At 42.2% G+C, this 243,793-nt stretch overlaps 1 protein-coding gene, 1 long non-coding RNA gene and 3 pseudogenes across 13 annotated transcripts; 3 read left to right on the top strand and 2 right to left on the bottom strand.

Moving 5' to 3' along the window:
- The first annotated feature begins 4,603 nt into the window (after positions 1–4,603).
- On the top strand, positions 4,604–115,755 carry Cysltr2 (cysteinyl leukotriene receptor 2). Of its 11 annotated transcripts, none has more exons than XM_087584856.1 (7): positions 4,606–4,778; positions 31,285–31,383; positions 77,402–77,773; positions 78,436–78,545; positions 107,877–107,947; positions 109,811–109,937; positions 111,740–115,734. In XM_087584856.1, the coding sequence occupies exon 7, from the start codon at positions 111,958–111,960 to the stop codon at positions 112,885–112,887; it is 930 nt and encodes a 309-aa protein (XP_087440982.1). In that variant the 5' UTR covers positions 4,606–4,778; positions 31,285–31,383; positions 77,402–77,773; positions 78,436–78,545; positions 107,877–107,947; positions 109,811–109,937; positions 111,740–111,957; the 3' UTR covers positions 112,888–115,734.
- LOC148001039 (uncharacterized) lies at positions 10,596–15,185 on the bottom strand. Its single transcript, XR_015638938.1, has 4 exons — positions 14,973–15,185; positions 13,845–13,991; positions 11,099–12,752; positions 10,596–10,891 (listed from the first exon to the last, which is right to left on the bottom strand). It is a non-coding gene; the product is annotated as an uncharacterized LOC148001039 (long non-coding RNA).
- Mrpl40-ps2 (mitochondrial ribosomal protein L40, pseudogene 2) lies at positions 56,007–56,665 on the bottom strand (annotated as a pseudogene). The gene has a single exon (XR_015638936.1). The product of XR_015638936.1 is annotated as a mitochondrial ribosomal protein L40, pseudogene 2 (transcript).
- Positions 88,446–88,651, top strand: LOC120097279 (U2 spliceosomal RNA; annotated as a pseudogene).
- A 98,089-nt stretch (positions 115,756–213,844) lies between the features above and the next one.
- On the top strand, positions 213,845–214,742 carry Slc25a5-ps4 (solute carrier family 25 member 5, pseudogene 4; annotated as a pseudogene).
- Positions 214,743–243,793: the final 29,051 nt, after the last annotated feature.

Here is a 243,793-nt window from a genome sequence, read left to right as displayed (position 1 = left end):
TGAGTATATCCCTGGAAGATATTCACATTTCAGTCAGTAGACTGAGTAAATATATGCCATCACCAAGCCAGGGCAGAATCCAATTAAAACAAAAATGGCAGAGGACTGGCAGATGTGTGCTTTCCACTTGAGCTGGGGCATCTGTTGTCTGTTTTCCTGCTGTGTTGGACATCAGTGCTCTCAGGCCTAAGGCCTGCATGTTCAGTGTGGGACTTTTCCAGTCAGACCCTAGGCATCTCAGCTGCACCGAAACCATGCTGCTGTGCCCCTCTCTGGAACTCCAGCTTGCACTGATACTGGGACGTGGCCACTTCCTTGCTTGAGTGAGCCAGTCTGTCACAGGAACTACGAGAATCCTGAGGAATAAATGTGTGTAGCCCAAACATAGGCATTTAAAACAAAAGAATTTCCTATATTATCATCTATAAAGCTCATGAGTTTCACAATGCTGTTAATGAATGTAATGCCATTCAGGTTTAGAATATCTCAGATTATGTTTTTTCTCCCTCCATTTCACGCTCATCTTAAATTTCAGATTTTTTTTTTTTTTTTTTTGAGCTTGGGACCGAACCCAGGGCCTTGCGCTTGCTAGGCAAGTGCTCTACCACTGAGCTAAATCCCCAACCCCAAATTTCAGAATTTTTAATGTGCATTGGTCAACACACTCTGTATGCTATTGATAATTTGGGCTTAAAAATAAAACATTTTAAGACACACATATGTAACAAAACTATACAGAATGAAGCACACAAACGTGTTGAACCAGGAAAATATATATAAGGCATGTGAATTGAATCAATGCTAATTGTTACTTATGATAGCATCCTGTTTTGCAAAACAAGAAAACTGATAGAAAGAATCATCTATATTGTTTTTTATAGCTGCACAGGAATCTACACTTGTATTAGTAAAAGTTTGAATTATCATACTGTCTTAAATTATTATTGCTGGGGCTTTTCATTTTCTCCTAACATTCTGTTTTATATTTTTACCTTGTTCTTGTTTTTTTTTTTTGTTTGTTTTTTGACTAGTGTTATGACAAGATAAATTCGTTTGGGGGATTACCTCTGAAAAAGAAAAAAAAATATATTAGTATGTCTGAGCTCCCAACTAGCACACACTCCTGGTTCTAGTCACCAGAGTCAGCTATATCAGTGTCATCTCCTTCAATTACGGGAACCGAGTTGGGAAGAAAACACTTGCCTTCCATGTGGTCAGGTTGTAATTTTACAGTAATGAAGTAGCTAAAACCTTTGTTCTTGGAGCTATTCTGCACGGCATCCCAGGACTCTGGAGATTTCCTTTCAAGTCTATCTGTTCATCTTCCCACTGCTGCAAAACTGCCCTCTATGCTGCCCTCGTAATAAATGATGATTACTATTATTAATCCTAATAGCCCCAACAACATTATATGGTGTAATGCCACAGTGATTAGCTTGAGAAGTTTAATGGGCGCTATTTTCCTTAGCTTATTCTGAAATGGCTCTCTGTTCAGTGTTATCTTGTTTTTTCTACTTATTTGTCCCCTGAAATACCCTACCTGATGTTGTTACTGCTCCTGAAATGATCTGGGAAGGTTTTCTCCCTGGCTTCCTTTCCAGTGTCTGGAGCATTGTGGTGGCTCCATAAATGCTGTTCCCCTTTTGATGTTGTTCTCTTCAAGTAGACAAGGGGGTCTTCAAAAGGTAAGGCAGTCACCCCATCAGCCAGGACTAGCTTGGTGAATTAATCTCAAATTTTAAGCATCTTAAATATGAAAGAGTAATGGATGACTACCCTGACTTACTCCTTTCTTGAAGACACTGAAATCCAACCTTAAATAGTGCCAATGGCTTTTTGTTTTGTTTTTGTAGATTCCATTATTTACAGTAACATTTACCTAAAATATGTAAAAATCACTATAAGTACACAGTTTTAATTTTATTTTCAGGCTATTGTTACTGTGTGTCTCAGATCTTGGACCAGATTAACATCCACACCTATGGATTTACAAACTCTTAGCAGTTGGAGCACTGCTACTCTGATGTCTTTGACATCAAGAGAGAAGAGTCAAGGAACTTGCAGGAAATGCATCCAGACAGACACTGACCTCAGTGTCCAGCAAGCAAATGTTCATGGAAATGGCCACAGACCTCCGGGACACAACTGTGCTGTTCTAAGCAAACCCAGTATGATGGCGATAAGTTAGAAAGTTACCCCACTTCAAACACAGCTTGGGTTAATTGGTATCTTCTTGCTGAGTGTCACCCACACAGAAAAAGCAGTGCGTGCTGATGTGAGATCTAGCACGTTATCTGCAGGAAGCAGTGAGCTCCGAGGAGGAAACCTCAGACTCCTCACCCTAGAGATGCGAGAAGAGGATGTAGGAACAGAGGTACTTATTCAGACTTGTGGCTTCCTGTTCAGGTGGCCTGAGCGACTTCAGGTGTGGTTTCCGTTTTGCTATTAATAAATGAATGAATAAATAAATAAACAAATAAGGGTTGGTCTATGAGATTTCTGAAATTCTTGTCTGTTCTAACAATCCCCAGGTCCCAGATCCACAGACGACAATTCATGCCTTTATTCTATTTTATGTTCATCTATCAGTTCTATTCTTCAGGGCCTGTATGCGTGTGTGTGTGTGTGTGTGTGTGTGTGTGTGTGTGTGTGTTCATGGAGGTGTCCAGAGGACATTGGTTTTGTCCTCGCTTTTATTTGAGATAGGGTCTCTGAATAGCCTGGAACTCACTAAGTAGGCTAGGCTTCATGGCCAGTGAGCCCCAGGGATCTACTCTCCACCTCCAGCACTGTGAACCACCAAGCCAATATTTTCCCCTTCATAAATGTGGGTTCTGGGGATCTAAGTCAGCTTTTCCTGACTTTGCCTGACTGAGCTGTTTATCAGATTGCTTTGTATCTAAACTCCAATTGCTTTAATTGCTTACAGGTAATTATCACATTTAAATACAAGTGCTTAAACTGGTAGGAACTCCGGCCAAAGGAACCTTAACATCAGGCCAAGTAAACTTTCTCTAATTAAAACAAAACAAAACAAGAAACCTTCTTGTATTTGTCTCATTAGTCATCCTTGCTTGCCTTGCTGTGCTTTCAGTAAGCGGTGACTCACCCGGAAGCAGAGCAATAAATGCTGCTTGCTTTTAGGTCTCTTGAAACAAAGGTGCTGGAGGGGGAGCTCTGATACACAGTTGCCAGTCCTGGACAGAAACAAAACAAACTCATGGTGGCAAAGGCAGAAAGACAGTTATCCTACAGTATTTTATTCAGAAATAAAGACTGATAAATGGATGTTTTCCCTTTACTTGGTTCACCGGCAGTAACAACTCAAGGAAGAAAAAAAAATCCTGCTATCACAGCAAGGAGAGATAATGAGACCATGGGAAATTGCATATTCCAATTTTAAAAGATCATCTTTCCTTGTCTTTGTTTTACTTCCTCTTTGGGTTCCTGACCGGCTCTAAAATGACAAGGGTAAGAGGCCCTTTGAGGCGCTTTATAAACACGGACTCTGCAGCTTGCATTTACCGCTTACTTTACCCCAGCCCCTATTTAGGTGAAAGAAACTGAAAACCAATTGTGCACCGCAAGCTTATCTTAGAAGTGTGCACTGTAAGAGAAAAAGGAGAACTAAAGGTCCCACTAGAGGAAGTAACAATGTATCGACTTCACAATATTTTCTATTTTTCTCCGTATAGTTAATTGACACTTGCATTATGAAGGTATGTGTAACTGCTGAGTGTGGAATGGTAAGGTGTGTTAGGTGTGGCAGCATATCCTGCAATCCCAGCGTGTGGGAGGCTGAGGCAGGAAGATTGTCAGCTGAAGATCAGCCTGGCTTAATTAGTGAGCTACTAGAGAGACATGGGGTGGGGCTGGGGGGCAGCGATTTTAGACCACTGTAATCCAAGAGAGTACCCCAATTTCTACAATGATATTTGTGTATATAGTGCAGCTCAACCAGGACTAGACATGTCCTATTGTGGCCAGGAAAAAGGGAGAAAAAACAAAAAAACAAAAAAAAAAAAAAAAACGGCAGAAGAGAAAGCCCAGGAAGGTTACAGAAATAGTGCAAACAGAGCAACAAGTTGGAAATGGGGAAAAAGCAGAGGCAGTTGGCTGATAAGGGGTGGAGGAAGGGGAGCTGTTTACAGGACAAGAGAGGAAAGATGCTGGAAACAAACTCGAGAATTAACTGGAAAAGGGCTCGTCCCAGTCTTCAGACACTTTAGACTGTTGTGTTCTCTTATCTAAGGGTTTCCTGTGTGTCAGGCACTAGAAAGGTACCAACTGCCAAAGGGTGAAACAGGAAAAGTTGGTGCAGCTGGGTGGAAGAAAGCTTGGGAGACCCAGGGCTAATCAGCGTCCCTGTGACTCTCACAGACGTGCACAGCATCTCAGCTTGCATAGAGATCTGCTAAGCTGCAGGGCACAGTCCTTACTGCATCGCCAGCACCTTGTACATGGCGGAAGTTCAGTGTTCACTGAAGGAGTGTGCACGCTTCCTGTTGCTGCGACATACTTCAGGAAGTAAGGGTTTACTGTGGCTCACGGTTCGAGGGTAGGGGCTATCGAGTGGTGGGAGGAGCATGAGGCAGCTCCTCCCACGTCGCTTCTGCAGTTAGGAAGCAAAGAGGAGTGATTTCCTGTCTCTCAGACCGTTTTCTCCTTTTTATTCAATCTGGGACCCGAGCCAATTAAACAAGTACCACTCACTAAGGCTGGGTTCTCCTTCTTCAAGTTAAACCTTTCTGGAAATAGCCTCATAGACATGCCCAGAGGTAAGTGGTTCTAAGTCCAGCTGAATTGACAATGAAGATTGATCACCACAGAGTGATTGATCAAATGAATGAACAATCGATAGATATTCATATGAGGTAACCCATATGGGAGAATTCAGATACATGGCTTTGGTGGATTCTAAAACTACATAATGAGGCTGTGATTTAGCAACTACGATGGATTTATACACAAAGGTCTCTCAGCTGGAGATGAACGTCATCATGGCTGGCTTACCAGTAAGGCATAGGACACAACAGATGGTGGCTCTCTGATCTTTGATTTGCAGCACCCAGAACTGAGAACCTAAATAAATCCATTCTTTACAAACAAAGTCACAGGGGTGGGGGGGTTAGGGGTTAGGGTGGGGGGTGGTGTTAATAACAGAAAACAGTCTAAAGCAGGGAGGTCAGGGTGGAGTGACATGGAGTGATCACGACTGGGTCTTTGCTGATTTCAAGATGCAGGCAAGAAACACACTGTCCTCCAGGTCTTCCTGGCTCTGCAGGCACCTTGATTTTAGCTAACAAACCCCAACCTGCCCTCACTTCACACAAGAGGACAAGAAGAGCCCCGAGAGACTCACTCTGGCTCTGCCCTTATTCATACAAGTTGGTGACATAGCTCAAATCCAGCAGGAGAGTGGAGACCCGGGGTTCATAAATGCAGTTAGGATTTGGGAAGTCTGGGCTTGGATCTGGGTCCTTGCTTTTCCAGTGCTGGCAGACAAGGCCTGGAACCCAGGGCTGTGGTAGTGATTCCTGTTTCCATCTTGGGATCTGTTGGGATCTTGGCATCTGGTGGGATTCCACAAGGAGGCACTAGGGATCCAATGTATATAAAAGTCTTTGAAGAATGGGAATGTGATAGGTTTCTTGGTGCTTCAGGCTGTCCTGTAACCTGCTATGTAGCCCAGGTGGCCTTGAACTTGTATTCCTGCTCTTTTAGCCTCCCATGCTATGGAATGACACCATCATGGCCAGTTGCATGATTAATGTTTGTAACTGGAAAGATCTTAAACATGTCAGCATGTGTCTGCCATTACATACAGCACACAGGTCAAAACCATGTTCTTTTGAACTTTTGACACACACACACACACACACACACACACACACACACAAACACACATAAAGAGAGAGAGAGAGAGAGAGAGAGAGAGAGAGAGAGAGAGAGAGAGAGAGCGCGTTGCCACATGTAGGTTGTTGAGGAAATTCCATCCAATGGAGTCAGCTCTCCCCTTCCTTCTTTACATGGCTTCAAGAGATCGCTCTCAGGCCTCTGGAATTAGCTGTAAGCACTGAAGCAGGAGACGGTCTTTCTTTCACAGACCTATATGTGATTGTGGGAGAAAACACTAGTCTTTAATTTTAGCCCTAAGTTTTATGCATTTCCTTTTAGAAAAAAAAATAATGTGCTTATCTTTGAGAAACATCTCTGAGATCTTGACAATACAGGGGCTCCTGGGTGACCCCTCCTCTCCTCTGGCCCCACGATGCCTCCTTAGGGCACTGCAAACTCAGAACCAGGATGTTGCTTTCCCACCAACTGCAGTTGTGGTTTTTTGAGTCTTTGTTTTGGAAAAAAAAAATGCTGTCCTACTTCACGGTCGTCATAGAACTTACAGCTGTTTCTGGCTACCAGAGCCACCTGAAGGCTAAGAGTGTTCTGGTTTCATTTTGAAACAACTCACTGATACGCAAGTAAGAAGTATCAGCTCTCAATCATGAATGCAGAAAGGAAGCGAACGTTGGGTTGTCCTCTATGACTCCTTCTTTTAAAAGCTCCTCTCCGCTCCCATCCCACCCTTTCCCTACTTCCTTCTCCCTCTATCCTTCCTCCCTTCTCTCCTTCTTTTTCTCATCTCTTTTTCTCATCTCTTAATTTTAGACAAGGTTCCCTCTGTGGCCTATCCTCCTGCCTCAGCCTTCTAAGTGCTGAGATTGTACGCATGCGCCCATGCATGCAGCTGGCCATGTCTATTATAGATTACAGTGGCTCAAATGTGCCCCCCCCCAACAGTATTTACCTAGAAGGGATTTTAAAGTATTATTTTTCTTTATATGAATGCATAGGTGTGTGTGTGTGTGTGTGTGTTACAAGTTTATGTGCATGCATGTGAAGGTCAGAAAACCTCTCATTCTTCTAGTAGCTCCCAGGCAGCTGCCCACCTTAGGTTTGTTTTGTTTTGTTTTGGAGACAGGTTTCTCTGTATAGCTCTGGTTATGCTGAAACTCACTGTGAAGATCAGGCTGGCTTGGAGCTCAGAGATCTACCTACCTCTGCCTCACAAGTGCTGGGATTAAAGGCATGTGCCACCATACCCAATGTCACCTTGTTTGGCTTTTGGCTGCTGCCTCCTCCTCCTCTTCTTCCTCTTCCCCTTCTCTTCATCTTCCTCCTCCTCCTCTTCCCCTCCTCTTTATCTTCCTCCTCCTCTTCCCCCTTCTCTTCATCTTCCTCCTCCTCCTCTTCCCCCTTCTCTTCATCTTCCTCCTCCTCCTCTTCCCCCTCCTCTTTATCTTCCTCCTCCTCTTCCCCCTCCTCTTTATCTTCCTCCTCCTCTTCTCCCTCCTCTTTATCTTCCTCCTCCTCTTCCTTCCCTATCTCCTCCTCTTCTTCATCTTCCTCCTCCTCCTCTTCTTCCTCCTCTTCCTTCCCTTTCTCCTCCCCCTCCTCTTTTCTTCCTTCCCTTCCTCCTCTTCTTTTTCTTCTTTTCTTCTCTTTCTCCTCCTTCTTTTAATGACATAAGATCTGTAACTGACCTGGAACTTAATAAGTCCTCTAGCCAGGCTGGCTGGTCTACAATCCCCTGGAATCTGTCCATTTCTTCCTTCCCAGGGCTGGGATTAAAACCACACCATCATGATCTGCAGTTTTCCATGGGTCCGGCAGTGGTGGTGGGGGAGTTGAACTCAAATTCTCACGTTTGCAAGTCAAGAACTTTATCAACTGAACTATCTTCACAGCCCTAAAGTACTTCTAAGATACGTTTTCTGCAAACTCACTCAGCTCTGGGGTTTGCCTGATGATTTTGTTGGAAGACAACAGGTGGATGAACTGTCTGGATCACCCAGCAAGCACTGGGGCACCTTAGAAAAGACAAGGAAGGCATTGCACTAGATTCTGCAGAAAATTTTCCCTTTGCTCCCAGTCAAGGTTCAGTGGCCATGTCTGAATGCCGGACGATTTGGCTTGAGGACTGTGGGTGGTGGAGGAACTTAGCATTGTGGGTAGTTTTCAGTTATCAGTCTGGGAGAGAGAAAAACCACAGCCTGGGCTTCAGATAGCTCTTGCTGATTGTGCAATGTTCAGGACCCTGTACTGCTGAGCTTCTGCACCGCAGTGTTCTGTCCCTACCTGTAAAATCTGAATCAAAATTCCCACTCTCAGTCTTGTGAGGACTGAAAGAATCAGCTCAGTGGACACAAAGGAAGCCCCTAAATGTTCCTTCCTCCAGGAACCAGAGCAAACAGGACTTTCATGGCTGGCCTGTGTGGCTGTAAGATCTGTTATGTCCTGTTTCTGCCACACATTGGTTTGCCCGTTGTTCGCTATTTGGCTTCTCTGCCAGTAAGGCTGACTTATTTCTTTTACATGCCCCAGTGACAGCAGAGGGCTCTGAAAGGCAAAGTGTGGCAATCCCATCTTGTAAAATTGCAGGACTTGTGCTAGACACAAATACAAAAGAAGTGGCTACACTTAGCAAGGCATAGTCATGAGGCTGCAGAGACGGCTGGCTCACTGGGTGTCCTAGTTAGGACTTCTATCGCTGCGATGAAACGCCATGACTAAAAGCAAGCTGAGGAGGAAGGGGTTCATTTGGCTTACAGTTCCACATGCTACTCTATCACTGAGGGAAGTCAGGACAGGAACTAAGGTCAGGGTCCTGGAGGCAGGAGCTGATTAGAAGCCATGGAGGCATGCTGCTCACTGGCATGCTTCCATCCTTTCAACCTGTTTCTTATAAAACCCAGAACCATTAGCCCAGGGGCGGCCTCACCTACAATACACTGGGTCCTCCCCATCAATCACGAATTTTAAAAAATGCCATACAGCCAGGTCTTATGGAGACATTTTTCAATTGAGTTTCTCTTCTTTCAGTTAACTCTAGTTTGTGTCAAGTTGACATGAGGCCAAGACAGCACAGGGTCAAGCATGAGGACATGAGTTCAAATCCTTAGAACATGTGTAAACTAGACACAGACAAATGTATCTGTAATCCCAAGTGCTTCTATGGCAAGATAGAAGCAGACACACAAGAATTCCTGGAAGCTTGTAGGCCAGGTAACCTGGTGTGTAGATAGCGCTGAACAACAGAAATCCTGTTCCAAATAAGGAAGGCAGTGATTAAAATCTGAGGTTATCCCTGGGACTGTGTGGTGTGTGTGTGTGAAAGAGAGACAGAGAAGCAAACAGACAGAGAGACAGAGAAAGACAGAGAGACAGAGAAAGACAAGGACAGAGAAAGACAGAGAGACAGAGAAAGACAGGGACAGAGAGACAGAGCTTGTACATTCGTGGTGTACACACATGTATATGTATGTATGCCTGTGCTTGTGTACAAAAGCAGAAGAAGCTGTCAGGTATCATCACTCTATATTTTGGTTCCTTTGAGGCAGAGATTCTTACTGAACACAGAGCTAGGCTACCAGTGAGGAAGCCCCACCTTCTCGGTTCTGAGGTTACAGGCCTATATAGGACCACACCCAGTTTTCACATAGGTGCTGGGATTTGAACTCTGTTCCTTGCTCCCATGTTTGTGCAGCAACTTTTAACCACCATAGCGCATGCCGCTGTCTCATGAAGTATCAGAACTGTTTTATGCTCTTACTGGCAGTGAGTGAATGAATGGTTCGCCTTTGCATCTTGGCCAGCAGTTACGGTTGTGAGGTGATTTTGGATTTTAGCCATTCTAACAGGAGTGCAGTTGCACCTGGCAGAACTTTTAATTTGCAGTTCCTTAATGACACGCTGTTAAGCATCTCTTCACATGCACTTTGCTGTCTGTGTATCTTGGTTGGCGAGCTGTCAGGTCCTACCTTCTGGCTTTGAATTGGATTGCCTGTTGAGGTTCAAGAGTTCTTTGCATGTTTGGTCCTGAGTTCTTTATTAGATGTGTGCTCTGGAAATAGTTTCTCCCAAGGATTCCTTGTCTTCTCATTAGTACCTTCTCAGGAGGAGTCTTAAACTTAGTGAAGTTCAAGTCAGCAATTTGGATCCTGCCTCCGTGGGTGTGTTTTTAAAAGGTACCTCTGCTTTCTCTGGGCGCCTGCTGAGATTTACAGCTCATCTGTTCTGGGGAAGTTTTTGGAGCTTTAAAGAAAATTGTCCTTGGGCTTAAAAAATTATACCAAATCTCTAATAATTAAGATTTTAAAAAAGTATTATCTTCTAGGAATCTTATGTCTTTTATACGCAGTTCTGAGACCTACTTTGAGTTAACTTTTGTGACAAACTGTGCCTGTTTTCTTTTGTTTGTTTTGCATGCAAATGCCTTTAGGTTATAAACCAGTGGTTCTTAACCTTCTTAACGCTGTGACCCTTTAATACAGTTCCTCATGTTGTGGTGATCCCCAACCAAAAAATTATTTTGCTGCTACTTCATAACTGTTATTTTGCTACTGTTATGGGTCATAATACGATATGGTGCAATATACAGGGTATCTGATATGCAATTCCTGTAAAAGGATTGTTTGACCCCCAGAGGGGTCACGACCCACAAGTTGAGAACCACTGTTCTAAAGTCTCATGTTGAACCTTTTAGCTCAGGACTCTGGTCTCTGTTGCTGTGATAAGAGACTCACCAAAGCCAACCTGCGGAGAAAAGGATTTATTTGACATCAACTTCCACATCTCAGTCACTGAGGGAAGTCAAGAATTCAAGCAGGAACCTGGAGACAGGAACTGAGGCAGAGACCACGGTGTGTGTGTGTGTGTGTGTGTGTGTGTGTGTGTGTGTGTGTGCTGCTTCTCCTTGGCTTGCTCACCTGACTTTCTTCTAGTTAGAAGGACCCGCTTCCCAGGGTAGCATTGCCACAGGGAGTGTGGCAGTTAAGCCATTTGTCTTTCTGTTTTGTTTCCTGTACAGCAGAGGCAATAATAGAATTTGCTTCTTTTTTTTTTTTTTTTTAAAGATTTATTTATTTATTATATATATAAATACACTGTAGCTGTCTTCAGATACACCAGAAGAGGGTATCAGATCTCTTTACAGATGGTTGTGAGCCACCATGTGGTTGCTGGGAATTGAACTCATGACCTCTGGAAGAGCAGTCGGGTGCTCTTACCGCTGAGCCATCTCTCCAGCCCTAGAATTTGCTTCTTTGTTTGAGGATTGTAACTCTTTTTATACCAAAGGAGCAGAACAATGTCTAGCACACAGGAGGAAGCACAAATGATATCCACCAGGTCATATCTGAGTCCCCAAAAGCTCAAAGCACAACTTTAGTGTCCTTATGCAACTTGCCATTACACAGTGGGCTGGGCATCACTGACCTGAGTGGCTGAGTCAGCCTAACTTTTCTTTCAGCAGCTTTTACATTTGAATGCTAATCTATAGCCAAGAGGTACTTGAATCATAATCAACAAGACTTAGCAAGCCATTCATTTTGGTGGATTCCCAGGGGAACAGAGATGTGGGCTAAACCAGGCTCAGCAACAAGGAGAGTGCAGCAAACCACCACTTAGCAATTCATTTCAGTGCAAGCAGCTGGCTAAGTCAAAGTCCCAGGTGCTATGGTTTAGAGCCTACCAAAACTCCTGTCATAATTTGGTCCCCCTTGTGACGATGTAGGACCAGGTGGGATCTTTTAGAAATGATGAGGTCACGATGGTTAGGTCTTTCTGATGGGTTGATCGGCTAAAATAGAATGGTGTCTCATCCCCAAGAGTGGGTCTGTTACAAACCAGTTTGTCTCTTGTATGGATTCCTCAGGCTGTGAGACTCTGGAGGGATCCCATCGGCAAGCAAGACGATGCCCCAAACACAGATGCCCCAAGGACCTCCAACACTCTACAATCATGAATTAAAGAAACGTTAATTCTCCAAAACTCATCTAACCTCTAGTTGTCATCTCTTCTTGTCGTCAATAGCAGCAGAAAACACTAATACACCAAGAGTATCACAATCTTCCACCAGAATCCAACATCTTACTGAGTTTAAAGACTGATGAGCTCCCAGGGACAAAATGGCCCACACTGAGCAGTGGTTCTCAGCCTTCCTAATGCCGCAATCCTTTAATACAGTCCCTCATGAGGTGGTGACCCCAGTCATAAAGTTATCTTGTTCCTATTTCATAACTGTAACTTTACTATTTACTAGTGTAATGTACACATCTCACAGCGGGATACCCAACATTTGATTACCAATAGGTTGAGAACCTCCGACGTAGTAGTCTACATTATTACATTATATTGAAGGGAAATACTCTTCTTCTGTATAATTTCACACAGGAAGTACAAAAGGTTTAATAACTTAATCATTTAGTGTGAGATTCTGGGGATGAAGCCCTCCTTTTTTTTTTTTTTCACTTGAGATCTTCTGACAGTGTCTCAAGGCTGCCTTCCCCTGCTCCAGGTCCATTTGTTTAATTGTCTTCCTTTGGAGTTTGTCCTCCGTGTTCAGGCTCAGTTGCTGGGAGAAAGGCACAGTCAAGTGAGGGTGTGCGAGACCGGGGTCCAAGGATAGCCGGTCCTTAGCTGCTGAGAGTGAGATGCCAAAGGTAAGGAGAGTTGGTTGGTTCTTTTGGAAGGTGTAGAAGAAGAGGCTGAAAGGCTTAGCAAGAGGGAAGCTTTCAGGAGCTTCGTGTGGGAATTCTGTAACTTTTATCATCTGGACCTGTCGCTATGGTGTCGTTTGATGATGATGATGATGATGATGATGATGATGATGATGATGAAATGATGTTAATGACGATATGACGTTGGTAATGAGGTAATGTTGATGCATGTGGCTTGCAATGACAGCCTTTCATCTGTAGACCCAGAGGTCAGCACAACCATTAATTAATTTTGAAGAGGTGGTAGGAAAATATCATTATCTTCCATTTACAGGGGAGAAAGAAGAAATTAAGCCCTTTACCCAAGGCCACCTCAGAGCACTTGCCAGCAGGAAGGAACACAGATCCTGCCTCCTTACCTTCTGTTGGTGGCTATCCGGGCCTACCAGGTTAAACATTAAAATGGAATGTAAAAAACAAACAAAAAAGGAGAGAATAAGAGGCGAGGAGCCAACTCTGAGTCTGGGAAGTTTCCCAGCAAAGTTGCTATGGAGATAGGAGTTATTCTGAGACTGCAAATCTCTTGCTGAGACTTCTAGGAATGTAAGGTCCCATGTATGCTTTCCCCCTGGGCCCTTTCTCTGGTGTTTGCTATGAATGACCTTGAAGAACAAGGGAAGGGTCTTTGAAAAGGATAACTTTCCAGAGACCTCTTTCCTATCTGCTAGTGAGTGGGTAGACTATAAGCAGAGACCTCCTGAGCTAGCATGCTACTTAGGGCCTGAGAGCACTGACCATTCATCTGGTCTAGTAGAGCTTGAGGGAAGGACCACTCTTCACACTGCTCAGAGGGGATAAGAACGAAAGTCTCTTGCTTCTTTCTGGTCTAGGACAAGGACTCTCATGTTCTCTGACCTTCCAGGACACGAAGACAAGTTAAGGTATTAGTCTGTAAGCAAGTAGGGTTAAATGGGATCCTAAATCTTACAGGACAGCAAGTGCACCTCCTTTGTCTAGATGTTGAGTATCCTTCAGAACTGTGTATTTAATTTTCATATTCTCCAGTGGGCTAAATGCTCTGGGAAGGAAGGGATGTTGTATTTCCTAGGCCTTGAAAAGAGCTTGATAGGTTATGTTTTTCTCAAATATTTGTAGAGGACTGAGTAAATGGATACAGGCTGTTAGGAGATACAGAGTAAATTAGTATTCCAGGACGGAGGGTTTATAGGGCTTACAGGCTTGTCTCTAAGGGCAATGGTAGCTCCTTGCAATACTGGATCCTTCCTTCTAAGGGGTTTGTGAGGTCAGGAAAGAGAACAGACCAATGTGGGGACCATTACAACTTACCACAAATCGAAGAAGGCCCTGCCTTGCTCCACTTGTACATAGCACACCAGCGATGGAAGAAATCAAAACCCCACCTCTGGAGGTTGACTTTCTGGGGCCACAGAATGGGGATGAGAAGCTTAGCCAGGGAGCCTCCCAGCCAGAACCCTAGAGGAAGAGAAAGGGGGCATTTCTCAGTGTCCTCCTGGCCAGTGATGGAAGTCTCGAGGTCTGTGAACCAATCCCTGTCCTGCAGAATGAGATGTGTGACATCTCTGAATTTCTACTCCCTACAGCTGGGTCATCGCCTCTGCTACCAGAGATGACACGACACCCTCTGAGGGAAGTGGCTACTTGCCCTTAGAAGGGAAGATGGAGACTGGCTTGATTCTCTTCCCTGAAGGCTAGTTCTCCATTTGCTTGGCAGAGAGAGAGGTGAGCATATGTCAAAGATAGAAAGGCCTTTTAGCTAGTGTCTTCTCTGTTCTTCTCTTAACTCTTCCTTTCCTTATTCTGATGTCCAAATGGAAGCGTCAGCCCCAGCCATGGATACTGTGCTTACTGGGATTTTTAGTTATGAAGTAGATAGCAAGATGATGTAACATCTTTAGTTTTTGTTAAAAACTCCTCATTGGATGATAATGACAACGACGATTTGAATGAGAGCCTCACTATGGATTCCTCACTGGCTTGGAACTAGTCATCCTCCTGTCTCAGACTCCTGAGTGTTGAGATTCCAAGAATATGCCACTATGCTTGGCTAAGGGATATTTATTTATTTATTCTATTTTTTTTCTTAAGCTCAATACTCATTTATGGAACCACTTCTCTGGGACAGTTCCGGGAGGAGGAAGGAAAGGATTGGTTAAATCCAGGGCTTTTTTTGTTCAGCATATTTAGATTTGGTTCCGTCCAAAGCGTATCAGGAGTAAGGCTGCCCTGTGTGAGGAAATGGCACTGAGGCCAGACACTCCTTGCCCATCTGGCCCAGCCCAGCGATAGCCCGAGAGTTGCTCTCTGGAAGGGCCTGACACACCTGCTCACAGTGAGATTCCTTTGACTGAGGCAACACCCCATTTTCCAGAGCAAATTAGACAAGCACTCAAACGCCCTGGTCTGGGCAATTAACACCTTCAAGTTTAAACTCGCCTGCAGATAGCTTTGCCTGAAGAAGGGAGCAGACGTCTGGGTTCTGGGGAGCAGCGGGTGCCTTCCAGGGAGGCCGCACTGGAAAAGAGAAACTGGGCAGCTGCTAACAAAACTGATTCCCAGCTTTTCTTTAAACCAACCCCCCACCCCTGCTCTGTCTTTCTTTGATAGAGGGTTTCTGCAGCTCCCAGGGTGAGCCAGGGATTGTCTGTCTGGGTGGATCACCTGTTCTTTAAATACAAAGGTTGGGCCACTTATTCAGAGCCTGGCAATCATTAACCGTGAGGAAACCACGTGATTTTCCTAATGGCGTGGCACCAGATAGTCTCTGAACCCTATAAGCCCTGTAAAAAGCTGTAATCAGATGTGGGTGTTGGTGCTACTCCGGCATTTTGTGCCAACTAGTGCTAAAGTCCTTTTCAGTTATAGATGGTGCCTCCTGGGGATAACTGAGCCCGGTGCCATCTGAGCCAGCTAGGCAGCAGGGCCTCAGGGAGGTGGGCGATCTGTGTTGGGAGTATTACAGACATGCATTTTCTTGTGTATTTAACCAGAAACGGTCCAGAGCTCAAAATAACATAGCTTTTTATCCATTTGACAGTTTTTGAACTGGTGCTGAATCTTGTTTTAGAAAGTGGACAGCAAAGTTAAAGACAAAAAACAAACCTATTGAGTGGGGGCAGGGGTATGGTGGATTTTGCCTTGGACAAACGTGATGCACACTTTCCGTTCTCCTTTTGAGGCTCCTCCCTTTTTCAGGTCTCGAGAGCTGACGTTTAGATTTATTCATGCTTAAATTTCCTTGGATATTGAAGGAGGAAAGTTGATGATCTCTTTGCAGGGATATGCTGCCCCCTGCAGAGCAAAACTAGAATCTCTACTTTAGCGGTTCGAAGAGGAGGCTGATGAGTATGAAAAGAATCAGAAAGCTCAATGTTCTTTAAGTTTTGCTCACTACTAGCTAAAATATTTTTGAATAAGCACGTTTCCCCTTGCACATCTCCTAGTTAACCATTGGCTTGTGCCACAGCTTTAAGTGCAAACGCCGACTCTCTCACATATGTTCTGTGTGTTAAGGCATCACAGATCTAGTCTCTAGAAACATCCTCTGTGGTGCTCACTGGATGGCTTCCCATCAACCTCTCCTTATGTCCTGGACTCCATCTTGATCCCAACTCTATGTGAATTTCCATTTCCTGTTCTTCTAAAAAAAATAATAATAGAGATGTCAGGTTTAGCAAATAAAAAGATAAAGAATTCTGGGTGAATGTGAATTTCAGATATAAAACAAATAATTTTAAGAATATACAGCACATGAGACTTATTTATGCCAGAAGATAGTTGTATTTCTGAAATGAAGTAGAATGATGCATCCTGTGTGTTGCCAGGCAACACCACACCACAGGGATGCAGATGCCCCGATTCTACACGAGAAGGTTTGCTCTTTCTATTTATCCCTTGCCTCAGGAAACATGGCTGTGTCGGAAACCATCTCCCTACTCTAAAAGGAACATCCACTTTTCCTCTACAAAAGTTATCAATGACATATACAAAACGCCCTTTTCATGAAACACCGTCCTGGTTTGTCTGATTACTGTAGCCATTGTCTTTCTATCTCTACCTCTTCATGGCCACCTGTTGCCCCTGGCCTCACATTCCTCAATAGCAGAAGGAACCTTTTATTTGAATGTTGGCACGTGAGGGGAGAACAGCTGTGCCCAAATCCTTCAGCTCTGTGGCTTGCAGACTGAATGCCCTGAGTTCACAATCTGACAGTAGAACAATCGCCCCGCCTACCCTGTTGCTAAGTGTCACTTCTGTAAATTAAAGATGACCCTCGAGTTTTGGATGAGCCATTTGGGTTGCCATGGTGACCTGTGGTTTGGGGGTCCTTTCAGCACAGCAGTAAAGGCTTCAGGTTTCACCCTCAGGGGCTTGTGCCTTGACTGCTGTCTCAGCTGCTTTCCTCCCTGTTCTTAGGTCCACAGAAAGGCATTTGTTTGGAGTTGGGTCAGTGTTCCATGTTTTGTCTAGTGGAAGCTGTTGTTGAGCTGCAAGCCAAGCTGATGCCTCGTTGAGGGAGGCAACAGGAGCAGACACAGTAGGATCTGGGCCACCAGAGAGGAGCATACTGGGCAATGAGGGTGGTGATTTAGTTTTTTTTTTTTTTTTTAAGTGAAATAAAGTGCTAATTACTTGGGTGGTTACCAAGTATTAAAAATAACCAGAAGCCAACATGCGGTGGTAACTGGTAGACAGAGGGGCTCTAGACCTAAAAGATGAGGGGGGCAGAATTGGTCAGGTGGTCGTACACACAGGCTAAGCAAGAACACTGTAGAAACAGAATACCAATTCTATCAATGACTGTGGCCCTGACCCGGAAGAGCAAACACAGACCCAGTCCAATCCCAACTCCCCGCTATCTAAGGTCTCCAGTTACGATAGCCCTGTGGTACCAGCCCCAGCTTCCTCCTGTTGAGCCACCCAGACCTGGAGTGCCTTCATCTCTTCACCCTTCAGGTTTTCTCAGCCCCAGGTGAAAAACCCTCTTTTCCAGTTTAGTCTGCATGGAACCCCCTCTACCTGCCGGCCCCAGCCCTCGTCTTCTTTCTTTGTGGCTGTGAATGGCATGTGGGTGAGTCTGCATGCCTTTTCCCACCCAACATGCCGTACACAGACTAGCAGCCATAGCACCAACCTTTAAAAGCCCAGCTAGGGTGGGTAAGGGGACAGAAGACAAGCATAAGTAGTGGGTTAGGGTGATGTCTGTCTTAGTATTATATATACTTAAATAATATACAATATACAATATGTAATAACAGACATGTAATATGACATATTATGTACACATATTTATGTAGATATATGTTTACTCATTAAGATGCCCTCCATGTTGCTTGCTTGAAGTATATTCAACTCAGTCTACCCCCCACCCCTCTGTCCTCTGCATATCTTTCTGCCAAGCCTACACCTTCCTCCCTGAGATAACTTCTCTATGAGGTGGACAGTTTGGGGCCCACTCCTATTTGTATAGCAATCTCTTGATTCTTTCTTCCATACATTTTTGCAACAAGCCTTCTTGTCCTTTATGGGGGGGCGTTCCTCAGTATGTTCTAGTGTATGACTCGAGGAACCCAGAGGTGCAGTTGTGATTCCAAGTGTCTCAGACACTTAACTCAGTCCACTGCCTTGGAGCAGCACCTGTCCCAGTTGGCCATTGGGGTGGGTATTCAAACCATACTCTATGGACTGTTTTTTATTTTCTCCTTTACTTCAGAAAGCATCCCCTCACCCCAGAGATTTTTTCTCTCCTTTTAGCCCTTGGAGTGCTCTGCTCGCAGAGTGCATAGAAAGGTGGGAAGGAGGGTAGGAAAGTGGGAAGGAGACTCTCCACATTGGAATAAAGGAACAGAGCCTTCTTGTGCAGAATGTATCCTATCACAGAAAGAAAAGGGGTCGAGCTGTAGACAGCCTGATGCCAGATTTGTCCTCATCTGCAATCATCTGAAATCTTCCTTCCAAACAAGATGCACCAGGGCTTAGCTGCAAGCTTTCCCTGGAGGATTTGTCTAGGTGGCTTAGAGCCTTGATTAATTAATGAAAGACTGGGGTTCTATATGAATGCAAATGTCAATTTCCATTTCCCATCAAATCCCTCTCAGGCATAGCTTAAGGAAAAGGAGCTAGAATTCAAGGCTGTGGCTTCATTTGAATTTGGGTCCTGGGAGGCAGGGCTGAAGAAGACTCTGAGTGAATGCCACACTCACAGTTCAGCCTTGCTGCAGCAAAACGGAACTTCTAGAGGTGGAGCGCTGGCCTTTGGCACTGAGGTGGGTAACACAAGACTCTGGCAGCTACACAGCAATGCCAGAGAAGAATCTTTTGGGCAGAGAGGGATGATGAACTGAATATGTTGTAATCCTAACCTCCAAGTGACGGGGAGTAGAGAGTCTTCCTCCACCTTTCTGGGGGGTTGTGATAAGGTACCTGAAAAAGACTTATTTTGTCTCAGGGTTCAGAGCTGCCCAGGGTCACTTGGTCCCATCAGTTCTGGGCCTGGGCTGGGGCATAGTATTGTGGCAGGAAGGCCTTGGTCAACCACAGTTGTTAGGTAGTACAGCAGGCAGGTACCCAGCAGGCTGGAAGGTCAAGAGTGGGTCCTTTCCTCTCCAAAGTACCTTCAGCCTTCGCTTCCTGTGTCTCTGGTCACACGCTAACCTTAGGCAAAGGGGGGATATCACAATCACGCTCAGAATTTAGAAGGCCACATGGAAGGAGAGGACTGTGCCTCCTCAAGGCCTAAAACAACCTAGGAAGGGAGGAAGGCAGACGCAGCTGGGCTTTGTGGAAGTCCCTCAAAAGAAGGCCGTGTTCTCCTGGTAACACGTGCCTGTCTCATAGGTTTTATTTTTCTTTCTTTAGTTCTTTATAATCTACTCTCTTTCATGAGGTTTTAGCAAAAGAAGTGGATCCGAGCTGAACCTCTGGCCCTAGGTGGAGACATGATATTGGAAGCTGCCCCAAAGATTATGAGGTTCTATACTATTGGCCCATCCCTTAAGAGTTATCCAAATGGGTCTATTGATCACCTGACCAGGAGGCCATGTTCTAGGAAAAACTGAGGCAGCTGAATACCTGTTAAAAGGATGGAAGGACACCTTTCCCTGGATGAGCCTGCTCATGTACACAGGAAGTCCCCAACCCCTGAAGTCACTTTAAGACTTCTGCTTTCTGAGTTCCAGTTCACAAAATATAACTCCCCCCGCACTTTTTATATACCAACTAAAACCCTCAACCTGCTTGCCTGGACATTCTCAGGGGCTCCGTGTCTCTTTGTCTATCTGTCTGTCTCAGAACCCCTATGTCCCCATGCCACTCTGTTGCTAAGCATGCCTGCCTTCCTTTTCTCTCCAACTGTAACAAAATTGTCCTTGAGTTTCCTCTGGCATCATTTTAAAATTCTTTTATCTACAAGGCTAAAGATTTGCAGAGGGGGACCATGTATGTTCACTGTTAACAACTCCATGGCAGTGGCGGGGGGAGGAGGAGGAAGAAAAAGAGGAAGAGGGGGAGGAGGGGGAGGAAGAGGAGGTCCGGTTCCAATGTACCCTTCAAAGGCCTGTCCCACTGTCCTACTTCTCCCACGTAGGCCCCACCTCCTAAGGTATGTGCCCTTGGCCATCCTGGTGAGTGCACTGGGGAATTGTCCTTTATCAGTGGGCTAATTACTTCACAGTAGAGGTGGAGCACTTGGGAGATGACTAGGTCATGAGGACAGATCATTCATGATGGAATTCCGACTCCAGAGCCGTTTCACCCCTCTGTGTGTGTACAGATCACCAAGTCACTGTCTGTGAACCAGGAAGATGTTCCTCACCAGACCCTGAGTGTGCAGGCACCTTGATCTTAGGCTTCCCTCCTCAACTGGGAATAATATGTTTCTGATGCTTACAGACCGCCCTTTCCATAGTGTTTCCAGTTACAGCAAATGGAATAAACTGCAAGGAGTAGAAAAAGAAGCCACATAAACTCGGATGTATTTGCAGGGGTTTTGGAACCACATGGGATCCTAGTGTTAGACATTTTGGCTATTGATGTCTACTTTTCAGGCAAGGTAGAAGGTGAAAGAGGCAGAGCCAGGGTGACAAGAAGCAGGCACAGTTCCTACCCAGCTCACAATAGCTGTAGGCCTCATCTTGTTGACAGGTTGTGGGTTCCCTGGCTACCAGTGTCACTTTGGGTGAACTTGGGTACAAAACCTAATCTCTGGGACTATTGGACATCAGTGGACATAAGTCTGGCCTCCCAAGAAATCGAAAAGATTCAGACAGGCTGTGGAAGCTTAGTGAGGTTTCTAAAGTGTTTCTATGAGTACACTGTAAATATGCTTGCCCTCAACAGACTTTGTAACTTCCTGCTTTGTAAAAATTTCCCACAAAGACCAGCAGAGGGCAGCAGAGCACACCCTTTGCCCGTTCCTTTGTCCTGCTTCAGGTTTTCAGGGTCTATTTCCCTTTTACCTGTAGCACAGTGCCCAGAGCCCAGCCCTTGGATGGGTCTTAAAACCAGAAAGACCTAAATAGTGTTAATAAGTAAACACATAGCAATGAACCCAGTCTGTACCAACCTAGATGTCAGGGTCTTTTTTTTTTTTTTTTTTTTTTTAAATAAGCGAAGGGGTCATGGCTGCAAAACCACCTTGCATTTATGAAAGAGACAGTTTTTCCCAGAACAGCCAGGTTCTGTACTGGACTGTGAAGAACAGGTTGGCAGCCTGGGTTCCCACTTGCCTTGGTTTGCTCAGAAAATCGATCCACACTAAGTTCAGGTAGGGCAAAGATGACTGCAACCGGCAGATGGATAGGAAGCTGGGGCTTTCATCTTAAATTATGTTAAGGATGAGGGAATGTCAGCCCAAAGTGAAGCATAGCAAGTAGGCTCCGAAGAAACATTCTTCTGGCTTTCTCCTGCTCTGCCACCCCCGCCTCTCCTCACTCTATACTCCGTTCCAAAGCAAGTGAAAGAAATCAGGGAGTTACCTCCCCTGAAGCCAGCCACAACGGAGAGAATCACAATTTTACCCTGGCCCAGGTTTGCTGCTTAGGATCTGGCCACAGTGAGACGGATTCTGAGTCTTCAGGGGGTCCTGCTTCAGACCTGGGAAGGAGAAATGCTGTAACCAAAGGGCCATGGGGCCCCGAGGGAGAAAATAAGCCTCGGCAGTGTCCTTCCTCCGGCTTATTTCCACGAACTCCTACCCTTCTGCTCATCTTGATTCTATTAGCTGTCCCAGTCCCCACGCTGAGCACAGACTCAGGAAGACTCTTCAGCATCCTCGGATCTTCATCCTCTAGGCTCTTATATTATGTAAAACATGTAGGAAAAACAGTGCTCTCTCTTTCTCTAGTGTTAAGCTGTCTTTTGGCTGGTAGGTGTTGTTGGCCATGACACTCTATGGTGGCTGAAGGAAGTAACCTAATAAATCACAATGGTGGTAGGGTAGACACAGCTCTGGACAATGAACGTATATCAAGGGGACCAACGATAGCCTAAGACAATAGTTCTCTACATTCTGATCAGTTCGTCAGACGTGTAGAACAGTTGATGTGGGTTTGGCTTTTTGCCTTGTGGCAACTGTAGTTTACCTACAGCAAAGCCATGTGGAGCATACAGCCTGTGTACATCACCTGTTGGCGCGGAAATCACGTTACTAAAAGCAGGGGAAACTAAAGAGTTTGTTCAGTTTCTCCTTGCTCCAGAAACACTAGAAACTCCACACACTAACAAGTGCATTCCTCTTTTATATACTATTTCACCTTCCCAGAGGCGGTGCCTGTCTTACTTTGAAAATGTACTTATTTTTGTAGCAACCCCCTTTCCCTTCCTAAACACCCAACATAATCTGTTAAACACAATAAAACCTGAACCTCTGAAACTTTCTTTTTGTATTCTCATCTATTCTGCTGAGTGCTGTGGGTGCCCTGCCCTCCACAGGGGGGCGACACAGCTATCTTGACCTGCGTCTCTCCCAGTCTCCCGGGACTCCATTTTCATGTTTATTGTGCTGCTGTTTCTTCCTGCATACTGTTTTCCTTAGTGTATTTATAATTTTGACTAATTGCATCCCGTGGTGGCTTCCTGGGAAAACATACACAGGAAACAAACGTTCTTTAGTCCTCGTGCTTCGGAAAACGTCTTAATTCCCTGTGTTTAACTGGCGGATTCACTTCCTATCCAAGTCGCATTTAAAAGCACTTCTCCAGTGCATGCTGGTTGAGTACCAACTGTTGTGGTTTGCCCTGGAGTTATTTGTATTTTGATGCTAATTCTACTGCCCCAAGGCCGCCTGCCTAGTCAGTACTCAGGACTCAGGTGACTTCACCAGAACCTTCTCCCCATTTAATTTGTAAAATACAGGTGAGGGCCGGTACAGGATAGAACAAGGCCTGTCATTGGATGAGAAGGAAGGGTGGGCAGGAGAAAAGTTTGAGGAGGAGACAAGGAGAGGACAACATGGAGGCGGATGTTAAGATTCCACACTGTACCTTTACAGGTTGTTAAGAATGTTCTTAAGGGACGGATGTGCACAGGGCTTTGTATGTTTAGGTGGGCAATTATATCTTATCAATTCGATCAGAGGTTATTGTGCTGTGTGTTCTTTCATGTAGCAATTTAAGTGTAAGAAGTGTGCGGCAGCTGGAGACACTGGGCCGCTGTGGAATTGGGATGTGTGTTTCTGGCATGGAAACCTGCCTTGGGAACTAGACAGGTAGAGAGATTGCTGCCAGGCTCAGAGAGAGGCCTTTGGTAGTGTGATATGGGATGGGGTGAGAGGCTTTGCTGACTGAGCTGAAGATATCTAGTAGATATCTTGGGGCACTGCGGTGCTGGACCTAGAGTGGGATAAAAGACAGCATTTTTCATTTTTTATATTTTTACAACAACACCCAGCTTTTGTGTTCATTATACATGTGGGTTTATGCCCTTTTAATTGCTTGGTGGTTAATTTGGTGAGTGTTGACAGAAATAGGATCTGTGTCACAATGGGGCATCTCAATTACACCTGTTCCTCAGAAGGATCAAGGACCATTATAGAGGAGGGGCTGGGAATGTTGTAAGAACCAGAGACCAGGTTGGTACGGAACCAGGACAGTGCACCCTGCATTCACAGCAGCCGTGGTGGTCTGTGCAAGGTCAGGCCAGTCAGATTTATTGAGTCCTCCACCCCTAGTTGAGGGGCTACAGACAATTGATAGTTTCTAGGAAGGGAGTCAGTATTCTGTGGGGTTCATGAGTATACACTCATAAACATAAATTGAACTTGGCTTATGTGCTGGCTAGTTTTATGCCAACTTGAGAAAAGCTAGAGTTATTTGAAAAGAGAGAACCTCAATTGAGAAAATGCCTCCGTGAGGTCCAGCTGTATGACATTTTCTTAGTGATCGATAGGGGAGGGTTCAGCCCACTGTGGGTGGTGCCATCCCTGGGCTGGTGGTCCTGGGTTCTATAAGAACATAGGCTGAGCAAGCCAGTAAGCAGCATCCTCCATGGCCTCTGCATCAGCTCCTGCCTCCAGGTTCCTGTCCTGTTTGAGTTCCTGTCCTGACTTCCTCTGGTGATGAACGGTGGTGTAGAAACATAAGCAAAACAAACCATTTTCCCTGCCAAGTTGATTTGGTCAAGGTGCCCAAAGTCAGAGTAATTTTTAATTCCTTCTATATGATTGTGTTTCCTTGGTGGAAGCTTATAGGTTAATCACAGGAATTCTGTGGGGTTCATTTATTTGGAGATGTGGGTGGGTTCTTATTCTTTAGTATATTGATGATTGTCTGGGTTTCTCCCAAATATTCTATATATTTTTTTTATGTCCTTTAGACACAAGCTCCCATCTCTAACCCAGGAGTTATCTCCAACTGGCAACTTCTTGAGAAGGAAAAAGCAGCGTTCTTGGGGCTGGGGATTTAGCTCAGTGGTAGAGCTCTTACCTAGGAAGCGCAAGGCCCTGGGTTCAGTCCCCAGCTCCGGAAAAAAAAAGAACCAAAAAAAAAAAAAAAAAAAGCAGCATTCTTTAATGCGGTCCCACTGGGTACATAGCCACACTCAAGGGCAGGTCCCATACCCAGCAGTAGATGGCTAATACAGAATAATCGCAATGATAATTTCTCATAATGCTTTGTTTGGGCTTTTTGCAAAATCTTACTGGTGTTTTGTTTGTATGTTATGGTCTCTGACTGTGATTTTATGGGTTTTGTTTTTGTATGTATCTGTGTTTCCTGTGTTTTTTTCCTTTCTTTTGTTCTTTCTTTTTTTTTTTTTGCCTGCTTATTTTCTGAAGAGAGAGAGAGAAAGATGTCGTGGAGATGAATGGGTGGGAGGCAGGCAGGATCTGGTAGATGAGGGAGGGGAAGCCATGATCAGAATATGTTGTAGGAAACATTTTCAGTTAAAGTCCTTTCCTGCTTCCCCCATTCTGCCTCTTGGCCTGATTTTCTCATTTTCTCACCTCCCCTAGTTATGCACCCGTCTGTCTTGTCCTGTGGTTTGAATTATACACATCCTTTATTTTGTAAGTTCTCTCGAATAAAAAAAGCCCCCAATAGACAATGTTATTCTCGTCTCAAACTGGGCCAACTTTGTTCAGCATTAGCTCCTTCTGCCTTCTAATGTGCTTTTCTTTCTTCTTTGGTTCCCTTCTCGGTTTATTGAGACAGGATCTCTCTGTATAGTCAAGACTGGCCTGTGATCTTCCTGCCTCAGCCTTCATGTGCTGGCAGAGCTGAGAGCTGGTGGAATAACAGAGGGACACCTAAGAAAGCCCCTGTAACCAAATTTCAGTGAACTTTATTTAAAACTTGCCAGTTTTTAGCTGGACAGTGGTGTCTTTAGAACCAGCAAGGGAAGAGGATGCTAGTGGTAGGATGGTGATGTACCAATACCTCTGCCAGGCAGCCGCATTCTCCTAACCCATGTAAGTTCACAAAAGCCTACCCAATCCAAGGGCACAGAGAGAAAAGTTTCATCACTCTAAAATTATGTTGATTAAGAAATGCTTCAAGAGCTGGGAAGAGGGCTCAGTAGGAAATGTATTTACCTTGTAATCATGAGAGCCCAAGTTCGATCCCTTGGACTAACCAGGTATGATGGCATATGATGTAACCCCAAGACTGAGAAGTGGAGTCAGAATGCAGGGACTCACTGGTCAGTCAGCCTTGTCCACTTGAAACAGCCAAGTCAAAACCAGCAGTGTGGACAGTGTCTGAGGATGACACCTAAGGCTGTTCTCTGGCCTCTACACATGTGAACACAGACATGGGTGGGTGAACACATGTGTGCACCAATGTTTCACACATACATCCCTTCCCCAAACTCTGTTGACTTGCCAAGGATGCAGCAGTGAGTAAGAGAAACAAAAGCCCTCATGGAGCCTGTCTTCCAAGTGATAATCCCCCACGGTAGAGACCGGTGTGCGTCACAAAGGTTAGACTGGCTCTCTAGAGATACATAGCTAATTCAGGTGACTTTCCAATTAGATTATTCCAGAGAGGAAAAGGGTTAGTGAGTAAACTCAAGTACCTGGTCCCTTTGGCATATGGAAATTAATTAACTGTACTCTGGTCCCCCATGAATTTGGTTAGCTTGAGGTCATTCCAACACTTCGCCGGGTGTATTGTGAAGACTGGGTCTCCCGACTCAAACGACCTGACTAGACCCTACAAAGTACTGAAGTGAAGTCTCCTGTCAGCCTCAAACATCTTCCTTCAACTGCTTTATTAAGTGCCTCTTTCTTTCTAGTCTCAACAGAGATAGTTGTTAGTCACCCACAATCATACTCTCACACAGCATGCACACAAGAGGAAGCTATTTATATATTCATGATTTGTTTTTAAACATGATCTTCCTATGTGTGCTCTGGCTGGCTTTGAACTTGTGATTCTTCTGCCTCAGCTTGCTAAATGCAGGGTAATGCTAGGTTCAAATACTTCTTCAGACTTCAATACAGGATTCTGTGTCCCTGAGAAAAACAGGGCAGCTTCCTCCCCTCAGTCCGCTGGTGAGTGGCTGGTTCTTTGCTTCAGTGTTTCTGTGGCAGGGTGTGTGTGGTAGGGCTCTTGGGGGTGTGGCTGTGAGGAGGAAGAGTCTGCAGTTGCCAGAGAAAGCCACTGTGCAGGAGGCCTGCTTGCTTTTGTCAGCAGCGCCGAACATGAGAAATGATAGATAAATCAGGATAAACCAAGCATGGCCTTTAGGGTCTGGCATATGTTTTCTGTGAAAATGTGATGTTAGAATCTAGCTGCTGCTCAGGCCACAATGCCTTACATAGACACCAACATGCACCTATTGAGATGCTTTTGTGTCCCTAGGCAATAGACTTCTGGGGGCCATGCCCTCTTACTGGGAAATGAGTTTACGTCAACGTAGATATGGGTGGCCACACATCCTGCCTTCTGCCCAAGAGTCCGAGAGTCTGGCTTCAGGCTTGCATTGTGAAACCCTCCTCATTCCCAGAAAGGTATAAGAAGAGACTCCTATTCCTGCTGTGTGGGCCCTGATTCCTCTCCTCAGATCCGTCACCATGCTGTTGACTACCTGTCTGTCTGTCTATAGTATTAAATAAATCTCATGGCTTCAAGGAACAATCTCTGTCTATGTGCTGTGTGGTAGCTAAGACCTTTTATTTTATTGTGTTGTGAACTCGGCAGAAGGACCCCAGGCAGAAAACCTGAGTTGGTGTCCAGTGGAGCTTTTCTCCCCCACTTCCTGAGGCAAGAATTACATTCTTGGTATCTGGGTGCAAAAGAAAAACTTCCTCTTCATAAGCAGTATTTGTCTCTCTATTTACTGCTACCTCGAAGTTCATTTTCCCAGAGGCTGTGCAGTGGGTGAGGGGTCTTTCCCGAGTGTGACTTTCTGAGATAGGCCCTCTGTCCTTCAGGATTGTAGCTATCTTGGTTTGGGTTCCATTGCTGTGAACAGCCACCATGACCACACCAACTCTTGTAAAGGCAAACGTTTCACTGGGGCTGGCTCAGGGATCAGAGGTTCAGTCTACTGTCATGGTGGGAAAGAAACATGGCGGCATGCAGTCAGACGTAATGCTGGAGGAGCCAAAGTTTACATTTTAGTTTGCAGGCAGCAGCAGGAGACTGTGTGCTATACTGGGCATAGCTTGAGCATATAAGACCTTAAAGCCCATCTCCACAGTGACATAGTTCCTCTGACAAGGCCACACCTATTCCAACAAGGCCACACCTCCTAATAGTGCCACTCCCTATGGGCCAAGCATTTAAACACATGAGTCTATGTGGGCCATACCTATTCAAACCACTGTAATAGCCAATGCAGTGCTTTGCCTGTTCACACATTTAATCAGCTGTGATTTGCTGAGACTGGCTAAGGGCCAGGCCCTGTTCTCTGGGGCATCTCTGGTAAACAAAAAGCTAGAGTAGCATATCTTGTAGTGAGTCCTAAGTGATTTACTCCTGGCTTTTATGTGGGTGCCGGGGATTTGAATTCAGGTCCTCATGCTTACACAGCAGGTACTCCTTAGTGCTCTTGAATTTAGTTTGCAGGTGTCTTATGGGGAGGTCTATGTTCACTAGGAAAATTGTCCTACTACTGTCTTTGTTTCTGACCATATCCACTTGTGGTTTCAGAGTGATGCTGGCTCTGTGGGTTAGGTTTGGTGGTGTCCCTGTCCTTTCTACGTTGTGGAATACTGTAAGGGGCATTGCTGTTGGATTTTGTCTGAAGGTTTGGTAGAAAGTGCCATTGATCCCACCATCTTGTTTTTTCTTTTTTCTTTTTTAAGTTAGGAAACTTTATTATACAAACTTGTTGACTTTTTGCATCCTTTAAAGTAGTTGATGTCCTTTTAATTTAATGTTGGTAGTTCATATGTGTCTAGGAATTTATTAAATTCTTGTTACTTTTCCCATTACTGTTTTTTCTAACTTTTTATTACATTTTATTTTTGTCTATGCACACCACAGTGTGCATGCTGGGGTCCGAGGACAACCTGTGGGAGCCTGTTCTTTCCTCTCAGCACGGTCGTCTCAGGAACTAAATGCAGGTTGTGGGATTTGACAGCAAACACTGACTCATTGATGGTCCTGGGTGATATACTTTTAAAATTATTTTAAAATTAGAGCCAAAGTGAGTGGGTTTTGTTTTTATGTGTACACACCATTATTCTTCCCCCACACTCTTCCCCATTCCCACTTCTCCAGTCCCACTCCTCCTTCACCCATAGTTGTTTTTCTGTAATTTTATTCATTTTTATTTTACATGTACTGGTGTTTTGTCTATATTGATGCCTGTGTGAAATTGTCAGATCCTGGAGTTACAGACAGTTCTAGGCTGAGCTGCCTGTCTTTTCTTCTGCAGGGTTCTCTGAGTTCAGAGGAGAGGGACTTGATGGAGACTTCCTGCTTAGGGCTGAATGTTTGAAGATCTCTCACACACGGCATAACATGCTGACTGTGGGTCTTTATTTGGTTCCATTTGCTGCAGAATGACGTTCCTCTGATGACAGCTGAACTATATTAGTCCTGATCTATGAGTGGAGTACTATGCCATTTTATCTGTTGGCTATCTTGTGTTCTTTGTGATCCCTCTGCTGTGATGGTTTCTGAGCCTGGGAGAGGATGATTGATATAGATGTCCCATTCGGGGCTGAGCACTCCACCATCTCTTGCTTTCCTTGTGTTTTGACCATGTATGACTGTCTTAGTCAGTGTTTTATTTCTGTAAGGAGACACCATGACCACGGCAACTCTTACAAAAAGCAGCATTTAATTGGGGTCAGAGGGTTATAGGGTCAGAGGTTTAGTCCATTATCCTCAAGGCAGGAACATGGCAGCAGGCAGGAAGACATGGTGCTGGAGAGGGAGCTGAGGGTTCTACTCTGGATCCACAGGCAGTAGGAAGAGAGAGTGACACTGGGCTTGGCTTGAGCATTTGAAACCTCAAACCCCATCTCTTGTGGCCCATTCATACCAACAAAGCCATACCTCTAATAATGATACTTCCCATGAGTCTATGAGGGCCATTTTCATTCAAACCACCATATGTGAGTTTCTGTGTTAAGTGCTGCCCACTACGAAAAGATGCTTCTCTGATCAAGGTTGAGCACAGCACAAATCGGTGGGTACACACACACATATTTAGAAGGTATTTTGACAACATGACCATTTAGTGAAGCAGCATGAATAGTTTCTTTCTTGGATTCTATGACCTCCCCAGCCATGGGATTTTGACCAGGTTTACAGAAGTAGTTGCAAATTGTTTCCTGGGGATCTGGCCTCAGATCCCATCAGAACGTAGTTGTTAGCCTCAGAGCAGTGGTTGTGGTTTATGGCAGAACCATAACCAGGTTGTGGTTGTGGCAGAAAAATACCAATTAATAGCAGCAGAAAAGAGGGGAGGCCACTGCCCTCCAGTTCTTTCTTTAGTAAAGAAATGTGGGCAAGGCTTAATTCTCCCAGCAACAATGTGTAAATGATGTGGGAAGTATTGACAAGAGGGAAGCTCACCTGAGCCATGGTCTCTAGATTTTCTTTAAAAAGATGTTTTATTTTACTTTTAATTGTGTGTCTACGGTGTGAGTACGTACATATGAGTATAGTACCCTGGAAGTCATGAGAGGACATCACATCTCATGGATCTGGAGTTACAAAGTGGTTGTGTGCTGCCTGATGTGGGTGCTGGGAACTGAACTTAGGTCCTCTGTATGAGCAGTCAGTGCTCTTAACCACTGAACCATTTCTCTAGCTTACAGATTTTGTTTTTAAGGTAGGGAGTGTTCAGGCATGGCACACTGCTAATGAGATGACCCTTACTCAGCCCCTGAAGACATCACAGTGAAACTCATGGTCCAAGGCCCTAAGCATCAATCGCATTGTTAGCATCAAGTATCTGTGGCTCCCAGGTAAACAGACTTTCCAGGTACAGTGTACCAGAGGTTTAGCTGATATCGTCCAGGAGCAGAGAAGGGCCACACTTTTCTCTGAGATGTCCAGGGCTTGACAACCCAGATGTACTGAGTTACTGCCTACTGTGCAGTGCACCATAGCATTCTCACAGTTACAGAGGATTGTGAGATCATGGGTGTGTGTTCCACACAACTCCAAACCCTATCCTTACAAATGCAATGTGTTTCTGGGTGCTGTTCCTGGAAGCTTTGATGCAGGGTGTGACACTTCTCAGGACAGTTTCAACTTAGAGTCAGAGTGCATTAGGACAGCCACCCATCTACTTTACTAGGAAGTTCATAATGGAGCATCTACGAGAGAGACTTTTACATTCCATTTGAATCTAGGTCAATTAAGGAAAGCCAGTCTTTTCTCTCAGGGAAAGACGACATGGGAAGAAGCACTTGCTGCTATGCCAGTGACACATCCAGAGTGGCTTGTCCTACTCTGCTGGGAGAACCAGGGAAGGCTACATGCTTTAGAATGTTGTACTCAGAGCTGGGTCTGAGCTGCAGGTTTCCCACCTCCTTAGTGGCTACAGTGGGTTGTATGGTCCCATGACATGTCAGAGTCATTATCCAGAGAATATGACCTTATTAGGAAATAGGGTCTTCGGAGATGTAAGGAAGTCAAAGAGTCATTCGTTTTCTCTTGATGTGGTAAAACACTGACCAAAACCAGCTTAGGGGCGGAAAGGGTTTATTTCATTTTACAAAAGTCACTCTCCATCTTTGAGGGAAGTCAGAGCAAGAACCTGGAGGCAGGAACTGAAATAGAGACCACAGAGGGGTGCTGCTTACTGGCTTCCTCTACATAGCTTACACGGCCTGCTTTTTTTATAGAGCCCAGGACCACCAGCCCAAGGAGAGGACCATGGACCCCAATCATTAATCAAGAAAAGAGATGACCCATGGATACGCCCACAGGCCCACCTGATGGAGGCAGGTTTTCAGTTGAGGTTCTTCTTTCCAAATGATGCCAGCTTATGCTAGGTTGACATAAACCAATCAGCATAGATTTGATCAGCCAAGAGTTTTATTTAAGCTATAGGCTCAACGAGTAGTATGTTAATAAGTTAATAGAAGGGAGGGAGGCTGTGAGGTATAGCAAGGCTGGGATTGGAAGGAATCTGGGGATTGCTGGCTAGTGACTAGGAGAGATACAAGGAAGGATTCTCTCAGGAGCTCCCAGAAACTTCAGTCCTCATAATGTGTGAAAGACGTTCAGTAAGTATCTGCTCAACAAATGAATGAAAGTGAATGAATGACTCCGTTGAGTCAAAACTTTCATGCTAGGATCTGTAGGTTGATATCATTATACAGGTGAAGGCAGACAAGATAAAATGAGGCCTGTCATTGGACGGGAAGAAAGGGAGGCGGGAATAGAGGTTTTAGAAGAGAGGGAGAAGCAGGAGAGAAGGAGCTGGAGCAAGAAAGAGGAGCTGCGAGAACATGGCGGCAGATGTTCAGATTCTTCTCTGTGCATAGACTATGACTGTTTTTAAGGGATGGGTGTGTACAGGATTTTGTGCTGTCTAGATGGGCAAAATATATCTTATCAGTTGGACCAGCGGTTATTGTGTGGTGTGTTCTTTCATGTGGTGACCTAATTGTAGTGGTTCAATAGAGTGTGTGGTGGCAGGATGCACTGGACCCACCATGGAATTGGGATATATATGCCTGGCATGGTGGCAACCCACAAGGGAACTGTGAGTGAGGGCAGGGCGGCATGGCAGAGTGCCATGCTGGAGCAGCTTGTGGACCGCCTGGGTCCGAGGGAGCCCAGGAGAGAAAACGTGGCATGGGAACTGGTCACGGTGCATGCCCTTTCTTTTTTACCTCAACAAGGACCCAGGCTTTGGGTTTCCAGAAGGGCAAGAGGATGAGCTTCTGTCTCTTTAAGCCAGGTTTGTGGGAATTTGCCATGCTAGACACAGTGACCTAGTTGCACTTTCTGAGAATAAGTTGTTTGTAGTTTTCTTATCTACATCTTGCGATGTCCATCTCTTGAGGGGATCTAATGAGATACCATGTACAGAAGAGTAAGAGGCCTTCTCACTTGCAATATCTATCTCCTTAGGAGTTTTCTTTCATGTATGCATGTGTATGTGCATGTATGTATGTATATGTGTATGAGTGTGTGTGCATGCATGTGCATATGTGCATACTTATGTGCATGCCAGTAAGCTTGCCCACACAGGTGATTAAAGAAGTCAGAGTTTGATGTTTGGGTGTCTTCTTCAATTGCTCTACACCTAACAAAGAGATGAGGTCTCTCACTGAACCTTGAGCTCACTGTTTTGGTGAGACTAGCTGACCCGTGAGTCTCTGGAACATGCCTTTGTTGGGGTGCACTGCTGTTGTCAGATTTTACATGGACACTGGCAATCCAAACTCAGAGCCTCATGCTTGCTCTGCAAACCAGCTTGCCCACCAAGTCATCTCCAGCCTCCTCTCTAGACACTTTCAAATGTGTTCTTGCTTCCTTTCAAGACTCCAGGATGTGGTTTGTATTTCACCAATATTATAGCCACGAACTTACTGGAAGGTGCCCTGCAGAGAAACACGTTAGGATTTCAATGCAAAGTCAAAAGAAAAGAGAAAGCTGAGTAGGGGCAAATGTCAGCACCCAGGTTCTGCTTTAAGAAATACATGTGTCTCTGCACTAAGGGTAGACACATCTGGAAAGCTAAGTCCCTCTGATAAGATTGAACCAACCTGTGAGTAGGAAGAGGTATGGAATGTGATGGTTAACAATCTGGCTTTTATTTCCTCTAGTTCTTCTTATTTTTGTGTGGTGCAATGACACAGATTTCCAGAGGCTACTGAGAGGTAAGAAAAGGACATCAGTAGTTAAAATTGTAACACACAGAGAGGATTATTGGCTGCAGAAGGCATCGTTGTAACACTGTCACTCCATAAGGTCACCACGTTGCTACATCATTACTTACCCTCATGTCTGGAAGGGGCAGCTCCTGGAACAGCGTGGGACCCCAGACCATTAGCCTCTGTCAATAAATATTCCTATAACTCATATGAGAGAAATCTGCAGCCCATTCCTCCAGGATATTCAAATCCTCTAGTTACTGCAAAGAAGAGGAGAAATAATTTATCAGGCACCTGGACTGTGCCAACAGCAGTGTCAGCTGAATTTATATACCTTTTCTAATTTAAGCCTCATCTAATTGACTTGGGAGGATCTCAGCTTAAATTGGATTTGGGGAATATGGTTTGGAAATAAATTGACCATGGAATTCAAACTTCAGAAGTCACTAGCAGGAGAATTGTTTTCCCCTAAAAGATGCCTGTTGTTAAGAATCTACTTTTGCCTGGACAGAAGCCTTTCCATTCATTCTCACTCATCCAGTCAACAGATGTTTACTGTGTGTCTTCTATTGGCTCTCTTTAATGGCCAAGAACAGAATTTCTACTCCGTCCGGGTTATGTTTCAGCTTTGTTAAAAGACTTAAGTGATGGGTTAGCCGTTTGTTCTATGACTGGAATTGATAGTGTGTGAAAGCTAGAGCTGAGGAAGGAATTTTGGTAGTGAAGACAGTGGTTGACTATGATTTTAGGGAGGTTATCAAGGTATATATGATTTTAGGAAGGTCGCCAAGGTATACCTCACCCAGAAGATGACAGCAAACAAAGCCAGAAGAAGCTGAGGGAGGAGTCACATGGATAGCTGAGGAAGAGCCTTCCAGGTAGAAGCAAAGATCCATTGTAGGAGACTGCTTTGCTTGCTCAAGACACAGCAAGGAGACAGGGTGACTGCTATAGAACAGGTGAGGGGAAGACGGAAGGAGATGAAAGGTAGTTTATTAGCAGCTAGAAAGACTTTGATATAGGTAGTCCTGGTGGTGTTTATATTATAGACGAGTCTAGAATTACATTTTAAATAGATTGCTCTTCAGCGGGGGCTTGATTGGCTTGTCTAGTACACAAAGCTTTGGACTTGATTATTAGCATTGCATTAAGTGGGCATGGCAGTGTGGGCCTGTAATGGCAACATTTGAGAGGTGGAAATAAGAAAATCAAGAGCTTAAGGCCACCCTCAGTTATATAGAGTTTGAAGTAGTCTAAGGTACATGGAACTTGTCTAAAACAATTAATCTTGGTTTCATGATGTAGATTATAGAAAGGAATCATAATTGTCTGTGGCTATTGTAACAAATGATCACAAATAAGGAGCTTAAAACATTAGAAATGTGTTCTCTATTATGGGGGTTATCATTTTTAAAATTTGTATGTTAGTAGAGCTATGCTCCTTCTGAAGACTCTGGAAGAGGCTCTACTGGCCACTTTCAGCTTCTGCATTGCCTGGTTTGTGGCTAACTAAGTCTCCATCCTCACATAGTCTTGCTGCCATGTCTCTAACCCTCTCCTATGTAAAGACACTAGTCATCTGCTACAGAGGTTCGTGTTTCAGTTAGCCATCTCGTCTTGATTATAACCACAGATACTCTACTCTCAAATGAGATCTCACTTTCTAGGTCTTCAAACATGTATTTCAGGGGAACACATTCCAGTGCGGAATAAGGGTCAACTGTAGAAGCAGGGATGTCAGATGAGAGAGATTGGAGCTGAAGGGTAATGAGATGGAGTTTAGCTCTTTGTGTGTTTTCAGAACTGCACTGGTAACAGATCCCATCAGATCGTGTGTATGAGATAAAGGGAGACATCCTAGACATCCCAATGCTGTTTACCTGGGCATTGGAAAGTTACAGATGCCATTGATTGGAGTGGGGAAGGCTGCAGAAAGAGCATGTTTGGGAGTTATTTAGGGGTTTGTTTTTGAAGATGTTTTCAGACATTTGTTTAGATACTCACATGGTGATGACAAGTGTGACATTTCAAGGGAGAAGTCTGGGCTATAGGTATTATATCACTGGATATATCCAGGTGGGGAAGGCATAAATTCCAAGAAATGAGTAGAGGGAAAAAGGAATATATATATATATATTTTTTTTCCTGTAATCGGTCTTTTCCTTCAGGCAGGCATATTGAAGGCTTACTAATATAGAGTAGGAATAAGAAAGGAAAAAGAAGGGTAATAAAGTAGAGACACATATTCTTGTGTTTTTGGAGATCTACAAGCTCTCCATAACCTTCTTAACCTGTTATGAGCTGGTGTTTTAGTCATAATAGTTGATAGGTGTCTTTAACCTTGACAGAGGGAGAGGAGTTGAACAAGTTTGGGTTGAGTTAACCCTCTATTATGTTCAATATAGACATATTGAACGTAACATGCACAACTAAATAGAATCTGACTCAAGGGTTGAGGTCAAAGGATGCAGACAGGCTTAAAGTTAGAGATGTAAAATCTTTTAGTCTCCTCCAAGTTACTCATGAGACATCTGTAGGCCCAGAGTAAAAGTCAGAGTTTTAGCAAAAGCAGTCTTCAGGACCCTGAAAATTAATCTTGGCAACTGACATCCCAATCCATGTGGACTCTGTAGCATTCATGGGAACTTAGTAATGGACTGTCCCATGTGTGACCTCCAAATTTTTGATCTTAAGTCCATTAAGAGCAGATGAAGTTAAATTTTGTTTGGGATTTATCCATAGGTGAAGGGAGAGAAGGGAGAGGAAACAGAAAAAGATAGATACATAGATGATAGATAGATGGCAGGTAGATAGATGATAGATAGATAGATAGATAGAGGACATTAGCTCTACCCTGACCTGCTCTGATGTCTAAGTAATTAAGGCAAGGTTCTAGCCTTGTGTTAGGTCCAACCCTCATAGATCTGTTTGTTATACTTAAACTTCAGTTCCTCTCAAGTTTTCATTTCTGCTAACATACCTACATTTCCCATGGGTGACGTTAACTTATTTTATGTTGAGGGAAGAATGCTTACTAATATTTTGTATGAATGTCTGTGTGCTTGCTTTGTGTGGTCCAGCATCCATTCTCTTCTCAATAGCAGAATCTTGATTTTGTTCACCGTAAACTCCATCCTGTTAGAGTAAGGTAAGGTACGCTATCCTTTTTGGAATATTTCAGCATGTGCTTTCCAAAAACAAAGAATTTTCTTACACAGTTACCCCAGCCAGAAAATCCACATATCACATTATTTTCTAACCTACAAGTATCTTATATGTGTGTGTTTGTAGTTGACACAGTAGTAAATTTTATAGCAAAAGGAAATCAAGACTTTGTGTTGTGGTCTGTTGTTACCCCTTTGGCCACTAATCCACAGTCTCTGCTGAATTTGCATTTGTATTTTGTGATACAGACATTTTTGTACAGTCATTTGTTTATATGTATAGACCAGTGAATTTGACTGTTCGTTAGTCTGAGTTTGACTGACCATTCCTGATGATTAGATTCCAGTTATGTCACCAAGTCAATGTGAAACTGCTCTTTCCATCAGGAGGCTCCTGCCTACCAGCCCCATCAACTGACAGATATCTATGGAAGACATCTCTAGCCATCACTCTCCATACCTCTTTCTTGCCTCTGCTACTTTGTGACTACTTAGATTCTCTCTTAATTTGTGTTTGTATTAATTGTTCCCCAGTCCTTCCCTTACCTGTCTCTTTGTACAGGAGGCAGCTAACATCATCTGGTGGAAATTGGAGGCCAATTTCTCTTCCCTTGTTTTTCAGGAATATTTCTTTCTTTCTTTTTTTTTATTAACTTGAGTATTTCTTATATACATTTCAAGTGTTATTCCCTTTCCCGGTTTCCGGGCAAACATCCCCCTCCCCCCTCCCCTTCCTTATGGGTGTTCCCCTCCCAACCCTCCCCCCATTGCCGCCCTCCCCCCATAGTCTAGTTCACTGGGGGTTCAGTCTTAGCAGGACCCAGGGCTTCCCCTTCCACTGGTGCTCTTACTAGGATATTCATTGCTACCTATGGGGTCAGAGTCCAGGGTCAGTCCATGTATAGTCTTTAGGTAGTGGCTTAGTCCCTGGAAGCTCTGGTTGCTTGGCATTGTTGTACTTTTGGGGTCTCGAGCCCCTTCAAGCTCTTCCAGTTCTTTCTCTGATTCCTTCAACAGGGGACCTATTCTCAGTTCAGTGGTTTGCTGCTGGGATTCGCCTCTGTATTTGCTGTATTCTGGCTGTGTCTCTCAGGAGCGATCTACATCTGGCTCCTGTCAGTCTGCACTTCTTTGCTTCATCCATCTTGTCTAATTGGGTGGCTGTATATGTATGGGCCACATGTGGGGCAGGCTCTGAATGGGTGTTCCTTCAGTCTCTGTTTTAATCTTTGCCTCTCCCTTCCCTGCCAAGGGTATTCTTTTTTCTCATTTAAAGAAGGAGTGAAGCATTCACATTTTGATCATCCGTCTTGAGTTTCGTTTGTTCTAGGGATCTAGGGTAATTCAAGCATTTGGGCTAATAGCCACTTATCAATGAGTGCATACCATGTATGTCTTTCTGTGATTGGGTTAGCTCACTCAGGATGATATTTTCTAGTTCCAACCATTTGCCTACGAATTTCATAAACTCGTTGTTTTTGATAGCTGAGTAATATTCCATTGTGTAGATGTACCACATTTTCTGTATCCATTCCTCTGTTGAAGGGCATCTGGGTTCTTTCCATTTTCTGGCTATTATAAATAAGGCTGCGATGAACATAGTGGAGCACGTGTCTCTTTTATATGTTGAGGCATCTTTTGGGTATATGCCCAAGAGAGGTATAGCTGGATCCTCAGGCAGTTCAATGTCCAATTTTCTGAGGAACCTCCAGACTGATTTCCAGAATGGTTTTACCAGTGTTCTAGAGCTTTTAAGTGTGCTGTCAAGCTGCTGACATATGCTCTTTCCTCTTTCTTTCTGCAGGCACTCAGCGCTATGAGTTTTCCTCTTAGCACAGCTTTCATTGTGTCCCATAAGTTTGGGTATGTTGTATCTTCATTTTCATTAAATTCTAAAAAGTTTTTAATTTCTTTCTTTATTTCTTCCTTGACCAGGTTATCATTGAGTAGAGCATTGTTCAATTTCCACGTATATGTGGGCATTCTTCCCTTATTGTTATTGAAGACCAGTTTTAGGCCGTGGTGGTCCGATAGCACGCATGGGATTATTTCTATCTTTCTGTACCTGTTGAGGCCCGTTTTTTGGCCAATTATATGGTCAATTTTGGAGAAAGTACCATGAGGAGCTGAGAAGAAGGTATATCCTTTTGCTTTAGGATAGAATGTTCTATAAATATCCGTTAAGTCCATTTGGCTCATGACTTCTCTTAGTCTGTCGACATCACTGTTTAATTTCTGTTTCCATGATCTGTCCATTGATGAGAGTGGGGTGTTGAAATCTCCCATTATTATTGTGTGAGGTGCAATGTGTGTTTTGAGCTTTAGTAAGGTTTCTTTTACGTATGTAGGTGCCCTTGTATTTGGGGCATAGATATTTAGGATTGAGAGTTCATCTTGGTGGATTTTTCCTTTGATGATTATGAAGTGTCATTCCTTATCTTTTTTGATGACTTTTAGTTGGAAATTGATTTTATTTGATATTAGAATGGCTATTCCAGCTTGCTTCTTCTGACCATTTGCTTGGAAAGTTGTTTTCCAGCCTTTCACTCTGAGGTAGTGTCTGTCTTTGTCTCTGAGGTGTGTTTCCTGTAGGCAGCAGAATGCAGGGTCCTCGTTGCGTATCCAGTTTGTTAATCTATGTCTTTTTATTGGGGAGTTGAGGCCATTGATATTGAGAGATATTAAGGAATAGTGATTATTGCTTCCCGTTATATTCATATTTGGATGTGAGGTTATGTTTGTGTGCTTTCACTCTCTTTGTTTTGTTGCCAAGACGATTAGTTTCTTGCTTCTTCTAGGGTATAGCTTGCCTCCTTATGTTGGGCTTTACCCTTTATTATCCTTTGTAGTGCTGGATTTGTAGAAAGATATTGTGTAAATTTGGTTTTGTCATGGAATATCTTGGTTTCTCCATCAATGTTAATTGAGAGTTTTGCTGGATACAGTAACCTGGGCTGGCATTTGTGTTCTCTTAGGGTCTGTATGACATCAGTCCAGGATCTTCTGGCCTTCATAGTTTCTGGCGAGAAGTCTGGTGTGATTCTGATAGGTCTCCCTTTATATGTTACTTGACCTTTTTCCCTTACTGCTTTTAATATTCTTTCTTTATTTTGTGCGTTTGGTGTTTTGACAATTATGTGACGGGAGGTGTTTCTTTTCTGGTCCAATCTATTTGGAGTTCTGTAGGCTTCTTGTATGTCTATGGGTATCTCTTTTTTTAGGTTAGGGAAGTTTTCTTCTATGATTTTGTTGAAGATATTTACTGGTCCTTTGAGCTGGGAGTCTTCACTCTCTTCTCTACCTATTATCCTTAGGTTTGATCTTCTCATTGAGTCCTGGATTTCCTGTATGTTTTGGACCAGTAGCTTTTTCCGCTTTACATTATCTTTGACAGTTGAGTCAATGATTTCTATGGAATCTTCTGCTCCTGAGATTCTCTCTTCCATCTCTTGTATTCTGTTGGTGAAGCTTGTATCTACAGCTCCTTGTCTCTTCTTTTGGTTTTCTATATCCAGGGTTGTTTCCATGTGTTCTTTCTTGATTGCTTCTATTTCCATTTTTAATTCCTTCAACTGTTTGATTGTGTTTTCCTGGAATTCTTTCAGGGATTTTTGTGTCTCCTCTCTATGGGCTTCTACTTGTTTATTTATGTTTTCCTGGAATTCTTTCAGGGATTTTTGTGTCTCCTCTTTATGGGCTTCTACTTGTTTATTTATGTTTTCCTGGAATTCTTTCAGGGATTTTTGCGATTCTTTCAGGCATTTTTGCGATTCCTCTCTGTAGGCTTCTACTTGTTCTCTAAGGGAGTTCTTCACGTCTTTCTTGAAGTCCTCCAGCATCATGATCAAATATGATTTTGAAACTAGATCTTGCTTTTCTGGTGTGTTTGGATATTCCATGTTTGTTTTGATGGGAGAATTGGGCTCCGATGGTGCCATGTAGTCTTGGTTTCTGTTGCTTGGGTTCCTGCGCTTGCCTCTCGCCATCAGATTATCTCTAGTGTTACTTTGTTCTGCTATTTCTGACAGTGGCTAGACTGTCCTATAAGCCTGTGTGTCAGGAGTGCTGTAGACCTGTTTTCCTCTCTTTCAGTCAGTTATGGGGACAGAGTGTTCTGCTTTCCGGCGTGTAGTTTTTCCTCTCTACAGGTCTTCAGCTGTTCCTGTGGGCCTGTGTCTTGAGTTCACCAGGCAGCTTTCTTGCAGCAGAAAAGTTGGTCTTACCTGTGGTCCCGGGGCTCAAGTTCGCTCGTGGGGTGCTGCCCACGGGCTCTCTGCAGCGGCAGCAACCAGGAAGACCTGTGCCGCCGTTTCCGGGAGCTTCAGTGCACCAGGGTTCCAGATGGTCTTTGGCTTTTTCCTCTGGCGTCTGAGATGTGTGTGCAGAGAGCAGTCTCTTCTGGTTTCCCAGGCTTGTCTGCCTCTCTGAAGGTTCAGCTCTCCCTCCCACGGGATTTGGGTGCAGAGAACTGTTTATCCGGGATTTGGGTGCAGAGAACTGTTTATCCGGTCTGTTTCCTTCAGGTTCCAGCGGTGTCTCAGGCAGGGGTCCTGCCGCTCCTGGGCCCTCCCCCACGGGAGCCCAGAGGCCTTATACAGTTTCCTCTTGGGCCAGGGATGTGGGCAGGGGTGAGCAGTGTTGGTGGTCTCTTCCGCTCTGCAGCCTCAGGAGTGCCCACCTGACCAGGCGGTTGGGTCTCTCTCTCACCTTTCAGGAATATTTCTGATAAATTTGACCGTCCTCTTGCATGTTGTTCGGGGGTACTCCACAGACTCATTCGTACCTCAGAAGATGATGCAAGATTAACTCCCTCATAGAATTCTGGGCTTCTGTTGCTCTCTCCAAATAACATAGAGAATGGGAATTTAGGACTTGCTTTCTCTTTTTTCATTTATTTATTTATTTATTTATTTATTTATTTATTTATTTATTTATTATTCATTCATTCATTCATTCACTTTACATCTTGATCAATGGCTGCCTTCCACTCCTGATCCTTCCTCACACAGTCCCTCCCTCTATCCCTCCTCTCCTTTGCCCTTCCTTCTAAGGAGTCGAAGCTGTAGTTACTGTTTTTTTTTTTTGTTTGTTTGTTTCAAAAAAATATGCTGTTCTGACAATGGATATCTGGGACTCTATGACCCTCTTTCTGTGGTGGGCTTCAGTAGTTCTGTGCCAACCTGGGGACTTTTCCTATATCATGCTTCTGCATCCTTCCTCTGTGAGAAGCAGGCTCCCATGGCTCCAACTGAGCTCACATAGGGTCTGTGAGATAGAAGCCAGGCAAGCCTTCACTTCTCTTCTCCTTAAACCTCTTATTGAAAAAGTAGACACCTTCCTCCTGTCATATCAGGGTCCATCATCCTCCAGGTGGGCCAAGTGCTTTTGGCAGGTCAGACTCACATAGACTCCACGAAGCCTCAGAGGTCAAGGTTGATGCCAGAATCTCTTGGCCTGGGGAAATAAAACAGCCCCATTTGAGTGTAGCACATGGGCAAAACACCCCAATGTATTTCTATTTTCTCTTCTTCAAGTTCTTCTTCAGGGTGTCCTTGGAGAGATATGCCAATGGCTTCTCTTGCAAATCCCAAAGATGTGTAGGAATAGACAGAAAATAGATGCCTGGAGCAGGTGTCAGAGATGGAAGTGAAACCATCAATGGCTGCACATGTCTGTGAGGGTGGAGAGCAGAGGGGCTTCTGTGGTTAAGGACAGTCTTTAGTGTTTCCCCAGGAAACCACAGAGTGGGAGGGTTATGCTTTTGTAGCAGCCATGTGTATCATTTGCTATCAGCTGTGGTTCTCTGGGCAAAAACTTCCACAAAGGGTGGGTGGTTTGGGACCAAGAGTTCTCAGTTCAAGTCTATGACATACAGAAAGGGCAAGTTCCATAAAAATCATAAAACCTTCAGTGACTCTAGTCTTAAGGATGGTGTAACACCCGAATGCATCTACATGCCGAAAGGCACACCAGAAACCTGTGTCAATGACCACATCCCACACAGATGGAGGAGTCTCTTCAAAGGAGTGTACAGTCCCAAGGCTTCAGCATGCTTACAGAGTTATGAAATCATTGCTAGTATAGAATTTCAGAACATTTTTTCACTTCCCCCAGTGACCCTAATCTATGAGCAGCCCTTCAGTGACTGTTAACTAACAGTCTACTTTCTATCTATATGGATTTGCCTTTGTAAAAATGGCATCATGTAACATGTGGCCTTGTGTGTTTGGTTTCACTTAATGAAAGAATAGTTTCAAGGGTTATCCACATTTTAGCTCAGATCAGTATTTTCCCCTTGTTTTGTTGGATAACAAATGGATACCCTCCATTGTATGGGAATCCTGTTTGCTCATCAGTTCAAGGCCATTTAGACTGTGACCAGCTTTTGGACACCTAATGATGATGCTGTTATGAACATTCAATTACAGTTTTGTGAGGACATGTGCACTCATTTTTAAGAGCATATTTAGGGGTAGAATTGCTGGATTATAGGTTAACCATACGATATACTTTTTGAGAAACTATGAGCTTGTTTTTCATTGTAACTGTAGCATTTTGTGTTTCACCAGCAATGTGTGAGATTCTAACTTCTCCACATCCTTGCCAACACTTGTTATTTTTGTGCATTAATTTCTCTCTCTGTGAATGTATGTGCCAGTATATGTTCCTGTTTGTGACTCAAGCTCTCTTATTGGATTTAAGTGCTATCTCTTCATAGCTAGGAAGAAACAAATTGTATGTATGTATGCATGTATTTATTTATTTATTTATTTATTTATTTATTTATTTATTGTGTGTGTATGTATGTATGTATTTATTTATTTATTGTGTGTGTATGTATGTATGTATTTATTGTGTGTGTATATGTATGTATGTATTTATTGTGTGTGTATATGTATGTATGTATATATGTATGTATTTTTGTATGTGTATGTATGTATGTATGTATGTATGTATGTATGGGTGCATGCCTGCCACACTGTACATGTAGAGAACAGAGGACAACCTGAAGTAGTAAGTTCACTCCTTCTACCACAACTGTACCGAATCTGTCACCTTCCTGGACATGGGACTCAGGTTGTTAGGCTGTCAGGCTTGGCTGCAAGCTTGCTTACCCACTGAACCAATCTCACCAACTGGGCTGTGAACACTTAACACAGCGCTCTCATACTCATCAGAATGCTAATTTGCACATAGGAATCCCCCAGTTCATCTCCAAGTCTCTTGGAGAACTTTAGCCATTCTTCACTCAACCAAGATCCACCAGCTTTTCTAGGTGCCCAACACTTCTAGGATGGGCTAGTGTACTAGCTGGCTATGTATTACTATTACACGCCAGTGTAACCAGCTCATTAAAACCAAAGGTTTAATGGGGACATGCTCCAAGTTTGGGGTGGGACATGGCTAAAAAATGGAGGCTTGTGAGTCCAAGGCTAGCCTGAGCCACACAATGAGACCATATTTTCAACAACAACAATAACAACAACAACAACAACAACAACAACAACAACAACATGGTTCACAGTTGGCCCTGAGTAAGGCAGCGTATCATGGTGGGTCCACAGCCCATAGTCCACACTTTACAGCAAAGCTGCTCACACTAGCAAGGGACAGTGGAAGTGACCAGGGGCCTCCAAATCCGTTTGAGGACACACTGCTGCTGACCTATAGATGTCCCGCCAGCACCCACTTTGTTCTTCCCATCCTATCACTAGTATCAAGCCCCAGAGCAAGCTTTTAGCATTTAGGATGGAAACTATGCCAGCAAGGACAGAAGCAGGAAAAGGGCATCAGACTTCTGGCCTTACAGAAGCTACATCTCACAGAGGAAATCTGAATAAAATGCCGTGCCTAGGAATGAGTGAGTCTCAGAAGGACAAGACCAAGGACAAAGGTAAAGAATGATGCTAATGTGTCTTTCCAGAGACACAAGCTCAATGGCCTGTAAATTCATATCTGAAGTAGTTCAGCGATTATGGAGGCCCTGGAGACCCACAGTCCCCTGGGAAAGGCTGGAGCCTGAGGGTTGGGGAAGAACCACAGCTGGCAAATACACTCTACTGTGGAAAAAGGAAAAGCCTGTGTCTCAGATGAAACTTAAAGACCATCTTTTGGGAACTCCTGCCTTGCTCAGGGGAGGCCAGGCATTTATTTAGTGTTTACACCTGACTAGACAAAGCTTGGGCACATTAAGGAAGGCAATCTGGATTACTTAAAGTCTACAGGTTTAAGTGTAAATCTTTTCCACAAACATTCTCATGGGAAGATCCGGTGTAACAGTTGGCCAAATATCTGGGATCATGCAGGGGTGGGCAGAGAATTGTCATAGGGGTGTCCACAGTAGACTAGAAAGGCCACTCCATATGGATGACATTTAGCCTGAGATAAAGAGTAAAAAAAGTACAGTTTACAAGGAGTTGGGGAAAGAACATTCCAGGCCTCAGGGGCCCCAGTGTGACTCTTAACTTGACTGTTCTCCCTCTTTTTGCCTACCTTCAAGATCAGTAAAGAACAGAAGAGAATAAGGGCTGCTCTTTTGGTAGACTCCCTGCTGCAGGGTCAACTGATGGTCCCTTTTTTCTTTTCCAAATGGGGAACTTTGTCCCATTTTGGACACTAGCGCAGTTTTCCAAGGAAATAAATAAAAATCAAAACAAACTATTAGACTGAACAAGAGGCACGTCTTGCAAGTTCCAGGGAAGACAGCTGAGACCTTGAGAACTGGCTTTGTCATTTCCTTGGCAACCAAAAATTACAGATGTACTGAATAAAAAGGACACGAGCTACTTCTAGAGAGGCAGAGTTTTCTCTCACTGTGGAGAGTCCCCAATCTAGATGCATCCCAATGGTCAGAGTCCTCACCTTGACTTTGTGGCTATCTTCTGCAGTTTTCTCTGGCTCAGACATATATGACTGTAGATACTTTACTCCATCTATTCAGGGCACAAGTAGAAGAGAAGAGAGCAAAGCAACACAGTCTTACTAACTCCGTGTCCCCTTTCCATGTGGTCCTCAATTGGAACATGTGTCATTATCTCTCCCTGTGGTAGTAACCAGGATGGCAGAACACACTGACCTCTGAGTCACCGATTTTGAAATCCTTTAATATATAACCCTATGTATTAATAAAAGGACATTTAAAGTTGACCAAGGTATTGCTATGAATCTTTGGGCAAATTTCTCAAAATTTCCAAGCCTTGGTTTCAGTGTTTATGATGATAGAGCAAACAATGCTCTTGTACCTCAGGGCTTGGGACTTAACAGGATCCTAAGTCTCATTTACCACTGTAGGACAGAAAAGGTCAATTTCAGAGGCCTGATAGGACAGGCCCACTATGAGTTTTATCCTCCGGGGGTTGACAAGCCCCTTCACATCGAACTGTCCTAAGGGCCTGGCATGGTAGGGCTGCTACAGACATGAAGACTCATCCTGTTTGCTTATTCTGGGAATTCATCTTCTGTGTTCTGGTCTGATAAAGGGATAAGGGCAGAGGGAGGGTGAGAGGTGGAAATGAAGTGAACTCTAAATACAATCAGAAACAATGATGTTATTGTAGAACTTAAGGCACAAATAGAATTTTGGGGTACTGTTCTGTTTGAATATACAACTAGATGTATTATTCTCCAGTTCTCTGCCAAAGTTCACAAACTTTAGCACCCAAAGCCTCTAGTGTTTAGTGCCTTGTCCTAAAAGAACTGGAAGTATCTACGAATTTTTATGTCCTAGGCATTTGACACTGAGAAGTTTCAAGTAGCAGAAAAAAATCCAAAGTGGTTTGAATACTATAGGATTTAGCAACCTGTATTATGGAAAAGTCTGGGGGTCGATAGGGACCAGGCAGGACTCCATTTCTTTGAGGTTTTCTTGGCTTTGTTCTCTTTTTCATGTCTGTTTCATCTGAAGACTGGGGTCAAGATGTGCATGAAACTGTGGCCTATGTAGTTTTATGGTACAGTATTGGATCTTTCTCTATGGAACTCTATGAGGAGGGAGAAAACATTCTTGGAAGCTCTCAACATACTTTACTCATATCTCATTGACTTTAGGTTTTAACACCTACCAGATAGAGGCACCGTGTTAGTTAGAGTTCCCTAAAGTAATGGAACTTACAGAGTGAATCTCTAACTATATTTAGAAAGGGCATTTATAAGAAGAGCTTACACACAGGCTGCAGTCCAGCTAATCTAACAACTGGCTTTGAATGACAAATTCCAGACCTCAGTAGCTGCTCAGTGCACAAGACTGCAGCTGATTGTTAGTATTTGGGATTCTGGAATCCTGAAGAAGTAGGCTCTAATGTCAGTGAAGGAATGGACTTGCTAGCAAGTTGAGAGCAAGCAGGCAAAGAGCAAAAGCGTTCTTCTTCCATGTATATAGGCTTCTAGCAGAATGTGTGGCCCAGATAAGAGGTGGGTTTTTTCAGCACAAATGATCTATATTAAAGGTATCTCTTCTTACCTCAAATATCTAGAATAGAAGTGGATCTTTCTACTTCAAATTATGCAAGAATCCCTTACAGGTGTGTCCTCTATTTTTGAGTTTTAGTTTAATTTTAGGTGTAGTCAAATGCACAGTCAAGAATAGTCATCACCTGTGACTACTTGAAAATTGTATGTGGATTGTTTTGGGTTCAAGTTCCTGAATGTATTTCTATCAAGTAGCACAGACTTACTCTTTTTTTTTTTTTACTATTTCTTTTTTTTCTCCATCTTTATTAAATGGGTATTTCTTATTTACATTTCAATTGTTATTCCCTTTCCCGGTTTCCAGGCCAACATCCCCCTAACCCCTCCCCATCCACATCTATATGGGTGTTCCCCATCCCTTCCTCCCCCCATTACCGCCCTCCCCCCAACAATCCTGTTCACTGGGGGTTCAGTCTTGGCAGGACCAAGGGCTTCCCCTTCCATTGGTGCCCTTTCTAGGTTATTCATTGCTACTTATGCAGTTGGAGCCCAGGGTCATTCCATGTATAGTCTTTGGGTAGTGGCTTAGTCCCTGGAAGCTCTGGTTGGTTGGCATTGTTGTTCATATGGGGTCTCAAGCCCCCTCAAGCTCTTTCAGTCCTTTCTCTGAATCCTTCAACGGGGGTCCTGTTCTCAGTTCAGTGGTTTGCTGCTGGCATTCGCCTATGTATTTGCCATATTCTGGCTGTGTCTCTCAGGAGAGATCTATATCAGGTTCCTGTTGGCCTGCACTTCTTTGCTTCATCCATCTTATATAGTTTGGTGGCTGTATATGTATGGGCCACATGTGGGGCAGGCTCTGAATGGGCATTCCTTCAGCCTCTGTTCTACACTTTGCCTCCCTATTCCCTCCCAAGGGTATTCTTGTTCCCCCTTTAAAGAAGGAGTGAAGCATCTGCATTTTGGTCATCCTTCTTGAGTTTCATGTGTTCTGTGCATCTAGGGTAATTCAAGCATTTGGGCTAATAGCCACTTCAGTGAGTGCATACCATGTGTGTTTTTCTGTGAATGGGTTACCTCACTCAGTATGATATTTTCCAGTTCCATCCATTTGCCTATGAATTTCATAAAGCAGGTACACAGACTTACTCTTAGATCCATTAGAACTAGTTGTATAAAATTGAGTCCAATAATGTAAAAGGTACATTGTAGGCATAGATTTTAAAAATCTACTTTTAATAAGGATTCTCAAGTGTTTCAATCCTCCCCATTTCTAACCCACTGTCCAAAGGTAGGAGAGAAAAGATGCTAAAAAGGACAAGGGGATGTGGACCTGTTTAGAAGTAGTTCCTTGGAATAATTCCAATCCTCATTTGTCAGTCTAACAGCAGTCCAGTTCAGTAGTGTCAGAATACCAAACAGGAATAAGCAATGGTGGCATGATCCAGCAGAAACCATCAGGCCTCCACCAAGTTAGCAGGAGCAACCAGGACCAGCCAGGATGCCAGGAGAAGTTCTCTGCTATGCCTCACTCAATGAAGTAAGATCAGGAAAGATAGACTGGAGACCAAAGAAGTGTTGCAAAGGTAGCTATGCAAGCACATCACTGTCTGTTGAGTCCTACTCTCTCCAAACATCATATGTCCTCCCATGGGTCTTGCCTCAGCAAAACAACATGTGAGTCTGTATTACCTGATATATCCAGAAACTTCCACTTCAGTGTGGTAAACACAGTTATTGTGAGTGAATATGTGGAGACATGGACTCTGATCTCAGGCCTGTCTTTTGCATGTACCACTGACACAGTAGTCCACATTTAGCTGCAAGAGAGTCAGAGAAATAGAACTTTTAATTCTGAGCAAATGTGTGTCCAGTAAAAACTGTTTTACTATGGAGAAAGTGGAGAAAAGCAGTAGAGAATGTAGCAGCTGATACATGAGAGTTAGAAGGTAAATCAAGAAACCAGGAAAACCCCCCACAGTTTTGCGGACTTACAAGTGGAGATGCTGCTTTCTAGGGTGAATAAGACTGGAGCAGTTTTTGAGATAAGGTGGGATAAGAGCAAGGGATCTCGTTTTGCCATATTAAATTTTAAGTTAGCGTTAGAAATTTAAGCCTAACCATTGAATATAGCAGACAGAACCCAGAGGATTCATGAATATACTAATCGCACCCAGAGGCTTATTATTGGGTACAGCCACTCGTGGACAGAATACAAAAAGAGGGGAAAACTTTGGACATAGCCTGAAATTCTAACATCTCTAATAAGAGAGCCAGCAAAGAAAGCAACTGTTAATATTTGATCATATTAAAAATGTTAACAAGGGGTGATGGTTGCTAACAATAGTATGTTATGTTTTTTTGAAAGGATCCTTATTTTAAAATGCATAAAATGAGTGTCATAATATGTCTGGGACTTGAAAATAACTTGAGGGGGAGTTGGGTAGAGGACAGAGGGAACAAAGTTGGTCATGAGTTAAGTTGACATGGAAGTCCCTTCTACTATTCTGCAGACTTTCTTTTTTTTTTTTTTTTTTTTTTTTTTTTTGTGGAGCTGGGAACCGAACCCAGGGCCTTGCGCTTCCTAGGCAAGCGCTCTACCACTGAGCTAAATCCCCAACCCCTCTGCAGACTTTCTTATCTAGTCAGACTTTTCATAATCAAAAAGAAAAATGAATAAATAGTTACTCATGTGGAATTGAAAACTAGGATCCATGGTGTCATGAAACCTGGGGAAAGAGGCATGGACCAATATGTTCAGTGTGCTGGAGGAAAGGAAGATGGGAACTGAGAGTTGACCTCTGGGTTTGACAAAGCATTGGTAATTAGTAATACCATTTCCTTATTGAAAATGGATTTCTTATATAATATTTTCTGATTATTGATTCCTTACCCACAACTCATCCCAGATCCTCTCCACTTCTCACTCACCCATTATTTCCTTTATTAGAATACAACAGGTATCTGTAAAAAGTAAATAAAATAAGATTGAATAAAGACAAATGAACCAGAATATGACAAAACAAACAGAAAAAAAGAGATGCAAAAGCAAAACAAAATCACATACAGATGCTGAGACACACATAGAAATCCCATAATCATAAAATATTAAACCATAGTATATAAATAAAGCATCTGTAAAGAAAGCCCAGACAAAGCACTGTGAGACAAAAAACAAAACAAAACAACCAAAACAAATCAAAAATAAAAACAAAAATAATCCTTCCAAAACATGATTGAGTTCATTTTGTGTTGGCCGTCTACTGCTGGGCATGGGGCCTGCCCTTAAGTGTATTCTGTCTACCCAGTGAGACTCTGTTGGAGAAAGCATACTTTTGCCTTTGTGATAGTTTTCAGCTGGAGATAGCTTCTGAGTTAGGGATAGGGGCTTGTTTCCTTCCCCTCTAGTTCCCTTTTTAATACTTAACCTCTGGGCTAATATGGACTGTAGTGTGCTTATTGAAGACTTGACAGATAAATATATACACAAGTAACTACATACCAGATTTGGTTTTATGAGTCTGGGTTACCTCAGTGAGGATGATTTTTTTCTAGTTCCACTCATGTACTTTTAAACAGCTGAGTAATAATTTCACTGGGTAAATGTAGCACAGTGTCTTTAACTATTCATCTGTTGATGGACATCTAGGGTGTTTCCAACTTCTGGTTATTATGAATTAATGAACAGGGCTGGACAAGTGTCTCTGCAGTAGGATGTAGAGTCCTTTGGGTATATGTTTAAGAGTGATATAGGTGTATCTTGAAGTATATTTCAAGCTTTCCACAGTGGCTGTCTGTCTTAGTCACTATTCTATTACTGTGAAGAGACACCATGACCAAGGCAACTGTTATAAAGGAAAACATTTAACTTGCTTACAGTTTCAGAGGTTTAGTCCATTATCATTATAGCAAGGAGCATGGTAGCAGGCATGGTGTTGGGGAAGTACTTTAAAGCTGCATTGAGAGAGAGAGAGAGAGAGAGAGAGAGAGAGAGAGAGAGAGAGAGAGAGAGGGAGACAGACAGAGACAGAGAGACAGACAGAGACAGAGAGAGACAGAGACAGAGAGACAGAGACAGAGACAGAGAGAGACAGAGAAACATGCACAGAGATACAGACACACAGAGACAGAGACAGACAGAGAGAAACATGTACAGAGACAAAGACAGAGACACAGAGGCAGAGAGAAACACAGAGAGAGACAAAGAGACAGAGAGACAGAAAGAGACAGAGAGACAGAGAGACAGAGAGACAGAGAGAGACAGAGAGACAGAGAGAGACAGAGAGGGAGGGAGGAACTGGGCCTTTCATGGATTTCTGAAATCTCAAAGCCCATCCAGTGACACACTTTGTCTAACAAGGCCACACCTATTCCAACCAGGCTAGACCTTCTAATCCTTCTTAAACAGTACCACTCCCCGGTGACTAAGCATTCAAATATATGAGCTGATGGGGGCCATTTTTATTGAAACCACCAGATTTCATTCCCTGTCTCTGATAGACTTGTGGTCATATAATAATGAAAGTCCATTTTACTTCAACTTCAAAAGTCCCCATAGTTTTTCAACAATATTTAAAAGTTGAAAGTTTTCAAGTATTTATTAAGCAATTTTGCCTCTATGTTCTTACATGGGAATTTGACTGCAATTCTCTTTTCCTGTTGAGTAGTGTGGTAACTGCTACCTATAAAATTAAAGACAGAGTTCCTTCTGTTTCTGTTTTGTAGAATGATTTGGGGAGTATTGTCGTTAATTCCTCTCTGAAAGTCTTGTAAAATTCTGTATTAGCACCATCTGGCCTTGAGTTTTCTCGTACTTGGGAAACTTTTAATGACTTCTTGTATTTGACTAGGAGTATAGGTCTGTTTAAATTGCTTATCTTATCTTGATTTAGCTTTGGTAGGTGGTATATATTAAGGCTAAATTTTATTTTTGAATTCAATCTTTTGACTGTGCTTTGGGGGGGCATATTAGGACCATTGATGTTGGAGGTTATCAATGAGCAGAACAAAGAAAGTAATTATCCATCTCTTTCATGTTTCCCAGTTTTGTGGAGTATAAGGAATTTATTACTGATTGATTTTCTCTAAGAACAAACTCTAGATGTTCCAACATATAACAAAGACACATGTTCCACTATGTTCATAGCAGCCTTATTTATAATAGCCAGAAGCTGGAAAGAACCCAGATGCCCTTCAACAGAGGAATGGATACAGAAAATGTGGTTCATCTACACAATGGAGTACTACTCAGCTATCAAAAACAATGACTTCATGAATGGAACTAGAAAATACCATCCTGAGTGAGGTAACCCAATCTCTCTCTCTCTCTCTCTCTCTCTCTCTCTCTCTCTCTCTCTCTCACACACACACACACACACACACACACACACACAAAGCACATGCACATGGTATGCACTCACTGATAAGTGGGTATTAGCCCCAAAGCTCTGATTACCCAAGATACAATCCACAGACCACAGGAAGCTGGAGAAGAAGGACGACCAAAGTGCAGATGCTTCAGTCCTTCTTAGAAGGGGAACAAAAATATTCACAGGACGGGATATGGAGACTAAGTTTGGAGCAGAGACTGAAGGAGTGGCCATTCAGAGCCTGCCCAACATGGGGATCCAGCCTACATACATACAGCCACCAAACCCAGATAATATTGCTGATGCCAAGAAGTGCATGTTGACAGGAGCCTGATATAGCTGTCTCCTGAAAGGCTCTGCCAGAGCATGACAAATTCAGAGGTGAATGCTAGCAGGCAACCATTGAACTGAGAATGGGGTCCCCATTGGAGGAGATGAAGGATTGAAGGAGCTAAAGAGGTTTGCAACCCCCTAAGAACAACAATACCAACCAAACAGAGCTCCCAAGGACCAAACCACCATCCAAAGAGTACATATGGACAGACCTGTATCTCCAAGTGCATACGTAGCAGAGGATGGCCTTGTTGGGCCCCAATGGGAGGAGAAATCCTTGGTCCTGCCAAAGCTGGACACTCCCTCCCCTCCAGTGTAGGGTGATGTCAGGGTAGGGAAGCAGGAAGGCATGGGTGGTTGTGGGGGTAGCTCTCATAGAAGAAGCGGGGCATGGAATAGGGGGTTTATGGATGGGAAACTGGGGAAGGGAATAACATTTGAAATGTAAATAAAAAATGTCCAATTAAAAAAAAAAGAACAAACTCTCATCGATTCTTTGTATGGATTTTTACTGTTATTGTTTGTTTCTGTTTAATTGATTTTTAGCTCTGAGTTTGATTATTTCTTGCTACCTTTTGGGTGTTATTTCTTTTCCTTCTAGAGCTTTCAGGTATGCCATTAAGTTACTAATATGAGATTGCTCGATTTTTTTTTAACGCAATTATGTAGAGCTGTGAACTTTCCTCTTAGAACTGCCTTCACTGGGTTTTCATTTTTATTCAGGTCTAGAAAGTTTAACATTTTTTTCTGGAGTCATTTTTCATTCAGTACTGAGTTATTTATTTTCCATGAGTTTGTAAGCATTCTATTGTTTCTGTTATTAATATCCATCTTTAATCCATAGGATCAGATATGATTCAGAGTAAGTGGGCCAATTTTGGACAAAGTTCCACGAGGTGCTGAGAAGAAGGAATACTTATTTGTGTTTGGGTGAAACGTTTTGTAAATATCTGCTAGATCAATTTCATTTATAAAGCTGTTTAGCTTTGGCATTTGTTTAGATTTTCGTCTGGGTGATCGGTCTGCTGAAGAGCCGTGGGATAGTGAAGTTATCACAGTACCAGGCGAGGGCCAATAGGAGATTAAAGCTGATGTTTCTTTTATGCTTGGGTACCTTTGTGTTTGGGGCATAGGTGTTTAGAATTGCAATATCCTCTCAATGACTTTTTCCTTGATGAGTATATAGTGTTCTTTCCTAGCTTTGGTTTGGTCTGTCAGATACTAAAATAGTTACACTGGCTTGCTTCTTGGGTCCATTTGCTTGGATTATCTTTTTCCATCACTCTATCCTGAGGATATCTTTATCCTCTATCCTGAGGTGATTTAATGCTTGATGTTAAGATGCTTTCTTGAATGCAGGAGAAGGATGGATTCTATTTTTGAATTCAATCTGTTGACTGGTTTTTTTTTTGTGGGGAGGGGGGAGTTGAGGGATATTAGGATCATTGATGTTGAAGGTTATCAATGAGGTAGGATCATTGGTGTTGAAGGTTATCAATGAACAGTGTTGTTTCCTGCTATTTTGTTGTTATAGTGTGTGCTTTCCTGTCCGTATTTTGTTTTATCGGTCTGAGATTATTTATTCCTTGTCTTTTTTGAGGTATGGTTAACTTCTTTAGGTTGAAGATTTTCTTCTAATACTTTCTGTAGAGATGGATTTGTAGATAGAATACCACTAAATTTTGTTTTTATCACGGAATGATTTCCTTTTCACATCTATTTTGATTGAAAGTTTTACTGGTATAGTAGTTGGGGCTGACATCTCTGGTCTATAAAAGTTTGTGAACATCTGTCTAGTTCTTTTTGGCTTTTAGAGTCTTCATTGAAAAATCAGGTGTTGTTCTAATAGGTCCGCCTTTATATGTTACTTGATCTTTTCCCCTTGTATTTTTTTTTAATGGAGAAACAAAATATGGTTTATTCATATGTCTAATTCATTCTAGAGGACAAAACAAGAGAGGGATCAAGGCCAGCCTGGGTTACAAGTGTGACCCCCAACCACCCCAGAGAAGGGGAGAAAATCTAGCGGTGTGTTCATGGTGGCACACAGCAGTAGGTATTACTTGGGAGGATCAGTTGAAGCCACTTTGGGAGCAGTGCTCTAAAAAAATAAATATATAAATAGAGGCAGAATGCTTGGAGAAATTAGGCTAGGCAGAGATCATCAATGATCCCATATCAGACTCATGTGACAGAAAGGAATGGCAGAGGTTTTGCTGGGAGGATAGAGGAAATGAGTGTTTCATGATATAGCCCAGGTTAGCCCTCAGTCTCCCAAATAGCTGGAACTAGTCACATGCCATAGTTGGCAGACGTTCTTTAATAGGTAGTTTTCTGTTTCATAAGGGAAAGCCCTAGAGATACACAGATGTAGCAAGATGTCCTAAATACGTTCTCGTTATATTATACACTATAGACACAAACCATTTACTCAATTAGAAGTGGTCAAGTGAGTAAGATTTGTCGTTAGCCACAATAAGCAAAAGATTTTTTTTTTGGGGGGGGGGTATGTGATGCTGGGAGTCAAAGCCAGAGGCTTGTCTCTGCTAGACCGTCTCCCACAAAACTGTTTCACCAGCCTTCAATAATCCACGTTCATAGTGAGACAGTGGCTTATCTGCACTGAAGAGCTTAAGAAGCTAAAGCCTTTCTGAAGTTGCACCTCAAGTTACTAGGAAAAATGGCAGTATATTGCCATTGGACCAAACCCTCCTCACTGAGATCACATGTTGAAGTCCTAACCTCCAGCATCCCAGAGTGTGGAAGCAGGGTGTTTAAGGATGTAATTAGGCTACAGTGAGACCATTAAGTTTGTTGGACACTAACATGGATGTGCCATAAGATGAGAAGCAATCTCTTTGGACCTGCAAATCAAAGGGAGAAATCAAGCGTGCTAAGAACTAAACGTGGGGAGATCTGGAAAACCTGTTGTTGTGCAAGATGCCTGCACTATGGCAGCTGGAACATACACTACATTCCCTAGTTCAGAGTTTTGGTTTTGTTTCAGAGACAGGGCCTCAAGCTGTGCCTTGGGGGATAGTCTTAAACTCCTGGCAGTCTTTCTGCTTCAGTCTTCCAGGCACTGGGATTGTTTCTGATTAATTGTAGCAAATGCGAGTCTTGGGCCTGTCTCATCCTCGTCTGGAGGCCAGAGCAGTTTTCACTGTGTTTCTGACTTGTTCTACTCTCGAAAGGCCCCCTTCACCTTGGCAACCCAAGGGGAAACTTTGCAGATGACCGCCCCCAGCGAAGGTCCAGCTTCCTTTGTCACACTTACCCAGCATGCTTTTCATCTTTGGGTTATCAGGTGCCTTCTGCAAACAGTTCAGAATACAACTGAGATCTTTAGTTTTCAGCCGCATCCTACTGGAAGGCTCTTCTTGTCTTTCTGTCACTGTTCTACCAGCATCCGAAAACCGCAGTCAAACTTAGGTAAATTCATTTTGATTAAAATAAATGACAGAGATACTTTTGATTACCCTTTATTTGTTCCTGGGATGACTTATCTGTGGAAAGTAGACTTTAGATTGCTTGTCCAGACTCCTAGGGCCAGCATGTTCTGAGGATAGCAGTTTTCAGTTCTATCTTTTGAATTCTACTTGTGTGTACACCTTGGTGATGTCATTGTACCTGCCTTCAGGGGCCTGGTAGTTAGGGACAGGCGGTGTGTAATGTGGCCCTTCTTTCTCAAAGGGGAATAGGCTGGTGTCCCGCTTTATGGCTTCAGCATAGAGCTCTGTAGACTCAAGTTTCAGCTGTTCCAGGGCTTCCTGCTGGGCTTCCAGCATGGCTCTGATGGCGTCCCTCTCCATCTCATGCTCCTGCTGCTTATACAGTGCCCACCTCTTCAGCAGAAGAGCTCTCCGCTCACTCTCCTCAAAAGAATGCTCCTCCTGAGGTCGCTGTCTTGATTTATCCAAGAACCTCACAGGGGTAATAAAATCTTCAATAGGAACCAGTTCTCGGGAGGCTCTTTCCAGTTTTCGGATCCTCTTTTTCAAGCGATCCTTTGCTGCTTGATCCTTTCTAGGGTCTACCTTCTTCTTCTTCCGTAGAGGTTCAGCTCAGCTCCGAGGTCGCAGAGCCCGCGCAGCACACAGCATCGCAGCGGTAGCCATAGCTTTCTCCCCTTGTATTTTTAAATATTCTTTCTTTGTTCCACACATTTAGTATTTTGATGATTTGCTGAATGGAATTTGTTTTCTGTTACAGTATATTTGGTATTCTGCATATTTCTTGGTTGTGAGCCTAGCCTTTAACGGCTGAGCCATCTCTCCAGCCCTCTGCATATTTCTTGTATTTTGATAGTCATCTCCTTTAGGTTAGGGACATTTTCCTCTATGATTTTTTTGAAACTATTTTCTGGATTCTTCTCCTTTCTCTATTCCTATTATTTATAGATTTGATCTTTTCACAGTGCCCCAGATTGCCTGGATATTTTTAGATTTAACATTTTCTTTGACCAAGGTATTCATTTCTTATCTTTTCTTCAATGTTTGAGATCCTGCCTTCCATCTTTTATATTCAGTTAGTGAGCACTGCCTCTGAGGTTTCTGTTCAAGTTCCTAAAATTTTCATTTCCAATTTCCCCTAGTTAGGATTTGTAAAATTAACTCTATTTCCACTTTCAGCTCTAAACCATGTTCTTCATTTCATTCCACTGTTTCTGCTCTCATAGGTTTCTTTAAAAGATTTGTTTATTTTATCTTTAAGAACCTCTATAATATTTATAAAAGCTATTTTAAGGTCTCTGTCCTGTTCCTCAGCTATGTAGAAATTCTCAGGGGAATTCTAGAGTAGGATTCTGGGCTCTAGGGGAGACATAATGTTCTAGATGTAGTAGATTGTGTTTGTATGATGGCATTTAGGTATCTGTGTTTGGGATGCTTATAATCTTAGGTGTTTATGTCTGGTCTTGTCTTTATTGGGTGAGTTTTCTGATTTTTGGTTTTTTTTTTTGTCTTTTCTGGATCATAGGAGGGTGAGGTGTGCATTGGTTTCTGGCAGGAAGTGCTTCTGGTTTCTATAATGTTGTAGCCCTTAGAAGTCCCAGGAAGAGTATGATTCTTGATATTAGGGTATGATAGAAAGGAACACGGTTGGGCTAGAAGGCTAGGGATGTGAGGGTCCACAGGAAGATGGAAAGATGGGTTTGCTGTGAGGATTCCTCAGGGAAAGGAGTGGAGAGAGAGGGGAACCCAGTTACAGATTGTCTTTTACACAGGGCTGGGGATGAGATTCAGGAGTTTGTGACAGAGAAGGTGAAAGGAAAAGGAAGGCCAGGTTCCCAGGTAGAGAGTGCCTCCAGGTATTGGTGGCTGACACAAAGTTGTGGGGAGAGGGAGGGAGACTGGTGTCTTAGTGTCTGCAGAGTTTCCAGGGAGTGGAGACAGAGTGGCCCCTGTGGGTGGTCTGCTGCAGGGCTGGGAATGCACCTTTGGTGTTGTCACCAAGATCATGTGCTTGACAAGGAAGAGGTATTGGGAAGAGAATGAAAGTGTGGGACTAGAAGAGAGTCAAGCTCTAGTCTCTGAAGGAACAGAGAAATGGGCAAACTGGCTAGAAAGGGCCACAGACTCAGGGGTATACTTAAATGCCATACTGAGGCATATGAATCTATTGATTGATAACCCATCAAGGGAGACATTATGCTGTGGGGGCAAGGGCTTGAATCAGGAAAGATGGTTGGCTGGAGAGAGGGTGACTTTGGCAGGTAGCAAGGTCCTTTACTCCTGGGTCCTGTCGGCATACTGCAGGGTTGTTGTTGGTCCTGAGATAGTGCACCTCTATTTAGAATTACTATTTTTTCTGTAATTTATGACATGAGGTCTTGAAAACAAGGAAAGAAAGCTGTCAGAGGCCTGAGGAAGGAGAGGAAGTGGCCTAACAGTCACCCTAGAAAGAAGGATTAGATTTCCCAGGCAAATGTAGTGTTGGTTTAGGGAACGTCCTGAATTTAAAATAACCAGTGAGAGAAACATTTGCTTTTCATCTTGTTTCAATGACTAGAGAATGAACAGCAAGGAGACAGAAGTGGCTTTGGGAGAGCTGGAGTTTTCCATTAGCGGGCAGCAGAGAAGTGATTGGAGAAGGGGGATAGGAGAGGGCTGGAGCAAAGGACACTGCCCCCAAGGGAGAAGGAGGTGATTGAGTACAAGTGGCCGATGGGAACTGAAACCTCAGAGGTGGTGTAGGTGTTGGGGAAGACAGACATGAGGACAGATGTTTGAGGTGGGTGCAGGAAAGTGTTCATTGGCGTAAGAGTCCAAGGAACCAAGAACCTGGAAGTCTCCTTTTCCTTCTTTTAGCCCTGAGCACAGGACTCTCCACACAGTGGCCTGGTTATAATTGTTGGTAAATGTCAATCCAGGCCAGCTGCAGAGGGACCAAGCAGGAATGAGATTTAATGGAAAGAGAGGAAGGGAAAAGTTGAGAGTGGGGGTAGTCTTTGCATCATCTCCGTCCCTGGGGTTGGCCCAGGACACTCCTTTTGTGGGGTTTCCATCTTCTAATGGAGTAGTGTGAACATATTCAGCTCCTGCCAATTTAACTATTGAGCACTTACTGCATCTCAAATGGTAAGCTAGATGCTGAGAGTGGGGAGGGAAGGCATATGACCGGGCTGGAGAGAAGGTGGAAAGCACTCATGACAACCCTAGGCAGCTTCAAAGTGCCACACAGGGAATAAAATTGTCTGCCTCCTGCATTGGGGTGGGGAAGGGGCATTCCTTGGAAACTGTGTTTGAAATTATAGTCTCAGGAAGGCATGATTCACCATGACATGGCACTGAAGCAGAGGAGCTTCTGCTCTCTGCACACATCGATGCTTCTGAAGTTGGATCATCTGTTAACTATAACAACCTTCCAGATAGAGTTAAGGGGCTGGTTCATGCAGTGTGGAAATAGGCAAGTTAAACACACAAACGTAAGATGTACTGGCAAGTCGAATGTTCTGGTGAAAGTGGATACTGTTGTCTCGAGTTCAGATCCCACAGGCACTAGACTTTAGGTTACAGTCTTGAGAATTCCTGCTTTGGAAAACCTCAGCCATTGTTCTAAAGACCTTTGTCCAATCGGGTGAGGCTCAGGCACATTATGAATGGCTCTCTGCTGTGCTACAAACCTCTAGCTTAAATATTTGACACATATTTTCGGTAGGATCACTATTGCCATTGAGATAAGAAACTGGGCCACATTCCCTAATTGACATAAAAATCAAGTACTACACCTGTTTGTAAGACTGTTGACATGAAAAGCCCTGTGTAACTTTGGTTGAAGCATGACAGTTATATACATGTCTTCCTGAACTGTAGACTTTAAGCTCCTGCTACTAGTTCCATTTCCTTTTTATTAGAACACATCTCTTAAGGGGATGCAGGCTCCTTTGCCTTTATATCTGCCAGAGTCAGGCCTGAACCCTAACATGCCAGGCGCCAAGACGAGGGTAAGAATAGACAAGAACACAGGCTGCAGAAGGTCAGCCTCCGGAACAGACTCCGAAAGGTCATTTTAGTTACTTCCTTATATTTTGGAAAGAAGCAGAATTTTTTACTAAATAGCAATGTTGATTTATAACTTGGTTAAAATAAAAAGAGATCTGTGATTCTTCAATCTAATAATTTTATTTCTTAAAGTAAGGGGACTAGAAAGATGGCTCAAAGAGTAAGAGTGGTTGATTATTAACCATGAGGACCTGAGTTCAGATCCCAGCAACTACCTAGCAGGTTGGGCATGGTCTCGAATGTGTGAGGCCATGCTATTGTGCATCTGAAGTATCAGAGAGAAGGGAGGAGAGGGGGAGGGAGAAAAAGGTTTAGGGGGGGGTGTAAGCACTTCCTCAATAATAGTTTCTTAATTTGAATCAGTCATTGGGGGTATCAAAAATGAATTAATATTCTCTCCTAAGAAAGCAAGGTATTGGGAAGAATACAGCACAGGCAAATGTGTACTTATATTCACAAGGGAAGGATGTTCGAATGCAAAGGCTAGAGACAGCGTGGGAAGGGCAGTTCAAATAGCATCAAGTTCAGGGATGTTAGAGGCTCACCATGGCCAGAGGACCTGCACAGAAGTGGGAGGGTTTAAGGGCTTAGCCAACATAGCACCATGGGCTCTGAACATGGGCTCTGAACATGGGCTTTGAACATGGGCTCTGAACGTTGGGTAGGATTCAAATATGGAAAGGAGGGTTGAGAGGAGTTATGGGTGAGCTACTGAGGTTTGAGATGTATGAAGAGATCTTTCTACTATCACAGTCTAGGGAAACCCCAAGATGATGGAAAGGAATAATAAAAACGAAGGCTTAACAGCACAGGAATAGAGATACAGGAAATGCCCCAAAGCATTGCATTCAAGTTACTCCTCAGCCCTAGAGACGGGTGGTCTTATCCAAGCTGGTAATTTGTGTCTTATCTAGCTCCAGAGGTAGCCTAGGGTTTGAACCCTCTTCCATTACTTAACCCCAGGAGTTAGACATTTTTCTTTCTGCTCCCTTCTGCCAGTGTCTCCCTGACGTGGTAACTAGCTGCCCATTCTCAAGCTGGTGTGGATAATCCATTATCCACTTACATGCAACTCTTATTTTTCTCTGCTCCTGAGAAATGGCATTACTTGGCTTGTTACTTGGGGACAGTGTCACATGATCTCAGTAGTGTCATCCATCTTAAAAACACTGGTAGTATCACCCTCAGATCAAGACCTTGGGACACTCTTCATCATTCCATGGTGGGACCTTTGTCTTCTTCAATGTTCAGATGCCACTCTTTCCAGTGACACAACAAGCCCCCTCTCCATTGTGTAACCCCTTGGACACTGACTCTTGCAACTCATACTATAGATCTGGGATGAAGCCTGCCAGTGTTCACATTCTACCAGGCTATTCAGAATGCCTTGTACAGCTCATTCTTCCCCTGAGAGTCCTGGATGCCTAGCTCTAGCGCTGTGTAAAAGCGTTGAGGGCTGGTCTAGCAGGGAGTTCTGTCTTCTTGGAAGTCAGTTCCTTGGTTCTCAGGTTCTTCTTCATCCTGCACCAGCTTTTCCTGAGCTCCCTGGAGCTTCTCTCTGCATTCCAGGGAGCCTTCCTCCGTGAGGAGTTTGTGGTAACCACAGTGTACCCAAGCCTGCTCAGAAAGCCAGCAAGGCCTTCTGGTCTCCCTACAGAGAAGTAGGCCTTTTTCTCCAAGACTTGTGTACTCAATATGCTTTCTGCCTCTTCTCTGGGCTCAATTTGACTCCTTGAGCCTCTCCACTGTGTTGGCCATGCACCAGTTAGGTGTCAAATTCTTAAAGTGGAAAGGGATGTGGGGACATAGGGCAGCTGCTCTCCTTCTTTGCCTGGGTCCATAGTCCAGTAAGGTGCAGGCCTGGCAAGAGCTGCCGCCATAGTCTGTGCTCATTGATGCTTTCAGGAGCCCCAGGCTGATGGGGAAGGCGTCTCTCTGTTGGCATTCACCAGAATGGTTGAAGCCATAGGTGACATTCTCTGCTTCCACTGTCTTGGCTCCTGAGGTTTCTCTGATCAAACTTCTAAGCGATTTCTAATGTTTTAAAGTTCTCCGAACTCTCCTTTCTGCAAATCACCCAATACAGCTTCAGGCTACTAACAGAAGCCTTTGTTTACTGAAGTGGAGCAAAGGCAGGCCAGGGTATGTGTGTCCAGAACTTATTTACTAAGCTTGACCTCCACTATGGCTCTCCCCTCAAAATAACTTTAAACAAGTACTTGGCAGTTCGCTAGACATAAAATGGGAGTAACATTCCTTTTTAATGAAAGGAATATAGATTTTCTGGGAAGCTTGGTTTTGAATTTCTCTTTGTCTTCGGCCTCCAAACTTAGAGCCTACCACATTCTGAGGTAGGTGCTCGGTACTCCCTGGGTGTCCTTGAGCTTCAGAGCAGCCTCCTTGTGCTGTGTATTATCACCTGGTATGATTATTATCACATTATACGGAGAGCAAAGGGCTCAGAAAGAGTCTTAGTCTGTCTTGGCTATTACCATAAAATGCCCACAGACTGGTAGGTTAAAAATAACAGAAGTTTAGCCTTACAGATCTGGGGGTGCTTCATTTGGTGTAGGTTGAGGATTTGCTTTCTGGTTTGTAGATAATGGACCTCCCATGGTGTCCTCAGATTGAGCAGGAACTGGGTGCTCCTTTCACAAGGCTCTCATTTTAGATGGGACAACTTTTATAAGGCTCCAATTCTGTGTACGAAGGCTTGACTTTTATCTTCTATTACTTCATCTTCTAACCACCATCTTGGAGGTGAAAGTGTCAGGATATGAATTCTGGGGTAGTGGTGATATGAACCACAAACACTATCAATAGTGGGCTAAGTCATGCTGGACACGGTGATGTAGGATTGGGACTTTTTTCCTGTGGCTCCCCTTGACTTTCCCTCTACCTGGGGTATTTGCTTCTTTTCTAGAGCCAGCTACTGCCTCTCTGCCTCTATGATTTTTTTTCAGATGCAGCCTCCCCCAGTACGAGCTAACCAGTCACTTGGACGGTGTGTTAATTATGTTCTTGACCAAGGCAGGGGAGGAATGGGAAATCAGCCTTAGATTTCTGGCATCTAGTGAGCCTGCCTCAGGCTGTGGGGCTCACAGGTAGAGACCATGAGGCTGAGAGAGAAAGAGAGAGAGAGAGAGAGAGAGAGAGAGAGAGAGAGAGAGAGAGAGAGAGAGAGAAGAGGGGAGGGGAGGGGAGGGGAGGGGAGGGGAGGGGAGGGGAGGGGAGGAGAGGAGAGGAGAGGAGAGGAGAAGAGGAGGAGGAGGAGGGGAAGGAGCCTGATGGAGTGAATCCAGCAGAGACAGGACAACTATTGACAAGTGACCTGGGAGCACAGCTGGGAAATAGCCAGTCTAGGGTAGAAAAATAGTTTAGGGGTAATCACTCAGTGATTATGCTAAAACTGATTAAATAAACCAATAGGCCTCTGTCTCTATTATTGAGGGGGGCTGGCTGGGTCATAATAAGAACAAATGGAGTTATTAAATGTCAAACAACATCAGGCTGCCAAGGAGGAAGGGTCACATGGTTGTAATTCTAATGATCAGAGGGAGTTTCTCACAAGGCACCTGCAGGTTATCTGGGCCCTGAGAATGAGCATCCTTCCTCCAGGACCCACTGTAAAAGTTCAGGAGGTGCCACCTCTGTCCCTCTCTACCAGACAAGGTAGAGACCTTCTAAGGGTGTTAACATCTATACTCACCTAGCATGGTGCCGGTAACTCCTCTGCCTCAGGTCTAGGAAGCAAATGTGTAGAAGGAAGGAAGAGAGGACCTACTGTGTATCTCTTGAGGGTAAAAATTATTTCATTCTTTTATTTATTCACAACAATTATTTATTGAGCATATATTATGTATAAGTCACAGTGTAGAAACTGATTATGTAAGACACAAAAGGTGTTCTACTTCTGGCTCTTAAGGAAAAACTTATTTTTTTTCTGTCATTTTATACAGAAATGGAAGACTATATAGTTAAATAAAAAACTGTATAAAACCCACACTGAGCTGGCTTCCTGAAACACCTTTTGGTTCTCTGGGGTTTCATGCTTCTAGGCTCCTCATGTCAGCATGTTCAAAGCAGAAGGGCGTTTGATGTGTATCAGAGGAAGGAAGGGATAAGCCCTGTTATCCATGGAGCATGTGCAAGCAAGATGTCAGAGTGACTTAGCTTATGCATGATACTCGCTGCTTTGTGCTTCTGTGCTTGCTGTGCCTCAACAGAACAAGCCCAGGCTGGCCTATGGGGCAAAGCCCCCTTCACCCACAAAACCTGTGCCCCTCCCCTCCAGAGCAGCGGCACCAGCAGGAGTCTGGCGGCTCACCCGTGCCGAGCACAGTGAGTTGGCTTGTCTGCATAGTTCCTAAGTGGCTTGGTGCTTGGACCTCCCTAGTGACATGGAGCAATAATTCCATTTCCTGAGTTCTACGGAACAGTGAGGGCTCCAGCTATTAAGGCCAATACAAAAATATGTTTAAACCTCAAATGCACGATATGCTTTCTGCTATTGTTTTCTTTGAAAATTGGGCGTGGACATTGTATTCCACGCGCCCAGTTTAAGAGGGATCTACAGTTTTTGCTTTAGAGATTTACTTAGCTACGGCACAATGTAAAGTGTCAAGTTAAGGCAAGACAGCATACAAATGCTCAGAAATGCTGAGAGAAGCCACAGGGTTTTTGTTTGTTTATTTGTTTGTGTTTGTGCTTTCTTTTCCAGTAAGGAGCAATTTCCTTATGTGGCGAGGTGGAGTTTTAATGTCATTGGGACCTATAGTTTATACCATTAGTGTTTTCTAATGACAGAAGCCACGTTACATAGAGTGGTTCGTCATCGTTTCCACACTGCCAAGTGTGACAATATGCAGTACACATGGCATGACATCGCATATAACATTGCATAAAACACTTAGCATGGGGCTGGCACAGGAAGGTACCCAGTAGCTGTTGGAGTGTTTGACTGTGATGAACGTGACTGGGAGCTCGTCAGAGCAGCCTGCTCCTCAGCTCAAACAAATCTTGGATTCATTCAGCAACCTTAAGCTGTAAGGGCTCACACAGATGAAAGAAGAACTTATTGAGCAACCAGCAGGCAGAGATGAGCAAAGAAGAAGCCATTATCATGCTTGGGCCACAGGAAGACTGAAAGACGATGTAGCTATCCCCCGAGGTGATGATTGGTCACCATGAGATGATGGCTGGCCATCTGGGCAGAGCTTGGAGCCACAGAGGACACACAGATGTCCCCAGAAACACCGTCATCAGAGTCAATGAAGAGAAATGCTCTGTGATTGGCTCATTATTTTTTCTTTTATGTCTCCCCTGTACCTATGCCCAGTGTAACTAGAAACTGAGTCAACATGGAGAAGCTGAGCTTTAGGGGTGTCCCCTACCTTACCTCAGAGAGAGGGGAAGTAGGGGGGATAGGGACAGATGAAGGACACATATAGATCCAGGCTCTGGGAACCCAGCCCCATCTTCGTTGGAGACATACCAAATGAATTTCTTTTGGGGTGGAAAGTCTTCATTTAGAGTGGTAATTTGTTTCTGGTCTACCACTTACCCTTACCTGCTTGCACATGCCCTAAATTTTCCTATGTTTCCCTATGTCTCCAAGTCCTCAGATTGTCTGCTTACCCTGTGTATAGATGTCAGAGGATGACAGACAGCAAATACACTGCCGTGGTCACCCAATCACCCCTGCTTCCAGACTTCATGGGCAGAGTGAAACCCAGAGGGAAGTCTGTTGGCTCTGTAGTCCACATGTGCTGTGCTCATAGCTGGGAGGAAATCTCTAGAAGGCTTTCTTTGAGGAACCTGGAGTGTTTTTGGGGCCAAGTCTGGTTATTGGGTGTGTTATTAGAAAGGGCTCTCTTCCTGTGTCACCTGTACTCACCCTGAAAATTCTGCATACGTTTTAAGAGAGAAAGCAGAGAATATGAGGAAGCTCATCTTCACTGTCTGCTTGACCGGATTTAGAGCCACCTAGATTGAAGCATGTCTCTCGGTGTGTGATAGGTCCACAGGAGGAAGGACCTAGTCAGAGTGTGGGTGCACATCTCATGAGCTGTGATTTGGATTTTGGGGGTGGTGGAGAAATCCAGAGAAATCGCCCACATTCCTCTTTTCTCTCTGTCTGTCTTGCCACACTGAGCTGTGCTGTTCTGCCCTGCCCTCTCCGCCATGAGGAACTGAGAATTCTGAATTATCACTGGCTTTCCTCCAATGGAGTTCCACATTTCTGCAAACTCACTTCCCTTTCTATTACTAAAGGCAGCCCAGGGCCACGCATTTCATTACCCTAAATTCGGGGTAAGCTTCATGTATGTGGGAGAAATTTAACAATGAAAGCAGTTTATTCTCCAAACTTCAGCATTTCTTGTTTGAATATGTGATTCATTAAAATATTTATGATGGCATGGGAAACATTTGTGTTATAAAGTATATGGGAAAAAAGCTGCATGAAAATTTATGTCAAACAGAGGAAGCAATAAATGATCAAATGACAGCACATCAAAGTGTCTACAGGGACATGTACTCACATGTCGTCTTTTGGGGCTATGCTATTATGATTGGTTTCCATGCAAAGGAAGGATGTTTGTCCCAGAGATCCCTTGACTTCAGGAACTGATTTTAATTATCTTTGCGTTTATTTTTCCTCCTTATTTCCAGAGAATAGAAGGTTCCCAGTAGGCAGAAGTCTGTGGATAGTCTCTGTGTGTCTCCCAGAGTTTCAGCCCAGCTCTGATCTTATGTGGTACCTGGGGTGAGGGTCACAGAGGTCAGGGTGAAGGACTCAGCTGTTATGACTGCAGACCCAGAATCTCAACAGCAGACCCACAATTCCGATAGCAGGGCCTCCTGACCTCACAGTCAGGATCTGGAAGGCAGCAGAGGGGCTGATGATCCAGTGCTGCTTTGAAACAGAAGTAGGGCGTCTAGAATGTTTTCTACAGTGTGCATTTTGCTGAGGTGCTAATTGTGTGGTTCTTTTCTGGAACACTGCTGCTGTGGCTTGAGTGTGTCCCTTAAATATTCATGTGCTACCAAGTTCTTTTCCTGGATTCACAGGTTCAAGGTAGGGCTGTCGGGATTACGATTAGAGAGTTCAGGAGAGACTTTCCAGTATGTGTCCTCACAAAACATGCTAAACCTAAGCTTCCAAGTCATGCCCTGGCACGGGACTACTCCCTCCAAGGAATGTTGTTTGGGTTTCTCAAAACTCCTTTGGAGTCTTGGTGGAGTGGGTGGGTGCTTGCCTAGTATGTGGGTTCAATCCCCAGTGCTACCAAAAACAAAACAAGACAGAATAAAATGAAAAGCCCTTCTCTCAGCCTCTCTCTTTCTCTTGAAAGAAATAACTGATTGCATGTGGTCAAATTGTACAGATCAGGAAAGAGTGTAATGGCTTCTGTGTTGGTGAAGAGTTTATTATTTATTTATTTATTTATTTATTTATTTATTTATTTATTTATTTATTTATTTTTGCCAGCTCTGCACAAATTAGAATCATCTAGGAAGAGAGACTATTAGTTGAGGGGTAGCCTCTGTCAGATTGCCTGTAGGGAAGCCTGTGGGTCACTTTCGTGTTTAACAATTGATTTGGGAGGTCCAATGACTATGGAGGTCATGCTTGGGTACAAGCTCCTGGGTGGTTTAACATAGAAGGCTGGGCAAGTCCTGGGGAACACAGCAGTAAATGGTACCTTCCAGAGGATCTGCTTCCGGTCCTGCCTCCAGTTCCTGACTAGACTTTCCTCAGTGATGGGTTGTGACATACAGGTATTAGGCAAATAAACCCTTTTCTCTGGAGGTTGCTTTTGGTCATGGTGTGTATTCCAGCAACAGGAAGCAAACCAGGGCAGGCATTTGCTAGAGATGATTTTGACTACATAGTAGTGCCTAGAGGGGTTGTGTTCAGCTAAGAGGGCAGAGGCTACTTGACTGGCGATGGGCTTTCGTGATAGACTCTTCTAAGCTGAAAATGCCTATACCTCACCTAACCAGAGTCTAGCTTGACAACATGGTCTTTGAAAGTCATGTTTGTCCCAGTGATCAAAAGGCTCTCTGAGAGGAACAGCTCAGCCCACAGTTGAGACAGAAGACCTGACAGCAAATGGATAGGCCAAGAAAGACCAAATTCAAAATCGCAAGTTCAGTTTCTAGTGAATCATGGTCTATTTGCCTCACTGGAAGCAGATGAAAGCCTGGTGTGGTGGCTTATGCCTTTCATCCCAGCACTCAGGAGGCAGAGACAGGCGGATCCCTTGAGTTCCAGGCCACCTTGGTCTACTGATTGAATTCCAGGATATCTGGGGCTATACAAAGAGACCCTCTGTTGGGGTGGGGCTGGGGCGGGGAGAAAGAAAAAGAAGAGAAAAGTAAACAAGCACAAATCAGGAGTCAGTGGTCATCTATGCAAAACTGTCTTCATTGTGTCCTGGGTTTACCACAGAGGGAAGGGGAAAAGAGATATTTCCCTTTATCTTTTTTATATACATCTCCCACCCCTTTTTGAGATAGGGTCTTACCATGTGGCCCTGGCTAGACTCAAGCTCTTGATTCTCCTGCCTTAGGCTTCCAGGGATCTGGGGTCATAGATGTGCATAATCAGATGGACAGCTTTCCATGCATGCACTCAGCAGGTAGGACTCCATTAGCAGGAGGGAGCTCCGGGAGTGAGAGCTGGAACTGTTTTGTTTTGTTTTGTTCTGTTTCACTTTATCCTGCTCAGACGAGCATCAGCCAATTTACTGGACTTTTATTACAGGAATCAAAACCTGTAGCCTAGTGATTATTGCAGAATTAAGTATTTCTTAAATATCTTTGTTCCCTGCCCCTGACTCTTTTACCTCATGATGTTGTAAATACACACACCGAATTTCCAAATAAGATAATCAACCATGAGAGCTGTAAGTCCAGGAGGACCTTGTTCCGCGAGTGGCAGCCTTGGCCCCAGCCCTTTGTGGAGGCTATATGAGGGAGGTACACGGTTCTGGGAAGCTCCTGCACTTCCCATAACCATTACCAGACACCACCGGGACAGGTTTATTGTTTCCGGGAGCCTCGTCTTTCTATCATCACGGCAGTAGTTGCCTGGAACTTTCGAAGAGATATGTTTTCACTCCAGCAACTTTCAAGAATCGTGTGTTGAGTAAGGGTTCTTTGGTTCCGCTCTCGGCAGCAGTGGCTGGGAATGGACGGGATTGGGGGATGCAATGAATGGTTTTAAGGGTTGGAGGAAAGCCGGGCCAGGTGAGGTAGAGCCAGAGGTAAGGTAGAGCATAGGGAGGTAGAATGGCAGCATGGTAGCTTATGAGAGAGACAGCCTTTCAGTCGCGGCCCTGGGTTCTAGGCTGGTAGTGACACTGTATCTGCATGAGGGTCCAGCGGTTCTGTGTCCATTTCTTCGGATGTCCTGTGAAGAGAGACTGGGGTCCTCCCTGTTCACGTCCTGCACTAGTTCCGGTGAAGAGGCTATACAAGCAAAGTAGTCTTCCTAGTTTATTTTCTAAGTAAGCACTCGCTAATATCTACTCAATTAAACTGAACTCTTTGATGTTTTATTTTCATCCTCTCTCAGGCCTAAAATAGTGTTTTTAATTTTTTGAAAAGAAATAAAAGAGTCTCATCTGGCACAGAGCCAGTTTTAGCCTTGTGCTTAATCTAGAGATAAACCTTTGGGAGCCTTGTGGGGTCCTTATCGAGCCCCTTCTGTCCAAGTGGCCCAGGAGTCTGTGATATGTTACTTTGTTTTTTAAGAAGTCGCCGTCCTGTGCTCCATAGTAGATAAATCATCTTATGATCTACCAGTGAGCTCAAGTTCCAATTTCTTCACATGCTTGCCAACAGTTTTTATTTTTTTAAACGAAGAGCCAAGGGGTACAAAGTAGTATCTCAATGTAGTTTTCATTTGCGGTTCCCTAATGACCAGTAATAATGAAGTAGTGATGGTATCTTTTTTATTGAAAATAGATTTTTTCTCACATAATATTATAGTTTTCCCTCCTTTTACTTCTTCCAGTTCCTCCCCATCTCCCTGCCTACCCAGATCTACCCTTTCCCTCACTAGAAAAAAAAATAGGTTTCTAAGGAATAATAATAGAGTATATATAATATAATATAATTAATATGATATAATATTCAAAACAAACACATTGGAAAAGGACAAAACAAGCAAACAGGAGGAAAACGAGCCCAAGCAAAGAAACAAGAAACAGATGCAGAGAACCATTCATTCACTCGATGAAAAATCCCATAAAAAACTAAGTTGGGTCTGCATAATGGTGGCTCACGCCTTTAATCTCAGAACTTGGGCAGCAGAGGCGGGTGAATCTCTGAGTTTGAGGCCAGTCTGGTCTACAGAGTGAGAACCAGGGCAGCCAGGGCTACAAAACAAACAAACAAACAAACAAACAAACAAACAAACAAAGAAACAAACAAAACACCCCCCAAAACAAATACAAAAAACCATAAAACAAAACAAAATAAAACAACCCCCCAAACAAGCAAGCAAACAAACAAAACCCCCAAAAAAATCACCAACAAAAACCCCCACTAAGCTAGAAGCTATAATATATATGCAAAGGATCTGTAGGATAAAGAGAAAGAAAAGTATAAATAAAATAAACTCTGATAAAATATTATGACACAAGGAACCCCAGTGATTACTGAGTCGTTTTCTGTTGATTATAGCTGGGCACACAGCCTACCTTAAGAGTAGTTTGTTTCCCCAGCCAGAGTCCCTTTGAGGAAACTACATTTACATTTGTAGGTGATTATCAATTTTGATTGCTTCTTGGTTAGGCCTAGAGGCATGCGTCTGCTTCCCCTTTCAGCTCTAGGAACAGAGGGGACAGACATGTGCAGACCCTGTGCACATTGCCTCAGTCTCTGTTGAGTTGGACCGTGTTATCTGTCCTGCTGATTTAGAGGGTCTTGTTTCTTTAGTGTCCTCCATCCCCTCTGACTATTCATCTCTCATTTCTGCAATTCCCAGAGTCCTGAAGAGGAGGGAATTGATGCAGACAACACATTTAGGACTGAATGTACCGAGGTCTCTCTCTTATTCTCTGCATATTGTCTAAGTGTGGGTCTCTGCATTTGTTCTCAGCTGCTACAGGAGGGAGCATCTCTGATGATGGCCGAACAAGACCCTGGTCTATGAGTACAGCAGGGTGTCATGAGGACTCATTCTATTGCTATGCATTTTTAGTTGAACAGCAGTATTTGGCAGGGACTGTGCCAGGTCCCTGGGCTGTCTCATTTCAGATTCTTTGTCCTTCAAGCAGTGTCAGACATAGGTTCCATCTCTCGAAGTCGGCCTTAAGTCAAACTACATGTTGGTTGGTTACTCCCACAAGCTTTATGCGACCATTAAACTAGCAGATCTTGCAGGCAGGACACCATGGCAGATCAAAGAGTTTGTAGTTGGGTTGGTGTTTCCCTTTCTCTTTTGGTAGCGTGCAGAGTACCTTCCTGTACCAAAGATGCTCATAGGGGTTAAGTCTCTAGGCAACAGCTTGACTTCTCCATGCTCAGTGAGTTGTGTAGGTGCTGTATTCAGCCGTGGGGCCTTGCTGTCAGTGTGTGGAGAACAACCGACAGTCTGGGCAGTAGCCTGGGCGGTTTTGGGTTCCATTGGATCCCTTTGATGAAAATCTCAGTTAGAGGTAACTCATTCCCAGTATTGGAAGTTCCATTTGGTGACAAGCAATGTCCAGTAGGAATTAACTAAAACTTAAATGGCCAGACACAACCTGTGAGGGCTATCTTTTCAATTAAATCATTTGAAGTGGGAAGCCCCAAATCTTTGAGGTGGGAAGATCTATACCTCTACCCCAGAATTTTAAAAAAATATGAATTCATTTATTTTGACAAGGTCTCTCTACATAGTTCTAGTTGTCCTAGAACTCACTATGTAGACCAGGCTGGCCTCAAACCCACAGAGCTCTACCTGCCTCTGCCTCCCAAATTCTGGGATTAAGGCCTGCATCATTGTGCCAGGCTTCTCCATATACTCTCAAAAGATCAGGAGTAAAGGAAGACTCACCTGTAACCTGGAGCTCACCTCCTACTGGACACCTATATAAAGGACACGGAAGAAGGAAGCTTGCTCCCTCCTTGCCTGCTTGCTCTCACTCTTGCTGGTGAGTTAATTTCTTCACTGGCACTGGAGTCTACTTCTTCAGGATTGAGCCTCATGGACTGATAACTACTGGGTTCTTGGATCTCTTATTGGTTGACAGTTATTGCTGAATTAGCTGGGACATAGTAAACCCTAATAAATCTCATTAGAGCTTCTGTATGTAGAATGTGTGTGTGTATGTGTGTGTGTATACATATATATATATGTTTCTCATATATATGTATTCATATATTGTAGGAGTATATGCACATATATATATGGTGGAAGTACATATATGAGACAGCTAGGACTATGTAGAAAGACCATGTCAAAAAATAAATAAAAATAAAAAATTCTGGAGTAAAAGTATATCTTCTCATCTCCATACATATGTATATATCTCATATATATATTCATTTTATACGTTCTGCTTCTCTGGAGAACCCTGACAGATACATATGTATATATTTTAAGAGGCTTTTACAGTATTAGGTCTCCATAGTACCAGTCAAATGGTCCTTAATTTTAGCTGTCTCTCCTCATGTTCCCTCCTTCATTCCCTGAAGTGAGCCTGCAGGTAGTCATGGCAGGCAGGAAGCTAATCGCAGGATGAGATCCCTGTTCAGATTGACTTTGTGACCTGGATCAAGACTTTGGGGAGTCTGATGCTAGGTGGTTTATTGGAGTGTATTTAAACCCAATAAAATACAATCCCCAGTGCACAGGAAATTATGATTATATCAAAACTCAACTCAGGGTACCTGTCATTTCTTCCAGGATGGGTTTAGAGAGAGGCTATCTGTACTAGCTTAAGGGTCTAGGGAAGGATCTGGTCTGGTCTCAGTCATACAGGTCGCATAGAGGTCATTTGGGCTATTAGTCACCTCTAGTCTTGGTTGTGGGAGCTTGGGGGATCCCCTGGCTATATAGGTGTGAGGGTCATTTAGATTATTAGGTATCTCTGGTCCTGGTTGTAGGAGCTTGGGGAACTCCTGTCTGGAAGGGTCATTTAGATTACTAGCCACCTCTAGTCCTGGTAATAAGAGCTTGATTAGACTGACTCAACAGATAAAGGGACCATTGGGCTATTAATCCCTCCAATTCCCAGCTTTTTGGATGGAAGAACAGGTTTTACATTTTTCCCATTGGGAGGATAATCCTGTATGTTTAACATTCCTGGTCTCTCTGGAGATCTGTGGGCACAAGGACCTTCATGCTATATGCTCAATAGTTCCCCTCTTCCTCCCACTTCCCACTTGATCCTCATGTTCCAGCCCCCACATCAATCTATAAATAGCTATTCGATTTCGCTTTTATAGGGATATCTATTTCTCCCTAGCCTCTTACTTTATACCTAACCTCTGTAGTTCTACAAATTATAGCTTGATTACCAATGACGTAATATTTAATATACACATATAAGCCAATACATACCACATTTGTCTTTCTGGGTCTGGGTTACTTCATTCAGGTTGGTTTGTTGTTACATCCATTTATCTTTGGTTTTCGTTTTAATCACTGAGTAATATTTCATCATGTAAATGTACCACATTTTCTTTATCCATTCATCTTTTGACAGACATCTAAGTCGTTTCCAGCTTCTGGCTGTTATCAATAGAGCAGCAATGAGCATGGTGGGATAAGTATCTCTGTGGTGGGCTGAAGCATCCTTTGGGCATATGCTGGATATTGAGGTAGATGATCTCCATCTTCTTGAGGTATCACCACACTGATTTCTGTAGTGACTGTACAAATTTAGTCATATCATCAATGGATGAGTGTTTCTCCCACTCCACATCCTTGCCAACACGAGCTGTCATTTATTTATTGATCTTAGGAATTTTGATTGCTGTAAGATGCTGTAAGTTTTGATTTATATTTCCCTGAAGGTTAAAGATGTCGAACATTCCTTTAGGGATTCCTTAGCTATTCAAGTTTTCTCTTTCAAGAATTATCTGTTCTAAAATATATCCCATTTTCAATTTGAGATTGTTTTCTCGATATCTAATCTTTTGAGTTATTTGTATATTTTGGATATTAGCTCCCTATGGGATATTTAGGTGGTTAAAAAAAACTTTTCCCATTCTGTAGCCTCCTGCTTTGTCTGAATGACGGTAGCTTTTGCTCTACAGCTTTTCAATTTCATGAGGTCTCAGTGCCTATGCTAACAGTGTTCTGTTCAGAAAGGCTTTTCTGTGCCAATAGGTTTAAGGCTCTTCCCCCTTTCTCTTCTGGTAGGTTCAGTGTATCTGGTTTTATGTTAATGTTCTTGATCCATTTGGAGTTGACTTTTGTGCAGGTGATGAATATGGATCTATTTGGATCTTTTACCTGCAGCCACTCAGTTTAACCAGGGCCATTTGTTGAAGATGCTTTCTTTTGTCCAGTGTCTATTTCTGGTTTCTTTATTAAATAATGTGTCCATAAGTGTGTGGATTTATGTCTGGGTTTTTAATTCAACTGATTAACATGTCTATTTTTATGTTGGTTCTATGATGTTTTTATTCCTGTAGTTCAGTACTAGAGTTTGAGGTCAGGGATAGTGATGGCCCCAGTGGTTCTTTCATTACTCATGATTGTTTTTTAGCTATCTTGGTTTTTCTGTATTTCCATATGAAGCTGATAAATGTCTGTTCAAGATCTATAAAGAATCACGTTGAAATTTTGATGGGGATTGCACTGAATCTATAGATTTTTTTTGAGGGGGTTAGGATGGCCATTTTTATTATGTTAATCACACTAATCTACAGGTAGATCTTTCCATCTTCTAATAGCTTCTTCCATTTCTTTCTTCAGTGTTTTCAAGGCTCTCGCTTGATTAGAATTATCCCAAGACATTTTATGTTATTTGAGACTATTGGGAAAGGAATTATTTTTCCTATTTCTTTTTCAGTCCATTTGTCATTTGTATATAGGAAGGTGAGGTCCCAGGTATTGCCTGCTCAAATTGGAGGCTGAACTAACACGGTGTGTGCGTGTGTGTGTGTGCGTGTGTGTGTGTGTGCGTGTGTGTGTGTGTGTGTGTGTGTGCAAGGTTGAATGAAAAAACTGTGTAATCAGTTGGAGATGGGGACAGAGAAGAGGGAGAGGCTACAGCTGGTGGTGTGTCACAGAGCTGGAAACTGGATTTGAAGGAAAGTAGGGAGATGTAAAGATATGCATTTAGCCAACAAACTTCCCTGGCCAGACTGGATGGCATCTTTTCTGTAGATCATGTTAATTCATATTTTTATGACCATTTTTGTGTGGAGACCTAGCTGTTCAAGTGTGAAAAGCACCGGAGGAGTTTTCTATACATGCCGCATAGTACTCCCCGGTCAAATGTGAGCTGCAAATAATTTTTCTCTTTTGTAGATTTTTCTTTTTCATGATGTCAATGTCTTTGTGTGCTGTGGGGTGGAACTCATAGCTTTTCACTTGCTTGGTGACTTGTTGTAAAATTGTAAAAAGAAAAAAACAGGCTGTCTTTTATCCCCCACTAGGTCCGACACCACAGTACCCCAAGATACCTGGTAGATATCTTGTCAGAAAACACATCCCAACTCCGTGGCAGCCTAGTGTCTCTGCTGCCACACACTCTCCCAAACTCAATTCTCTACAAGAAAGAACATACAACACAATAACCTCTGATCCAACTGATAAGATATAATTGCCCACTAAACATACAAAGCTCTATACACATTCATCCCTTAAGAACTTTCATAATAACCTGTAAATACACAGAGTGGAACCTTAATGTCAGCCTCCATGTTCTCTCCGCGGCTTCTCCCACCGTCTCCTCCCATCTTCTGTCTCCTTATGTTCCAATCTCCTCCTCTTCCCTCAACCTCCCGCCATCCTTCCTTCCATCCAAAGACAGGCCTCTTTCTATCTTGGACCTGCCTTCACCTGTATGACAATCCTACAGGTGACAAGCAGTGTACCATGAGCTTGCCCCCCACCCCCGCAGCTTTGCCACATGTTTTTCATTGAGATAATACTGAATTTGTGTGTTTATTTTTTGACTATGACTCAAGTATTATAATCAAGAAATTATTGGGAAATTCCAAATCATGAATGTTTCATTGTACATTCTAAAATTTTAATAGTTTTGGTTCTCACATTTAGGTCTCCTGTCCAATTTGAGTTAAATTTTGTAGATGGATATATAGTGCTGAGTAAGGAGCTAACTGCAGTGTTTGATATGTGGATTCTATTTCTCCTTTATAGAATTTATTGAAAATACTCTTCTCCCCATTAGATGTCCATGACATCTTGTTTAAAATGATTTAACTATGTATGGAAGGGTTAATTTGGGACACACTATTCTATTTCATTGGTCCGTGTGTCTGTAATTATATCAACTATACTGCTATAATTGCTATTGTAGTGTGTTGTTTTGAGATTATGAAGTTTGACACTTCTAGGTTGATTGTTCTGTTTCAAGATTATATGGAGTCTTCAGGGGTCATTTTAGATACGGTATAGATTTTAAAATGGATTTGACTGAGGATAAGTTTTATATATATAGGCAAGAGAAGAAGAAACAAAGTTTGCAGAAGACAAATCTTTAGGAAAAGCTTGTATATGGAAAATTAATAGGAAAAGAGTCACCTGAAAAGTGGGTGTATTAGGTACCATTCTGTTGCTATAGTAAAACATCATGACCAAAGGCAACATAAGGAAGGAGTTTATTGGGCTTTTGATTCCAGAGAGTCCATATGACCTGGGAGGCATGGTGGTGAGCGGCCAGAGCAGGAAGCTGCGAGATCACATCTGTATTTGAAAATGTGAAGCAGAGAGAGTGTATGAGAACTAGAGTGAGGCAATAAACTCTCAGGCCACTTCTGGTGCCACGTCTCCTCCTGTGAGGCCACACTACTTCCCTGTTCCACTGTTCAAGTACCTGAACCTGTTGGGGGGCAGTTATCATTCAACCACAGGAGGCAAAGGAGAATCATTCTGAAAGTTGGAAAAAAGAGCCAGGTAGATGGAGAACAAGTTTCCACAGTTAACTTTCAAGCAAGAGAGAAAGGAAAAGGAAAACGGAGAAAGGACGTGTTACATGAGCCAGGAGCCCACCAGTGACCTTTGCAGAGACTTTTCAGCCAAGTGAGAACATGAGAAAACCAGAGTGGTGAGAGGGCTCTAAAGCAGGCTGCAGAGCTGGGTGTGAAAGACTGCACTAATGGGCGTGGCATGGGAACAGAAACCCTTTCAGAGAAATAACAGCCACTTAAACCCCTCCCCCAGCTCTCTGCCCATCACATCCTGCAAAAGATGCTGGTGGGAAGAACAAAAGAAAGGAAAGAAAAGATAAACCCCAGCAAAAACCAGTCATCAGAGGGAGGTCAATTTCAGCGTGGTGAAAGAGGTGGACAGTCACTAACTGGAAACTCTCTGACTTCTGAAGAAAGAACCCAGGACCCACTCCCATGATAGTGCCCTAAAGCTGAGGTCCTGCTGACCCAAGTTGCTTCTCGTCTTGCTATTGGCTGACACTGTTCATATAACAGTGGCTGTTTCACTTCTGTTTTAAATAAACAAGCTGAATTCTATGGGAGAGAAGCCAGGAGTCAGAGCGGAGTCAAACGTCCGTCCAGGCAGCGGAAGGCAGAAGCACAGGTAGGTTTCCACTTGTGTTAATTTGTTACTGAGAATTATGCTTTGATGTTTCCTAGAGGAATGGCTTGTGGAAAGTAAGTGTAATTTGTTCAGCTATCAGTGTTTGTTCTACCGCCTTATGGTAGAGGAAAAAGTACAAAAGATTGTAGAATGTAGAACACACCTACAAGATGGACTTGATTGGCAGTTGGGGTATTTCCTTCCTTTTTGGGGGTGCATATAATTTTAGATTTCTTTCACAGTTGCATATATAAAATAAGAACATGTGCACATTCCTTTCTTCCTTTAAAGTGTGTGGTTTATCCATGCTGCAGGAATTCTACAAAATTGTAATTGTAAATTGCTGTACGAGGCACTAACATTTGCCCTCTTTTGGCATATAGATTTTGCCATATAGATTCTTTCCTATTTTGCATGGATTGGGTCATTCTATTCTATAGACTTTTTTTCTACTCAGAAGCCTTGCCTTTGGAAGAAAGATTATATCTGAGAAGGTGCACTTCATTCATTTTGGAGCATCTGTTGCCTTTTTTTTTTTTTTTTAAGCTTGGGTGCTTAGTCAGAATCACTTTCTCTCAGGAGATTAGGAAACAGCCCTTCAAAACCTGATTTTCTGGTACTGACCAGTCTTTAATGTGTTTTTGTTTGCTATTAATTCCCAGGTTATGTTAATGAACAGTCAGTTAAAAAATACGTTGTTTGAAATACGTTCTAGTCTCCAACACGCACATCAGAGTAATATGAATGAGGAAATAAGAAGATAGAATTAAAGGCAAGTCTCTTTCTAACTCTGTAAATAATGTAAGTTACAGAGCTAAGTTCTGGGGCACGCAAGAATTTTAGAAATCTTCGTCTTCCACTACAACCACTTCAACCCCTGACAAGAGACCCTACTTGAAAGCTTCATTTCTCTGATGCTTGAGCTAAGTAAATTGTTTCCGTGGCTTCGGAAGGTAGGAGCTAGAGAACTTGAAACTCTAGAAGGTTCTAAATATGTTAACATTAAGTTCACTGTGTGCTAGTACCTGCCAAAGCTCTCATATTTCTTTTCTTTCATAACCTTGTAAGGTCATTCAAGAGATGGACATTTAATGTGTGGCCAGTGACAAATATACCATGGGCACAGCAGATGGCTAAGACTGGTTCTAATGGCTTACTTTGCTTTCTAAGAGAGATTGTTTTCATTGGATCCATGTCCCTCTAAGAAAAAAGAATGGGCTGAATTTGTATCAGAGCTGTGTTCCGGCTTCTCCCCTTAGAAAGAGTAGACAGATGAAAGGCAGCTCACCCAGGCTGAATCAGTCCTTGTTCTTTCCTGAGCTTCCAACAGGAATATTCTTGAATGTAATTTGATCAACAGCATGTCAAACAAAATTCTTCTTGTTTTCATTCCATGGAGAATAGTACCTCTTTAGCATCTTTGATGCATATAAGCATTTAGTATATAGGAACATGTTTTTATATATCTATAAAGAATATATTTTTCATTTTGGACATGGCAAAAACAAAGTCCTTGGGGGCATAGGGTTATTTCTCTAGGTAGAAGCAAATTGGTGAGCCCAGAGGACCTGTTACATTCTTACAACCCAAATAATAACTATTTTACGGAAATGATTAAATGAATTTTGTTTTATCTGCATGTTATTAGTTAAATGATATCATTAATATTGTATCACTTGAAAAATAAAAGATGACTGTGTTTCACTGGCTCAAAAATGCGGGATGCAGAGCAGCAATGTATCAATCGTGCTCTTTTATTGAAAACAGTTATCTGGATTTGAAGAAAGAGGAGGAGTGTGCACGCAGACCTGTCTGCCTGGTAAAACTTGTTATCTGCACATGACTCAGCTTATTATCTTCTCTACTTTAAAAGTGTATTACACATATATAAAAAACAAAGAGTAAGTTAAACAAAACTGAGCCGAATGGACTGCACCTTCTGTTTGTTCTCCAGATAAAATATCCCTAACTCCTTTTTCCAGTTGGCTAGAAGGAAGCCCTGTGCTCAGTTCTGAGTTTTGTCCATGACTGTCACTCATTGTGTCACAGTTGGGGCTAGCACAGACTAAGCCCTCAGTGTGTTAGGAGCCAAGTTGCTCAGGCCACTTCCAACTTCTCCATTGAATCTTATCCCCCAGCAGATGAAAGTTTTGAAGTTCAGAGGAATGAAATACTATGACAGAAAAGCAGAGCTGAGACGTGAACTTGGGTCTCTTCTGACGCTTATCTACCTTGTGCCTAAGAGGAGCTCCCTCCACTAAGCCACTTTTGTGAAGAAAGCATGATGGAGACTCCTTCCTATGTGTCAGAATCGCCTCAAAAACTATTAATAACCAAGGACCTCTCCTATTTTCTTGTTTGCCCTAAACAGCAGGCATCAGAGACATGCTGGTCCCCTGAACTAACTTACAGGAGAAAAGACTCATAAGGGATCATGCAGCTACTCAGAACTTTGGCTAATGCAGCAGCGGCAGCATGCTGGGTAGCACAAAGAAAGAGAAGCATTTTGCTATGGCTGCTCATCTTTGCTAGAGAGCCTGTTTAAATCCACTTGCCATGCATGCATTTCTCCACACATGGACCCCCTCTCTCCTTGTGTAGGAGTGGGTTTTGTGTGTTCGCGTCCATTGTACTGCAGGAAGAACCCGAAGATGGTCTTGGCATTATACCCAGGATGTGGGAGCCCATTGAGAAGACTGGGAAGGAATAAACAAAGTTAACTCATAGATGTGAATTAGTCACAGCTGTTGACCTTTGCTTATTAACTTCTATTCATTGACCAGCAGGGAAAAAGTGATATTGTACAACATCTAAAGGGAAATGCCCATTGGATTGATGGCTGGGTGATAGTATAGGCTGTTTTCCTTGGCCTGAGGAGTCCATGAGGAGCATTGTGTGTGAGCTAAACCCCAAACTTGAAGGTCCATAGGAAGATACAGTCCAGTCAGCAGAAGCTTTTGTATCTTTGTTATGAAGTCTAACTAAGGTCCTTGAAAGAGATTAAAGTCAGTATGGTGGGGTGGGGGCATGACTTGATTGGTAGCATGCTTGATTAGGATGCAGGAAGCCTGGAGGAGTTCGATCCTCAGTGCTGCATAAACTGAGTTATGGGGGTGCATGCCCATCATCCCACATTCAAGAAGAGGAGGAAGCAGGAAGAGGATCAGGAGCTCTAGGTTATCTTTGGCCTGGGTAACTTGAAACACTATCTCAAAATAGAGAGATAAATAAACAGTTTGGGAGCTCACCAGAGGAAGAACTAGAAGGGAGGAGAGAAAAGAGGGAGAGAGAAGCAGAGGCTGTCTATTTTGGAAACTTCAATATTAATTAAACTGAGAAAATTTAAGAATTTAATCAAGAATTATTTTTGTATTATTATTAAATTATGATTTTTTTCTTGAAAGAAAAAAAAGACTTTACTACACAAGTCTTCTCCAATGAGCTTGTTAGAGACCACCTCTTCTGCACCCTGTCACAGAGAACAGTCTCTTCACCCTAGATCACTTCCTGCCTTGACAGAAACTCTTCTACCTGGCAGATTCTAAGATTTGGAAATGGCTCACTTTGTTAATTTGAACAGACACAGATCTCTGTCTGAATGAGAGAGATAATTTGCAAGCTTAGGTGCAATGGCATCATTTTCTACAATACTGAGATAAGAACCTTTGCACTGGGTCCTACCCCAGTGTCCTTGACCCTAGAGTCTTGCCTCCCCTTCGATAGTGTGAGGGATTGAACTCATGACCCCATACTTGCTAGGTTAGTGTCACCTCTGAGCTAGATTCCAGCCTTCCTGACTTGGCATTCTTAAGAATTCACAGATCTTTGACCTGGATTTTGGAGGAAAAAAAATTTATAAGGAAAAACACACTGACAGCATTTCATTGTAAGGAGAAACTTGGAATCTCCCACTCTCCACAAATATTTATTGGAGACATAAAATAAGAAAGTATCATCACATTTGTGTGTCACGTGTTGTGCTAAGCCTACAGAGGAACAACAACAGGCACTCTGGTGATTGGACACAGCAATAACTGAAGTACAGGTCGTGAAGACTTGGAGGTTCAGAGAACACTCCAGTGTCTGTCTGTCTGTCTGTCTCTGCTGTGTGGAAGAAATTATATTTAGATAGGAATTTGAGATTGGATAAATGATAATTAGGCTGTGAGTTGGAACTCAAAGTACACATTCACAAGAGAGAATTTCCCCTCCTTTCCTCCTCTCCTCTCCCCTCCTCTTGCCTTCTGTTTCCTTCCATTTCCGTCCCCCTCTTTCCCTGCTCTTCCTCCTCATCTTCATTGGTCCCCTTCCCATTCCAGTTAAGCACTAACTAATTCATATATCATAGCATTATCTCAGATAGTAGTTACTAATCCTCTGCCTTTCACCTTGGCGGGAGTCCGAGCATTCAGGAAGTGAGACTCAGTGTAGACTAATTCAGCAGCCTTACTAAGATGCTGGATAATAATGGCCACCTCTAGTTTCCCATAATGCACTGATGAGGTGGATTAGAAAACAACAAGAAAGGTAAGGGTTCAAAAATGTACTGTGTGTGTGTGTGTGTGTGTGTGTGTGTGTGTGTGTGTGTGTGTGTGTGCATGCGTGCACATGCATCCATGCATGTGATATGTGTCTTCAGGGTGGAATATGCATATGCCATGGTTCATGTGTGGAGGCCAGAAGACAACTTTGTGGGGTCTATTCTCTCTTTTTGAGTTTGCATGAGTTCTTAGGATCAAACTTAGCTATCAGAATTGCACAGCAAATATAATTAAATCTGTGAATTTAATAAGTATCATGGACTCATATAATATTAACCAAGATTTAATGAAAGCTATGAGAATCATAGAGAAGCACACACTTAGCCAAAAATAATACTTTACAAAGAAATCATATTTCAAGGAGGGCAGAGCTGTTAACACATGTTCTCTGTGTACTGCTGGGTTCTTTTACTGTGGTGCTTGAACGTTGGTAGTTAGGATGAGCATGGAAGAAAAGTTAGCTTTGTAAGTAGTAGAGAAAGGAAAAAAATGGGATTTGGCAAAGAGAGAGTTGGGATGAAGGAGATAATGCTATTTATTGCTCTTGGAGTCAGGGGGGTCACTCTTGTTTATTGAGGTCAGTTACCTGCAAGGCTTTAACACCTGCTATATCCCCGGGGATCACTAATAATTTGGGAGCACCCTTTCTTGACAATAGTACACAAATGAGTGAAATTATGAAAAAACTCTAGTTTTAAGGGAGACTTTTACAGAGAATGTGTTCACAATTGATAGGTACCCCTGGGGGTAGAGAGAGCCTCAAGGAATCACTTAGAATGTACGAACTGCCCAAACAGGGTGTGTTTGCACATCTGCCCAAACAGGGTGTGTTTGCACATGTGCATGTGTGTGTTTGTGTGTGTGTGTGTGTGTGTACGTGTGCACGCGTTCTGCAAAAGAAATAAAAGGCTATTGTTTTTTTTTCCTTTTTACTAAAAATGGATCCTTTTCTCACACAATATATCCTGATTATAGTTTTATTTCTTTCTACCCCTCCCAGTTCCTTCCCACCTCCACTCCCATCCGGATCCATTCCTTTTCTGTAAGAACAGCTATTGTTAAAGTACCAATACAAGATGGATAATTATAAGATCTCATATTTTGGGCATATGTAATTCTAAGTGTGTTTTCCTACTCATTCTGATTTTTTTAAGTTTAAAATTTTGTTACACTTATTTCATGCATGTGTCTGTGTGTGGGTGTATATGCTACAGCATGTATGTGGAAGTTAGAGGACTATAGTTGGTTCTCTTCTTCCATAATGAGCATCTTAGGGGTCCAACTGAAATCCTTAGGCCAGGCGTTAAGTGCCTTTACCTGCTGAGCATCTCTACGGCACTATTCATGGATCTCTGCCCCAAAGGTGCTCTGGTGTGTGCATCTCCTTGGAGTACCTCTTTCTCTATCGGCATAAGATGTGCAGAGGGTCTCATGTACGTATTTTGTGACTAAGTTCTCCTTATAGTGGAAGACAGACACAATGCTATGTGTGTATTTCCAAGAAGGGTCTCGTAGCATCGATACGCTTTCCTGGGTTAGAGAAAGGCAGAGAGAGGCAGACAGAAGCTGAAGAGTAAATGTAGGTAAGAGATCACTAACATTTACCACCCAACCACCATAACATTTACAAACTGTTGGAAGTAAGAAACTTAATGTCATATAATTCGATGTTCCTGTTCATTAGAACTATGAGATGAAACCAAGATAGTGAAATTCAGACATTATTTTTGGGGATTTCTGAGTTTTCTTAGGCCATTATCATTCTGGAATTTGATCAGAAGGAAGGTCAGAGGACCCAACATCTCCCTCAGTCTTCAGAACATCTCCCCACCAACCTGGGTGGATTCCTGAGGGATCCTTTCTTGAGAAAAGTAGGTGGAAATTTTATTTACAGAGCAACCAATTAGGTGAGGCAACTATAAGAAAGAAATTTCTTAATGCGTTTGGAGTCCCATAGGGTATTTGGGCTGTTGGAACTATTACATATTAAAGCCACTCTGCCACCTGCCTCTCGAGGATTCTCTATTCCCCCAGGGAATTCCCTGATGGACACAGAATGGGACGCTGCTAGGAACCCAAAACATCTCATGAGTAGCGCATGTCTTCATGCAGAACATCGGGATGAGTCCCCATACCCTGGGTTGGCATCCAAGAAGAAGGATATGATCCTGAGACTTCTAAATACTAGATCAGAACTGATGGTGGGCTGCAAAAGAAGACAAAACAACAGTGAGAAACAAACTGTGCACAGGCCACTGAGAGGGAACTCCAGTTTCCCTGAGGTGCTGACGTGAGGGACCTGGGCGTAGCCTGAGAAGGCTCTCCACAGCTGTTGACAGTCTCCAAAGCAGAGAAAGTGACACAGAGAACTGCCTCCCCTCAGGACTTTCTGGGTCATGCATGCTTAAGGAATGAGTTCCAGCTTCCCATGGGACCAGCAAACCTCTTCCCAATGGGCTCAGGTGTTGACGGCACATAAATGGGACTCTGGCGAGCCAAGAGTCTTTAATCTGGTGTCCCATGAAGTGGCTCCTACTCTGGGAATCTTCGAGGCACTCTGGGAGTGACAGATGGAAGAATCAGGAATCAAAATCCTCTAGGGTGTGAGTCTGTGGGAATGGAGCGCAGGGTGTTCAGTGCTTCCCGGAAGTCCTGACACCAGCTGAGCTCCTCATTTAAAAGCTGTGACAATCACAGCTATTTTTAATCTTTTTTGTCTGTTTGTCTCCAGCAGCTTGGTTTACATCAATCCTTTGAAAACGAAAATCTGAAGGGCCTTTGAAACTTTGCCTTTATTTCCAAGATGACTTTGGTGTCTTCTGAAGTTCAGCTCCATTTTCGCACCTTAGACTTCAGGAAGAGTCCTAATGCTACTTCCCAGCTTTGAAGGACATATCAGTTCTGTACTCTGTGGTCTGGAGTTTGGAGAGACAAATTTGTCTGTGGACTTTTATACTTTGGAGGAGGACCACATTCATGTTGTGGGCTGGCCTTGCTGCATAATGACATCATCCTACACATTCTCTCTGCGTAACAGGGAACCACTTTTGAGCTATGCAAGGATTCCAGCAGGCACAGTGAACCCTTTCTCTGGTGGTGTCTATGGTCCAGGCTCTGGCCTAAGTGTCATCCATATACATCCTCCCAGCAATTCCAAGAAGTAGAGCTTATTATCACCACTCCTATTTCATTGATAAGAAACTGAGGCAGGAAATAAAACTACCTGTCTCAGGTCATAGAACTAGTAAATGAAAGGACAGAACTCAACTCAGAGTTTGTGCATTCCTCTGTGTTTCTCTTGCTGCAGAATAGAATGGATTCCAGTCTAAACCAATCATTTGTCTGCCTTTGTTTTTGTATTTGTACCAATGCATGAGAAACTTTTGCCTCCTTAATATTAGACCCGGGGAATTTTGAACTGGCCAGTTATGCTGGACTCTAGCCAGCTTGCTAGATAGACTGAGTTGAATTATCCTCCAGGCAAGAAATTTAGTAAAGTAAGAGGTATGGTGAGAGTCTGACATCTATAGTTTCAGTCCTGTCAGACAAAACATGGTGTCTGCTCTTAGAGATTTCAGAGGAAAGAGAGGGTTTTGTATTTTGAGGAAACAGGCTTAGTTAATGTTACCCTAATAGCTGTGGGAATGGAGCATACATTGACAGGCTATGTGACAGTGGTCACCTTTCCTCTGGGTAGAGGCTTGGGGCTTGGTTAGTATGAGGCCATACAATTTGATGGTAGTCAGGATCCCTTGAGCCCCAGGGGTGACGGGGTGTGTCCTTGCCTTGCTCTCGGCCCTCTTTGGTTCAGGCCTGTTTACTTAGAGGTTACTGGGTACCTTCCAAGTCATGCATTTGAAATTGAATGGTAGTACTGAATGCCATTGCATCCTCACCCTCCTGCTAGCTGTGACATCCATTATGGCATTTGCAGATTCCCAATCCAAGTCCCAGAGGAGTAAAGACACGTGTTCAATGCGTCTCAGCTAGTCAGATCCAGCCTTAGCTCTGTTACCTTCAAAGCTCTTCTCTTTTGTTGTAGGTGCCATATAAAATGTCCTTCCTGGGTTCATGCATTTGCACTTGGCTTCTGGTAGCTGCGTTGCTTTGGAGGCTTTCATAGCTGGAGTTTTGGGGGAGGAATTGGGTCAGAGGAGGCAGAGCTTGAGGTTTTCTCTGGGCTTCACTTCTTGTCTGCTCTCTGCTAGCTGACTGGATTGAATGTGATCATCCAACCTTGTGCTCAGGTGCCTTCTGTGCTATGATGATGATGATGAGGATGATATAAATAAATAAATATATTTAAATTGTGGTCCCAAATAAACACTTCCATCCTTAAGTTGCTTTCTGTCAGACATTTGGTCATGGCAAGGAGAAAAGTAAGTGTAGCTATGGGAGGTAAGAGCCAACTATGTTCTAAAGTTTAGGGCTAAAATGAAAAACAAAATTGTGAGGAAAGTTATGAACTGAAGGGTGTTATCCAAACAAAAGCCTCTTACTGCAGAGGAACAGACACACAGCTAATTAGATGCAAGGGAGGAGAAAGGAGGAGAGACCTAACAGGGGCTACAGATTCTCCTGGACCATCAAATCACACATGCTTTAAGGATGGGGTAAAGGAACATCCATTGACTAATGATAGAGTTAAACAAGATCTCTCAAACAGAGCCCTGGCAGAATTGAGTATGCAGTCTGTATGGGGCGGTTTCTTCTTAGAGCTTCAGGTGTGTGTGTGTGTGTGTGTGTGTGTGTGTGTGTGTGTGTGTGTGTGTGTGTGTGTGTGTGTATGTGTAAACTGGTAAAAAAGATTGGATTTGCTCCCCTCAACATAGAATTAACACATCATTTCACTTTAATTCCAAAATAGTCCTAAGGGACTGACCTTATTAGCTTCATTTTAAAAATAGAAACTCAAACTCAGAGGGTGAATGTAGATAGACAGAATGTAGAGGGGACAGGAGTCAAATTAGTCCTGCTGAATTTCAGGGAAAACGAGTTGGAGTCTTTTCTTATCCATAGTTTATATTTGTGGTCAAGTGTGGCTCAAAACACTCGAAATGGAAAATTTCAGAAATTATTCCCATGTTTTAAATGCTAATATGTTTTGAGCAAGATGATGATAACTCATTTGACTCTTCCTGCTGTTGAGGAAGAAGTTGTTCTAGAAGCTACCTTCCTGTTCGTCACTTAGTGCCATGAGATTAGCAGTTGAGGTGTCTTCAGAAAGAGAGTACAGTCTGCCCTCCATGACATAGCCTATCTCAGTAGAAAATCCTTCACAGCACTTGCGTAAGTAAGGATGGTCTGCTTTGCTTACTGTAGTCACATTTTCAACAGCTGCTCCTTTATCGGCTTCTTGACTCAGCCTTCCAGCCCTCCCTATGTTCTCCTCCATCCACTGCCAGAGCACCTCTCTAAAAATAGACATAAGATCCCAGCTATTGGAGGGCTCTTGTTGCCCAGAGGATAAAACCCAATTCCCTTTTATGGACACAGACCCCTCTTGCACTGTCTTATCTGTGTATGCCTCTCCTAGGTGGTAGTATATGAATTACATTTCTCCACACTTACCTTGTGTTTTAGACTTTTGGAACTTTGTTCATCTATCAGGAATCCTTGACCTTCTCTTCTTAGCCAATGTGTTGGGATATCAGGGAGACACTCCGTTATCATCGCCCACCCCACCCCCCACGGGTTGCCTCTCCTCTTGACACAAAATCAGGCACTTCATATTTCCTTCTGGATTTTGTCACTTCACAGCTCTGTTGGTTAATATGTCTGACTCATTGTCCACTTCAGAGGTGACTATTGGTTCCAGAAGGTGTTTTCTTTAAGCACTGTATGAGTGTGTAGGATATGAAGTTCAGATTGAACATGAGGCTGTGGTTGAGAGGTGAAAGCCTCACCCCATCACTAACCTGGAGAGTGAATTTGAGCCTTTTGGCTATTCTGTCTCTGGATTTTGACCTTATCTATAAAATGAGCAAACCAGAGCATCGAGAATTGCTATTAAAGAAGTGGTTACTAGGGATTGATTTCATACTCGCCTGGAGCTTGACAAAGTTTGACAGAGGTCCTGATATGTGCTGAGCATGGTAGCCCACCACTCCCTGTTATATAATGAGTCTCTGATCGCTTCTCGGCCTTTTGGCTAAGATCAAGTGTAGTATCTGTTCTTATCAGTTTAATAATGAGTCTCTGAGTTGGCACTAAAAATGACTTGTTGAGGAAATGCAATTTGCCAGAGCTCTTGGACAGAGAAGCCTGCTTGGTTGCAAGTGAGAAGCAATAAGAATGACACATCGGAGTGTCAAGATCCTTTAATGCACGACTTTTCCTGGTGTTAACTCAGAATCATGGCTCTCATTTCAAAGGGAATATGAGACAGTTCATTCTGGAGCCAAATGTGAGGGTTGACCATAGCCTGGGAAATGTAGATTCAGGTTACTGCCAAGTAACATATTCCAATGTGTTTTTGTAGTAAGAGAACAAAACAGGTATAAATCAAAGCACTTAGAATATATTTGTGGAAACATCAGGTTGGATTACATACAGTTAATTAGCCTCATAGAGTTTGGGAATATGTATTTATTTTCAATTTGCCAGGTCCTAGAATCAACCAGGAAAGGAACCTCTATGCCTGTCCATGAGGACTTACGTAGATGAGGTTACTTTCTAGGGATGTCTGTGACGGATTTTCTTGATCAGTGTAACTGAGGTAGAAAGACTCACCCTAAATATGGGCAGCACCATTTCACAGGCTGGATCCTTGACTGAATACAGAAGAAGGCAGTGCTCAGCATTCTGCTTTCTGACTATGGCTGCTTCAAGCTCCTGTCACCAGGATGTGTCCTTGAATTATTAGCCAAATTAAGACCTTTCACTCCATAACTGTTCTTGCTTGGGTGTCTGTCATACAAACAGGGAAAGAAACCAAGGCAGGAGGTGAAGATTTCAGTTCCCAGCTTCTCCTGTTGACCAAAAATCACATCATGTGCCTGTTGAGGCCAAGTATTGCTTTATGCCCCTTGGTACTTTTTGGAATCTGGTAAAGATGGTCTCATGCCAAGTGGATAAGAAATCAGTCTTTTGGAAAGAAAAATAATTGGCAAGACCAATAAGGAATAAAATTCCTGAATCACCGAAAACTTACCAGCCACTGTGATCTGGGTTTGATTTTTTTCTTGCCCTTCGTATCTGACATAACGTTTAAGTGTGGCATATAAATACAATAGGAGTATTACAACTAAAGTTTAAATAAACAAGAATACAGTATTGTCTAAAGAAGTAGGTAAGGAAACAGGCGTTTAAATCAACCCAAATCACAATTTTTAATGAGATTGACTACAGGCTTGCTCTGTGTCTACAGTTACGTTCTATAAAGGACTTTATTGATGCTTGGAGTGTTTGAGATTACTATCTTTTTTTTCTTTCTTTTTTTTTTTATTAACTTGAGTATTTCTTATATACATTTCGAGTGTTATTCCCTTTCCTGGTTTCCGGGCAAACATCCCCCTCCCACCTCCCCTTCCTTATGGGTGTTCCCCTCCCAACCCTCCCCCCATTGCCACCCTCCCCCCAACAGTCTAGTTCACTGGGGGTTCAGTCTTAGCAGGACCCAGGGCTTCCCCTTCCACTGATGCTCTTACTAGGATATTCATTGCTACCTATGAGGTCAGAGTCCAGGGTCAGTCCATGTATAGTCTTTAGGTAGTGGCTTAGTCCCTGGAAGCTCTGGTTGCTTGACATTGTTGTACATATGAGGTCTCGAGTCCCTTCAAGCTCTTCCAGTTCTTTCTCTGATTCCTTCAACGGGGGACCTATTCTCAGTTCAGTGGTTTGCTGCTGGCATTCGCCTCTGTATTTGCTGTATTCTGGCTGTGTCTCTCAGGAGCGATCTACATCTGGCTCCTGTCAGTCTGCACTTCTTTGCTTCATCCATCTTGTCTAATTGGGTGGCTGTATATGTATGGGCCACATGTGGGGCAGGCTCTGAATGGGTGTTCCTTCAATCTCTGTTTTAATCTTTGCCTCTCCCTTCCCTGCCAAGGGTATTCTTTTTCCTCATTTAAAGAAGGAGTGAAGCATTCACATTTTGATCATCCGTCTTGAGTTTCGTTTGTTCTAGGGATCTAGGGTAATTCAAGCATTTGGGCTAATAGCCACTTATCAATGAGTGCATACAGTGCATGTCTTTCTGTGATTGGGTTAGCTCACTCAGGATGATATTTTCCAGTTCCAACCATTTGCCTACGAATTTCATAAACTCGTTGTTTTTGATAGCTGAGTAATATTCCATTGTGTAGATGTACCACATTTTCTGTATCCATCCCTCTGTTGAAGGGCATCTGGGTTCTTTCCATTTTCTGGCTATTATAAATAAGGCTGCGATGAACATAGTGGAGCACGTGTCTCTTTTATATGTTGAGGCATCTTTTGGGTATATGCCCAAGAGAGGTATAGCTGGATCCTCAGGCAGTTCAATGTCCAATTTTCTGAGGAACCTCCAGACTGATTTCCAGAATGGTTTTACCAGTCTGCAATCCCACCAACAATGGAGGAGTGTTCTTCTTTCTCCACATCCTCGCCAGCATCTGCTGTCACCTGAGTTTTTGATCGTAGCCATTCTCACTGGTGTGAGGTGAAATCTCAGGGTTGTTTTGATTTGCATTTCCCTTATGACTAAAGATGTTGAACATTTCTTTAGGTGTTTCTCAGCCATTCGGCATTCCTCAGCTGTGAATTCTTTGTTTAGCTCTGAACCCCATTTTTAAATAGGGTTATTTGTCTCCCGCGGTCTAACTTCTTGAGTTCTTTGTATATTTTGGATATAAGGCCTCTATCTGTTGTAGGATTGGTAAAGATCTTTTCCCAATCTGTTGGTTGCCATTTTGTCCTAACCACAGTGTCCTTTGCCTTACAGAAGCTTTGCAGTTTTATGAGATCCCATTTGTCGATTCTTGATCTTAGAGCATAAGCCATTGGTGTTTTGTTCAGGAAATTTTTTCCAGTGCCCATGTGTTCCAGATGCTTCCCTAGTTTTTCTTCTATTAGTTTGAGTGTGTCTGTTTTGATGTGGAGGTCCTTGATCCACTTGGACTTAAGCTTTGTACAGGGTGATAAGCATGGATCGATCTGCATTCTTCTACATGTTGACCTCCAGTTGAACCAGCACCATTTGCTGAAAATGCTATCTTTTTTCCATTGGATGGTTTTGGCTCCTTTGTCAAAAATCAAGTGACCATAGGTGTGTGGGTTCATTTCTGGGTCTTCAATTCTATTCCATTGGTCTATCTGTCTGTCTCTGTACCAATACCATGCAGTTTTTATCACTATTGCTCTGTAATACTGCTTGAGTTCAGGGATAGTGATTCCCCCTGAAGTCCTTTTATTGTTGAGGATAGCTTTAGCTATCCTGGGTTTTTTGTTATTCCAGATGAATCTGCAAATTGTTCTGTCTAACTCTTTGAAGAATTGGATTGGTATTTTGATGGGGATTGCATTGAATCTGTAGATTGCTTTTGGTAAAATGGCCATTTTTACTAAATTAATCCTGCCAATCCATGAGCATGGGAGATCTTTCCATCTTCTGAGGTCTTCTTCAATTTCTTTCCTCAGTGTCTTGAAGTTCTTATTGTACAGATCTTTTACTTGCTTGGTTAAAGTCACACTGAGGTACTTTATATTATTTGGGTCTATTATGAAGGGTGTCGTTTCCCTAATTTCTTTCTCGGCTTGTTTCTCTTTTGTATAGAGGAAGGCAACTGATTTATTTGCGTTAATTTTATACCCAGCCACTTTGCTGAAGTTGTTTATCAGCTTTAGTAGTTCTCTGGTGGAACTTTTGGGATCACTTAAATATACTATCATATCATCTGCAAATAGTGATATTTTGACCTCTTCTTTTCCGATCTGTATCCCTTTGATCTCCTTTTGTTGTCTGATTGCTCTGGCTAGAACTTCAAGAACTATATTGAATAAGTAGGGAGAGAGTGGGCAGCCTTGTCTAGTCCCTGATTTTAGTGGGATTGCTTCAAGTTTCTCTCCATTTAGTTTAATGTTAGCAACTGGTTTGCTGTATATGGCTTTTACTATGTTTAGGTATGGGCCTTGAATTCCTATTCTTTCCAGGACTTTTATCATGAAGGGGTGTTGAATTTTGTCAAATGCTTTCTCAGCATCTAATGAAATGATCATGTGGTTCTGTTCTTTCAGTTTGTTTATATAATGGATCACGTTGATGGTTTTCTGTATATTAAACCATCCCTGCATGCCTGGGATGAAGCCTACTTGATCATGGTGGATGATTGTTTTGATGTGCTCTTGAATTCGGTTTGCCAGAATTTTGTTGAGTATTTTTGCATCGATATTCATAAGGGAAATTGGTCTGAAGTTCTCTTTCTTTGTTGTGTCTTTGTGTGGTTTAGGTATAAGAGTAATTGTGGCTTCGTAGAAGGTATTCGGTAGTGATCCATCTGTTTCAATTTTGTGGAATAGTTTGGATAATATTGGTATGAGGTCTTCTATGAAGGTTTGATAGAATTCTGCACTAAACCCGTCTGGATCTGGGCTCTTTTTGGTTGGGAGACCTTTAATGACTGCTTCTATTTCCTTAGGAGTTATGGGGTTGTTTAACTGGTTTATCTGTTCCTGATTTAACTTCGATACCTGGTATCTGTCTAGGAAATTGTCCATTTCCTGAAGATTTTCAAGTTTTGTTGAATATAGGTTTTTATAGTAAGATCTGATGATTTTTTGAATTTTCTCTGAATCTGTAGTTATGTCTCCCTTTTCATTTCTGATTTTGTTAATTTGGATGCACTCTCTGTGTCCTCTCGCTAGTCTGGCTAAGGGTTTATCTATCTTGTTGATTTTCTCAAAGAACCAACTTTTGGTTCTGTTGATTCTTTCTATGGTCCTTTTTGTTTCTACTTGGTTGATTTCAGCTCTGAGTTTGATTATTTCCTGCCTTCTACTCCTCCTGGGTGTATTTGCTTCTTTTTGTTCTAGAGCTTTTAGGTGTGCTGTCAAGCTGCTGACATATGCTCTTTCCTGTTTCTTTCTGCAGGCACTCAGCGCTATGAGTTTTCCTCTTAGCACAGCTTTCATTGTGTCCCATAAGTTTGCGTGTGTTGTACCTTCATTTTCATTAAATTCTAAAAAGTTTTTAATTTCTTTCTTTATTTCTTCCTTGACCAGGTTATCATTGAGTAGAGCATTGTTCAATTTCCACGTATATGTGGGCATTCTTCCCTTATTGTTATTGAAGACCAGTTTTAGGCCGTGGTGGTCCGATAGCACGCATGGGATTATTTCTATCTTTCTGTACCTGTTGAGGCCCGTTTTTTGACCAATTATATGGTCAATTTTGGAGAAAGTACCATGAGGAGCTGAGAAGAATGTATATCCTTTTGCTTTAGGATAGAATGTTCTATAAATATCCGTTAAGTCCATTTGGCTCATGACTTCTCTTAGTCTGTGGACATCACTGTTTAATTTCTGTTTCCATGATCTGTCCATTGATGAGAGTGGGGTGTTGAAATCTCCCACTATTATTGTGTGAGGTGCAATGTGTGTATTGAGCTTTAGTAAGGTTTCTTTTACGTATGTAGGTGCCCTTGTATTTGGGGCATAGATATTTAGGATTGAGAGTTCATCTTGGTTGATTTTTCCTTTGATGAATATGAAGTGTCCTTCCTTATCTTTTTTGATGACTTTTAGTTGGAAATTGATTTTATTTGATATTAGAATGGCTACTCCAGCTTGCTTCTTCTGACCCTTTGCTTGGAAAGTTGTTTTCCAGCCTTTCACTCTGAGGTAGTGTCTGTCTTTGTCTCTGAGGTGTGTTTCCTGTAGGCAGCAGAATGCAGGGTCCTCGTTGCGTATCCAGTTTGTTAATCTATTTCTTTTTATTGGGGAGTTGAGGCCATTGATGTTGAGAGATATTAAGGAATAGTGATTATTGCTTCCCGTTATATTCATATTTGGATGTGAGGTTATGTTTGTGTGCTTTCACTCTCTTTGTTTTGTTTCCAAGACGATTAGTTTCTTGCTTCTTCTAGGGTATAGCTTGCCTCCTTATGTTGGGCTTTACCATTTATTATCCTTTGTAGTGCTGGATTTGTAGAAAGATATTGTGTAAATTTGGTTTTGTCATGGAATATCTTGGTTTCTTCATCTATGTTAATTGAGAGTTTTGCAGGATACAGTAACCTGGGCTGGCATTTGTGTTCTCTTAGGGTCTGTATGACATCAGTCCAGGATCTTCTGGCCTTCATAGTTTCTGGCGAGAAGTCTGGTGTGATTCTGATAGGTCTGCCTTTATATGTTACTTGACCTTTTTCCCTTACTGCTTTTAATATTCTTTCTTTTTTTTGTGCGTTTGGTGTTTTGACAATTATGTGATGGGAGGTGTTTTTTTTCTGGTCCAATCTATTTGGAGTTCTGTAGGCTTCTTGTATGTCTATGGGTATCTCTTTTTTTAGGTTAGGGAAGTTTTCTTCTATGATTTTGTTGAAGATATTTACTGGTCCTTTGAGCTGGGAGTCTTCACTGTCTTCTATACCTATTATCCTTAGGTTTGATCTTCTCATTGAGTCCTGGATTTCCTGTATGTTTTGGACCAGTAGCTTTTTCCGCTTTACATTATCTTTGACAGTTGAGTCAATGATTTCTATGGAATCTTCTGCCCCTGAGATTCTCTCTTCCATCTCTTGTATTCTGTTGGTGAAGCTTGTATCTACAGCTCCTTGTCTCTTCTTTTGGTTTTCTATATCCAGGGTTGTTTCCATGTGTTCTTTCTTGATTTCTTCTATTTCCATTTTTTTTTTTTGGTTCTTTTTTTCGGAGCTGGGGACCGAAGCCAGGGCCTTGCGCTTCCTAGGTAAGTGCTCTACCACTGAGCTAAATCCCCAGCCCCTCTATTTCCATTTTTAATTCCTTCAACTGTTTGATTGTGTTTTCCTGGAATTCTTTCAGGGATTTTTGCGATTCTTTCAGGGATTTTTTCGATTCCTCTCTGTAGGCTTCTACTTGTTTATTAATGTTTTCCTGTGTTTCCCTAAGGGAGTTCTTCACGTCTGTCTTGAAGTCCTCCAGCATCATGATCAAATATGATTTTGAAACTAGATCTTGCTTTTCTGGTGTGTTTGGATATTCCATGTTTGTTTTGGTGGGAGAATTGGGCTCCGATGATGCCATGTAGTCTTCGTTTCTGTTGCTTGGGTTCCTGCGCTCGCCTCTCGCCATCAGATTATCTTTAGTGTTACTTTGTTCTGCTATTTCTGACAGTGGCTAGACTGTCCTATAAGCCTGTGTGTCAGGAGTGCTGTAGACCTGTTTTCCTCTCTTTCAGTCAGTTATGGGGACAGAGTGTTCTGCTTTCGGGCGTGTAGTTTTTCCTCTCTACAGGTCTTCAGCTGTTCCTGTGGGCCTGTGTCTTGAGTTCACCAGGCAGAAAAGTTGGTCTTACCTGTGGTCCCGAGGCTCAAAGTTCGCTCGCGGGGTGCTGCCCACGGGCTCTTTGCGGCGGCAGCAACCAGGAAGACCTGTGCCGCCCCTTCCGGGAGCTTATGCAGCCTCAGGAGTGCCCACCTGACCAGGCGGAGAGATCTCTTTCCCACGGGGTCTGGGAGCAGAGAGCTGCTGCGGGCCGGGATCCGCGAGTGTGGGACTTCCGGTAAACACAGGACGTGCCCGGTCCTAGAGGAATTCTGCCTCTGTGTGTCCCGATTTCACCAGGCAGCCTTCCTGCAACAGCCAAGTTGGTCTTACCTGTGGTCCCGAGGCTCAAGTTTGCTCGAGGGGTGCTGCCCACCGAGATTACTATCTTTTATTTTTAGTAGTTTTGGCATAGTTTGATTTTTATAGTTATAATCTTATAGAAAAGTATTTAGTTCTAATCTAGGAAACACTTGTCACTAATATATTATAATTATATAATATCATAACTTTATAATACATACTATAATAACTATATAATATATAATAACTATTACTATATAATATAATATAATTGTGGATAATGATGTTTTTGGAGCAGGATGTCTCTGTACAGTCCTAGAACTCACCATGTAGATTAGCCTGGCTTTGAGATTACATAGATCTTCCTAGCTCTCTCTGCTGAGTACTGGGATTAAATGCATGTGCTCTCTTAAAGGCAATAATTTCAAAATGATAGGTAGTTTTGGTATGAGATATTATTGGGGAGTAAATGTAAAGTAATGTTATAGAAGGCACTAGATAATGGTATAGTATTATTTTAAGTTTCCTTTCATTAAAATTATCTTTTCATGCATCAAATATCACTAGGAAGGACACTAGAAAACAATGCTCAGACCAGTCAGAAATCAGCAATCATAGGTTTTGTAGGTGCAATGAGATCTTACTTCTTATTTTACAATAAGAAAGAGAAAAGGGATTCCTATGGGGTCACTTTGTAATATTGTCCACTTACTTTTTATTGACAAAATATGACTGTTACTTAATTAAAAATCCCAGCCAATTATACACTAGAGTACTTTAGATACTTTAGAAACACAGGCTCTTAATGTGTAAAACATTATGAATATTATCATTATTGGAGATTAATTTTCTGTACAATTTGGATAAGAAAAGTTGAATCGAATTTTTGGGTATTTCTAATAAGGAGGAACAGAATTAAAGCTATTACTATTTGAGACAGGGTCTCTCTGTGTAGTCCTGACTGTCCTTGAGCTCACTATGTAGACCATGCTGGCCCCAAACTCACCTGCTTTGCTGGGATTAAAGGCGTGTACCATGACACTAGGCTCAGTTAAAGTTATTTTAAGGTAGCTAGATATCTGAGTATGCAACAGGGCTCATCTGAGCCTTTAATTTGTTTTGTATTAGCATTTTAAATATAAAGAAGAGAATAGTAATTGAGCTGGGCAGTAGCTCATTAGTAGGACATAAGCCCCAGTATTCAGGACCCTACTAAAACGGAGGAGGAGGAGAAGAAGGAAGAAACGTAATAATATTATTTGTTTAGCTCAGCTAATATTCCTCTCTTCCTTAGTAGGAACATTTTATTTGTTTTGGGCTCAAAATAAAAATGCCCTCAAAACTGTTTCTTTTGGAAGATTTAAAGCAAGTCATTGTCAATTGAGAAATTACTCTTTTAACAATTCAAATTATACTGACTAATGAGAGACTTCTTTACCAAGCACAGTGAAAATACTTAAATCTTTTAAAACATCAGGACTGAAATAGAGCAGGTGGTCTGGGTAAGCAATTAGTCACAGCAAAAATGTGATCAACGAGAGTATCTACTGTCGTCTCTATTTATAACTTCATTAAGCCCAAGACTAGCAGGATTTCTATCACTTAAGAAGGTCCCAAAGCAAGTTTCAGATATCGTAAATGATTTAAAAAAATATCTAAATATAAAAGGATTCGAATCATATACAAAGTGAGAGCTCGTGGCCATGTGCAGGGGAGTGTTACGTTCTGTTACGTGGGGTGTTCCACATTTGCTGTGGCTGAGATGAATATCACCCAGTTTCCCTGGGGTCTGTGTGCTGTGTTCTTAGAAGTTACTAAGCCCGAGACTGAGGAATGTCAATCCACGAGTTTGTCTGCTGCAGTTCTGTAAGGCAGGGAGTGGTTAGAAGCACGTCCTAGAGTCCTTTCCTTCCAAGCTGAAGTTTCTAGTAAGTGCAATCATCTGTCTTTAGTTGTCATTCTTCTCATCCCCTGGGGGCTCACCACGGGAAGACTCTGTGACGGGTCTAACCAAAGCTGAATTTGTAAACATCATGTTTAAAAGTCCCTTATGACTATATATAATGTCACTCTTCAGCAGAAATGGCTTATAAAGTCCTTCGTCTATGTATTGGGAGGGGGCCAGAGATTCTATGTATATGAGTGCTTTGCCTACATGTTTGTATGTCCACACACCATGTGTGTGTCCGGAAGAGGACATTGCATCCCCTGGGACTGGAGTTAGAGATGGTTGGGTTAAATAACTATTAAATAATTACTAATTATTTACTACCATGTAGGTGTCCTCTGCAAGAGCAGCACGTGCTCTTAACTGCCAAGCCATCCCTCCAGCCCACTCTGTCCATCTTAATAGGACAGCCCACATTTATTTTATGAGGAGATAATCGATGCTTCCCGAAAGGAGCGAGACAGAGATTTTGAAGGAAGTATCTCAAGCCTAAGCTTCAGTCATTGACAGTTAGTGTCATTTATTTGATTGACCACCAACACACAGAACCAATGGCCTTGGGACATAGGACAGTTTCTACAATAGAATATTTTACAAATAGATGGTACTTTCTGCACTAAATTATGTTTATAATAATTATTTAACTTAACAATAATGCAATTCTTTTAATAGAATTTCCTCACTACATGTACAGGCTATCTAGTAAGTGAAGCAAAACCCATACACATGTGGCTTTTAACCCAATCTCATCATCAGGTTTTAATTGCTCATTGGGTAAAAAAGAGAAAACAAAACCCTTATTTTCTGAGCTAGTTTTTCCTATAAGTATTATTAAAAGAAAATCCAATAGTTAAGAAGATGTTCTGAAAGGAGTATGTTGTTGACACGTAGGGCCAGTCCTTGGGGTGCAGGGGTGGGGCACAGGCCATCACCAGGCTAAACTCCTGCTAGACCGACCTTGTGCTGTCACCATCCACCAGGCTAGGGCTGTGGCTGCTGCTGCTCACAGTGCTCATTTTCTGTGGGGATGAGGGCACCAGGCACAGTGCTGTCCAAGGACCTGTAAGCACAATGGTTATACACAGGGTGCTGGCAGGGCAGCCAGAGACCACAGTAGGGTTGTGTACATCAGCCTGAAGGTCTCGTAGGTCCTGCCCCCAGGTATGGTGCCTCTGAGCAACGAGTATCTGAGACGAAGAATAGTTCATTTTCTGAGTTAAGTCTCCTTTAAAGACTTCTATTGTCCCTGCCGCCCATGCTGATGTCTGGGATTTTATGCTGCTGCTGCAGGCTGTGTTGATATTGGTGGTTTGTGCTGCCACTGGAGGCCAGGCAGAGGTCTGTGATCCATGATGCCATAGGGTGGGGACCAGGTTGATGTCCGTGATCTGCGGTGCCACCAGAAGCTGCCAAACCATGATTAAGCTCATGATCCCTATTCCCCTGACTGCTATGGGCAAGGAAGCTTCTTTTGCATTGGTATGAATGATTACAGACTGATAACAAAATGAGAGACATTGAAGGCTTCTGAGACATCATCCCCCTCACCAAATCAAACCAAACCAAACAACAGCAATTACAACAGAGGCAGAGGCAGGTGGATCTCAGTGAGTGTGAGGGGCCAGCCTGGGTTACACAGAGAAACCCTGTCTCAAAACAGAGCAAAGTAAAACAAGACAAAGTAACAATAACCATAAAACCCCCAACAACAACAACAACAACAACAACAGCAACAACAAACATCTACAAAGTGTGATAGAGATGTTGAAGTGAGCCGTTCACAGTTGATGACTCCGGCCAGGGGTGTTGTTGTTGTTGTTGGTGATGGCGGTGGTGATGGTGGTGGTGATGGTGGTGGTGGTGGTGGTGATGGTGGTGGTGATGGTGGTGGTGGTTGTGGTGATGGACTCAGATTTCTCTAAGGGGCTGGCCACTGGGGTTGACCATGCTGCAGTGAGTACATGGGCAACAGGAATTGGACTCGTTTGTTTTGGGGAGTGGGTCAACGGCGGGAGGACAGACCTGGGAGGAATGGGAAGTGAGTGTGGTTGGGGTGACTGGGGTGACTTGTATGGCATTCCCAAATAATTAATGAAAATATTATTTGGGGGAATCCTCTTTCATTGTAATCAGAGCATCTGACAAGATAAACATACTCCAAATGAAAACTCAGGAGACTGAAAACCACATTACATCTTTAATATTATATAGTTATAAATATAGTCACAACGTGGTGACACTTACGTGTCCTTCTAACAAATTTAAGCACGTGTTAAAAAGGTGAATATTATAAGAGACACCCAGAAATTGATTTTCTGAAATAGGACCTTAAAATATTTAATGCATAAGGGAACTAAAAGCAGAATGAAACCAGATATTTCTCTCTCTCCCTTTAAAAAGTTTTCTTTTACTTTTGAGCAACCTGTTTGCTTTAGTAGTAACTGTGAAGATCATTTAATGGATACTTTCCAAAATTATTTTATTCTTCTTTAAGGCTGAAGGTGCAGAGATAAATTATTATCTCAAAAACATTGTAAAAGAGAAACTATCTAATGTTTATTGGAATTATCTGTAAGCTTAAAGTTGTTTTGTAAGCCTTTAAGACTAAGGAGGTTTAAAAATAACAGGTTTCAAGCAGCTGAAAGAGTCAGATGCAGATATTTACATCTAACCAATGGACAGAAGCTGCTGACCCCTCTGTTGAATTAGGAAAAAGCTGGAGGAAGCTGAGGAGAAGGGCAACCCTGTAGGAGGACCAGCAGTTTCAAATAACCTGGATCCCCAAGATCTCTCAGACACTGAGCCACCAACCAGGCAGCATACACTTGCTGATATGAGGCCTCCAACACATGTACAGCAGAGGACTGCCGGGTCTGGGTTTGGTCAGAGAAGATGCACCTCACCCTCAAGAGACTGGAGGCCCCAGGGAGTGGGAGGTCTGGTGGAGTAGGGAGTAGGGGGCTGGGGACGTTCTCGTGGAGATGGGGCCGGGGGAGGATGTATGGGATGTGGAACAGTCAGAGGGCTAACTGGGATGGGGATAAAATCTGAAGTGTAAAAGAAGAAAGACTAAATAAAATTATGAAAAATTACAAAACAAAAAACCGTTTTCCTCCTTAGAGGAAATAAGTTTTAGAGTTATGTCTTATTTGATATTGTCCAAGAAAAGGCCTTGACTTTTTTCAAGAATTTGTAATCAGCCAAAAAATTATCCTAAAAATGTTTGTATTATATAGATGTGTATATTCAAGTGCATGAATGCACACAGACACAGATACAGATAGACAGACAGGCAGACAGACAGACAGACAGACAGACAGACAGACACACACACACACACACACACACACACACACACACACACTCTGACCCTGAGGAAATACTCTTTTGTTGCCTCGGTGCAATGCGGAGGCTTCTTCTCATGTTGATTTCTCTGTCAGTTATCGCTGCTTCTTTAGCACCAGCTGGAATGCTCTGCTATCTTGATATTTTCCTGCAAAATAAGTAAGTCGGCCCATCACCTTTAACTCAACACTTCTTAGCCGAAATATCATGTGACCCTTGGCCCATGTCCTGATAGAGTCCTTGTTCCCTTCTGAAACCTCACAACCTAGGTTTCCCCTGTCTATATGTCACCAAATGCCATCTTCTAAGCTCCCGTCTGAATGGCCCATTAAGTTCTACTTCTGCTACTCAGTGGCTTTCCTAAGCTAAAGTTCCAACCTTTTCCGTATACCAGTCACAATGCATAAAAATAAAATTTCTCAGAAGTAGGACCTGTTCTCCCTCTTCTATCTCAGGTGAGTCTGTTGTTAAACTATTTCCCAAATTTTTTTCTATTTACCTCTTCCTGTTCCTCTATTTCTCGCTTCCTGTCACTTTGTTGGAATGGCTGATCATTGTCATCGTCATCGTCGCATCATCGTCATCGTCATCGTCATCGTCATTGTCATCATCATCCACTCACACTGGTCCCCTCAAGCCCATTTTTCTCTTCTTTATTTTTATTAAGAGTTTGGTGAAAAGGTGTACCAATGTGGTACTCTAAACACCACGCCAATTCTAACAGGGGAATCAAAGTGGCTGTGGTACTCAGTGGTACTCTGGGTATTGATTTGATCTTGTGTCCTGGTTCTATGTGGAGGTTTCTGCAAACACCATGGCTGACAGAGTAATAATCTGCATGAGGCAAGAAGGAATCTGCTTCAATATGATGTAGTAGCTGGTGCTGGTTCAAACTTCTAAAGTCTGGCAGTGAACAGGTTACTTTTTAGTGAGCAGTACAGTACAGTATGATTTTGGAAAAAGGTTTCGTGGTAACAATGATCTCAGTCCCATGGGCACAGTAGAGCTTAAGGTGTGACTTCATTAAAACTCTTTTGCAGACTACACGTGACCTCTATTTTCAAGAAGGGTCAAGGTTCTAGAGGAGGATCTGATGTGGTCTCAGTCATACAGATAGCATGGAGATCACCAGGTTATAAGGTATATGTGACTTCTCCCCCAAGAATGGGTTCTATTGACTGAGAACCAATGCTCGAGATAAAGGCCTAGTGAAGAAGAGTCTGGGATAACCGTAATAGTCTGGGTGACTCAGGTGTGGCCAGGCTCTACAGAGAGCATAGACCACTGGGCTATATAAAGTATATCCACCTCCAACCTTCTGGGTGGAAATCAGGTATACATCCCCTCTGAAGAGACAACCCTATGTTTTTAATATTCCTTTTCCCCATTATCTATGTGTTAGCACAAAGACCTGTGTCCTTTACAGTCCTCTATCCTCTTTGTCCTTCTTGAAATTTGCTCCCCAATTCCTCAGTGGATATGGTCCCTCGCATCTACCACAGGCCAGAGTCTCTGAGTCAAAGGCCTCATCTTACTCTTCAGCAGTCATGGCCCGCCAGACTTGATCAGACCTTTTCCTGGCTAGGTTTTCTCTGCAGACTAACCTCTCCAGTGGGCTTCATATTTTTCCCTGAGTGCTCAAGAAATCCCTGTGGCTAGTGTCATGGTAGATCTATATGCTCCTCTCTGTTCCTTGGTGGATCCATCTCTCTCTCTCTCTCTCTCTCTCTCTCTCTCTCTCTCTCTCTCTCTCTCTCTCTTTGGTAATCTCTTGCCTGTGGTCACATTTGCTGGCTCCCATGCCAGGCCTGTGGTAAGTACCTCCCTGAGGTGATTGTAATTGAGAGTGTCCTTGAAATTCAGCCAGGCTTCTCTGAGGAAGGAGGTGGGGCTATGGCCTAAACTTCCCAGGGAGTCTCTGCCATTCTCACTAGCCCTATTGTGCATTAGATGGAATGAGGTCTTCATTGTAAAGGTGTTTAAGGACTGGATTGCATGTAAATCTGTTTTTGCCTACTTAGACCTTCCTCTGGTTTCTCAGGTATTATCTTTTCAGTTGATTATAACAGAATCCTGATGCCAACATCAGTCAATAGCCAAGGGTTAGAAGGAATAGACTCAGAATAAAGAGAGGGATTACTTTTGAGAAATTTTCCCTGTAAATTTGTTGGGAATAATCAATATTCTTGTGATATTTATGTTCTAACAAGCACCAAGGAGAATCTCAAAACCTCAGGCCAATGTGGGAGTAGAGCAATTCATCCATGTAACCAGCAAGATGACAGAGATTGAAGTTAGCTCATTTCTACATTAATTTATGTAATAACTCAGTCAGAAAATGCTTAACTCAGGGCTAAGAGCCATGTGCAGAGCACTCTTCCTGTCTCTTGCATATTCCTTGCAGTCACCTCATGAGATAGATTGTGTATACCTCTGTTGTGGGATGAATGGTGCCTTGCAAAAATACCACTCACAAATATGTAACCTTATTTATCTATAAATGCAACCTTATTTGGGGATAGCACCATTAGCAATGTAAGTTAGGACAAAGTCATACTAGGTAAAGTGAGTCCCGAGCTCAATATGACCAAAGTTTCTCAAAGAAGAGAAGAACTAGAGGCACAGACACATATAGAAAGATGATATGAAGACATAGAAAAACTACAGCAATCAACACCCTCAGTTGGATTGCACAGATTGGAAAGAAATATCCATGAACCAAGAACTGCCAGAGATTGCTGATATGTACCAGAGGCTAGACACAAAAAGAATCCCTCATTCCAGTGTTCAAAGAAAGCATAGCCCGGATGACATGAGCATGTAGCCTCCAAGACTATAAGAGAATAAGAAGAAAGTTTCGGTGTTTTGAGACTTGAGCCCTGGGAGCATTGTGAATTCCCAAAAGGGAGGGTAATTTGAGATGGCTGTATTCCTCAGGCTGATTTGACCATGGGAGCCTTTCGTTTGACAAGGCATCTCATGGGACTCATGTTCTGTCAAAAGTACTTTGGAAAGTGCAGAATTAAACAATCATACAAACAAAACTATTTTTTACACTATATTTATACCAGATAGTTTTCTTCAGACTTAAAATTTTGTATTGGTGCTTATTCATTGCAAATAGTGATGAGTTACACAAAGATAATTTATTTCCAGTATACCGTATGCCTTTAAAAGTAATAAAGCAATTATTTTTGTGAGTCACTTTTTTACATGCATGTCTGAAGGAAAGTTGGGAAACATTGCTGCTGCATCTGAAATTAGTTTCTATATCTCTGAGTAGCTTAAATTAGTGCTTTCTTATTATGTTTCTTATTCTTTGTATTATTATGTGGACTCTTAGAGGCAATGCCATCTAGTCAAAAGTCATTATGAAAATGCCTATAATTGAATAAAGTTGGGTGAGTGGATTTGTATTAAGTGAAAGTGCCCATTATTGGTGTGGTGAGTTCTTAGAATTTTATGTTGTCTAAGCATCTATTTTAAATTCATTTTTAAGGACTACAGCGATGACCCAGTGGGTTAAAGTATGTACTGTTTTGTAGAGGATCAGAGTTAGGCCCATGTTGGGCAGCTTACAATTGCTAGTAACTCTAGCTTCAGGTGATCTAATCCCAGTGGCTTCTTTGTGCACTCATGTGCATATACCAACAGCCCCAATACATAATTAAACTATATGTGTACACACACACACACACACACACACACACACACACACTTATTTTTTCCTATCAGAATCAGGGCTCAGTCAGCCTTGAAAGTTAGTGTTTCTACCATCTGTGGCTGCAGTCCAGATGGGTGCTGTACCCTCTCACCTCCCATTGATAGCTTTCTGAAAGGTAGAGAATATCCCCTACTTGACTGTCTTTGCTGGACACTGTACCCCACATGCACTGTGAAGACACACAGTGGTATTTTTGGATCTTCTGCTTTACTTAGCTCTACTATGTAAAACTCTGGACCAATAAAATTCTCCCATGAGGTCCCCTCTCTCCCTACCTGTACCTTTTGACTTGGGAGAGCTTCCAGGCAAGCTCTGTACCTGCCAGGACCTGTAAGTAAGCAAATCGTTTTATTTTTATTTTGTGTCTCTCCTAATTGTTGAAGAGGTACTTCTGTCCCATGTTAAAGGTTTGGAAATGAGTGTTCCAAGAAGAAAGTGTTAGAAAGGAATTATTACAGGCTTCTCACTGCTGTGAGGTCACTTGGGAATATAGGTAAAGAAGATAGAGTTTGCAGAAATAAATGTGGTCATTAGTTCTGTAATAGATTCTGGAAACAGAGAAACGAATACCCAGGCAATGAGTATACATTACTAAAATCTCTGTGTGTGTGTGTGTGTGTGTGTGTGTGTGTGTGTGTGTATGTGTATCTGTCTGTATGTATGTATGTATGTATTGTGTGTATGTTCTTCCTCGTCATTCACAGGTTCTTTCCACACTCAGGGGCAGTTCTGTGGTATTTATATAAGTGTTTTTACTCTAGCTAAAAAAAAACTAAGGACAATGCTGATTACTCCTGACAGCTCTGCTTAATGAATTCAAATTTAAAAGCAGAACAAAAGCAATATAACTTTCTGGATTTAGTCACAAATTTTGGATGATCATCCCTAATTCTATCATTCCAGCTATGCTAACTATTGCTCCTAGCACATATGACAACAGGGAACCTAGGTATGTGCTATGGTTGTGTAGCTTGGTGTTCTTGGTGTTCTTGTAGGACTCCTCAGTGGCGGCAGTGGCTATCTCTGCTCTTTTTCCTGCTTTTGGGACCCTTTTCATCCTACTGGATTGTCTCACCCAGCCTTGATATGAGATATGTGCCTAGACATTATTTCTTGTTATGCCATGTTTGGTTGATCATCCTGAGAGGTTTGCTGTTTTCTGAAGGGAAATGAGGAGTCGATTTAGAGGAAAGAGGAGATGGGGGGAGAAATACTGGGAGGAGTATAGGGAGGGGAAACTGAAGTCAGGATGTAATATATGACAGAACGAATAAATTAATTAATTTTAAAAAGATGATATCTGTGGTAATATGGTTCAGTAGATAAAGACACTTCCAGCCAAGTTCAAGGAACTGAATCTGATTCCTGCAATCTACATGGAAGGACAGAGCAAACTCTGTCAGGATGTCCTTTGATTCACACACACAGTATAACATTCGTGTGTGTGTGTGTGTGTGTGTGTGTGTGTGTGTGTGTGTGTGTGTAGACACTTGCTCATGTCCTCATTCGTGACTGCACACTTACATGCACATAAATAAATAAATGTAATAAAAAATTAAAAACTAATGTCTGTAATTTATTATGCAACATAAACTTAAGCATCAGTGGGCTATGGGAAGAAAGTTTATTTTTGGCATGCTTTTTCCCCTGAAAGTTATTAAACCTTGTGAGCAATCATTTGAATTAAGAAGAGTGTCTATAAACTATGTAAAAAAATTATAAAGAAATTTCCTTTTCCCCTCGAGCAGCAAAAGACCATGATTGGTTCAAAATGACAGAGGGAGAGAAGAGATTTTGTATTAGATGTTAGAGGTGGCCACAGTGCATTTGTGGACAAGTCTGGTTGCAGAGGGACTGAGAAGCTCAGAACATGTGTCTGTCCTTTTTGAAGTTGTCTGTTTCTATAGTCAGTGGCCTGGCCCACAGATTATAGCAGGGGCTGCCCACTTCTACACTCAGCAACTGGGGAATTTTCACAAAACATTCAGGGTAAGGAGTCTTCAAGGCATGCACTTGTAGAATTTGGCCACAAGTTCCATTTTAGTTGGTTAACAAGAGGCAAAGTTAAAATATTGAAGACTTTTCGCTGCGTTTGTTTCTCACAGTTCTGCTGAGGTCTTTTCCATAGAGGTTCACATATTTTTCTCTGATGTCATTTCCAAAAGACCAAATATCCAGCTATAATATTTAAATCACAGAGGCTTCCCTGGGGAGACTTTTGAAGATGCCAGGTTCCTGTATTCCTCCCATTGGGGCATCAAAGAATAGAATCCAGAATTAAAAGTGAGCCTGAAGTAAGTCCCATCTTAAGAACTTATAGGGAGGTAATTGGTGACTTCTCCAGGAGAAGGCCAGTGACAGGAAAGGTGTCTTAGTGTTTTATTGCTGTGAAGAGACACCATGACCGTGGCAATTCTTATAAAGGAAAACATTTAAGTGGGAGTGGATAACAGGTTTAGTCCATTGACATCATGGCAGGGAACATGGCAGTCTGCAGGCAGGCACGGTGCTGGAGAAGGAACTGAGAGTTCTACTGGATCACCAGGCAGAAAGAAGTAAGAATAAACCACTGAACCTGGCTTAAGCTTTTGAAACCTTGAACACCTCCAACGAGCCACACGTCCTAATAGTACTACTCCCTGTGAGCCTACACAGGGCATGTTAATTCCAACCACACTGCAGAGGACAGTGGCAGGTTGAGGATTTTGTAACCCCCTTGCTTCTCCTAACCTTTGAAGATTGTGGACGATGATTAAAAAGAAGTTTCTGTGTAACAGACTGAACTGTTTTGTTCTTTTACAGTTGTTCTGGGGAAGGATGTGCCTCTTTGGCTAAGGAGAAGTCTTGGAACTTCTTGAATTGGGAAGATAAAAGTAAGCTACTTTCCCCTACTGTTACACACAGACCTCTCCAGCAATGACAAGAATCACTGAAATTTGGATAGAACCAAGGACCAGAGTAACGTCATAGACCTTTCTTCAGAGATAGATGGTCAAAAGATCTCAAGGCTTTCATTGTCCATGGTCTGCTCTTACAGATGTGTGAGGGAGGTGTTGCTGTAGGCAAGGTGTGCATCGGGCATTACTGGCCCATGCAATCCTTTAAATTACCCCACCGATCCCAGCTTAATATCACTGCTAATTTACTACTACTGTTGAGGGAATATCAAGAATCAGTTTTGCCAAATGTAAATTTTATTATAGCTCCTTCTGTAATAGTAAATTACCCCATGATTCTTTAATTCATTTACTGTTTAATAGTGGTTCTTAGAGTACCTGAAGAGTCCCTTTCCTCTCCTCCCCTCCCCTCTCCCCACTCTTTTTGTATTTACTATGTAGCCCTGGATGGCTTCAAACTTGAAATTATCCCACTTCAGTCTTCCAAGTCTGGAATTATATGTCTAGTCAATTTTAACTTAAAAGGTCCTTTTTTTATAATCAGTTTGAATTCCTGGGCTCATCCAAATTCATGCACCTTATATCAGCATAAATATCTTTTATCTTTTCTCATCTGACAGGTCTAACTGGGAACAATTTATTCAGCTATCCAAACATTTTATTTCTAGAAGAAATTTATATTTTAGGAACAAGTTTAAGTCAGTAACTATATAGTCTTATCAATTTCTAGTTGTTTGTTTTAAGATATGAACCAGTAACAAACAAAATTAAGTCAGGAAAGTCAGAAGACATACTAGGTCTTCAGAGAATGTGGCAATTTCCTAGTTGAAGTGTCAGATCATGGACATCTTTTTCTAAGTACAAGGGGACATGATCACAGAGTTTAGCGTGTCATAGCAATGCCTAGAGGAAAATCAGTCAAAAAAGCTGCATAGGAGGGGTGACTGGATGTCCCCTCACCCATCAATAAAATCAGCAGGAAAACTGCTAGGCTTAGGTAGGGTCCTAGAGCTAACCCAGTTAAGTTGGCTTAAGACTTCTAAAAGTCATGTTACAGAGTATATGACATCTAGCCAAAACAGGCACACAGGGGCCACTAGACCTAAGGAAAGACCAAAGTACACAATGGGTCTCTGACATTTCATCTATAGTTTAGTTGACATCCTTGCAAGTTTGTTAAGACTTTGCATGGCTGAAGAGAAAGGGATGTTGTGAGCCTAGAGTCTTACAAGAAAAAATATTTTGGTACATAGCTGTTCTAATAGGTTTGGCATTTAAGCACACACATGCTTCTATTAATTTTTTAGTATTTAATTTTTAAATACTTTGAGGATTTTATGGACATATAGAATGTATTTTCATCATACCCCACATTCCTCCAGAGCTCTTTCCAGAAGCCCTTCCTCTCCCTCCCAACTTCATATCCTTTCCTTCTTTAGAGCCCAGTCCTATTACTTCTGTCTGCATGCACATGCATGTAAAGGCCACCCACTAGAGACTGGGCGACTTAGGCGGAACCTAGGAAGAAAACTGAGTGAGCCCCTTCTTCAGTCCATCAACTGCCAATAACTTTTAGCTTGTGGCAGGGCCTTGTGAACCCTTTCTCCATCCAATAAGCATGCTTTTGAAAACAAAAACCACAAGTGTAACCCTTGGAATATATTTTTATTAGCATATTTTACTTAAATATAGTTAACTGTGAAAAAAGTCAACTTTCATTTTTATTTATTAGCTTTTTATGACTAAATAGACAAAAGAATGCTCATATTACTTTTAAATTAATTAAAATTTAAAGGATATTTAAAAATCTGATTATCCATGTTATCTTTCTTGTCATAGGATGAAGAAGATGATCTTTTAGAGGCTACTTGTACCAATAGTTTGAGCTCCAAAGGCATTTCAATTCTGATTTGGAGCCTGAATTTGGGAAAGGAAGAATCAACAATAGTTGTCCAAGAGACAAGATGTAAGTTCCACCTACCTAGAGTCAAGAAATAATTATTGACAACATTGCAAAAATCACAATTAATAATATTACTAGGAGCTTAACTTTGACTTTTGGGAAAGCATTGTATCTTTCTGAAAGCAACCTGAAAGGATATTTAAATGGACAAAATTAACACTATTTTATTGACAAAATTATTTGTGGCATAAAATAAGAATTATTTTATATAAAAACCCAAATTCCAATTTTGCTTGTTTTGTATATTATTTGTACAACAAACTATAACAGATCTTTTATTAATATGCCTATGTGATTATATATCTAGATGTATACATATATCCAAATTATTGATTTTTTAAAAACTGTTTGACATACTTTCAGACACTTGTACTGTCAGACACCTGAGCTGGACAGAGATGCTAATCTCATCCTGACTTGAGCGGAGCTTCTCTCTGAAAACAGAGATCCATGGTTGTTGAAGGTGCTGGGATTAAGTGACAGCTGAGTGCTCAGCCCCACATAGGATAGCAGAGCATCCTACCTGAAGCTCAGGGGGCAGGATTAAGAAGAGGAGGGAGCTATGGTGGGGGCATGGGAGAGTAGGAAGAAAGGGAGGAGGGCTACAAATCACCATCTCTGAGCATAGCAAAGCCACTGGAAACACCAACTCATGGTCGCTGTGATTGGGTGTACAGGGCTTACAGAAACTGAGTTTGTCCATGTCCAGTCAGAGATCCAACAGGGGCTCATGGCCCTATCCCTCTCTGCTGAACCATTGGCTACTGATGGATTTTAGAGGTGAGGTAGCTGTTGTCTCCAGTTGTTTACCCAGCAAATTTCAACGGATCATTTCAATCCAGCAGTCACACAACATCCTGGTTAAATCAGTGGGTCACAAAACAAAAGACAATGTGTGAATGTGGACGGGCAGTTGTGGGGGCGATGTGCATGCTCTGTGAGTGCTTGAGAAGGGTGTCTATTCTGCTTGCTCAGTGAACTGTTTCGTAGATGCCAATGCTGTCTGTGGGTCTCGATGTTCTCGGTTTCTTGCTGACTTTTTGAAGTGTTTGTCTACTTGCTCTATCAGTGCTTGGAAGGGGCTCTCGAGATCATTAACGTAACTAGGTTTGTCTCCCTGTTTCTGTCAGTTTTGCCTCACACATTCATAGCTCTATTGCTTGGTGCATCCCACTCAGAACTTGTAAGTTGTTTTATCGGTAGAGAATATGCACAGTACATAAAGAGGTCTTTAGTTTGCACATTTCAAGCTTCTAACCCCCCTTTTCATCTGTATATTTAGACCATTGATATGTAGTGTACTTATGAATATATTGAGGGTATAAATCCTTTTTTATACTACTTGTTTCCTTTTCCCTGCCTTCATATTGGTTACACAAACTCTTGAAAATTTCATGTTAATTTATCTTTAGTTTTTAGTACATACTTTTGTAAAGATTTTTTTTAGTTTATGCTTTCATAATTTTGTCAGTTCAAATGTGGTATAGAATCCCTTTATATATCTTTATTTTTCTTCATGTATAATATTCTAATCTACAACTTCTCTATATCCATTTAATGCCATATCAGACAGTGCTATAGTTTTTGTTTCAAGCATCAAGTATAACTTAGACTTGAAAAGGAAACAGGAAGCTGGTGTCCTTGTATTCCTTTGTTTTTTTTTCTCTCTTTCCCGCCCCCCCGATATTCTAAAGTTAATTCTTCTATTTATCATTTCCTTTTTCGGGAACTTTATTTAGTCATTCTTTAAAAAATGCTTATGTATTTTTCTTTTATTGTGTGGATGTTTCGCTTGCATCCTGTAGGTCCACCGTGCATATGTCTGATGCCTGCCAAGGTCAGAAGAGGGTGTCGGAGAAACTTGCTTCTCGCCATGTGAGATGGAGTACGGCAAATGTTTGATCACTAATCAGGAAGAAAAGTGGAATTGTATGAAGTAACTTTTTGGGTTTATTTCTTTTTAAACTAATATAAAGAGAAAACTTTATATTAGTCCTTGCCTCTGTCCAACTCCATATTAGAAATGGGAGTAACTGGGACCCCCAGCTATTATAGTGACAAGAACTGTACAATAGAAAACTTCAAGAGGGACTTTTACCCTATCATCTACCTGATAATATTTGTCTGGGGAGCCTTGGGAAATGGCTTTTCCATATATGTCTTCCTACAGACTTACAAGAAGTCCACATCTGTGAATGTTTTCATGCTCAACCTGGCCATTTCAGATTTCCTATTCATAAGCACCCTGCCCTTCAGGGCTGACTATAATTTCAGAGGTTCTGATTGGATATTTGGGGACTGGGCCTGCAGAATTATGTCTTATTCTTTATATGTCAACATGTATACTAGCATTTATTTCCTAACTGTGCTGAGTATTGTGCGCTTCCTGGCCACTGCCCACCCCTTCCAGATGCTCCATATCACCAGCGTTAGGAGTGCCTGGATCCTCTGTGGGATTATATGGGTCTTCATCATGGCTTCCTCAGGACTGCTTCTGAAGCATGGCCAAGAGAAGAAAAATAACACTACATTGTGCTTTGAGCTGAATCTCCAAAAGTTTAAAAATCTCGTCATCTTGAACTACATTGCATTAGGGGTGGGCTTCTTGCTTCCATTTTTCATACTCACCATCTGCTACCTGTTGATCATCCGGGTCTTGTTAAAGGTGGAGATTCCAGAATCAGGTCCACGGGATGCTCAGAGGAAGGCACTGACCACTATCGTCATTGCCATGATCATCTTCCTCCTCTGTTTTCTGCCATACCATGCACTTCGGACCATCCACTTGGTCACATGGGATGCAGATTCATGTATGGATGAATTACATAAGGCCACGGTCATCACTCTGACCTTGGCTGCAGCCAACAGCTGCTTCAATCCCTTTCTCTATTATTTTGCTGGAGAGAATTTCAAAGCACGATTAAGGGCTATATTCAGCAAAGATCATCTATAGAAAGCAAAGTCAAAGTGCAGCCTTCCTATTTGTGTATTACTGAAGACCAGAGTTAAGAGCATAAGGGGCTGTTCTGGAGGTACGCTCATGAACACTGGTGTCCACCTTCACTCACTCAGGGTCTCCAAATTACTTCATATCTGTGTCATAACCAACAAGTCTTGGTTCCTGACATTTAAATGACCACAACATTTGCTAATAAAGCCTATTTCAGAAATTTTATTAGATGTATTTTTAGTGGTTGGGACTAAATGAGAAATTAGGAAAAATATTTCTACTGGAATCTTGCATGCTAAAATGTGACATTAGTAAAACATGTTACACACAGTAGGCCATGTTTTGCATCAGATATTATGCTAGCTCTTTGGCCCAGACATTCTAAATTCCTAACTTGAAGACATTCTTAAGCACCCTAGCTTCTCCAAATCCTTTCTCTCTTAAAGCTTTTAAGACACAGTCAAATCGCCTGGAGGCCTGAGTGCAGCTAGAAGAGCATCCCAAGGCCTCTGGGACAGGCTTTACTTTGAAGAGGAAAACTATCTTCTAATGCAAGTCAAGGTCCAGACAAGATTGGCAAGAGAAAAAGGAGGAGAAGGATTAAGGCCAGAGAGTGAATGATGAGTAGAAGTAAAGAGTAATTTCATCTTTGCCTCCAAGAGATAGGTTCCAGCAGCCAAATGGAAGAATGTACCTTTTGTGTCTTACCAGGAGGTAGGCAGACTGAGGAGTGGGGCTGTGTTGGGATCACATCCCTAGGGGATACAAGAATCATGTGTGGAATAGGAATGAGGAATAGCCATGGACATGCATCTCATGAGACTCGGGACTGAACTGATGTCATTGTAGTCATTGGCCCCTCCTATTAACCCATGGAGATGACAATTGAAGGAGGTGGACCATCGGGAAAGGGGTGGGCAGAACGTGAGAAGTGATGTAGAAAAAAGTCCTTGATAATAGAAAGAGACCCTTTCTATCCACAGAAACTGGCTACAGATACTACCAATTATTCACATGACCTTTGTGTTGACTCCAACAGTCAAGTGCTGCATCCTTCAGAAATGCTGAAGAAAGCACAGAGATTCCATGGGTGGAGAACTTAAGAAGTGTGTCCAAGTCTACACAGCTGGTGAGCACTTTAAAAGCCCTGAGGAAATATTAACTTGGTGCTCTCCCCCTAACCCCTGTGAACCTCCAAAAAGTCTGCACGGAAACCCATGGTCAAAGTCTGCATGGAAACCCATGGTCAAAGACTGCATGGAAACCCATGGTCAAAGACTGCATGGAAACCCATGGTCAAAAGTCTGCATGGAGACTTTCTCTCTTGTCAGACACATATGCCTTTCTCATCCTTACAAGGAAAGCAAGGTCTGGGGGCTGGAGAGATGCTTTTGGGGTTAATAGCACTTGTTGCTTTTATAAAGGAGTCAAGCACTGACATGGAGGCTCACAGCCATCTTTAACTCCACAGGATTTGATGCTCTCTTGTGGCTCTGTGGGCATGCACACAGTGTGGAGACATACGTACAGACAAAACATTCATTAACAACCTTAAAAAATCCTTAACAACCACAAAAATAATAATGACAATAGTCATAAAACAAAGCAATTTTTGGCTCCTGGCACAGCTTGGGGTGGAAGGGAGATTGTGTTCTCAAGTTGGAGAGTACTACAGTAGTGTTAATATGAAACTACAATTCTGTAACCTTCCTTTATTTAGCTACCAGAATGATAGAGAGATACCAGGGAAGACCTAGAACATCTGCCTACAGGGCAACTCCTCTATCCTAGAGACGAGGCTGACAGACACTTGGGAATCCTCCAATTCCAAATCTGAATGTCTACTCTCTCATTTACCTAACAGCAAAGCCTAAAATCTACAATAGCCAACTTGGTCTAGTTCCACACTTGATTATAAACAAGTTAATGACCACACAATTTTTAGTGGAAAACCCCTTAACATTTAAGGCACCAACATTTTTTCATTTTTTATTGGTTATTTTTTAATTTACATTTCAAATGTTATCCCCTTTCCCAGTTTCCCTTCCATAAGCCCCCTATCCCATCCCCTCTCCCCCTTCTTGTATGAGGGTGTTCCCCCACCCACCCACTTACCCCTTCCCACCTCCCCACCTTGGTATTCCTCTATACTGGGGGATCCAGCCTTGGCAGGACCAAGGGCTTCTCTTCCCATTGGTTCCCAACAAGGCCATCCTCTGCTACGTATGCACTTGGAGATACGGGTCTGTCCATGTGTACTCTTTGGATGGTGGTTTAGTCCCTGGGAGCTCTAGTTGGTTGGTATTGTTGTTCTTATGGGGTTGCAAATCCCTTTAGCTCCTTCAATTCTTTCTCTAACTCCTCCAACAGGGACCCTGTTCTCAGCTCAATGGTTGGCTGCAAGCCATCTGCCTCTGTATTTGTCATGCTCTGGCAGAGCCTCTTAGGAGACAGCTATATCAGGCTCCTGCCAGGATGCACTTCTTGGTATTAGCAATATTGTGTGGGTTCAAGGAACCAACAATTAAGAGCACAGAGTGTGACATTTTGATAGAAAAGGTTTCAACATTTTCTTATATCAGAAAGCACTGGGATACTGCTCAAAACAAACAAGCAAGCAAACAAACATGAGGAAACAGACAACCAAGACAATGATAGCACAACACAGTCATTAGTATGTTAGAGAAGAAAAGTGTTAGCTAAGAGCGTGAGTAATAACTGGAGTCCACTGCATAGTTGAGTATTTTCACAGAGCATGACACATAGGAACACTATGATGAATTCTCAGGAAATGAGTGAGGAGGATAGATGTGGGGTAGGAGGAGAGGCACAAGAAGCTTGGGTGTACATTCTCCACCAGAGAAAAGTTCATGTTAACCAAAGTTGGGGAGCAATAAACAGCTACCCAGCATGTTGTTTAGTGAGAGGGAGTGAATGGAAGAGGGTGGGGTTGGGTGTGCAAAAAGACCTGGAGGAGATTGCTTCTGTACAGGGAGCTGAGGGTGGGATATTTGTTACTGTGAATTGTCAAACTGAGTGATTTGTGAATGTGCACTGCTGAAATAAAATAAAATTAAATAGAAACCTTTAAATCAACTTGGTGTTTCTAAAGAAGTAAGAATATGAATAACAGAAATGGTATCAGGGGGGAAAAAGCCTCTTACGGTGGAATGTCTCTGAGGCAAGAGACAAAGTAGAAGTGTGTTTGCCCAAGTGCAGGCCAGGAATGCCCTGAGGTTTTTAGATACAGCTCTTGTTGGTTGAGAGATGAGGCAACTCTTCCAAGAAATATGTAAACTCTTCAAGCAGGAGAAAGGATTTTTTGTATGGAAGCTTTTTTCAGTAGGGTCCAGGACTGGATTACATTGTGGTTTAGAACCGTGCTGAGTAATGGAAACCTATTAGATTTTATCATGGTTTATTCTCAAGCAGAGATGATCTCAAACTAGAAAAAAAAAAAAAGGTAAGGAGAGGAGACCGGCAGACATGATAGCTTTCTATCCAGAATTTGCTTTCTACCTAGACAAATATTTAGAAGGTAGATGTCCACCAGAGGAGAATGGGAGCCCGAGGAATATGGGAATGAGAGATCATCACTTTTAACATCCAGCCTAGAGAGAGAGAGAGAGGCTAGTAAAAGTCATAAAGGAAAAGACATTGAGAAAGAACTTGTTCTGATGCAGATGCAAATACAGATTAACATTCTGGTATAGTAGCACTAGCATAAACATCTACAGACACCTGAAAAGAAACAGTTTGGACACAAGCTACTTGCCACGGAGAGTTGGAAGAAGTCTGGTGGGTTAGCTGTGTGATGTCTGCAGGGTGCTAAAAGCTCAGCCTATGGACTGCCAACTCTAATGCCCTGTGCCTTTGCATTCCAAGTATGGGTAGACAGAGCACAATGTACTGGCCAGAAAGACAGCCTGAAACATGGGTCAGTGCTTTGGTGAGCTGGTGTCTGACGACCAGAGACGATCTCAGAATACCTCAGTCCTTTGCGTAACAGACAGGAAACAGCAGACTGTTGTTGCCTTAGGGTTTTACTGGAGTGAACAGACACCATGACCAAGGCAAGTCTTTCAAAGGACAACATTTAATTGGAGCTGTCTTACAGGTACAGAGGTTCAGTCCATTATCATCAAGGCGGGAACATGGTAGCATCCAGGCAAGCATGATGCAGGAGGAGCTGAGAGTTCTACATCTTCATCTAAAAGCTGCTGGAAGTGAAAGACTGGCTCCCAGGCAGCTAGGACAAGGAAGGGTATTAAAACCCACACCCACAAGGCCACACCTCCCAACCGTACCACTCCCTGGGTCAAGCATGTACAAACCATCACAGTTGTGTAACTTACACACTGGGGCACCAAAGACAAGGTTGAATTTCCCATCAGCTGGTACAATGAGGGCTTGAATCTCAGTAAATTAATGTTCTTCAAATCAACTGATACGATACAATAACATTTTAGCTGGAAGCCTCCATCCATTCTTTATTAACAGCATATTTCACACAAATAAAGATATAAGCTAAAGAAGAACCAAATAGTGGCCTCTGTTTCTACTCTTTAGTACGAGGGCTGAGCTTTTATTAGTGCTGCATGGTCATTCACAGATCTATGACCATAGAGATCGTCAATCTCAATTTCATATTATTAGTTTTATTTATAGTTTTACCACATAAACGTACCCACATACAATACTGTTTTGTTTGGATGTTTGTGTACTTTGTTTTGGAAAAATAGAATAATACAGGCACTCTTTTTTCCTTTCCAGATTTAGTTATTTATTTATTTGAAAGTCAATCAGGATGTTGCCTCTTGGATGACTAATACAATCGAACTATTCATGCTCTTGTTAATAAGACTTAAGGTTTTTGTTTTTCTTTTTTTTTTTTTGGCAAGGTCCCGTTCAGACTGGGGTGGCCTTGAATTCACGATGTAGCCAAGGATAACTTTAAACTCCTAATCCTTAAGCTTTTGCTTCCCAAGTGCTGGGTTACAGGCATGCACCACCGTGCCTGATTTTATGCCTGCTGACTTAGCACTCTACTAACTGAGCTACATCCGCAGCTCTGTGTCTTAGGTCTCTGTCAGTATTAAGGAACACATTCTCATATGTGTCTGAGTGCACACACTTAATGAAAAATATTCTCCAGATCCTAAATTTAGGAATGTGCTCATGATAGCACATTTTTGAATACTACTCAACTATTTTCCAAACTGGTTTTACCAACTCAAACACATTCTAGCAGTATACGTGAACTCTCATGGGTCACCTGTGGTGGTTTAAATAAGAATGGCCCCCATAGACTCATGTGTTTGAATGCTCAGCTTATAGGGAGTGGCACTATTAGGAGGTATTGCTTTGTTGGAGGAAATTAGTCACTGCAGAGGCAGGCTTTGAGGTCTCATATACTCAAGCTACACCATGTGGCATGCAGTCTCCTTCTGCTGCCTGCAGATCAAGATATAGAATTCTCAGCTTCTTCTCCTGCACCATGTCTGCCTGTATACTGCCATGATGATAATGAACTAAACTTCTGAAATTGCATCCAGCCCCAGTGAAATGTTTTCCATTGTAAGAGTTTCTATGGTTATGGTGTCTCTTTACTGCAATAGAAACCCTAACTAAGACACAGTTCGTGGAAGGTAACATCTTTGGGAAGGGATGAAGGGTCACCAAGAGAATTGTAATTATTATATACAGGTATTATGCTTTTGACAGTGGGATGAGATGGACAGTCTGAATTGTAAGATGGACGAGTGCACAAAGATATGGGCACTACAGTGTGCAAGTCTAGAACTGCAGATGGCCAGCTGGGTTAATGTCTGCTGCTATTTGTCACTGCCTAACTGTCGTCATCCAACTGGCATTCTGTTGATATCACCAACTAGCATTTATTAATGTTATACTCTTTTCTAAAACATATGTGTGCATTTCATGCACTACAAGAACTTGAAAATATCCAAAATATATAAAGAACTCAAGAAACTAGGCACCAATAAACTAAATAACCCCAATTAAAATATGGGGTACAGAGCTAAACAGAATTCTCAAAAGAAGAATCTCTAATGACCTAGAAGCACTTAAAGAACTGTTCAGCATCCTTAGTCATTAGGGAAATGCAGATCAAAGCTACAGTGAAATTCAATCTTACACCTGTCAGAATGGCTAAGATCAAAAACATAAGTGACAACTCATGCTGGCAAGGATGTGGAGCAAAGGGAACGCTTCTTTATTGCTGGTTGGAGTGCAAACTAGTATAGCCACTATGGAAATCAATATGGAGGTTCCTCAGAAAATTGGCAATCAATTTATCTCAAGACTCAGCTATACCACTCTTGGGCATATACCCAAAGGATACTTGTTATACCCATTCTCCCCAACCTACCATAAGGGCACTTGCTCAACCATGTTCATATCAGCTTTATTTGCAACAGGCAGAAACTGAAAACAACCTATATGTTCCTCAACTGAAGAAAGGATAAAGGAAATGTGGTACATTTACACAATGGAGTATTACTCAGTTGTTAAAAACAATGACATCATAAAATTTATGTGCCTATAAGACATGCCAAGACAATGGTGGCACAAAACTTGTGAGAGTGGACAATCCATGACTGATCCAACTTGAGGCTGCCTCTCATGACATGAGCCTGACTGGAATTAGTGTTGCCCATGTACATATAGATGGGAGGGGGCACCCATTTGGGGTGAGGCATGGGAAAATCTACAAATAGCCACATCTCATAAGAAAACTTACTCTTTCTTCCTCAGAAGACAACAAGGGTTAATAGCTTCTCAAGTAGTAGGGTCTTGGAGTACCTCCTCTATCCATCTGGCAGTTTTGACTGGCTTGGTCTCTTGCAGGTATGTGTAGGCAGTCAGCCATAGCTGCTAAGAGCTGATATAAACGTCAGCTGTGTCATTTCCAGAAGGCATTTCATAGCACCTCCATTTCTTGGCTCTTACATTCTTTTTTTTTTTTTTTGGTTCTTTTTTTCGGAGCTGGGGACTGAACCCAGGGCCTTGTGCTTCCTAGGTAAGTGCTCTACCACTGAGCTAAATCCCCAGCCCCTCTTACATTCTTTCCACTGGATATTCTGTAATGTTTTCTGACTATTAAATGAGGAAAGTTTGTAGGCAAAAATTTTTGCAACCTACTTTTAATAAGGGTTCAGTCTCTCCTCTAATCCACCACCCAGTAGAGGTAGTGGAGGAGAAAAGTTATTAGCATACGGGGGATACGGACCCGTTTAGCAATAATTCTTTAGGGGAAAGCTCAATTTTCTTTGGCAGCATTTCAGTCCTGTAGCAAATATGAAGTACGATTCAGCAGCTGCAGACAAGTCCTCTAGGCAGGCAGACACCAGGCACGAACCAGCAGCTACAGTCCAGTCCTTTCAGCAAGCAGATACCAGGCAGCTGTAGTTCAATCCAGAAAACAAAACAAAACAAAAACAAAAACAAAAGAACAAACAAACAAAACCCCCAAAAAACAAAAAAACCACCGCGCTTACCAACTGGCTTGAGGTGAGCCCATGGAATTGGCAAGCTGCCTCAGGAAACTCATGAACAGTTCTTGGGCAGGTTTCTCTCAATGGCAGTGTTACCACAAGGTGAACACAGCAACGCTATGTAAGGCGAACCAATACATTCACCCCTTTAGTGAGGTAGGACAAACCAAACCAATGCTCAGTGCTGTCTCCCACAGTCTGTGGGGTCATATTTATAATCCTTCATCAAGCACACTTTCACATGTTTATGATATCCAAACATGCCTTCACCTGTGTCTTCCTCAGGAAAACAGTCTTTCATGTGTTTGCTTTAGCAAGACATTCTTTTACTTGCATATCCCAGCAAAACAACATTTGACATAACTGACTTTCTAAAGAAACTAGAAATTACCACTTCAAAAGTTGGTATAGGAGAGCTCACCACCTGGACAGGTGGGCACTCCTGAGACTGCAGAGCAGGAGAGACCACCAATACTGCCCAACCCTGCCCACATCCCTGGCTCAAGAGTATACTATATAGGGCCTCTGGGAACCAGAAGATAGGGGCACTCAAGCGGCAGGTCCCCTGTAGTCCAGACACCACCTGAATCTGAAGGGATCCAATCAAAAGCTCCCTGCACCCAAATCCCGTGAGAGGAAGAGCTAAACCTTCAGAGGGGCAGACATGCCTGGGAGGCCAGAAAAGACTACACTCTGCCCACATTTCTGACTCCAGAGGAAAACACCTAATGCCATCTGGGACCCCGGTACACAGGGGCTCCGGGAAAAGGTGGGGCAGGCCCTCCTGGTTGCCACCCTCATGGAGAACTCAAAAGCAGCCCCCCAGGAGCCACTTCAGCCTTGGAACCACAGGTAAGACCAACTTTTCTGCTCCAAGTAACCTGCCTGATGGACTCAGGACATAGGCCCACAGGAACAGCTGAAGACCAGTAGACAGGAAAGACTACATGCCCGAAAGCAGAACACTCTGTTCCCATAACTGGCTGAAAGAAAACAGGAAAACAGGTCTACAGCACTCCTGACACACAGGCCAATAGGATGGTCTAGTCACTGTCAGAAATAGCAGAACAAGGTAACACCATAGACAACCTGATGGCGAGAGGCAAGGACCAGTAAATATCTTCAAAAAAATCATAGAAGAAAACTTCCCTAACCTAAAGAAAGAGATGCCCATAAACATACAAGAAGCCTACAGAACTCCAAATAGATTGGACCAGAAAAGAAACTCCTCCTGTCACATAATAGTCAAAACACCAAATGCACAAAATAAGAAAGAATATTAAAAGCAGTAAGGGAAAAATGTCAAGTAACATATAAAGGCAGACCTATCAGAATCACACCAGACTTCTCGCCAGAGACTATGAAAGCCAGAAGATCCTGGACAGATGTCATACAGACCCTAAGAGAACACAATGCCAGCCCAGGTTACTGTATCCAGCAAAACTCTCAATTAACATAGATGGAGAAAACAAGATATTTCATGACAAAACCAAATTTACACAATATCTTTCTACAAATCCAGCACTACAAAGGATAATAAATGGCAAAGCTCAACATAAGGAGGCAAGCTAAACCCTAGAAAAAGCAAGAAACTAATTGTCTTGGCAACAAAACAAAGAGAAGAAAAGCACACAAACATAATCTCACATCCAAATACGAATATAACAGGAAGCAACAATCACTATTCCTTAATATCTCTCAACATCAAAGGACTCAACTCTCCAATAAAAAGACTTAGATTAACAAACTGGATACGCAATGAGGACCTTCATTCTGCTGCCTACAGGAAACACACCTCAGAGACAAAGACAGATACTACCTCAGAGTGAAAGCCTGGAAAACAACTTTCCAAGCAAATGGTTTGAGGAAGCAAGCTAGAGTAGCCATTCTAATATCAAATAAAATCTATTTTCAACTAAAAGTCATCAAAAAGATAAGGAAGGACACTTCATATTCATCAAAGGAAAAATCCACCAAGATGAACTCTCAATCCTAAATATCTATGCTCCAAATACAAGGGCACCTACATACGTAAAAGAAACCTTACCAAAGCTCAAAGCACACATTGCACCTCACACAATAATAGTAGGAGATTTCAATACCCCACTCTCATCAATGGACAGATCATGGAAACAGAAATTAAACAGAGACATAGACAGACTAAGAGAAGTCATGAACCAAATGGACTTAACAGATATTTATAGAACATTCTTTCCTAAAACAAAAGGATATACCTTCTTCTCACCACCTCATGGTACTCTTTCCAAAATTGACCATATAATTGGTCATAAAACAGGCCTCAATAGATACAGAAAGTTAGAAATAGTCCCATGTGTCCTATCAGACCACCACAGGGTAAAGCTGGTCTTTAACAACAATAAGGGAAGAATGCCCACATGTACATGGAAGTTAAACAATGCTCTACTCAATGATAACCTGGTCAAGGAAGAAATAAAGAAAGAAATTAAAGACTTCTTAGAATTTAATGAAAATGAAGGTACAACATACCCAAACTTATGGGACACAATGAAAGCTGTGCTAAGAGGAAAACTCATAGCTCTGAGTGCCTGCAGAAAGAAACAGGAGAGAGCATATATCAGCAGCTTGACAGCACACCTAAAAACTCTAGAACAAAAAGAAGCAAATATACCCAGGAGGAGAAGTCAGGAAATAATCAAACTCAGAGAAGAAATCAACCAAGGAGAAACAAAAAGGACCATAGAAAGAATCAACAGAACCAAAAGTTGGTTCTTTGAGAAAATTAACAAGATAGATAAACCCTTATCTAGACTAACAAGAGGACACAGAGAGTATGCCCAAATTAACAAAATCAGAAATAAAAAGGAAGCCATAACTACAGAATCAGAGGAAGTTCAAAAAATCATCAGATCCTACTACAAAAGCTTATATTCAACCAAACTTGAAAATCTGCAGGAAATAGACAATTTCCTAGACAGATACCAGGTACCGAAGTTAAATCAGGAACAGATAAACCATTTAAATAACCCCATGACTCCTAAAGAATTAGAAGCAGTCATTAAAGGTCTCAAAACCAAAAAGAGTCCAGGTCCAGACAGGTTCAGTGCAGAATTCTATCATACCTTCATAGAAGACCTCATACCAATATTATCCAAACTATTCCACAAAATTGAAACAGATGGAGCACTACTGAATTCCTTCTATGAAGTCACAATTACTCTTATACCTAAACCACACAAAGACCCAACAAAGAAAGAGAACTTCAGACCAATTTCCCTTATGAATATCGATGCAAAAATACTCAACAAAATTCTGGCAAACCGAATCCAAGAGCACATCAAAACAATCATCCACCATGATCAAGTAGGCTTCATCCCAGGCATGCAGGGATGGTTTAATATACGGAAAACCATCAACGTAATCCATTATATAAACAATCTGAAAGAACAAAACCACATGATCATTTCATTAGATGCTGAGAAAGCATTTGACAAAATTCAACACCCCTTCATGATAAAAGTCCTGGAAAGAATAGGAATTCAAGACCCATACCTGAACATAGTAAAAGCCATATACAGCAAATCAGTAGCTAACATTAAACTAAATGGAGAGAAACTTGAAGCAATCCCACTAAAATCAGGGACTAGACAAGGCTGCCCACTCTCTCCCTACTTATTCAATATAGTTTTTGAAGTTCTAGCCAGAGCAATCAGACAACAAAAGGAGATCAAAGGGATACAGATTGGAAAAGAAGAAGTCAAAATATCACTATTTGCAGATGATATGATAGTATATTTAAGTGATCCCAAAAGTTCCACCAGAGAACTACTAAAGCTGATAAACAACTTCAGCAAAGTGGCTGGGTATAAAATTAACTCAAATAAATCAGTAGGCTTCCTCTACACAAAAGAGAAACAAGCCGAGAAAGAATTTAGGGAAACGACACCCTTTATAATAGTCCCAAATAATATTAAATACCTCAGTGTGACTTTAACCAAGCAAGTAAAAGATCTGTACGATAAAAACTTCAAGCCTCGGGGTTGGGGATTTAGCTCAGTGGTAGAGCGCTTGCCCTGGGTTCAGTCCCCAGCTCCGAAAAAAAGAACCAAAAAAAAAAAACAAACAAAAAAAAAAAAAAAACAAAAACCAAAAAAAACCCAAAAAACCTTCAAGCCTCTGAAGAAAGAAATTGAAGAAGACCTCAGAAGATGGAAAGATCTCCCATGCTCATGGATTGGCAGGATTAATATAGTAAATATGGCTATTTTACCAAAAGCGATCTACAGATTCAATGCAATCCCCATCAAAATACCAATCCAATTCTTCAGAGAGTTAGACAGAACGATTTGCAAATTCATCTGGAGTAACAGAAAAGCCAGGATAGCTAAAACTATCCTCAACAATAAAAGGACTTCTGGGGGAATCACTATCCCTGAATTCAAGCAGTATTACAGAGCAATAGTGATAAAAACTGCATGGTATTGGTACAGAGACAGACAGATAGACCAATGGAATAGAATTGAAGACCCAGAAATGAACCCACACACCTAGGGTCACTTGATTTTTAACAAAGGAGCCAAAACCATCCGATGGAAAAAAGATAGCATTTTCAGCAAATGGTGCTGGTTCAACTGGAAGTCAACATGTAGAAGAATGCAGATCGATCCATGCTTATCACCCTGTACAAAGCTTAAGTCCAAGTGGATCAAGGACCTCCACATCAAACCAGATACACTCAAACTAATAGAAGAAAAAGTGGGGAAGCATCTGGAACACATGGGCACTGGAGACAATTTCCTGAACAAAATACCAATGGCTTATGCTCTAAGATCAAGAATCGACAAATGGGATCTCATAAAACTGCAAAGCTTCTGTAAGGCAAAGGACACTGTTGTTAGAACAAAATGACAACCAACAGATTGGGAAAAGATCTTTACCAATCCTACAACAGATAGAGGGCTTACTTCCTAAATATATAAAGAACTCAAGAAGTTAGACTACAGGGAGACAAATAACCCTATTAAAAAATGGGGTTCAGAGCTAAACAAAGAATTCACAGCTGAGGAATGGCTGAGAAACACCTAAAGAAATGTTCAACATCTTTAGTCATAAGGGAAATGCAAATCAAAACAACCCTGAGATTTCACCTCACACCAATGAGAATGGCTAAGATCAAAAACTCAGGTGACAGCAAATGCTGGCGAGGATGTGGAGAAAGAGGAACACTCCTCCACTGTTGGTGGGATTGCAGACTGGTACAACCATTCTGGAAGTCAGTCTGGAGTTTAGACATTGAACCTCAAAAAATTGGACATTGAACTATCGGAGGACCCAGCTATACCTCTCTTGGGCATATACCCAAAAGATGCCCCAACATATAACAAAGACACATGCTTCACTATGTTCATAGCAGCCTTAATTATAATAGGCAGAGCTGGAAAGAACCCAGATGCCCTTCAACAAGAGGAATGGATACAGAAAATGTGGTACATCTACACAATGGAATATTACTCAGCTATCAAAAGCAATGACTTTATGAAATTCATAGGCAAATGGATGGAACTGGAAAATATCATCCTGAGTGAGGTAACCCAATCACAGAAAAACACAGAAAAAATGGTATGCTCTGTTTGATAAATGGATATTAGCGCAAATGCTCGAATTAACCTAGATACACAGAATGCATGAAACTCAAGAAGGATGACCAAAATGCGAATGCTTCACTCCTTCTTTAAAAGGGGAACAAGAATAGCCTTGGGAGGGAATAGGGAGGCAAAGTTTAGAACAGAGGCAGAAGGAACACCCATTCAGAGCCTGCCCCACATGTGGTCCATACATATACAGCCACCCAATTAGACAAGATGGATGAAGCAAAGAAGTGCAGGCCGACAGGAACCAGATGTAGATCTCTCCTGAGAGACACAGCCAGAATACAGCAAATACATAAGCGAATACCAGCAGCAAACCACTGAACTGAGAACGGGACCCCCGTTGAAGGAATCTTAGAAAGGTCTGAAAGAGCTTGAAGGGGTTTGAGATCCCATATGAACAACAATGCCAACCAACCAGAGCTTCCAGGACTAAGCCACTACCCAAAGACTATACATGGGCTGACCCTGGACTCCAACTGCATAGGTAGCAATGAATAGCCTAGTAAGAGCACCAGTGGAAGGGGAAGCCCTTGGTCCTGCCAAGACTGAACCCCCAGTGAATGTGATTGTTGGGGGGAGGGTGGTAATGGGGGGAGGATGGGGAGGGGAACACCCATGGAGAAGGGGAGAGGGAGGGCCTAGGGGGATGTTGGCCGGGAAACCAGAATGGGGAATAACTATCAAAATGTAAATAAGAAATACTGACGTTAATAAAGATGAAAAAAAAAAGTTGGTATAGATGTTCTTTCTACAGATGAATTGTATCGTGGTTACTAACTCTTAGAACTTTGATTAGTTAGAAGTCTCCACATTAACTACTACCCACTGCAAAAGGTAGTTTCTATGACCAAGGCTAGGAACAGCACAAATCTATAGGGATAAACCCAAATTTTAATAAGATAATGTAACCTGCACCCTCTCATACAACACCCAGAGAAAGTCCGATTCCCAGGTACTCTAACACTCCCAGGATCAGAGGTGAAGAGGCCACAACAGCTGCCCCAACACCCAGAGTAACTGGGACCCCGGGGATCAAGGGATGCAGGAACCCCTGCCCAGCCAGTGGCATGAGTTCCTTCCGGTCTGGGCCAGTGCCCCGAGCAGACATTGGGCTCTGGCTGTGTACCCACTCCTATAACACCCAGAGGGAGCCCTATTCTCAGGTGCTCTGGGGCACCCAGGATCACGGGAGGGGTCTGCCCTATCACCCGCCCTAACACTCAGAGTAATTGGGTTCCCCAGGGATCCAAGGACGAAGAAACTCCCTCCCTGCCAGTGTCATGGGATCCTTCTGGTCTGAACCAGAGTCCTGAGTAGACCCTGGCTGCTGACTCCACACCCAGTCCCACAACACCTAGAGGAAGAAATAAAGAAAGAAATTAAAGACTTTTTAGAATTTAATAAAAATGAAAAAGGCACAACATGCTCAAACTTATGTTATGATACATGTTATGATACTTATGTTATGATACTTATGTTATGATACAGTGAAAGCAGTGCTAAGCAGAAAACTCATAGCTCTTAGTGCCTCCAAAAAGAAACAAGAGAGAGCATACACTAACAGCTTGACAGCACACCTGAAAGCTCTAGAACAAAAAGAAACAAATACATGTCAGGAGCTGGTTCTTTGAGAAAATCAACAAGATAGACGAACCCTTAGCCAGACTAACCAGAGGGCACAGAGGCAGTATCCAAATTAAAAAAAATCAGAAATGAAAAGGGAGACATAATAGAAACAGAAAAATTTTAAAATTATCAGATCCTACTACAAAAGCCTATACTCAACAAAACTGGAAAATCTGGATGAAATGGACAATTTTCTAGACAAATACCAGGTACCAAAGTTAAATCAAGATCAAATTAACCATCTAAACAGTACCATAACCCCTCAAGAAATAGAAGCACTTATTAAAAGTCTCCCAACCAACAAAAGCCAAGGACCAGATAGATTTAGTGCAGAATTGTATCAGACCTTCAAAGAAGACCTAATACCAATACTCCTCAAACTATTCCACAAAACAGAAACAGAGGGAACACTATCTAATTTAGTCTATGAAGTCACAATTACGCTTATACCTAAACCACACAGACCCAACAAAGAAAGAGCTTCAGACCAACTTCTCTTATGAATATGCAAAAATACTAAATAAAATTCTTTTAAACCGAATCCAAGAACACCTCAAAATGATCATCCATCATTATCAAGTATGCTTCATCCCAGGGATGCAGGGATGGTTCAATATATGGAAATCCATCAATGTAATCCACTACATAAACAAACTCAAAGAAAAAAAAAACCACATGATCATCTCATTAGATACTGAGAAAGCATTTGACAAAATTCAACTTCATGATAAAAGGCTTGGAAAGATCAAGAATTCAAGGCTCATACCTAAACATAGTACCATAGCCAACATCAAACTAAATGGAAAGAAACTTGAAGCAATCCCACTAAATCAGGGACTAGACAAGGCTGCCCACTCTATCCTTACTTATTCAATATCGTACTCAAAGTCCTAGGCAGAACAATTAGAAAACAAAAGGAGGTCAAAGGGATACAAATTGGACAGGAAGAAGTCAAAATATCACTATTTGCAGATGATATGAGAGTATACTTAAGTGACCCCAAAAATTCCACCAGAGAACTCCTACAGTTGATAAACAACTTCAGCAAAGTGGCTGGATATAAAACTAACTCAAACAAATCAGTATCCTTCCTTTACTCAAAGGATAAACAGGTTGAGAAAGAAACTAGGGAAATGACACCCCTCAGAATAGTCACAAATAAGATAAAATTCCTTGATGTGACTCTAACAAAGCAAGAGTAAGATCTTATGGCAAGAACTTCTAGTGTCTGAAAAAAGACATCAAAGAAGATCTCAGAAGACGAAAAGACCTCCCATGCTCATGGATTGACAGGATTAATATAGTAAAAGTGGTCATCTTGCCAAAAGCAATCTACAAATGCAATGTAATCCCCGTCAAAATTCCAGCTCAATTCTTCAAAAAGTTAGAAAGAGCAATTTGCAAATTCATTGGAATAACAAAAGACTCAGGATATCAAAAACTATTTTCAACAATAAAAGAACTTCTAGGGGAATCACCATCCCTAACCTCCAGCTGTACTACAGAGCAATAGTGATTAAAAGTGCATGGTATTGATACAGAGACAGGCACATAGATCAATGGAATAGAATTGAAGACCCAGAAATGAATCCACACACCTATGATCACTTGATCTTTGAAAAAGGAGCTAAAACCATCCAGTGGAAAAAGACAGCATTTTCAACAAATGATGCTGTTTCAACTGGTGGTCAGCATGTAGAAAGATGCAAATCGACCCATTCTTAGTGCCCTGTACAAAGCTCAAGTCCAAGTGTATCATAGAATCAGATACACTGAAACTAATAGAACAACTGGGGAAGGGCTTCTAACACATGGGCACAGGGGAAAATTTCCTGAACAGAACACTAATGGCTTATGCTCTAAGATCAACAATAGACAATTGGGACCTCATAAAATCGCAAAGCTTCTGTAAGACGAAGGACACTGTTGTTAGGACAAAACAAAGGTATTTACCAATCCTACAACAGATAGAGGGCTAATATCCAATATATACTAAGAATTCAAGAAGTTAGACTCCAAAGAGTCAAATAACCCTATTAAAAAAATAGAGTACAGAGCTAAACAAAGAATTCTTAACTGAGGAATACTGAATGACGGAGAAGCACCTAAAGAAATGTTCAACATCCTTAGTCATCAGGGAAATGCAAATCAAAACAACCCTGAGATTCCACCTCACACCAGTCAGAATGGCTAAGAGCAACAACTCAGGTGACAGCAGATGCTGGCAAGGATGTGGAGAAAGAGGAATACTCCTCCATTGTTGTTGGGATTGCAAGCTGGTGCAACCACTCTGGAAATCAGTCTGGAGGTTCCTCAGAAAATTGGACACTGTACTACCCCAGGACAGAACTATACCACTCCTTGGCATATACCCAAAAGATGCTCCAACATATAACAAGGACACAAGCTCCACTATGTTCATAGCAGCCTTATTTATAATAGCTAGAAGCTGGAAAGAACCCAAATGCCCTTCAACAGAGGAATGGATATTGAAAATGTGGTGCATTTACACAATGGAATACTATTCAGCTAATAAAAACAATGACTTCATGAAATTTTTAAGCAAATGGATGGAACTAGAAAATATCATCCTGAGTGAGGTAACCCAATCACAAAAGAACACACATGGTATGCACTCACTGATGAGTGCATAATTAGCCCAATAGCTTGGAATTCCCAAGATACAATTTACAGACCACACAAAGCTCCAGAAGAAGGAAGACAAAAGTGTGGATGCTTTAGTACTTCTTAGAAGGGGGGAACAAAATACTCACAGGAAGAAATATGGAGACAATATGTGGAGCAGAGACTGAAGGAAAGGCCATCCAGAGACTGCCACACATGGGGATCCATCCCACATGCAGTCATCAAACCCAGTCACTATTGGAGATGCCAACAGGTGTGTGCAGACAGGAAGCCTGATATAGTTATTTCCTGAGAGGATTTGCCAGAGCCTTGCAAATGTAGAGGCAGATGCTCACAGCCCACCATTGAACTGAGAATGGTGTTCCCAGTGGAGGTATTAGAGAAAGGACTAAGGTAGCTGGGAAGGTTTCAACACCATAGGAAGAACAACAATATCAATCAACCATACACCCCAGAGCTCCCAGGGAGCTAAATCACCAACCAAAGAGTACACATGAAAGCCATCCATGGCTCCAGTCACATATGTAGCAGAGGATGGCCTTCTTGAGCATCAATGGGAGGTCAGGCCCTTGGTCCTTTGAAGGCTCAATGTCCCAGTGTACAGGAATGCCTGATCCTCAAGGTGGGAGGGTGTGGGTGAATGGGTGTGGGGGAGCACCCTCATGGAGGCAGGGGCTGGAGAGATGGGAGAGGGGGTTTCTGGAGGGGAAATCGGAAAGGAGGATAATATTTGAAATGTAGATTAAAAATACAATAGAAATGCAAAAATGTAATTACTAACATAACTATGTTGCAAAACACCACCAGTAGATTTCTCTTCTAGCCTATCGTCTCTATGTTATTGTATTCTAACAGGTTTAATGTACTGTATATGCATTACATTCTGTATTGTTGTATCAAGCAGGCCTTGATTTCAACTAGAAAGTGGTTACTGTCTTAGTTTGGTTGTTACTGTTGTGAGCAGACACCATGACCAGGGCAACTTTTATAAAAAAACAATGTTTAATTGGGGCTGGCTTAAAGGTTCAGAGGTTCAGTCTGTTATCATCAAGGCTGGCACATGGTGGTGTCCAGGCAGGCAAGGTGCAGCAGGAGCTGAGAGTTCTACATCTCCATCCAAAGACAAACAGGAAAAGACTAACTTCCAGGTAACTGAGAAGAGGGAGGGTCTTAAAGCCCACACCCACAGTAACACACCTACTCCAGGGCTACACCTCCAAATAGTGCCGCTCCCGAAGCCAAACATATTCAAACCACCATAGTTGCCCCTCTAACTTCTATGCCATAAGTATCCCAAGTGGGTACAACATGCCTGGCAGGTCAGCATCGCAGTTTGTAGAACCCAGTTCTGATGACAAACTGTAGAAGTCTTTCCTTCCCTAGCAAGTTATCCAGCACCTTCTAGCTCTATGAAAGCTAATCAACAGGAAGAGCGTTTCCTGGTCAGTTTGAGATTGATTTCTCAATGTCCTACAATTAAAATGGTGGTGTCTTCGCCAGTGGGGATCTCTCCATTAGCTGAACAACCAAGAGCATGACGATATCCTATATTGTTATGAGTGCTTCTGAGGCCTACCTGACCAAGAACTTGGAGCAGGGATGTTGCTTCCCAAACTGAAATCTCATTAAATAGCCCCTGTCTTCTGCAAGCAATATTATTCACCATGCATGTACGAACGAACGAACTTCCTTGCTTTGTATTAAGTTTCCTAACTATCTTACAAACAATGGATTTCCATAAAGCTTCTTATTTCAGATGAATCCATGCTCAATCCTTTGCTCTCTCCTATCTCCCCGCTCCCACCCTTATTTAACTTTTAACCCACAGTCCCCCCACCTCCTCCAGCTGTTCTTTCATGCCACCTGTGCTCTGCTGCTCCCTCTATTATCTCACTTGGGTCTCGAGATCATAGGTTTCCATGTGTCTTTTTCAGTCACCTTTCATTTTTGCTAAGCTCTCCTCTGCGCCCTCATCCCACCACACCCCCGGCACTTGCTGTACGAATCTTTACTTTCTTTTCCCCATATTTTATTCTCTCCTCTCCCTTAATTCAATGTACATTCTATCAACTAATATGAACCTGCTTTATATGAGGGGTATAGTAACCTTCAGGTTTGAGTATTGGTGGAGTCCCGGAGCTAATTACACAAAACTGTAGAGGGGTGATTGCATTTTACGTTTCTTTCCCCCTCTTGGAAGTTCATGTCTCAAAGGGGCATGGAAACAGCTTGCATTATTTTGCTATCGTTAGTCTCTTCAGACTTCATTGTGTTGAAATGCACGTATTTTTTTCCTGTTGAATATTTATTTTAAAAATTTAGCTGCTAATTAAAGTGAACAATTAAAGGGGTCAGGAAGATGGCCCAGTGGTTAAGAGCACTTGCTGCTTTTGCAGAGGACCAGGGTGGAAGACTGAGGGGGACAATCTAAGGGCTAGAGATCTGTTTGAAGAATATTACCCTGCAGTGAACATACAGCCTGAATATTTAATATTATTTTAGGATAAAATCCTAAAGTGAAACAAATTCACTCTTTTTTAAAAATTATTTTTTTTAACTTTATGTGTTTGCGTGCTTTGTCTGCATGTCCTGTGCCTAGGGCCCTCAGATTCCAGCAGAGAGTGTCCGACCCTCTGGAACTGGAGTTGCAGATGGTGTGAGCTGCGTTGGGTATTGGAGACTGAACAAGGATGTTCTGGAAGAGCAGCCAGAGTTCTCAACTGTTGCGTCATCTCTCCAGCCTTCAGAATTTATTCTTGATTATCTTCTATCTTTGTCTTTTCTCTGCTAGAGTGAAGAAACAGGTTAATTATACTATATTTGCCTATGAGGAATTGGCTCAAAACCACGGGACTGTTGAGTTTCACAAGCTATGACTCGCCGGTTCTCAGAGCATGTCAGGTCGTCTTGGTCTCCTTTGTGCTTTCTGGTTTGAACTGAGAACAATTAAACCTGCACCTGGAATTTCTTGTTGAGCATAATTGGCCTCCTCATCAGATATTTTTTTAGAATGTGATAACCAATTTTATCTGGTTAAACATTATTTCTGAGTGGACCTGTGAGGGTATTTCTGTAAGAGATGAACATTAGCAACATGGCTCTTAGTCAGGTACATGGCTCTCTTTAAAGAGGACAGGCAGCATGCAATTCTCTTCAGGCCTGAAGAGAACCTGAAGACAGAAGAAGGGAGAATTCCTTGTGCTGAGATATTGACCTTCTGTCCCTAGCTGGGGACTCACCTTTAAGGACCCTTGCTCTTAGGCCTTCAGACCTGCATTAAAACTGTACAGTTATAACCATGGATCAAACTCCAGAGATCACCCACTGAGATTTCCAGGGTCTTGCAACCTGGAACAAAGAATTGGACCAGTGATGCATGGGTAATAATAGAAATGGAGAGACTATTGAGAAACAGAATGGTGCGAGCTTGAGAGATGGCTCTGTGGTTAAGAGCACTGACTGCTCTTGCAGAGGTCCTGAGTTCAATTCCCAGTAACCACCTAGGGGCTCACACCATCTGATGTCCTCTTCTGGTGTGTCTGAGGACAGTAACAGTGTATAGTATACTCACATACATAAATAAACAAACAAATCAATCAATCAACCAGTCTTAAGAAGGAAAGAAAGAAATAGAGTGACCCTATGGAGAATGCAAGTGGGCTAGAGAGCTAGAACAGGCCTCAAAGCTCACAGCCCTTTATACAGCATCTACCTTTCCCTAATTTGGAGATCATTAAGGTTTTTTTGTTTTTGTTTTTGAACATGCTGTTTTGTTTCAAGTGACCCTGATGGGGAGTGGTTCCCAGTCTTCCCAGGGTCTTCTCTTTGCAGACAGACATCACAAGACTTCTTGGCTTCCATAATCACACAACCCAATTTCTTATTGTACTTTTCTTTGTATATATGGATGTAGACGTAGACACAGACATGGCTATAGTTTTGTCTGGTTGATTGTGTTCCTCGGGGAGTCCTGGTGACTTGGATGGAAAAGTGCAGATCTTGGGGTTATAGACATGGCGAAGTGGTTAAGAGCACAGACTCTCCTTGTAAAGGACCTAAGGTAGGTTCCCAATACTCATGTCAGTCAGCTCACAACTGCCTATTTCTCCAGCTTCAGGGGGATCTCAGAGAGTATCTCACTCATGTACACTTACCTGCTCCATATATACATACTTTTAAAAATAAATGTAAAGAATATAGATCTTCAGTTACAAGCTTAGGAGTCAAATTGCTTTCTACACAGTTATATATTTCAGATTTCAATATATTTTGCAATGGTTTCAAGTATCTGAGTCCCAGGAGCTAAACATGGTATGAAGGCCAGCACTCAGGAGTCTGACACAGGAACATTCAAAGTTCTAGGCCAGGCTAGGCTGCAGATCGCAAGTCTGTCTGAGACAAACAAACAAAACACACACACACACACACACACACACACACACACACACACACAGAGTATAAATCTGAACAAGCTATGTTCTTATAAGAAAAGTGCCCTTTGAAGAGAAGTCAAATGAGTTGACAGCCTGACTCAGCCCTCAGTCACTTTGCAGCTATGTGACCTCATAGATGACTATTTCCCCCTTTGCCCTAGTTTTCTGTCACAGAAGGATGTTAGGTCATGGGCCTGCAACCTGAAGATAGATACTAGTCACTCTTAGAGACCAGATCGGTAGCCTGGAAAAATCAGGGCACAGCCTCCCACAGTTTGTTACTTGAAGTAAAGAACTGGCAATCCCCACTGTTACCACACAGAACCCAGCCCCTTCCAGATATAAGTGTCAGAATGCTGTTTTCAGAGATTCTTCTGATACCCTGGCTCCCCCTACTTGATGGCAATCTCTCCTCTTCTTTTGCCTCAAGCTGTCTCTCCTAATGTTCTCAAGATGTCCTTTCCGTGTGTTTAGCTCATGGCTCAGAATGCCATCTCTTGTATATTGTGTCTTCTCGTGTTCTCTCACTTAAAGGCCCAGTCATGAATCCTGTTGTTGCAGGGACTATCTTTCCTATAAAAGACCACTTCTGGAGAGTAAGTCCCTGTCTGGTCCTTTCCCAAACCAATGGTTTTAATTTCTAACAGGGAATAATGATTCACAACCCCCCACCCCACCCCAAAGAGTTGTTATGTAGACAGAACATATATTGGCATATATTGGTAAAATTCTAAAGGGCACAGACTAGTACATACTACTTGACAATTTGTAAAAAGGAAACAACAGGAATTTTCTTATTCACATTACATTTTAAATAGCTTTGGGGACCTTGCCACACAGATGAAATCATTAGAGAAATTTGACCTAAAGCAAACAGTCATTTTGTGTTTAGAATTCCACCCTTATTTGCTTGTTCTTTGAATTTTGCTGTTTCTAGGGTGCCAAAAATAGCTCACGCTGGCATTCTGGCTTATGAAGCCACAGTGATCACGCTGACCATAATGCAGTCCTGGTTAGAAGGGAGCTCAGAGATCTGTGTTCACCCAGGATGAGAGAGAAGCTGTCTTGCTGGAACAGCTGCAGGTGACCCTTGGGGCTCCCGGAACAAGTGACTTCAACCATCTTTTGTGTAAAGGAGTGACGTCAGGGAAGTCAAGGTCTCGATGACTCAAAGCTCTCTGGGTTTTCTTAACTTGTTCTTAAATGCAGAAGGCTATAAACAGCTTCTTACCTCAATGCATTTACGTACCTTCCAGAAATATGAGAGGAAAGCCATAATTGTTGCAGTTTTGAGCTCTGGCAGCCCAGCAGGCCAGGGGTTGCCACCTGGTCTCCCTCATCCAGTTAATGACACATGCAATAGTGAAAAGTAGAGGACAAATTAATTCCATCTGCCCACCCTGGGAAGAGGGACAAAACAGGAGGTTTACTGACCTATTCCCAGCCTATCCTTGGGGTTCTAACTTGAGATTCTAACAAAGGGCAAGGGTGTGCAGGACTAAGCAGATCTGGTCAGTGGTCCTACTTAGTGCAGATACATCATTGCCTTAGCTTCTGGCTCTAGGTCTGTTCTCTACAAAATCTCTCTCTTAAGTGACAAACTCCCCCTCTCGCTGTGACCAGAACTCCAGTCTTTTCTTTCCTGGTATGAGACTCTGGGGGAATTCCCAAGTCCTTGGGGTCCGTTGATGTGTCTCTCTGTAGAGTCTTCTGTGGTACATTAGTTACATAATCTCAGGAAAGAAAGGTTAGATCCAAAGCTGTGTGTTAAAGCCTGCAGGAAGCTTGGCGGAGCTCATTTCCAACCTTCGTCATCTTAGGATTTGGGGACCTGTCACCTTAAGATAAAGATCTCTAGCTATGATTTGTACTATTGGTTTGTTCTCATTTTCCCCACACAGCAGAGAGAGAGAGAGAGAGAGAGAGAGAGAGAGAGAGAGAGAGAGAGAGACCAGGTAAAGATTTCCAGGAAGCAACTGGATGGCAGGAGACCAGTAGCCCATCCTCTGACTTCAGATCTGGAGAGCTCAGGGAAGATAAGCAGTCTGTCTGGCCTCTGTGGAGAGACTCACAGGGTCACAGAGATTGGCACTAGTGGCAGTATATATAAGAGCAACAAGCACAACCCTGGGTCCACAGTGGACCCTCCAAATCTTGCTTACTTTAGTAGGAGAAAACAGTCAGAACAAAAAATGTTACAAGAATGTGATGGTTTGTATGTGCTTGGCCTGGGGAGGGGCACTATTTGGAGGTGTGGCCTTGTTGGAGGAAGTGTGTCACTGTGGGTGTGGGCTTTAAGACCCTAGTCATAGCTGCCTGGAAGCCTGTATTCTTCTAGCAGTCTTCAGATGAAGATGTAGAACTCTCAGCTCAGCCTGCACCATGCCTGCTTGAATGTTGCCATGCTCAGGACTGAACCTCTGACCCTGTAAGTCAGCCCCAATTAAATGTTGTCCTTATAAGAGTTGCCTTGGTCATGGTGTCTGTTCACAGCAGTAAAAAAACTTAACTAAGATGAAGAATGAAACATGGCAACTGAATAGGACAAAATGAAAATAAAAAATGGTCTCAGCTCTATTCAGTGTGTGTGTGTGTGTGTGTGTGCGCGCGCGCGTGCGCATGCATGTAAGCCCATGAACAGCCCATCTGTTTCTCTATGTGTATTTTTGTGTTTATGTCTGTATGTCTATGGGGTCAGTTGTAGGTCAAAAGGAAATATTTATAAAGTTACAATGAAAATTCTCAGAGGGCCTCTGTTCCTTCAGATCTAGTCCCCCAGGCTCATTCTTAATTCTGCAGCAGAATCACTAGCTTTCCTTTTGCCTCTGTTCCCATTGCCTACGGATCTGCCTTTCTAATCTCCCTTCCCCACTCCCCCTACCCCATCAGGGACTCCCTTCTAACCCAAGAGTTGTTCCTCTCAGGGAAACATGTAGGCTGAAGGTAAGCCTACACCTTTTCTATTGCTCTTGAGTTCCAGTCCCTGCTCCAGTCTTATCCCCAGCTCTGTAGCAGGAAACCTGGAGTAGTATTCTTTTCCTTTCTGACTCCATTTCCAAAGTACCACAAAAACTTTCTTCTTCAACCTTCATTCCCCCAACTTATCTCAGTATCCTAGCCTCCGACACCCTCACCCTGTGAATTCACCAGCTGAGAAGGCTGGGACAACAGCCAACACACACAACCATTGCACTCTGTGAAAATCCAGAGAGAAAACTGAAATCAGGGAACAGAAAAAAACCCCACTGAACCAAGACAAATCTTGAAATCAGCATCTGGACATATAATCATCCCAAATCCAGATGCCCAGATGCCAGCATAAAAACACAATAACAGCCAGAACAATCCAGCCCAGCAATCCTATCACAGCAGGCCCTAAATATTCCAACAAGGCTGAAGTACAAGAAACAGACCTTAAAACCAACGGTGATGACTGTTCTTGGTGGTCAGCTTGACTATGTCTGGAATGAGCTACAATCCAGAAATGGAGAACACTCCTGATCTGGAGGCTGGATAGCACATGCTTTTGATCTGGGGCTTAGGGCAGGAAGGCACACCTTTAATATGGAAACCTTTATAAGAACAATAGAAGAAGGAAGGGTTTTTTCTTTTTGCCTGCTTGCCCTGGCCTCAATAGCACATCCTCTACTGGCATTGGAGTTTACTTCCTCAGGACTCTCCAGCTTACACAGAAGACTAGCTGAGATACCAGCCTGTGGGACCGAGAAACTACTAGACTCTTGGACTTCCCATTTATATCACAGATAACCATTGTTGAATTAGTTGGACTGCAGCCTGTAAATCATTCCAATAAATTCCAATATACATATAGTTGACTAATGTGCCAACTGTATGCAGATGATAGATGTCATTAAAGAGGAAATTAATAAAACCCTTAAAGAAATCCAAGAAAAAACAGTCTTAGGAAACAAATTAAACTGTTTAAGACCTGAAAATGGAAACAGAATCAATAAAGAAAATATAAACTAAGAGAATTCTGGAAATGAAAAATTAAGAATTCATCCAGGAACTATAGAGGTAAGCTTCACCAACAAAATACAGAAGCAAGCTTCACCAACAGAATACAAGAGACAAAAGAGAGATCTCAGGCTTTGAAGATATGAAATGGATATGTTCATCAAAGAAAATATTAAATCTAAAAGATTCCTGACACAAAATATCCAGGAAATCCAGGACAAGGTGAAAAGACCAAAACTAAGAATAATAGGAAAAGAAGAGGAAGGAGAAGAATCCCAGTTCAAAAGCCCAGAAAGTATTTTCAACAATCTCATAGAAGAAAACTTTCCTGATCTAAAGAAAGAGATGCCTGAAAAGGTATGAGAAGCATACAGAACACCAAATAGATTGGACCAGAAAACAAAGTCCCTTTGTCACATAATCATCAAAACACTAAACATAGAAAGAATATTTAAGGCTGCAAAGGAAAAAAACCAAGTAACATATAAGGGATGACCTATAAAAATTACACTTGAATTCTCAATGGAGACTCCAAAAGCCAGAAGGGCCTAGACAGATGTGCTTCAGACTCTAAGAGACAACAGATTCTAGTCCAGACTACTATACCAGTAAAACTTACAATCACCATAGACAGAGAAAATAAGACATTTCATGATAAAACCAAATTTAAACAATATGTGTCTATAAATCCAGCCCTCCAAAAGATGCTAGAAGGAAAACTTCAATGAAAGGGGGTTAACTACACCCATGAAAACACAGAGAATAAATAATCTCAAACTAGCAAAATTGAAAGAAGGGAAACACACACACACACACACACACACACACACACACACACACACACACACACACACACACCATTACCAACCACCACTACCAACAACAAAATAATAGGACCATTGGTTACTGGTTATTGATCTCTCACAATATCAATGATTTCAATTCCCCAATAAGAAGATAAGCCTAGTAGGATGGATGTGAAAACAGCATTCATTCTTTTGCTGCATCTAAGAAACACACCTTAACATCAAGGATAGACATTACCTCAGGATAAACATTTGGAAAAAGATACTCCAAGCAATTGGAGCTAAGAAGCCTACTGTATGAGAAAAGGATCTATTTCAATAAAAGGAGGGGGAAAAGAAAAGAAAAAAAGATAAAAAGAAAATTTTAGAAGGGAAGTCTTTGGGTCTATTGGGATGATATAAGATAAATTATTCATTTTAATAATTTCATGGATTTCCTTGCACATTTATTTCTATAAAGACAGGCAGTTTTGTGGTTGAGTCATAATATGGCATCTCATTAAAAGAAACATAGCTCAGGAGCCAAAGAGTGATTACTAGCAATTAGAATACCTTATTACATCCTTTCACATAAAGGACCCAAGAGAATAATTCTCTTAAACATGGCAAGAAAAGAATTTGCCCCATTCTCTTTGTTGTTATTTCTGACATACCTGGTAGTTGACCTAGGGCCTCTATATCTCCCTGGTTTGCGCTCTCAATCCTGACCTCTGCTCCACATTTGGCCACTTGGTTGGTGGAGTCTTATGCTCTTATTAAATGATTACCTTTTTTCCCCCTGAAGTCGTCCTCAATAGTCTCAAACTATGTACACAGTGTCTTAGCTACTGTTTTATTACTGTGGAGAGGAACCATGACCAAGGCAATTTATAATAGGAAACAGTTAAGTGGGTGCTCACTTACAGTTCCAGAGGTAAGTCCATGGTCATCATGGTGGGTTGTGTGGTAGCAGTCAGGCAGGCTTGGCTCTGGAGCAGTAGCTGAGAGCTCACATCGAATCTGAAAGATGCAGGCAGAGTGAGAGCCCACCCCAGTGATACACCTGCAACAATCCCAATCCTTCAGAACAGTTCACCAACTGAGTAACAAGCATTCAAATATATGAAGGGCCTATGGGGGCCATTCTTCTTTTAATTAATTGGTTTATTTATACACTTTACATTCCAGTATCAGGACCCCTTTCCTCTCAGCTCCTCCTTCATTCTCCCCTCCCGTTCTCTTATGAAAAGGGGGAGCTTCTGCAGGTACCCCCCCCCCCCAAACACACACTGGCACATTGGTCACTGCAGGACTAGGCGCATCCTCTCCCACTGAGGCCAGACAAGGCAGCCTAGTTAGGGGAACAGGATCCACAGGCAGGGAACAGAATCAGGGACACCCCCTACTCCAGTTGTTGTGGACACACATGGAGACCAAGCTGCACATCTGGCACATTTATGTGGGGCCAGAGTGGGGGTAGGTCCAATTCATGCTTGCTGTCTGTTGGTGGTTCAGTCTCTGGGAACATGGGGTCCATTCTTAATCAAACGACCACATATAATAAATCTCTAAAGACAATGCTTCGGCATTGAATATTCTTATCTTAACCCACCATTTCTAAATGTCCCACCTCATTCACAAATGTGTTATTGTATTATTATAGTTTTCTGTTGTAGGAGAAGTTATGAATGAGTACGAGACATACTTTAGCTGGCAGACTGCTTGCCCAACATTCAGGAAGCCCCTGGGTAGGTCACGAGTACTGTATGTAACTGGGTGTAATAGGGCATGCTGGTGATCCAACACTTTGGAGGCAGATTCAGGATTGTCAAAAGTTCAAGGTTATCCTCAGCTATGTAGGATAACCATCCCCACTCAAAAATAAAACTTCCTTGCTAGATGGTGGTGGTACACTCCTCTAATCCCAGCACTTGGGAGACAGAAAAAACAAAACCCAAACCCAAACCAAAACCAAAACAACACCCCCCCCATTACAACCACCACTACTGCAAAACACTAAATAGAAAACACAAAGAATATTCTAACAATCATAACAATTAGTACATGTTCGCCCATCAGGCAACACAATTGTCAATTATTATGAAACTATTTCCTTCCCATAAGGGGTATGTACACATCTATTTTTCGGTACCCCCCCCCATATCATATGTATATGATGTGAGCAATTATTTACTGAGTTGGATATTTTATTTAGAACTTTAGCCCAAAAACTGGTATCATGTTAGTACAAAAGAACCAAGGGACTCCATTTAAGTCTTCTTGGATTCTTGGACTCTCAACTCTTCTGCAAATAAAAATGACCACTCTGGAAGTTAGTCTAATCTTCCAGTCTAGTGGGGACACAGGCCATGGTCAAGTTTGCTAGAGGCCCAGTGATGCAGTAGGAGACAGGACACAGAAGGCCCTCACTGAAGTATGGATTAGTCTTCTTGGATTGGCACCCTGACACCAGCCATCACCACCACCAAGGACTGCAGAATTTATTTAGGTGGTTATTTTTTCTAATTTTCATGGCTAGAAATCTAAGATCAATGCATGGTCAGGGTTAACTTCTGCAGAGGCTTAGCCAGGCATGTAGTTGGCTGCTCTCTCCTGCGTTCTTAGCCTTTTGTAGACAATGGCGGAGAGGACTGCCACGTATGAGATGTCAGACACTTCCTCATTGAATGGCTTTAGCAGGTGTGGGCAAGGATACAGGAATGGAGTGGCTCACGGTCCACTAACATTTCAATGGCTCAACACAATAAAGAAAAGCAAGGATGTGACCTTGCAGGAGGAGAGGTTGGGGTGGGGGTGGGGGAGTTACAAGACAACACACAAAGGAAATTTTGTCTAGCCTGTATCTGCTCAAGATAAAAGTGTTTCTGGGGTAAAGACAGAAAATGAAGCAAAGGAACTGAACAAGGCCATTGTCAGAGTAGACAGGAAGGGATTGAGAACTGTTTGAGATAAGGCTGGCTTTCTGATCTCTCCCTAGTGCCATGGTAGCTACCGGTAAATTACAGGTACCCAGGAAGCTGGAAAGCAAACACTGACGGGTGAAGTGAAACCTTTAACAAGGCCCCAGACTTCATAGGCCCCGAGACCTTAACACAACTGCCTCCATGATGGACGTACCATTCAGGTCATAAAACTCAGCATGCAGATAGCACAACCTGCCAAAATGAACCAAAGACCTAACCCATAAGGCCACAGTTCCGGGACAGTCTCTACATGCACTAACCTTGCTTTCTGGCTTCTGTGGCTCTGCTTCTGGCTAACTGCTCTTATTAACTGAAGTATGTCAATCCAAGATCACCTTGAGAAAGGTTCAGTGCCACACTAGGATCCTGAACATCCAGTGTAGTCTCTGGCTAGCTAGTAAAAACTTTCTAGTGCCTTAAACCCATGTCTGGGCAGTCTTCTCAGGTGAATATGGACAGACATCACAGTGTCAAGTGAAGAATCTATGGAAAAGAGATGTTGTCAATGGAGCGGGAGGTTAGACAGCTGTGAGGTCATATCTTGGTTCTATGAACTTGCTAGGGGGTCCCAGGGTGTGTGTGCCTTCCTCTGTGCCATCTGAGAAGAGGGCATACAATGTTACTGACTTTTTCATTTAATTTCAGTAATATGCAAGCCAGCTCAGCATTGCTCTGGGATAGGACATACTGTGCAGAGGAGAGAGTAAGGACAGGGAAGAGAGGAGAATTTAGTTAATCTTGATGGTTTACATGATGGGACTTAGGGCCACCATGAATTAAAGCTCTAGGGATCCCTGTGAGGGATCCCAGAATTGAGGTGGGATGTCCCATCTTAGAATTGAGGTGGGATGACCATTCCTTTCTCTCTACTTCCTAATTGAAGTTGGTGTACGGAAAGAAACCAGAGGAGAAGTGAGGGTTAAAAATCTTAGAGGCTTTGTAACAGGAAGCCATAGAGCAGGGCATGAACACTAGAGGAGGAGGACTCTGATAACTCACTGAATGGAGGCCTGGTAGAGCTCAACAAAGGCCCAGGCACTGTGGCTGAAGGGCTGGCTCTGTGGGAGGACTGATATCTCAACAGAAGGAGGCCTAGGATGATCTTACGCTTCCTGATATCCACAGCTGTTCTGGGCGGGCTGAGGATAGCCCATCCTGGAAGATGTTCAGGTCCCAGCAAGTTTGTAACAGTTTGTCAACATAGGGCTCAGCGGGCTTGGATGGGATACCTGCTGGGTAGGAGATAGAAGTGGAGCAAACACTTCCTGTTATCTGAAGCAGGAAAGAAATGAAAGCAGTCAGAAAGCCACTAAAAGGCAGATTTTATGTTAATTCCAAATAAAGTGTTTGCTTAAACAACTGTTCTCCAAGCTGACTCTGGATGTTGGGGATTGGTGCCACCTTGGACAAGGGCATTATATCAGCCTCACCCCACTGTGCACTGTCTGACTTGTTGATGACTTGAATACCAAGCAGAATCTTTCATACACACACAGCAGACGCTTTCTGTGAGCATGAAGCTGCCTCCTCAGTCGCTTATTCTCCTGTGTCAGATTCTCAAATTGCTGCCTCAAAAATCAGAATGAGACAAGGCTACCTCCTGACCCCAGCATCTCTTTATAAGTTCACAGGAAGCTGTGTAATCACTGCTGCTCACTGCATATCTGGGTCAGAACTATTTTCATAATGTAGTAAAATGCTATTTAAATCTTTTACTCCCGTTCCTTCCTGAGTGCATGCTAGAGTTTTCCAGGGACTATGTGTCGTGTGGTACCGTCACAGGCTGAGAGCCAAAACACGTGCACCAATCCTGATGTCCTCCACGTAGCCAGAAACTAAGTAATGTGTGTTTGTGCATGTGCTAGCATGTGCCATGGTGTGCAGGTGTGTGCAGGTGACAAAGGACACCTTGTGGGAGTGGTGTCCTGCCACCATGTCGGTAGTGGGAATTGGATTCAGGTCATCAAACTCGGAGGCAGATGCCTTTACCTGCAGAGCCATCTCTTACTGATCCAAATGTTTGCCAAAGGGATAAACTATGTCCAAGACAACTCTTTTTTTTTTGTTTCTCTTTTCTCATTTTTTTTTATTAACTTTAGTATTTCTTATATACATTTCGAGTGTTTCCCGGCAAACATCCCCCTCCCCCCTCCCCTTCTTCATGGGCGCCCCCCTCCCCACCCTCCCCCCTTGCTGCCCTCCCCCCAACAATCTAGTTCACTGGGGGTTCAGTCTTAGCAGGACCCAGGGCTTCCCCTTCCACTGGTGATCTTACTAGGATATTTATTGCTACCTATGAGGTCAGAGTCCAGGGTCAGTCCATGTTTAGTCTTTAGGTAGTGGCTTAGTCCCTGGAAGCTCTGGTTGCTTGGCATTGTTGTACCTATGGGGTCTCAAGCCCCTTCAAGCTCTTCCAGTTCTTTCTCTGATTCCTTCAACGAGGGTCCTATTCTCAATTCAGTGGTTTGCTGCTGGCATATGCCTCTGTGTTTGCTGTATTCTGGCTGTGTCTCTCAGGAGCGATCTACATCCGGCTCCTGTCGGTCTGCACTTCTTTGCTTCATCCATCTTGTCTAATTGGATGACTGTATATGCATGGGCCACATGTGGGGCAGGCTCTGAATGGGTGTTCCTTCAGTCTCTGTTTTAATCTTTGCCTCTCTCTTCCCTGCCAAGGGTATTCTTGTTCCCCTTTTAAAGAAGGAGTGAAGCATTCACATTTTGATCATCCGTCTTGAGTTTCATTTGTTCTAGGCATCTAGGGTAATTCAAGCATTTGGGCTAATAGCCACTTATCAATGAGTGCATACCATGTGTGTTTTTCTGTGATTGGGTTACCTCACTCAGGATGATATTTTCCAGTTCCAACATTTGCCCACGAATTTCATAAAGTCATTGTTTTTGATAGCTGAGTAATATTCCATTGTGTAGATGTACCACATTTTCTGTATCCATTCCTCTGTTGAAGGGCATCTGGGTTCTTTCCAGCTTCTGGCTATTATAAATAAGGCTGTGATGAACATAGTGGAGCACGTGTCTTTTTTATATGTTGGGGCATCTTTTGGGTATATACCCAAGAGAGGTATAGCTGGATCCTCAGGTAGTTCAATGTCCAATTTTCTGAGGAACCTCCAGACTGATTTCCAGAATGGTTGTACCAGTCTGCAATCCCACCAACAGTGGAGGAGTGTTCCTCTTTCTCCACATTTTCGCCAGCATTTGCTGTCACCTGAGTTTTTGATCTTAGCCATTCTCACTGGTGTGAGGTGAAATCTCAGGGTTGTTTTGATTTGCATTTCCCTTATGACTAAAGATGGTGAACATTTCTTTAGGTGTTTCTCAGCCATTCGGCATTCCTCAGCTGTGAATTCTTTCTTTAGCTCTGAACCCCACTTTTTAATAGGGTTATTTGTCTCCCTGCGGTCTAACTTCTTGAGTTCTTTGTATATTTTGGATATAAGGCCTCTATCTGTTGTAGGATTGGTAAAGATCTTTTCCCAATCTGTTGGTTGCCGTTTTGTCCTAACCACAGTGTCCTTTGCCTTACAGAAGCTTTGCAGTTTTATGAGATCCCATTTGTCGATTCTTGATCTTAGAGCATAAGCCATTGGTGTTTTGTTCAGGAATTTTTTTCCAGTGCCCATGTGTTCCAGATGCTTCCCTAGTTTTTCTTCTATTAGTTTGAGTGTATCTGGTTTGATGTGGAGGTCCTTGATCCACTTGGACTTAAGCTTTGTACAGGGTGATAGCATGGATCAATCTGCATTCTTCTACATGTTGACCTCCAGTTGAACCAGCACCATTTGCTGAAAATGCTATCTTTTTTCCATTGGATGGTTTTGGCTCCTTTGTCAAAAATCAAGTGCCCATAGGTGTGTGGGTTCATTTTTGGGTCTTCAGTTCTATTCCATTGGTCTATCTGTCTGTCTCTGTACCAATACCATGCAGTTTTTATCACTATTGCTCTGTAATACTGCTTGAGTTCAGGGACAGTGATTTCCCCCTGAAGTCCTTTTATTGTTGAGGATAGTTTTAGCTATCCTGGGTTTTTTGTTATTCCAGATGAATTTGCAAATTGTTCTGTCTAACTCTTTGAAGAATTGGATTGGTATTTTGATGGGGATTGCATTGAATCTGTAGATCGCTTTTGGTAAAATGGCCATTTTTTACTATATTAATCCTGCCAATCCATGAGCATGGGAGATCTTTCCATCTTCTGAGGTCTTCTTCAATTTCTTTCTTCAGTGTCTTGAAGTTCTTATTGTACAAATCTTTTACTTGCTTGGTTAAAGTCACACCGAGGTACTTTATATTATTTGGGTCTATTATGAAGGGTGTCGTTCCCCTAATTTCTTTCTCGGCTTGTTTCTCTTTTGTGTAGAGGAAGGTAACTGATTTATTTGAGTTAATTTTATACCCAGCCACATTGCTGAAGTTGTTTATCAGCTTTAGTAGTTCTCTGGTGGAACTTTTGGGATCACTTAAATATACTATCATAATATCATCTGCAAATAGTGATATTTTGACTTCTTCTTTTCCGATCTGTATCCCCTTGACCTCCTTTTGCTGTCTGATTGCTCTGGCTAGAACTTCAAGAACTATATTGAATAAGTAGGGAGAGAGTGGGCAGCCTTGTCTAGTCCCTGATTTTAGTGGGATTGCTTCAAGTTTCTCTCCATTTAGTTTAATGTTAGCAACTGGTTTGCTGTATATGGCTTTTACTATGTTTAGGTATGGGCCTTGAATTCCTATTCTTTCCAGGACTTTTATCATGAAGGGGTGTTGAATTTTGTCAAATGCTTTCTCAGCATCTAATGACAACTCTTATAAAGAATAACATTCAACTGATGCTGGCTTATAGGTTCAGAGATTCAGTGCATTATCATCATGGTAGGAAGAATGGCAGCATTCAGGAGACATAGTGCCAGAGAAGTTCTACATCTTGTTCTAAAGGCAAACAGAAGAAAGACTGGCTTCCAGGCAACTAGGAGGAGGGTCTTAAAGCCCACCCCAACAGAGACACAGTTTCTCCAATAAGATCACACCTACTCCAACAAGGCCACACCTCCTAATAGTGCCACTCCCTGGGCCAAGCATATTCAAACCCTCACCCAGATCATCACCCAGAGTTAACACTAATTAGGGCTTTTCAATTTATTTACTTGTTCATTCCGTGTGTGCACATGGTCCTGTCAAGTGTCATTGTCAGGTGTCACCCACCTCCTCTGAGATGGGATGTCTGGTTGACCAGGAACTCATATGGATTGGCTGACTGGTGAGCCACAGAGATCTTCTGTCTCCACCTCTCAATACTACAACTTTAAGTGGAAACCCCCACACTTGGCTCTGTATGTGAGTTCTGGGTGTCAAGCTCAGGTTACCAAATGAAGCAAGTACTGTGCCAATGGATTTATTTCCTGCCACTCTTTGGGGCTGGATCTTATGCTACAGCTCAGACTGGACCTGAACTTGTGATTTTCCTGCCTGCTATCCAAGTTTATCACCATACCTGACTCATGGAAAGATTTTTGGAAATGCTAAACTGGATTTGTGTCCTTGGAGGACACTGAGTTGGCACAGATACTGCCCAGAGTTGGAGGAGAGGTCACATACTCTTTTCAGCTTGGTGGGATCATTCAGCCTCATCCCAGGGACCCCAAGGTAGAAGGACCAGCTCTGAAGAGAATAGAACTTGAGTAGGGGTTGAGAAGCAGGAACCCCCCTGGCACACCTTCTTGGGAAGCTACACTGGGCCAGGACTATGGAAGGCCTCATCACTATATTTACACAGGAGGAAACATAACTCCAGCAACCTCAGGTCAGGTAAAGACTTTCAGCTGAGCAATAGTGGGATAGGGTATAGGAATTGAAGTGCTCTGGAGTCCTCAGGGAGGGATGGAGATTGTCAGGGGTGCTCTCAGGGGGAGAGTGGGTCTCATTGGCTATTATCACAGGCTTTGAAGGAGGCAGAAGCAGTGGTCAACGTTACCCAGCATGTGCTGCATACTGGGAGCTGTGGTGGCCAGCACCTGGCTGATCCTAGTAAATCTGTGTAGCTCTAAGAGGCAGACATATACCTTATTCCAGCTTTATTGGAGAAGAAACAGATACTGAAGTTTCCAAAGCTTAATTTGTCCCCATTCACAAAAACTAGCAAAGAAAATATCAAATTCATCCATTCCTTTGTCTATGACAGAGTCTTGTATATCTTAGGCTGGCCTCAAATTCAGTATGTGTCTGAGGATGACTTCCAACTCCTGATCCCTCTGCTTTTACCACCCAGGGTTGTGGGATTTTTGTTTTTATTGGATATTTTATGTATTTACATTTCAAATGTTATCCCCTTTCCTGGTTTCTCCTCTGGAAGACTCCTATCCCATTCTCCTCCCCCTGCTTCTATGAGGATGCTCTCCCTCCCACAAACCCATTCCCACCTCACCACCCTGGCATTCCCCTACACTGGGGGAAATGAGCCTTCACAGGACCAAGGGCTTCACTTCCCATTGATGCCCAATAAGGCCATCCTTTGCTACATACCCAGCTGGAGTCATGGGTCGCTCCATGTGTACTCTTTGGTTGGTGGTTTAGTCCCTGGGAGTTTTGGGGGGTCTTGTTGATTGATATTGTTGTTCTTCCTATGGTGTTGCAACCCTCTTCAGCTCCTTCATTCCTTTCTCTAATTGCTCCATTGGGGACTCCATGCTCGGTCTGAAGGTTGGCTGTGAGTATTACCTCTGTATTTGTACGTCTCTGGCACAGCCTCTCAGGAGACTGCTTTAGGCACTTGCCACCACATCCGATTTACTCAGTGCCACGTCAGACAGTGCCCCACCAACAACTTTTTTGCTGTTGTTGATTGCATTTCAGCATTCCTCAAAACGAGGCACCTGAGACACGCAGAGAACTGTTTTCCTTAAACAAGGGATTATCTATCACATTCCCTTCCCCTCATCTTGGGCAGGTCCATCTGTTCATCGTCTCCTCCTCCTCATTTGTTTTAAGGCAACTGTCAAGGAATAAAAAGACTCTCAGCGGAGAGGAGTGGGAGGATGTCGTGGGTGGCTGATGTAGTGTTTGGTTACTGTTAAGGAGTGGTGCTGAAAGGGAATCCGTTTACTAATTAAAACGAAGGCTGGGCTCAGGTGGTATACCAGACGTCAGCACTAGGGGGAGCTGTGGGGCATTCGCGGGCCGCTCTTCCATTTTCCAACCCCATGTCTTTGGGCAGAGGCTCCTGAAACAAACGTCACAGATCTTAGCCTCCAGCCCTTGCTTGGATTGTTTTGGAGTCAGAGACGGGTTTGTTGTTGTCATTAGCACTGTTTGTTTCATAAACTCAGTTCGTTTGTTTGTTTGAATTTCAGTGATCCTCAAAATGAGGCCCCGGAGGCATGGCCAATATTGTTTTTCTTAAGGGATTATTTATCACATTATCCTTATTGGAAGTGATGATTCTCATTCACCAAATTGAATTTAATTGATTCTCATATTTCAAGAGCCTGATAGCTGCTAACCATATCCCCTTTGCCAGCAACTTCTGGGAAAAAAATATCACTGTCTTTCCTCTCACATCCTAACAGCCTGGATGTACCCTTCTGGAGAAAACTGATAGATATGTCAGGCCACACCAAAGAATCCTCTGGTTAAAGGTCTCTCAGTAAAACACAGCCCAGGAATTTGCAGCCTGAGGGAGAGGGAAGCAGGAAGCTATTCTACGCAGGAGATGTCTTTCCCTTCCTTACATTCTGGAAAGTGGTCTGAGGGAGACCCAAGAAAGGAAGTAGACAAATAGTTCCATCAAGTTAGAAGGCCCTTTGCATAGTTTAGCCAGTGCCTCTCCTGTGTGTCTCTTAGAGATTTTTATTGGCTCAGGAACCCCCGAGACCCAGTTCTCAGCACCAAGAAGATTTGGTACAGAGGACAGGGAATGAGAGACAAAGACAAGAGATGGAGGAGAAGGGGAAGGAACAAGAGGGGCAGGGCTATAGAGAGGAGACACACATGGGCCATAGGACAATGGTGGTTTATAAAGGTAAATGGGGAAACCCGTGTTAGGATGAGGTGTTTAATTCTAATTGGGCATGTTAATTATGTGAGTCAATAAAGAGGCTCCTGATTGCTGATCTTCAATATCTTTTTTTAAAATTTTTTTAAAGATTTATTCATTTATTATATATAAGTACACTGTAGCTGTTTTCAGATACACCAGAAGAGGGCATTGGATCTCTTTACAGATGGTTGTGAGCCACCATGTGGTTGCTGGGAATTGAACTCAGGACCTCTGGAAGAGTAGTCGGGTGCTCTTAACCGCTGAGCCATCTCTCCAGCCTGATCTTCAATATCTTGATAACTGAACCATGGTAGTCAACATTGGGAGGAGGAGGAAGCAGCAAATAAAGGAATACCTTGGGGGCTAGATTTAGGAATGCTTTATTTATTTATTTATTTATTTATTTATTTATTTATTTATTTATTTATTTTTTAGCAAGGCAAAGAGAACGAGGGAGAAGGTCAAGGCTTACCAGAGCCACATGCTTGATTGCCCTAGGGTCCCTTCAGTTTTGATGGAACCTTGCAAGTGAATTCTCCGTGTTTGTTTTCCAGTGTCTGAAACTCTTTTTAGGCCATTTTCAGCCACTTCAGACCTCCTGTCCAGGCCCATAGCTTCTTTTGGCTAGTTGGGGCCTCAGGCTGTATCTAGATGTTTGGGCCCTGGCCTAAGGGTTTATTGTTCTTTATAGTTTATTGTTCTTATAGCAGTATGGCCACAAATAGCATTTCTTCCATTCACACAAGAGCAGTGTTACACAGTGCTCAAAACTGTAACTGTATAACTGTAGAGAGATGGCATGTGCCCAGTGTGTGTCAGAGTCAACTCCAGCAAGATACACATGAGTGCATGTGTGCGTGCATGAGCACGTGTATGCACATGCACACACACACACACATGCCCACATGTGCACATGCACACACATGCATGCACATGTGTGTACATGCACACATATGCATATGCACACACACATGCCCACATGTGCACATGCACACACATGCATGCACATGTGTGTACATGCACACATATGCACATGCACACAAACATGCACATACATGAACATGCACAAGATACATACATAAGCACAAACTCACATGCAAGGCACCCACACAAGCACATATACAAACACACACATTCACAGATACATGCACATACACACATACACGTACAAACATACACATAAACACAAAACCAGAAACATAATATACACATGTATAAATACAAATTGAAACATATACACACACTTCAGAATTTATTTACACACATACACAGACACACACACACACAGATACACACGCACACGCACGCGCGCGCACACACGCACACACGCACACACTATCCCAGGCAGAGCATCAAGTTGCAATATCTTCATATTTTCAGAAGATTGTTCGATTAACATCGCATGACCAACTCTGGTCAGATCAATGATGTCATTCTAAACATACAGAAGGTTTTGCTCCCCAGTAGCTACCACACGGAGTGTTGATATGAACTCCCCAGTTCATAAGGCATCTCATGTATTAACACTTGGTTTACTCCTTACAATGGCCTGGCTTCAGACTGAGGAGGCTCAAGCCTTGAGGGTCTGTAAAGGTTAATCATCATTGTCAAGTTGACTGGATTTAGAATCACCATGGAGACATCTCCAAGGGGGTTTCCAGAAAGGTTTTATTGAAGAAGAAAGAGCTCCTTTGAATGTGGGTGGTGCCATCTCCTCTCCACCAGCTGCAGCCTTCCACCACTGAAAAGGAGGAGGAGCTGAGGAGACTGTTTGCCTCCTACTTTGTGCCTGGATGTAGCATGACCAACTGCCTCACTCTCACAGCCTGTGGGAGCCATTCCATTTCTCTCTGCCATACCTTCAGGCCATGATGTAGCTTATCCTCAAATAACTCCCCCCTTCTTCTCTTCCTCCCTCCCTCCATTAGTTACTTTTGTCAGATATTTCGTGACAGCAACAGAAGATCCCTTAACACAGTGCCCAAGATCACGGAGCTTCTAAACAGATGGTGCCACAACCAACCTGGGCTTCCAAGGGATATTGTTGTGTCTTCTGCACACTGTATTTTAGGAGTGCAAACATGGAGGCTTTGTGATCATTATGAAAGGAACACTTATCACTGAATTACCTTCTGTGGGGCTATTTGAATTTTATTGCATCTCTACTTATAGAATGAAAGGACTTGTCTCAATTCTAAAACAAGCTTCAGTCATCAGACCCAGATGGGACAGAGTCTTGAGAGTAGGGGGCAGTCTTCTGAGTATCTATGAAAGATAGATCACAGGGCTGTCTAGCCCTGCGGCTGCTGGGAGCACAGTTTCAATTCTCTAGGGAGGAAGAGGAGTTCTTCTGGGGAGAAGGGTCACTAACACAGTAGAGAAGTCGGTAGTCTCATTGATCCTGCTCTAAAGGACCTGCGTGACTGTAACAACTTCCCTTCCTCAGTCTCTTCAGGTCTCTGCTTCCTTCCTTGACAAAACTAACCAAGCAACCAAACAAACAAACAAACAAAGCCCAGGCATTAAATTAGATAAGTGCGTGTGAATTGTTTTCTAGAGAACCCTTTAGGTTCATCTGCACATCTGTGGCTAATAGGTGTGGATGACTGCTGGGAAGGTGCATTAGCTTAGAGGCTTTGCTGAGCAACTGCTGCAGCAGTCTCCAGTGCTCGTCACTGCTTGCAAAACTGCTTGAGTGGGAGGCCTGGAGTGAGCGTGGAGCGAGCAGGCCACCCACGAGAGAGTTTAGTAAGCAGTGAGCTGCTCCGGGTCACTGGCAACCGAGCACAGGGTTGGCAAACGGCAGTATATGGAGTCCAGCTTCCCAGTCTCCCGTCAGCCGAGGTGGATCCCCCTGCATGTCTCAGTGTGTGTATGTATGCATGCATGTATGTATTTATATGTATGTATGTATGTATTTGTATGAGGAGGCTGCTCAGTTTGCAGTGCTCCTTCTCGGATGGCAGACAATGCCCACGGAACATCTCGTAGGTCTCATGCCTTTGCCTACCACTCTTGAGATTCTGTTTTCTTCCCTGTCTCGTTCAGGCTCACATTTAATGGGGGATGTATCCCAGTTGCACAGGCAGAAGTGAATTCCATCAGTGGAAGGCTCTGAAGAAAGAGAGGCCACTCCTGAACTTCAAGCTCCTCTGGGCCCCTCATCAGACACTGCCCAGACATCCCCTCCTGCTGGGTATTTATAAAGATGCTAACGACATGTGACCTAGGAAAGAACAGCAGAAGCCACTTGCATTTGGTACTCAGACACTTCTGTGAGGTGACCTCTGTAGGATTCTGCCAGCAAACTCCCATTTCTCCCTGCGGTGGGCCAGGGAGTTGTCCCTCCATAAGATCCCAGCAGAGTGTGTGTCTGCCTCGTTCTATGGACCTCTACTCCTGTGGGTTTTCTCACTGTCGTTACTGAAATGCTTCCAAGCCAAAAGTACTGTCTTGCAGTCTTCCGTTCTGCAGCCACAACTGCACCACTAAAGTCCTGTGATGTTATCAGGGTGATTTCTGTAAAAGACTTTGCATCCCCTGGCAATGTGAGCTCTGGCTTCTGGCTTCTCCGTCTGGATAGAAAAAGGTCCCATTCAGCCAAACCCTCATACTTCATTTAAATGATTCCAGGAAGCATCAACCAGCTAACAGGCAGATTGATCACTTCCTATCCAGTTTTCTGTGACTTTACTATAGGCTACATGGTGTTGGATCTAATGTTAGAAAAAAAATGTAAAGAGATACAATTCTTTGCTTCTGGATGAAATTCAGGTGTGTGTGTGTGTGTGTGTGTGTGTGTGTGTGTGTGTCTGTGTGTGTTTGTGTCTGTGTGTATCTGTGTCTGTGTGTATCTCTCTCTGTGTGTGTGTGTGTGTGTGTGTGTGTCTGTGTGTGTTTGTGTCTGTGTGTATCTGTGTCTGTGTGTATCTCTCTCTCTCTCTCTGTGTGTGTGTGTGTGTGTGTGTGTGTGTGTGTGTGTGTGTCTTGGAATTTGTACTCCCAACTCTGACTGCATGCAGGACAGCATCAAGTAAGGTAGAATGTGCATTTGTGACTATGACTCTATCCCCATGCTCAAGGAAGTTATAGTACTATCACACACACACACACACACACACACACACACATACACGAAGGCAAAAAGCAAATTTGACAGCCTTTGCAACAAGCAAACTTCGAGGTGAATCAGTGGATATGCAGCTCAGGGTGGTTACTCACAGCAGAATTACGTGAGAGTCCTTGGAGGATCTATAGAAATGGAGGGAACAGAAAAGTCAACAGAAAGAATTTTAGGCAGAACCCATAACTCAACCAGAGGTAGAAATTGGCCTAGTATGTTTGAGCAGCAACCAACCTATTTGGTTTCTGTATTTATTCTGTATATGGATTCTGAACAGTAGGCTCAGTTTGAAAGGTTTGATGGGAGATTGGCTGTCATCTTTTAGATAGTACAGTCCTCCAGAAGCTTTTGAACAAACAAAGGGTACATAGAAGTGGGGGCTGCTGGGAAATAATGGTGGCCATGGGATTTGCAGGGAACACAATGCAAAGTAAGTAACAGAAGGGGCAGAGAGAGAGGAGTTCCTTCAGGACTGTTGCCATGACTCCACACAAAATCCTAAGAATCTGGATGGGGTACTAGTTGAATGGAAGAGACAAAGTGTAAGTGAGAGCAAGCAGCCATCAACAGCCGGTGCTGGGTGGTGGAAGAACGACAGAGCTGGTTTGCAAGACATTCAGACAGGTTAAACATGAGGTCTCAAAAAGGGCCAGCAAGCAATGGTTGGAGTGCTGCAGGAGGGTGAATGGATGGAGCTGAAGTAGCTCTCAAAGATGGTCTGGGTGCCTTGTTGGGCAGGACAGACAGCTGAGGTGAGTTTTCTTCAGGTTCTGTCTGTGCGAGAGCTAAGGCAGAGGAAGAGGCTGCCGGGACTATAGGAAATCCTAAACAGACCCAGGGGTATTAAAGGAGCAGGGCTGAAAAGCTATGGGTATGGAAGAAGGGCTTTGTAGTGAAGAACAATGGGCCTCTGGTGTCAGAGAGGAAAGGTGGTATGCAGAGGAAAGGTGGCTGAGCAGTCTGTTGGCTGTGAGGCTGGCTAAGAAGGCTGATGGGACAATGTCAACACTGGTGCAGAATGACATTGATGTGAGCCTCTACGCAGGCCAGTAGGGTCAGGACGTATGTCATCAGAAGATTGCAGTTTTCCAAGTGTAGTAACACATGCTAGTAATCTCACACTTAAGGAGGGTGGAGTATTTGAGCAATCTTAGGCCAAGTCCCTATCCAGATTTTTAAAAACTTTAAAAGAGGGGTTGGGGATTTAGCTCAGTGGTAGAGCGCTTGCCTAGGAAGCGCAAGGCCCTGGGTTCGGTCCCCAGCTCCGGAAAAAAAAACTTTAAAAGAAAAAATAAAAGGCGGGACCAAATGACTGTAGTTTCTAGTACCCTGCTTGAAGCTCTAGGTGGACTGCTCTACCAGACTACTAGCTACAGTCCTGGTTCCCTTGGATTTGCAGATGAAACACACACACACACACACACACACACACACACACACACACACACACACACACACACAAGCTTATTTTTAATATGCTTTTTAGCTCAATGGTTGGATGCTTCTGAGCCTTCCGTTCTCATCCCAGATCAACACCTCTAATTCTGCCCTCAACTTAGTTGCCCAGTTACCTTCTCCTTGGTCAGCATCCCAAATCTGTCCCTATCTTAGCTACATTTTTAATCTCTCGCCTGCTACCCCAGGCCCAGTCAGGGAAGTGGCCAATGGCCATTCTGCCCGAGATCTCACATTGCTGGTTTCTCTCTCTCCAAAGCAAGGTGGATTCTCTTTCCTACTCTTAGCCTGCCTGCAGGACCCTGGAAGTCCCACCTTTTCCGCCCAGTCATTGGCTACTAGCATCTTTATTGATTATTCAAGAAGCATTTGGGAACAGGACCTCCAGTTTTCACACACAGATTCCTGATCAAAACATCAGAACCATCTCCTACAAATGACTGTGGTTTTGTAGAATCAACAGGACTGCAACAGGACCCAGGATCTTAGAAAAGATTAGGAAACATGGGAAAATTCAGAACTGGGCCGAGAGAAGGGAAGGTTCTTCAGTTAGGCAATACATGACAATAACTTCTCTTTTGTTTCCTAAGATCTCAGGGGTCACAGAGGATACCTCCAGGACCACTGATAAGTGCAGATGGACTTCAAGCACCTACCCACTCCCTCCCTCCTCCCTGCCCTGACATTCCCTTACAGTGGAGCATCAAGCCTTCACAGGACCAAGGACCTCTTCTCCCACTGATGGCCAACAAGGCCAGTCCTCTGCTACATATGTGGCTGGAGACATGGGTCGTTCCATGTGTACTCTTTGGTGGTTTAGTCCCTGAGAACTCTGGGGAGTCTGGTTGTTGATATTGTTCTTCCTATGGGGTTGCAAACCCCTTCAGCTCCTTCAGTCTTTTCTCTAACTCCTCCATTGAGGACCCCGTTCTCAGTCCAATGGTTGGCTGTGAGCATCTGCCTCTATATTTGTCATGCTCTGGCACAGCCTCTCAGGTAACAGCTCTATGAGGCTCCTGTCTGCATGCACTTTTTGGCATCTGCAATAGTGTTTGGGTTTGTCGTCTGTATATGGGATGGATCCTTAGGTGAGGCAGTCTCTGGATGGCCTTTCCTTCAGTCTCTGCTCCACATTTTGTCTCCATATTCCTCCTGTGAGTATTTTGTTCTCTCTTCTAAGAAGGACCGAAGCATCCACACTTTGTTCTTCCTTCTTCTTGAGCTCCATGTGGTCAGGATTTCATATGATATTTTTCATTATATTCTTTGTTTAGATTGTCAAATCCAGAATGACTGAATGATTTTGTCTTTTCACTAGCTTTATGTAAGTAGTCAGATTGCTTAGCGTCTACATCAACATTAGCATTATTATTTTTTTGTTTTAATGGTTTTAGTAGCTGCATGGTGATATTTAATTTGTATTTCTCTAATGGCCAGCAATGTAGAACAAATTTTCAGATTCATTTTTTTTTGGCATTTGTATATCACCTTGTGATGTTTTTGTGCTGTCTGTAAAAATTAATTTATCCTTTTACAATTTCACACATATATGTAAGATATTCTAGTCATACTGATTCCTTTACACACCCCTACCAATGCCCTGATCCACCATCTACCTTGATCAAGTAGGCTTCATTCTAGAATTTGCTACACAGACATCTGCTTTAGTGTCTTTTCGTTTTGTTTATGTTTTGTCTTTGTGACTCACTGATTTAACTAGGGCTGCTCTGTGGGGGTGAAGCTCTCCCCTAGAGCATAACTCTCCAGTGGCTTCTTCTCTGAAGCCAGTGACTTCTCCACCTCAAGTCCTTGTCTGCCCCTAATTCCCTGGGAAGGGTGGAGCCCCGGGAGCTCATCCCATCTAAGACTGTTTCCAGTTCAGCCTCTGTAGGCCCTGCAGGCAACTGTGGATGTTGTGAGTTCATGTATGGATGACGTAGATGAAGGAATGAGTGTAGGTATTGAGAGTTCGTGCCAAGGAGACAGCACTTCAAGGCCCTCCTCCCTCTTCATGGTCCTCATTCAGTTCTGACATTCTCTTTCTGATGATTCTCATCCAGGAGTGTTCTCTTGGAGGAGCTGATGTTGGTGTTGCATGGAATTCTAGGTACCTAAACTGTCAATCATTCTCACCACATTAAACCGCCACCAGTCCCTGCATTAAGTTCCATTTACTGAAAAGAGTTTGACTCAGGCTGAGAACAGCACGGGTCAATAATAAGTGTAAATATTTAAGAGAAAGTTTGACAACATATCCTACAAAAGTAGTAGGTCATCCCTAGAACCTGTGAAGTCCCCAGGCAGAGGCTTCCACCGGCTCCACAGTATCAGACATAGCTCCCTCCAGTGAAGTTGGACTTCATATTCAATCATAAGTCTACATCATAGCTAGGCCGCTATCGTACCCCAGAGGTCTTCTTGCCTGGTTAGTTGATATTATAGCATGTAAACCAAAGGGGAGACCATTGCTGTCTTTCTTCCCTAGAGGTCTGTACAGCGAGTTCTGGAGCAAAGCCCACTTGATCGTGGTGAGTGATCTTTTTCATGTATTTTTGGGCTCAGTTTGCAAGTACTGTACTGAGAAAACATTAATCTATGTTCATAAGGGAGATTGGTCTGCAATTTTCCCTCTTTGTTGAAACTTTATGTGGTCTTTTAAAATATTGGGCAAAGTTCCTTCTATTTCAATTTTGTGGAGTAATCTGAAGACAATGGAGGTTAACTTTAAAAGTCTGGTAGAATTCTGTGCTAAAACCAACTGCTCCTAGGCTTTTATTGGTTGGGAGACTGGATTATCACTTCTATTTCACTAGGTTTATAGGTCTTTCAAAATTGCTTGTCAGATCTTGATTTAACAGATAGGTAGGTGATACTTATTGAGAAAATTTATCCATTTCTTTCAGATTTTCAGGTTTGAAAGTATGTTTAAGTAATTCTTTGGATTTCCTTGGTACTGCTGGTCTCTAATTTTGTTAATTTGGGTTTTCTCTCTCAGCCTTTTAGTTGTTTGGTTAAGGGTTTGTCAATCTTATCAATTTAATTCTTTGCACTGTTTTGTTTGTATTTCAGCCCTGTGTGTGACGTTAAGTTACTAGTAGGAGATCTCTCTCTCTGTCTCTGTCTCTCTGTCTCTGTCTCTCCTCTCTCTCTCTCTCCACACACACACAAACACACACATATGTATGTATGTATATATATATATATATATATATATGCACTTATGCTGTGAACTTGCTTCTTTGAACTGCCTTGGTTGCATATAATATACGAAAGTATATTATACTTTTATTTCTATCCAGTTCTACAAAGGTTTTAACTTTTTCTTCATTTTTGCCTTGTCCCATTTTTTCCTTCAGTAAAGAGCTGTTCAATTTCCATGAGTTTATAAACTTTCTGTTGTTAATATCCTTCTTTAATCCATGGTGGTCAGATAGGATGCAGGATGTTATTTCAATTTTCTTGCATCTGTTGAGGCTTGCTGTGTGTCTGAGTATGTGGCCAATTTTGGAGAAAGTTCCATGAGGTGCTGAGAAGAAGGTGTGTCCCTTTGTGTTTGGTGAAATATTATATTCATTTGTTTTATGACACCAGTTAACTCTAGCACTTCTCTGTTTATTTTTGGTCTGGATGCCCTATATACTGGTGAGACTGAGTATTGAAGTCACCCATATCAGTTTGTTGTGGGGTGATATGAGATTTAAACTGTAGGAATGTTTCTGTTATAAACTTGGGTGCCCTTGTGTTTGGTGCATAGATGATCAACATTGCAATACTCTTTTGGTGGATTCTCCTTAGAAAAGTATGTAGTGTCCTACCCTTATGATTAGTTTTGGCTTGAAGTCTGTTTTCTCAGACATTAAAATGGCTATGCCAGCTTGCTTAGAATATCGTTTTTCATCCTCTTAGCCCAAGGTGATGTTTATTCTTGATGTTAAACTGTGTTTCTTGGATGCAACAGAAGGTTGGATCCTGTTTTTGAATTCATTGTATTGTTTCATATCTCCTTATTGGGGAGCCATGACAGTTGTTGCTGAGAGTACTCAGTGAGAAGTGCAGTTCATGTTTCTTTTGGTTGTTGTTAGGATGTGATTTTCTTTTTTCTCCCATCCTTTGATTTTTCTGGTCAGACATTACTCATTCCTTCAGTTTTCTTGGGTGTGGTTAGCTTCTTCAGGTTACAGTTTTTTTTCTAGCACCCTCTGTAGGACTGGATTTATAAATACATACTGCTTACATTTGGTTTGATTATAGAATGTTTTTCTTTCTCCATCTATTGTGATTGAGTTTTTCTGGTTACAGTAGTCTGATCTGGCATCTATGTTTTCTTGAGTATGTAGAACACTCATCCAGATCCTTCTGGCTTTTAGAGTCTCCATTGAAAAGTCAAGAGTTGGTCTGATAGATCTGTTTTTGTTAGTTGATCTTTTTTCCCTTGCATATTTTATTCTTCTTCTGTTGTTCTATACATTAGCATTTTGGTTATTTTGTATTGTGGGGGATTTCTTTTCTGTTCCAGTCTACTTGGTGATCTGTATGCTATTTGTACCTTGACTGCCTACTTTAGGTTAGGGAATTTTTCTTCTATGATTTTATTAAAAATAAAGAAAGAATATTAAAAGCAGTAAGGGAAAAAGGTCAAGTAACATATAAAGGGAGACCTATCAGAATCACACCAGACTTCTCGCCAGAAACTATGAAGGCCAGAAGATCCAGGACTGATGTCATACAGACCCTAAGAGAACACAAATGCCAGCCCAGGTTACTGTATCCTGCAAAACTCTCAATTAACATAGATGGAGAAACCAAGATATTCCATGACAAAACCAAATTCACACAATATCTTTCTACAAATCCAGCACTACAAAGGATAATAAATGGTAAAGCCCAACATAAGGAGGCAAGCTATACCCTAGAAGAAGCAAGAAACTAATCGTCTTGGCAACAAAACAAAGAGAATGAAAACACACAAACATAAACTCACATCCAAATATGAATATAACGGGAAGCAATAATCAATATTCCTTAATATCTCTCAACATCAATGGCCTTAACTCCCCAATAAAAAGACATAGATTAACAAACTGGATATGCAACGAGGACCCTGCATTCTGCTGCCTACAGGAAACACACCTCAGAGACAAAGACAGACATTACCTCAGAGTGAAAGGCTGGAAAACAATTTTCCAAGCAAATGGTCAGAAGAAGCAAGCTGGAGTAGCCATTCTAATATCAAATAAAATCAATTTTCAACTAAAAGTCATCAAAAAAGATAAGGAAGGACACTTCATATTCATCAAAGGAAAAATCCACCAAGATGAACTCTCAATCCTAAATATCTATGCCCCAAATACAAGGGCACCTACATATGTAAAAGAAACCTCACTAAAGCTCAAAACACACATTGCACCTCACACAATAATAGTGGGAGATTTCAACACCCCACTCTCATCAATGGACAGATCATGGAAACAGAAATTAAACAGAGATGTAGACAGACTAAGAGAAGTCATGAGCCAAATGGACTTAACGGATATTTATAGAACATTCTATCCTAAAGCAAAAGGATATACCTTCTTCTCAGCTCTTCGTGGTACTTTCTCCAAAACTGACCATATAATTGGTCAAAAAACGGGCCTCAACAGGTACAGAAAGATAGAAATAATCCCATGCGTGCTATCGGACCACCACGGCCTAAAACTGGTCTTCAATAACAATCGAGGAAGAATGCCCACATATACTTGGAAATTGAACAATGCTCTACTCAATGATAACCTGGTCAAGGAAGAAATAAAGAAAGAAATTAAAAACTTTTTAGAATTTAATGAAAATGAAGGTACAACATACCCAAACTTACGGGACACAATGAAAGCTGTGCTAAGAGGAAAACTCATAGCGCTGAGTGCCTGCAGAAAGAAACAGGAAAGAGCATATGTCAGCAGCTTGACAGCACACCTAAAAACTCTAGAACAAAAAGAAGCAAATACACCCAGGAGGAGTATAAGGCAGGAAATAATCAAACTCAGAGCTGAAATCAACCAAGTAGAAACAAAAAGGACCATAGAAAGAATCAACAGAACCAAAAGTTGGTTCTTTGAGAAAATCAACAAGATAGATAAACCCTTAGCCAGACTAACGAGAGGACACAGAGAGTGCGTCCAAATTAACAAAATCAGAAATGAAAAGGGAGACATAACTACAGATTCAGAGGAAATTCAAAAAATCATCAGATCTTACTATAAAAACCTATATTCAACAAAACTTGAAAATCTGCAGGAAATGGACAATTTCCTAGACAGATACCAGGTACCGAAGTTAAATCAGGAACAGATAAACCAGTTAAACAACCCCATAACTCCTAAGGAAATAGAAGCAGTCATTAAAGGTCTCCCAACCAAAAAGAGCCCAGGTCCAGACGGGTTTAGTGCAGAATTCTATCAGACCTTCACAGAAGACCTCATACCAATATTATCCAAACTATTCCACAAAATTGAAACAGATGGTTCACTACCGAATACCTTCTACGAAGCCACAATTACTCTTATACCTAAACCACACAAAGACACAACAAAGAAAGAGAACTTCAGACCAATTTCCCTTATGAATATCGATGCAAAAATACTCAATAAAATTCTGGCAAACCGAATCCAAGAGCACATCAACACAATCATCCACCATGACCAAGTAGGCTTTATCCCAGGCATGCAGGGATGGTTTAATATACGGAAAACCATCAACGTGATCCATTATATAAACAAACTGAAAGAACAAAACCACATGATCATTTCATTAGATGCTGAGAAAGCATTTGACAAAATTCAACACCCCTTCATGATAAAAGTCCTGGAAAGAATAGGAATTCAAGGCCCATACCTGAACATAGTAAAAGCCATATACAGCAAACCAGTTGCTAACATTAAACTAAATGGAGAGAAACTTGAAGCAATCCCACTAAAATCAGGGACTAGACAAGGCTGCCCACTCTCTCTCTACTTATTCAATATAGTTCTTGAAGTTCTAGCCAGAGCAATCAGACAACAAAAGGAGGTCAAGGGGATACAGATCGGAAAAGAAGAAGTCAAAATATCACTATTTGCAGATGATATGATAGTATATTTAAGGGATCCCAAAAGTTCCACCAGAGAACTACTAAAGCTGATAAACAACTTCAGCAAAGTGGCTGGGTATAAAATTAACTCAAATAAATCAGTTGCCTTCCTCTATACAAAAGAGAAACAAGCCGAGAAAGAAATTAGGCAAACGACACCCTTCATAATAGACCCAAATAATATAAAGTACCTCGGTGTGACTTTAACAAAGCAAGTAAAAGATCTGTACAATAAGAACTTCAAGACACTGAAGAAGGAAATTGAAGAAGACCTCAGAAGATGGAAAGATCTCCCATGCTCATGGATTGGCAGGATTAATATAGTAAAAATGGCCATTTTACCAAAAGCAATCTACAGATTCAATGCAATCCCCATCAAAATACCAATCCAATTCTTCAAAGAGTTAGACAGAACAATTTGCAAATTCATCTGGAATAACAAAAAACCCGGGATAGCTTTAGCTATCCCCAACAATAAAAGGACTTCAGGGGGAATCACTATCCCTGAACTCAAGCAGTATTACAGAGCAATAGTGATAAAAACTGCATGGTATTGGTACAGAGACAGACAGATAGACCAATGGAACAGAATTGAAGACCCAGAAATAAACCCACACACCTAGGGCACTTGATTTTTGACAAAGGAGCCAAAACCATCCAATGGAAAAAAGATAGCATTTTCAGCAAATGGTGCTGGTTCAACTGGAGGGCAACATGTAGAAGAATGCAGATCGATACATCCTTATCACCCTGTACAAAGCTTAAATCCAAGTGGATCAAGGACCTCCACGTCAAACCAGACACACTCAACCTAATAGAAGAAAAACTAGGGAAGCATCTGGAACACATGGGCACTGGAAAAAATTTCCTAAACAAAACACCAATGGCTTACGCTCTAAGATCAAGAATCGACAAATGGGATCTCGTAAAACTGCAAAGCTTCTGTAAGGCAAAGGATACTGTGGTTAGGACAAAACGGCAACCAACAGATTGGGAAAAGATCTTTACCAATCCTACAACAGATAGAGGCCTTATATCCAAAATATACAAAGAACTCAAGAAGTTAGACCGCAGGGAAACAAATAACCCTATTAAAAAATGGGGTTCAGAGCTAAACAAAGAATTCACAGCCGAGGAATGCCGAATGGCTGAGAAACACCTAAAGAAATGTTCAACATCTTTAGTCATAAGGGAAATGCAAATCAAAACAACCCTGAGATTTCACCTCACACCAGTGAGAATGGCTAAGATCAAAAACTCAGGGGACAACAGATGCTGGTGAGGATGTGGAGAAAGAGGAACACTCCTCCATTGTTGGTGGGATTGCAGACTGGTACAACCATTCTGGAAATCAGTCTGGAGGATCCTCAGAAAATTGGACATTGAACTGCCTGAGGATCCAGCTATACCTCTCTTGGGCATATACCCAAAAGATGGCCCAACATATAAAAAAGACACGTGCTCCACTATGTTCATTGCAGCCTTATTTATAATAGCCAGAAGCTGGAAAGAACCCAGATGCCCTTCAACAGAGGAATGGATACAGAAAATGTGGTACATCTACACAATGGAATATTACTCCGCTATGAAAAACAACGAGTTTATGAAATTCGTAGACAAATGGTTGGAACTGGAAAATATCATCCTGAGTGAGCTAACCCAATCACAGAAAGACATACATCGTATGCACTCATTGATAAGTGGCTATTAGCCCAAATGCTTGAATTACCCTAGATGCCTAGAACAAATGAAACTCAAGACGGATGATCAAAATGTGAATGCTTCACTCCTCTTTAAAAGGGGAACAAGAATACCCTTGGCAGGGAAGAGAGAGGCAAAGATTAAAACAGAGACTGAAGGAACACCCATTCAGAGCCTGCCCCACATGTGGCCCATACATATACAGCCACCCAATTAGACAAGATGGATGAAGCAAAGAAGTGCAGACCGACAGGAGCCGGATGTAGATCGCTCCTGAGAGACACAGCCAGAATACAGCAAATACAGAGGCGAATTCCAGCAGGAAACCACTGAACTGAGAATAGGACCCCCGTTGAAGGAATCAGAGAAAGAACTGGAAGAGCTTGAAGGGGCTCGAGACCCCATATGTACAACAATGCCAAGCAACCAGAGCTTCCAGGGACTAAGCCACTACCTAAGGACTATACATGGACTGACACTGGACTCTGACCTCATAGGTAGCAATGAATATCCTAGTAAGAGCACCAGTGGAAGGGGAAGCCCTGGGTCCTGCTAAGACTGAACCCCCAGTGAACTAGACTGGTGGGGGGAGGACGGCAATGAGGGAAGGGTTGGGAGGGGAACACCCATAAGGAAGGGGAGGGGGGAGGGGATGTTTGCCCGGATACCGGGAAAGGGAATAACACTCGAAATGTATATAAGAAATACTCAAGTTAATAAAAAAAAATTTAAAAAAAAAATTTGTGCCTTTGACCTGGGTTTCTTCCCTTTCATCCATTCCCATTACTTGTTTATTTGTTCTTTTCATTATGTTTCAAATTCCCTGGATGTTTTGTGCCTTAATGTTTTTTAGATTTAACATTTCCTTTGACCAACCTATTTATTTTTTCTATCTTTTCTTCAATGACTGAGATTCTCTCTCTCATTTCTGTCAGTGAGGCTTGTCTCTGAGTTGCCTGTTTGAGTTCTGTCTTAATTAGGGTTTGCATTGCTGTGAACAGACACCATGACCAAGGCAACATTTATAAGGACAACATTTAATTGGGGCTGGCTTACAGGTTCAGAGGTTCAGTCCATTATCATCAAGGCAGGAACATGGCAGCATCCAGGCAGGCGTGGTGCAGGCAGAGCTGAGAGTTCTACATCTTCATCTAAAGGCCGCTGGAAGAAGACTGGCTCCCATGTGATTAGGAGCAAGGTCTTGTTGCCCACCCCACAGTGATATACTTCCTCCAACAATACCACAGCTTCTAATAGTCCTTGGGAGAAGCATGTTCAAACCACCATAAGTTCTTAAACTTTCATTTCCAGTTTCCTCTCAGTTTGGGTTTTCTTTACTGATTCTACTTCTTGCAAAGTCTGAACTGTGTTCTTTATTTCATTTCATTGTTTGTGTTTTCATAGGTTTCTTTAACCGATTTCCTCCCTAATGATCTCTAACATATTCGTAAAGGCTATTTTTAAGTCTTTGTCTTACTCTTCTGTCATATTGCATTTCTTACATGCTACTATAGTATTGTAGTTTGGCTTTATTGAAGACATATTGTCTTGCCTCTTATTGACTGTGTTTATATGCAGATGGTCTGCTCCAGAGCTGGGAATCAGTCTAGGGAATGGGTTTTGGATGAGAAGAGAGAGAATCTATTCTATTTTGTTTCAATTAATGTTTTTTGCTTTTTTATTTCTAGGCAAGATCTTTAGCTTTCCTGGAGCTCACTCTGTAGATAAGGTTGGCTTTGAACTCACAGAGATCCACCTGTTTCTGCTTCCAGAGATTTTAAAATAAGCCCAGGGCTTGCACTGATGTTTTTCATTACTCTTTCATCCTGGCCCATGTATCCTATCAAATTTTAAATTAAAATGGTCCTATATGAGGGAAACAGTTTTCTATTCAACCATCGAAAGGTAATGTCTTTAAAGTTGAAACTTGTCACCTCTTAGAGAGCGTTTCAGCTTTAGATAGGATACTTATGCTCAGACTGCATATCTGTTGTCAACAGGCATTGCTTTAAAAAAAAACCCTCACAGGATTCTCTTTGCTGCCAAAGAAGTATGGGGTGAACAAAGACAGAAAGAGAATTCAATGATCGTGCTCCAGTTTCTATGTGAGTACGAGATGCCTTCCGGGTGAGTCTCTTGTGTTCTTTCACTGAGTAGTTAGAGCCGTAGCTGCTAACATCAGCCAAAGTCATTTCATCTTTTATGATGTTTGCATATGTAGAAGCAGAACTGAACTGAAATATTTCATATTGGATTCTCATTCTCCCCGTGATATCACTGTATCAGAACTTGGAAAAATGAAGATGAAAGTCTAAACACCCATGAAGAATACAACAGCCAGAATTTTATTATGTTTGAAAGAAGTAATTTTTGTTTTTAAGGCAAACAAGCTCTTTCTCCAGCTGGGTAAGTTTTTGGCTCTTCTGTCACAAGCAAATGACTAAAGCAGGAGAATTTTATTACTCTGCAAAGCTGTTCCTGATGGGAAGAGAAGGATGAGCCTGTGATTGCTGGGTCAGGTGGTTTCCTTTCTTTCTTTCTTTTTTCTTCTTCTTCTGGGTTTGTGGCATGTAGTAAAAGACACCAAGGCAGACAATTACTCAGACCCAATTCAGAAACCCACAAGCAAAGTCCAAGACCAAAAAATCATAAACTAGGACAAGCAGAACATTGCCTTCCACGAACACAAACTATACATTTTAAAAGGGAGATACCTCATGTAATCAGTTACACCTACGGCTGAAGATTAGTTGGGAAGATTTATGACTCATATGAGAGGAACTGGCACCAGAGCAAGAACTGTCTTCAGCTTGGTGATCAGAATAAAGTGGCTGAGAAAGACTCAGAATGATGTTTGGAGTAGGAGGAGTAAACTGGGGCTAAGTATACCCCTGTTCTTTCCTGTGTGTATATTCTCAACCCTTTCAAAGGTTATTGTGTAGGAATGTTACTTCTCAAACTAGTGTTCTGACCTTCTTTACAAACTATTTCTACGGCATATATTGTCCAAAAATGACAGGGGAAATAAATTGTTATTTGATCTTTAAAAAGTGGTTTAAGAGACTTAAAAAGAAAGTAGTTAAGAGTAGGGATAATTGCTGTCCAAGGGAAGCAAAGACTTGATGTGTAGATGGTCAGGTCTTGTTCTTGATGTCATGTGATTCCTGTCCTCCCAATACCAAAGACAATCTAGTGAGCCCATTATGCAATGATTGCTTTTATATGCAGAGAAGACGAGGCACAAGGGGACTAAGGAAATTACCCAAAGTTATTAAAATGGCTGGTACAGAATGTAAGCACACATCTTCAAGATCCTAGTCTTGAGGAAGCTTAAGAGGATGAGAGACATCAGGAGAAGTTAGAAGAATGGGTGCGGAGTCCTTCCAGATTCCACAACAATGCGCACAGTAACTTCCGTGCATGTAACCGCTGTGAGCAAGCTTCAGTGACCCCCACTGTAGTAGCTTAGTAGAAATGCTGAAAGGAAGGGATGCCACAAGCCCTGAAGGAGAATGCTCTTTGGGGAGATAGAAGGGGGATCTGATTAAAAGACACAAAATGAACTGTGGAGGGAACACCAGGCTGGGATCCAATTCTAGATCAACATTTCAACCTGAATCAAAGGGGAAACGTTGGAAAGGCTAACAAGGAAGTCTAAAGTGCCCTCAAGTCCCAGGGGGAGATATACAGTGAGGCTGGTACTTTGCAGAGGATACAGAAATGATCAAGCAGCCATCCAGCAGTATGTAGCCATGTGCAGCAGGCCTGTCTTCATGGTTCTCATAATTTGGCAAAATGGCTTTTTGGATGAGTGAAGTTTGTAACTTTGGGAGGTATCCGAGAGATGAGAATGAAAATGTGGCCTCCCGAAGGCCATACTTTAACAAAGCTCCCCCGGTTCCTTTGCACTGTGTTTAGAAGATACCATCAACGCTCAACAGCAAACCATAACAGACTCTGCCCTTAGTCTATGCCTGATGGGACAGTAATTCATTCTCTATAGTTTTAAATTATAGTTTAAATTATGAGGTTCTGAGGGATGGGTGAGCCTTGAGCTATGGCACACAGCCAAACAAACTTCCCACCAGAGCCCAGGACAGCATTCCACACATAGTCTAGCTCTCCAAGGAAAGAAAGGCTCCTCACCTCTTCTACAGGAGTTTCTCCTGCAAAACAGTGTTCTTCAGAATGGGGTGGTGGCCAGCATCCTTCTAGGCACCGAGGCAAAGTCAATGTCCAAATAGACCATCATCTTGGTCTCTGCTTGAAGCTAGTCAGTCATGTGAATAGTGTCCCAGGATGACTCCTCCAGGACCTGGGATGACCTGTGCCCGCTGCTTATTCTTCATGGAGCATCTTGACAAAGCTCCTTTCTTCCTTGAACCTGCCAATTTTCCATTTATCTCATAGGAATAATTGGTCCTCTTTCCAGGGGATCAAACCTGCTTGCTCCATAGGACTCTTAGCTCCAGGAGTTCATCTCAGTGTAGCATCAGTGTGCACGAAAATTCTTGTTTTGCTACTCCCCATTCCCCCAAGAATATAAGTACCTCATAAAGAAAAGGCAGCCAGCATAGATCACAGCTGACCAATGGGGCCAACCCTGGGCATTCGTAGATGTTTGGAAGATGAGCAGATGCTGGAATCCTGAAGGAACAGAGAAACAAAGAGCATCCATTAGTGATAGTCAAGAACATGGCGGATGTCAGGGAGCTTGGTTAGAATGCCAGTCCTGTCACTCAGCAGTTAAATGACATTAGACTTTTGATTATCCCATGTGCAAAATAACAACCACAGCAACAATAACAACCTAGAAAGATAATTACTTTGCTATTATTACAGATACGTCAGGACTGAAATAGAGTAAATGGGATAGTGTAATTATTTAAACTAGAGTTTGGCACAATCTGAAGACTGAGCTAATATTAACAATACTCTCACCCCCTTGGTGCCAGCCTAGTCCTTTCTCTGCTGGGGTACATTTTGAAGAAAAGAACTATTGCTACATTTGGAAACTTCTCAATTTCTATTTGAGAACTATAAAGTGGAATTCCTTTCAGAACTGGCCACTAGTATCTCCAAATCATGTAGAGTCATTTACAAAGATGAATAAATATTTATGCGCCACCATTGGCATGGCTCCCAGCGTCAGAGGGTCTCATTACCAGAGATGCTTGTGAATGGCTTCTCCCGAGCCATGTTTTACCGGCATAAAACTCACCACTAGGTGGCAGCTAAGAGAGGGTCCCCGGAAGTGAAGGCAAACACACCCTTTTGGCAGCTGCACCGGAGGCTCTGCTGTTCATACCCAAACATCTGACTCACCCAGTGAACGTCAGCCTGGAAAATGACAGGCACTGATTTCAACGGCCAGTGAAATATAACATCCCTGGGGCCAGAGCAGTAAGACAGATCTGGAAGCCTGTGAGCAATTTCCACGGAAATAAGAGAATTAGGGCCGCTGACAAGTGAAGACACACAAGCTTATAAACTACTTAAGTCTTTATGATAAATCATGTCCCTAGATAAAGAAGACTCAAATAGTCACGATTCTCCCCAGCACAAAAGCCTACGATGACCATGATGGGTTTCACAATTAGTATGGGGGCGGACGGGTAGGAGGGAACAACAACTTGGTGCTAGAATTTCTAGGGAGAACTAAACAAATAACACTTCTCGTCCATAAAACCGACTGGGGAAAGTGACCTTCAGTGCAGTCTGACTATTGGTGCCGTACAGAGGACAGAGGGCAGAGCATCGCAGAGGACAGAGGGCAGAGCATCGCAGAGGACAGAGGGCAGAGCATCGCAGAGGACAGAGGGCAGAGCATCGCAGAGGACAGAGGGCAGAGCATCGCAGAGGACAGAGGGCAGAGCATCTCAGGAGTGCTGCACCGTGATAGTAACATTCACTAAGCACTGACTGCAGAGCCCTGCTTTACACACCGTCTCTTTCGCCCTGCCAACCCCACTGCCAGGCAGCAGTGATTCATATCCCCATTTGACAACTAGGGAATTGGAGGCTCTGGGAGATTAACTTGTCTAAAGACGGAGTTCGATTCCGTATCCAAGATTTAATTCTCTGCAGTCTCCAGAGCTATGGTAACAGGAGAAAATCCAGGTGGTCAGCAAGATTTGTGCACGTTTTTGAGCCTTCATTGCTTTATCTCCTCCGACTCCTTTTGATGTTCTAATTAGGCTGCAGTGGAACAGCATTATGGGCTGGCCTGAAGGCTACGGTGCTGAGGTGCTGCCTAAGGTCGCACTGAAGAGGGGGGCACCAGAGGATAAACAACAGCTCCCTTTATTATTTTGAGAGTGCCTCCTGGGGTCATTGTGGTTTCTTGCAGTCCAAGGATTTGTGTGTATCCCCCTGGCCACTAGTCACCATGACACATTTGCCCTTGCAACTCAGCCTAGACATTGGCTTTTTTGCAGAAACATTCTGGCCACCATCAGAGGTATACATGGTCTCCTCAGACCCAGAGGATACTGTAAGAATCACCACTGAGTACTTTTCTTCTGATACTTCACTGGTTTATTGACCTGACATTCCCCAAGAATCTAAGCTGTCCCCCTGACCTGTTTTTCTGTCCCTGACTCCTCAGTCCTGACCAGTGCCAGGGGCAAAACGATGGTCATGAGCTCTTTATTGAATGAAAAGATTCTTAGATACCCTGTTTGCTTTCGGGGAAGATGGGGGTGGGGAAACTCCAAGCCATGTAATTTGTATTTAAAGCAGGAGCAGGCTCTTGAGAAATACTGGCTTCAGGTCTCATCACTGCTTGGGAGCTGACCCACAAGCAGCTACCTCGGAGACTGGGCTACACCTACCCGTTGCTGAAGCTGTTAAAAGGACAGTGTGGGATATTATCCTCTCAGCTTCCTTGGGAGCCTGTGGCTGCTCATCTGGAGGTCCCTGGTTATACAAAGGTGACATGGAGATAGGCCCTCCACTACCCCACACACAGGTGCCATTGTGGTACTTCCTCCAATGCCAAGCAATAGTTAGAAGTCCCCCAAGAGGGTGACGCCCACACAGGCTTGTGTTGGCCATGTTAAGCTTCCAGACCATTTGTTTTCCTGTGGTGTCATGACTCAAGCTCGCCCCAGGTCTTCTAAACCTCCACAAACATGGATGCACACATTTCCAGACCTGCACAGATGCAGTGTTACAGTGTCAACACCACACTTGGAACAATTGGCTTAGAGTTCTCTATAGGCACAAAGTGCGGCAGCAAGCTCGTCTCATTGCAGCCAGCATCTGCTGAGAGCCCCCACCACCCTCATCACCGAGCTAGTCACACTCATGTGTCCTACAAAGGTAAAGCAAAATGCACATTTTCAGGCCTGTGTCTCTAGAGGTCTCAAATGAATGCTGTTGATAGATTTTTTGCTTCTAGGAAACCAGAGGGAACAAAATAGCACGGTGAACACCATCTTTCTATCACACAGCTTTATCGCATGTTAACCTTTCAGTCTATTGTCCCAGATTAGAAATGCGATTGAGGATTCCTGTGAGGAGTGAGAGGGATACAGTCCCTCTTTACCCCCACCCCCTCCCTCTCCCCCCTCTCGTTATTAATTGCCAGAACTCTCTGTCTACTGTTTCAATATTGATTTCTGCCACCCCCAATATTTTAAAATATTGACTACCAAGATATGGAATCGTAAATAGATACAACATTTCACTTAATTATTCTAATATAGAAATAAAGCCTCCTGCTACTTTTATGATTATGTAAATTTTTCCATTCAGTAATATGACTCTGGGGAATTTTATGAGTTCGGGGGTGCCTCAGTGGGTAATGTGACTGCCAAGAAGCCTGAGGACTTGAGTTCAGGCCCCACATAAAAAGCCAGCTGCTGTGTGCGTACCTATAATACCACTGGAGAGGCCAACACAAGACTGGCTCACTCTATAGAACTGGAACAAAGTAGCTCTCATCTACGCTGTGGTCAGTGACATTTAGTTACTCATTGTTTGCTCTGCAGTTTCTTCAGGGCTTTCATCGTGACAGGATGTTGGATTTCAGCTCTCTCCATCTGTTGAGATGATTGTGTGATTTCTGTCCTTGAGTTGGCTTAAATGCTGTGTAATTCCTATTGTTCTTTCAAGTACTAAAACATATTTTTATACCTGGAATGAAGCCTTCTACGTGTGTGTGTGTGTGTGTGTGTGTGTGTGTGTGTGTGTGTGTGTGTGTGTGTGTGTGTATGTGTGTGGCAAATGGTCCCAACATGTTGTTGGATTTGATTTGCAAGTTTTTTATTGAGGATTTTAGCATCCACACTCCTTAGGGACAGTGGCCTATGTAGTGGTTGAACGAGACTACCCCGTACCCCCATAGACTCAGACAGTTGAGGACTTGGTTCCCAGTCAGCAGCACTGTGTTTAGGGGTTTGTGAGGAGTATGTCATGGGAGGTGGACTTTGAGATTAAAAGCCTTGTACCCCTTGCAATTCTCTGTCTGATTTGTGTCTGATTTTGAAACTGTGAGCTCTCAGCTTCCTGCTCCTGCCTCCATGGCCATACCTCTCCACCATGACAGACTCTCACTCTCATCTCTTTGGGACCATAAGCCCAAATGAACTCTTTTTTTTTTCATGTAAGTTGCCTTGGTCATGGTGTTTTTATTACAGCAACAGAACAACAGAACAGTAACTAACACAGACTATTCTTTTCTTTTGTTATGTCCTGTCCAGTTTTGTTTCCATGGCAACAGTGGCAATGTCAACTGAGTTTGATAGCATTCACTCCCTCTTCAAATTTGCAGAATGGCTTGAGGAGAATTGGTGTTGGTTCTTTCATAGGCTTGTCTTTCTGTCCCCAAGGACTGAATACACAAGCTTTCCACCAGCAACTTCAGGTTTGCAGCACTGCCTCTCCTTCAGGAAATGGGTGTTACTCCAATCCGTGGTCCATTCTAGATTCTAACACATGGGACACTGCATTTCTGACTCAAAGACTCCACCTTTCTCTAGAAAAGGAGGGATTCCACAAGTCAGCTCTTAAAGTGCAGACAGACTTCTTACCACACCAACACGTACAATGGGGAGGTATGAAGAAAATTAGCTCCCATAGGTTCATATGCTGGAATGCTTGCTCCCCAGTTAGTGGAACTGTTTGGGAAGGATTAGGAGATGTTGCTTTGTTGTAGCAGGTGAGGTCTTGCTAGAGGAGGTGTGTCACCAAGGGTAGGCTTTTGAGGTTCAAAAGCCCATGCCAGGCTCAGTGTCTCTCTGTGTCTGCTGCCTGCAGATCAGGATGTAGCTCTCAATTACTGCTCCGGATCCACATCTTCCTGCATGTAGGCATGATGATCATAGGCCAACCCTCTAAAACCATGAGAAAGCCATGGCTAAATGCTTTATTTTTAAGACTTGCCTTGATCATGGTGTCTCTTTATAGCAGTAACTAAGACACACACACCCAAGGCTCCTAGGGGCCTTGTAAAGAGGAGACTTTGTCTCTGGCTCAGTAGTGCTACGTAGTCACTGAGTCAGAACAGGCAACTTAGAAATGGCTTTGCATTACTGCTGCTGTGAATGGTAGGGAGAGAGGATTTTCTTAGCACCTGTGTATTTTTGAGGACCTTGAGAACCCTGCCTGTTGGCTATTTGACTGCAATTCTGTTTAGTGATGGGTCCAGTGTTATATATATATATGTTTGAGTGTCCCCTTTTTCCTCCCCCATCCTCTACTGTACGGTTCCTTCTCTCTCTCCTGCCTTCTCTTTTTCCTCTCTTCTCTTCTCTGCTGTCTAGATATGTCTAGACACTGAGAGGACAAAGTGTATTTCCTGAAGTTCTCTCTTTGTTTTTAGCCATAGCTCTCCCTCTTCAGCTGCACTCACTACACACTTGGACCTGAGCCCTCTGGAACCAACTCTGTACTCTCTCATTCTGTTCAATTTTCTAAAGTTTTGTTTCTTTCTTGGCCCATAAAAGCTCATTGCCTTTCTGCCGTTACTTACCTCAGAGATAGATTCTCTTCAACGATGCTGGGTTCATTCCCCGGAGACTTCAGCACTGGTACAGGGTCTTTGTCTGCATCTTACTTGGCTTCTGATCTCACGACCTTTAAGAAAATCTTCTATAAGATCAACATTTTTGATCCTTGCCAACTTGATAGTATCAGATTTTTCAATTGTGCCAAACTGGTCTTGGTAAAATAGCATCTCATTGTGGTTGAATTTGTTTTTCCTTGATTATCGGGGAAGTTGAGAACTTTTGTTTGTTGTTTGTGTGTGTGTACCCAGGCCACAATACATGTGCGGAGGTCAGCAGTCTTCATTCTCTCCTTTCTTCATGTGGGTTCCAGGAATTGAAGTCAGGCAGTCAGGTTTGGTAGCATCTTTACCTACTGTTGAGCCTCAGATAGATTTCACACACATACAAAAATTAAAGTTTCCTTCTTGCTTGATTTACTTCTTAATATCATAATACCTGTCTCAGCATGTTATTGGTTACCAGTCTAGATTCCTAAGAGTTCGAGGTATGTTCTGGAGATACTCTGTTGCCAGTTGAAGGGAGCTTGAATGTGATGCCTGACTTTGTTCTTGAGCAGGGCCTTGAATTTTAACATGCAAACATTTCCTGACTTTGTGAGCAATCCATCTCCAAGCCATAAGAGAGTATCATAAAAATAATCTTTAGAATAAATCTCCCTAAAATTGATTTGACCTACCTGTAATCTCTATTCATGATAATACTTGGGTATAATCTAATGTCCTCATCCCTAGTGCCATTTGCTGAAAATTTATTTGATCTACCTGCGATCTGTATTCTATGCCAGTACATGATCATAATCTAATGTCATTGTTCCTAGTGCCATTTGCTGATGACTTGCTATTTCTCCAATGATTTACAAAGATATCCTTCTCTTATATGGAGTTGTCATCTATAGCATTCTGCTCATTCCAAAATCAAGTGGAATTGGTGAGTCATAGGCCACAGACTTTTGAAATTTTACTAAATACTGCCAAATTGCTCTCTAAAGTCTTTGTATTGATTTACTTTGTCACATCCAGTGACAGAGTTTCTATCTCTTCATGACCCCCTCCCCCTATTTTAAAACTTTTCATCTGGGTGACTCATCTATCCTTGAACTATCTGCTAATCACAAAAGGGAGATAATAGATAATAAAAGATAATGAGAGAGAGCCAGGTCTCCTAAGCTGTTCCTCCATTAACCTTCACCTCCTCCAATCTCCATCCTCCGCCCCCCCAAATACTGGTTGAAGAAATGAGTGTTGCTAAGTGCTTTTGGAATGTTGTGGCTGTTTATTAAGTTTCAGAACCAGACCAATGTAAAACTTAAATAAGCAAGCCCTCGCAAAGCATTTGTTGTCAAATAAGTGGTTGACGAATGGAGGCTGTTATCACAGTTTCAGCTAATGGCAGTTAATAGGCTGAGTCATTCAAGTCAGCAACCTGGGGTTCATTACGGATTCCTTTACAGTCCCTGCCCTCTCCAAGGCATCTTTGTTCTTTTGACCCAGTCATAGACCAACTCTACTGCTTTGAGCTCAGCCTCTCACTGTCTTGTCTCTTCGCTCTAACCATACTGAGCTATCCGTTACCATAAACCATATTCTTTCCCCTTCACTTCTCAGCACTCACCTTATCCTCCAACACACACACACACACACACACACACACACACACACACACACACACCCCTATACACACACACACCTATACACACACATACACACACATACCTACACATACACACACATACACCTACACACACACACCTATACACACATACATACACACACACTCATACCTACACATACACACACATACACACACATACACACACATCGCACACATACACACACACTCATACCTACACACACACATACACACACATACATACACACACATACACACACACCTACACACACACACACATACACACACACATACACACTCTCATACCTACACATACACACACATACATACACACATACACACACACATACACACTTTCCATAGAAACCTAGCTGAAAGTAAGCTGGAATAATTTGGTATGTGTCTATCATAGAAGCACTTGGGAGTTTGGGTACAAGAACACCTTAGGTTACTTAATAAGAGTCCATGTTAAATCAGAACTCAGCAAAACAAAACACCCAACATTAAATCCCATATTCCCACTCAATAGAAATACTAGCTAGTTTTATGCCAAGTTGACACAAGCTATCATCATCAGAAAGGAGGGAGCTTTAATTATGAAAATGCCTCTATAAGACTGGGTTGTAGGCAAATCCGTTGGACATTTTCTTAATTAGTAATTCATGGGAGAGAGCCTAGTCCAATGTGGGTGGTGCCAATCCTGGGCTGGTAGTTCGGGGTTCTAGAGGAAAGAAGGCTGAACAAGCCTTGGGGAGCAAGCCAGTAAGTAGCATCTTCATCGCCTGTGTTAGTTCCTGGCTCCAGGTTCCAGCCTTGTTTCAATTCCTGTCCTGACTTCCTTCAGTGATAAAAAGAGATGTGGAAGCATAAACCCAATAAACCCTTCCCTCCTTGAGTTCCTTTTGGCCATGATGTTTCATCATAGCAATAGTAACCCTAACTAAGACACTGGATGTGTCTTTAGATAAGCTAGGTACCATCTCTATTTTCTGTTCTGAAAAAAATGGGACTAACGATAGAACTGCAAACAAACCTAGTGTAGAGTACACAGCAATATGAACATTCCTTTCGGCTGTCAGCCTCTCATGCTCCTTCTTGATGATACCCTTGGAGGCTCTGCTATGCTGCCTGCGAGGTCAGCATTCTCACGTTTCCTCTTAACAGTATCTTGAGTATCAGGCGTGCAGTCTGGATTGGATTGGTTCCATCTCACCTCTAAGTATGAATCTTGATTCATTTATGGCTCTTGTCATATTTTGTTCTTAGCCTATTTAGACACAGGGATTCTCCTTCATTCACTCTGAGAACTACCACGCTGCAGGATGCCACTGTGGGAAACATGAAACATCTTTTATGCATGAAACAGCATTAAACAAGAAACAACTTAGTGTAGGGCGATATGGAGCTTTGGGATTGATTCTCTTTTGAGCTTCGTTCAAACAGAACCCAAAGATAGCCTGTATCTTGACTTCTCGTGAGCCTATTTGCTGCATTGTTGAGGTCAATTTTGCTGTTCATTACAGAGTCTTAAAAGTGGTACCTGAAAGGGATTTGCATGTTCTTCCTCCTTGGGCTTTGCTACTCTGAATGAAGCTCGTTCTAAGTACTTAGCTGCTATAGTGGGTTCAACAATGACTTTACAAGACAGTTGCCTCCCAAGATTCAATGAATGTGAACTTATTTGGGGAAAGGTACAAAGGCATGTGAAGATGGGGGTGGGCATCAGAATTATGCAGCTACAAGTCAAGGAATATCTTGAGCTGCTGGAAGCTGCAGGAGGGAAGGAAGTGTTCTTTCCTGACCCTAGTGTGACCTCAGAGATACTTTGTTGACATCTATAATCTCTATTATTTTGGAATTTATTATATTTGTGCATATATATAAAATTCGTTTGGTTAGGTAGTTTGTCTGTCTGCCAGGATGAAGAGACACCTATCTTTAAGAACTTCCAGCCTATCCATAAGTTGCCTGAGCACACCTCTGCATAGACTTATCTTCACTGTGATTCTATTTGTAATACATGGTCACCTTCCATATGATCAGATGGAATACATATCCACTCTCTATATGATCAGATGTCCTCATAGGTTTTTGTTTGTTTTGTTTTCGTCAACTTGAAAGAAGCTAGAGTTATCTGGGAAGAGGAACCTCGGCTGAGACATTGTCTTCATCAGTGCCCGCAGGCAATTTTTAAAGGATCTTTCTTCAATAATGATTGATGTGGAGTTGGCGGACCACCTTTTGCCAGGTGGTCTTGGAATGCATAAGGCAGTAGGCTGAGCAATTTATGAAGAGCAAGCCAGTAAGCCAAGTTCCTCCATGGCTTCTTCTTCAGTTCTCGCTTCCAGATTCCTGCTCTGCTTGTGTTCCTGAGCTTTCTTCCTGGTATCACAGACCATAGGCTGTCAGGTGTAACAAACCCTTTCCTTCTCAAGTTGCTTTTGGTCTTGGTGTTTACCATAGCACTTAAACTAGGATGTCAGGTTTTCAAACTTTCTTCTCCACTCTCTTCTCTTTCTTTTATTAAATGTCAATCAAACCAGGTGGCTTCCTATAACACTTGGTCTGCACTTTTCCAGTGTATACCTACTACCCCCATGTCATTGTGACTGCCCTCCTCCTGCTATTAGAAGGGATGTCATTTTAGACAGCTAATCCGGGCCACCCTTGGTAACAGGATTTATCGGATTCCAACAAACACAGTGTGTAAGATGTCTTCCTATTCACACATCCTGGGGGCACTCTGGGAGCATATCCAGAGCTCGACTTCCTCAATGGCCAGGGCCACATGTTTCTTTTAAGGTAGCCTGGGATGGCTGCTTGGCTTTCTCACACAGGGTAGACAGTAGCAAGAATTTTCTGTCATGTGTTTTCAACAGATGAGCTTGATCTATTACATTCTTCTCTAGGTGATCTGTAAGCTTGGATGGTTAGGAATATAGGACCATAATAAAAGAACCTGAGGCCACATGCAGGACTTGAACAACAATTCACCAATTCCCCACAGACAGGGATGGAAAACCTGGCAGATTTCTCCACAGGCGTGGACACTTTGATGTATGGTCTTGCAAGCACAGTTCATGCAGACCACCTTCTGTCTGGAGCACCTGAGCTGTGCCATATGGCAGCTCTGACTGTCTTGTATCTTAACATCTTTTTGTTCCAATTCTAGAATCTATAAGTGTCTGTCAGTGTTTCTCAAACTTGGAAAAACATTCGAATTTATTTTTTTTAAATAATTTTTAAAATTTTTTAAAAAAATTTTTAAAAATTTTTTGAAAAAAAAATATGGGATGATTTTTTTTAAATCTTGATTCCAGGGGTTGGAGAGATGATCCAGTGGTTGAAAGTGCATACTGTTCTTGCAGAGGGTCTGAGTTCAATTCCCAGTACCTGCCGAGGGCAGCTAACAACTGTCTGTAACTCCAGCTTGAGGATCCCTCTCAATTCCCTCACTGCTGTTTCTGAAGTCATTCTAGTGATGGAATAGGTACACCCGGAGATAGCACCCATCTCTACATGTGGCTGAGACACACTTCTGGTGCTCTGGATAGCAGAATATGGTCTACGACATCCTCTTAATTCCTCAGAGGCCATAGACCTTATCTAGAAAGGGTTCAGGCGCTTTGCCTGACATCTGAAAATTGTGGTACTTCTGTCACTGGCTAATCTCACAAGGTTTTAAAGAGCTCTTGGCACAAGGATGAGAATTATGTAAACCAGTCTTGTTTTTGTTCATCCCTTCTGTGTAATTCCTCTTGGTGTTTTCATATACAGCTTGAGTCATGCTTAGAACCAACTAGACTAGAGTGCTTTTACAATACATAGCAGGGGTTGATTGTGATTGTGCCTCTCTCTCTCTCTCTCTCTCTCTCTCTCTCTCTCTCTCTCTCTCTCCCCCTCCCTTTCTCTCCTGGTATTCTTCTTTTTATTTATTTATTTATTTATTTATTTATTTATTTATTTATTTATTTTTATTAACTTGAGTATTTCTTATATACATTTTGAGTGTTATTCCCTTTCCCAGTTTCCGGGCAAACATCCCCCTCCCCCTTCCCTTCCTTATGGGTGTTCCCCTCCCCACCCTCCCCCCATTGCCGCCCTCCCCCCAAAGGTCTAGTTCACTGGGGTTTCAGTCTTAGCAGGATCGAGGGCTTCCCCTTCCACTGGTGCTCTAGGATATTCATTGCTACCTATGAGATCAGAGTCCAGGGTCAGTCCATGTATAGTCTTTAGGTAGTGGCTTAGTCCCTGGAAGCTCTGGTTGCTTGGCATTGTTGTCCATATGGGGTCTCGAGCCCCTTCAAGCTCTTCCAGTTCTTTCTCTGATTCCTTCAACGGGGGTCCTATTCTCAGTTCAGCGGTTTGCTGCTGGCATTCGCCTCTGTATTTGCTGTATTCTGGCTGTGTCTCTCAGGAGCGATCTACATCCGGCTCCTGTCGGTCTGCACTCCTTTGCTTCATCCATCTTGTCTAATTGGGTGGCTGTATATGTATGGGCCACATCTGAATGGGTGTTCCTTCAGTCTCTGTTTTCATCTTTGCCTCTCTATTCCCTGCCAAGGGTATTCTTGTTCCCCTTTTAAAGAAGGAGTGAAGCATTCACATTTTGATCATCCGTCTTGAGTTTCATTTGTTCTAGGCATCTAGGGTAATTTAAGCATTTGGGCTAATAGCCACTTATCAATGAGTGCATACCATGTGTGTCTTTCTGTGATTGGGTTAGCTCACTCAGGATGATATTTTCCAGTTCCAACCATTTGTCTACGAATTTCATAAAGTCATTGTTTTTGATAGCTTAGTAATATTCCATTGTGTAGATGTACCACATTTTCTGTATCCATTCCTCTGTTGAAGGGCATCTGGGTTCTTTCCAGCTTCTGGCTATTATAAATAAGGCTGCGATGAACATAGTGGAGCACGTGTCTTTTTTATATGTTGGGGCATCTTTTGGGTATATGCCCAAGAGAGGTATAGCTGGATCATCAGGCAGTTCAATGTCCAATTTTCTGAGGAACCTCCAGACTGATTTCCTGAATGGTTGTACCAGTCTGCAACCCCACCAACAATGGAGGAGTGTTCCTCTTTCTCCACATCCTCTCCAGCATCTGTTGTCCCCTGAGTTTTTGATCTTAGCCATTCTCACTGGTGTGAGGTGAAATCTCAGGGTTGTTTTGATTTGCATTTCCCTTATGACTAAAGATGGTGAACATTTCTTTAGGTGTTTCTCAGCCATTCGGCATTCCTCAGCTGTGAATTCTTTCTTTAGCTCTGAACCCCACTTTTTAATAGGGTTATTTGTCTCCCTGCGGTCTAACTTCTTGAGTTCTTTGTATATTTTGGATATAAGGCCTCTATCTGTTGTAGGATTGGTAAAGATCTTTTCCCAATCTGTTGGTTGCCGTTTTGTCCTAACCACAGTGTCCTTTGCCTTACAGAAGCTTTGCAGTTTTATGAGATCCCATTTGTCGATTCTTGATCTTAGAGCATAAGCCATTGGTGTTTTGTTCAGGAAATTTTTTCCAGTGCCCATGTGTTCCAGATGCTTCCCTAGTTTTTCTTCTATTAGTTTGAGTGTGTCTGGTTTGATGTGGAGGTCCTTGATCCACTTGGACTTAAGCTTTGTACAGGGTGATAAGCATGGATCGATCTGCATTCTTCTACATGTTGACCTCCAGTTGAACCAGCACCATTTGCTGAAAATGCTATCTATTTTCCATTTGATGGTTTTGGCTCCTTTGTCAAAAATCAAGTGCCCTAGGTGTGTGGGTTTATTTCTGGGTCTTCAATTCTGTTCCATTGGTCTATCTGTCTGTCTCTGTACCAATACCATGCAGTTTTTATCACTATTGCTCTGTAATACTGCTTGAGTTCAGGGATAGTGATTCCCCCTGAAGTCCTTTTATTGTTGAGGATAGCTTTAGCTATCCTGGGTTTTTTGTTATTCCAGATGAATTTGCAAATTGTTCTGTCTAACTCTTTGAAGAATTGGATTGGTATTTTGATGGGGATTGCATTGAATCTGTAGATCGCTTTTGGTAAAATGGCCATTTTTACTACATTAATCCTGCCAATCCATGAGCATGGGAGATCTTTCCATCTTCTGAGGTCTTCTTCAGTTTCTTTCTTCAGTGTCTTGAAGTTCTTATTGTACAAATCTTTTACTTGCTTGGTTAAAGTCACACCGAGATACTTTATATTATTTGGGTCTATTATGAAGGGTGTCGTTTCCCTAATTTCTTTCTCGGCTTATTTCTATTTTGTGTAGAGGAAGGCTACTGATTTATTTGAGTTAATTTTATACCCAGCCACTTTGCTGAAGTTGTTTATCAGCTTTAGTAGTTCTCTGGTGGAACTTTTGGGATCACTTAAATATACTATCATATCATCTGCAAATAGTGATATTTTGACTTCTTCTTTTCCGATCTGTATCCCCTTGACCTCCTTTTGTTGTCTGATTGCTCTGGCTAGAACTTCAAGAACGATATTGAATAAGTAGGGAGAGAGTGGGCAGCCTTGTCTAGTCCCTGATTTTAGTGGGATTGCTTCAAGTTCCTCTCCATTTAGTTTAATGTTAGCAACTGGTTTGCTGTATATGGCTTTTACTATGTTTAGGTATGGGCCTTGAATTCCTATTCTTTCCAGGACTTTTATCATGAAGGGGTGTTGAATTTTGTCAAATGCTTTCTCAGCATCTAATGAAATGATCATGTGGTTTTGTTCTTTCAGTTTGTTTATATAATGGGTCACGTTGATGGTTTTCCGTATATTAAACCATCCCTGCATGCCTGGGATGAAGCCTACTTGATCATGGTGGATGATTGTTTTGATGTGCTCTTGGATTCAGTTTGCCACAATTTTATTGAGTATTTTTGCGTCGATATTCATAAGGGAAATTGGTCTGAAGTTCTCTTTCTTTGTTGGGTCTTTGTGTGGTTTAGGTATAAGAGTAATTGTGGCTTCATAGAAGGAATTCGGGAGTGCTCCATCTGTTTCAATTTTGTGGAATAGTTTGGATAATATTGGTATGAGGTCTTCTATGAAGGTCTGATAGAATTCTGCACTAAACCCGTCTGGACCTGGGCTCTTTTTGGTTGGGAGACCTTTAATGACTGCTTCGATTTCCTTAGGAGTTATGGGGTTGTTTGACTGGTTTATCTGTTCCTGATTTAACTTCGGGACCTGGTATCTGTCTAGGAAATTGTCCATTTCCTGAAGATTTTCAAGTTTTGTTGAATATAGGCTTTTATAGTAAGATCTGATGATTTTTTGAATTTCCTCTGAATCTGTTGTTATGTCTCCCTTTTCATTTCTGATTTTGTTAATTTGGACGCACTCTCTGTGTCCTCTCGTTAGTCTGGCTAAGGGTTTATCTATCTTGTTGATTTTCTCAAAGAACCAACTTTTGGTTCTGTTGATTCTTTCTATGGTCCTTTTTGTTTCTACTTGGTTGATTTCAGCTCTGAGTTTGATTATTTCCTGCCTTATACTCCTCCTGGGTGTATTTGCTTCTTTTTGTTCTAGAGTTTTTAGGTGTGCTGTCAAGCTGCTGACATATGCTCTTTCCTGTTTCTTTCTGCAGGCACTCAGCGCTATGAGTTTTCCTCTTAGCACAGCTTTCATTGTGTCCCATAAGTTTGGGTATGTTGTACCTTCATTTTCATTAAATTCTAAAAAGTTTTTAATTTCTTTCTTTATTTCTTCCTTGACCAGGTTATCATTGAGTAGAGCATTGTTCAATTTCCACGTATATGTGGGCATTCTTCCCTTATTGTTATTGGAGACCAGTTTTAGGCCGTGGTGGTCCGATAGCACGCATGGGATTATTTCTATCTTTCTGTACCTGTTGAGGCCCGTTTTTTGACCAATTATATGGTCAATTTTGGAGAAAGTACCATGAGGAGCTGAGAAGAAGGTATATCCTTTTGCTTTAGGATAGAATGTTCTATAAATATCCGTTAAGTCCATTTGGCTCATGACTTCTCTTAGTCTGTCTACATCTCTGTTTAATTTCTGTTTCCATGATCTGTCCATTGATGAGAGTGGGGTGTTGAAATCTCCTACTATTATTGTGTGAGGTGCAATGTGTGTTTTGAGCTTTAGTAAGGTTTCTTTTACGTATGTAGGTGCCCTTGTATTTGGGGCATAAATATTTAGGATTGAGAGTTCATCTTGGTGGATTTTTCCTTTGATGAATATGTAGTGTCCTTCCTAATCTTTTTTGATGACTTTTAGTTGAAAATTGATTTTATTTGATATTAGAATGGCTACTCCAGCTTGCTTCTTCCGAACATTTGCTTGGAAAGTTGTTTTCCAGCCTTTCACTCTGAGGTAGTGTCTGTCTTTGTCTCTGAGGTGTGTTTCCTGTAGGCAGCAGAATGCAGGGTCCTCGTTGCGTATCCAGTTTGTTAATCTATGTCTTTTTATTGGGGAGTTGAGGCCATTGATGTTGAGAGATATTAAGGAATAATGATTATTGCTTCCTGTTATATTCATATTTGGACGTGAGGTTATGTTTGTGTGCTTTTCTTCTCTTTGTTTTGTTGCCAAGACGATTAGTTTCTTGCTTCTTCTAGGGTATAGCTTGCCTCCTTATGTTGGGCTTTACCATTTATTATCCTTTGTAGTGCTGGATTTGTAGAAAGATATTGTGTAAATTTGGTTTTGTCATGGAATATCTTGGTTTCTCCATCTATGTTAATTGAGAGTTTTGTAGGATACAGTAACCTGGGCTGGCATTTGTGTTCTCTTAGGGTCCGTATGACATCTGTCCAGGATCTTCTGGCTTTCATAGTTTCTGGCGAAAAGTCTGGTGTAATTCTGATAGGTCTGCCTTTATATGTAACTTGACCTTTTTCCCTTACTGCTTTTAATATTCTTTCTTTATTTTGTGCGTTTGGTGTTTTGACTATTATGTGACGGGAGGTGTTTCTTTTCTGGTTCAATCTATTTGGAGTTCTGTAGGCTGCTTGTATGCCTATGGGTATCTCTTTTTTTAGGTTAGGGAAGTTTTCTTCTATGATTTTTTGAAGATATTTACTGGTCCTTTGAGCTGGGAGTCTTCACTCTCTTCTATACCTATTATCCTTAGGTTTGATCTTCTCATTGAGTCCTGGATTTCCTGTATGTTTTGGACCAGTAGCTTTTTCTGCTTTACATTATCTTTGACAGTTGAGTCAATGATTTCTATGGAATCTTCTGCTCCCGAGATTCTCTCTTCCATCTCTTGTATTCTGTTGGTGAAGCTCGTATCTACAGCTCCTTGTCTCTTCTTTTGGTTTTCTATATCCAGGGTTGTTTCCATGTGTTCTTTCTTGATTGCTTCTATTTCCATTTTTAATTCCTTCAACTGTTTGATTGTGTTTTCCTGGAATTCTTTCAGGGATTTTTGTAACTCCTCTCTATGGGCTTCTACTTGTTTATTTATGATTTCCTGGAATTCTTTCAGGCATTTTTGCGATTCCTCTCTGTAGGCTTCTACTTGTTCTCTAAGGGAGTTCTTCATGTCTTTCTTGAAGTCCTCCAGCATCATTATCAAATATGATTTTGAAACTAGATCTTGCTTTTCTGGTGTGTTTGGATATTCCATGTTTGTTTTGATGGGAGAATTGGGCTCCGATGATGCCATGTAGTCTTGATTTGTGTTGCTTGGGTTCCTGAGCTTGCCTCTCGCCACAGATTATCTCTAGTGTTACTTTGTTCTGCTATTTCTAACAGTGGCTAGACTGTCCTATAAGCCTGTGTGTCAGGAGTGCTGTAGACCTGTTTTCCTGTTTTCTTTCAGCCTGTTATGGGGACAGAGTGTTCTGCTTTTGGGCGTGTAGTTTTTCCTCTCTACAGGTCTTCAGCTGTTCCTGTGGACCTGTGTCTTGAGTTCACCAGGCAGGTCACTTGCAGCAGAAAAGTTGGTCTTACCTGTGGTCCTAAGGCTCAAGTTTGCTCGCGGGGTGCTGCCCACGAGCTCTCTGTGGCGGCAGCAACCAGGAAGATATGCACCGCCCTTTCTGGGAGCTTCAGTGCACCAGGGTTCCACATGGCGTTTGGTGTTTTCCTCTGGAATCAGTAATGTGTGCAGAGTGCAGTCTCTTCTGGTTTCCCAGGCGTGTCTGCCTCTGAAGGTTTAGCTCTCCCTCCCACGGGATTTGGGTGCAGAGAACTGTTTATCCGGTCTGTTCCTTCAGGTTCCGGAGGTGTCTCAGTCTCAGGGGTCCTGCCGCTCCTGGGCCCTCCCCCACGGGAACCCAGAGGCCTTATACAGTTTCCTCTTGGGCCAGGGATGTGGGCAGGGGTGGGCAGTGTTGGTGGTCTCTTCTGCTCTGCAGCCTCAGGAGTGCCCACCTGACCAGGCGGTGAGGTCTCTCTCCCATGGGGTCTGGGAGCAGAGAGCTGCTGCGGGCCGGGCCTGGTATTCTTTTTAATGGTTCAGCCGCTCATTTTCTCCCATGGCTTTCCTGCTCACCTGTATACATACACGTGGGTTCCAGCAGCAGCAGCTGCAAATGCCTGTGATTTACAAAAGAGCACAAAGGACAGAAGAACTATATTTGGGAATGGCCACTTTTAATGACAAACTGCCTCATGTCCTGGGATTTTCTGTTTTCAGTGCTAGGATTGAACTAGCGCCTCAAACATGCTCTGCCAGTGTGGCCCCCGAACTGGGTTCCCAGCCTTCGGTTTACTCTTTATTTTGAGCTAGACTCTTCCTAAGTTGCCCAACATGGCCTTTAACTCACTCTGGGCTCTAGGCAGGTTTTAAAATTTGAAACAGTTTTGCTTCAGATGGAATTTTCTTAAACTCAGTAGACATAAAAGGCAAACTTCTGTTCACAAGGTCATTTACTCTATTTGATAGAAGAAGTATTTATTATTGTTAATAACATCCACCCATCCAGCACCTGAGCACAACTTTTAGAAATGACATTGAATGATATGACCCAGAGAGGAAGATCTCTATGACCAGGAGTGGCAGGTGGACACCATTCTCCCCCAAATACCATTGCTATCATTTGCGTAGTATTTCCTGAAAAATGTAACACAGGGAAAAAAAGTAGGGGCTAAATATTTTTTGTGGGTAAACTTGTATAATTGGCTCATTTATGGTGATCTGACTTCCACTGCGCAGATGGCACCTTAGTTTCTTTGAGTATAGGTGCAAAGGGAGAGGCTCTGAGTGCCCTGCCTGGCATCTGAAAGGAAAAGAGATGTACTCATGGTTACTAAACTGCAGCATACCCTTCTGTCTTGTTTACTTACCTTTTCTCATGCCTGGTAAACCCTGTATCATCCTTCAAAACTCTATGGCATTCCCAGGTTGAGAGGGGTGGGTTCTGGATGCAATGCTATTCTTGTTCCCATGGTTCTGCTGAGCCTGTTCTATTCCTTGGTTTTGCATTAGAAGTAATGGTTTCATCATGACCTCCTCATACCTATATGTCATTATACTTTGCTCTCACTTGTTCCTCTTCTTTATGGGTCTTTCCTTTCCCACTCCAGCTGGTTCCCTTGCCCCACTTTGTCCTCCATTATATTTTCCTATTGCACATGCCCCATTACTTCTGCTTTCCACATCTCTTGAGATCTCTTCCACTCCTCTTGTGGCCACCTTTCTAGTTTTCTGAACTACAAACACAAGTAAATAAGTAATTATATATATATATTATATAATATATTTTATATAATATATGCATATTATATGCAAATATTACACACACACACAAATCAGGTAAATACAAATTAAAGCGGTTTCAAGAATTCATCTTAGGCTAGTCAGCAGAATGGCTGTCATCAAGAAATCAAATGACAACAATTGCTGATGCAGATGTGCAAAGGAAGGAGCCCTTACCCACTGGTAATTTTTGTAGCAACTGTGGAAATCAGGATGGAGGGTCCTCAAAATAAAATGGAAACCAAACTTAACACATGATTCAATAGTATCATTCCAGTATAAACCAAAAGATTTTAAGTCAACATACATATTTGCATGTGCATGTTCATACTACGCTGTTCATAATGACAGAAGCGGTAGAAAATATGATGCATATTCACCTGGGAAATTTACACCTGTAAAGACATTTGCAGGAAAATGAGTGCAATTGGAAATCGCTGTGCTAAGCAAAATAAGCCAGACTCAGAAAAATGAACACACTGTATTGTCTTTTAGGTGTGGAACTGAAATTTAAAACCATACACGTATATAAATTTGGGATTCATTGAATCTGTAGGTCACAAATGTTAGGAAGGCTGTTTTCACAATGCTAACTTGTTTGATTCATGAACATGGGAGTCTTTCCATCTTCTGGTGTTTTCCTCAATATTTGTCTTCATGTTTCCCTTTTCATTTCCTTGGATAGATTTCTATGTAGGTCTTTGTGTGGGTCTATTGTAAATTGGATTGTTTCCTTGATTTCTTTTTCAGAATATTGTCATAGGCCTTTAAGAAGGTTACTGATTTTTGTGTGTTAATACTGTGTCCTGCTATTCTGTTGAAAGTATTTATTAGCTCTAAGAAGTTTGTGGTGATGTCTTTGGGTCACTTATGTATAGAACCATATCATAACCAACAGGGATACATTGACAGTTTTGTCTCTTATTAGTATTCATTTTTATGCTGCAGGGTATTTGATCACACTGTTGACAAAATCGAACATTTGAGATTTTGTTAAAAACACTTTGATTTCCTTCTCTTGTGTTATTGCTGTAGTTCATACTTTAAGCACTGTGTTGAACAGGAGTGGAGAGAGTAGACACCCTTGCTTTGTTCCTGATCTTAGTGGGAACACTTCACACTTTCCCTTATTTAGCATAATGTTGCTGTGGGTTTGCTCTTGTTTTTCATTGTGTAAGGTATGCTTTCCAGAGCCTGAGCCTCTTCATGGCTTTTATCATGAAAGGACGTTAGCTTTTGTGAAAGGTACTTCCTGCATTAGTAAAATGGCCATAGGATTTTGTTGTTGAGTCTAAGTGCTGTGTTACATTTATTGATCTGTATTTTTTTTAAATTTGGATATTTTATTTATTTACATTTCAAATGTTATCTCCTTTCCCAGTTCCCCCTCTGCAGCCTCCCCTGTCCCATTTCTCCCTCCCCTTTCTTCTATGAGGGTGCTTTCCCACCCACAAACCTACTCCCACCCTGGCATTCCCCTATACTGGGGCAACAAGCCTTTGCAGGACCAAAGGCCTCTCTTCCCATTGATGCTGGATAGGGACATTCTCTGCTACATATGCAGTAGGAGCCATGGATCCCTCCATGTGTACTCTTTGGTTGGTGGTTTAGTTCCTGGGAACTCTGGTTGGTTGATATTGTTGTTATTCCTATGGGGTTACAAACCCCTTCAGCTTCTTCAGTCCTTTAACTCCTCCATTGGGGTTCCTATGCTCAGTCCAATGGTTGGCTGTGAATATCCACCTCTGTATTTGTCAGGCTCTGGCAGAGGCTCTCAGGAGACAGCTATATCAGGTTCCTGAGTCAGTAAGTACTTCTTGGCATCTGCAATACTGTCTGGGTTTGGTGTCTGTATATGGGATGGATCCCTGGGAGCTAGGGGGGCAGTCTCTGGATGACCTTTAGTCTCTGCTCCACACTTTGTCTCCATATTTCTTCCCATGAGTGTTTTGTTCTCCTTTCAAAGGAGTGAATCATCCATACTTTGGTCTTCCTTCTTGAGATTCATGTGGCCTCTGAATTGTATCATGTATTCCGAGTTTTTTGCCTAATATCCACTTATTAGTGAATACATATCATATGTGTTCTTTTGAGACTGGGTTACCTCACTCAGGATGATATTTTCTAGTTCCATCCATTTGCCTATGAATTTCATGAAGTCATTGTTTTTGATAGTTGAGTAATATTCCATTGTGTAGATGTACCACATTTTCTGTATCCATTCCTCTGTTGAAGGACATCTGGACTCGTTCCAGATTCTGGCTATTATAAATAGGGCTGCTATGAACATAGTGGAGCATGTGTCCTTGCTATGTGTTGGGGCATCTTTTGGGTATATGCCCAGTAGTGGTATAGCTGGGTCTTCAGCTAGCACCATGTCCAATTTTTTGAGGAACTTCCACACTGATTTCCAGAATGGTTGTACCAGCTTGCAATTCCATCAATAATGGAGGAGTATTCCTCTTTCTCCACATTCTCGCCAGCATCTGCTGAGACCTGAGTTTTTGATTCTCACTGGTGTGAGGTGGAATCTCAGGGTTGTTTTGGTTTGCATTTCCCTGATGACTAAGGATGTTGAACATTTCTTTAGGTGCTTCTCAGCCATTTGATGTTCCTCAGTTGAGAATTCTTTGTTTAGCTCTGTAACCCATTTTTAACAGGGTTATTTGACACATATATATTTACTACTGTTATATCTTCTTGATGTACTTTTTACTTTTATCAATACATCATATTCTCCTTTATTTCTTGAGAATAATTTTGGTTTAAAGGCTATTTTATCAAATATCAGAATATCTATGATAGCTTGTTTTAAGTTTCTATTTGATGATGAGATTGTTTTGAATGTTTTGACTCTTGACTCATGGTTGTCTTTACCAGTACAGTTTGTTTGTTTGCTTGTTTTATTTATTTATTTATTTATTTATTTATTTATTTATTTATTTATTTATGTTAGGTTTAGGGAAGGGTTAGGGTTAGGTTTAGGGTTAGGGTTAGGGTAGGGTTAGGGTAAGGTAAGGGTTAGGGTTAGGGTAAGGGTTAGGATTAGGGTTAGGGTTAGGGTTAGGGTCTACAGTGTATTTATTAGAGACAACATAAGGTTGGGTCAATTAAAAAAATCCCTTTAGCCTGTGTATGTTTTTATGAGTGAATTGGGGCAACTTACATTTAAGGTTTTTATTGAGCCATATTTTTTAATTCTTATAATTTTGATTGGTTTTGGTTGATGGATTATTGTGGCTGTTTTTCCTATTAGTATCAGTGGTATGATGGGCTGCCGTGTTGATATGACCTGAAGTCAGGTGTTGCCATGCCTTTGGCATCATATTGCTCAGAATTGCTTTGGCTTTTTGGGGTCATGAATTGGGTTTGCTTTGCCCCCTCTAGTTCTGTGAAGAAAGTCACCTGACTTTAACTAGGGAATTGCATTGCTTCTGGACATTGGCTTCTGTAATACAAACATGTTAACAACACTATTTCTCGCAGTGATGAGTGTGGGAAGTCAATCTATCTTCTAGTGTTCTCTTCAGTTTCTCTTTTCAGTGTTTTAAAATGTTCACTATACATTTCCTTCATTCACTTTTTGCCCAGGTATTTTTTGAAGCTATTGTGAATGGGTTTTCTACTTCCCTACCCCTCTGACTCCTGCATCTTCATTACTGGTATATAGGAAAGCTATGGACATTTTTGTATTGATTTTATACTCTGTCACTTTGTGTTCATAACATCTAAATTTTTTCCATTTATTTATTTATTTATTTATTTATTTATTTATTTATTTATTTATGCGTATAGGTGTCTTGCTTGCACCTGCATACCACTTGTGTGCCTAGTGCTTGTGGAGGCCAGAAGAGAACATCTGATCCTCTGGGACAGGAGTGAAACTGTTGTGAGCTGCCATGTGGGTGCTGGGAATTGAACCTAGATCTTCTGGAAGAGCAACAAGTGTTCTTAACCACTGAGCCATCTGTCCATTCCCTCTTAGATTTTTTTTTTTTATGATCTTTAAAGTATGGGCTCATGACATCTACAAATAGTGAGACTGACTTCTGTATCCTCTCTCTCTCTCTCTCTCTCTCTCTCTCTCTGTCTCTCTCTCTCTGCTTTAGCTAAGGCTTTGCACACTATACTGAATAAGAGTAGAGACTGGACATCCTTTTCTCACTCCAGCCTTTAGATAAAATTGGTCTTCAGTTTTCTTCCCCATTCAGTATAATGATAAATATAGCTGTCATATATCCTCTATTTTGTTGAATCATGGTCCTTCTATTTATGATTCTTTAGAGATTTTTATCACAAAGGGAATTTGGACTTTATCACAGGCTATTTTGCATCTGTTGAGATGATCATGTGATTTCCGTCCTTGAGTCTATTTATGGGCTGTATTACACTTATTGATTTGAGAATGTTGAATCATCATGCATCCCTGGAACGAAGCCTTCTTAGTCATCCTGATGAGTCCTTCAATGTGTTGGTGAACTGTTTGTATTTTGTTGAGAACATTTTCCTGTGTGATCATCACAGAAGTTGGACTATTTTTTGTTTTCTTTATTCAATTCTAATGCCAGCCCAACACTAACTTGGGAAAAGAGTCTCGTAGCATATTCTCTCTCTCTCTCTCTCTCTCTCTCTCTCTCTCTCTCTCTCTCTCTCTCCTCCCCCACCCCCCTGTATCGTTTGATTTTGAGTTTTAGTCCACTGTGATCAGGCAGAATACAAGACAAGGATGCAATTTTCTTGTATGTTTGAGACTTGCTTTGTGTCTTATGATGTGCTTTATTTTGGAGAAAGTTCTTTCGGATGCTGAGGTGTTCTCCAGTGTTTGGATATTCTGCAGACATTTGCTAAATCCATTTAATATATAATATCTTACAATGCTTATATTTCTCTGTTGATTTTTGGGGGGTTTGGTTGAACTGTATTGGTGAGAAGAAAGTGATAAAGGCACCTATTATCATTGTGTTGATGTCAATCTATGGATTTTAATAAGGTGTTTACTGTATCAAATTGACCAATGATCAGCTATATAGTCTTGATGGAACCTTTCTCAATCAATATAAAATTCCCTTCTTTTGTTCATATGTTAGAGTCTTATTAGGTACCCAACTAAGAGAAAGTTTGTTTTGTTTTAATTTTGCATGAGTTTCAAAATCAGAGAGAAAGCGAGCAAGTCATATATGAATACTGTTTCTAAATCACTCTCTTGTCTTCTCTGCCCATTCAACTCATCCCATTTCTCCTGCTTTCTCCTAATTTCATGATTTCTTCTTTAATTATTATTGTTTCACACACACACACACACACACACACACACACACACACACACACCATCTACTGAATTCATTTCGCTTTGTTCATATATACATGTATCTAGAGCTGACCACTTGGATTGGTATCTTTTATCCCACTCTAACACCACCGCCGTAGGGCCACTGGCATCTGTGGGGTACCTTCATCTCAGTAGCAGCTGGTTCCAGTGTGGCACCATGCCATGTTACCTCTAGCTATTCCCTAGCCCTGGCATCCTCTAGGCCCCATTGCTAGCCTCACTGTCCTGGATGTCTCTCTGCCAGCTGGGAACTCTCTGGTTCCAGCTATCCGGTAAAATCAGGACACTAGAGGTCCAGCAGTGACTGGCCTATTGCAGCTCCCTGTCGTGGACTATGCCCACACCCCAGCAAGCGCTCCATGGTAGTTAAAGTATAAACTCTCAACAACCCGTTAAAATCAAGACTCAATAAGCTGTAATTTAGCAATCAGAATTATTTGTTAAATTCTCAATCCACAATATAGCCACACAACCGCCCACCTAGATCAGATAAATTGACCTACAGAAATACATCCCATAAGAAATATTCATAATTACCTATGGCCATTTAAGATCACCCAGATCTGGGTCATCCTTCTCTGTCTCCATCTTGATTCTTCTTTTCTTTCCTTGTCTCTCCTGCCTTCCAAAAACTTTGTCCATGGTTTACATTTTGCTGTCTAGTCATGGGCCTTGACCTAACTTGTACCAAACCTCACCTGCATATAGACATCAATGTATGTTTGACAACTCAAATGGGAGTTTGACCCTGTATAAAAATGATCCCCTCACTCAGCAGCTATTGATCTAGGGGTAGAACCTTGGCATGCCAACTGGTGGTGTCATTATGAGGATCTTGTTCAGGAATAGTAGTGTTGGGATTTCATGGGTACAGCTTCTTTGTGCCTAGTGGACACTATTAGCTGCTCACCTGCTAACTTGAACTCTGATGACTAATTCTTGTTTGAAGCTTACTTTGTTAGATATTAATATAGCTATGCTGGCTTTCTTTCTGGTCCGTTTGCTTGATTATCTTCTTTCATCCTTTTCCAATTAAGGCTGTGCTTGGTTCTGCCTGGGAGTTACATTTCCTTCAGGCACCAAGTAGATGGGTCTTGGTTTTTAGTCCAATCTTTGTGTGTGTGTGTGTGTGTGTGTGTGTGCGCGCACACACACACACAGGCAGAGGTATGTGTAGGCATACGTATGCATATGGAGTCCAGATGTCAACCTGGGATACTGTTCTTCAGGGTACGTCCACCTCATTTTGTATGATAGGCTTTCTTACTGCCACTCAATGCTCACTGATTAGGTTAGGCTGCCTGTCCAGTGAGCCCTAGGCACACGGCTTATTTCTCTCTCCTCAGGGATCAGATTACAAGTACATGCCCCTAATACCTGGCTTTCAGTGTTAGTGCCAGGGATAGAGCTCAGATCCTCATGCGTGCATGCAAACACTTTACTGACTGAACTATCTCCTCAGCCCTGTTCCATGTATTTTGAATGGGGAATTGGGAGTATTATAAATGTTTTCATAATCATTATTTAAAGGCATGTGTTAACTGCTGTTATTTTGCTGTTTTGTATCAGTCTATATTCCTCACTGGCTTATTTAGTATTTTAACACAGTTAATTCTTTACTCATGGATGTGTTGTTTCCTCTTAATTCAAGTGTTTTTAGCAGTGCTGTCCTAAAAGTCATGTATTTCTTTTTTTTTTCATCTTTATTAACTTGAGTACTAGTAATGTATTTCTTTAGTTTGTCTTTATCATGAAAAGTTTTTCCATCTTTAATTAGAAAGGACAACTTTGCTGGGTATAAGAATCTGAGTTGGTGATTATTGTCATTTAGATCTTGAAATTCAAAATTCCATGCCCTCCTAGGGATTTGAGTTTCATTTAGAGAACTATTCTTACTCTAATGGGTTTGCTTCCTCAGGGAGTTGGACCTGGTGTTGAGTCTTTGTTTACAGCTTGGTGTGTCTGAGAGTGATTCTCAGCAGTGTTATTGCTTACTCTGCCAGAGAGGGGCCTAGTGATCAATTTCAGTGACTTCCTGAAGCTATTTTTGAGTTGTTTACCTTCCTGCTTTAAGGAGATTTCCTACAAGATGGAATGTTTCAATCTTGGGGGAAACTGTTACTCATGTAACCTGCAAATAAAATGCTTTTGACTGAGTAAAGAAACAGAGTTAATATGTTGTGTAGTACATTATTAACTAGTAAGGGTAAAAAAATAATGAAAATAAACAAAATACGTTTCACAGTTACACTTGGCAGTGGTGGTATATGTCTTTAATCTTAGCATTTGGGAGGCTGAGGCAGGGTGCTCTCTTGAGTTTGAAGTCAGCCTGGTTTATAGAGTGAGTTTCAGGATAGCCAGGGCTACACAGAGAAACCTGTTTCAAACAAAAACAAAAACAAAAAAATCCCAGCACAACAAAATCCAGTCAGCAGCAACAGCAGAGGAGAAGGAAGAAGGAGGGGGGAAGGGAGGAGAGAAAGTAGGGGGGGAGAGGAAGGAGATGGAGGAGGAGGAAGAAGAAGAGGAGGAGGAGGAGGAGGAGGAGGAGGAGGAGGAGGAGGAGGAGGAGGAGGAGGAAGAGAAGTTGTTCCACAATTACTACTGGAGGAACAAGTAACAGATGATAAAGTGGATAAAAGTGTCATATTAATTATTTAATCTCAGTCTGGGGTTTCTACTCCACCTTTGATCATTCAGTTCCCAGATAAAAGCCAAAGTCTTTTATATTTATAATGAGCCTTAATCAGCACTAGAGCTGGACAGATATGTACTCTCTAAGCTATTATGTCTACTTCCCCGCCATTAACCCCAAGAGTACAACTTGCCATGGTTCATTTAGGCAGCTCTTGAATAAAATTGGCCAGCCCTCATGGCCATGTTTTCATGACTCATCTATCCCATGGCATCTTCTCTCTTCTCCCTTTCCTCCTTCCTCCTCCTTCTCCTCCTTGTGTTCTCCTGCCTCAGACCCCCAAGCTCAGGAACTGAAACCCCACCTACTTCTACAGCTATAGGCTGTTGGCATCTTTATTCAACCAGTAGCTTTAAGTTAAGAAGCAAGGTCACATAGCATCACTTTGTGTATCCGAGGACTCTCTCCCTGAGTCAACCAGGGCCAGTATTTAGCAGTCTGATACATAACAGCAGACCAAACCTCAATATAGAAGAGTAAAAGAATAAAGATAAATGGAGAAGTGATATCCAGCTAAACACAGAACAGAAAGAGAATGAATTATGAAATGCAGTGAAATTACCTAAATTAATTCCAGCTCTTAGGGCTCTGAAGTGAGGAGAATTCCAGCTCCGGGTCAACTTGTACTCTTTGGGAGGGTCTATCTCAGATAAATAAATAGAAGGAAAACCGACCGACTACATTGAAATTACCTATTGAACAGAGAGCATATAAATGGGAACCAGAACTGGGAGGGGCTGTGGACTACATCTTCACAGACAGGAGCCTGGGCACAGGTGCAGAAGTTTCTGATCCCTCACAGTACTGCAGCTGCAGAGGCTTGTATAATCTTCCTGTGAATGGAGATGCAGCATATATCCCTCTGTGACCCTTGCATGGGTTTGAGTGCAGAGCATGTTTTGTGCTGTTCCTTGCCCGTGTGCAGGTGCAAAGCCTGCCTCTGTGGTCCACTCAGGTCTAACAACCAAATTTCCATCCAACGTACCAGAGATGGTTTGGGTTTAAAGATTTCCTCTTCTCTACCCAAAGGCATTCTGCAAGTCATGTCTTAGAGGATAGTCCTATGATATTTGTTCTGGTCTCTTAATTCATTCAAAGAAAGACCTTTACCTTTTGTACCAGATGTCCATTGACTTATTTAGCCAGGGACTTTTAAAAATGGCTTTTTGTCACTGCTTCAATTTACTTCTGAGAAAAAAGAAAATTTCCAACATCAGTATTATTCCCCCCAAGATCCTTACTTAGTTGGGTTGAAAATCTGCTCAGTGATGGGTCAAGTTAATTGTAATTTTTAATCTTCAATCCCCACTTTGGTCTCAGCGCCTCTTTTTGCTGGTGAATCTGCCACATGTGCCATCAGTCTCTCACAGGTCAAACAGTGATGGTGAGATTGGGTATCCTTGCCATGTTTATTCTTGGCTTGTTATGTGCATTGCTTGTCAAGTGCATTTTCTACATTGATTGAAATGATCTTGTAATTCTTGACCTTTGTGTTTTTAATGTGGACTTAATACATCCATGTGTTGAACCATCCTGGTTTTTCAGGTACAAGTCCTACTTTGTCATAATGTACATTCCTCTAAACAGCTGATGTAGTCAGTTAACTAGTATTTTAGAAGTTTACATCTGTGTTAAATGGGTGATATTAGGCAACTTTAATTTTTATCATGTCTTTGTCTAGCATGGGTGTTAGGGTAACACTAGCCTCACATAGTGAGTTTGGAAGTCTTTCACAATTTGGGAATCATTTGGGTTCCTTGTTCGTTAAACATTTCTAGTCGTTTTAATTCATATGCCATGGGTTGTAATACTTCTCCTTTCATTACTAACTTTAAAAATTAGGATTTCTTTTCCTTTTCTTAATCTAATTGAAATCTTGTCACTTTTTCTCTTTTGGTCCTTTAAAAAGACTACAACAATAATCTGCCTGCCCAAGACCTACAGGCATCTCCCAAGTTACACCCAAGCTCTCTGCCCAGTCAGAGACCTACACATCTTGCCCACAGAGACCATTACAGAAAACCACAACCAATAAAAATGCAGAAAACAAGTGATCATATAGTGGCCAGCCCCAACTAATACATCTACAACGCAGTTCTGGCACCTAAGGCTCAGGGAACATGGAGGAAAGGGGACAGAAAGGCTGTAAGAGCCGGAGGAACAGGAAGTCTACTGTGAGATCGCATTTTCTAGAAATTACAGGGAAAGCTGCACACTTGAGCTCTCACAACATGGCTGCCCAAACAAGACATGAACAAGGAAGACACCAAAGATGTGCTAACATGGACGAGGGAAAGCTCACAGGGTCCAACCAGATTTTCTTTATGAATGGCCACTCCTACTCTTTAAGGCAGGGTGAGATGAACTCCCTTCATTTCTGTTTAACTGAGAAAGTCTTCAAGTCTTCTATAGTTTTGAAAGGTAGTGGGGCCAACCATAATTTCATAATCAGAAAGGCTCTTTTTCCCTTCAGTACTTTGAATATTCAACCTTTCCCCTTCTAGGAACACTCTGGGAGTATACAGTTCATGTGATGAGTCACTTTTCTTTGAATGTTTTGAATTTTTCTCATTGTCTATGACTTCTGACAACTTGACTATGACATGCCTTCTAAGTCTTTTAACTCTCTTTCAACTGGAGTTCTTTTGAATTTTTCAAATTTGTATATTTAGTCTCTCATCATTTGGGGGAAACGTCAATAGTTGTTTTTTTGAATATGTTACCTACTTCTTACTTTTCTTGTCTTGGAACTGCCATTTTTATATGCTGTTGTCCTTGATGTGTCCAGATGTCCTGTGGGCTCTACTCTAATACCTGTGGATTTGTTCCTCTGCTTTGGCCACTGAAGAAGTTCTCGTCTCGAGTTCACTGATTGTTTTTCTTTTTCCTGCTCAACCAAGTCTGCTGCTGAGAACATTGAGTGTGTTTTTCATTTCAGTTACTGCAGTCTTCAGATCAGAACTTCTGGTTTGTTCTTTTCTGTAGGTATTCATGATTGAAAATTTTACTTCGTTCATGAGTTATTTTCCTGGTTTCATTTATTTGTATATCTATGTTTTCTTTTATTGAGTGTATTTATGATTGTAACTATTAATTATTGAGTGGCAATTCACATTTCTGGTTTTTCTTTGAAGAGTACATTGTTGGAAATTAAACTTGTTCCTTAAAACATACTATTTTTCCTTATTTCTTTCCATGTCTTAGTATTTTGTTGTTGTTGTTGTTGTTGTTGTTGTTGTTGTTGTTGTTGTTGTTGCTGTTGTTGTTGCTGCTGCTGTTGTTGTCTTCCTTTGCTGATAACGGTGCTGACAATGGTTTTTAGAATGGCCACTGTTGAGATAGATAGAAGCTTAACAATCTGTTTCTATCTCATTCTCTACCTCTAAACTCATTTTGTTTCAGCTGAGAGCAGATTCTCCCTTCCTCTGGACAGATATTCTAAACATGATGTTGTTACAGAATTAGAGCCAAAGCCATTTCTGAGGAGGCCAGGGAATAACAGGAATAAGGAATTGCCTACTAGATACCAACAGGCTATGGCATCCTCTTGGAAGCTCATCTCCAGAGAGTGAGACCAGGAGGACTGGAACACCAAGGAGCAAGAGATGTCAACTTATAAACAAAGTGACACAGGTACTGAGTCCTGCCAGGGGGCCACTTGTAAAGCATGAGCTGCCAGATGCACTCATGTGGGGGACCTGGTGCTGAGGAGCAATGCCGTTGACTGACTGTCTATGGCACTTCTTATCCATGACTGAGTCTCTCAAATGGTGCCAGTTAGCCCTACAACTTGGTGCAACTCCAGAAGGTTAGGTCACCAATAAGCATGTCCAGAAAGAAATGACTAAAACAGATCTTCTGAAGAGTTTTTGCTTGTTTTCTGGAATAGTCAGCTGGGGCCTGGCAGCTTTACTATCCCTTGTCAGCAAGAAAGGTTATTCTGTAACAGCTGGTAGAGTGGGCAGGACCCACTGAGCCCAGCATGTTACCCTTGCTAAAAAGAGGGTTGCTGCAGAGGTGACACCGTGTGTCAGGGCACTTACTTATGCTGCCCTGTACCATGGAATAAATAGCACAAGCTCCCAGATGAGTTTATTAGGAATTGTAGAGAAAGGCAAGCTATGTCATGGACCAGAGGAGACTGTAGACGCTACACTGTCAACAGATTGAGAGAGATCATGAACATGCTGAAGTGATTTGTAAAATTTTCAAATGCCAAGTGCTGCTGTTTTTGTGATGATAGTGAGAATGGGGTGGGGAGAAGGTGTTCTATTTTACATAGGATGGAAATGGTCCCAAATGACCAAGGGAGATTTTGAGAAGCTCAGCTAAGGCACAAGAGTAAATGTGAAAATGAGACTAAAGATACACAGAAACCAGAAACCCCACCCAGGTTTTTTGTTTTGCAGCTTGTGTATTAGCTTTGAACCTCACGCAAGGTAAGCACATCTGAGATATAGAGTGTCTGGCTTCTGCTTGTTCCCTCTGTACTTTATGTTGTATATTGCTCAAGCAATCAGTAAACATTTGCTGAGGTTCTTTAAAAAAAAACAAAACGAAGGAGTGATTTGATGAAGGGTGACATCAGTGCAGTGGCCAGAGAGAAATGAGGAACAGAAATTGCTCCCTGGATGTAATTTATCCAAGCAGAATCAAAACTCTTCTTGTCATTTCCTGATTTAAAAACTCTGTTGGCTCATTACAGTACAAGAAATAAAGTCCCAGCATATTAAAACAGAACAGAAAGGTCCCTTAAAAAACCAGATCCAACCTATGTCTGTAATCTTATCTCTCATCATGCCATTTCTCTGACCTCTAATTCTTTGCACAGTTGTAGTCTAAGGTGACTAAGGTTCTTAGAGTCCCCTGGGCTTCTTTATCTCCCTACAGACTTCTTTCTTACCTTGGAAAGCTTCTGTGTTCTTGATAGATTTAGCATCAATCCTTCTTGTTTTGTAACATGCTCCTTAATGTCTCATTGCATGCATCCATCCATTCGTTCATTCATTCATTCATTCATTCATTCATTCATCCATCCATCCATCCATCCATCCATCCATCCATCCACCAAGTTTTCCTTTGGTGCCTGATATGAGTCAGATAGTGGTTTAAGTGCTAGATACAATAGTGAACCGATAGGACCAGAGGTTTGTCCTCACGAGATAATCATTCTGAGGGGGATATTTACAAAGGAAAGACAATATGAGCAGTGTCAGGAGGTGGTAAAAGTGAGGGGTATGAAAGAGTTGAAGAAGGCTACAATCCTTTTTATTTATGTAAAATATGGTGTATCAGTCAGTATTGACTGGCTATGTTACAATAACAAACAATCCCCCAAGTCTTAGTGATTTATAACAACCATGATTTCTCCTACTTCATGCCCTATGGACCACTGAAGAGCGTCTGAGATTTGGATTCTTTATTCCTCTCTCCAAAGACAGGCTCTAGAGCAGCGCTTCTCAACGTGTAAATCATGATTCCTACAGGGCCGCACAGCATATATTTACATTATGATTCATAACAGGGGCAGAACTACAGCTATGAAGTAGCAACTAATTAATTTTATGGCTGGGGTTCACCACAACTTGCAGAACTGTGTTAAAGGGCTGCAGCTTTAGGAAGGTTGAGAACCACTGGTCTAGAGGAAATTTCTAGTTGCCCTACTAGAGGCAAAAGAAAATAAGGTGAGGCAGAGACACAGCACTAGCTACTAAAGGTTTTACCTGAAAATGGCATAAGCTGGATACACTCACATTTCATTAGCTAAAACTGGACATAGGATCAACCTGAGTTAAATAGGACACAGAACAATTCTCCCATCTCCTTAAAAGGAGAGTGAACCTAATGCTTGATACACATGGCCAGTGAGAGCTGTTCTGAGCAAAGGACGTCTGAGCCAAATAACAGGAAAGCAGGGAGCTAGCTAATAGATCCTGGGAAAATGCCGAGCCCTGCTTCTCAGACTACATAGCCTGGAGCCTTATTCGGCCCCTTCCCCTATTCCTTTCACAGCCCACACCTAACAACTCTACTTCCGGAGCATCAGGAACTGGCCGGCACTTACTGCCTCTGTCTGACTCACCATCCTCTGGAGGATGCAGGCATTTTCTAACTTCTGTTTGCTTCTGTCTCTGGAGCCTGACCTCCTTACATCAGCCACAGGGACCTTTTGTCAAGTTGACATTATCAGGAGGTTTCTCTGAGCAAGCTTAATGGATTTCCATCCTTCTTTGAGTGAAAACTAAAAGTTTTATGGGGTCTCACACAGTCCCTGCCCCCATACCCTGGTATCTCTCTAGCCCTAACCATTGCTTTCATTCTGGGTCACTTTGTGCCAGACACTAAGCATTGTGTGTTTTGTTCACTCGGTATACACTCGGAGGCTAAAGCTAGAGTGAAAACATTGATGCACATTGGAATTGCTCTGCCCATTTTCCTTTGCCATGGGATCATTTTGTTCTCATGTTATTCAGTGTCAATCATAGTAAAAGTGTGTGGTTCAGCACATGGCCAGTGTGTATTGCACTGGAGAATGGAAACCCGACTGCCTGGACAGATAGATTAGAACATGAATACATGGTGGGTAGATTAAGTAGATAAGGAGGCAGCCTTCCCCTCCGGTGGAGCTGTGGTGTGTGCTGTGGTATTCTTTGAGTTGTTATTAACTAGACACAATTACAGGGAAAGCCAGCCTGCAGAAGGCCCTGTCTGAACTTAATCAGCATTTTAAGGAGACCAAAAAAGAGGCAAAATATTTTCTTTCTTTCTGAAATAGATTCACGTTTTGAAACCTGTTTTTCTTCCTTGTTAGATGACTCAACCCTAAGAGAGAAACAGAATCTGGTGGTGAACCCCAGGTTATTTCTGAACCCCATCATTTGCCACACTTGAGTTAGGGGTCGGGAAAGAAGACATAAGTAGCATATTAATGCATAACATTGGGATCAAATGTGTCAGGGTCTTTGTAGTCTCTGTTTAATGCATTTTATATTCAAGGCTTGTGGTTAGCTTTCTCAGATATGAATATAAATTCTTACCACTTCCACCCATGTGGACCTCAGGAAGCTCAAAGCACTGGAGCATGTCCCAGAAGCAATTGCACCTAAAGCGTAGGTTGTAAACTTTGCTGCTAAGAGAAATGATAATCTTTAGTGTAAGTCCAGAAAAGAAAAAATATGGAGAATATACCAGAACAAACCCCATATACATCTATGTACACAGATGACAATTCCTTTTATTTTGGTGAGAAGAAAATGATTCCTTTCCAGTCAGAATCAAAGAGGGCCATGTGGTTTTGCTACATCTCTTGGAGATGAGGCTCCGTGGTTTGTCTGTCTGCCAGGTTGTGAACTGCCTCTTCCTAGTGCTAGTTGAAAGGAAGAGAGGAGCCAGTGAATATGGATTGGAGAGGTTGTCCTGTGAGTACAGCAGTGTCATGATCTACAGGCTTGCAGATAGATAACTCAAGGCTACACCAGACAGCTTATAGATCTTAGAATAAATAGGGACATTTTATATAGCTGTCTTACAGTCATCTTTCACAATTCAACCAGACGGTAAACCCTAGTTTAGAAGGGTTCATGGTATATATGACTAAAACACATTAATATATCATGTACTTGGCCCAGCAAAACACCAACTGACATCATTGACTTTCCAAAGAACCTGTAAGGTTCCACTTCAGTATAGGATACTATGGTAGGGGAAATGGCCCTAGTATAACTCAAGTTGGATTTTCTTGTATAGTGTTTGAGAGTTCTATAAATGTATAAAACCATTAAAGTAGTATATAGAGAAGGTGCTAGGATTATTTGCAGTGTTGGCAGGATATATCAGGTACATTCTGACCTATGTTTTTGTCTTCATGGATGAGTATATATTCTTCCTTCTGACCCAGATAATAAGGACACATTTGGTATTGCTAATCACTGAGTCCTCTCAACTAACTGCACTTTTTAATCCTGGATATGCTGTTCCTTCTTTAGTCTCATACAAACTTGAAGCTTGTTCTTATGTACTGAGTCAAGTTCTTGTAAAACACAGATTTAATAAATCCATACATAGGGTGCTAATTCAATCACTGCAGACAGAAAAACTGTACCCAGGGGTACTGGTTTGTTGGCGGTGAGGGGTTAGTTTGGCTGACGTTGCAGGCAGGTTGGCAGTATCTGGAACATATTCAAGGTCTCTGCAGAATGACTTGTTCTACAAGGCCGGGACATTGACAGATCTTTGAGGCAATACTCTTGCAGCAGAAAGAGTTCTTTAATACAGTTTAACTTGGAACTTTCAATTTTACAAGTGCAATGGTTTGTATATGCTTGGCCCAGGGAGTGACACTATTAGGAGGTATGGCCCTCTTGGAATAGGTGTGTTACTGTGGGCATGGGCTTTAAGACCCTCATCTCAGCTGCCTGGAAGTGAGTCTTCCACTAGCAGCCTTCAGATGAAGATGTAGAACTCTCAGCTCTGCCTGCACTCTGCCTTTCTGAATGCTGCCATGCTTCCTGGTTTGATGATAATGGACTGAACCTCTGAACTGTAATTGTAAGCCAGCCCCCCAATTAAATATTGTCCTTAAAAGAGTTGCCTTGGTCATAGTGTCTGTTCACAGCAGTAAAACCCTAAGACAGAAATTGGTACCAGGGACTGGGGTATTGCTGTAATAGGCCTGACTATGCTTTTGTTTGAAGTATGTGAATTTTGGAACTTTGGATTTGGAAAGCAGTGGAATGCTTTAAATGGGGCTTAGTGAGTTATTCTAGTAGGAATATGAAAGACTTTGTTACTGAGAATGACTTGAATTGTGCAGGCCCGACCCAAGAGGTTTCAGAGGGGACTTTCAGTATGTGGCATAGAGACTATTTTTGTGAAATTTTGGTGAAGAATGTGGCTGCATTTTTCCCTTGTCTGAAGAGTCTTCCTGTGGCTAAGGCAAAGAAACTCAGATTAATTGCATTGACAAAGGAAGTCTTAGAAATGCCCATCATAAACTTTGTTCTCTGGTTAAGTATCATGACGAACATTTTAAACAAGTGTAGCAAGCTTAGAAAGGAAAAATATAAAATATATGATATTAAATGGGCACCAGGAGCTGAATTATGTGTTCAAGGATATTAAATTGAATTAAGGGAGTAGTGACCTTGGTGCAAGATTCCACCAAGCTAAAAGTTTAGGTCCAGGTATGGCAGTATAAGCCTTAATTACAGAGTGCAAAGACAAGATCTCTGAGTTCAAGGCTAGCCTAGAGCATGTTCTAGGTGAAGAAAAACTTAAGCCCAGGCTTGGTGGACCACACCTTTAATCCAAGTGCTTAACAGACAAGCAGTTCAAAGTCAGTGTACAGAGCAAGTTCCAGGACAGTCAAGCTTAGGCAGTGAGGACGTTGGAAAACAGAAAACTGGTGATAGTGTAATATAAAAAGTGGGCCGTGTTCCAGCCCCAGCAAGTATCAGAACTTGGCAGCATTGGCCATGTGGCTCTGGATTTAGTGTCCAGACTAGATGGGACTACTGGTACAATTGGTTTTAGTTAGCTGGAGCTAAGAAATTAGTGGTGATTAAGAAGAGACCAGCATCACTGAGGTGAAATCTTCTGGGAAGTGTTTTTTGAGAGCACAAAGAAGCTGTGTTTCAGAGATAGCCAAGGTTGTACCTCCTGCAGCAGCTGTACTTGGTAATGTGTAAGAGTCACCCAGGTGGTACTGGCTTTGAAGGCATGAAGGCATCATGAACAGCTGAGACTTGGCACTGTGAGAGGCCATAGAAGGCCATTGGTGAAAGTGCAGCCTCAGTTGCAATTAATGGCCCAGGACTGAAAGGGTCATGCAAAGGAGTTGAAGATTGGAACAATGAAGAGAGCCTATGAGAGGCTATTGGTGAAGCCTAGTTGTGGAGGAACACCCCAGTGTATTGGAGATGCCAGTACCATGGGATGATCACCAAGAACAGCAGCAGCAGTGGAGTGGATCAACCTGAGCTTAGAGTGCTACAGAGGGCAGAGCTGGAGAAGTGACATCAGACCATTGGAAGAGCCCAGAAGATCATGTGTGGATCCCAGACATTGAAACAAGGAGCTGTAAGAAGTTGCCTTGGAGACCTGAAGATGTGCTAGATGCCATAAGCATGGGCTATCTGCTGAGGAAAGCTGATAACAGGGTATGGAACCAGCTCAGGAGAAAGAAGGTTGTTGCAGTCAACAAAGATATAAAAGGAGTTGGAATATGGAGACAAAGCATGGAGCAGAGACTAAAGGAAAAGCCATCCAGAGACTGCCCCACTTGGGGAATCCATCCCATATACAGACACCAAACCCAGACACTATTGCTGATATCAAAAAGTGCTTGCTGACAGGAGCCTGGTATAGCTGTTTCATGAGGGGCTCTGCCAGTCTGACAAATACAGAGGTGGATGCTCCCAGCCAACCATTGGACTGAGCATGGGGTCTCCAGTGGAGGAGTTAGAGAAAGGATTGAAGGAATTGAAGGGGTTTGCAACCCATAGGAAGAACAATAATATCAACCAACCAGACCCCCCCCCCCACAAAGCTCCCAGGGACTAAATCACCAACCAAAAAGCACACATGGAGGGACCCATGGCTTCAGTTACATATGTAGCAGAGGATGGCCTTGTTGGATATCAATGGGAGGAGAGGCCCTTGGTCCTGGGAAGGCTCAGTGTAGGGAAATGCCAGGGCGGGAAAGCAGAAGTGGGTGGGTGAGGGAGCACCCTCATAGAAGCAGGGTTAGGGAAGATGGGATGGAGGGTTTCCAGAGGGGAAACTGGGAAAGGGGGTAACATTTGAAATGTGAATAAACAAAATATTCAGTTTAAGAGAGAGAGAGAGAGAGAGAGAGAGAGAGAGAGAGAGAGAGAGAGAGAGAGAGAATGAGAATGAATTGGGTATCTGAAAACCACTTTGGCGTCAGACATGGAGATGCAGAGTTTGGAGTTTGCCCAGCTGATTTCCTGACTTGCTTTGGGGATTACAGTTAAGTGATTGGATGAATCTCAGAAGAGACTTTGAACTTTGGACTTTTAACATTGTTGAGATTACTATAGACTATGGGGGCTTTGGAAGTTGGACTAAATGTAGTTTACATTATGCTATGTTTAGGTATGGCCACCATAGACTTATATGTTTGAATAAACTTATGGGGGCCAGGGAATGGAATGTGGTTTGTATATGCTTGGCCCAGGAAGGGGCACTATTAGGAGGTGTGGCCCTCTTGGAATAGGTGTGTCACTGTGAGAGCGGGCTTTAAGACCCTCATCCTCGGTGCCTGCAAATGAGTCTTCCACTAATAGTCTTCAGATGAAGATGTAGAACTCTCCTCTCCGCCTGCATTATGCCTGCCTGAATGCTGCCATGTTTCCTGGTTTGATGATAGTGGACTGAACCTCTGAACCTATAAGTCAGCCCCCAATTAAGTGTTGTCCTTACAAGAGTTGCATTGGTCATAGTGTCTGTTCACAGTAGTAAAACCCTAATAGAGTGAAACAGTATAGACACCAATATAGTGAAAACAGTGCAATTCAATTGACACTGTGCTTAAATTTTCAAATTTTAATCTCTTTAGATACTGGATAGAAATAGAGTTATGTAAAGATGCTGGGCAGCTGTTGTGAGGCACAGGTCCCGAGAAGGCACTCAATATCAGGGTAGGCAACCAATGAGCTATAGTGTACTACGTTGCTGAACTGTGATATATGGTAGGCTAGGTATATTAAACACATTTTTGACTTGAAACATTTTCAACTTCTGATGAGCTTATCAGGTTTAATTTCTTTATAAGTGAAGAATGTCTATATACCATTCTATCCTATTAGGTCAAGGCAAACTATGTCTAGCATTTCCTGCTTTGAAAGACAGAGATGGATAGTTGCATTTCAGAGACTGTAATGTGTGCATATACTTAACGATTAATTTACTTTTATTTTATGTTTATGAGTTTTTTGTTTGCACACATGTATGTGTACTGAGTGCATAGCTGGTGCCCATGGAAGCCAGAAGAGAGCACTGGGTCCCTTGGAACTGAGTTCACAGATGGTTGTAAGCCACCATATCAGTGGTAGGAACAAAAGTCAGTTCCTCTGTAAGAGTAACAAGTGCTCTTAACTGCTGAACCCTCTCTATTCCCTCAGATGTGTCTATTTGCTTCAAAGAACAGGCACATTTGTTTCAGTAAAGAGATCATATGAGTCCCACAATTAGAATAACTCCCTGATTGGGGTTATAATAAACTACTATCATTATCCAAAAATATATCCAGTTTTAATAATGAGCAAACTGTCAACCAGATGGGAATGTGAAAGTCTATCTTTTCAGATCCACAATAAAGGAATTTATGGTTTCAATTGATCAAGTGCTATGAAGTACATTGTGTGCCCTTAAATTCATATATGAACACTTAGCCCATAAAATTATTGCTCAGGGAGAGAGTTCTTAGAAAATAGTTAGTATTAAAGAAAACCATGAAGCCCTTATTCTTTTGGACTATTGATCTTTAAGCCATATTTAGCCACTTTCTCTGACTGCCCCCCTCCATATATACTTGTTCACACATGTCAGAAAGCACACATAGTATGAAGATACAGAAAGGCCATATGAAGACATAAAGAGATGGAAGTCAGGTGCAAGCTAAGAGAAAAGGCTTCAGAATGAAACCCACCTTGTCAGCACCTTCACCCTGGACTTCCCACACTCCAGAGCTGGGAAGGATGTTTCTCTTGCATGAGCCACCCAACCTGTGACATGGTATTAAGGAGCTCCAGGCAAACAAAGACATTGAAGGTGAGGCTTTGCTCTTGACTTGCCCCTTTGGGTGAAGAGGACAAGAACTCAGTAAGTGGGCTCTAACGATCTCTGAGTAAATCTATTCTCATGTCCATACTTGTGATGTACTAAGAAACTAGGGCAATAACCACTGGGTAGATTTGGGCTCTTACTGAGTTTCCTGTGAGGTGGTACTCAAGCGAAAGCTCCTCTTGGCTCTGTTTGACTCTCATAAACCACTGTAGGGAATGAGTTTTAAGCTTGGTGTTTGGACATTACTGTTGCTCAGGGACTGTGTCTAATATCCTGAATAAGCTAGCTGTTTCTTTTTCTGTTAGTAAGTAACCAAAGGATCCCTTGAGAAACCACAGGATGATATATACAATACAAATGTGGTGATTATATACTATTTCTTAAGTAATCTAAACCTACCTACATATCCTTTCAAGGCTTGAAATTGACACCCACTTAAGAAAAAAGTATTTCTTTTCTGATTTCTGAAGTACAGCCTTTGTTCATATTACTTAATCCTTACTTACTTAATTACTTAATGCTTTGAGTGTTTTGCTACTTATGTGGTAGTGTCTTTATTATTCAGTCTTTGTTTTTTTATTCCTTAGGTTGTTAATTTTTAATTTGTCTCTGGATCCCAGTATCAATATAATCTGGGGAGTTATTTGAAATGCTAATCCTTGGTTCCCATCCATATTTACTGAGTCACAGACTCTAAATGGGGCCAGGCATCAATCATGTTTATATTTATCTATTGTGCCTTAACAAACTTTCCTGGTGTTTATAGAAGTCTGAGAACCACTGAATTACTCATATGACTTGTTTATCACTCTGTACATAATATGCATGTGTAATGATCTGCTCTGCCTCCCAGGGTTACCTGGGCTCTTTGCCTTCAAGCTGTTCCTAGGCTTTCCATGTAAAGAGAAAGACTTCATTTTAATTGAGGCATTTCTTATTAGAATCTCTCCTAATAATGGTAACAGTCTATCATTCACCGTATTTGTCAAAGCCGGCAAATGAGTGTGTGCTGAGACTCTTGGGGCATTGTTAGCTTGTGGGTGAGTATTATACTAGAGAATTTCTGTCTTCTGACCTTCAACAAATGAAGACCCACTAACCCGAGGCACTGGTCAACCGATGAAGGAAATATTTAGAAACATCCTCAGGTACTCTAACTAGTAGATTGAATCCAAAGTCTTTCATAAGTGACATATCTCAATCTATTTCTGCTGCTATACAAACAGTTATTTATAAATCACTACTTATAAACAGAAACCTTATTTCTGCAGCTCTTGTTGCCGTGTTCTCACATGGCAGAAGAGATAGAAAGGTGAGGTCTGTAGAGTGTCCACTAGAAAGTTAAACACTCTCCAAGAGGCCTGGTCTCCTCATATCGCCATCCTGGGGCTTAATGCCCTCATCTGATCTCAAGTTGAAACCTAATTCTAATTGTCAGGAATACAGAGATAGAACCAGGTAGGACCTTGAAGAGATAATTGTGTCCCCAGTGCTCCCTCATGAATGGATTCATCTATTAACAGGGTAACAGGTTAGTGCATGGATGGATTATCATGGAAATGGCTGTCTTATATGACTGAACTGCTTCTGGTAGGCTTGCCTGTTCTCACCTCCACCAACCCATGACATAGCAGGAAGGCTCTCACCATGTGCCCAGTGATGATATTGCCATGCTCTTACACTTCAGGAGCCACAAGTGAAACCTCCCCCCCTTTTCTTTTATAAACAAGCCAGACTGTGGTTTTCAGTTGTAGCAACAGAAAACATTCAAACAAGGTTTCAGTCCCAACCTGTGAATTTTGCAGGGACATGTAATTGCATGGTGTGTGAGAGAAATCCAGCTTGCTCTAAAATGATATTCTTTGTTCCTTAGTTTACCGTGCCACATCCATTTCCACAGGTAGTCACAATATTTGCTGACAAATTGACAGAATGTTTCAACCAGTTAGTCATCTTTTTCCTGCTGGGTTTGATTCTGTTCTTGGGATCCCTGGTGGTGCTGGATCGGTTCTGACCATGGCTTGAAGCCTAGAAGGCATTGAGGAAGAGGGAAGATGAGGTTTATGGATTTTCCGATCCTTTCCAGGTAATTACCTCAGAGAGGATAATTTTGAAAGTGTGGAAGTAAGGTAGGAATCCCTTCTCACTCAGAATAAGGAGGAGCTGGTTCAGCAGGCAAAGGGTCCCGTGAGGCTTTCAGTGGATGTGCTCTGAGGCTGGGCGTGTACGACTCAGGTGTGCTTCCTCACACACTTGCTCCTGTTCAAGCTGAACTGTTTCCTAGACTGTGCCACATTCTCACACGAGAAGGGTAGCTAGTGCTTTACTGTGACCTCCACAATAGGCCCAGCAGCCTCTGACCTATGTGCTCCCAAGTGTCCTGAATCCCCTCCTCCACACCGATGGCATCCAGACAGGTGCTCTCAGGTGCTCAACCTTTTGGTTCCAGTGGACTCAGATCTACATCTGAGGTCCTTCACAGCTTCCCTACAGCTTCAGGACCCTCAGGAAAAAGACAGGGCTTCTCTATCTTCTGCGGTGTCCCAGGCACTGCATGGGGGCGCGGGGGGGGGGGGGCTCAGGATAGCAAAGCTTCATTACAAACAATTCTTCCCAGTTCTGTGTTTACCTTTGTGCCCTGGGCCCTGAAGAACTTTTTGGGTTCCAAATCTCCCTGTGCCAAGTCTGCGATATTCTTTCAGAGTATCAGATGTGGCTCCTGGTGCAGTATGGTTTCGGAAGAAACTGATAGTGCTTTTCTGGTTGTGATTCCTCCTTTGTGTCTCTCTTCTTTCTCTTTCTATTCTCTTCTTTGTGCTTTAACCTCTTCTTTCCCCCATGAACTATGAAAGTCATCTCCAGCCTCAGCATGTTATATCCAGATGGGTCGAACTTCTCTGTAGGTTTGCTCAGGACCATTCTGCAGCATCTGACTTAGTGAAATTCCAAATGAAAGAACAGGAGAGGGCTGTGAGCTGGAGTCCACAGAATCAACAAGGCTTTAAGTATGGGAGGGTATTTCAATGTTTGTCACAGTGGCCTGTCATCGTGACTCATACTTCACAAGGTTCCATTTAGCCCTACATCACCAGAACGTTTTAGTCCAGCAAGAATGAACTTTAGTCATTGTTCCAAAGCAACAGAAATAGATGTGTTGTCACCAACTCAGGGATCAGTGTTTTCCTGTGGCAGTTCTTGGGAATTTGTCTCAAAGATGACACACACGTTCCCCAGATTAAAAGTTCTGCTCAAGAGCTTGCTTGGTTCCAGCAGCTGGGATCTAGCCTGACGTATGGGCCTGTCTGACTGAGGCTCAGTCCCTAGCCTGAGACCCATAACAACACTGCGGTCTATTTTTCCATAGAGAACTTGGACTTTCTTTGGGGGTTCTAATGTGTTTTTCAAATGATATCCAAGGGCACCTTTGCTAATGAAGAGATGTATTCCAACGACAAACTTCTGTGTTCAGAAATGTGTCTGGATTAAAACTGAAGCTGCACATGTTGGGATTCATCCCTTCAAGTTTACAGGGTTCCCAATAACCACATTAAATGGAAGCCTCTAGAATGGATCATCCTCTCAACAGCTCCTCCTCCTTTAGTAGGCATGAATCAAAGAAGCAGAAGAGCCCACAATACTTTCAACCCAAATTCATCCTCTCTACAAGAAATGCAGGCATGGGGGTGGAGCAGAGCCTGAGGGAATGGCTAACTAATAACAGGCCGAACTTGAGACCCATACCATGGGTAAGCACCAACCGCTGACACTATTAATGATACTTTGTTATGCTTGTAGACAGGAATGTTATCCTCTGAGAGGTTCCTCCCAGCAGATATTCACCAGCAAACAGTGGATGGAGCGTGGGCACTCTTATGGAAGAATAGAAGAAGAATTGCAGGCCCCAAAGTGGATAGGAACTCCACAGGAAGAACAACAGAGTCAAGTAACCTTCACCCTTGGGCTTCTCAGAGTCTGACCCACCAATCAAAGAACATACATGGGCTGGACCTAGGCCTCCACGCACATACGTAGCAGATGTGCAGCTTGAACTTCATGAAAGTCTCTAACAACTGGAGCAGGGGCTGTCCTGAAAGTTGTTGCCTGTGCATGGGGTATGTTCTTCTAGCTGGGCTCCCTTGCCTGGCCTCAGTGGGAGAGGATGGGCCTAGCCTCACAGAGACTTGAAGTGCCAGGGTAGGGGGGATAGCCAGGGATAGCCTCTCATAGCAGGATCATTTTCAACAGAATGGATAAAAATCACTTGTTGTGTAACAGCATCATGAGACAACAGAAAGTACTCTACGATTTAATTCAATCTTGGAACATATGAGTTATGATTATTGTTGTTCACAATGTTTAGGATATAAAGTTATCCTCATAGGATTAAAAATGACCCCTGAACATCATTTACAAACACAGATATAAGGAGTGTCAAGGGGTTGGAAGGATGCCTTTGTGATTAAGAGTACTCCCTGCTTTTGCAGAGGACACAGGTCACCAGTACCCATAGCAGGAGGCGCATGGCCACTTGAACATCTGTTCTGAGGTATCTGGCATCCTCTTCTGGCCTCTGCAGGCATCAGCATGCATGTGGCGCACATACACATGCAGGCACATACAGATAAATTTTTAAAACTCAATTTAAAAGGAAAATACTTATCCAATATGAAGACAAAGTAAAGCATATAAATCTTAATTTAAAAGGAACATGGCCCCAGAGTCTGGGAGTCAAAGCCGGTTGTCAACCCAGTACTGTCCTGCACTCGCCTGCCTCTTCTTTTTTGCTTTCAACATGACAGATGCTGCTGTGTCCTTCGCCAAGGACTTCTTGGCTGGTGGAGTGGCCGCGGCCAACTCCAAGACAGCGGTAGCACCCATTGAGCGGGTCAAGCTGCTGGTGGTGCAGCACGCCAGCAAGCAAATCACGGCAGATAAGCATTATAGACTGTGTGGTTCGTATCCCCAAGGAACAGGGAGTCCTGTCCTTCTGGCGTGGCAACCTGGCCAATGTCATCAGATACTTCCCCACCCAGGCTCTCAACTTCGCCTTCAAAGATAAATACAAGCAGATCCTTTTGGGTGGTGTGGACAAAAGGACCCAGCTTTGGCAGTACTTTGCAGGGAACCTGGCATCAGGCGGTGCTGCTGGGGCCACATCCTTGTGCTTTGTGTACCCTCTTGATTTTGTCCGTACCCGTCTAGCAGCTGATGTGTGCAAAGCTGAAGCTGAAAGGGAATTCAAAGGCCTTGGTGACTGCCTGGTTAAGATCTACAAATCTGATGGGATTAAGGGCCTGTACCAAGGCTTTAATGTGTCAGTACAGGACATTATTATCTACCGAGCTGCCTACTTCGGTATCTATGACACTGCAAAGGGAATGCTCCCAGATCCCAAAAATACTCACGTCTTCATCAGCTGGATGATTGCAGTCTGTCACTGCTGTTGCTGGCCTGACTTCCTATCCTTTTGACACGGTTCGCCGTCGTATGATGATGCAGTCTGGACGCAAAGGAACTGATATCACGTATAAAGGGACGCTTGACTGCTGGCAGAAGATCGCTCGAGATGAGGAAGCAAGGCTTTTTGCAAGGGTGCATGGTCTAACGTTCTCAGAGGCATGGATGGTGCCTTTGTGCTTGTGTTGTATGATGAGATCAAGAAGTACACATAATTATGTCCTAGGTGTTCTCCCCAAGAATAGGAATGTTGTATAACAGACCATATTCTTGAACATTCTGGACAGATTCTCTGGGCTTGTCTGTTTTATCAATGGCAACTATTTACCAGTTGAAAAGTGGGAAGCAATAATATTCATCTGATCAGTTTTCTCTTAAAGCCATTTCCATAATGACAATAATGATGGGACTCAATTATATTTTTTATTTCAGTCACTCCTGATAATAAAAAATTGAAGAAATAAAAAATAAAATAAAAGGAACACGGCATCAATAGTAATCTTTCTGATCTAAGGACACGAGGGACAGAAACCATACCAAAATTAGAGTCCTAATCTGTAAAAGAAGTTACCCCCATACAAGTCACATTAAACTAAGACCAAATAAAGAAAAGCAAGTTCAATTTTTCCTTCCAAACTCACTTTTATTGAGTGGGATAAGGGAAGGGAACACTCAGGTTTAAATATAGTCCCTTTTCTGTCTTACCCTTCCTTGTCTTGCTTTCCAGCGGATAAACTGATTTTGCTCCAATCCAACTCGTGTTTGAAGTGATGTCCTAGTTTGAATCCTTAAATAAAAATTTCTCAGCAAGTTGATATAATTTCCTTATTAAAAAATGGGAGAACATTTAAGTGTACTCCCTTATCCCACACCTTAATTGAAAATATTATAGAGGCAGTTGCAAAGGGTTAAAAACTGTCACTGTATTTGTTTGACTGGAAAACATTAGTAAGTAGGTGACTGTGAGTGCCTGATAACATTGAAGTTTTGAGAAACAACTTGCCAGTCATGATGATGATGTTGAAGATAGTGAGCTAGAAAAAAGTTTCCCCCTTCGAACATTAAAAACATATATTTATTTTTAATCTGAATTTTATAATTTTATGAAAAAGAAATGCCCAAACATTTTAATTATATTTGAATATAGAAGGACATCAAGTGAACACACTGTTTATAAGGATGTAAAATAGAAAGAGAATCGCTTTGAAAAGATTAGAAAGGCTCCACTGTTAAAAAAAGAAAACAAAACAACAAACAAAAGCAAACCAGAACTGTGACTACTCCGTTCTCTTGAAGTACATTTTAATGAATTTCCAAGTTCATGCCTTCCAGCAAAGCGTTATTAAAATATATTAAATTAGTCCAGGGTTTCTGAACCTTTAGTGTTTTTAATGTGTTTCAGTTTTTCATAAGCCAGATCTATCAACATGCTGAGTTCCTTGTGGCTCGCCAAAGAACTTTATATCCTAAAATAATGATCATAGCATTTTCAGGCTTGTGTTTCTAATCCAGAAATGTTATGGCAAACTCGCTCATTTTTGAAATTCCCATGACCAACTAATTAATACCTTACTTTATAAAGCTTAGTTTGCTAGAAAGTTCCTCATGAGAATTGAGTACGGCAGCACGTGTCTATCATCTCGGCACTCAGAAAGTCGGGTAGAAGGATCTGAAGTTTGAGGTCATCTTCAGTGACATAGGGAGCCACAGCCATCTGGGGTTAGAGACACTTTCTCAACAGCTAAGAATCCTTTCTGATGTATCACAGGAACGGGCTAGGAGTGGGGCTTGAAACTCAGTTGTGGAGGGCTTGTCCAGACTAGAGTGTGTGGTAGACTGTGCAACCATTCTCTTCCCAGCTCAGGAGGTTACCTAGACACCCATTAGACACACTTGATAGGAGTTTTATGTTAGAAGTGGTGCACAGTGTTCTCCCAAGAGAAATGGCTTAATTAAACATTTTTTTAAATTTATTTGATATTTAATAATAATTCTTTGGTTTCCGGGCAAACATCCCCCTCCCCGCTCCCCTTCCTTATGGGTGTTCCCCTCCCAACCCTCCCCCCATTGCCGCCCTCCCCCCAACAGTCTAGTTCACTGGGGGTTCAGTCTTAGCAGGACCCAGGGCTTCCCCTTCCACTGGTGCTCTTACTAGGATATTCATTGCTACCTATGAGGTCAGAGTCCAGGGTCAGTCCATGTATAGTCTTTAGGTAGTGGCTTAGTCCCTGGAAGCTCTGGTTGCTTGGCATTGTTGTACATATGGGGTCTCGAGCCCCTTCAAGCTCTTCCAGTTCTTTCTCTGATTCCTTCAACGGGGGTCCTATTCTCAGTTCAGTGGTTTGCTGCTGGCATTCGCCTCTGTATTTGCTGTATTCTGGCTGTGTCTCTCAGGAGCGATCTACATCTGGCTCCTGTCGGTCTGCACTTCTTTGCTTCATCCATCTTGTCTAATTGGGTGGCTGTATATGTATGGGCCACATGTGGGGCAGGCTCTGAATGGGTGTTCCTTCAGTCTCTGTTTTAATCTTTGCCTCTCTATGCCCTGCCAAGGGTATTCTTGTTCCCCTTTTAGAGAAGGAGTGAAGCATTCACATTTTGATCATCCGTCTTGAGTTTCATTTGTTCTAGGCATCTAGGGTAATTCAAGCGTTTGGGCTAATAGCCACTTATCAGTCAGTGCATACCATGTATGTCTTTCTGTGATTGGGTTAGCTCACTCAGGATGATATTTTCCAGTTCCAACCATTTGCCTACGAATTTCATAAAGCCATTGTTTTTGATAGCTGAGTAATATTCCATTGTGTAGATGTACCACATTTTCTGTATCCATCCCTCTGTTGAAGGGCATCTGGGTTCTTTCCAGCTTCTGGCTATTATAAATAAGGCTGCGATGAACATAGTGGAGCACGTGTCTTTTTTATATGTTGGGGCATCTTTTGGGTATATGCCCAAAAGAGGTATAGCTGGATCCTCAGGGAGTTCAATGTCCAATTTTCTGAGGAACCTCCAGACTGATTTCCAGAATGGTTTTACCAGTCTGCAATCCCACCAACAATGGAGGAGTGTTCCTCTTTCTCCACATCCTCGCCAGCATCTGCTGTCACCTGAGTTTTTGATCTTAGCCATTCTCACTGGTGTGAGGTGAAATCTCAGGGTTGTTTTGATTTGCATTTCCCTTATGACTAAAGATGTTGAACATTTCTTTAGGTGTTTCTCAGCCATTCGGCATTCCTCAGCTGTGAATTCTTTGTTTAGCTCTGAACCCCATTTTTAATAGGGTTATTTGTCTCCCTGCGGTCTAACTTCTTGAGTTCTTTGTATATTTTGGATATAAGGCCTCTATCTGTTGTAGGATTGGTAAAGATCTTTTCCCAATCTGTTGTTTGCCGTTTTGTCCTAACCACAGTGTCCTTTGCCTTACAGAAGCTTTGCAGTTTTATGAGATCCCATTTGTCGATTCTTGATCTTAGAGCATAAGCCATTGGTGTTTTGTTCAGGAAATTTTTTCCAGTGCCCATGTGTTCCAGATGCTTCCCTCGTTTTTCTTCTATTAGTTTGAGTGTATCAGGTTTGATGTGGAGGTCCTTGATCCACTTGGACTTAAGCTTTGTACAGGGTGATAAGCATGGATGGATCTGCATTCTTCTACATGTTGACCTCCAGTTGAACCAGCACCATTTGCTGAAAATGCTATCTTTTTTCCGTTGGATGGTTTTGGCTCCTTTGTCAAAAATCAAGTGATCATAGGTGTGTGGGTTCATTTCTGGGTCTTCAATTCTATTCCATTGGTCTATCTGTCTGTCTCTGTACCAATACCATACAGTTTTTATCACTATTGCTCTGTAATACTGCTTGAGTTCAGGGATAGTGATTCCCCCTGAAGTCCTTTTATTGTTGAGGATAGTTTTAGCTATCCTGGGTTTTTTGTTATTCCAGATGAATTTGCAAATTGTTCTGTCTAACTCTTTGAAGAATTGGATTGGTATTTTGATGGGGATTGCATTGAATCTGTAGATCGCTTTTGGTAAAATGGCCATTTTTACTATATTAATCCTGCCAATCCATGAGCATGGGAGATCTTTCCATCTTCTGAGGTCTTCTTCAATTTCTTTCTTCAGTGTCTTGAAGTTCTTATTGTACAGATCTTTTACTTGCTTGGTTAAAGTCATACCGAGGTACTTTATATTATTTGGGTCTATTATGTGGGCATTCTTCCTTGATTTTTATTGAAGACCAGTTTTAGGCCGTGGTGGTCCGATAGCACGCATGGGATTATTTCTATCTTTCTGTACCTGTTGAGGCCCGTTTTTTGACCAATTATATGGTCAATTTTGGAGAAAGTACCATGAGGAGCTGAGAAGAAGGTATATCCTTTTACTTTAGGATAGAATGTTCTATAAATATCCGTTAAGTCCATTTGGCTCATGACTTCTCTTAGTCTGTCTACATCTCTGTTTAATTTCTGTTTCCATGATCTGTCCATTGATGAGAGTGGGGTGTTGAAATCTCCCACTATTATTGTGTGAGGTGCAATGTGTGTTTTGAGCTTTAGTAAGGTTTCTTTTACGTATGTAGGTGCCCTTGTATTTGGGGCATAGATATTTAGGATTGAGAGTTCATCTTGGTGGATTTTTCCTTTGATGAATATGAAGTGTCCTTCCTTATCTTTTTTGATGACTTTTAGTTGAAAATTGATTTTATTTGATATTAGAATGGCTACTCCAGCTTGCTTCTTCTGACCATTTGCTTGGAAAGTTGTTTTCCAGCCTTTCACTCTGAGGTAGTGTCTGTCTTTGTCTCTCAGGTGTGTTTCCTGAAGGCAGCAGAATGCAGGGTCCTCGTTGCGTATCCAGTTTGTTAATCTATGTCTTTTTATTGGGGAGTTGAGGCCATTGATGTTGAGAGATATTAAGGAATAGTGATTATTGCTTCCTGTTATATTCATATTTGGATGTGAGGTTATGTTTGTGTGCTTTTCTTCTCTTTGTTTTGTTGCCAAGACGATTAGTTTCTTGCTTCTTCTAGGGTATAGCTTGCCTCCTTATGTTGGGCTTTACCCTTTATTATCCTTTGTAGTGATGGATTTGTAGAAAGATATTGTGTAAATTTGGTTTTGTCATGGAATATCTTGGTTTCTCCATCTATGTTAATTGAGAGTTTTGCAGGATACAGTAACCTGGGCTGGCATTTGTGTTCTCTTAGGGTCTGTACGACATCTGTCCAGGATCTTCTGGCCCTCATAGTTGCTGGCGAAAAGTCTGGTGTGATTCTGATAGGTCTGCCTTTATATGTTACTTGACCTTTTTCCCTTACTGCTTTTAATATTCTTTCTTTATTTTGTGCATTTGGTGTTTTGACTATTATGTGATGGGAGGTGTTTCTTTTCTGGTCCAATCTATTTGGAGTTCTGTAGGCTTCTTGTATGCGTATGGGTATCTCTTTTTTTAGGTTAGGGAAGTTTTCTTCTATGATTTTGTTGAAGATATTTACTGGTCCTTTGAGCTGGGAGTCTTCACTCTCTTCTATACCTATTATCCTTAGGTTTGATCTTCTCATTGAGTCCTGGATTTCTTGTATGTTTTGGACCAGTAGCTTTTTCTGCTTTACATTATCTTTGACAGTTGAGTCAATGATTTCTATGGAATCTTCTGCTCCCGAGATTCTCTCTTCCATCTTTTGTATTCTGTTGGTGAAGCTTGTATCTACAGCTCTTGTCTCTTCTTTTGATTTTCTATATCCAGGGTTGTTTCCATGTGTTCTTTCTTGATTGCTTCTATTTCCATTTTCAATTCCTTCAACTGTTTGATTGTGTTTTCCTGGAATTCTTTCAGGGATTTTTGTGTCTCCTCTCTATGGGTTTCTACTTGTTTATTTATGTTTTCCTGGAATTCTTTCAGGCATTTTTGCGATTCCTCTCTGTAGGCTTCTACTTGTTCTCTAAGGGAGTTCTTCACGTCTTTCTTGAAGTCCTCCAGCATCATTATCAAATATGATTTTGAAACTAGATCTTGCTTTTCTGGTGTGTTTGGATATTCCATGTTTATTTTGGTGGGAGAATTGGGCTCCGATGATGCCATGTAGTCTTGGTTTCTGTTGCTTGGGTTCCTGCGCTTGCCTCTCGCCATCAGATTATCTCTAGTGTTACTTTGTTCTGCTATTTCTGACAGTGGCTAGACTGTCCTATAAGCCTGTGTGTCAGGAGTGCTGTAGACCTGTTTTCCTGTTTTCTTTCAGCCAGTTATGGGGACAGAGTGTTCTGCTTTCGGGCGTGTAGTTTTTCCTCTCTACAGGTCTTCAGCTGTTCCTGTGGGCCTGTGTCTTGAGTTCACCAGGCAGGTCACTTGCAGCAGAAAAGTTGGTCTTACCTGTGGTCCCAAGGCTCACGTTTGCTCGCGGGGTGCTGCCCACGAGCTCTCTGTGGCGGCAGCAACCAGGAAGATATGCGCCGCCATTTCCGGGAGCTTCCGTGCACTAGGGTTCCAGATGGCGTTTGATGTTTTCCTCTGGCGTCCGAGATGTGTGTGCAGAGTGCAGTCTCTTCTGGTTTCCCAGGCGTGTCTGCCTCTCTGAACGTTTAGCTCTCCCTCCCACGGGATTTGGGTGCAGAGAACTGTTTATCCGGTCTGTTTCCTTCAGGTTCTGGCGGTGTCTCAGGCGCAGGGGTCCTGCCGCTCCTGGGCCCTCCACTACGGGAACCCAGAGGCCTTATACAGTTTCCTCTTGGGCCAGGGATGTGGGCAGGGGTGGGCAGTGTTGGTGGTCTCTTCCGCTCTGCAGCCTCAGGAGTGCCCACCTGACCAGGCGGTGAGGTCTCTCTCCCACGGGGTTTGGGAGCAGAGAGCTGCTGCGGGCCGGGATCTGCAACTGTGGGACTTCCGGTAAAACCTTAAACATTTTTTTTAATGTACATGCCCTGTCCCATCTCCTCAAAAGTTTTTGTGTTGATTATTAGTGTGTGCATTTGTGTGTATGTGTGTGTGTGCATGTGCGTGTGTGTGTGTGTGTGTGTGTGTAGGGAGATGTGTTTGGATGTGTGTGTGTATGCACATGTGTGTAGGGAGATTTGTGTGTGTGTGGTGTACACATGTGTGTGTATGTGTAGGGAGATGTGTGTGTGATGTACATGTGTGTGTGTGTAGGGAGATGTGTGTGTATGTGTATGCACATGTGCATGTGTGCATATGTGTGTGTGTAGGGAGATGTGTGTGTATGTGTGTGTGTATGCACATGTGTGTAGGGAGATTTGTGTGTGTGTGGTGTACACATGTGTGTGTGTGTGTGTGTAGGGAGATGTGTGTGTATGTGTGTGTGTATGCACATGTGTGTAGTGAGATTTGTGTGTGTGTGGTGTACACATGTGTGTGTATTTGTAGGGAGATATGTGTGTGTGATGTACATGTGTGTGTGTGTGTAGGGAGATGTGTGTGTATGTGTGTGTGTATGCACATGTGTGTAGGGAGATTTGTGTGTGTGTGGTGTACACATGTGTGTGTATGTGTAGGGAGATTTGTGTGTGTGATGTACATGTGTGTGTGTGTGTGTAGGGAGATGTGTGTGTATGTGTATGCACATGTGCATGTGTGCATATGTGTGTGTGTAGGGAGATGTGTGTGTATGTGTGTGTATGCACTTGTGTGTAGGGATATTTGCATGTGTGTGGTGTACACATGTGTGTGTGTGTGTGTGTGTTTGTCTGTGTGTGCTTATGTGGAGGCCTAGATTTGTAATTCAAGTGTCTTTCTATCACCCTCCACTGTGAGAGATTTGATCTCTCACTGACTCAACTCACAAACTGGCTAGACTAGACGGCCAGTGAGGCCCCCGGGATTTTCCTGTCTCTGCCTTCTGCATTTCAGGATCATGTCATCATGTATAGCTTTTAGTTTGTTTTTATTTTTAATAATTCTATGAGACCTTAATACAATGTGTTTTGAGCATGTTAACCCCCACTCCTTACTCAATTCCTTCCAGATTTACCCCATGCCTCCCATCTTTGTGTCCTTATTTTTAATATAACCCACTAAGTCCATTTCTGTTGTGCATATACTCATGGGGTGGGGGCCATCACCTAGATCATGGTTGACCTACTAGGGACCATATCTTTAAAGAAAATCTCTCTTCCCCGGGAGCCACCATCTGCCTATAGTTCCTCAGTGAAGGATGGGGACTTTTAAAACTGGGTTCTCCTACATGGCCACAGGTACATGGACTGATTTTTTTTGTCCCCTTAGCCTTGTGTCTAATGAAAATAAAGTGACTGTTGGCAACAAGTCAGAGAATTGCTTTCTTTTTCTTTATGAGGTGAGAGTTTGCTATATAGTCCATACTGGGTTTAACCTTGCTACCCTCAGCTTCCTGAGTGCTGAGATTACATTGTGTACCACCGTGCCTGTCCAGTGAGGTGCTTTTTAAAAAATTAATAATGGCTGCTTTGGAAGTTTTGATTTTTTTTTCGGAGCTGAGGACGGAACCCAGGGCTTTGTGCTTGCTAGGCAAGCGCTCTACCACTGAGCTAAATCCCCAACCCCGGAAGTTTTGATTTTGAATGTGGAAGAAAAACATTCCACAATTCTAGTAGGGTACATCGATTTCTAGGCACTTTCCAAAATGTGACTTTAATAAAATCCTCATGTTATTAAGAACTTTGGAGTCACATAAGAACAGATTATTTTATACTGCATCCATGGATTAATAATCTCCTTCAGTTCATATCTAAATATCTCAATTTCCTTTACAAGTTTTTGTGTTCCTGATTTTCATTGCAAAAATGTTTGTTGCATGTGTCTCTTTCTCATATGTGAGGGTTTCCTAAGATCTATCAGGTGGTGGTGAAAAAAGTCTGAACATATTTGAAAGCAAATGTGTACTTCGATGTTGCAAGGAAAATTTTACATTGATATCTTTCTTCAGTGACATTTTATAATTAATCAAAGTTACCTCATAACCATATAAAATTAACTTGTAATGAACATCTACAACCTCTGAGCTATTAACACTGCCTTCCCAGTCTTCTCTTCATTAGTTAACAGCAAAATGTCTTTGATGATTTTTGTATTCTTGGGGAACACTTTTAAAAAGAAGACTCTAAATATACAAGAGACCATGTAGGTGGGAACTCATTTATACAAGACAGGTACAAATTGCTGAAAATTTATGCACTAAACCTGAGACAGAAATGCACTTAAGTAATATGGTACTTTACTTTTTAATAATCAGTAAACCTAAATGATACTATGTAACACATGCTTCTTGAAGAATAAGTTTAACATTACATAATATTTGAGAAACTCATGTTTATATAACACATTGATTTAGATGTTTAATGGATAAGCAACCAACATTTAAAAGGAATTAAAAGATATTATTCATGTTATCCAAATCCTACAATAAGCATCATTACATCAGCCATATTTGTTTGATTACTTTACTTCTTTTGAGACAGTTTCTTGTATAGCTCAGGCTGGTCACTATGTCTTGCTACAGCTAAGAACTCCTAACTCCTTTCCTGCTACCCTCAAGTGCCCAGATTACACACTGCCACAGCTGAATTTAGTTTATGATTTTAATATTCTTTGAAGTATCATGTCAATCTAAAGGAGGACAGTGTTTTGATCTCTCTATTAACTGAAATGATAACTATAAAGTGAGCCTTAGGCATTCATACTTCCAGTATTTCTATCAAGATTCCTTGAGCATTTTTACATCTGAAAGGTATTTGAGGCAGCTGAACCAAGTAACAAAATATTTTTTCAAGTTTTATCTGGAGTCCCTGGAACTGAAATTACAGATGGTTGGTGCTGGGAACCAAACCCAGGTCCTCTGCAAGAACAGCAAATGCTCTCAACCTCTGAGCCATCTCTCCAGTCCCACAAAAATCTCTTATGGGAATCAAGTTGTTTCTGTCTATTACTTAAGAAACAGCAGATTAAATAATAGCATTATGTTTATTCTTTGGCTTTCAGATTCTGGTCACTATTCCTATGGGTTATTTTTAGTGCCCTATATTTATGAGATTAGAGGAAATGTGCTTACACATTTTTTCCAAACCAATTTCTTGTGGATTCACTGTAGCCAATGTAAGGGATGATTTTATGGAAATTATGTATTAATAGGTAATAGTAATCCTATACATAAAGACTCACAGTGGATATGTCAGAGGAAGTGGCTGACAGAGTCTGTGGCTCGAGCAGCAATATGGCATTATCCAGAGTCATTGAAATGCATGCATATTTCCCCAAATGACAGCAGATGCCCTCTGTGCCTGGTCTTTACACATTAGCACATATCCCCTTGTATCTCAGTAAAAATGAAATGCATTAACATTTGATAAAAGGATTCTACATGAAATACATTCAATTCCACAATTGTTTCATATATATGAAAAATACCAAAATTACACATGATCAGACCAAGAGAAAAATAATAAAAAAAAGTAATTTCAACACTCATTTTATGGATGTTGGGGAGCCACATATGAAGTCTGACTATGGTGTGGTTTTCAATTGCATTCTTGGTTGATTTTGAGTTGTCAACTAGAATTAATACCAAGGGCTAGAGAGATGGCCCTACTGGTGACAGCATTGTTGTTCTTCTGAGGACCTGTGTTTAGCTCACTCTCTGTTTAGTTCATAGTATCTCTGAAGGGACTCTAGCCAGCTGGAGTGTGGTGAGCATGGCTCCAGCAGGAGCTTGCCCTTTTCTCCCAGTCCCCCTGCCTTGCTAAAAACCATTAGAGAATGTTCCCAAAGCTAGCCACAATGTCTAGTCCCTTATTTGGCCATATCTTCCTCCTGATGCTGACTACCAAGGTCCAGCTATCAAAGTACTGAAGTCCAGCCATCAAAAGCCCCATTTGACCACTCTAATTAACATGCCCAATCAAAATTAAATACTTCATCCTAACACTAGGTTTCTCACTGTATTTTTATAAACTGCCATTTTCCTATGTGTCACGTGTCTCTCTCCCCTCTATCCAAAAGCAGTCCTCTGTCCCCAGTCCCCCTTCTCCCTTGTTCTCTTCTCCTCCCTGTCTGCTATCGCTTGTCCTTGTCACTTATTCTTGTCCTCTCTCCCTTTGTGGCAAAATCTCCTTTGTGCTGAGAATTTGGTCTTGGGGATCCTGAGCCAATAGTTTTCCTTTCAATCTACATTGGGTGGCTTACAACCACCTGTGACTCTTACTATAAGAGCTCAGACCCTGGCTTCTTGCTTCCCTGATCACCTGTGTATGCATGGCATAGGCAGATACAGACACAAAAGTAAAAAATGAAAGCAAAAAATGTTTAACGTTGACTTACACATGTAAACCACATTTAATCATTGGTCTAGGCTTTGTTTTATAGCTCAGCAAAACCATTTCTACATTGGAGTATTAAATTTATCTTTTTAAAAGAATGAGCATAATAGTCTTCTCCAACATTTTAAGAGTCTATGAAAATTGTCCTTTAGATTCTGCTGTGCCTCTTCTAAGTTCAGAAACAATGTAACAAGATGGTTGAGAAAGTAGTCCTATGACCTTCTTTAGCCACAAGAATACAGAAAACTTGAACACAGACTTCTCAACTTGAAAAAATTTAAGAAGGTAATTGTGACATCTCAGCCCTTTACATTATGGATTGGGTTGTATTTTGCACATCTCTTAAAGTTGTATCAAGTTTCACTCTTGTGAAGCACACTGGAGTTCAAAAGACACTGCTATATAATCCATTTTACTATAACTAAGATAGGTCCACCAAGTATACAGTATAGAAGGTGTGTGTGATACATGCACCATGGGTGGGTTGGTGTCCCCTTACCTCCACTGGAAGTCCTGCCTGGCAACAGGAGGTGGCCACTTCAGTCTCCATATCACCAACTGCTAGGAGTCTCAGCTAGGGTCACCCCCTATAGACTCCCAGGCCCTGTCCCAGGTCTCTGGCTTGTCCCAAAGATGCCACTCTCAGCAATGTCTGCTCTCTTTCCCAGCCCTCTCTTTCCCCACCTGGCCTGTCCATACCTGGTCCCCACCCCCATTCCCCTCAACATCCCCTTTCCCACCCAGTTTCTCCCTCCCTCCATTTCCATGTCTATTTCCCTTTCTGAGTGAGATTCAAACACCATCCCTTGGGCTTTCCGTGTTCCTTAGATTCTGGGGTCTATAGATTGTAGCATGGTTATCCTACACGTCATGGCTGATATCCTCTTATAAATGAGTACACACCATGCATGTCCTTTTGGGTCTGGGTTACCTCACTCAGGATGACATTTTCTACTTCCATCCATTTGCCTGCAGAATTCATGATTTCCTTGTTTTTAATAGCTGAGTACCCTTCCATTAAGAACCATACTTTCTTAATCCATTTTTTAGTTGAGGGACATTTAGGCCACTTCCAGTTTCTGGTTATTATGAATAAAGCTGCTATGGACACAGTTGAGCAAGTGTCCTTGTGGGATGGTAGGACATCTTTTGGGTATATGTCCAGGGTGGTATACCTGGGTCTTGAGGTAGAACTATTCCCAATTTTCTGAGAAACCACTGAATTAATTTTTCAAAGTTGTACAAGTTTGCACTCCCAGCATTGGAGAAGCGTCTTCCTTGCTCCACATTCTCACCAATATGTGAGGAGTTCATTCTGGCAGGAGTGAGATGGAGTGTCAGAGGTTCTCTGCTTTGAATTTCCCTGATGACTAAGGACACTGAATGTTTCTTTAAGTGTTTCTTGGCCTTCAGTGATTCCTCTGTTAAGAATTTTCTTCTCTGTTAAGAATTTAGCTTTGTACCCCATTTTAAAAATTGTTTATTTAGCTTGTTTGTGTCTAATTTCTTGAGTTCTTTATATATTTGGAGTATTAGTCCTCCTTCAGAGGTAGGGTTGTTGAATATTCTTTGACCCCAAATTTGTCCTGCCTGCAAGATATGCAGGGCTAAAGATGGAGCAGAGATTGAGGGAATGGCCAACCAGTGACTCGTCCAACTTGAGATCCACACCATGAGAGAGAGCCCACTCCTGACACTATTAATGATATTCTGCTATACTTGCAGATGAGAGCCTGTCTTCTGAGAGATTTCATTCAGCAGCTGATGGAAACAGATACAGAGACCCATAGCCAAACGTTAGGAGGAGCTTTGGGCATCTTGTGGAAGAGTGGGTGGAAGGATTGAGGGAGCCAGAGGGGTCAAGGACACCACAGGAACATCTAACGGTTAACTAATCTGGGTCCATGGGTACTCACAGAGACTAAAACACTAATCAAAGAGCATTCATGGACTAGACCCAGGCTTCCTAAACATACATAGCAAATGCACAACTTGGTCTTCATTTTGTTCCTTTAAATGTGGAGTGGGGACTGTCTCTGACTCTGTCGCTTGCCTTTGGATCCCTTTCCTCTAGCTGGGCTGCCTTGTCTGGCCTCAGTGGGAGAGGATGCACTTAGTCCTGCTGAGACTGATGTGCCAGGGCGGGTTGGTGGTTGGTATTTATGGAGGGCTTCCTTTATCCGAGGAGAAGGGGAGGGGTAATGTGGGTAGGGAGTTGTAAGGGTGGGACTGGGAGGAGTGGAGAAAGTAATGCATTCATTTTACACACTGTGATTGGTATGTACAGGGAATAGATTCAATAATGAAAAACAAAACACACACACACACACACACACACACACACACACACACATGAATTGTGTGCATGTCAGGTTTCTAAGATGAGCAGCTTTTCCTAATTTCCAAGGTTTCCCCCAAGAGATTCAGAGGTTAGCATATTTGTTTCAAAGTACTTAATATAACCCAATTTCCAAACAGGCTTTTGGAAGCAACTATGCATTTTACAGGGTTTAAAATGAAATTTTCCATGTAATGAGGTAACACGACTCTTGTTGATTTGCAAAGTAATCCCAAGGTGACTAGAAGACTTAAGAAAACTCTAAAACCAAGAACATTATCATGCTTCATTTAATGAACTCACCTTTAATACTCCTGCACAAAGCAGTAATGCCACCAATTCCCCAGTCTCTACACTATGCAAAATGAAATATCTTAAGACTACCCATTTTCATTAACATGCATATCTACTACCCCACGTTTTTTCCATTCCATGATGTAATTTGTCAACATGCCAAGATGCTACTCAGTTTAGCCTACAACTGCTTTGAGACTTTTGTAAGTACATAACATAGCCGATGTTAAGTATTTTGAAATTTCTAACGCTTTAAATCAGCATGCATAGTTCTCTACATGTAATGATGATGCACCACTATAGCCAACATAGGAAGAAAAGTAATTCATTCATCACATGATAGCAGCAGTACCATGATCACACACAATGACGTTTCAAGTCTCTGTGCCTGTGTGTCTAATGTGCTATCAGAGGTTAACCTTATTTATATGTTAATCTCAGGTGTCAGTGTGATTGAGTGCCAGTGTTTTTCATTAATTTTAGCTGTCCAAGATGTCACATACTTTTTCAATCTGGAGGACTAACATGTCTCTATCATGTATCTGGTAGACTTTCAGTAACTTAGAATGTGTAGTTCCAATGTGTTCTAACACAAACAAGGGAGGAATTCTTTAAGAAATTTCTCGCATATCTGAGAGGGAATTTTTCATATACAAGTTTGCCAAGAAAAAGGCAGTGGTACATAAACCCCCTTTCTAAGTGTATTTCCACACAAAAATATAATTACTATGTTCTTGTATGGTGTTTATTTAAACAAGAAGTGATTAAATAGGTGTGTGAACACCAGAACATTATATGGATTGAGCTATTTTATAAGTGAAGTTAAACCTTAGAATTTGGAAAAGGCTAATAAAATATTTGGAAAGTGGCATCCTGGCAACACACTGCCCTGACTTCTGCCATGGCGTTCCCACTGGGAAACAGCACCTGTGCCTTACATGGGTGGCTTAGCAGTAAAACCGTGCTTGGTTTACTCTTCATAGAAATAACACGAGTGCAAACACAATGCAGGAACACAGCGTGGCTTCATTTGCAGACTGAGAATCTGACAGCCTCTGGAATCTACTTACCGTTCAAATGAAAGAGTAAACAGGTAGTTTAGTGGATTTTAGGAAATTCTAGGTCTCTTGGTCTAGCAAAAGCTAATTCTTGGTGGATGCTGTTAAACCATATGTGTCTGCGTTTAGCTGTCATCTTATTGTGATATTCCCTGGACAAGTACCACTGTCTTCAAAGTACTGCTGAATGTGGACCTTACAGAAGATAAGGAGACATCTTGTCCCTGTAGTTGGCCTGATCAGGTACTCTGGAGAAAAACAGCAGGTAATATCAGGATTGAACAATTATTTTTTCTTTTCATTTTGGGTGAGCCATACATGCATGTGGAGGTCAGAGGACACCTTGATGGGGTCAGGATTGGAATCCTTCACCACGAGTTTCTTTGGGGATAACTATTTGTGATTAGACAGCACTAGAGTGTTGTGGTAAATATTAAAAAAGGAAGTGGGACACCAAGCATCATGTCATGCTACCTCCTATTACTCTCTGTCTCCAGCGGTCTCTCTGCCTCCGTGTATAGCCCCACCTTGAAGCTCACTTCTCTCTGGCCCCAGCAGTGGCCTCTCTCTTGCAACTCTCTGCTGTGAACTCTGCTCACATTCCCAGCATCACCCCCTGTGGTTATTGTCACAATTCCCAGTATCCCTGTAAAGTCAAAACTCTAGAAGCTTGTAATTTATCAATCAGATTTATATCAATAAATTCTCACCCCACAAAATGTCCACACAATAAACTCAGAGCCAATTGATATTGATATGAACTGCCCACCTAGATAAGACAAATTTTCCTATAATAACCCATCTCTTATAAGATATTCATAGCTACCTATGGCTATTAAAGCCACACGGGGGTGGGTCTTCCTTCTCCTCCTCCGTCTTTGTTTCTTCTTCCTTCCTCCCAGTCTCTCCTCTTTCTAAAGCTCTGTGCACGCCTTACTTTTTCACTGACCAATCACAGGCCTTGCCTCATGCCTGCCCTCACCTGCATATAGACATCAATCTACATTAGGGGAATACTAAGTAGATGACTCTCTGCTCCAGAAGCTAGAGTGCTGATCTCAGTAATACATCTAGAGGCAGGGGCACTAATGTCTCCATTTGTTGTGACATCACTCCTTTGGTCATCCTGTTGTTTTCTATCCAGTGGCCATACCAGCGATCGGTGGCAACTGGCACACTGGCCTTTAAACACAGTAAAGTGAAAGAGCGCATGTGTAACTTTGGGCAGGTAACTTGGTCTCCATGCTTTAGTCTCCATGCGTCCACGAACCCACATCTCCCCCTCGGCAGCACTGACAGTGCTCACATAGAAAGCTAAGTAAACTTACCTAACATCTCACAGTTAGTAACAAGCAGAGCAAACAGCCAAAGAAAATACACCCAAACTGAACTCCAAACATTCTGCACTGATTTGTACATGCTACTGCCTTTCACTGTATCAAACGCTAACAAAGCTAGTGTCCTTCTGGGACTCAGTCCACAACAAACATTCCTAGTCATGGGTAACAGTATATTAAAAAAAATTTATAGCACAGTGTTCTATGTAATTGGAAGCAACCCAATTGTCCAAATACTGTGGAACAGTGTGTGTGTGTGTGTGTATGTGTGTGTGTGTGTGTGTGTGTGTGTGTTTGTATGTATGTGTGTGTGTATTCTTAACAGTTGATAGTATTAAAAATGGTTAGATAAATAGAATCAATTGGACAGTTGCCTCCATTACTATTACTCTACTCTTAAGTGATAATGATAAGATGTTTTTAACATTAAAAGCTGCAAGGCCTGGAGTGAAAGAAAAGACAATAGCAATGCTAACTTCAAGGCATGGAACTATATAAACTATCAAGCAGAATAAGACTTAAGGAATCTGAGATTGCAGCTCTGCAGATTATCAGTAAAGTAAAGCATACATCTAAGTCTAAAGTATCAATTTTATTTATATCCAGGGTTTTTGAAGGCTCATAAATTGCTGAAATCATCAGAAAGGGGAGTGGAGGATGAGGAATTAAAACATGGTGGGAATGCCGAAAGACTGGGGAGGAGTTTGACATCCCATTATGTCTTTTTTTTTTTTTTTTTTTTTTTTTTTTTTTTTTTATTAACTTGAGTATTTCTTATATACATTTCGAGTGTTATTCCCTTTCCCGGTTTCCGGGCAAACATCCCCCTCCCCCCTCCCCTTCCTTATGGGTGTTCCCCTCCCAACCCTCCCCCCATTGCCGCCCTCCCCCCATAGACTAGTTCACTGTGGGTTCAGTCTTAGCAGGACCCAGGGCTTCCCCTTCCACTGGTGCTCTTACTAGGATATTCATTGCTACCTATGGGGTCAGAGTCCAGGGTCAGTCCATGTATAGTCTTTAGGTAGTGGCTTAGTCCCTGGAAGCTCTGGTTGCTTGGCATTGTTGTACTTTTGGGGTCTCGAGCCCCTTCAAGCTCTTCCAGTTCTTTCTCTGATTCCTTCAATAGGGGACCTATTCTCAGTTCAGTGGTTTGCTGCTGGCATTTGCCTCAATATTTGCTGTATTCTGGCTGTGTCTCTCAGGAGCGATCTACATCCGGCTCCTGTCGGTCTGCACTTCTTTGCTTCATCCATCTTGTCTAATTGGGTGGCTGTATATGTATGGGCCACATGTGGGGCAGGCTCTGAATGGGTGTTCCTTCAGTCTCTGTTTTAATCTTTGCCTCTCCCTTCCCTGCCAAGGGTATTCTTTTTCCTCATTTAAAGAAGGAGTGAAGCATTCACATTTTGATCATCCGTCTTGAGTTTCGTTTGTTCTAGGGATCTAGGGTAATTCAAGCATTTGGGCTAATAGCCACTTATCAATGAGTGCATACCATGTATGTCTTTCTGTGATTGGGTTAGCTCACTCAGGATGATATTTTCCAGTTCCAACCATTTGCCTACGAATTTCATAAACTCTTTGTTTTTGATAGCTGAGTAATATTCCATTGTGTAGATGTACCACATTTTCTGTGTCCATTCCTCTGTTGAAGGGCATCTGGGTTCTTTCCAGCTTCTGGCTATTATAAATAAGGCTGCGATGAACATAGTGGAGCACGTGTCTCTTTTATATGTTGAGGCATCTTTTGGGTATATGCCCAAGAGAGGTATAGCTGGATCCTCAGGCAGTTCAATGTCCAATTTTCTGAGGAACCTCCAGACTGATTTCCAGAATGGTTTTACCAGTCTGCAATCCCACCAACAATGGAGGAGTGTTCCTCTTTCTCCACATCCTCGCCAGCATCTGCTGTCACCTGAGTTTTTGATCTTAGCCAATCGCACTGGTGTGAGGTGAAATCTCAGGGTTGTTTTGATTTGCATTTCCCTTATGACTAAAGATGTTGAACATTTCTTTAGGTGTTTCTCAGCCATTCGGCATTCCTCAGCTGTGAATTCTTTGTTTAGCTCTGAACCCCATTTTTTAATAGGGTTATTTGTTTCCCTGCGGTCTAACTTCTTGAGTTCTTTGTATATTTTGGAAATAAGGCCTCTATCTGTTGTAGGATTGGTAAAGATCTTTTCCCAATCTGTTGGTTGCCGTTTTGTCCTAACCACAGTGTCCTTTGCCTTACAGAAGCTTTGCAGTTTTATGAGATCCCATTTGTCGATTCTTGATCTTAGAGCATAAGCCATTGGTGTTTTGTTCAGGAAATTTTTTCCAGTGCCCATGTGTTCCAGATGCTTCCCTAGTTTTTCTTCTATTAGTTTGAGTGTGTCTGGTTTGATGTGGAGGTCCTTGATCCACTTGGACTTAAGCTTTGTACAGGGTGATAAGGATGGATCGATCTGCATTCTTCTACATGTTGCCCTCCAGTTGAACCAGCACCATTTGCTGAAAATACTATCTTTTTTCCATTGGATGGTTTTGGCTCCTTTGTCAAAAATCAAGTGACCATAGGTGTGTGGGTTCATTTCTGGGTCTTCAATTCTATTCCATTGGTCTATCTGTCTGTCTCTGTACCAATACCATGCAGTTTTTATCACTATTGCTCTGTAATACTGCTTGAGTTCAGGGATAGTGATTCCCCCTGAAGTCCTTTTATTGTTGAGGATAGCTTTAGCTATCCTAGGTTTTTTGTTATTCCAGATGAATTTGCAAATTGTTCTGTCTAACTCTTTGAAGAATTGGATTGGTATTTTGATGGGGATTGCATTGAATCTGTAGATTGCTTTTGGTAAAATGGCCATTTTTACCATATTAATCCTGCCAATCCATGAGCATGGGAGATCTTTCCATCTTCTGAGGTTTTCTTCAATTTCTTTCCTCAGTGTCTTGAAGTTCTTATTGTACAGATCTTTTACTTGCTTGGTTAAAGTCACACCGAGGTACTTTATATTATTTGGGTCTATTATGAAGGGTGTCGTTTCCCTAATTTCTTTCTCGGCTTGTTTCTCTTTTGTATAGAGGAAGGCAACTGATTTATTTGAGTTAATTTTATACCCAGCCACTTTGCTGAAGTTGTTTATCAGCTTTAGTAGTTCTCTGGTGGAACTTTTGGGATCACTTAAATATACTATCATGTCATCTGCAAATAGTGATATTTTGACCTCTTCTTTTCCGATCTGTATCCCTTTGATCTCCTTTTGTTGTCTGATTGCTCTGGCTAGAACTTCAAGAACTATATTGAATAAGTAGGGAGAGAGTGGGCAGCCTTGTCTAGTCCCTGATTTTAGTGGGATTGCTTCAAGTTTCTCTCCATTTAGTTTAATGTTAGCAACTGGTTTGCTGTATATGGCTTTTACTCTGTTTAGGTATGGGCCTTGAATTCCTATTCTTTCCAGGACTTTTATCATGAAGGGGTGTTGAATTTTGTCAAATGCTTTCTCAGCATCTAATGAAATGATCATGTGGTTCTGTTCTTTCAGTTTGTTTATATAATGGATCACGTTGATGGTTTTCCGTATATTAAACCATCCCTGCATGCCTGGGATGAAGCCTACTTGATCATGGTGGATGATTGTTTTGATGTGCTCTTGAATTCGGTTTGCTAGAATTTTATTGAGTATTTTTGCGTCGATATTCATAAGGGAAATTGGTCTGAAGTTCTCTTTCTTTGTTGTGTCTTTGTGTGGTTTAGGTATAAGAGTAATTGTGGCTTCATAGAAGGAATTCGGTAGGGCTCCATCTGTTTCAATTTTGTGGAATAGTTTGGATAATATTGGTATGAGGTCTTCTATGAAGGTTTGATAGAATTCTGCACTAAACCCGTCTGGACCTGGGCTCTTTTTGGTTGGGAGACCTTTAATGACTGCTTCTATTTCCTTAGGAGTTATGGGGTTGTTTAACTGGTTTATCTGTTCCTGATTTAACTTCGATACCTGGTATCTGTCTAGGAAATTGTCCATTTCCTGAAGATTTTCAAATTTTGTTGAATATAGGTTTTTATAGTAAGATCTGATGATTTTTTGAATTTCCTCCGAATCTGTAGTTATGTCTCCCTTTTCATTTCTGATTTTGTTAATTTGGACACACTCTCTGTGTCCTCTCGTTAGTCTGGCTAAGGGTTTATCTATCTTGTTGATTTTCTCAAAGAACCAACTTTTGGTTCTGTTGATTCTTTCTATGGTCCTTTTTGTTTCTACTTGGTTGATTTCAGCTCTGAGTTTGATTATTTCCTGCCTTCTACTCCTCCTGGGTGTATTTGCTTCTTTTTGTTCTAGAGCTTTTAGGTGTGCTGTCAAGCTGCTGACATATGCTCTTTCCTGTTTCTTTCTGCAGGCACTCAGCGCTATGAGTTTTCCTCTTAGCACAGCTTTCATTGTGTCCCATAAGTTTGAGTATGTTGTATCTTCATTTTCATTAAATTCTAAAAAGTTTTTAATTTCTTTCTTTATTTCTTCCTTGACCAGGTTATCATTGAGTAGAGCATTGTTCAATTTCCACGTATATGTGGGCATTCTTCCCTTATTGTTATTGAAGACCAGTTTTAGGCCGTGGTGGTCCGATAGCACGCATGGGATTATTTCTATCTTTCTGTACCTGTTGAGGCCCGTTTTTTGACCAATTATATGGTCAATTTTGGAGAAAGTACCATGAGGAGCTGAGAAGAAGGTATATCCTTTTGCTTTAGGATAGAATGTTCTATAAATATCCGTTAAGTCCATTTGGCTCATGACTTCTCTTAGTCTGTCTACATCACTGTTTAATTTCTGTTTCCGTGATCTGTCCATTGATGAGAGTGGGGTGTTGAAATCTCCCACTATTATTGTGTGAGGTGCAATGTGTGTTTTGAGCTTTAGTAAGGTTTCTTTTACATATGTAGGTGCCCTTGTATTTGGGGCATAGATATTTAGGATTGAGAGTTCATCTTGGTTGATTTTTCCTTTGATGAATATGAAGTGTCCTTCCTTATCTTTTTTGATGACTTTTAGTTGGAAATTGATTTTATTTGATATTAGAATGGCTACTCCAGCTTGCTTCTTCTGACCATTTGCTTGGAAAGTTGTTTTCCAGCCTTTCACTCTGAGGTAGTGTCTGTCTTTGTCTCTGAGGTGTGTTTCCTGTAGGCAGCAGAATGCAGGGTCCTCGTTGCGTATCCAGTTTGTTAATCTATGTCTTTTTATTGGGGAGTTGAGGCCATTGATATTGAGAGATATTAAGGAATAGTGATTATTGCTTCCCGTTATATTCATATTTGATGTGAGGTTATGTTTGTGTGCTTTCATTCTCTTTGTTTTGTTGCCAAGACGATTAGTTTCTTGCTTCTTCTAGGGTATAGCTTGCCTCCTTATGTTGGGCTTTACCATTTATTATCCTTTGTAGTGCTGGATTTGTAGAAAGATATTGTGTAAATTTGGTTTTGTCATGGAATATCTTGGTTTCTCCATCAATGTTAATTGAGAGTTTTGCTGGATACAGTAATCTGGGCTGGCATTTGTGTTCTCTTAGGGTCTGTATAACATCAGTCCAGGATCTTCTGGCCTTCATAGTTTCTGGCGAGAAGTCTGGTGTGATTCTGATAGGTCTCCCTTTATATGTTACTTGACCTTTTTCCCTTACTGCTTTTAATATTCTTTCTTTATTTTGTGCGTTTGGTGTTTTGACAATTATGTGACGGGAGGTGTTTCTTTTCTGGTCCAATCTATTTGGAGTTCTGTAGGCTTCCTGTATGTCTATGGGTATCTCTTTTTTTAGGTTAGGGAAGTTTTCTTCTATGATTTTGTTGAAGATATTTACTGGTCCTTTGAGCTGGGAGTCTTCACTCTCTTCTATACCTATTATCCTTAGGTTTGATCTTCTCATTGAGTCCTGGATTTCCTGTATGTTTTGGACCAGTAGCTTTTTCCGCTTTACATTATCTTTGACAGTTGAGTCAATGATTTCTATGGAATCTTCTGCTCCTGAGATTCTCTCTTCCATCTCTTGTATTCTGTTGGTGAAGCTTGTATCTACAGCTCCTTGTCTCTTCTTTTGGTTTTCTATATCCAGGGTTGTTTCCATGTGTTCTTTCTTGATTGCTTCTATTTCCATTTTTAATTCCTTCAACTGTTTGATTGTGTTTTCCTGGAATTCTTTCAGGGATTTTTGCGATTCCTCTCTGTAGGCTTTTACTTGTTTATTAATGTTTTCCTGTGCTTCCCTAAGTGTGTTCAGGTCTTTCCTGAAGTCCTCCAGCATCATGATCAAATATGATTTTGAAACTAGATCTTGCTTTTCTGGTGTGTTTGGATATTCCATGTTTGTTTTGGTGGGAGAATTGGGCTCGGATGATGGCATGTAGTCTTGGTTTCTGTTGCTTGGGTTCCTGCGCTTGCCTCTCGCCATCAGATTATCTCTAGTGTTACTTTGTTCTGCTATTTCTGACAGTGGCTAGACTGTCCTATAAGCCTGTGTGTCAGGAGTGCTGTAGACCTGTTTTCCTCTCTTTCAGTCAGTTATGGGGACAGAGTGTTCTGCTTTCGGGCGTGTAGTTTTTCCTCTCTACAGGTCTTCAGCTGTTCCTGTGGGCCTGTGTCTTGAGTTCACCAGGCAGCTTTCTTGCAGCAGAAAATTTGGCCTTACCTGTGGTCCCGAGGCTCAGGTTTGCTCGTGGGGTGCTGTCCAGGGGCTCTCTGCAGCGGCAGCAACCAGGAAGACCTGTGCCGCCGTTTCCGGGAGCTTCAGTGCACCAGGGTTCCAGATGGTCTTTGGCTTTTTCCTCTGGCGTCCGAGATGTGTGTGTAGAGAGCAGTCTCATTTGGTTTCCCAGGCTTGTCTGCCTCTCTGAAGGTTCAGCTCTCCCTCCCACGGGATTTGGGTGCAGAGAACTGTTTATCCGGTCTGTTTCCTTCTGGTTCTGGTGGTGTCTTAGGCACAGGGGTCCTGCCGCTCCTGGGCCCTCCCCCACGGGAGCCCAGAGGCCTTATACAGTTTCCTCTTGGGCCAGGGATGTGGGCAGGGGTGAGCAGTGTTGGTGGTCTCTTCCGCTCTGCAGCCTCAGGAGTGCCCACCTGACCAGGCGGTTGGGTCTCTCTCTCACCGGGTCTGGGAGCAGAGAGCTGCTGTGGGCCGGGATCCGCGGGTGTGGGACTTCCGGTAAACACAGAACGTGCCCGGTTCTAGAGAAATTCTGCTTCCGTGTGTCCCAAGCTCACCAGGCAGCTTTCTTGCAGCAGAAAATTTGGTCTTACCTGTGGTCTCGAGGCTCAAGTTCGCTCGTGGGGTGCTGCCCAGGGGCTCTCTGCAGCAGCAGCAACCAGGAAGACCTGTGCCGCCCCTTCCGGGAGCTTCAGTGCACCAGGGTTCCAGATGGTCTTTGGCTTTTTCCTCTGGCGTCCGAGATGTGTGTGCAGGGAGCAGTCTCTTCTGGTTTCCCAGGCCTGTCTGCCTCTCTGAAGGTTTAGCTCTCCCTCCCACGGGATTTGGGTGCAGAGAACTGTTTATCCGGTCTGTTTCCTTCAGGGTCCGGCGGTGTCTCCCATTATGTCTTTTATAGGTTTACACAACCCAGGGGTTATTCATGCCTTTCCCAGTCCAAGCAAAACCCAGGAAATTTGTTCCTGAGGTTAAGGTACATGCTCCCTGGGCTGGGTGAATTCAGCGTCTCAGAGGCTGTGCTTGTCCTGTAGCACATGGTGTGCTTGGTCACTCACTCTTCCTTGAAAGTAGTTTGCCAGATGACTTCCACATAGTGCTCTCTTTTCTCTACCTTCTTTATAGGGATGCCCTCCTTGGTCTTCTTTATTGGGCTCCTCATCTTCCCAACCTTTAAACACCAGAGGACCAGGGATTGAATCCTGGAGCATTTCTCCATCTCCATCAGTCCATAGGCAATTCAACCTAATGACTTCTATCCGATATTCATGCGTGGTTTATTTACTATTGCCTCTAGGGCTTAGGAGTCCTTTTCATGCACAGATAGTCAGTAAACAGTGTGAGTGGGCCAAACCAGAAGTAAGACGTGAGGGCATTTTTGTGTTGGAACCTGAGATCTTGCCCCATTCTCCCGTCTCACTCCCCAAAATTCAGACTCAAAACCTTAACTCCAGACACTAAATTAGAATCAGATTCTCTGAAAAATCTGCCATCTTAAGGGGAAAGAATGAAAACATGGAACTTTGGGTCCCCAGTAAAATTCTCAGGCAGCTTACCAAATAGAGATGTCACATATAGGCCTAACTAGTTTTCAAATACTTGGTAGTTTTAGTGCTAGAGCTGAGATGGTCCCAGGCAAACTAAGGCAGCTGATCACTGAACAATGTTCAGTAATCACCTACATGGTACATGGGGGTTTTCTAGTCTCTCAGCTATGACCAAGATTGTTAGCTGTCTAAGCAAAGCTGTTAGCTTGTAAGACAGACTAAATACTCAGGAAAAAAGTGACTAGATGGGGAAAAGCCCATACATAGAGAAGGGGAAAATAGTGATCCCTCAAAAGACATGTATGAACATCACAGCCATGAAAGAAACATTAAAGTGGCTTAAAGAGAATTAGAGTATTAATTGAGAGACCCAACAGCAGGAGTTCAGTAAAAGAGATCAAAGGAGAACTATGAGCAAAATAACTCAAGACCATTTTCCAGAAGGAAAAGAGTTGAGTTTTCAGATGGAATGGTTTATTCAGCACAATCCAGATGTCCAGAATAACGAACAAAATTATATATGCTTTATCATATATCAAATATATGATATCAAATATATCAATATATCAAATCCAGACTTCTGGATATTTATCTACTAATTTAGAAAGTCATATGAGGAACAATGTCTTCAAAGTTCTGCAGGAACTTCGAGGGAGAGAGTGAAAAGGTTAAAAAGTTACAGGTGTCCTAGATTGTCCTGTATTGCTATGATAAAACATCACAACCAAAGCAACTTGGGGAACAAAGAGTTTATTTGACTTACTTGTCCTAATCACTCTATTATTGAGGAAAGCCAAGACAGGAACTCAAGCAGGGCAGGAACCTTGAGACAGGAACTGAAGCAGAGGCCATTGAGGAATACTACTTACCAGCTTGCTCCTCATGGTTTGCTCAGTTTGCTTTGGTATACCATCCAGGACCACCAGCCCTGGTGTGGCACCACCTTCAGTGATCTGGGCCCTACCAAGTCAATCATTAATCAAGAAAATGCTCCAATATATTTGCCTATAGGCTAATGTAATTGAGGCATTTTCTCAATTGACCATATCTTGTGTCAAGCTGACAAAATCAAAACAAAACAAAAAATGAAACAAAATCTAACCAGCACAAGGGAGACTAGGAGGGGAAAAGGGAGGGAGAGAATAATTGCATGCCTGGTGAAAATATTGAAGTAGATTACAGTGATTTAGCCTAGCATCCTCCACCACTTATGTTGAGAACCATAGAGTCCAGCAGAACAGGAAGGGAAAGCACATCAGGAAGGAAATGTAGAACACACAAAATGCCCAAGGACAGGACCAAGCAATTAGTCAAGCAGAGTGTGCCTGAGACACAGGAAACAGGAAAGTTGTACGCAGACTTTAGCTGTGTCAAAAAAAAAAAAAACCCATCAAACTAACACTAAAATATCCAGGGTTTAGGATATGATGACTTCCTGACAGCAACTTCAATGGTTTAGGAATGGTAAAATCTAGAGCAAGTTGGACAGAGATGAGTAGAATATAAGAATATAAATATTAAAACTAAATATGATGATTCAACTCTAGCCCAGAATCAGAGTGAGCCAAGCAGATTCAAGTGCTTTCAGACCCTGGGATAGAAACAAAACAGAGCTAATGGGTACTTTCTTAGGGAACCACAGAAAGGCATACCTTGCAAGAAATGCTGTCCACATAGTTATTTATGCTAAGGGCTGTGTTGAAAATAAGGAAGATTTCATTTTATGGGAAACTAGAAGAATAAAAAACCCAGGCAACCAGGAATATTTAAGGAGATATTACCTCCTTCCTCATGAATTTGTTTCACTTGAACACTATTGTCTGTGTATCTCTTAACATTTTCTCTGTTGAAATAGCAGTTCATGGCTAATGACATTCAACACTAAACCTTCAAAAGCAACTAATAAAGTTCTATTAAATTTACCCCCACTTATTCTCAATCGGCAAAGACTTCATTTACTGTACAATCTCATTTATGTTTCTTCTTCAAATTTACCATAATTTTGAAAGTCTCTTTGTCCACCAGGTCACTGCTGTTATTTAAGGGGCAAATCCCACACAGCCTGTATTCCATTAAGCTTTGAGCTACCCTCCTTGAGCATAGCTTCACCCACACAGGATATTGGCCCAAGATTTGAACAACTGCTCATATTACATTCTCCTTCTGGCCTACTTTCATCCATCGTAGCTATGCATAATTAGCATTATGATTATAATGTAAGCCTTTGTAATTAATTTCACTCACATACTCTTTATTCCCAAGAATCCATGACTCATTATTGTTAATTTGAAAAACATGCTTTATTTTTAAATTCTATTTTTAACACAATTTGATACAAAATTGATTTATTTGAAGTCTTATCAAAACAGACTTGCTGAGATCAAATTAGAACACAATTACAAAGTCCCAGGTCTTAGTGTTGTGTCATAGCTATTCTTCTGACAGCTGAAGTCACCCATCCATTTATTATCCATCTGTCCATGCACACATTCATTCATCCATCTATTCATATACCCATATATCCATCCATCCATCCAAGCATCCATCCATCCATCCATCCATCCATCCATCCAAGCATCCATCCATCCATCCATCCAAGCATCCATCCATCCATCCATCCATCCAAGCATCCATCCATCCATCCATCCATCCATCCATCCATCCATCCATCCATCCATCCAAGCATCCATCCATCCATCCATCCATCCATCCATCCATCCATCCATCCTTTATTATTCACTCAGTGTAGCTTTTTTATTTAGACTTGGCCAAATTAAATAAAAACATAGCATATCACTGCATCAAAGAATTGGCAGTTGGTGGACAATACAAGAAAACAGGCAGCTTCTAGAAGAAGTTTGCAATGATGGAAAAGCAGTGGAAATGATGTGGCTTTGCACATGCATCTACAGCGCCATCGGCTTAAACTGATCAAGATGCTTCTTAGGAGACTAGACTGCTTCTTTCCACAGTTACGCCGCCGCCATGTTCTTGTGAAGGGATGCTATCTGAGAAGGGTTAGGTTGTCATATGGCAGTGGCTTTTGGAGAATTGGTTTTTTTGTTTGTTTTGTTTTTGCTTTTTGTTTTGTTTTGTTTTTTCTGTTTAGCTGTGGGGTTGTTCTTCAAAGAAAATCTACAGACATAGAAGCAAAACAAATAGAACCCTGGATGAAAGTAGCAGTTTGGACCCCCATTCACTTGTCCTCTCCTGGACTTCCATGGTCCATCCCCCAAGGCCCCATGGAACACAGTTGAAAACCAATGAGGAACAGTCACCACCCTGCTAGGTTCAAGTGCCACGTGTGGGATAAGCCAAATTTCAGTTGTCTGCAAAACCTAAGGTAGGGTCTAGTGACTGGATGAAATCCGGCTGGTATGGAAGTATTCTGTTGGAATTCTCTATCAACATGGACCGGACCAGAAATGGTTTGCCGGGCTCAGCAACAGTAGAATTTTGTAGTGCCTTTCTTTTCCCACAAGGATGCAAAATAACTTCAGAAATGTGAAGTAACTTTGCTCTCTCTATTTCAAAAACTATTTTTGAGGTCTCACCACGCAGAAGGCCTAGAGACAGAGTGGTTGGCAAGACAAATATGGCTTGTTGCCTAGAAGCCACACACAGAAGAGTGCATGCTTTCCGATATATATAGACTACTAAATATATACATGTCTATCAAGGCTAAGGTTACTGTCTTATAATTGAAGTCAACAAATAACTAGGGTGAACCATTCATTCATTCATTCATTCATTCATTCATTCATTTATATTTATCTTAAGGATTCTTTGTGAGTTTTACATCACTCAACCCACTTCCAATCATCTCCCTGTCCCCTTGTATCTACCCTCCATCCTTGCAGCTTCCCCCCTCAAAGAAAATAAAAATACCCAAACAAAAAATAATCAAAACAAAATAAAGCATACAAAGCATCTTGTGGAAGCTGTAGTGTGTCCCACAGTACACCACTCTGTCCTCACATCTTCACTTGTAAATGTTTATTGCAGTGAGTTGTTGGTGTGGGTTGAGATCTCTGGCTTCTGTCACACCATCACTATTGGATTCTCACATTGGTACCCTGTGTCATGGAGATCCTGCAGCTCTGGATCAGCAGAACTGGTCCTTTCACATGTCCCAACCATTCACAGATGGTATAGATTTTGGGGTTGGCCAATTTAAGAGCCCTGGACCTAGGCCTGAATAGTAGCTGAGCTAATCGGCCTGCCTGCTTTCCCTTAATCGCACCACCAGCCTGAGCTCTCCAGCTGCCGAGGTCACCAGTGCTGCCACCACTGCTGCTATTCCTCTAGAGCTACCTCTATTCCTGCTATTCCTCCATCGTGCTACCCAGTAGAGGTGTGGGGCCCACTCTCCCTGGTGCTGCAGCTTGTGAAGGGCTAGACCAATTCTTCAACTCTCACACCCTCAAGGCTGGCTCACCAGCGCCTTTTTGATCAGGGCCAGCTCCATTATTGCCCTGGTGACGTACAGGGCCCACTATTCTCCCAAGTGCTCCAGCCAACAAGGGTCAGGGATAACTCTCCTGCTTTCATGACCTTAAGGCCAGTTCTCTGGACTACCAGAGGTGGAGATGGGGGTGGGGGGAGGGATTCCCCTTGCCCATGACACCTCACAGCAGATGAGTGGTGGGGCCCATTCTTTCAGCTGTTTCACCCACTCCCAACAACTAGGACAAGCTCTACTCTGATACCCAGGCAAGGTGCAGGCTGAGGGG

The sequence above is a fragment of the Rattus norvegicus genome, chromosome 15, assembly GCF_021556685.1.
Source record: "Rattus norvegicus strain SHRSP/BbbUtx chromosome 15, alternate assembly SHRSP_T2T, whole genome shotgun sequence".
In the NCBI taxonomy this organism is placed as follows: Eukaryota; Metazoa; Chordata; class Mammalia; order Rodentia; family Muridae; genus Rattus; species Rattus norvegicus.
This window is presented reverse-complemented; position numbering and strand designations above follow the sequence as displayed.

Bases quoted from the DNA above. Each gene is read 5' to 3' on its own strand.
- Cysltr2 (XM_087584857.1), top strand. From the start codon at position 111,958: ATGGGAGTAACTGGGACCCCCAGCTATTATAGTGACAAGAACTGTACA.